The 234,127-nt window shown below is 41.8% G+C and overlaps 6 protein-coding genes and 1 long non-coding RNA gene across 11 annotated transcripts in view; 2 read left to right on the forward strand and 5 right to left on the reverse strand.

Moving 5' to 3' along the window:
- Positions 1-88,088, reverse strand: part of CAMK1 (calcium/calmodulin dependent protein kinase I) — a 114,367-nt gene extending 26,279 nt beyond the window's left edge. Inside the window, 3 exon segments of the mRNA XM_075184198.1 lie at positions 6,392-6,523; positions 47,869-48,003; positions 87,980-88,088. Coding sequence (XP_075040299.1) covers positions 6,392-6,523; positions 47,869-47,954 — 218 coding nt within the window. The 5' untranslated portion in view covers positions 47,955-48,003; positions 87,980-88,088.
- Positions 88,089-110,177: 22,089 nt separating this feature from the next.
- Positions 110,178-121,303, reverse strand: TADA3 (transcriptional adaptor 3). Of its 2 annotated transcripts, none has more exons than XM_075183507.1 (9): positions 120,990-121,303; positions 119,793-120,015; positions 118,500-118,747; positions 117,191-117,296; positions 115,762-115,906; positions 115,115-115,218; positions 114,830-114,939; positions 111,388-111,573; positions 110,178-110,636 (listed from the first exon to the last, which is right to left on the reverse strand). In XM_075183507.1, the coding sequence occupies exons 2-9, from the start codon at positions 119,997-119,999 to the stop codon at positions 110,444-110,446; spliced, it is 1,299 nt and encodes a 432-aa protein (XP_075039608.1). In that variant the 5' UTR covers positions 120,000-120,015; positions 120,990-121,303; the 3' UTR covers positions 110,178-110,443. The 2 variants fall into 2 exon arrangements, with proteins under 2 accessions (XP_075039608.1, XP_075039609.1); XM_075183508.1 differs by having other exon boundaries at positions 115,765-115,906; positions 120,990-121,302.
- A 518-nt stretch (positions 121,304-121,821) lies between these two features.
- On the forward strand, positions 121,822-157,790 carry LOC142100268 (tubulin tyrosine ligase 3-like). The gene is made up of 19 exons (XM_075184199.1): positions 121,822-121,923; positions 125,896-126,014; positions 129,666-129,777; positions 130,073-130,168; positions 130,696-130,866; positions 140,353-140,416; positions 141,786-141,893; positions 142,609-142,703; positions 143,236-143,413; positions 143,706-143,767; positions 144,841-144,969; positions 148,729-148,843; positions 149,367-149,498; positions 150,310-150,499; positions 150,818-150,966; positions 151,957-152,200; positions 153,945-154,380; positions 154,506-155,103; positions 157,149-157,790. Exons 1-19 carry the CDS (start codon positions 121,921-121,923, stop codon positions 157,376-157,378), a joined length of 3,231 nt encoding a protein of 1,076 aa, XP_075040300.1. The 5' UTR covers positions 121,822-121,920; the 3' UTR covers positions 157,379-157,790.
- Positions 157,791-161,217: 3,427 nt separating this feature from the next.
- Positions 161,218-168,818, reverse strand: RPUSD3 (RNA pseudouridine synthase D3). Its single transcript, XM_075183509.1, has 9 exons — positions 168,268-168,818; positions 167,408-167,580; positions 167,265-167,309; positions 166,937-167,033; positions 166,671-166,778; positions 165,407-165,491; positions 165,100-165,226; positions 162,631-162,770; positions 161,218-161,950 (listed from the first exon to the last, which is right to left on the reverse strand). Exons 1-9 carry the CDS (start codon positions 168,384-168,386, stop codon positions 161,756-161,758), a joined length of 1,089 nt encoding a protein of 362 aa, XP_075039610.1. The 5' UTR covers positions 168,387-168,818; the 3' UTR covers positions 161,218-161,755.
- A 3,590-nt stretch (positions 168,819-172,408) lies between these two features.
- Positions 172,409-194,758, reverse strand: CIDEC (cell death inducing DFFA like effector c). 3 transcript variants are annotated; one of them, XM_075183512.1, is made up of 6 exons: positions 194,691-194,758; positions 177,485-177,538; positions 175,398-175,539; positions 175,067-175,216; positions 174,315-174,502; positions 172,409-173,427 (listed from the first exon to the last, which is right to left on the reverse strand). In XM_075183512.1, the coding sequence occupies exons 2-6, from the start codon at positions 177,511-177,513 to the stop codon at positions 173,250-173,252; spliced, it is 687 nt and encodes a 228-aa protein (XP_075039613.1). In that variant the 5' UTR covers positions 177,514-177,538; positions 194,691-194,758; the 3' UTR covers positions 172,409-173,249. The 3 variants fall into 3 exon arrangements, with proteins under 3 accessions (XP_075039613.1, XP_075039612.1, XP_075039611.1); XM_075183511.1 differs by lacking the exon at positions 194,691-194,758 and adding an exon at positions 181,021-181,667; XM_075183510.1 differs by lacking the exon at positions 194,691-194,758 and adding an exon at positions 177,736-178,043.
- On the forward strand, positions 178,118-191,175 carry JAGN1 (jagunal vesicle mediated transporter 1). 2 transcript variants are annotated; one of them, XM_075183514.1, is made up of 3 exons: positions 178,118-178,167; positions 185,843-185,946; positions 190,385-191,175. In XM_075183514.1, the coding sequence occupies exons 2-3, from the start codon at positions 185,858-185,860 to the stop codon at positions 190,845-190,847; spliced, it is 552 nt and encodes a 183-aa protein (XP_075039615.1). In that variant the 5' UTR covers positions 178,118-178,167; positions 185,843-185,857; the 3' UTR covers positions 190,848-191,175. The 2 variants fall into 2 exon arrangements, with proteins under 2 accessions (XP_075039615.1, XP_075039614.1); XM_075183513.1 differs by lacking the exon at positions 178,118-178,167 and adding an exon at positions 181,606-181,772.
- A 33,521-nt stretch (positions 194,759-228,279) lies between the features above and the next one.
- LOC142100193 (uncharacterized) lies at positions 228,280-230,480 on the reverse strand. The gene is made up of 4 exons (XR_012678761.1): positions 230,242-230,480; positions 229,825-229,897; positions 228,848-228,959; positions 228,280-228,336 (listed from the first exon to the last, which is right to left on the reverse strand). It is a non-coding gene; the product is annotated as an uncharacterized LOC142100193 (long non-coding RNA).
- Positions 230,481-234,127: the final 3,647 nt, after the last annotated feature.

Raw genomic sequence — 234,127 nt, forward strand, 5'->3', positions numbered from 1 at the left:
CTTTACTTTTTAGCAAAGCTAAGGTAGAACGGGCAAATCTGGATGCACATGGATTGGGCCGGCCTCTCAGGCCCTAGTTTCTATAGACCAGATTAATTTCCTTAGACGTGGGTGGCCGAGTTGGAATAAATTCAGCCAATTGACGCACTAACCAGCAGCGGAGTCAGACTATATGTGGCCTGTTCATGCCCGATAATGATCCGTTGCTTTAGGGGCACAGACATGGCGATGTCATGCCAACTGCGTGAGCACATAAGGTATACTGTACAGTACTTAGTGTTTGCCAATTTCAGCCATACCCATCGCTAACAGGTGGATAAATTCAACCGTACAGCCCTGCAATCTCCATAGTCACATATTTTCAGTGGAACGGGTCGTACACTGAAAGCAGAGACTTTCAATGTGCCACCATCATAGGATGCCACCTTTTCAACAAGTCCGTCAAATTTCTGCCCTTGAAGAGCTTCTTCCAGTCAACTGTAAATGCCGTTATTGTGAAGTGGAAGCATCTAGGAGCTACAGCTATGCCGCAAAGCCACTGAGGTATGATGTATATTGTGATGTCACCGGTTTCTAGTGAATTGATAGGCTGAACATAGGCTCAAAATGGCTGCCGTCCTCTGGTGCAGCCAATGGGCTTAGCTTAAACATAGACCTAAGTTATACACACATGAACATATGTAAGTGTTACTTGATTCTGTCAGAGATCCTTTATCCTAGTAAAGTTCTGGCATGAAGACAGCCCGACTACGGACTACCTTCAAGGATGATTGTATAAGCAGAGGATTCTGGGAGATAAAGGATTACAACAGATAAACATTTGAACAATGGATGGTACGATCTTTGAATGCTGTAGAGCGCTCTAATGAAAGCCCCTGCACGTCTGAGTCATGTTGTTACATGTCATGTTTTGTCTTTTCTACACGCAGCCCACGTATGAGAAAGTGGGAAAACACATTTTCATATAAAAAGGTTTAAAGTGCAAAAAAAATAAAAAGATAAATATAGTTGTGGGAGAGATGCGAAGACCAAACACAAGAGTGACAATACCAGGCTTCTGCAGCTGTGGGGGCGGATGGCAGGGTTTCATGTGTGTGGAAACCTGTGATATTCTTTTGCATACACAAGGCATTGTTTGTTCCCTCCTAACAAGAAATCCGTTTTCTACACAGAATTCCAGAGAAAAAGCCGACTGATTGGATTGTAACAAAGGTGTGCCCTCGTAGTATTCACAAGGGGGCACTAAGGCTGGACCACGATTTGTATATACACAGTCACCTCGCCCTTCCTCCCACTGACAGGGGGCTGTCTCGTCTCTTGCAGCCAAAAAACAAGATCCTATCGCTTCCTTCAGACAAGAACCTCGATCCCTCCCCTCAGATTTGTTGCACAGAACCCACTGAAATAGATGGCGCAATTCACCAAATGTCACAACAGCGTCCAAAGCCAAAATTTGCATAAAAAGTATAAAATTTAGCAACAACTTAAATATACCAGACAGATTTCAGGAATTGTAGGTAGAGAGTTGCAAATATAGACTTATTTCTACTAAGGCTGGCCTTCGGAAAGCTTGAGGCTAGCAAAAGATTTTGATAGTGGCCAAAAGTAAGGGGTATAACTGCGGGTTTAAAAAAAGTGGAGATGTTGCCTATAGCAACCAATCAGATTCTAGTTATCATTTATTTAGCACATTTGCAAAATGACAGCTAGAATCTGATTGGTTGCTCCCGCAGTTTAGTAAATATACCTCCGAGTGGGCTGCTCTGTAAATTCTACCAGGTGGGGTACTGAAAATACAAATCATAGCAACAAACACTCTCGGTTTAAATAGGGAACAAAGAGGTCTTTTGTGATGTTTTGCTCAGAGATCCCCTTTAATACATTGATTGAGATACGTGGGCGAATGTGACTTTACATGGAATTGAAGAGTGGCTTAATTGACAAGTTTACAGAGAAAAAAAAAAACAAAACGTAAAAAAAACTCCCACACATCTAGGGGGAAGTAGTTTCTAAGAAAAATTAGTACAGGGAAAAGTTTAAAAACTATTTAAACAGAGTGTCTGTTGCTACGATTGCATTTTCAGTTCCCCACCTATGGTTGTTTCTAATATAAAAGTAGTAAATAGTGAAAAGGCGGAATATAATCAGGGTCACCAAAGGAGGAGAAAAAAAATGGGCCCATAAGTATCAATAAGGTTTATGTACAAACTGGAACAATGTGGGCTCACATCACAACAACTGTGATTTTGTGACGTAATGTCTCTGCATTTGTGTGAATGCATTTATAAATGGAAGCGACTGGATTAGCAAGATGGCGTTGACTGTTCGAGTAATAAAATTTAGCATCACCACATTGTCCTCATATTGCATCCATATGCAAAAACAAGGTTTAATGTTGCTGGAATATTTAAAATGGAATTCACAGAAAGGGAAGAGACGGAGGCCGCCCGCCAGCTAAGAGGGAGAGAGAAAGGACAATCCCTGCAAATCCCAGAAGACTGCAGGGATCAGTGCATTAGAGGGAATCATACACTCGTTTGTGCCATTACTGCTGCTTTGGCAAATGAGGGATTTCTTAATGATCCTCAGGTTTAGACAAGTGAAATGCAGAGAAATTGAGGAGCAGATAACAGGATGGAGGGAGCAGATTATAGCTGGACGTACGGGAAAGATGCTGCACAGATGTTGCTGCTAGTCTTAGCAGGAAGGATTTGACAATTCTGGGTTTTAGTGGGTGTTTTATCATCGACTCCAGATTACAGGGTGACTGCCGGGTGACCCGACAAATAATGTATACGTGTAACGTGAATGTCTACACACACACACACACACACACACACACACACTATAGTACAGTATATAGTATAGTACAGTATATAGTACAGTATATAGTATAGTACAGTATATAGTATAGTATATTATATAGTATAGTATATTATATAGTATAGTATATTATATAGTATAGTATAGTATAGTATATAGTATATTATATTGCAGTATATAGTATAGTACAGTATATAGTATAGTACAGTATATACTATAGTACAGTATATAGTAGAGTATATTATATAGTATAGTATATACTATAGTACAGTATATAGTATAGTATATACTATAGTACAGTATATAGTATAGTATATTATATAGTATATAGTATATACTATAGTACAGTATATAGTATAGTATATTATATAGTATAGTATAGTATAGTATAGTGCAGTATATAGTATAGTATAGTATATTATATAGTATAGTATAGTATAGTATAGTATATAGTATAGTACAGTATATAGTATAGTACAGTATATAGTATAGTACAGTATATAGTATAGTATATACTATAGTACAGTTTATAGTATAGTACAGTATATAGTATAGTATATAGTATAGTATAGTATAGTGCAGTATATAGTATAGTATATTATATAGTATAGTATATTCTATAGTTTATTATACAATATATTATATAGTTTATTATATAGTATAATATATAGCATAGTATAGCATATTGTATAGTATATTATATATTGTATAGTATATTATATAGTATAGTATAGTTATATATTATATTATAATATAAACACACACACACACACACACACACACAATTACATAACTATCATTTATTATATAATTAGCAACAGGGCTTTTTGACTATCAATTAATTAGGCCAAAATATTGGTTCATCCTACAACCCCCCCCCCCCCCCTCCCAATATCCATTTACCAAAATATGAAGCACCAGCAGATTTTAAACCACCCATATGAACCATCACGGAACACTGAGACGTTAGCTTGTAGTATAATAACATAACGACGTGTTCATTTACATGTCTCCATCACTGCAGGTTATAATCTCAGGTATTGTCGTATATCCTGCCAGATGCATGTAAATAATCCCCATATGCTTTATGCTAAAGCCTTGTGCTATGAAAATGTATTATAGCCAAGTCAACAACGCCAGCGTGTCACTTCTGTGTCACTTCTGTGTCACTTCTGTGTCACTTCTGTGTCACTTCTGTGTCACTTCTGTGTCACTTCAGTTCCTTGCTCAGCCAAAGGCCAACGATGCAGGGAGAAAGCCTGCAATACCCGAGGTGACCCGGTACAGCAAACAACGCAGAGCTCTCAGGGTTTACAGTGTCTCCATGGAAACCTGTGTAGGAGGATGTTTTACTTCAATATTTTATTCCTCTTTGTAGTTTTATGCAGAGTTAACCATTTTCCCTTACTTGAGATGGTGGTTAGTGTGTTTTCGCAGATCATGTGACATCAAGGACCAATAGGAGCGATGGTCACAGAAGTAGATATAAAATCGCACAACGGAACTCACTTGGAAATTTTAGAGATGTTAAGTCTAGGTCTGAGGGGTATATTTACTAAACTGCAGGTTTGGAAAAGTGGAGATGATGTCTACAGCAACCAATCAGATTCTAGTTATCATTTATTTAGTACATTCTACAAAATGACAGCTAGAATCTGATTGGTTGCTATAGGCAACAATTCCAATTTTTCAAACATGCAGTTTATTAACCAAAATCTTAGAACCAGTCAGTCCACTACTTACTGTAGAGATCACAGTCTATGCTGGGAATTCTCATAATTATATAATCAAGATTAATATGATAATAAAGCTTTATTTTGCAAAGCATTTCTGGACAAACTTGTATTATTAATATTGTTAATAATAATAATAATAATAATTAATAATAATATTATTTGAATGAAAGGCTGTTTTTTGTAACTTAAGATCTGAAGACTGAAGCATGAAAAATATGAGCACTTGCACTGAGCAAACATATCAAACCAGCTAGACTGCAAGCTCTTGGGAACAGTGTCCGCCCTCAGTAATATAAAATATGATGGTATTTTTTGAAATAATTAATAAGCCACCGAAGTATCATCGTTGCGCAGCATAAGAAGGTGCTGGCGGTTGTTATTAATATGTTTTTTATTAAATCTTAACGCCATAGCTATGGTTCATAAATGCTCTTTATAGGTTGTGACATCACATGCGTCAATCAAGTCTACAAAGGAAGCCCCCTTGGGATTTACTGTCACCTAAGCAGTGATGTCAGACGCTATAAACTGCGTATAAAATACATGCACACGTGTTACCATGCAACAGGGAGGGGAAAAATGGACATCATGAAGGGTTATTATGTAAAATGATGCAAAGAAAAAAAAATGGCGTTTTTTTTAAAACAACCAATCAGATGACAGCAGGTCCTGTATTGAAGTAACTTGTTTATTACATGATACATTTTGCAAAAAAAAAAATTGGTTTGCTCTGTGTCCCCGTTTGTCCAGGATAAAACACGTAACAGCATGCTTGTAAGGTGATCACACGAAGCTAGCCCGAGGGAGAACAACAAATGCACGCTCTGCTAACACTATATGCTCACTTCAGGAGCGAACCTGTCACAGGGGAACTCTGGGGGTATTTTTGTGTTGCTTTACATAATGCAAATAAAAAAGCAATTGTACACGATAGCAGGTTCTCCTTAATTTCCAAACCTGAACAAGAAAAATGACGTATTGATTGTACCAATTTTTAGGAATTATCCCTCTGTACAAAAGACACTGAATTAGGGGCTTTGCAAATAGAGGTCGCTATTCAACTGTAACCGTTGACATACTGAACCACAATTTGGTCCTCACCTCCCAACAGAACCGATTCTTGTCCTGTGAAAGGGGCTCATTCACCACCGATGCAGTAGGAGCGGTGCACCGGGGCCCATGAAGATAATGGGGCCCGTTGCATGGCATATGCAGAGGGTCGGGAGCCCAGGTTCCCTCCTCTCCTCCTCCCTGCACTGGGGCCTACAGCTTGCTGGGCTCATTATGTCGGTAAGTGTGTGCGCTTTTCCAGCAATCACAAGGAGATATGGTGAATAAGAACGGTGATTAGGGCAGATTAGAAGCGGTGCTTGTTATGCCCATTTTTATTTTTTAAATGCTGGGAGGAAAATCAGTCTCGAAAATTACAATGGACTTTGTTTAAATTTGTTAATTTCATGTGCTGGATACAAATATTGATTAAGCCAACACAAAATGGCTGCCTCCGCTGCGTACAGACAGGTATTCTTTAATGGGGAGAAAAAAAAAATTCTATACATGTCTGATCACGTTCTGAAGAGTGGAGAAAATCCATCTTCTCCATCTAACGGAGAGCACTGCAGGGTGAAGATTAAGAGATATCAGCAGCCCCGGAGGATCCTGCGAGTTATCTGTATGATTCAGACTAAGAATCTTGTCATGTTAGGATGCAACAGGCAACTCACCCATAATGACCTCTCCTCTGTTCTGACGGGAAGAGCTCCGTCTTACAGCGAGAACGACAAATAAAGTTCAAAAGACGCAGAGACACAAAGATAGGAGGCTAGACTTACTTCCTCAATACAGCAATCTCATTCTCGATGCTCGTCTCCTTCCCCTCCAGAGCTTTTTTGGGAATGCACTTTATGGCTACCAACTTCTGGGTCTTCTTCTCCTCGGCCAGGACCACCTCAGAAAAAGCCCCACTGTGGATAAGACAATGAGGGAGAACACAAATCAGTTACAATGCATTAACAATGTCATCTATATAGAATAATCAATCCAAAACAAATATTCTATCTCAAATAACCCAAATGCACTCAGATGTGGTCAGTTGTTTGTTTTTTTTTTACAGATGGAAGAAATCTGCTGTACATTTGTAGTATTTAGGCTCACAAAGGGCAACAAATTGTTTCCACTGTTGTATGTACATGGTTGTATTCTAAGGTGCAACAGGGATCGGAGATTGTAGACACATTCTGGGTCCAGCACCACGACGGAGGCCGTTAAAGCTATTAACATACAGGTACTAGGTGTGCCTGAATCTATCAGCCTAGGAAACAATGTGCAATGTGTTTTCTTTAGAGATGCTCAGGCTCGGTTCCTCGAGAACCGAACACACCCGAACTTAGGGGATCAGATTACCGAGCCGTACTTTCGTCCACCCTCGTAACTGAAAACGAGGCAAAAACGTCATTGTTACGTCGTTGGATCTCTGGAGTTTTGGATTCCTTTTTAAGATTCAACATAACGGTGGGTGGGAGGGAGGGCGGACCCCCATTTATCTTTTCTGCCCCTGCTGTGTGCCAATGTGTCCTAGATGTGCTAGGAACTGCTGTGTGTTTGTGTCATTGCTCCGTCGCTTACCATCCAGCCAGGTCGCTGCAGTATTTATCCGAAAGTGTATGAAAATAATTTCAAGTCATATACAGTCAATTTTGACCACCTCACAGATCACAATATTAGTGTTATTGAGGTTAATAATATTGTAGGAACAAAAAAAAAAAAAAAGAGCAAAATTATGTGATTTTAGCATATTTTAGGATTTTTTCTAAAAAATACAAGACAAAACACACACAAGGATGGTTTTGCCAAAACAAACACAAAGCTAATCCAGATCGAAAACCAAAACCAGTTCACGGGGCTCAGTGAGCATCTCTAGTTTTCTTACCCAAAAACGGAAAACATAATTGTAGAATTCCTAACACACAAGCACCGAATGGCTCCGTGAACGGTGCAGACAGCATAAGGCAGAGCTCCTTTAGCGAACGGACATACAATGCACCCGTGTGGGAAGAGCCTACCCACCAGTGTATGCATCTGCAAACAGCTGGGGGTGGGAAGCCCTCCAAACAATTAATATGGGGTTGAGCAGCCTCTAGTTATGCTCAGGGCCATCTTTTCCATTGGGCAGGTGCCCGGGGGCCCCACAGGCAAGGGGGCCCCATAGACAGGGCTCTTAAGTAAAATAAATAATCCTGCAAAAAAAAAAAAACTCTCTCTCTCCTAAATATAAAAATGCTAAAACAACACTAAACATAAACCACTGAGGGTACTAGAATAAAAGAAAATTATCTGCTGTTGTGCACATAATGAATTAATAAGACTTACAAATTCCATATCAGAGAACAGCAGTGACAGACATGGAGGGTAGAAGAGAATGCGGAGCTAGTCTACATCAATACGCTCCGTTACGCTGAACAGCGTAGCCTCACCGGATCATGAGTCTATACTCTGCAGGGTACGTGCTACCATAATTATACGCTATTTGAATCAATGATGAATTATGCCAGACACAGGCTAGAAGACAGTGACTTTAGGACAATCTTAGCATGATTGAATGAAAACCTTTCAAGCTAGACGGACTCTGTGACATATTGTAAAGTGGCTTAATGATCCGAGCAAGCCAGGAGGAGGGCGAGTCGGTCACGGATGCCTTTAAAGGACCCGTTCCTATGCGTTGTCACATAGGAAAAATACATGAAAAAAAGATTAAATTAAAACATTAAATACCGGGGGGTGGGGATCTAAAATTGTCTCATTTAAAAGAAACTCAAGTTTTTAAATCACGTTGAAATTGTGTTCATGCGAGACTTTAAACAGAATCTTAAATAGAAATTTTGCACAATAAATTGCAGAAAAAATAAAAATTATGAAATGTAAGCCCAAGATCGCGAAGCCATTTGAGTCCACAACAGAGGCACGGTGACTTAATGTGGCAATGTGTAACGTGCAACCACAGTGTCTATCACTTAGTAGATTTAAATAAAGAGTTAAAACGTCACAATGGGCTAGTAAAATGTTTTCAATACTTTAGATCCAACGAAAGATCTGTGGTTTAGCAAGCTGGCATATTCTTAGAAAACATTTCAAGAATGCAAGAAAGTGACTAACAATTATTTACAGCACTAATTAGTGTTGAAAAATTGTTGCCCAGAATATTTTGGCTCATTTTGCATTTGACCTTGAAAATTTAGAATGTTTCGTTTGTGGAATTTGGGAAGTATTTCCAATCCTGCCCTGACACCAGCGAAGGAATTGGTCATCGTCATCTAAGCTCTAATCATAGACTATAAATTCAGCTGAAGAGCGAAACAAGTTGGAACTTGCAGAACTTTGCACTTCTGTCATAGCCAATAAATGCAAGTTTATGAATATTATTACATATTCTAAATGGTATTTACCATGCATAAACACTGTGTGAAAATGGTATTTATGCTAACCAATAAAACTAACACCATATGGGCAGTGATATTACAATATCGGTCTCCTAAAACTCTCCAAATGGTATCAGCAGTTTCCTGGTCAAAACCATGTTACAATGCAAGGGGTGCAAATTAGTATTCTGTTTTGCACATAAGTTAAATACTGCCTATTTTCTCATGTAGCACACAAATATCAACTTTAAATTTCACTGTACAAATATGCTATCAAGTATTTGTGTGTTACATGAAAAAACAGTCAGTATTTAACTTATGTGCAAAACAGAATACTAATTTGCACCCCTTGCATTGTAACATGGTTTTGTCCAGGAGACTGAAATAAGAAGTTTCTCAAGTTAAGATCCTTAATGAATCAGGTCCTAGATATTTAAAATGATTGGTTTAGTGGCTTCACACAAAGTAATTTGGCTTTGTGACTTTGTATGGCCGCGTAACTTCTAGGCCATTTCCTATAATATGCAGTATTAACATCCTTCATTTCTATAGCACGCACTTAAATCATCATCAGCTATTTATATAGCGCCACTAATTCCGCAGCGCCGTACAGAGAACTCACTCACATCAGTCCCTGCCCCATTGGAGCTTACAGTCTAAATTCCCCAACATACACACAAAGACAGAGAGAGAATAAGGTCAATTTAATAGCAGCCAATTAACCTACTAGTATGTTTTTGGAGTGTGGGAGGAAACCGGAGCACCCGGAGGAAACCCACGCAAACACGGGGAGAACATATAAACTCCACACAGATAAGGCCATGGTTGGGAATCGAACTCATGACCCCAGTGCTGTGAGGCAGAAGTGCTAACCACTAAGTAACTGTGCTGTCCATCACTTTCTGCTCAATCCAAGCTCGTTAGCATTAAAACACCTTGAGGCTTGTGACAACAAAAATGCTTAAGAACAAAATTCTAAATTTATGGTTTCCTTGCCCAAGAGGGCCCCAAAGGAGGCATTTACCTGATAACTAGCCAGCAGGGGCACCATAGTCCTAATGCATATGTATTCGCTTCCCAGGTCTTCCCTTGATGTCTGCTCTCCAGCTCTCTCCTGGGTCTCCCGCCCCCAATCTCTCTGAATGAGCAGCAGACATCTCTATAACAGGAGCAGGCAGCTATGACTACTGATCCATATGGCCAGGACTTATCACGGAGAGATTTTATTTATAGCCGTCTGTTATATAAAACTCTGTGTTGCGTAATAACAAAAAAAAAAGAGGAATCACAGGTTGAGGATTGATTCTATTACGTTTAGTGCAAGAGAGGAGGTTAATAAGAAGTGTGTAATACATGGCTTATACGTCATTGGTATAAGCATTCACGGTCTCTCTCTTTGTACCATAAAATGATGCTGCTTTGGGGTTGAAAATCCCCGGTTAACTTACTGACAGTCAGTAAAAATGTTTTGGTTTTTTCTTATTTCAGCAAGAAAAATAACAGTATCAGGACAGGGGCAAACGCAGGATTTGTAGAGGGGGGGGGTTTCCACACCACCCCACCAGTGGGCGTGACCAGCATGCATGGGGGCATGGCTATAATTTAAGACAGTGCTTGGCTGCTCTCCAACTCTTCCTATCCCCATAATATACATGGGCAATGCTACGTGCACTACTGTTAGGTGCACACATTGAGGGTCCAGCCACCTCAATTATACAGTGCCCCAGGCTTGGAGAGGGGTTTCCAGGCACAAGTAACCCCCCCCCCCCTCCGTTTGCCTATGCAGGATAATGGAATTTTACGGACATCTACTAGACAACGAAGAGGCAAAACCCTTTGATGCAGCATAAAATTAGGAGAATGCGTGGACTGTCAGGGACTCTTGGGGGGGCAACAGAGAAGAGCAAGAATGCCTTTTATGGTTTTCCTTCATTTGGCAAGGGTACCAGGGCTTTCACGGGGTAACCAAACATCAGCTTCATGCTACTGGTTTTATAACGAAAGTCGTACAGACGCCCAAAGTCTGGTCACCAGACACCGGAACCTACAATGACAGAATACCTTGATGGAAAGAATAATGCATTATACGGTATATATGTCAACATAGCAAGAAAAAAAAAAAGAAGCCTCTGTTTTTTATAACCCTTCAGCATTAAGACCAGGTGATTTTTATCTCTCATGCATGGTAAATACCATTAGAATATGTAATCATTTTCACTACCACCAGCCATACCCGGCACCCACAAAAATAGCCCAATCCCAGGAGTCTGAGCTCAATATAAACCAAGTCACAGCAGATTAACTCATCACTATGGTGCAGCCGTCCCCCAGGAACAGGCTTGGATACAGTATTGGAAAACAACAATTATTCGCCACCTTTCTAAGAGTACTTATCAGACACAAGTACAATTTCCACATCACCAAGGCTGTGCTTACAGGCTTACACTTTCATATTCTGGATATCCTGGTTTCAAACCCCAAATTTCTTAAAATTCTACCACTTTAGTATCAACCCTTCCCGTCAAATAAACTTTTCTGGGGTTTTTCGCCCCCTAAATACCTGCTTAGTCTTAAAATTACTTATGAGCCCTGGGACATAGGAATTATTATTCTCCTTTATGACAAATAATCTTCATATAAAGTACAATAAATGTACAAGACTCTTCCCTGCCCTATATATGCCTTCTCCCCAACTCTTGGATGGCATTTAAAGATTCTCATCTTGCAAAACAAAATCTCATTTAGCCAACACTCAGCAAGTCATAGCCTTTATCCCACCTGCTCCTACCATCAGTTTTCTGTACAGGCGGGTACCATGCACTCAAAGAGGGCCCAATGCATTGGTTCCTGCCTTGCAGCACCTTGGATCTGAACAGGGGGCGTCGTCACAATATGACAGGGGCGTGGCCATGGTTCAGGGGAGGCGTGTCCACATCCCCAGGCCACGCATAGTTCTTTTAAAGCACAAGGCAGCCTATCAATTTACTAGGAACCAGAGACATAAGCTTTTTCGAAGCTTGATAAATGTAACCAGGCCGCAATCCCCATTGAGTATTATGGGGACTGCAGTATTAAGCAAAACATTGTCCAATACAGAGTTGTCGATAATATCTCCTGCGTTAGGCATTGGTTAACTTGCTGCTATACTTAAAAATGCTTAAACCAGTGTTGGCTTACCTGTGACACTCCAGGTGTTGTGAAACTACAAGTCCCAGCATACCCTTTCAGCAATAAGCTGCTATATATTGGCAAAGCACGCTGGGACTTGTAGTTTCACAACACCTGGAGTGTCACAGGTTAGCCAACACTGGGTCCTAGCCCCTGGGTTCACAAAACCTTCACCCAAGTGGAGTCTTACCTGGTACACAATGTACTAAATAAGTTCTGTTACAGCGATGGTTCAGTCTGACAGAAAAATCTAAATTAAAAGCTACCTTTTACAGACTAAATTGGCATTCAATAAACGTTGTCGTCATCTGCAACAATTACAAGGTCAATGGCATCAGCAGCCAAGGTGGAGACGGATCAGATTTTGGACTCCGAGGGGTTAAAATCTCCCCTCACTCCCTTTGACTTGTTGTAGGCTTCTTTAGCTGCTCTTTACTCCCTTACGCTCAGCCTCTCCCCTCTGAGTTTCTGCTGGATTGGAAGACTGACAAAGCCATCTGCCTCCATGGAAACAGAGAATAATTCTCATTTATTTTTAGGAAAGCATCAGAGTGATTCCATTGCATTTGAAGGCATCGCGTAGCAAAGATGCCCTGGAAGGTCCTTAGTTACACATGCGTCACACAATCTAACAGAGGCTGTGCTAATGAGCGGGCTTAACCGTGGCAATGCCAGAAGGGAGAGAGAGTCACATTCCACCAGAGATGCCAAAACAGTGCCAGGCGTGCGAAACCGGCAATGTACAAAGATAGCGGCAGCCCTGTGCGCCGTCTAAGCACGCTGAACAAAAACCCCAATACGGTGTCCAAATACAAACAACGTGTCACCAAGACGTATAACAATATTGTCAGACGCAAATAAGAGTCATGTACGAACTGGGAAATCTGTGCATCCAAAGAGCTTTATTTTGTGAGCAAATCATCATCATCTTTATTTATATAGCGCCACTGATTCTGCAGCGCTGTACAGAGAACTCACTCACATCAGTCCCTGCCCCATTGGAGCTCACAGTCTAAATTCCCTAACATACACACAGACAGACTAGGGTCAATTTGTTAGCAGCCAATTAACCTACCAGTATGTTTTAGGAGTTTGGGAGGAAACCGGAGCACCCGGAGGAAACTCACGCAAACACGGGGAGAACATACAAACTCCTCACAGATAAGGCCATGGTCAGAAATTGAACTCATAACCCCAGTGCTGTTAGGCAGAAGTGCTAAACACTTAGCCAAATGGGCTTCCTTGTCCGACAAGTGCATTTCAAAAGGGGCACATCCGCTCCCCGGCCTTTGATAACACCCCGGTTGGAAAAGGAGAAAGGTCATATCAATGTCCAACCTCCTGTCACTTTAGAACCAAGCCCATTATTCATTGGCAGTTTTAAGTTTTTCCTCCTAAAATATTGCTGGGTTTAGCAACTTTCATGGATTAAATTAATCATAGTCTATATAACACTGGGACGGTCTATATAACACGTGACACTTTAGCATGTTTGAAGGTTTTTATTGCATGGGTCGAAGCATGCCTAGAAAGGAACTTTCCCATAGACGTGCAAATGTAAAGTGCAAAGTGTGTTCCTTTATTAGTATAATAGAATAACCGATCACGGTCCTTGGAGGTGCCAGCAAAAATCGTTGCATTCTCAAGGAGGAAAAGCCTGTGAGCGCTCCTGCATAGCAAGGAATGTATCTGTACATTGGGCCTCTTTTCACCTCCATCGCATTTAAGCAATACAATCCAACAAAATTAAAGTTTCCATTTTGCACTACCCCTCGAAAGTCCGCACTTCACAAAGGAATGATCTCATTCCGTGCAAATCCTCCAGTGTATTAAAAAAGTGCTACGTGCATGAATATACGATGATCCATAACAAACCAGATGTTTTCTAGTTCATTTTAAAAAATGAAAGCAAAGGGACATCTAGACTCTATAGGATACAGACATGTGTGCTCTGACACTACTTTAATAAATAAGTCATTTGAAGTATATAAAAAAAAAAAAAAAAAAAAAAAAAAAGTGGAAATTTTACTATAGAACAACTTTTAAAGTTATATAGTGATACATTTATGCTGGCAAAAGAATATTAAAACCTAAATGTTAAAACTTACAGTACAGTTTTAGGTTCTGAAGTTGGACTGCCACCTAGGTAGAAGATTTCACTAACCCATAGTCTCAGCCCGGGGGTGCCACAGTTTTTTTTTAATTAATCTCCCTTAAATCTACACTGTACATTTTATTTATTATAGTAATTTTAGGTATGGCAAAATTACAAATTTTAAGTAAATTAAAAAGATAAAATAAAAGGTTCTGCACCCAAATAAATTAGGAAGATGAAAAGGGGCACTCCGAAAGGTTTACTGGTTTCTTTCCCAAGTTGAGGTATGCTGATACCTGTAGTTCCACGCGTTGCTTAAGTCTGGTTATACAGCATCACAGAGAACTATTGGTTAGAATACCAATAAAACTGCAAAAATATAATCAGTGAGCGAGCAGGGGGGATTCTTCTGTTCCCCTGACTGGCAGTGTGGCGCCAGGGCTGCGACCTCCCTGCCCAGCGCCAGGGCTGCGACCTCCCTGCCCAGCGCCAGGGCTGCGACCTCCCTGCCCAGTGCCCCATCACTGCCCGAAATGCGGCCTTCAGAAGCGTCGCAGGTAGAGCCACACTTTCTCCTCTTATACCACCGGTTTCCCACTAGACTGCAATCTCTCTCACAAGCAGCCCTCCCTACCCATTTTTTTGTTCTGCATTTATTTAGTTTAGTTTACCTTGTACATAACTGTTTATGTATCCTCTGTTTTCCTTACTCTCTGGTGTTGCGCAGCACTGCGGCGCCTTACAAACCAACAAGAGCAACGAGTGAAGAGTAATGAATAAAACAATTAAACCCAATTACAATGGGTATTTTGGGAACATTTGAAGACAAACGGATTACTTGGCAAACATTGATACACATCTGGGGGTGCTTTAAATAAATAAACATACACACTTGAGGAATTACTGGGGATAAACAGATACACAATGGGGGTACTTGGTCTCCATTCACCGTCATAAGCGGCATAGGCTATTAAAGGGTGGATAAAGCCTGAGCAAGAAGACAGACACTCGAACGTTTGCACGTTGCTATGCAATGAATGTTAGACCTCGGAAAGGGTTAAAAAAAAAAAAAAGGGGATAAACGAGGGGGCGTCACAAAGCAGAAAGAATCTAATTATTACACTGTGCACAGGAATTTTATTCCCGATACCTGCAATAAGCAGTATATAAAGGGTTGTTAGGCAACCGGAGTGTTGTGCCGACACAGAGCTCTCACTCAACGAGGGGTGACCTGCACAGGAGCTGGATCACTGGGTTGGGAACAACATTAATAGAAGAATTTAGAAATAAAAAAAAAAATAATCTGCTGCCTCTAAAGACTATGTTAGTACCTGGTGCGGCTGAATGAAACAGGAACAATTTGTACATGAACAAGATTGTAACCAAGAGCAAAGTACTAAATGTAACGTATACACTATTAGATGATTTTTTTATAATAATGATAGAAGACCATGAGTGGCCAATTGCCAATACCCAGCTCTGGAAGTCCTGTGTATACTCTACTCTGTACTGTTGGTGTTCCCAGTGGGTGCCGAACAGAATGATGAGGTTATAAAGTTGTTCTTCCCAGTCATGCTGAACACCAGAGTCCTCTGATTGGTCTATAAAAATAATGGTTACAAGTGGATGCTGAACACAGGAACCTGATGGAGTAAAAGAAGGTTCTATAAAGATACCGGATATTGAACACAAACCATAGGTTTGGGTTATAAAGTTGCTCTACCCAGTAGGGTATAGAGATCGGGGTATTGCATTTCTGTTCACAGTGGATGTTGAACACAAGTCCTATAATGGGCTTATAAAGTTTCTTCTCTCAGTGGATGTTGAGCCTATGGTGGATTGTTGGCTGGGGGGGTGGTCGAGGGGGTCTTCGGTGTATTACAATTCTCCGGAAACCCCGTGGACCTTCTATACTGGGCAGGATCCTGGCTCCCTCCCTTTCTCTCCTCTGACCCTCCCTCATCTTGGGGGACTTTAATATCCCTTTAGACACTCCTAAGACCCTGCTGCTTCCAGACTTTTCTCCCTCTCCTCCTCCCTTGGACCTCCTCTTCCTCCCACCACAGTGGCCACTCCCTTGATCTGGTCTTCCCACACCTCGGTACCGTCTCCAATCTCAACAATTCACCTTTTCCTCTCTCTGACCGCCATCTACTCTCCGTTAGCATCTCTCCCCCTGTTTCACCTTCCTCAGCACCCCTAAAGTTGCTCTAACCAGGCGTAACCTTGAAAATAGCCCTGGCTATCGCTGTCAAGCTTCATCGGTCCCCGCGTCGACTGTGGCACTCCAAACTTACCCGCTATCTTCCAAAATATTTCCGTAGTGCAGGACGGCTCTGGAGACAGTAGCATACTCATGCCGACTTCCTTCACTTCATGTTCATACTCACCTCTTACAGTTCTGTCATATCACTCTCTAAACAATCCTTCTACAAGGCTCTCATTTTCTCCCAATCCTCCAACCCAGTCACCTTTTTACCACCTTCAACTCCCTATCCCCTTATCCATCTCCGATATTGACTTTGCAACCCACTTCACCTCCAAAATACATCAGGACAACTCCTCCCATAAGTCCCATCTTACCCCTCCCTCCCCACTTTATCCCCCCCTCCTCTGTATACACTTTCCCCTCCTCCTCATTGTTACCCCCCACTTCCTAGCCCACCGTCCTTCTCTTGCTTCACTTCAGTATCTACAAATGAAGTCCGCACCCTTCTCTCCTCTTAAACCCCTCTCTCCACCTGCCTACACGATACCATGCCCTCCCACGTCTTCTCCAACTCTTAAGACCTGATCCCACCTGGCCCAACGCCTCAACCTATCCCTCTCCTCTGGAACCTTCCCCTCTTCCTTTAAACATACTCTCCTCTCCCTATACTCAAAAAACCATCCCTTGAACCTGTTTCTCTCTCTAATTAATCACCCTATCGCCCTCCTTCCTTTTGCCTCCAAACTTCTTGAACGGGTTGTCTCTTCTCACTCACTCATTGACCCACCCCAATCTGGTTTTTGCTCCCTCCACTCCACCGAAACTGCCGTCCCCAAGGTCCCTAATGGCTCTCTCTTCACCAAGTCTAAAGGACACTTCTTCCTTCTCGACCTCTCTGCTGCCTTCTGTACTCTTTACCACTCCCTTCTTTTGCAAATTGTGAAATGTGTACATGCTCTTTTCCCTCTACACCTCCTCCGTTTGGCCTCCAGTACCACCTCTATGCTGACGATACCAAAATCTATCTTTCATCCCCTGACCTCTCCCCTTCCCTAATGTCTTGTGTCTCCTGCTGTCTCACTGCCTTATCATCTTAGATGTCCCAGCACTTTCGTAAACTCAATATTTCAAAGACTGTTAAAAAAATAATAATTGAATATCTTCAGCTAAAGAAACTCTTATGAGAAAAAAAGTTTGAAAGGTTTATCATTAAAAAAAATGAAAAGCTTGCGCTGTGATAACGTTATCACTTAATTTCAGTCCTGAAATCTCAGGTCGTCCCACAGACCAGACATACTTTTAGTACCAACCAAAGTAGGCTGTACTACAATTTACAAAAGTCATATTACAATTGGTTGAGAAAGTATATAGGCGTATCCTATCCATATGGCTCTCCTGGATGCAATGGAGAAATTGAAGAAGTCTGTGCAAGTCTTTGTTCAAAAATCTCTTGATTGGAAACATCTGTTTTTGAATTAACTCCTTCATTCCTGTTCATATCCTTTTCATCAGCTCATACGCATGGATTAAATAATATAACATATGACATAATAAAACCACATCAAATATAAATGATATACTAAAATAAGATAAAACAATGTAAATATTTTCATGCTAAAATAAATTGTCTTTATCCCAAAAAAATATCTTTGACAAGACTAAATCAATTCTCTTCCACCACCCTCCATGTCCGATGCCTTGGGGTCATCCTCTACTCCAGCCTCTCCTTCAAACCTCTAATTCTTTCCCAGTCAAAATCCTGCTACTTCCAACTTCAGAATAAATCCAAGATACATTACTTTATCACCATGTAAGCCACAAAAACGCTTATTCACTCAGTTGTAATCTCTCTCCTTGATTACTGTAACCTCCTTCTCTCTGGTCTACTCTAACGGACTGAGTGGTAGGGTTCCTTGCGTTAACGTAGATTGACACTGGCCAACCAGGGATGCAGGGGCTAAAGTATTTCCCAGTATTCACCAAGAACCGCCACAAGCGGGATGAACTTAGCTGTCGAGAACCTGCAGGTCACGGTCCCCGAACCTGCCACTAGGTGTAACACATGATACTGGACACAGTAGGAGAGAGGCAACTGACAGCAATAAGACCGTGTCTGCCATGTGGTGTCCCTGGCATTTTATTAAGCTTGCCACACAAGAGACTGATCTTACTGCTCAGCCTACGGGCAGAGACTGGATCACAGTGTAACTTACATTTTGCTTCCCCGAGGACTGTAAATGCAGTCGGAAGATAACCGCACGGCACAGGCTGAAAGCAGACATCTACGGACTACACTTACCAGCATGCCCGATGATCTTCATTGGCACTGCAGTAGTTTTGGGGCCACACGCGTGGCAATATTGGTCCAACTGCCGCATACTGCAGTGTTTGTTTGAAAGTGTATGAAAACAATATTGTGGTGGTCTAAACTGACTGCACGTGACTTAAAATTAGTGTTATTGAGGTTAATAATAATGTAGGAACAAAAAAAAAACAAAAAAAAAACAAACAACAAAACACGAAGCTAATCCAGATCCAAAACCAATTCACGAGGGTCAGTGAGCATCTCTCCACAAAACACAACATGATTATGCTGTTGAAAATACGCCATAAAATTAAAAGGACCATTCCAGGCCTGCAATCTGGAGGCTGGCACTTGGCAGTAAGCTCTGGGTACAGAGTACTAGTAGGCGAATCTAGGGTCCCACGCTTGTTACAATAAGCCGCCCACCCTTCCGTATACGATTTTAATTAAATTGTCATGGCCAGTCTTCAGCCGCTACTTGTTGTACACTTGGAGTCCACTGATAAACACAATTGCCAGTAGCCCTCAGGGATTGTATTAGACAGAGCAAGATTTGTTTTCGTGGCCGACGTGGTTTGTAAAGCAGGTTGTTCAGGAGTCCCAGTCTGACCTTGGACCTTACGACGTTGATGTACCGAACACTGTCACCTTATATCTCCCCAAACTGATAAAATATTCTAGGAATTTCTCACGATGGCTAAATATAAAAGTCCGTCCCAAGATTTTGCCCTCTGCAGACCTTCTGTTCCACTACACCTTGGACGTGTCATGCGTGAGCTTGATAAGGAAGGAGTTGTGCGATAGTGTCTCCGGGCTCTAGTTGTGAAGCATACCAGACAACGACTGCCAGCTATTCCACTATACATCAGATCACACAGTCCCCCCACTGTCATCAAATACACTGAGCATTCCCCAGGGCTTCAATGTTCCATTCAGTGAGCTACAAATATCTCTCAAACTTTTATTACAAGTCTTAAAAGTTCCGTTTGACAGTTGTCACAGAAGTACTTAATTCCTGTTGATGCCTATAGCATAGATTAAGTAGTAACAAAAAGACATGAGTATGAGGGAAAAAAGCAAATCAAGGGAAGCATTATTAAAAAGCCCATTACCTGTGACAGAACATTGACTGAACAAAATTCATGACAATAAAGCCCATTTCACTAGAATTTAGTGATATCACTGATGCACAAACTGTGTCGCAGAGATGTCATTAGTTGCCAGCTTTCACATGACTGTCTAGAACACTAAGGGGTATATTTACTAAATTGCGTGTTTGAAAAGTGGAGATGTTGCCTATAGCAACCAATCAGATTCTAGCTGTTATTTTGTAGAATGTACTAAATAAATGAAAGTTAGAATCTGATTGGTTGCTATAGGCAACATCTCCACTTTTCAAACATGCAATTTAGTAAATATACCCCTAAGGGTCCAGAGTAGCGTTCAATAAACTTGTTCCCCGATGATACCCTTTCCTGACCATTTTTAATGGGAGATCCAGAGGGGTTGGGGGGGGAAGGGGTCACGTTGCCACACCATGTCCACACCTCCTGCCTATGAAATACAGTAGGATGGGGCTTGATGATGCAATTATGCCCTGCCCCCATCAAGGGAGGATGCCTACTCTTCCCGGAGGACTCACGGAATTCGGGAACCTCCTGGAAATTCCCAGAATATGCCATACACAGGAAAAGACACACAAAAAAAGAGACACACATACATACATACATACATATATATATATATATATATATATATATGTGCATATGTTCTGTCCGATACATCTCATATGTCCAGCTGTACATTATTAGCACACTGTGTATATTTACACCTGAGACATGCAGCCATACAGTGTTAGTAGAAAATGCGAATTTTGCATTATCCCATTTGTACACAATATAATAAAGTAATGAAGTGTCATATACCCAACAAAGAGTCATGTCTTGACAGTTTTATTAATTAATGCAAAATTCGAATTTACCATATAAAATGCGATTAAATACAAATTTAATTAAAAAACACAAACATCTGATGTTTTCCTATTTAAAAATGAAAAGGGAATCTTCTTTCCTGCCGCAGTCCAAATGGAAACATCAAATAGACAGTCCTGACTGCGCCTATATAGAACAGAAGCAGGTAGCTTGTATTGCGGATCATCATCTGCACCACATCAAGTTGCGCCAGCCTCACCGCACCCTCAAGAGATCCACTTCCTGACAGGTGAATATGGGTCCACGCCAACTTGGGTGGCGAATTACAGTGCTCGGCCCAATGCCTCCTTCGCCTCTATAGTCATAAGATGCGACAAATTCTGCACACGGACGTACGCGCAGTAAGAAATGCTTATTATACGCAAATAAATCAGACATACAACCAACTTTACATAAACCCCTAAATGGCTTCTTCCGTTTATCCTGTAACGCCCCTGGAGGTATACAGGTGTATGATATTTGGTGCAGGAGAGCTCATTATCGGAGAGAGTCAGAGGAGGAGTCTGGTTTGGCGAGTGGAAGAAGAGACATGTGCAGAGATCTGTTAGAGAACAGAGTCATGTGGCGAGATAAGCGTAGAGAAGGAGAGATAGGAACGAGAGAAGTTCCTGAGATTGAGATAGAGCCAGAGAAATAAACAAACAAAATATGAAGGCAGTGCCAACATATGTTAAGATACATATCATCATCATTTATTTATATAGCACCAACATATGCCGTAACGCTTAGATACACATGTGACCGAGGCAGAGACTGCGATCACCCGTTCGATAGTTACAGTTGAGCACAAGTCAAGAACGACTCGGAATCTGAGCGCACAGGAACTCTTTAAAGAGAGCGTTCCCAAAAGGGGACGAATGTAAGCTCTGGGGACAAGTAAACTTGTGTGTATGCAGCCACTAAGCCAGATCATGGGTGTGTTACTAAAGATGTGATTTGCACTAATAAGTCCAACTGTGACCGTGTTTTATGATGACATGTGATGAAAGATGTGAAGAGAAGAGATTTTTATATATTCAGAACCTGTAAATAAATAAATAAATTATATTATTTATCTATCCACCAAAGATTACCTGGGTAATACCAGATAGCAAACGGGGGTTACATGCAATAAATTAAATAATAAGCTTTGCAGAGTCTTGACGTTTATATGACTTTCACCCCAGCAGTAAACGGTCCCTGCTCTGTTTATCGATCATACAGACGAGATGTTAGACTTAAATTTAGCTTCAAGACTGCGGCTGTCTCATTCAGCTCTCTGTGCGCGTGGAGGAGAATGTGTGTTTGGGTGGGAGATCTTAAAGAGGCGTTAAGAGATCTATTTATTCATAGGTTGCACAGTGTGTTCATAAAACATTTTCTGGCAAGCCGATTCCTGGGCAATGTATAAATATTTTAAATCACTTCCCCAACGTATTCTAAAGGAATTTAAGTCGTCAGCAGCGAGAACAGGTGGCGCTACAAGCAAAATATGCCAGTGAACGATCACAAGAAGTTTGCCTGATATAACCTGTGTCCCAGAAGGACGTTCCCGCTTCTGCCAGGAATAGATTAATTTAGATTTTCTGTATAGCTGCCTATAGGTAAATTCTGGCAGGAAACTTTATTCCGCTCTGAGACTTGAGAGATGACAGCAGAGAAACGATTACCATCCTCTCCTGCCCCGAGGGTAGAAGAGCCAGGTCATGAATATACCGAGTGGGGGACATTCACAGCGAGGCGATCGTGGAGACAAGGTAAAGTCTGTAGCACCAAAATCAAGCTACAAAGACAAACAAAAGCATCTCACATCACTACTCTGCTGTTGGAAGATATGAGCCAGTGGCCCTTCACCACAGTGGCAGCAAAAGCCATCCAACCTTTAACATAAACCTTGTCCTTAGCGGTGTCACCCACAATGCCCGTTTCTTCCAGAATGGTTCGATTTCTGCCTTCACTATACGGTCTTCACCTTTCCATGGCTTGATCTGTACATCCACTTTAAGACTTTTCTGACACCCTTATCTCATTTGTCCCTCGTCTTCCCTTCTTGGCTCTTTTCTGCCCACCTTTTTTGTCCTCCTTGTCTCCTGCCTGTCCCTTCTCGGTTTTCCCTCTATATCTAGCCTCTCTCTTGCCTGTTCCTTCTAAAGGACAACAGGAGCCACCTCCTAAACCTAGCTCCAGTTCTGTCTGTTCAGCAAGTTTTGCAAACTTTGTGAATACTCATTGGACTACTAGGTGCCAACGTTCGATTCTTCATGGTCTTCTGGATGCATCCAAAAATGTATGGCAGTTTTTATCTGTATCCTGTGGCAATCCTCTCTCGTTAGCTTCCCCTGGCCATCCCTTTACAGTCCTTCGTCACTTATTTGTCATTTGGACGAAACGCGTAGGGTAAAATCTCCTTCACACATCTTCTACCTGCATGGAGCCCGACTGCCTACTCTCTGGACGACAAATCAAGGACTTTACAGGCAGCAGATAGACTCCTGTAGGATCTAGGATTTACAAGCAATTCATGATTTTATGTGTTCTATATATATTCATGATCTTAAAACATAAAAAACACCAATATCCATGATCAAGATCCCACCACATCAACGTAAAAACAGACCAGACTGGTTTATTATACCTCTGCTATGTGCATTCACTTATCTCAATTTAGCTACGTAATTACTGCCCTCCCCCCCCCCCCCCATTTTACTATTTCAGGCCATAGAACAGGGTTTCTCCAATCCAGATTCCAGGTCACACGTGAAATAATTAGTACCACCTGCAGATCTGTTACAATGTGTCAGTCAGTAATCAAGCTCCAGCAAAGCACACGGCTGTATGCGAAATTCTCCCAGTAGAGAGAAAGTAAAAGTTGAAGCCTTCAAAATAAATTTTGGACGGGGAGCGGTAGATTTACAAAGTGAACGGTGCTTAAATGGCATTAGGTATATATTTTGCTTTCCCCAAAAGAAAGTAAACGTGGACGTAGACTTTGAATAGTGGCCCATCGCCGATTAATACTGGTGCCAGCAAAAATCTCAGTGGAAATACACCCAAATATTTTCCCTTAAACCTCCATTAAACAGTATTAGAGGATACTGCATCAGTGATTCTCCTCCAGTGATCTGTTGTCAATAGCTGCTGGCAGCAAATTAGCCCCACGGATAAAACACTACTGGAAAATTCAGTTCTATTGAAATCAATGATATCTGACAACTATTTGGCAGGGAGACACAGGGTTTCATTATTCCGTTAAAAAAAAAGTGTTTTATAGCTGCATAGTTTCCTTGGACTGTCGAACAAAAAAAAACCCAAAACCTTCCAAATAGCTTTGAAAACACTAAGGGGGCGGGGGTATTCAATTAGTCATGGAGTGCCTCCAGAAAGGCTAATTGGATGCCCCCGGCACTCTGCTGCGATGTAACATTGTGGATTTCTCCTTGCACAGACAAATCTGTGATGTGGAGGTACTGTAGCATAGGCAAACCGAGTGGGGGGTTTCCTAGTGTCTGGAAACCCCCCTCCAAGCCTGGGGCACTGTATAATTAAGGTGGCTGGACCCTGCCCTCGCTCCACACGACTCTGCTTGAAAATGGAGAGCTGTGTGCACCTAACAGTAGTCCACGCAGCATTGCCCATGTATATTATGGGGATAGGAAGAGTTGGAGAGCAGCCAAGCACTATCTAAAATTATAGCCACGCCCCCATGCATGCTGGTCACGCCCACTGGTGGCGTGGTGTGGAAACCCCCCTCTACAAATCCTGCGTTTGCCCCTGCGTAGTATGTGAAAATGTGCGCAGCTGTGACGTTCGGCGGAACATTGTGGCTAATTGAATACCCCCCCCCAAATATTTGAAGAAGCAATTTTAAACTTTCATTAGAGGCAGCAGGAAAAAATGCTCTTTAAAAGGGGTTGTCCGCACTTTAAAAGTGGAGGTGTTGCCCACAGCATCCAATCGGATTCTAGCTAGCATTTATCTAGCACATTGTGGAAAAACTTATAACTCGAATCTGATTGGCTGCTATGGGCAACACCTCCACATTTATTTGCCAGAACAAAGGAATGCTTCTGTGGTTATAACAAATATACTTTATTTATATAGGAATAAGATATTATCATACCTCCCAATGGTCCCGATTTTGAAAGGACATCCTGATTAGCGGACCACAAAAAGGGGTGGGGTTTAATAGGAAGGGAGGAGTTTGACCTAAATTTGCCAATTTGTGGACAGAGTTTGGGTGGAATGGGGGTGGGGCCTATTTAGTTCCGTTTTCAGGATTCTAGATGTTGGGAGAGATGTATTATGCAGCCAAGTTAGTCAGAAGCCAGTTAACCTACCAATACGGTTTTGGATTGTGGGAGGAAATGGGAGCACCAGGAGGAAACCCACACAAACACAGGTATAACATACAAACTCCACATAGATGGTACCCTGGTCGGATACAAACCGTATTGACCACTGAGCCACCCAATTATTTGCATTCGGGTGGGTAAACCCTCGAATTTCCTAAAATACAGACTACGCATACAGGCAGATCATTCAGAGTGACCGGTTCGCAGAAATAGGGACTGTCCTGGGAAAACTGGGACACGTGGTGGGACCTCATAACTAGGACAGACAACTGGTTAAAACTAAAAACGTTTCTTAAAGAATAGCAAAACTAAAAGAAAAAAAAACAAAAAACAACGCAACAAATTGGAGGATAGAAAGATCCCCCCCCCCCCCCCAAAAAAAAACAAAAAAAGCAGACTTCCTCTGCGAGCTGTGAAAAGCAGAAGTACAGCTTGTAGCATCAACGGAGCTGATTTCACAGATATTACATATCTGCATTATCAACAGAACTTACCAGCTGATTAACTCTTCCCATCCCAATCAATTGTGAATAACAAAGATCTTCACCATCAGAGCATACTTCTACAGTACACCCTAACACTTGGCTTTCCCGTTGCAAAGGATGTTGACCAACGCAGCTTTGAAGCAATTAAATCCTCTATTATTTTACATTATGACCCATTCTTTAAAAAATAAGGCAGTGCTAAGGCATTTTTTGCAGGGACGGGGTGGGGGAGAATATTATCTTACCTAGGGCCCCCTATGCGGTCTTAAATCCGACTCTGCTGCCGAGGGGCAGTACATGAATGTTGTGACACTGAACACTACTGTGAATGCTCACCCAGGTGCAGACCGAAAACAAAACAAACAAAAACCACAGCATGAATTAACGGAAGTATTCATGTTACCCCAAACCATATCCCTTTAAAAAAACAGAGGGGCTGGGGGGGAGGTTTCTTAACCTGGGGTCCGCCGATAGATTTCGGGTGGTCCGTTGCTCCACCTTCAGAGGACTTCAACTTGCTAACACATGCCCTCCTCTGTCTTTACTAAATTAATTTCATCACACTATAAATACTTGGCTGAAAAACACAGAACGACAAAGCAGAGTTGTTTATTTTCCTTGCCCTTTGATGCGAAGTTGGCTCCTCATTGGTTATATAACAACCAAATTGAACCTTTTGTGTCGTATCTCGCAGAAGCAGAAATAGCTTCGCCTGATGAAACGAAGACATGACTGAAAACACACAGATGGATGATGCAATGCATTTAGTGAAAGGAACATAAACGGCAATAAAGTACAAAGGTTTACAAAAAACAATCGTGCATTTAAGACCTATATTTATCAAATAATGACTGCAGTATTTGACTTATCGTGAGGAGACAAATCATATTCCATATTCACAATCACAAGTCAACATTAATTTCTATTAGTCTCTTTATGCATAAGAGGTTAAAAAAAGGGCTTCAACTTGGGCTGTAATTGTATTTGCTTAGGTTATTTGCATTGCATTCATGTAAAAAAACAAAAAAACAAAAAAACAAAAAAAAAACATGTACCAGAAATAGCACAAATGTCAGACTTCTGAATAATGACCCAAACCATACGCACGGATTCAATGAAAACAAAAGATTTCCTCAGAACGCGTGACCTCCCAGAGTAATGACAGCCTTGTCTCCCAGAGGCCTCTGGCATTTTCAGCACACTGTAAATAAAGGAAGGTCCCGGCCTGTCATCCATCACTAAATTTCTGCAGAATACACCACGACGACGCCTATTTCTGGACCGTATTGTGGTTCACTGTGATCACAAACCAGCCTTCTTCTAGTGCTCACAAAACGGAAATACTCAAAATATCTGAAGGTGGACCCTGTCACTTACACAATGTAGTGTAACCTCATGGCTCAATGTTGTTACTAGTTATTGGTGAGTAGATATTGGTCCAGCACACAAAATGGCTGCCTGAAATTCACGCAGGTTAAGCACCCACTACAAAAAAACAACCACGTCTTTTGAGGAAGAAAGTAATCTTAAAAAGGGTTATCGGGAGCAAAATTGAGATATTACCTATGTTTGAGGGGAAAAAAAGTAAAATGTACAAAAACTACTACATCTGCTGAAACTGAATATCTTACATTTTTGTCATGACACATTTGCGGGATAGGATACCTAACCAGATGTGTCACAAAGTCATTATCAATGACTAAACTCTTAAAATCAAGCAAATTTGAATTGCACGTTAAATTAGCTGTAACCCATTGTTTTTCAAAACAAAAAATCTTAATTGTGGTGTACTTTATACAAAAAATAAAATAAAAAAAATTGTAGTAAACAATGGTGTGTCCCAAAATAAAATAAAAAAAACAAACAAACAAACCAGTATTACATACATAGTCGGGTGTTGACACAACACTAAAAATATGAGGAACTATTGGTCAAACCGATGTTGAGCAGCAAGTTCTCCATGGTCAAAAGAAAAAGTAGAAGTTGCCTTTGGGAGCCAACACACAAACACAAATATGTTCCCCACAACGATTTTACAAATATTGCACACTAAAGACCCTAATCAATGGCTCTTAATAAAAATAATAAATTATTGGTAAGAAATATGATCATACAATTTAATTGAATTGTTGTGTGCAGGGGCAAACGCAGGATTTGTATAGGGGGGGGGGGGGGTTCCACACCACGCCACCAGTGGGCGTGGCCAGCATGCATGGGGGCGTGGCTATAATATTAGACAGTGCTTGGCTGCTCTCCAACTCTTCCTATCCCCATAATATACATGGGCAATGCTGTGTGCACTACTGTTAGGTGCACACAGCTCTCCCTTTTCAAGCAGAGCTGGGTGAAGTGGGAGTAGGGTCCAGCCAGCTCAATTATACAGTGCCCCAGGCTTGGAGGGGGTTTCCAGGCACTAGGAAACCCCCCCCCCCCCCCTCGATTTGCCAATGATGTGTGGACAGTTGGACGATCAATCTCTTTACTATGGTTACTATACAAAGTCCTGCAAACATGTTCTTTCCGTGATAAAGTACAATTTCTTAAAATGAAGAGAAATTGTTGCATGTGTGGGTACATTAAGACAGTGCTACTGCCAGATATTGGAGTACCGCCAGTTTTTACTGTTTAGTCGCCACAGGAAGCTCGTTCAGAGTCTTACAGTGTAACACCCACCACCCTAAAAATAATAAACTGTACTCTCTTGCCTTTCAGCTGTTCAACTTTGGGTTATTGCAGGGTAAGCTTGTAAAAAGGAGGAGATCTTGTCATGTTTAATAGCAGAGCGGGAGGAAGTGAGGACTATTAACAAAGATGCACGTGCATTCCACACAGAAGCAGCTTGCCTGCACTACGCCATATAAAAACATAATTAGAGGATCCTGGCTTTGTAAACAGGAGGTGCGGAGACCAGCGCACATTCATTAAGGTCGACATGTTTGTAACGTCTGTGTATGATCTTATATCCTGGACATAAACAACTTCTATAGATCACGCCAACCAGTAAATACGTTACCAACTGGCCCATGACCTCGGCCCATCTTTTAGGTATTAAATTCTATGGTGGAAACAGAAAATACATTTGTTCTTATACATAGCGTTGTGTATTAAAAGTTACAAAATCAAAGGGTTAAGTCTACTGTATGTTCTTGCGTAACCGCCGAATCTTATCTTGTGATATATCCTGTTCCACTCACTAAATGAGTTTCTCAGACTTGTGTTATCAACAAATTCTATACTTGAAACTATTTCCAAATACTGGGCTGGAGCATCTCTGACAATGTCACACATGTTGTCTATTACATGATCGGATGTCACAACAGTGCCGTGTAAGTGTGTCACATGCGTCACCATTTAAATCCAGGGTTTTCTTTTCTCTAGAGAAAAAAAAACTGGATGTATGAACTTTGTTTTATATGGAGGAACATTTGACACCACAATCTCCCGTCACGAGTGCGACAGGAGACTAACATTACCACTCTGCGCTGTTAGAGGACCCTGCTCCTTCCACTATAATAAAGTAGAGCCACGGACTGATATGTGTAATTATATATATATATATATACACACACACACACACACACACACACACACACAGAAAAAAAGACCTAACTCTAGCAAAAATGGATAGACAATGGTCAGAGAGAAGGTTTCTCCCCATTTATTTTTTTTATTAGATTGATATATTTTTAATAAATAAACCCAACGATGACAAAGCCACTGTCATATGCTGCCCACTCCTTAGTAACAAAATCAAACAAGTGGGCAACAGGGCTGGTGCAAGCCCTGGGCTACCCTAGAAAGCACCACCCGCCCGTGCCTTTCACCCAAACATACATTGCTTATTACCTTGGCAAGCGGGAGGCGGGTGCGGCATCCTCAGAGGTTTGGCTGTAACATCATGGCCAAGCGCCACTTTCACATGCAAGAAGCTGCTGGCAGCTTCTCCTTCATGACAGCGGCAGGCGCTTGTAGGAGAATTAACAACAAAAAAAAATCACTGTATGAGTGACATTATGTCACTCAGTGTTTTAGGTGCCCCACAACCATTGGAGCCCTAGGCAATTGCCTGGTGGTAGCACCGGCTCTGTTGGACAGGTCACCAGCTCCCACAATATCAGGGATGTATAAAATACTATGTGCTGCTGTGAACTTTCTGATGATCCGATTGGCTACTGTTGACCTTTCCCTGCCCACTGCAAATAGGGGGACATCTAGAAGATAAAAGGTTGACTTGAGGGGATGGGGGGGGTCCAGACCCTACTCAAAACGCACCTTAAAAATGTTTTCAAATGGAAACAGAGAAGACAGCTGAACGGTTAGCAAACAGCTGGAATGTGTTCACAGACGTATTTCGGCTTGTGGCCAATAGGCAACTTTACTGAATCACTTTGTTTATTCTGCAATTATCAAAATAATAGTCAAGTAAGTATGACATAAAAGAAATAAAAAAAACATCTTTAGCGAATAATAAAACACCGTGAAGAGAGTCATAAAGCTGCTCGTTTCAGGAATGTATATTCTGTTCAGTTTTATGTTCTGTTTGTACAGAGATAGAACCTTAATGAGGGTAATATATTAGTCTGACTCAGTTTCCAGGTAAATACTGAAGTTCCTATTAACTCTCACAGAGTCTGAAGATTACTGAGCTTGTCAGAGCATGTAAGAGTCCAGCACAATCTTAAAATAAGATCTGTCACTATATCTTATTACATGCTCATATATATGTGGAATATCATTATCAAATGTGAGATAGATGTTTTCCACATAATTGAAGCTAAAAATACAAAAAAAAAGTAATGTTATACAGCTACCGATAGCCGTTAATACCAATCAGTAATATATAGACACATTGCAGTCACCCTGTTTACTCCTAATGTTATTAATATCATGATTTATTAATAATAATAATAATAATAATAATAATAATAATATTTATATGGCACCACAAGGTTTCCGCAGCGCCGTACAAATACAAAAAAACAGTACAGGGTAAGAGAGCAAAACAGTAGAACCAACATCATCATATATTTATATAGCGCCAACATATTCCGTAGTGCTTTACAATTGGGGACAAACACAGTAAATTAATAAACAAACTGGGTAAAACAGACAAAGAGGTGAGAAGGCCCTGCTAGCAAGCTTACAATCTATGGGACAATGGGAGTTTGACACGAGGTTAAATCTACATTTTGCATTTTGGTCCAGCCAGACTGCAAAGGTAAAAGTGACTCATAAGCTAAATGATCCCGTCACACAACAATATAGGTCAGGGGGTAGTTGTCTTGTGTGAAATTGTGTAATGGGTGGTAATAGGGTAATGTAGTGAGGTTAAGAGGGTGGTTGAGGAATATTATAAGCTTGTCTGAAGGTGGGTTCCAAAAGCTCCAAGCATAGCGAATACAGTGACATTGGAGGAGGAGAAATGGTAATGAGACAGAAGGGAAGAGGGCCCTGCACGTAGGAGCTTACATGCTAAAAGGGGAAACAGACAGCAGGCACGAGAGGAGTCAATTGAGGGGGATCAGGTGCAAGAGGAGCCAGGGAAGAGGGAGGTGAAGAGAACAAGTCTGGAGAAGGTTAGGTGGACGGCTGGTAGGCCTTGAGGAAGAGATGGGTTTTGAGAGCCAGGTTATAAGTGCTCAGATTAGGGAACAGACGGATAGAGCGAGGTTGTTCCAGTGGAGGGGGCAGCACGGGAGAAATATTGAATTCTGACGTGGGATGAGGTGATCAGTGCGGAGGAGAGAAGGTCATTGGCTGAGCGCAGGGAACGGGCGAGAGTGTGAATGGAGAGGAGGTTAGAGATATAAGGGGCCGTGGAATGGGAGAGGGCCTTGTAGGTGATGGAGAGGAGTTTAAAGAGGATAATGTAGGGGAAAGGGAGCCAGTGCAGGGCAAGGCAGAGAGGGGAGGCAGAGGAAGAGCGGCGTGAGAGAAAGAGGAGTCTCGCAGCCGCATTGATAATAGAGCGATTGGGGGCAAGATGGGAGTGATGGAGGCTGGTGAGGTGAAGGTTACAATAGTTGAGACGGGAAATTAAGAGAGCGCGGATGATGGTTTTGGCGGTGTTCTGAGAAAGGAAGGGCCGGATGCAGCCAGTATTCCGAAGTTGGAAACGACAGGATTGGCCAAGAGATTGAATGTGGGGGGCAAAAGAGGGAGGAGTCGAGGGTGACACCCAGGCAGCGGAGTTGGGGGACAGGTACTGTAATAACATATAGTAAATCAGTTATAAAATACAATGTGAAACACCTTCATTTCTGTCTGGTACTTATTTTACATATAGATTTATTACACTTATTAGTGGATCATTTATAGAAAAAGGAAAAACCTTAGTCTCCTGCTTTCTGCCATTAAATTGTCCTCTAAGTTGAGGATGAGAACCGTAAATTCTTGGGGGAAGAAGAATTATATTTGGGGAAGAGGGTAAGGATCCCTGGACAGGGGGATTTTTAGGTCATGGAACGGGATGTTTCCATCCGTATTAAGAAAGGTTTGACCGACTTGTCGGTACAGCATGTTGGCTGTGGAGATCATTCTGACCTTGTTGTTGGGCTGTGGGAGTTAAATTGAGGTATTTTGAATTTGAGGAATGAAGTTGGAGAGAAGTTACTGATGCACGGATATGAACTGATGGTAGGAGGACGGGTACTGACGCCTAGGTCACTGGTGAGATTAACGGTGCTGGTATGACTGGAACTGAAACTGAAGAAGTGGATGAAGCAGAACCAGAGAGCGATGCTGATTGAGATTAGAGCTTGGCAGGCAGTATTAGGGTTCATAAATTAGGAGTGTCCTATCCAGTCCTCACAGCGGGAGAGCAGGGAGGTAGAGAGGAAACTGGATTAGGAGGGAGTGGAGACCACACACCGGGGACAGCTTTCCCTATTCCTCACTGCTTTCCTGTGCGCGGTCTGGGGAAGATTGTGGTTGGTCCACATCATATTTAACTAGTTGCCCATTATTGCCAGTTATAGTGTGTCCTTATAGGCTGCACAGTGGGAGTTTAAATAAACCATCTTTTTTGTTGTAGAGGGGTAAAAATGATTATGAATTTTGTTACGGGGGGGGGGGAATTTATTTTAATAGTAAATTAGTGGCCCAAATGTAATTATAGAATAAATGTAAGTGTATCTTTATTTGAAAAGCTTTTCACTGACAAACCCACAATAGTAAGCTGGTTATAACATTTAGAAGGCAGTTTGCAAAAAAAAAAAAATAAAAAAAAAAAATGCTTAGCTGCTCCAACTTCTCGCATATTCATTTTTCATCCGGCAGAACTGGCAAGCGTTGGCAGCCAGAGGAAGCCTGGCAAGGGATCGGCATGCATGCCCTTTGACTGGGCTGTAAAGTCCTTGAACAGAGTTTAAACTTTGGCTTATGGGGGTTGAGTTAAAAAGAAAACTCTTTTGCGGTTGATGTGAAGCATCTGCTCCCATGGCAACGTTTGTTGACTGGTTCCGTATGCAGGGCTCTCTTGCTAGGGGAAACAAATCATTTTGTATATTTATCCATCTCCAGCAGCTGGTTGTAGGGTGTACACTGCACAGCTGCTGTTCCAGCTCTACTGCCCCTTTTAACACTTGCAGTGCCCGATCGTTTTTACCCTGACCCGGTGACGGGGCACGAACAAGGCAGACTAGTGCAAACGGTGGTTCTTTGGTAAGCTACGACTCCCAGAATGCTTTTCCAGCAGTGCCGTAGGGGGTTTAGTCCTGGGTTAGAGATCTTACGGTACTAACAATCCGGCTTGTGATGCAGTTAATACCGCGTAGAGTAGACCCCGGACAGCTTGTATTGATTGAACGACTTGTCCTCCAGCTGGTAGTGACCTGTTAATCGATGTGGAAATGTTCGTTGAAATGGGGCCACTGAATATGTGCAACAATCCCTTGGCTCCTGTTAAACTAAATCACTAATTATAGTTAGATTTAGTTTAACACTGGATGTGGTTAAAAGGATCCGGAGAATTCTAGTTCATAATCAGAGAACATATTTTAATAACACGTACGATTCTTTTTGTTTACTCTCCTGCTCACTGTGTCCTATAAACTGGTTGCCAAGGTATTTACTGTGCCTGCCGTATTCTTTCTGGTTTATATATATTTATTTTTTTCTAAAGTGCAAAAATTAAAATGCCAGTTCTTGTCCCTATTGGAGTGTGTTTTATAATAATGCATTTTGGCCAAAATCCTGGAACTCCACATGCCACATCCTAATTTTATTGTAGTCCTAAACTTATGTTGGTCCTGTCAGCCAGATGAGTAGCCGGTTTGGCGACGCATGGTGGCGGAATGGGAAGAGATTCGGGTGTTTGCCCGGATCACTTCTAGAGTTCACGTAGGTCTGTTGGTGCTGCCAGAAGGTGACCCCGAGAGGTGGTGCGGCCACAAGATATTGAAATGGTTGCCCTTTCTACTGCCCGACAGGGCAAACTATAAAAAGTGTGTCCATATAGGCTGCTTGGCCTTTTAGCCAAGATCAAGTGAGTACCTGTTGGAGTAAGGGGACTGGAGGTCCCCTGACAAGATATGGGAGAGCTTGGTCTGACACCAGGGGCCGGGTAAGTGACGTTGAAAGCCCGGGACTAATATGCTCCCGGAGTGGTGGACCCCGGGCTGCCATAAGTCACTGGTATTACACCTTAAACATGTGATTGTGTTGGCACTTGCTACATTATACCACTTTCATTTTGTGCACTCTCCTTCCTTTTTGCCCTGGCCTTATGGCTGGGCGGGGAAACGTTTATAGTAGACCAGTCATGCGGCTAGGGCCATAACCACTCGGCACCCAGTCTCGTGGCAAGTGGGGTCTAAAGACCCTTGCCCCCTAAGGGACCATTTGGTTGCGGGGGTCGGGGACTAGGACCCTTCCTCTTTAGAGGAGGTCCACGCTCCACACCCTTTGTGCACGTTTTTTGTTTTTCCACCGTTGTCTTGCACCTGGGGCACAAAAGCACTGTTCCCGGGCTTTCAATAAAAAATTTTAAATATATATATATATATATATATATATATATATATATATATATACATACATATACATATACATATATATATATATATATATATATATATATATATATATATATATATATATATTATATATATAGTCAGTATTTAACTTATGTGCAAACCAGAATACTAATTTGCACCCCTTGCATTGTAACATGGTTTTGTCCAGGAGACTGAAATAAGAAGATTCTCAAGTTAAGATCCTTAATGAATCAGGCCCTACATTCTTACTCTGCAAACTCGTGCGCATTGGCTTAAATCTAGATGTCCCTGCGCAAAAATCCAGGTTCACGGTGACACAAAATAAAGATTCTGCTCTTCGTATATGATCGACTAAGTAGCACAAGTGTATTTGTTCTCTGCAAAAACGTACACACAAAATAACTAACTACACACTTCTAGATGTTGTCTTGAACCATATATTAGTTTAATTACGAATTTATGTTTTTGCAGATAGTGTATTTAAAAAAAGTACACAGAGAATTAACCTCAATTTAGGAATAAAACAGACATTTGTTAGAACGGACCAATTCTCTTGACGGAAAACAGCAGCTTTAAAATTGCACGATTGGATGGAGAAGGAAGAGAGAGTTAAAGGGCTCACAGGAAGCGCATGTGGAGACATTTAATGCAAACAAAATGAGCGCTGAGTCCCTGAGCAGGATGACTGGAGATCTCCCCCCATCCCCCCAGGCTTTGACTACAATTATATCACTGCTGTGTCTCAGTGATCAGTCTGTCTCATCGTCATATTCCACGGCCAGGAAAACATAACTTGTGTGCAAAAAAAACCCCAGCAGATCCTCAGATCTGTGATGTCCAAACAGAGTTTGGCTGCAGATCAACAGCCACCTAAGAAACACAAACTTGGAATTTTCTCAACATCAACGCATGATAACATTCCTTGTCTGTTCCTGTTTGTCTGGTTTCCACAGGAACATAAGGATTGAGCGACACAGACCACTAGGCATATCGTGATGGCAGATCCCCCTTGGCTAGTGCAAGGAGGCAGCTTGGAACAGGTCAGAATTCTGCTCCAGTTCTTGGCTAAATCCACCAGTCTGATCCATGATCTTTAATTGACATAATAATCCAAAGTAAGAGCCTTAGATCATCTCTGGTGCAGGGCCTGTAAAGAAGGTAATAATTACTTTCTCTGTCAAAGCGATCCGGACGTTGAGGTGATGTGAACACTGATTATCCTAAAAACTGGCTCTGACTTTGTTAACATTAAACCTAGCAGCAAAATCATCATCATCACCATTTATATAGCGCCACTAATTCCGCAGCGCTGTACAGAGAACTCACTCACATCAGTCCCTGCCTCATTGGAGCTTACAATCTAAATGCCCTAACACACATAGACTAGAGTCAATTTGTTAGCAGCCAATTAATGTTTTTGGAGTGTGGGAGGAAACCGGAGCACCCGGAGGAAACCCACGCAAACACGGGGAGAACATACAAACTCTTCACAGATAAGGACATGGTCGGGAATTGAACTCATGACCCCAGTGCTGTGAGGCAGAAGTGCTAACCACGGAGCCACCGTGCACTCCTCCCACAAACTAAATTGTGTAGTCTTCTGCTCTCCTGCAAACTACGCCAACTTGCTCTGTGAGCCTATGCGCGCCTACACAAATCAATGCACACAGCACCAAAGGGGACTAGCGCTGAGCCTTGTTTGTGTCAATATTCGGAAAGAACGCCTATGGGATACAAAGTACAGGGGCAAATACTACATCCTTTCTCCAAGTACCAACCAAACACATCCAGAGTATTTCACAGATCATTTTAATTTTTTGCCAACCATTTGAAGGGACATTTACGAACAGCGCAAATGCAGAACGTGGTTTACACATAAATCACAAAATAACTGTTACTGTTCCCTGCACCTTTTATCCTTTGATAGATTTCCCGAGTGATTCCACTGTAGGAAAGTGGTAAAGAGAGGGAACAATAATTGTTAAAGTTTCCTAACACCTTATCTCCGTCTCAGCAGGTGGATTCCGCACCTGAAGGCGAGGTGTAGAGTGTCACACCAGCGCACACACGCTCAAAGTCATTTCATTCTGCCAAGTGCAAACGTAACAATTCTTTGGAAATACCCATAAAACCTGCCACATTTAGAAGCACGTCTTATTTTTTTGTGTAAATATTCAGTGAAACATCTGGAAAGCGTATTATTGGTTCAGCTTTTAATACATTGAAGTTTGAACTGTGCTATTATTTGCTCTACAGGAGGCTTAGAAAACTTGTGGCTTACCTGTAACTGCAGGCTGGGACTTGTAGTTCCACAACAGCCGATAAGCCACAAAATCCTTCCCTCTACTCCAGACAGTTTTGATGCACCAAGGACGTAACAAAAACAGTTCTCCTAGTGGCCATTTCATTTTCCACAATGTAAATTCTAACTTTAGCCATTGTGAAAATTTTACAGTAAAGAATAAAATGTATATTCTGTAGGAGGAAAAATAAACGTGATCTTTATGAAAACTGGTACACAGGAAAACTCAGAGCCTAATCAACAGCTACCAGAGGCTTTCTTGAATTCTTTAAAGCAGCAATCCCATTACATAAAAACGTTTTTTGTTTTGCTTTCTTTAATACATAAATCATTGTGTGGGCAGCATGGTGGCTCAGTGGTTAGCACTTCTGTCTCACAGCGCTGGGGTCATGAGTGCAATTCCCAACCATGGCCTTATCTGTGAGGAATTTGATATGTTCTCCCCGTGTTTGCGTGGGTTTCCTCCGGGTGCTCCGGTTTCCTCCCACACTCCAAAAATATACTGGTAGGTTAATTGGCTGCTATCAAAGTGTGTGTGTGTGTGTGTGTGTTAGGGAATTTAGACTGTAAGCTCCAATGGGGCAGGGACTGATGTGAGCGAGTTCTCTGTACAGCGCTGCGGAATCAGCAGCGCTATATAAAATGAATGATGATGGCAATAAAACAATTGCTGCTTTAAACCAAACTAGAAGAATAATAGAATCGGATTGCTTGTTAGGAGTTACATCACCTTTTCCTCTGCACCAGTTTTGATAAATAATTATCCAATGTGTGAAATTACTAATTATCTCATAAGTCGCTTGATGTGAACACTCGTATAATCTGTATGTAACTAACCATATAAGGTCAACTCAACCTATACATCTACAAGTTGCCTTTTCTAGAGGTGGCCGAGAGCACACTTCACATCCACCGTCACATGGCTGGTGATACAGGAGTTGAACTCGTGGATGGCGATTTCATTGGCTCAGAAATACAATATTGGAATATTCTGAGCGCAGTAAAAAAAATGCAACATTGATAACGCCCAATGTGATCGGGGTCTCTGGAGGCGACTAATCTCCATCAGCGAGGGCCTAAGTGAGGATCAGTCTCCATTAACGGCTGTTCACACATCCGTGAATACTTTGCTTTACATTTGCCGATACGGGAGTAAGAATGGAACGTTTTAAAAGCAGACCTGGCAACCTTTATACATTAAGAATGAACTTACTGATGTGACACACACCAGTAGGTGTTGAGTAATCTGATCCCATGAGGGCATACCATCTAAAGGCGGTGGGGGACAAAGAATGAGGCCGATGGTGAATTAACAGTTATGTTACAATGAAAATGGAATTTTGAGGAACCTTTGGAAAGTTCAGAGAGCAATATTTGAGGTAGAGTTATATAGAAGAGGTGCAACAATCATCATCAGTTATTTATATAGCGCCACTAATTCCGCAGCGCTGTACAGAGAACTCATTCACATCAGTCCCTGCCCCATTGGAGCTTACAGTCTAAATTCCTTAACACAGACACAGACTATGGTCAATTTTGATAGCAGCCAATTAACCTACCAGTATGTTTTGGAGTGTGGGAGGCAACCGGAGCACCCGGAGGAAACCCACGCAAACATGGGGAGAACATACAAACTCCACACAGATAAGGCCATGGTCGGGAATGGAACTCATGACCCCAGTGCTGTAAGGCAGAAGTGCTAACCACTGAGCAACTGCGCTACCCATAGCAATGAAAAAATAGTTTTAATACGGTCAGAAGAGATTAATAGAGGAAATGAGAGATAAAGCCTACTTGGAAAGAACAACCGTGATGCAGAGTTTAGAGTACAGTTGTATGGGGCAGGGCCGTAACTAGGGCTGTGCGATAGGGGCGACCGCCCAGGGCGCAACGATGAAGGGGGGCGCAATTTAGGAATATTTTAGGTTAATTTGGTTAAAATTGAGGGCTAGGGGGGCGGCATTTGTCTTTCTCGCCCAGGGCGCTAGAATTCTGAGTTACGGCTCTGGGGTGTAGATTCTGAAGGCACTGAAGAGCTAGTGTAGTGGGAAAAAGAGCAACGTGTGAGGATGGAAGTATAGCAACAGCATTTTGGGTGGATTAAGCTGGAGAGAAGCCGCAGAGAGGATCAGAGATGGAATCTTATGCTAGTTACATATGGGGCAGGGGATGGTCAACAAAGTCCCTCTATGGGTGAATCCAAGATCACAAAAGGAACAAATATAATATGTAGGCTGTACAGCACATATAGACCGACAGGATTATTGGTCCTGGTCAATCTCTTCATATTGTATTTTAGTAGATCGAAGACAATGGATTGGAGGCCACTCGCATGCCAAAAATAATTAATGGTCAATGTTTTTAGCAGCATCTTGGGGGAGAGATGGGCATAAATAGGACATTTATCCGTCGCCTACACACTGTCTACATCAGCAACAGAATGGCTGCTTCCACTAAGTCCATCATTTAGCTAGGAGCAAGTGACATCACTGAGGAATAAAGTCACAAGTCCCTAGTGAATTGGGAGTCTTCTTTTTATAGATATTGGTTCGGCACAAGATGGCCGTCCTCACGTTGTGTAGCAGATAAAGGGCACTTCTTTGTTGCACTTTGGATGAGAGAAACAATTTTAGGCGCGCTCAGTCATAAAACGCCTCACACGTATAAAACGGACACATGTTCTCCGAACGCTCATGATTAATATAAACCATCAATGAGGTAAAAACAGGCAGTGTTTTAGCAGGGAGGAAATAAAAGTAGTAAATTAAAATAAAATTAAAAAAACAAAAAAACAAAAACAAAGTACTATATTGCATAAATGAAGCTCAAAATGGTTTGTTTTTTTGGCAATCCAGGGGTTAATATCAGTCCATTATCCAATGTACTAATCTGGGGTGAGTCATGCTGGATTTGGGACCATTACTGCATTATTTCCAGTGCTTTTGCCGAGCGGTGGGATGCTCCTGGACGGAGAACAGTTTCCTTACGCAACAAAGCCAGTGCTATTTGTTTTATCCCACTAATGAGCTTTAACCTACTTTCCAAAAGTTCACAGCAATCTGCCCTCTGCACCAATAAACACTCTCCACAAAACCACTGCACTCTCCTTAAACCAGACCAGACCCCCTTATAAATAACAGGAGGGCACGGTGATTATATGCCACTACAATTAATTAATGGTTAAACTAATTTTATTATCCCAAAAAAATAACCTTCTCTACTTTAATCTGTTTTTAGTGCTGGGCTAAAAAAAAATATGTTGGACCTGTCTGCAGTATAAATAATGTTTTTTGGTATTTTTAGCTCCTAGAGCAGCAGGAAATATTGCATATTCAGATATTGGAGATGCGGTAATGCTAGATTTCATGTATAGGACAAGGAGCGGTATTGAACACAACTAGATGATGTTGCAGCTTTGGGGTTAAAGCACAGGAAGGAAGGAGGAGAATTCAGGAATAGAAGCAACAGGGACAGAGGGTCAAGATCTGTTGTCAGAGAAGGGAGATGCTCAGGGGGGGGATTTAAAGAAACATTTGGAGATAACAGCAGCCGATCTGTGAGGCTACTCTCCAGTGTCAGCGAACAGACCAGTACAATAAGTAGATTAAATAAAAGGTTTGGGATACACAAAGGGAGACTCTTACACGGCTGTAACTAGGACTGTCCAATAGGGGCGACCGCCCAGGGCGCAACGCTGAATGGGGGGCGCAGTTTACGAATAATTTAGGTTCATTTGATTAAAATTGAGGGCTAAGGGGGCGGAATTTTTCTTGCCACAAGCGCTAAAATTTTAAAATTGTTCTAACTGCGCCCTCCTACCATCATCATCAGTTATTTATATAGCGCCAATAATTCTGCAGCTCTGTACAGAGAACTCATTCACATCAGTCCCTGCCCCATTGGGGCTTACAGTCTAAATTCCCAAACACACAGACAAGGGTTCTTTTTCTCAGCAGTCAATTAACCTACCAGTATGTTTTGGAGTGTGGGAGGAAACCGGAGCACCCGGAGGAAACCCACGCAAACACGGGGAGAACATACAAACTCATTACAGATAAGGCCATGGTTGAGAATTGAACTCATGACCCCAGTGCTGTAAGGCAGAAGTGCTAACCACTACACCACCATGCTGCCCATAAGTTTTGCTAAATACATTGCTTGTTCTTTCAGCAACTGTGTTTTTCAGCCATACCTTTATATTATCAGACAACAATCATTTATCATCTTTGCCCGGAGATAGGACACAGCCCTGCACTGAAGTCCATTGTAGCTACGGATCAAAGTTTGTTTTTGTTGACAATGAATGATGCACAAAAGGGGTTAATAGCCAAAATCCTTTTTTTTTTTTTCCTCTTCGTTTAAGCCGTACAGTTAACCCAGGGAGAAACCAAGTAAAGGATGTTGGGGAATTACCACGTACTTATTTTCTGCAGCAGCTGGATAAACAAGATCTCGCTTATCTGGCTGTGAATAGGATTTGCATCCAAAAGCAGAACAGCGGGTATTGCATTTAATTTGTGTTGCGTTTTCCGCTGGTTAGGCCTTAGCGTCTTCAAGGTTTAAGCTGGGTACACACTACAGAAATGTCAACCAAGTTTTTATGCCGAGCAATTTTACATGCGATCGATGGTCCGATCGCTCGGTGCTTGGACTGCATACACACTAGCCTTGTTTAGGACAATAAAGGGAAGAGCGGACGTCCCTTTAGCGACTTTTTACAGCCATGTTGTCGTGAGCAATGACTGTAATTTCGTACTCACTGTTGTGGATTGGTCGGAAGTTTATACACACTACACAGCGGAAACGAGATTGGAACGAAAATATTAAACGGTACGACCAACCAAATGAGGCGACAATCGTCCATTTGGGCAGACTTTCCACCATCGTGTCACTGTACACACTGACCCGACTTTTGAACGAGCGGTCGTATGTCAACTGATTCAGACGATTATTGGATGAAAACCGTGTAGTGTGTACCCAGCTGTAGTTAGTAGGAAGTAAAGATCCTTCCTATCAAGATCAGCAAAGTTATCTGAAAGAGAGAGAGGTTTCATTCCAAAGTCTCCACATTCTATGAACAGCTGCAATCACAGCAAAGAGGAACTGAGAATCTCTGGGATTCTTCCTCTCAGCACAATTCTGGTACATGGTCTGTAATGCACGATATACACATATGAACAGTCTGCACACATAAAAAGAGAACTCAGCTGAAAACCGATATGTTCAAAATAATCCCCGTACTCTCATCTGACAGAACCTCTGATGTATCAGCGATTGATGATGACTGTGCTCATAGATAGATTCTCTGATCGCTCTTCAGATACGAACTGTACAAAAATTGTCATGTTCACAAACTTAGCAGCGTTACTAGGTGCGGTTGCCAAACATCATTTAAAAACAGTTTCCAGCTACACGGACATCTATGCAAATAGCATGAAAATAAAACCTAGGAGCACATAGATGTTCTGCAAGTCTTGGGATCAGCAAATATTGTGCTAGCGCCTAGGCTGGGTACACAACACAGGTTTGTCACCTGATTATCTGGCCAATCGCACGGTAAACGACAGTTGGGTCAGATATTGCATTAATGTGTATACTGCAACGATTATTTTGTATCGTTTGATTTGATTTTATAAATGGACTAAAAAAATCTCTATAAAACAATGTCGTTCCAATCCTGCAGTGTGTATGCACTCAGGACCGGCAGTGTCCATAGATCTCTATGGAGTGCGCAGTGTCAGGATCTTTTCAGCTGATGCTTATGACAGATGAAGAGCACAGATCTGACTGTAGATCTTGTAAAACATGTTTAGGGTGTACACATGAATTGGCAGGCTGATCGGGACTTTCAGTCATTGGGAAAACAGTTAACGATATCGCATTGGGAGAAGTTTTGTGCAGTGTGTACTCAGCTTAAGGGGCCTATTTATCAAAGCTTTCTTCCCCCGTTAAATCCCCGAAAACAGTTTTCGGGGATTAACCACTAAATTGCTATTTAGGATTGTAGCATCGCCGCAGATATCTGCTGCTTTGCATCTCTTATCATTTTTCTGAGCACTCCCCATAACAGTGTATGGGGAGTGCTCAGTAACGCTATTTAACAATGAACGAAATTATCTTTACAATCATTAACATAACATAATTGAAAAGTTTCACTGCTGGCAGCTCTGCTCTGAAGGACAGCGCATGTGTGGAGGGATCATGTGATCTCTCCCTGTCACATGACAACATCTTGCAGTCCACATCTATGTGCGCAGGCCCGAGCTTTTTCGGTCGGCGCATGTGCACAGGGATGCAAAGCAAGCTGGAAACCACATCACAGAGGATCGCAAGTGAAAAGCCCGTGAAAAGTAAGTGTAAGACTTCACAGGAACAGACGTTTTTCGGAACGGCTGTTCCCGTGTTGATTTTTTTAATAAATGAGAGCTTTCAATTTGGATCTGGATTAACTTTGCGTTTTGGCAAAACCGCCCTTGTGTGTTCTGGTTCCCAATTTTTTCTAAAATCCCAATTTTGTTTTGCTAAAATCACATATTTTTGCTTTTTTTACCGCCTTACATTGTTTTTAACCTCAATAACACTAGTTCCAAGTCATTTGCAGTCAATTTTGACCACCTCACAGGTCACAATATTATTTTCATACACTTTCAAACAAAGACTGCAGATCTAGAAGACCAAGCCTGCCAGACCTATTATTTATATTTCCACAATGACAATTAGCAATGGAGCAATGGAGCTCTCCTGAATGTTACTGGAGACTTTGAAGAACACTGCTACCCCTCCTCTTTCTAGTCTACCTATGACGCTGCCCAACTGCCCTAGAGACTGCCAAGAACTGTGCTACCCCTTCTGTGCCCCTCTGTGAAATGGCGCTGGATCGCCGTGGAGGGTGGTACTTATAAATCCAAAGCTCGAGAGATCCGAAATCCGATGATGTAACAATGACGTTTTACCTCGTTTTCAATTCAGAGGGCTCGTGAAAGTACCGAGTCGAGCCGGATCTGCTAAGTTCGGGTGTGTTCGGTTCTCGGGGAACCGAGCCTGAGCATCTCTATCAATAACGGGACAAAAAAATTTAAATACTCTGCATTGATTTTAGACTACAGAAAAAATGTGGCACTCTGCAGTTTTCCATATATTCAGAGTAAGAAGAGATCAAGCATGGTATGCAGTGTTCAGAAAATTAGGAGTGGTACCGAGCATTGAGCATTGTCCATTCTGGATAAGAAGGGATACAGTGTATAGCATGCACCATACAGGAAGAGGGTAGTGGTACTGGGCAGTTGTCTGTATGGAATCTGTTTATTGAGAAGAGATACAGTGTAAAACGTACTGAAAGTGATAAGTTGTACTGTGCATTTGTTACTAACACAGAAAAGTATGGGCCTATGACTCAGGGGCTGCTGGCAATGAATACGAGAGCTGTATAAATAGAAAAAGATAAAATAATTTTCCTACACGGCCGTACTCCGAGATCAAAGGTTTATGAACCCAAATTGGAAAGCTGTTCCCACCAGAGGGACTGATCCGACAGGAAGTGTGTAACCAAAGATTACCGTCCTTTATGTCAGAGATGAGGAGTTAACATCGGTATATCACATTAATAGCTACAAAAAGGGGCTTAACCTGAAATCACAGAACCTACAACGTGTACATTGATCTTTTCAGACACTGAATTTACAAAGAGGGACTAGGTATCTATAAAACCATGTACGGTAAATTGATGCAGTCTGTTGCAAAACCAGCTGAGTTTTGGATACAAATCGTCAGATGATGCTTTTATTTATAGCGTCAGCTTGTCCTGAAGAACGCATCCCAGAAAACGTATTCATACACATCAGTCGCTGACCCAATTGAGCTTACATTCTAAAGCCGGTTTAATCAGGTTCATTAGTATGTTTCTGGAGACATAGTGGTAAATCCATGTAAACACAGTGAGAACATACAATTTCCACTTATATTATATATCATACTTGCCAACTCTCCCTGAATGTCAGGGAGACTCTCTGAAATAGGGGTGATCTCCCTCACTCCCTGAAGAGTCTGGCATTCTCCCTGATGCTGAGCCAGTACAAGACGTGGTTGGCTTCGCCATCTGTGGCATGATAACACAGTTCAGAAATTGTGTCCTATGTCCATGTATTGATGCCTATGGAGGTGGCCATTTTCATGGAGACCAAGATTTAATCAAAGATCGACAGGTAAGACAACATGACTTCAGTAATGGAGACAGAAATGTAAAAGACACTTCAGTCTCTAGAGATTCATTAGCTGCTTTTCTTTAACGCATAGTTGCCTACTCTCCTGTAATGTCCAGGAGACTCCCAATATAGATAAGTGATGGGGGCGGGACTTAATGACAAATACCATGTCATCTTAGCCCCGTGTCCTGTTGTAATTGCCCAAAATTGTGACAATTGTTTACTAGGAAAGGGGTCGGGATGCGGGAAGGTGGCCTGCTCTCCGGCCGGGAGTCCCAGAGGATTCCCCAAAGTTCAGAAGTCTCGCAGACGTTCCAGTAGAATTGGCAGGTATATAAATATACTTGCCAACTTTTCCTCGTTGGTTTCAGGGAGATCCCGGGAGAGGTGGGTGTGCGGGGGGTGGGGCTTGACAAATCGCATCATTTTGGCCCCACCCCCGCACACCCACCTCCCCAGAGATCTCCTCGCCCAGGACCTCTGTCCTGCAAGGAAGAAATACTCAACACTTCATCACATGCAGCTACAGAAACCTCACAGCACTAAAATACATACTAATAAATATAACACACAACCACCTCTTGAGAAGGTGGGCTACAAGGAGGGACAGTTAGGAAACGGCAGAGAGGTTTGGGTTCATTAGGGTACAGCTAGCAATAACGTCTGCAAAGAAAACAATTATAAATAGCAAAGTCGGCTACATCCAGCGCCAATCCCACCACTCGGACCCAGCGCCAGCATCAGCATCCAATTTAGTCACACACGTAGGAGGCCGAATTGGACGAGGTCCGGCCATTATGCTCATCAGCGTCACTTGTCAGGGCGGTCGGAAGATGACACATCGGAGTATATAATCTGTGTACTACTGAGCTAAATAACCAGTATTACTGCTTCATTACAGCTATCCCACATATTCTGTTTTATGTATATGGTCACTCTGCAATATAGGTTCTTGTTTTGAACGTCCAGTAAAATACACAAGTACATTTTATTAGCCCTATGCATTGGCTGACAGCTGACATTATTTAATGCAGTTTTATTTCTCTATCTCGCATCTTTTTGGGGCAGCGCAAAAGCCCAAGTAAAATAGCGGCTCCGTACGCTTGACACCCCATCTTGCCTCCTGCGTCGGTTATATTCAGGATCCTAGTGAATAGGCAAATACTTATTCAGCCCATGAAATAGCTGCAGCCATTCTGTATAGGCAATAGGTGCACTCACTCATGGCTAAATGCACTTTTATACCCAGTTTATAGACTTCTCCACGATTGTAAGCACACACAGTCATTTCAACTTTCCTCAGTAAGGCAGGGAATGATACATTATATATCACACAACACCGGCCTGCACAACAAGCCACAGTGTACTAACACCCACACTAAAATACATACACAGGCCCGGATAAGGGATTTGTGGCAGCCCCAGGGCAAGAAACAGGTTGGGCGAACACAGCATGGCGTTCCAGCTTTGTCAGAGCACAGAGCAGCGGGCAGACACGGTTCCCTGTACGCAGCATTGCCATGCCATGAGGAGGGCTACCAGTACCAGAGGGCAAGGGGGAGGATTAGTTCGCAGGGGGCCCTGTAGTGATTGGGCCCCCCCGGTTGCTCCGCCTCTAATCCACCTGTGCATAAGTCAACATTGCAATGGCTTATGGGCTCAAATTTACATTCACATCAGCAGATTATACAAAAAAATAAAAATAAATAAAAATTTCTCTCATGTTTCCTCAAAAACTAATTAATTCTAAGCCACTTCGTTAATCATCTCAGCTGGCAGCTTTCTAGAGATTATGCAATGAACCACAGACATACCGGACATTTCTACGCAGATACCTTCATGTTACACTTTAAATGATGTATAAAGATGGTTTTCCCTCGCCCTCTTAAGTGCATTATATTATTCCACCCTTACAGACGGAGGACGCTTTATACCGCCTTCTGTGTAAACACAGGAGGGAGAGGCCGAGAGGATTTACCATATGGACTAATTGGTTATTGCAACTCGGTAAACAAGGACAAGTAGCAGTTTCCTTACAAGTCTACCCGTCCTTGAACCACAGTACCCGCAGCTAACGTTCATAAGATTGCAGATTAACCATTCATTATGAATTGCACATCACGGAGGAGCGAGGCACTGCGTACCTCAGCGAACTGACTGGAACAAACATTAGAAAGGAAATAATTACAGTTTAAAACAGCTTTGTTTTCTTATAGCACTGAGTGAAGTTTCAGTGTTTTCTTAAAACAAAAAATAAATATAGTAAATATTTTAGTTCGGTCATGATTAAACAAATAAGATTGAGAAATAGGTGAAGCAGGAACATAGGCTGATACAAGGACCAAGATTTCTGTTCGTACAAATGTCTCCGATACCCAAGGCTAACACGTGTCCCATTTTACTCAGAATGGTCACCTTTTCTTTCCCTACCCAAAATATTTAGCTCACTAATTCTTATTTTCCCCTTAGTCAGAATCCTGATCCACCTAAAAACATAAATAAAAATATTTACATTTTATCTGGGACCTAAAAGGAACTTACGTTATGCATTTTATGGATCATACAAATTTTAGGACACGTGTCCCAATTTTTGTTTAACAACTCTTGGTCCTTATATACACAGGATAATAGATAATTATCTCTGAAAGGGACAGAATTCAGATAGGACAGCGAGCCACGGTGTAAACCGCTAGATTGGGGGTAATTCAATAATTGCCATCTTAAAAAAGACCTGAAAATTATAACCAGGTCAAAAATGAATGTTTTGCCTTGCAATTAATTGGTAAAATATTCCTGATCGGAGGTACTCACGTTCCCAACACATCTCGAAATTCATAAGTATCTCTTATGTCATCCGCTCTCTTCTTCCAACTAGGCCCGTCGTCTCCCAGGGGCATCCTGAATGATCTTCTTTAGCCCCCTCAGTGACCGATGTGACCGTCAAGTCTAGAAATAAAACAGATTTCTGGTTATGGGTCTGTCAAAAAGTTCTCATATGCAAGGATTTCACATGCCAGCCTATTTATATAGCAGCCAACATCCCTGCCACTTCTCTGTTTTACAGTCTTGTTAAGTGGTTAGCACTTCTGCCTCACAGCGCTGGGGTCATGAGTTCAATTCCCGACATGGCCTTATCTGTGTGGAGTTTGTATGTTCTACCAGTGTTTGCGTGGGTTTCCTCCCATACTCCAGAAACATACTAGTAGCTTAATTGGTTTCTATCAAAATTGACCCTAGTCTCTCTGTCTGTCTGTGTGTATATTCTAGAGAATTTAGATTGTAAGCTCCAATGGGGCAGGGACTGATGTGAAGGAGTTCTCTGTAATGCGCTGCGGAATCAGTGGCGCTATATAAATAAATGATGATGAAGTGACGACTAGCTTGCCTAATGCCTTACTTGTTCACGACACCTTACACCCAATAGCCGAAGTTGGTAACCGGCAGCTGTAAAATTGCAGTGGAACTACAGGTCCCAGCATGGCCTTTTAGACAACTCTTATGCGCAATTCACTTTACGCACATCAGGGATGTGTGATTGACAATTAATGGTAGACCAGTCCCACAGGCTGTCCACACAGTGATTTTGTGTGGTAAAAATCAGCTATTTCTTTAAAAATCAACTTGTTTAGAAAGGACTATGTATGTGAGATCAAAGCAACCAATGATACAATGAAAATCTAGTGAGGACTGAATAGATTTTCTTTAATAATGCTGGAAAATTCAAATCAACAAACAAGAGCAATTGTTAAATTTGCAGATCGTTGTATGAGCACACTAATTAAGCCACCAAACTATAGGGTCCAACTAATTTGAACACTGATGTGCGAGTGGATAACTGGACAGTCCAGTAGAGCAATCAAGATGAATTACTGAATTTACCCAAGAATGGGCAATTTTAGTAAGATTATTCCTTGAATTCATGGTCGGAAGGAAGCTTTGTGCACAAAGTATCCTGGAGATTAGTGTCAGTTGCACAGAAATGGTAAAGCCAGGGATAATTATGTTTAAACTACTTAAGAAGACTTCGCTCTTAATAATTACAAAATTAGAGGTGAAACCAAAACACAGTTAGGCGTCTATAGATAATTCCCCCATCTAATAATAAAAAAAAAAAGTTATATTCTTAAGCAATACAGACAAATTGGAAGAAAATGTATTATAACAGAGCTTAACCTCATTCACAATGATTAATTACACGTACTCAACATCATACAACAGATGTCGCACCTTCTATAATTGAGCACAGCATTACTTCTCTTATACCTTTAACACCTCCACAGACACAGTTTATCTTTAGAATATTTGATGGCCTAAAATAGTCTTTGGTGTCCAATGGTTTTTCCGGAACAAAAATCACTGATGCCGCCATAACCAACAGTGTCCCCGCTGTCTACAGGAAAGGAAGCAGCCATTTTGTGTGTGCAGTTTTCATGAGGATGCAGCCTATCGTTGCAATAAGAAATAGAGACAAAAGTGACTCAATGAGGTCTGTGGTCCCAGATAGGCAACTACTCAGTCAACAAAATGGTTGCCTTAGTAACCCCACTTGATCCTAGCAAATTTCTTAAGTCCTTTAAGGTTTATAAAGTCCCCTTATAAAAAAAGGCTGCCAGCTTCTCAAGCCAGACTAAACAAGTATAAATATATATATATATATACACACACACACACACACACACATACACACACATATACATATACATACACACACACACACACACACACACATACATACATACACATACACACACAGGGTGATTCAAAAGTCACAGTACACCCTTTTATTTCAAAAACTCTACAGGAAATTGGGAAACCTGAATACTCCAGTAAGGTATGGGTGACGTGGTCCATCTTTTACGGTATGTACCAAACATGGGCGCTATCTTAAAATCGGCCCAATTCCTGTAGAGTTTTTGAAATAAAAGGGTGTACTGCGACCTTTGAATCACCCTGTATGTGTATAAATATATATATATATATATATATATATATATATATATATATATATATATATATATATAAATAATTTAATTTATATATATATTATTTTTTTTTAAGAATAATAAATAATAATTAAAAAAAATATATAAAAAAAAAAAAAAAGTTGTGGTTCAAAAAGACTGCAGTTCTCTAGAATATCTATTTTGCTTACAAAATAAGATAAGCAAGTATGTAAAAATCACTGTCACGCCTGCAGGAAACCTGAGCCGATAGCTGCTGGCGTTTACTGCAAGACAGGATATCGAGTGTTATCACCCAATATGTCTGGGAAAATCGGGTTCCTGGTAGGGAGAGGACTTTCTATACTGGTCAGGAGAATAGGATTTGCATATTCAGGTCTAATAAATATAAATTATATATATATATATATATATATATATATATATATATATATATATATATAATTATTTTTTTTTATTGCCATTTATAGGTACAATGTAGACTGTGTGTAGTTTGTGTTAATCAAATACACACACCAATATGGTCCTCTTGCACCAATTTACTTCATTTATTTCACACACGGTTGTCATCTATGGCAGTGTCATCCTCCTGCTTTGCTCCTTTGTCTGTTGGTACCTCATATCTTGCCCATAGAGATCTCTCCAGATAGCTCTCACCCCTTCACTTCTATTAAAAACATTTTAATTGAACGTTTCAGTCACGCTTCACAGATTGAATGTGCAATACTTTGCCTCATGAAAACCACATTGAAAGTAGAATTCAAATGATGGCTTCTCCGAGGAGACCTCTGAGCCAAGATATCAGGGAAGACTACACAGAGTCATATTGCAGAATGATGGTTGAATCTGCTAATTACCATGTCATTATAAACATCCTGACCAGTCGCTGACCCACCAGATATTTGCTGGAAAGACTGATTGTACATTTTTTTTGGTCTGGGAAGTTTTTTTTTTTCCTTTTTCTTTCTACATTATTTTATTTCTTATTTTTCTAATTGGACAATTTCCTTTTAAATTAACTGGACAATTGGCAAGATGGAAAATTTAAAGCTAGAAAGCTCTTCAATTGCCATGTTGGAAACTGCTGGATAGGAACGCAAAGACGTGGCTATATGGGATCATAAATAAGTATTGCACATATGTAGTGCTTATATAGTTGAAGTGTAACTCTTGACGTGCGGTTCATGTTTTCCGCGCAAGAGCATCGGGGAAAAAACAATGACATCCAGCAGTCATTTAACGCACTTATTTTGTTTGAGATTTTGGCGTTGATAAAAAAAAACAACAAAAAAAAAACTATAAAAATATTCTTGTTTTCAGACTTATTGAGCTCTCCAAGCGGACTTACTAGCATCAAACTATAAACCGTTCCATTGTTTGCTTTCTCTTCCCTAGAATCCCTTTAACTCCTCAAAGAACTCTCCTGTAACTCCTAATGATAATATTATCACAATTTCCATGGCTTGAGGGTGTGGCCTAATGACATGTGTATGACATCATAGGTGGGGGGCGTGTCAGCTCCCGAAAGGTTCGAGAATAGGTCAGAGAACAGATAGAGGTAGCAGACAAAACTCACTAAGTTTGCTCACAGCCTCCTAGTGAATGTCTAGCATATACAGTCGCCATTTTCATTTTGCGTCCCTGCCGAGTGCTTGTGAGTGGTTTTACCTAAAAACAATACTGCAGGTTCCTTTAAACAGGCACAAAAGCTTTATTTTACATATATGCAATATGGTACATTAAATGATATATTATATTTTTATTCAGTTTAATTCAGTTTACTTCCAATTTCCCTCCCCCATTTCATATATGCAGTATTTCCTGTAGATAGACATACAATGCCATCGCTGCTATATTACTATTATCCCTTAATATATATAGCGCCATTTGTATTACGCAGCGCTTTAGAGAGAGGATGTTCAATCATTCACATCAGTCGCCGCACCAACGGAGCTTACAGTCTAAATTCCCTACTACTAACACACACACACACACACACAAACCCATCAGAAACCAATTAACTGATAAGTTTGTTTTTGGACTGTGGGAAGATACGGAGGTAACCCACATGAAGAAACGAAGATAGCACGGGAGGGGGCTTTTAAAGATTGAGCAGATTTACGTAACAGGGGTGTCCCGATTTCCTAAGAAGAATTTGTCACCATTAATGTGTGCAGTAGCTGTGTGTCTCTGGCGTGGAAGGGACCTGGGTGTTGCCCGTTGTGAAGCCTAAAATCCTTGGAGCTGAAAGGATAGTGCTCTTCTGATCTTTTTGGCTGATCCCGTTTCCACCTGTGTTTTTTATCCACAGAAGCATCTCTATGAATGTATTGGTTATGCAAGTGACCTTACAGCTTGCATGCACCCAGCATGTGTCTAGTGGTCCCTATCATGTTGCTGTACACGGTCTATCGCCAGCCTTCCGATGAAAGAAAGTCTATAACTTTGCACTCTCCCCACCATATACACAGAACGGGCTGGTGACTTCACTTCCTTCCTTATCTGGCCACTGATGAGCAGACAACAGTCAACGCTGCCCCTCCTCAATGTGTAATTATGCTTATACAGGTTCTAGCAATAGGATGCGAGGACAGATGTCAATGACAGACAGCGTTTCTAAGTCAAAGGGGCTTATTTAACATTGTTCTCAACAGAGACACATGTCAGCTCCTCTCCACTGGGTCTGTTAGTTCAAATCACTGTTAACGTCATCATGAGATTAGCTTATTGGAGCTTCGTGAATAAGGCTCTTACACCAAGCCAACCTCCAATATCTGAGGCAATCCATGTTTGATAAATAGCACAGCCACCAACAATAGCTAGAATCCTATGGAAAAAAACACACACAGGATTTAAGGGATGGATAATAACTAGGTGCCCGATTCATTAACTTGAGAATCTTTTTATTTCAGTCTCCTGGACAAAACCATGTTACAATGCAAGGGGTGCAAATTAGTATTCTGTTTTGCACATAAGTTAAATACTGACTGTTTTTTTCATGTAGCACACAAATATCAACTTTAAATTTCACTGTACAAATAAGCTATCAAGTATGTGTGCTACATGAAAAAACAGTCAGTATTTAACTTATGTGCAAAACAGAATACTAATTTGCACCCCTTGCATTGTAACATGGTTTTGTCCAGGAGACTGAAATAAGAAGTTTCTCAAGTTAAGATCCTTAATGAATCAGGCCCTAGAGGCCTATGTCTGGAGGGCAAGTTAGGCCAAGTATAACAGCTCAGAATAAAAAAAAAAAATTCTAAAATGGACCTGCCGTCTACACACAACAGAGGCAGCCATTTTTTTTGTTGGCTCGAACCAATATTCATGAGAATAAATGCGATCAATGAGGCATGAGGTACTCTGTTGCCTCACTCCCGGCACAAAATTCCTAGTGAATTGATAAGCTGAACATTGGTTCACAAACAAAGTCGCCTCCACAAAATGTCAGACATCACTATGCGATATCAGAGCAAACTCCTGAATACGCCACAGATATGTAATACCCTCTGTGTTCGAAGCTTTGATCCCCCACAACGGGACTTACTAAATAAAACAAAATCTCACTAAAATGATATCTTTTAATTCTGTATCCAGTCGCCATTTATAACTATTCAAGGATTATGCATTTTTTTTTCTTTTCTTCGAATAGATTTAATCAACCTTCTTTTTTTTTTTTTTTTTTTTTATCTTCTTTTTCTTGTTTTAAATAACTACATCTCACGGGTTTCCATGACAACAGCAGCGGCTAATGCACGTCTATGTACAGACCCCCCCTCCCACCTCACAGAACACCTCAGACACTGGTAAGAAACCTCTGCAGTTACAGTATCGCACCCCTGCAGAAATAGTCGGTGGAATGGGGTCTCGGTGGTAATACAGTATTCCACTAAGACGTTATAGGAGGATGGTGTTTATAAAAACAGAAGTAGAGCTCCCATTTATTTTTAGACAAGAAAACTGGGACAGTCTCACTGATAACGCTCTCTGGCCCCATCCTTCTTTGAAGATGGCAGATCTGGTTTTTCAGTCGCTGATTTAATCCCCCAGCCCCAACAGCAGATTAATAAACAGAAAAGACTTAAAGAATACCATTTAAGATGGGACATGCAGTACCCCAAACTTGCCAACTCTCCAGGAATGTCCGGGAGACTCCCGGATTCCAGGTGGGTCTCCCGGACTCCCGGGAGTGTATGGCAATCTCCTGCATCTGCCAACTTCCTAGTGAAGTGGGTAGAATTAGGTCCAAAATCCCGCGACTCTCCGGGAATCATTGAGCCCCCCCCCCCCTCCGTAAAATGACGAGTTTGCATCATTACGTCACGGGGAGTGGGGCGGGCCCAAAATGACGCGATTTTTGGGTCCCTGCCCCCCGCAGGCCCACCTCCCCTCGGCAGCTCCTGGCCGCCAACTACAACAAATTGGAAAGTATGCAGTACCCCCAAATCACGTATTCACCCATACCTCCCAAATGTCCCAATTTCAGCAGGACAGTCCGCTTATTTGGGCTCTGTCTCGCCAGGGGACACGTTTGTCTCACCGGTGGTAATGCTGGGGTAAGAGAGGTATCTAATAGGCAGCCTTCTGGGGATGTGGCTACGCCCCCATCGCTGCATGCTCACACCCTATTGTGCAGCGGACACGCCCTTTGTCCCGCTGCAGGGAACAGACATGTTGAGAGGCATGTGCTAAAAATCGGGATATCCCGCCCAATTCGGGACAGTTTGGAGGTATGCCGCAGTATACCACAAAGTTTTATACAGATTGCACAGAGACACAGGCGAATATTTACGAACACTGCATTTAGGTGCAGAATTTGCCCTGAATCACAGTAACCAACCAACAATTCGTTTTTATCTGTGCGAATTAGAAAGCAGGCATCTGATTGGCTGCTTTGGTTTAGAGCAGAATTTGCACCTAATCCAATGTTATTAAATTAATCTTTACACTTCTCATCTGTTCCTTCTCCATATGAACCTGAATATTGAAGCTTGTATTTGCAAATTCAGAATTGCAGGAGTTTTACTTTGAAATGCAAACTATATTTATTGTACAGAAACAATCTTTAGTTCAGTGTTTGGGAAAGTATCAGTGGGTATGGGCATCACATTAAGTATATACAAGATTCATGAGCCTTACTTTAGCAGCCTTTTATGTATCGGTGGATAGTAGAACATAAATCAGGTACAGAGGAAGCAAATAGTCTGAAATCCATCTACTGAAAGACAACGATCCTCATAAGAGGAGAAGATAAAGCATTTCAAGTTAAAGTATTTCAATATCTACTCATTCTCTGCTCTTCACTAATTGCCACAGTATCCAGAGGAAGGAGCACAGCCTTTGATCCAGTTCATGAATATTCAATGTTTTAGACACTGCAGGCAGACGTCTACCTGAACTCAAGAGGGACATTCCTCTACACAGTCATATCTGAAAATAAATGCAATTAACTGAGGGGGAAATAACAAAAAGTCCAAAGCAAGATGGGGGGCTTGCAGCTGTATCTAGACTCCCACTGTAGACCATTTCTAGTGTTTTTTTCAGGGGTTAATTATCAATTGAAAAACGAGCAAGTCTTAAATGAACATGTTTGCCATGTGTTGTATATATGCATGTCCATAGCTCCCAACGTTTAAAAACCCGAAAGCGGGACAAAATAAGCTGCACCTCTGTCCTGGAAACCCCCCTACAAGCCTGGGGCACTGTATAATTGAGGTGGCTGGACCCTGCCCCCACTTCACACGGCTCTGCTGGAAAAGGGAGAGCTGCGTGCACCTAACAGTAGTGCATGTAGCATTGCCCATGTATATTATAGGGATAGGAAGAGTTGGAGAGCAGCCAAGCACTGTCCAAAATTATAGCCACGCCCCCATGCATGCTGGTCACGCCCACTGGTGGCTTGGTGTGGAAACCCCCCCTCTACAAATCCTGCGTTTGCCCCTGCCCTGGGGGGGAGGTCAAGAGTAGTTATGGTATAGGCTAAAGGACAGCCACTGGGAATTTCCATGGTATCCTGGTTGGCCAGATCCTACTCCGTCTAAATAAAGTTTGTATCTGCCATTTTCATACAAGTTACTTTAAATCAGAAGAATGAAATGGTTCATGTGTGTTCAGTTCACATAAAGGATGCTTTACAATAACAGCAATTCTGGTGTATGTTAAGATTACATGAAAACAAAAATGCCACAGTCTAAACCATTCCCACTGTCTGCAAAATGTTTATGTCAAACAGAAAGTGATAGCAAAAAAAAATAAAAAAATTATTTGCATTTCATACAGGTTGCGAAAAACCTCTTTACATAGTCACCAGTGGCAGTGTGATTACTAACAGGGGTACTCCTACTGGTGGGAGTTACAGCTGTAACTTAAGTTAGACACTACCAGCAGGGAGCCCTCTCTGCTGACCGAAACGAGAGTTTTCACTAGATCATTGTATCGCCCTGTACAATAAAAAGGGCTTAACACTGCCACTGGCAAGTTTCGTTGCCTTGGCATAGGAAAGTCTATTTAACAAGGATATACTCTGTTGATGCCATCTCAGGGTGGCATTAACAAAACAAACGCATTATACTGGCTGTGGGCCAGTATTGACAATGCAGCAGAGTGGCACTAAGCTGCCTCAGCGATTTTGATAAATGTCGACCATAAGTTATTTTTTTATTGCTATAATAAGCTGCGATATACAAAAATAGGCTCTAAAAATACCATACGCTGTAGAGAATTATAGTAAATGGGCCCCAGCATGTGTGAGGGGGGCCCTAGCAATACCCAACTACATGCCCTGGGTCTACGCTGCTCAAGTCCGGCTTCATGCAATATGTACATAACAATACATACTCCATTTCCAGACAGTTATTGCTCTTACATCATTCTGTCTTCCCTAATTGATAAGCTGCAGTCACCGTTCATCTCCATTAATGAAGAGTCTGTAAAGAGCAAATGCAGATCCAATAGTTTCATCAATACTCATGTTGGCACCGTGGTTGGCAACAGATGCCCCGTTCAACCCAACATTGTATAGAAATAGAGACAGGCTGAGCGAGCCGCTGAGGAGGGATGGTAACGTCACACAGGGTACAAGCCATATACCCCAGAGAAGTGCCAATGCGCCAATACCCCATTCCTAAAAACATAGAAAGTGGCACGTAGCAGTTGCACGCGGCACCCTCTATCCGAGGCGAGCGGAACACATCTTACAACGTTACCAGCTGCCAAGACAAACGTTCCAACTGTCGAGACAGCCTGGAATTGGAACGGTCCCTTGGCAAGATGGGGCAATTGGCTGGGGGGGTTATAATTGCCCCTCTAGAGGACTACAGCATAAGCAGTGTCTGTTTTAGTTACACATTCGGCCAGATGCACTTCCTTCCATTCGTGATGCCCTTCTGTGCTGATCAGCTATCTGGATAATGTCAGAACCCCCAGGCTATACTTTGGCCGTAACCCAAACAACATTGCCATGAGCAGTATTTAGATAAAAAAAAAAAAAAAAAGGACTAATTAACTTGCCATATAAGATGCTGGTTATACCAACTCGAGCCACGGTGGTTTAACTTTCCAGAATGGCCCAATACGAAGAGCCGCATGTAGTAATTCGACAAATATCAGAGCGTGACCAGAAACCCTCTGTGCTTGTAGCCTATCAAGCTGATAAGGTCTCCACACATTTACCAGACCTAGCTTTACCCGGCAATATTTTTTTTTTGTTAAACTGCTTTATTGCCTTGGAAAAAAAAATGATATAATAATTATCGCCATGTACAGGCCACTCATGGTAAATAGACCCACTAATTCTTCAAACAACGTTCCAAATTTCATTTGGACTAACTGAAAGGTACGATTGACGGAGGGAACTGTCAAGAGTTATCAAGCACATTATTAAGCTAACCCATACGGATAACGGGAGTAGATATTTTGGAAGTAACATGCTTTACGAAGGCTTGTAAACCTAAATGGGTCAAAATATAATTGCCAGTTATTATAGGAGATTACTACCAGTAGACATAAGCAAGACAATTAGGTTTCCCTTTCTGGCATTTTTTGGTCTATAAAGTTCTTTTCAAGGGATGTCTACATTTCTTTAGGCTAGACACTCTGAGAAGATAAACATATGCTATCAATCTCTCCCTACCTATGTTGAATATATTCAATACCCTTCCTATCAGGATAGGGTTTTTTTGCAAACATCGTCACCATTTATTTATATAGCGCCACTGATTCCGCAGCGCTGTACAGAGAACTCACTCACATCAGTCCCTGCCCTTACAGTCTAAATTCCCTAACACACACTCACACAGACTAGGGTCAATTTTGATAGCAGCCAATTAACAGACTAGTATGTTTTTGGAGTGTGGGAGGAAACCGGAGCACCCGGAGGAAACCCACGCAAACATGGGGAGAACATACAAACTCCTCACAGATAAGGCCATGGTCAGGAATTGAGCTCATGACCCTAGCGCTGTGAGGCAGAAGTGCTAACCACTAGGCCACCGTGCTGCCCTTACACATTTCTAACAAAACTAAACAGAAGATTATCCCCCAATTCTATACCATTCCAAGACAGGACATGTAAGTAACGCTTCAGTGCGGGTACACGTGACACAGACACATACTACTAAACATTACGACGGAATAACTTCCCCAAATTAACAACACCCACATCCTGGTCTAATGATAAGCACAAAGTCAATTATACAAGTCCCGTGGAGTCCATGAAAGGGTTATAAAGGCCTGAGCGCCATAAAAAGGACATTTCAAAAGAGTAAAGAAATATTACACAAGACATCGAACGCTCCGTCAGGATATCGCACCCTTTCTGGGTTTCGTTAATATATAGTTTACAAGACAGAAGAAGGAGATGTGAGGACGAGAAAATTATCATTGCAAAATTAATTTAAAATTTACTTCAGCTGTATTTGGTGAGAGGGGGCATTCCTTAACGATTCACCAATTAGAAGTCTGAAAAAAAAGTGTTGTGTACTGAGCAACTTTTCAACTTTATATTATATAAATCCTATATATCACGCACGTCATGTTATAGCTTGTGGCTGATTAACATGTATATATTACAGTCATTGTAGAAGGTATTACACCAGATATGAGAGAATGTATACGAGAAATCCTCACTCTGAACCTCCGTCTGCAAACGGTCTCAAGGGACGTTCACTGGCATCCGACCAATTGGAAGCCTTCTGCGATTTACCAAAAAATAAAAACACGTTCCATATTCTGTTCCGCTACTCTCAACTTTGTAGGACGCCCATGTGAGGAGTAGACCTGCTGTAGATCAGCATCTATGAATCTGGTTCTTCTCGTTTGTACATCCAGGGAACAATCAGAGTAAAATTACACCTCAACACCATGATAGATCTTTCTTCTCTTTTGATAATATCTCAATCACAATAATTAAGAATTCTCGCAAGGCAAGGTCTGTTCCATCCCCTTTGAGCATGGAGAAGATCTTAATAAAACAGTCATGACCAAGTAGTTCCTGCAACCAGGGTCCTATAAGACTGGAGGGTCAGACCCTTCAGTCCGCTTGGGGAACCAAACTATTCTGGCACTTTCTACGAAGTTGATTTTGGAAAACTTCTGCCTTCTTATTCTAACCTGTTGCAATAAGTTTAAAAAACAAAATCAACATTTAAGGAGATAGGTGAGCATTTACCTTCCAGTGCAGTTACCCTCACATTTGGTAAACAATCTCCGAAGAGGCTAATAAAAGAGGTAATATTTCCATACTTTGTCCCAATGTATGGAATTGTGGCATTGTTGTAATGCCTGAAGCACTATACCTAGTTTGGGAGGTGTTATAGTCAATGGCAGGGTTAGGTTAGGCACACACTGGAGCGTTTTCATCCAAATTTCGTGCCAATCAGCCAACATACGACCGTTCAGTCAGATGTCGTGTTAGTGTGTAGAATCACACGATGGTCGAAAGTTGTCCCAAAGTGCCAATTAGGTTAGTCACACCGTTTAATAATCTCCTTCCAAACACCTTCTGATCACGTAGGGTGTATGAATTCACGACCGATTCCATGACCAACTGTCGATAGTTCCTCAAACTGCGACTCCTTTTCGGGGGATGTATGTAAATCTCTGCTGTTTGCAGCAGTCCCACGTGGTGCGTTGTCCGCAAATTAGTCAATTGTCAATTAGGTGCTTGTAACGGAAAACCAATAGAAGCTGTCTATTGCGTGTATGTGTATAGCATACGTCTGCTTGCCTAATTATAAGCAAGTGGATGTGTTGCCCTTTATTTACATTTCTTGCCAATATCGCTGCAGGAACGTCACGTGTTGTTCCAGTGTGTACGAAATCAAAATCTTTTAACGCGACAACATGGCGGTGAAAAGTCGATGCCCCGGACTGTCAGACTTTCGTTAACCCTTTAAAACATGTCTAGTGTGTACGCATGAATCGCCCGAGCGATCGAGCCCTCAGTCTTAGGTACAATCGTTGGAGAGAACACGTTGGTTTGCAAATTTTTCAGTGTGTACAGAGCCTTAGTTGGTTCCATTCATGCTGGAGTGATGAAACAAGGAGGGGATTGTCACAGATTCGGAGGCAACAGTATTTCCTGGTGGTTGACCCAGAGACTTGAATCAGTTGTTGAGGTCTAAGCTGGGGATAAGCGGACAGTGGTTGGTTTACTTTGAGGGGTAAGTGCTCCAATTGGTTAACTACCTCCAAAGCCTTGGTTTCTTTCTGCAGATTGGCCATGACAGCAAAGAACCGATTACTTGTGGCAGTACTTTATAGGGTAAATTGGGGTGTCGGAGGAGGTCACGGGATTAAAAATACAAAAAACAGACAACTTAATCCTACATCATCGCCATTTATTTATATAGCGCCACTAATTCCGCAGCGCTGTACAGAGAACTCACTCACATCAGTCCCTGCCCCATTGGAGCTTACAGTCTAAATTCCCAACATACACACATACACACATACAGACCGAGAGAGACTAGGGTCAATTTTTTGATAGCAGCCAATTAACCTACCAGTATGTTTTTGGACTGTGGGAGGAAACCGGAGCACCTGGAGGAAACCCACACAAAGACGGGGAGAACATACAAACTCCACACAGATAAGGCCATGGTCGGGAATTGAACTCATGACCCCAGCGCTGTGAGGCAGAAGTGCTAACCACTGAGCCACCGTGCTGTCCACAATGTATCTATAGAACGGATCAGCTTGTAAATCTGTTTATCATGGGCTCTACTTATTAAAGGGCGAAAATTGTCGCTCTATCAAGTGGTCATCGATAAGTTTTACAATCTCTGTTTTGTCCTGAGATGGCGATAACTGAATAAAAAAGAAACCACGTTTTATTATTTCAATAAAGCCTTGTTTAGAAATCGGTTATAGCTTCAAAAACAAAATAAAACACAAAATAAAAAATAAATAATAATAATAATAATAATAATAATAATAATAATAATAGATAAAAACGAGAAAATATATTTCTAAGTTTAAATTAGTGGAACGGAGAACCCAAGTCTGGGCTATCAGTTCCACTGCGTGAACCAACTAGCCAGTTCCTGGGTAATATTTTATAGATAAATGGCGGCGATAGCAGAATTTTCTAACCGCGAATGAGTTTACGACTCACATGATACGAATCTATACCAGAGAGGCTGCTGGGATCGTTTTTGTGTATGCCAGAAAGAGTGCATATTTTAAACTAACTCTTATGTGTCCCACTTTATTAAGAGAGGTAGGCAGTATGATCATTAGTGCAAGTAATGGGGACTGTACATGCTGTAAGGTTCATTAAGAACTGAATACGTTCTAAATAAATCAAATTTCTGGTATTTCTGTCATGGAGTAACTGGAGTGAGATCTGTAAGCGAAGAAACTTCAAGTTATTAATGCAAGATGTAAGAGGGATACTATGCACAAGAGAACAGCTCTAAATGATGCAAACGTACAGGCCAATACGTGACTACTAGCACCTTTGAATATAATGAGTTGTAATTGGAAAAACTGACAGGATGTTCAGCTCATAAATTCCCCGTCAACTATACCAGTTGCTAAGCAACAGCACACGTAAGGTAAAGCAAATGAAAGCGTACTTGGTGTCCGCACACAGTGGAGGCAGCCATTTTGTGGCTTGACCAGAATTCTTTAAGTTGCAGCAAATTTATTTACCAGGATTTAGTAACATCACTGAGCCAACATGGCTGCCCCACGTAGGTGTCGCCTCGTTCTACGGTACAGAGAAAAGGTCACAGCAACCGACATAGGAAAGGTCAAGAAGCCGTCTGTAGGCATTTGGGCAAAGGTGCTTTTCTGCAAATCAAGTCTGCCTGACTGTCAGTCACTCTGTTCATGCTCTGTTAGAGAAGCACCACCCTACTAACACAACAGCAAGGTGGACTTTATTGAAGTAGAAATCCTCCCATTGTATTATTCAGCTCTGTAACAATTTGCATTCGATCTGAACCAATATAAAAACAAAAAAAAAAAAAACCAACCCCAAAACAAAATATTCCTTTACATGTTCTTTAAATCACTGTCTAAGGGCTAGATTTACTAAGCTGCGGGTTTGAAAAAGTGGGGATGTTGCCTATAGCAACCAGATTCTAGCTTTCATTTATTTAGTACCTTCTACAAAATGATCGCTAGAATCTGATTGGTTGCTATAGGCAACATCCCCACTTTTTCAAACCCGCAGTTTAGTAAATCTAGCCCTAAGTCTCCGGCAGTTGAGGTGCAGTAGGCAACAAATCGCTCATTCTCTTACAATGTGCTTCAGATCACTTCTGGACTTGGAAACGGTGATTGTATTTATCTGTACAGAACAGAGTGCTTGAGAAGTGAATTCACTATGACAGTAACTCCCTCTTATTGGATTTAGATCAAAAATAAGAGCGTCCGGGCACAAAACATAAAATATAATCCCTTCCACTCCGCCACCGCTGCAGGGTTATTCTGTGATGCGAGTGTCGTCTACCAGTCAAAGCCATTAATGTAAGTATATAATGTGAACAGTGGATCCAGATTTGTTTATACCAGCCATTAACAGAGTATAATTATATATATATTTTTTCCTTTTAGAAGTATACTGGCGGCTTACACCGTAGAGGCAGCCATTATGTGAACGGTATCAATATTATGCCTCAGTGATGTCACTAGGGCCTAGTGAAGGGATAGTTCGTGATTCTATATTGGTTTAGAACACAAAATGGCCGTTTCCATTGTGTGTAGGCAACAGCTTCACTTTAAAAACAATACTAACACCTAGCCTAGCAATAAGCATACTGGCCAACTCTCCTGGGATGTCCGGGAGACTCACAAGTTTATAGCAGGTTTCCCATGAGAGTAGGGCATCCACCCGCATCTGCCCACTTCCTGTTGAACTCGGCAGGATTAGAACCGCCATGGCGGGATTCTCAGGAAACCGCGTCACTTTGGCTCCGTCCCTCGCTGTAAAAAACTTACGCCTCGACCAAAAATGACTAGATTTGCAAAGCCCTGTCCCCTCCATCCATACCCTCCTGAAGGGGAACATCAAAAAGTCGGCAAGTGTGTAAGAAAAGCAGGTGGAAATAGGCCTTACAAATATATACGGCATACTTGCCAAATCTCCCTGAATGTCAGGGAGACTCCCTGAAATAGGGGTGATCTCCCTCACTCCCTGAAGAGTCTGGCATTCTCCCTGATGCTGAGCCAGTACAAGACGTGGTTGGCTTCGCCATCTGTGGCATGATGACACTGTTCAGAAATTGTGTCCTATGTCCATGTATTGATGCCTATGGAGGTGGCCATTTTCATGGAGACCAAGATTTAATCAAAGACTGACAGGTAAGACAACATGACTTCAGTAATGGAGACAGAAATGTAAAAGACACTTCAGTCTCTAGAGATTCATTAGCTGCTTTTCTTTAACGCATAGTTGCCTACTCTCCCGGAATGTCCAGGAGACTCCAGCATTTCTGGGAGACCTCCCGGGAGAGCAGGGCAACCTCACGGTTCTTGCCCGCAATAGATAAGTGGGGGAGGGGCTTAATGACACAAATATCGTGTCATCTTAGCCCCTGCTGTAATTGGCCAAAATTGTGACAATCGTTTAGCGGCGGGGTCAAAATGATGCAATCTGTCTGTCAAGCCCCACCCCCGCACTCCCACCTCCCCCGGGATCTCCCTGAAGCCAACGAGGAAAAGTTGGCAAGTATGAGTAAATTAGAATAAAAGAGCACTTTATCAAGCACCAGATCATCATATTATGCATATATAAGTTTTTCACTTTTATTTCTTATTCAGTGGAACACAGCAAACATTAGATGGTCACTGAGGAATATCACTGACTGTTATAGAGGGGTGGGGGGGGGGGGGGTGTATATTATCCTATAATCACCAGACACTCATTATGATGAATGAGTGGTCTATAATCACTGCTCTTTATCCAAACACTGGGCACACCCCAGAGAAAGAGAATTCTGAGAGTAGTTAAAAAAAATAAAAATCCTGTTGCTAATTCTAGTTCATGGAAGTGATAACCAGACTGCCAGCTACAATTACAGAGGAATGAGGATTATGTTACTGGCTGAACTTTGCAAAGATCCGTTAGGCCCCGCCCACTGGCCTTTATAACACAAGTTTTACTAGAATTTGTTTGACGCTAGTATCGTGCAAGTAAACAGGTCTGACACTAGATATCACTGCATCTGATCTTAACACACCCACCAGACAATTGCCTGAGGTCCCAATGGTGGAAACTCACCCCAAGCAGGCGCCGCCTGGACTACCTGCAATATTTTTAAATTTCCTTTAAAATGTTCTTAATAGCTGAGTCGCACCCCCTGGCTAAGATTTGCCAGCCAGCCCCTGACCCCAAGCAATGGGTTTAAAAGATTTTGATAGGATATTCACTAGTTAATATTCTGAAATAAGTGTGTTGAAATGGTGGAGAAAAATAGTTTGAAGGGAGGGGGGATGAAAGATCATTTTAGCCCATATTGTGATAAGTTACCAGAGAAGAATAATATTCTAATAGAGAGTAGGGATGTGCACCGGCGACTTTTGAGGTCTCGTGTTTTGTGTTTTGGATCCGGATTTTCGTTATTTTTGAGGTTCGGATTTGTCTCGCAAAACACTTGACGAAAGGTCTCGGTTCGGATTTAAGGTATTGGATTCGGATTTTTTTTGAAAAAAACATAAAAAGTTTAAAAATCAAGTTTTTGGGCTTATTTTCACTCCTAGGCTATTATTAACCTCAATAACAAGCATTTCCACTAATTTACAGTGTATTCTGAACACCTCACAATATAGTTATTAGTCCAAAACGTTGCAAAAAGGTATCTTTCTGGACTGCGTAGAGGAGTGGGTCACCACAATATATTAAAAACCCTGAACTTTTATGAATCGCACCAATAAATGTACCTGGACTGCGTAGAGGAGTGGGTCACCACAATATATATAATAAGAAAACCATCAACTTGTTTGATTCGCACCAATAAATGTACCTGGACTGCGTAGAGGAGTGGGTCACCACAATATCTTAAAAACCCTGAACTTTTATGAATCGCACCAATAATTGTACCTGGACTGCGTAGAGGAGTGGGTCACCACAATATATATAATAAGAAAACCATCAACTTGTTTGATTCGCACCAATAAATGTACCTGGACTGCGTAGAGGAGTGGGTCACCACAATATATTAAAAACCCTGAACTTTTATGAATCGCACCAATAAATGTACCTGGACTGCGTAGAGGAGTGGGTCACCACAATATATTAAAAACCCTGAACTTTTATGAATCGCACCAATAAATGTACCTGGACTGCGTAGAGGAGTGGGTCACCACAATATATTAAAAACCCTGAACTTTTATGAATCGCACCAATAAATGTACCTGGACTGCGTAGAGGAGTGGGTCACCACAATATCTTAAAAACCCTGAACTTTTATGAATCGCACCAATAAATGTACCTGGACTGCGTAGAGGAGTGGGCACTGGGCACCACAATAAAATATATAAAAAACCTTCAACAGGTCTGCATTACACTACACATACGGCTGCTCCTCCATCCTCTCCATCATATACATGTTGGAGTTTTAGCGTGTGACAACCTCTTGTTTTTGATAATGTCAGTGCATTTTGAATATTTTTCAATTTGCCCCACACCACTGAATGTACTTTATCTATGATACGCATCTATCTATCTTGACTGCGTAGTGTGGTGGCCCCGGTACACAATTTGGTACCGAGGCCACAATATAATTAAAAAACCCTCCACGTGTCAGAATTCCACCAAACAAGTATCTGGACTGCGTAGTGGGGTGGCCCCGGTACCCAACTTGATACCGGGGCCACAATAAAATAAATACACCCTCCACGTGTCAGAATTCCACCAAACAAGTATCTGGACTGCGTAGTGGGGTGGCCCCGGTACCCAATTTGATACCGGGGCCACAATAAAATAAATACACCCTCCACGTGTCAGAATTCCACCAAACAAGTATCTGGACTGCGTAGTGGGGTGGCCCCGGTACCCAACTTGATACCGGGGCCACAATACCTCCTCCAAACATGCTACAGACAATTCGTCATTGAGATCCCATCAAGTATGTTAAAGACAGACAGGGTCCAAGTGTTATTAGTTGACTTTGTAAAGAAAAAAACTGTCCCTGTTGCACATAGTCGTGCAATGAAGACTTACTTTTTCATTTAAAGGCACGATCTTTCAAGTGTAGTGTTTGTAAGTCTAAGTCATATTATACTTTTGGTAAAATTGGTTTTTTTTGTTCCTCTTTATGTTAATTAATTAGTAATAGAATTAAAGTAGGAAATAGAATTAAATAGAATTAAAGTAGGAAATAGAGTGGTATAGAGTTGTAGTGTGGTATAGATAGAGTGGTCCACACAATATAATAATAAAACCCTCAACTGGTCTGAATTCCACCAAACAAGTATCTGGACTGCATAGTGGGGTGGCCCCGGTACCCAATTTGATACCGGGGCCACAATACCTCCTCAAAACATGCTCCAGACAATTCGTCATTGACAGACCCCAGACAGACAGGGTCGTAGTGTTATTGTTTGACTTTGTAAACCCAAAAAAATGTCCCTGTTGCACTTGCACATAGTCGTGCAATGAAGACTGACTTTTTCATTTAAAGGCACGATCTTTCAAGTGTCAGAAAGAGAGAGAAGACACAGGAGAGGAGAGTTGTAGCTGGGGACCTGGGGTGGAAGCTCCCAGGCTCCCCCAGCATTGCCTGGAAGTCTGAGCGTGGTGACTGAGCCAGGGCAAGGAATGTGTGCACTGGATGAGGGGGAGAACTCCATGCTACTATAGAGAACCCAAGAGAGAGGGGGACACTGCACATGGAAGAGGCCCTGGAGTGAGGGCTGCTACAAGAGGCATGGTAGCTGTAGTGTCAGATCCTGAGGCTGAGAGTACACAGAGTGACGTGTCAGAGCACAGGAGACATTATCCCCGCAGAGGAGGGATGAGCTGCAGTTGAGAGGTCTGTTGTTGAAATAGGACATGCACACTTTAACAAACCAATCATTTCAGCGACAGGGCCTACCAAACAACTTTGACTGAAATGATTGGTTTGTTTGGGCCCCCACACCAAAAAAGCTATTCATCTCTCCCTGTACAGACTAAACAGGCTCTACTGAGGCAAGATGTCGTCCTCATCCTCAACCTCTGATTCCTCTCCCCCTACAGTGTGTACTTCCTCCTCATCACACATTATCAATTCGTCCCCGCTGGACTCCACAACCACAGGTCCCTCTGTAGTATCTGGAGGGCAGTGCTGTACTTCATTGAGGAATTGATTATTCATTTTTATAAACATCATTTTTTCAACGTTGTGAGGAAGCAACCTCCTTCGCCGCTCACTGACCAGGTTCCCCGCTGCACTAAAAACTCTTTCCGAGTACACACTGGAGGGGGGACAACTCAGGTAAAATAGAGCCAGTTTGTACAGGGGCTTCCAAACTGCCTTTTTTTCCTGCCAGTAACAATATTGACTGTCTGACATGTCTACTTGGATGGTGTCAGCAAAGTAATCATCCACAATTTTTTCTATTGTCACAGCATCCAATGCAGCGAAAGTAGACATGTCTGCAATGGTTGGCAGGTCCTTCAGTCCGGACCAGATGTTATCAGCATCCCCGCCAGTGCCTCTTTTGGGAAAACTGAGCTTTTTCCTCGCAGCCATAGATGTGGAAGAAAATGAGGGTGGAGCTGTTGGCATGTCACGGTCCTCTTCAGAGGACAATCTCCTGACCAGCAGGTCTTTGCACCGCTGTAGATTTGTGTCCGCCGGAAACAGAGACACAACATACGCTTTAAACCGAGGATCGAGCACGGTGGCCAGAATGTATTCCTCTGACTTTAAAAGAGTGACCACCCTCGGATCCTGGCAAAGCGTACGAAGGGCTACATCCACAAGAGCTACATGCTTGCTGTAATCGCAATGGCTTACCAGCTCCTCCCTCACTTTCTCCAGCTGCTTCTGCAACAGCCTGATCAGGGGAATGACCTGACTCAAGCTGGCAGTGTCGGAACTGACTTCTCGTGTGGCAAGTTCAAATGGCTGCAGAACCTTGCACAACACGGAAATCAGTCTCCACTGCGCTTGACTCAGGCGCATCCCCACTCCTTTGCCTATGTCGTAGGTGGCTGTGTAGGCCTGAATGTCCTTTTGCTGCTCCTCCATCCTCTGCAGCATATAGAGGGTGGAGTTCCAGCGCGTCACAACCTCTTGTTTGAGGTGATGGCAGGGCAGGTTCAAGCTTTTTTGATGTGCCTCTAGTCTGCGGTAGGCACTGGCTGAATGCCGAAAGTGTCCAGCAATTTTGCGGGCCACCGCAAGCATCTCCTGCACACCCCTGTCACTCTTGAGGTAATGCTGCACCACCAAATTAATGGTGTGGGCAAAACATGGGACGTGCTGGAAATTGCCCATATTTAATGCCCGCACAATGTTACTGGCATTGTCTGACACCACAAATCCCCATGAGAGTCTAAGTGGGGTAAGCCACTGGGAGATAATTTCCCTCATTTTCTCTAATATGTTGTCAGCGTTGTGCCTCTTATTAAAGCCTGTAATGCACAATGTTGCCTGCCTTTGCATGAGCAGCCATTTTGTAGATGCTGCTACTGATGCAGCTGTTGCTGTTGCTGCGGAAGGGGATGCATCTACCCAGTGGGCTGTCACAGTCATATAGTCCATTTGTTTGCCCAGAACCACTTGTCCACATGTCCGTGGTTAAGTGGACAGTGGGTACAACCGCATTTTTAAGAGCACTGAGGACACTTGATCGCACTTCTCTGTACATTTTTGGTATCGCCTGCCTAGTGAAGTGGAATCTCGAGGGGATTTGGTACCGGGGACACAATACCTCCATCAACCCTCTAAATCCCACTCCACTGATGGCGGACACCGGGCGCACGTCTAACACCAACATTGCAGTTACAGCCGCAGTTATACGCTTTGCAATAGGGTGACTACTATCGTATTTGGTGGTCATGGCAAACGACTGTTGGACGGTCAATTGTTTGGTGAAAGACTTAGCGGTCTTACGACTTCCCCTCTGGGAAGATGACCGACTAACAGCAGCAACAGCAGCAGTGGCAGTAGTAGGCGTACCGCTGCAGGATTCCTCGGATGAATCCCGTATTGAGGAGGACTCAGTCTGGCTGGTGACTTGGGCTGCAGGACTGAATCTGATGGAGATTGTGGAGGAAGTTGACGAGGAGGGTGTTGCTGGTGTGTATCCAACTGGACCACGGGATTTAGGTGTCCCTGTACCGATGAGGGTCCTAGCCCCAGTTCCTGAACTAACCACTGAACTATGAAGGTTATTCAGGTGACGTATAAGGGAGGATGTTCCTAGGTGGGCAAGATCCTTACCCCTGCTTATTTGAGCTTTACATAAGCTACATATTGCCATACATTGGTTGTCTGGATTTGGATAAAAATAACTCCAGACCGAAGAGGTGCATTTTTTGGTCTTCTGACCAGGCATGACGATGGGCTTTTTCATCCCATGGACATCAGCTGTTTCCCCCCCTGGTGCCTCATTTACAATAACCACATCACCATCCTCATCATCAAGTTCCTCCACAGCGCCAGCTACATCATCAATAGCCTCCTCCCGAGCCACCTCTTCCCGTACAGTGATGGGAAGGTCAGGCTTGACAACCACCAACACCCTTGGACTCGCCTTGGGGATTTGTGATAATTTCTCTTTAGAAGGCAGAGTTGTTTGCTGTTTTGTTGCTGACAGCATAACTCTCTTCAATTTTTTGTAGGGGGGGGGGAGGAGGAGGAGGGCTAAGATCCGTGGGTGAAGCTGAACCACTAGTCATGAACACGGGCCAGGGCCTAAGCCGTTCCTTGCCACTCCGTGTCGTAAATGGCATATTGGCAACTTTACGTTTCTCCTCAGATGATTTTAAGTTTCTCTTTTTGCTACTTTTTCTTAACTTGGGCTTTTTGGATTTTACATGCCCGGTACTACGAGATTGGGCATCGGGCTTGGAAGACGACGTTGATGGCATTTCATCGTCTATGTCATGACTAGTGGCAGCAGCTTCAGCATTAGGAGGAAGTGGGTCTTGATCTTTCTCTACTTTATCCTCCAAATTTTTGGTCTCCATTATATGTAGCACAAGATACTGCAGAATGTGTGAACTTGGTAATATTGCAGTACCAATGGACTTATAATGCTGGATTGGTTTTGCAAATTTGGTTATAATTATTATATATTTTTTTTTTTTTTTAATTTTTTATTTTTTTTCACTTTTTTTTTATTTTTTACAAACTTGGGAATAATGGGGAAATAACTATGCCCTTAGAAGCACAGAGCACAGGACACAGCACCACTGGACTGAACAGGACACGGCACAGGACCCAGCAGCACTACGGAACTCAGCAGGACAGAGCACAGGACACAGCACCACTGGACTGATACTGCAGAACACAGCACAGCACAGCACAGCACAGCACAGCACAGCACAGCACAGCACAGCACAGCACAGCACAGCACAGCACAGCACAGAACTAAACAGCACAGAACTAAACAGCACAGAACTAAACAGCACAGAACTAAACAGCACAGAGGACCACCTAACACACCCTCCCTCTACCCTGATCAATGCCCGAGTGAAGATGGCGGCGACTAGCGGGGAATTTATAGGATCCGAGTATCGCGAGATCCGACAACGGGATTATGAGTCAGAGCCTCAGTTTCACTTTTGAATTTGGCGCCAATACCCGGATCTGTCTCGGATCCGACTCGGATCCGCAACGTTCGGGTGGGCTCGGATTTCAGAAATCCGAGCGCGCTCATCCCTAATAGAGAGATATATATAATTATATATCCATCATACTTGCCTACTTTAAGGCAGTGCAGTCCAGGAGAGGGGTGTGACTAGAGGGCGGGGCACGGTTAATTGTGGCATTTTGGCCCCACCCCCTGCAACGAGGGGGCGGGGGAAAAATTACGCAATTCACAGCGAATCGCGTTATTTTGGCCAGGGAATTGCGGGATGCGGGAGACTTGCCTGCTCTCCCAGGAGTCCGGGAGACAGACCCAGATTTCGGGAGTGGGAGAGTTGGCAAGTATGATCTATCTATCTATCTATCTATGTCCCCAGCGGTTGTGGCAATCCTAGGATCTTTTTAGTGGAAAGAGGATGGTTGAGGGGCTAGGGGCAACCCCAGGGGAACTTAGCATGCCCCCTGTAGTATTGCAATGCCACAACGTGTGAGGTTGTGCCCCCTTTTACTGCATGTGACCCCTGGCAACCAATCAGCTTACAGCGGTCAGACCAGATAATTAGCTTTATTAGTATGACCACCCTAGACCGCTAAAAGCCAATATCTGATTGGCTGCTATCCGTTACAGCACCTGCGCTATTTTATTAAATTAACCCGACCATTGGTCTGATGGTCTTGGAAAGAGAAGACGTGTGCACATATCACACACATGGCGCACAGAGCACCTAGGATCTGGCTCACAGCAAGTGGTAAATTAAGGATTTCCAGGCTTCCCACTAAAGATCAACAGGAGCATCTTGGCAAACTCCTCACAATTTCTGACTACGTTACAAAACCCTGATTTACGGTCATTTTACATTTTTAAAAATCCTCAAACAAAACACGGCCTGACTGGAAGTTCCTAAAAACCCCAACACAGCAAAACAGTTCCAAAGAATTTACGGACCGACGAAAGGACCAATTATTGAAGAGGTTGCCATAACCTTTATGCCCTTTACAGAAGCTCAGCGGAAGGTTTTTTTCCTTGTCACATTTGGCAGGAAATGTTAAGGAGACACGATAATATCAACATTACTATAATCATTTGCATATACACAGAATGTCCTCCTCATTTACCGCCATGTTCCTTCAGGAAGAACAAATGAGTTTCCACGTTGCTAAAATAGAGATATATTTGACTATTTGATTCTACTGAATTTTGTTATTCCAAAGAGCTCATCTGGCCCCCTGTGCGTTTCTTCCGCTGTTCTGGAACTACAAGTCTCAGCATGTCTCGTCAGCTGGAAGCAAAACACAGACACATTATTTCCAATTGTCCACACTGTCTGGATAAAGCCACAGGAGTATGTCTGTATACAGTGTAATAGAATTGTATTATGATCATGTCCAGTGGTCAGGTCATGTTGGGGGTGTAGTGTCCTATGTCTGTATACAGTGTAATAGAATTGTATTATGATCATGTCCAGTGGTCAGGTCATGTTGGGGGTGTAGTGTCCTATGTCTGTATAGAGTGTAATAGAATTGTATTATGATCATGTCCAGTGGTCAGGTCATGTTGGAGGTGTAGTGTCCTATGTCTGTATAGAGTGTAATAGAATTGTATTATGATCATGTCCAGTGGTCAGGTCATGTTGGGGGTGTAGTGTCCTATGTCTGTATAGAGTGTAATAGAATTGTATTATGATCATGTCCAGTGGTCAGGTCATGTTGGGGGTGTAGTGTCCTATGTCTGTATACAGTGTAATTGAATTGTATTATGATCATGTCCAGTGGTCAGGTCATGTTGGAGGTGTAGTGTCCTATGTCTGTATACAGTGTAATTGAATTGTATTATGATCATGTCCAGTGGTCAGGTCATGTTGGGGGGGTAGTGTCCTATGTCTGTATAGAGTGTAATAGAATTGTATTATGATCACGTCTAGTGGTCAGGTCATGTTGGAGGTGTAGTGTCCTATGTCTGTATATAGTGTAATAGAATTGTATTATGATCACGTCCAGTGGTCAGGTCATGTTGGAGGTGTAGTGTCCTATGTCTGTATACAGCATAATAGAATTGTATTATGATCATGTCCAGGGGTCAGGTCATGTTGGGGGTGTAGTGTCCTATGTCTGTATACAGTGTAATAGAATTGTATTATGGTCATGTCCAGTGGTCAGGTCATGTTGGGGGTGTAGTGTCCTATGTCTGTATACAGTGTAATAGAATTGTATTATGATCATGTCCAGTGGTCAGGTCATGTTGGAGGTGTAGTGTCCAAGTCTGTATAGAGTGTAATAGAATTGTATTATGATCATGTCCAGTGGTCAGGTCATGTTGGGGGTGTAGTGTCCTATGTCTGTATAGAGTGTAATAGAATTGTATTATGGTCATGTCCAGTGGTTATGATCTACGGGGTGTATAGTGTCCTAGGACTTAACATCACTACATAATTCATCTACCCAGTAAAAATAAACAAAAAAAAAAAAAACGCACACAAATTACCATAGCTCCCAACATGGAGACATTGAGTCTGGACACAGTAAGCTCTGCACCCGATTTGCCCAAACCATGCCCATATTCCTCCTAAAACGCCCACTTTTAGGTGAAAGCCCGTTTCTTCAGAAGCCACATCCTGATGTCCGCAATTTGGGACATTTGAGAGGGCTGAACTACCAATCTGATCTCTGTTGCCTTGTCCTCACCATTTGGCCAATTCTAGATACACCAATACTATATTTACCTAGACTTCCAGGGAACTATCCTAAATGTTCTCGTAGTTTTCAATGGGTCCTTCTGTCCTCTTTCTTATGATGTACCCCCCTCCCCCCCATCTGTAGACTTAGTTCAGTATCTTCTATACTGACCACAAGATTACAGTATCACTTGTTAAAGAGAAATCAAACCACTAATGCAGTTTATGGTAAGTGCTTTTATACAGGGGAATTTAGGACATATATAAAAGCAAAGATCCCCCCTCCCCACATTTAAATTACTCGCTTAATAAATGTTCCGCTTCGGGCATGGATTGACTGTGTTTTATGTCAGTTACATAAAATGTACGTAGGTGTGCAGAAAAATACAATTACAGTAACTATCTCCGGCGATGACACATGCACACACACAAAAATAAATAATGTCTATATAATTTGTTATTCATTTTTCAGCAAACGGCACATCAGAAAGATGAAGTTTAAATACAGATAAAAGCCGATTAGCTAAGCGGAACTAACCAACAGCCCCCAATCTTGGTTTCCTTACAATTCCAGCGCACAGGATGGACAAATGGATGTTGCAGATACAATGTTGTAAAGACTACACCTCCTACCTATTTTGCATATGCAAATTAAGATTGAGATTACATTTGCCTTTTAGACCGAAAACCCCCTCCCTCCACTGGGGAAGCCTTTGAGCTCCCACTAAAGGTATACACCTGAATTTTTTTCCATAAATGCTATACTAAAACTAAATTTTAAGTTTTGGGTGGAAATCTTGAAATATTGCACAATGATCATTTTAGCAATCTGGAGACTTAAGGTACCAAGACACATTTTTTTTTTTTAGTTTTAAGTTAAACATCTTTTCAGAAACAGTCTGGTCACTGAACAATCTAAATCTGCTAAACTTGATATACTGAGGGTGCAGAAAATTTATTGCTTAATTATGGTCATTCAATCTGCACACAACATTGTTTTCAAGGACAGTGGGCAATTAAAACGTACTTCCCAACGATCTTTCCAAGTAAGATCTTCTGTGTGCCACACATGAAGCGACAAGTGTAGGATCTCATGGTGAAAAGAAAAAAGTAAAATTAAAATAACCACCCAAAACAAATACAAAGCGTAGAAGACTTATTGCTAATTTATTGATGTAGAAACTCAATGTCTGATCTTTGTAATGAGAATACGTTGGGGAGCCATTATCGCAGACAGCAGGTTTCTCGCACACTATTCTTATCATGAGTGGGACTCTCAGAATTCCATCGGTATCAGATTAAAGATTATTAACACTCATGAGTGCATTCAAAACACACAAAAAAAAAAAATCCTTCCTGGGCTACTGCAACCTCCTCCTATCCTGCATGCCCCTCACCCATCTATCCCGGCATCAACCCATCTTAAATGCAACGGGAAGACAGATCTTACTCTCTCGCCCCTCCACATGCCCCAAACCACTCTACAAATCCCTACACTGACTCCCCGTGTCCTCCAGAATCCAATTCCATGTACCCCTTCATACACCCCCAATCTCATTGCTAAATACTCTCCCTCTCACCCCCTTAGATTCGCCTCTGGTACCCACCTCTCACTCCCAACTACAAGACTGCTCCTGTGCCACCATCCACTTAAGGAAATCTACCATGTCCGATCAGACTCTCCCATAGCCTTCAAATTTTTAAACACTCTGGAAAACCCTTCTCTTTACTACAGTCTAGTCTACTCCCACTTCAACTATCCTTACTAATGCACCCATTACAACTGTCCCAATCGCCACTCTCAGCTGTGATCTTTTCCCGTTACTTTTTAAGCTCTTCCCAATGTTTCCACGTCTGCATTTATTTTGTCTACATTGTATGTCACCATTATATGTAGTTCTTGTTTTCTCCCCTGTCCGTTTCTGTTGCACTGCGACGTCTTACAAATCAATTAAATAAGAACACAAAATAATAAGTACTCCATGGACCACTTGGATTTGATTGGAGTGGAGCCTCCTACAGTAATTACCATGTACAAGGCCATTTAGTGGGTGTCAATCTACTCTACACCTGCAGTCACACCAAGATTTCCCCATAAAACAATCACGTAACACAATTGGCTGCCATCTATACATCAGCCATCAGTAAACTATTTTATTTGAAAGAGCTATGGAACTGGTGGCTACTTACTTGTGCAAGCTAAGCAGACAATACAGATGAGGTATAACTCTGACAATACAGGTAATTTTGCCGATTTGGTCGTTTCGAGTGTTTACGGCAAATCAGAAAATCATCATGTCTAACGGATCTGATCCAATGGGATTGTAATCAATAGCACAGGAAAGAAAAAATATTGTGAGCCGAATAAGAACGTTCCTTACGGACAAATCAGGTCAGTTGGTCAGATATCCAAATTGACCAGATACACGACAGCTTTGGCCGCATTGAATTTTCAAGTCTGCCATACATCTGGTGGGCCTGGCAATAACGCCAAATGATCAACAGTCATGGCCGTCTTTCAACAGTTAAGCAAAAGAAAGAAATGAGGAGATATAATTCATATATAACTTAAGGCCTCAAATAAATAACAAAACAGTTATGAAAACGCAGATGGAAGATGACTGCAATGGAGCCTAAAGCTATCTGAACCATTGTACCAAGGCGACCGAACAGCCAGATATCAAGTATCTTGGCCCGATTGTGGCCAGCCTTAACTACTGCGCAAAATGTTGTTGAGGGCAGCACGGTGGCCGAGTGGTTAGCACTTCTGCCTCACAGTGCTGGGGTCATGAGTTCAATTCCCGACCATGGCCTTATCTGTGTGGAGTTTGTATGTTCTTCCCTTGTTTGTGTGGGTTTCCTCCGGGTGCTCCGGTTTCCTCCCACACTCCAAAAACATACTGGTAGGTTAATTGGCTGCAATCAAAATTGACCATAGTCTGTGTGTGTGTGTGTTAGGGAATTTAGACTAAGCTCCAACGGGGCAGGGACTGATGTGAATGAGTTCTCTGTACAGCGCTGCGGAATCAGTGGCGCTATATAAATAAATGGCGATGATGATGAAAGTGTAACAACATTTCAAAGTAAAACAAACAGTTGTGGCTTCCTATGTGGAGATCACCAGCCATATTAATCAACAATAAATGTCTTATTAGGAACAGCTGGGTATTATAGAATATATTTATCACTATGCATAATTACATATAATGCCCCTATACTCCAACATGTTGTTCCTCGTTACCCTACCTATGTCCCTGGCAGCTGTAATATTACTTACACTAGACGACGGCACTTAACGCAGAGGCAGCTTAATCCAGACAGTCCCTCTACGGGACGTATCCCCCAATCTATATCCTCAGCAACTGTGAAGAACGTTTTCTATTTTTAGAGACAATGCAAAGTTTGTATGTTCAGCTTATTTCACCGGCTGCTGTAAAATAATATAACTTTGAAGCACCCATGAGATACGCAGCTAACATTTACATCATATAAGCCTAGGCACTATTTTCAGAATTTCAGTGCAGTTACATTGGATCTAAACATTCTGCATCAATTACAAGAGGAACAGATGACAGCGCTCAGTTTTCAGGATTTAGTAGAACTCGGATATTGTATAAGCCGCAGGAAAAGAGGAATCTCTTTGCAGTTATGCCATACCTCTCAACATTGTTAAAGAGTCCCAGTGAGGACAATGCACTACCAAAGGGGTCACGTGCCAGCCATGTCCCTTCACCTGTGAGCAGCACACTCCTTAGTCTCTCTTGCGAGACTCAAGTCCTGTACAGGGACAATCTGGCAGCCAACCAGAGTGAAGCTTATTCTTTCTGATTCACTGCCAGATTGACCCCACCGATGAATGCCGGGTCGCACACTGTAGCCGTAAGGGTCATTTGAAACAACCACAGTGGCAGTATATAATCCAGTGCAATCCGGGACAGGTACAGGTGGACCAGGATAGAAATACTGCAATAGTATTTCTGTCTAGGGTCATCATCAGCACCACCATTTATTTATATAGCGCCACTAATTCCGCAGCGCAGTACAGAGAACTCACTCACATCAGTCCCTGCCCCATTGGGGCTTACAGTCTGAATACCCTAACATACAGACACACAGACTAGGATCAATTTGATGGCAGCCAATTAACCTACCAGTATGTTTTTGGAGTGTGGGAGGAAACCGGAGCACCCGGAGGAAACCCATGCAAACACAGGGAGAACATACAAACTCCTCACAGATAAGGCCATGGTTGGGAATTGAACTCATGACCCCAGTGCTGTAAGGCAGAAGTGCTGGCGTCTCCCTCTATCTGTTCTCTGCAACCGTTAAGAGCAGCCTGTACCAACGGAGCTATAGAGTGAAACTTTTGGGAGTTTCGCCCAGCACAACTTAACCAGCCAGTTGCTAAAACATCAGATAAGTGCCACTTTATTTGCAAACCACAAAAAGATCAGAATTTGTTTCCAATGCTCGCCACATTTAATCCATTGCACTTAAATAGATTACACACATACTGCAAAATACAAAGAAGACATTATGGACCCCTGCGGTTGGAGGCTAAGCCATTTTGTCCTCAAAGGATCTTTTAAAGTGAGGTCACCAGGACGGTTGGTTGATGCCCAAGTGATCAGAGTCCAACAAGGGCTTAAACAGGGGCACAGACAGGAAAACTGATTAAGTCACAGGATGCATCAAACATTTCACTTTCTGTATTAGGGCCTGTTTCCACCAGCGTCTGTGCCGGCTGACCAGGCATTGTAGCGTGAAATCAACAATCCATATAGACACATAGCTCCGAATGGAACGCAGCAGGAGAAATGATTGAATCAGACAGGATACAACTCCCATGGGAAGGAGCTGAGCAGTCACAATGTGCAAATACTGATCAATGAAGGTGGTATCTGTAGGTTCAGTACATGGTAACGAACAGGGAGGTGGATCATTGCATAAAGACAGAAAGATGTTAACCAATGTTCTGGGATTTCTGGTAAAACTAGGCACCAGTTAGGCTTTCCCGATTTATGGATTGGTGCACTGTACCAGTGAACTTTATGGCATAATCCAGAGTTAAAAAATTAAATATACAACATTGTTTATGTACAGGGCAGCACGGTGGCTTAGTGGTTAGCACTTCTGCCTCACAGCGCTGGGGTCATGAGTTCAATTCCCGACCATGGCCTTATCTGTGTGGAGTTTGTATGTTCTCCCCGTGTTTGCGTGGGTTTCCTCCGGGTGCTCCGGTTTCCTCCCACACTCCAAAAACATACTAGTAGGTTAATTGGCTGCTATCAAAATTAACCCTAGTGTCTCTCTCTCTGTGTGTATATATGTATATTAGGGAATTTAGACTGTAAGCTCCAATGGGGCAGGGACTGACGTGAATGAGTTCTCTGTACAGTGCTGCGGAATCAGTGGCGCTATATAAATTAATGGTGATGATGATTTAATATTCCAATGAGAAGAATAACACTTATCTGCAAAACCAGCTACTGAAACGCAAGTCATTAGTTCAGCACAAAACGCGTTAGCCCGGTATGTGCGTCAGAAGAAAAATAAAAGTTCCTGTTTCTTTCCATCTAACAAAAGTGTGTATAGTAGTGGAGTGGGTGGATTACTTATCTATAACACATAAATGTACAAAAGATTAAAGCTGCCAAATAAAAAGTTTTACAACCAGCCACACACTGGGGAAATGCGTGCCAGAAAAAGTGTCTTTTGCAGCGTACAATTATCTAGCCAAGTACGTATAAACCTTTAAAGCCCCACACCGCAGACTAATTGGTTTTTTTTTTATTTTGGTTTGTTTTTTTGGGTTAGTACTTCTTGGGGACAAAATAATCTTACTCAATTTTTGTGTGTTATGGCATTAACATAATCTTTTCCCTCTGTGTTGTTTAAAATGACCATCCCAGAAAATAAATATTAAGTTAAACAAATTGGCAGATTGGTCTTTTCGTTTAAAAGAAGTAAACAGAAGCCTGCGTACTAGCTGCAGCTGTGTGCGAGATGTTTACTAGACACCTGTGTAGACCACGTCAGACCCTGCATGCGACTAACCCAGGTGATCAAATACAATGAACTAATATACCAGGAATGTTAAAATAAAATGTCAATGCACAATTACAGTAGCTTACACAACCTAACATTATAGAAAGGCAATATTCTGCGGTCCATCTTCAGACCAGGCTCTCCAGTAGTGGTGGAACTACAAGTCCCAAAGTGCCCTGCCATCTGTTTGCTTGCAGAGTATACTGGGACTTGTAGTTCAACCTCCGCTAGCAAACCACAGCATGCCTAAGCCTACTGTTAATGTAAAACAACTATCTGTGAGCAAACAGTTATCAGTTTAAAACCGCTTCTCAAACACTTGAAATCAGAACTTAAAATATGTATTGTTTATCAAATAGCTGTAGATGATCAGGAGAATGTTCTACAGTTAACACACAGTAAAGCAGCTTCCATTATATTGTACATATTAGTATATGGTTTTGAAAATACAATAACAAAAAAAAAGACCTCTGAAGGTTTTAAATGAGAACAGTCTCTGGAATTTATTGTTCAATAAAAAGAACTGGCATATTTTATAGTCAGTCAAATTATTTAATCACCTAACAAACATTCTGTAACTTAACACAGACAAAGGTCATTATTAGAGATGGTCACTGACCCCCGTGTTTTGGTTTTGGATTCGGTTTTGGATCTGGATTACCGTCGTGTTTTGGTTTTGGTTTTGGTTTTGCAAAACCTCCATTGCGTGTTTTGGTTTTGGTTTTGGTTTTGTTTGGTTTTGTTTTGCTATTTTTTGGGAAAATCCATGTTTTTGGGCCTAAATTAACCCAATTTAGTGCTCCAACTGTTTTAGAGACAAGTAATCTAATTGTTGAGGTAATAAATCATCCCAAAAAACAGTTTAATTCTTCGTTGGTAGGCCTATTCTACACACAAAACAGATTGTCTTCCTCTCCATCTATGCATATTGGCAATGCAGCCATCGTCTTTGAATGTATATTACACCCTACACTTATAGTTAAATATGTAAAGAAATGGAAAAAGCCAGTTTGGTTTCTGTCTCTCAAGGCCCCCCTCCACTTGTATAAAATACCAAAAAATTCAGCCATTATAGACTGTACAATATTAATTGACATGGAGAAAGCCAGTTTGGTTTCTGTCTCTCAAGGCCCCCCTCCACTTGTATAAAATACCCAAAAATTCAGCCATTATAGACTGTACAATATTAATTGACATGGAGAAAGCCAGTTTGGTTTCTGTCTCTCTAGGCCCCCCTCCACTTGTATAAAATACTAAAAAATTCAGCCATTATAGACTGTACAATATTAATTGACATGGAGAAAGCCAGTTTGGTTTCTGTCTCTCTAGGCCCCCCTCCACTTGTATAAAATACTAAAAAATTCAGCCATTATAGACTGTACAATATTAATTGACATGGAGAAAGCCAGTTTGGTTTCTGTCTCTCTAGGCCCCCCTCCACTTGTATAAAATACTAAAAAATTCAGCCATTATAGACTGTACAATATTATGAAAAATGGACAAAGCCAGTTTAGGGTCACTCTGTCTATGACACCCTACCCTTAAGGATAAATTGCCCTAACAGCAGCCTTTCAAGATGGTATGTGATATGGAAATGCCACAAGTCCCTTTCCTCTTTGGGGGTAGATTGCACCCTACACTTACATAGAAAGTTTTAAAAAGATGTTATCGGCATCATCTTCAGCTTCATCCTCACCCTCATCAGTGTTATCGTCATCATCACAGACTATCAATTCATCGCCGCTTGAATCCGCCATTAGAGAACAGTCAGTGCTTGCATGTCTTGGATGGTGAAGGCCTTCCTCGTGGAAGATGTAGTTCATTTTTATAAACATCATTTTCTCCACATTTTTGGGAAGTAACCTTCTACGGCGATCACTGACTAAGTTCCCTGCTGTGCTGAACACTCGTTCAGAGTACACACTGGAGGGTGGGCAGCTTAGGTATTGCAAAGCAAGTTTGTACATGGGTTTCCAAATAGCTTGCTTTTCTTCCCAGTAAGGAAAGGGACTGTCTGACATTTCCATATCAACTACCTCTTGAAAGTAATCCTCCACCATCCTTTGCATGTTTATACTCATATTGGATGGACTTATGGGCAAAGTGACACTTTTTTTTGAAAAATCCTTCAAACCAGCCCAGATGTTAAATTGTTCTCGTCTGCCCCCTGTGTCTTCCCTGCTTCTTTTTTGGAAATTTAATTTTTTACGAGCAACAGCTTGAGAAAGTGAAGGAGGACACGTCGTCAAGCCGAGGCCCAGTTCAGCGGCCAACTTGCTGAGCAATAGCTCCTTGCAAAAGTTCACATCTCGCTCATTTACAAGTAAAGACTCAATGTAGGTTTTAAACCTTGGATCAAGCACAGTGGCCAAAACGTACTGATCCGAGTTCAAGATCTTAATAACTCGAGGATCATTGTGAAGCGAATTAAGTACTTGATCGACAAGGCCAACATACTTTGCTGAATTGCTTGCTTTCAGCTCCTCCTTCATTTTCTCAAGCTGCTTTTCCAATAGTCTAATTAAAGGAATGACTTGGCTCAAACTAGCAGAGTCTGCACTGACCTCACATGTCACAACTTCAAATGGTTTCAGCACCTTGCACAGCACTGAAAGGATTCCCCACTGTGCAAGAGTGAAATACATCCCCCCTCCTTTCCCAATGTCATGACTTGTGCAATATGCTTGGATGGCTTTGCGCTGTTCCTCCATCCTCTGAAGCATGTACAGGGTGGAATTCCACCGAGTTACCACCTCTTGCTTAAGTTGGTGGCAGGGCAAGTTAAACTGCTCTTGGAGCTGCTGTAATCTCCTACATGCTGTGGCTGAATGCCTGAAATGGCCTGAAATTTTACGGGCCACCGAAAGCATCTCCTGCACCTCACGGTTGTTTCGTAGGAAGCTCTGCACCACCAAGTTGATGGTGTGAGCAAAACAGGGAATATGTTGGAAATCACCCAGCTGTAATGCTCGCACTATATTGTTGGCGTTATCTGAAATGACATACCCTGGGGAGAGTCCGAGTGGTATAAGCCATGCATCAATCACATCTCTCAGTTTGCGTAACAAATTGTCAGCCGTATGCCTGTTAGTGAAGCCGGTGATACAAAGAGTGGCCTGCCTGTGACAAATGTTACGTAGTGGTGTACATGCTGCTGCTGTTCCTGCTGGTGAAGGTGAATGACCAACCCAGTGGGCTGTCACAGTCATATAGTCTTTGGTTTGGCCACTTCCACTTGTCCACATATCTGTGGTTAAGTGAACAGTGGGCAGAATGGCATTTTTCAGCGCAATCTCTACATTTTTACACACTTTTTGGTATAGTTGTGGAATAGCTTTACGGGAGAAATGGTGTCGCGATGGAATTCTGTAACGCGGACACAAAACCTCAATTAACTGTGAAAAACCAGCTGCGTTTATGGTGGAGATTGGACGCAGATCTAACACTAACATTGCAGCCATGGCGTCTGTGATTCGCTTGGCGACTGGGTGACTGCTGTCATATTTGCTTCCCCTCGCAAAGGATTGTTTCACAGTTAATTGCTGAAATGTAGGACTGCTCATTTTATTCACCTGCCTCTGGGATGACGATTCACCCCCAGCAGCAGCAACAGCAGCAGCAGGACTAACGCTTTCTTCAGAGGAATCAATAATAGTGCCGGAGTCATCCAGCCTTAAGTGGGATGCCGGGCTAACTCCGAGCGCTACTGAGGATATTGATGAGGATGGTGTGGTGGGTGTATTTTGTGGCCGTCGGTATGTCGGTGAGCGGAGGGTCTTAGCTGATGAGGGAGTGCTTGTATTCTTTTGGGAAGAACTTTCAGCTTTTCCCAACACTTTGCCATGAACTCTCGTTAAATGGCGTAACATAGACGAGGTTCCAAGATGGTTAAGGTCCCTCCCTCGACTGACTGTGGCTTCACATACACTACAAATGGCTATACAATTGTTGTCTGGATTTGGGTAGAAATAATTCCACACATAAGAAGTGGATTTTTTTGTTTTATGCCCAGGCATGACAATGGCCTTTTTCTTGTCACGTGCCAGAACTGCTGCCACTGGTGCAGGACTTACACAAACAACCTCATCCTCATCAACATCCTCATTAGCGCCCTCGTCGCCTACACAAATCTCCCCCTCATCCTCTTCTAATTCCAAAGTGGCATCCTCAATTTGGGTATCACCGGCTACACTCGGGCTATTAAGGCACACATCAGCAGAATGCTCACGATTAGACATCCCACTGTTGGATGGACTCTCCACAGGGATTGTTGTCATTTGTGAATCAGAGCAAATATTCTCCTGTAATGCCTCACTGGTATCTTGCAGCTCAGCTTTGACGCGTAACAGTAGTTGTGCACCAATTGTAGGCTGGGTAACTTTTTGGGATCTGCCACTAATAGCCAAAGGTGAAGGCCTCATTCTCTCTTTGCCACTGCGTGTGTAGAATGGCATGCTTGCAATTTTTTTTTTATCGTCACTTAACTTTTGCTCAGTTACACTTCGTTTTCGCTTCAATACAGTAAATTTTTTTTTGGTTTTTGTTTTTTGCACTAATTTGAAAACACTCTGTTGTTTGACATCGCCTTGGCCAGATGACGTACTGGGAACACTAACATCAGGACTGGTGACAGAACCTGGTTGCTCATTTAGATCATATGTGGACTGCTTTGAATCCATTGCGTAGATACTGCTGACAGATATGACTTTTGACAGCCAGAAATATTAATGCACAATTAGGGAGGACACCCCAAAAACACTGAGGAGTGCTTAAAATTATTGAGTAGATACTGCTGACAGATATGACTTTTGACAGCCAGAAATATTAATGCACAATTAGAGAGGACACCCCAAAAACACTGAGGAGTGCTTAAAATTATTGAGTAGATACTGCTGACAGATATGACTTTTGACAGCCAGAAATATTAATGCACAATTAGAGAGGACACCCCAAAAACACTGAGGAGTGCTAACATTTATTGAGTAGATACTGCTGACAGATATGACTTTTGACAGCCAGAAATATTAATGCACAATTAGGGAGGACACCCCAAAAACACAGAGGAGTGCTAAAATTTATTGAGTAGATACTGCTGACAGATATGACTTTTGACAGCCAGAAATATTAATGCACAATTAGAGAGGACACCCCAAAAACACTGAGGAGTGCTTAAAATTATTGAGTAGATACTGCTGACAGATATGACTTTTGACAGCCAGAAATATTAATGCACAATTAGAGAGGACACCCCAAAAACACTGAGGAGTGCTAACATTTATTGAGTAGATACTGCTGACAGATATGACTTTTGACAGCCAGAAATATTAATGCACAATTAGGGAGGACACCCCAAAAACACTGAGGAGTGCTTAAAATTATTGAGTAGATACTGCTGACAGATATGACTTTTGACAGCCAGAAATATTAATGCACAATTAGAGAGGACACCCCAAAAACACTGAGGAGTGCTTAAAATTATTGAGTAGATACTGCTGACAGATATGACTTTTGACAGCCAGAAATATTAATGCACAATTAGAGAGGACACCCCAAAAACACTGAGGAGTGCTAACATTTATTGAGTAGATACTGCTGACAGATATGACTTTTGACAGCCAGAAATATTAATGCACAATTAGGGAGGACACCCCAAAAACACTGAGGAGTGCTTAAAATTATTGAGTAGATACTGCTGACAGATATGACTTTTGACAGCCAGAAATATTAATGCACAATTAGAGAGGACACCCCAAAAACACTGAGGAGTGCTTAAAATTATTGAGTAGATACTGCTGACAGATATGACTTTTGACAGCCAGAAATATTAATGCACAATTAGAGAGGACACCCCAAAAACACTGAGGAGTGCTTAAAATTATTGAGTAGATACTGCTGACAGATATGACTTTTGACAGCCAGAAATATTAATGCACAATTAGAGAGGACACCCCAAAAACACTGAGGAGTGCTTAAAATTATTGAGTAGATACTGCTGACAGATATGACTTTTGACAGCCAGAAATATTAATGCACAATTAGAGAGGACACCCCAAAAACACTGAGGAGTGCTAACATTTATTGAGTAGATACTGCTGACAGATATGACTTTTGACAGCCAGAAATATTAATGCACAATTAGGGAGGACACCCCAAAAACACTGAGGAGTGCTTAAAATTATTGAGTAGATACTGCTGACAGATATGACTTTTGACAGCCAGAAATATTAATGCACAATTAGAGAGGACACCCCAAAAACACTGAGGAGTGCTTAAAATTATTGAGTAGATACTGCTGACAGATATGACTTTTGACAGCCAGAAATATTAATGCACAATTAGAGAGGACACCCCAAAAACACTGAGGAGTGCTAACATTTATTGAGTAGATACTGCTGACAGATATGACTTTTGACAGCCAGAAATATTAATGCACAATTAGAGAGGACACCCCAAAAACACTGAGGAGTGCTTAAAATTATTGAGTAGATACTGCTGACAGATATGACTTTTGACAGCCAGAAATATTAATGCACAATTAGAGAGGACACCCCAAAAACACTGAGGAGTGCTAACATTTATTGAGTAGATACTGCTGACAGATATGACTTTTGACAGCCAGAAATATTAATGCACAATTAGGGAGGACACCCCAAAAACACAGAGGAGTGCTAAAATTTATTGAGTAGATACTGCTGACAGATATGACTTTTGACAGCCAGAAATATTAATGCACAATTAGAGAGGACACCCCAAAAACACTGAGGAGTGCTAACATTTATTGAGTAGATACTGCTGACAGATATGACTTTTGACAGCCAGAAATATTAATGCACAATTATGGGGGACAACCCAAAAGCGCTGGGGAGTGCCAAATATGAAGAAAAAATAATAAACCTCTATCCTCCTCTCTGCACTAGCGATTTTGGTTAGAGCAATTGCAAGAACAATATTGTATTCTTTCTCTGTCCCTGCTCTAATTAGCCTATGACTACACCCTGCTCTCTCCCTCTGTCAAATGGCGATGGATTGCTGTGGAGGCGTGTATTTATAAAGTTGAAGTATCGCGAGAACCGAGTCCCGAGATCCGACGACGTCACAATGACGTTCGGCCTCGATTTGGATTCGGAATTGGCGGGAGAGTACCGAGCTGCTCAGCTCGGTACTCGGATACCCAAAGTTCGGGTGGGTTCGGTTCTCGGAGAACCGGACCCGCCCATCTCTAGTCATTATAAATCATTGCAAGATTAGAACGATTACAGATACATTGACTGAGTTCTGGGGGGGGAGGTGATGGGTAAATAATTGGTTACATTTTATTCATTTCAATCAACACACAAGTTCAGCAAATACACACACACACACACACACACACACACAAAACAACTGTTTTGGAATTTGCAACAAATCAAAGCTGTCAATGAAGCTCCATAAGACACCCCAACCCTTGCAGAACTACAGCCAGCCCTTTGCTTTACCAAGAGGTTCTGCAGCAGCTGTGACTGATCTGAGCACAGTAGTAATGTCATATATATATATATGTATATAAGCCTAATATCTGGGGCACTGGGATTAATTTGCCCAGCAGGGAGAAATCTGCCAGCAGCCCCTGGGAGTGGGTCAGATAAATGCATGGTTCACTAAGCTGATGGCATTTGTGCCAGAGGGGGAGAGGGGCACCATGCAGGCTGCAATCATGGCAGGTGCAGCAGGTACAGCCTGTGCAATCCTGGATCATTGTGGAAGCCTACAGAGGAGATCCATGAGCTGTGCCCATGACACAGGGCACCTGATCTGTGCCAGTGTGGGAGAAGGGGAGAGTGGGCACCATGCAGGCTGCAATTATGGCAGGTGCAGCAGGTACAGCCTGTGCAATCCTGGATCATTGTGGAAGCCTAGAGAGGAGATCCATGAGCTGTGCCCATGACACAGGGCACCTGATCTGTGCCAGGCCATGCCCAGCAGCTGGCAGGGGGGATGCATGCCTTACCTGGGCAGGAGGCAGCAGTGACACGTCTGCACCGGCTGAGCCCTTGGTGTGCTCCCTGCTGCACGCCGTCTCCGTGTCTAAGTCTCCGGCAGATCCTTCCCTGCCCAGCCCTGATGTCAGCACAGCCTGGGAGGGGGGTGGCTGCCAGCTGCACACAGCCTATGGCAGCGCAGAAGGGCGGGTTTACAGCCTTGAGAGGGGCGGGGTTTGTGATCAGCTAATTGCAGTGCTGGGTGTTCATTCATAACCAGGGGACCTGGTGCCAGGTCACTGCCAGTCAGATGAGGGGCATTAAGGAGCCCAGAGATGCCCAGGAATCCTTATATAATTAATGTTGCTGCTGCTTTGATTTTTGAGCTCAGTCAGTAAATAAGACCAGTGTCCCTGTCCTACTTCATTAGTGCAGAATGACATAATACAGTGGTTCCCAAACTTTCTCAGTTCAAGGCACCCTTAGGGTCACCATAATTTTTCCAAGGCACCCCTAAGCCAAAATAATTACCGGGTAGTCCCGTTTTTTAAGTAGTTGGGTCAAAATGAGGTAAGATGTATTTAGACCCCTTCACCATCACATTGTGCCTCTTTATCACTGCACCCCTTCACCATATTACACCCTGTGTCCCCCCCTTCAGCGTCTCACTCTGTCCCCCTCCTTCAACATATCTCTCTCTCTGTCCCCCTCCTTCAGGGTCTCTCTCTCTCTCTCTCTCTCTCTCTCTCTGTCCCCCTCCTTCAACGTCTCTCACTCTCTCTGCCCCATCCTTCAGCGTCTCTCTCTCTCTCTCTCTGTCCCCCTCCTTCAGCGTCTCTCTCTCTCTCTCTCTCTGTCCCCCTCCTTCAGCATCTCTCTCTCTCTGTCCCCCTCCTTCAGCGTCTCTCTCTCTTTGTCCCCCTCCTTCAGCATGTCTCTTGCTCTCCACCTCCTTCAGCGTGTCTCTCTGTCCCCCCCCCTCCTTTAGCGTGTCTCTCTCTCTCTCTCTCTGTCCCTCTCCTTCAGCGTGTCTCTCTCTCTCTGTCCCCCTCCTTCAGCGTGTCTCTCTCTCTCTCTCTCTGTCCCCCTCCTTCAGCGTGTCTCTCTCTCTCTCTCTCTGTCCCCCTCCTTCAGTGTGTCTCTCTCTCTGTCCCCCTCCTTCAGCGTCTCTCTCTCTCTGTCCCCCCCTCCTTCAGCATCTCTCTCTCTCTGTCCCCCTCCTTCAGCGTCTATTTCTCTTTGTCCCCCTCCTTCAGCGTGTCTCTCTGTCCCCCCCCCCCTCCTTTAGCATCTCTCTCTCTCTCTCTGTCCCCCTCCTTCAGCGTGTCTCTCTCTCTCCCCCTCCTTCAGCGTGTCTCTCTGTCCCCCCCCCTCCTTTAGCGTGTCTCTCTCTCTCTCTCTGTCCCCCTCCTTCAGCGTCTCTCTCTCTCTCTCTCTCTCTGTCCCCCTCCTTCAGCGTGTCTCTCTCTCTCCCCCTCCTTCAGCGTGTCTCTCTGTCCCCCCCCCTCCTTTAGCGTGTCTCTCTCTCTCTCTCTCTGTCCCCCTCCTTCAGCGTCTCTCTCTCTCTCTCTCTCTCTCTCTGTCCCCCTCCTTCAGCGTGTCTCTCTCTCTCTCTGTCCCCCTCCTTCAGCGTGTCTCTCTCTCTCTCTCTGTCCCCCAATCCTTCAGCGTCTCTCTCTCTCTGTCCCCCTCCTTCAGTGTCTCTCTCTCTCTCTCTCTCTGTCCCCCTCCTTCAGCGTGTCTCTCTCTCTCTGTCCCCCTCCTTCACCGTGTCTCTCTCTCTCTCTGTCCCCCAATCCTTCAGCGTCTCTCTCTCTCTGTCCCCCTCCTTCAGTGTCTCTCTCTCTCTGTCCCCCTCCTTCAGCGTGTCTCTGTCCCCCTTCACTCAACTTCATTCTTCATGTTCCGATGTCTTCTGTCCTGTCTGGTGCCACTCCTCACTGACACTGTCGGACGTGATGACGTCACCACCGGCAAGGATCCGGCGCTGGATGGGTAAGTTTTTTGTTTGTTTGTTTTTTCCTTTTTTTTGGAGGGTGATTGCGGCACCCCTGTGACAGCTCCCTGGGGTGCCGCGGCGCACACTTTGGGAACCGCCGACATAATAGTTATTTATTAAGCCCTTTTCTCAAATGACTTTACATTTGTATTTATTTGGACTGAGTTGCTGTCCTATGTAATCATTAGCACCTGCCCCATGGGAGCTTACAGTCTAAATGAGCTACCACACACTACAGCTTCATTGTTGTCGGATGCCAATTAGCCTACTGGTATGTTTTTTGGACTGTGGGAGGAAAAGCTTGCAAAGACAGGGAGAAGGCTCAAATTCCACACAGATAGGGACCTGGTTGGAATCGAACCAGCCACCCAAGCACAATGAGCCAGCAATGCTAACTTCTGTGCCACATGTCCATGAATATGTGCCTGTGGCACCTACGCAACAGAGGGAATTTATGAAGTGCAAAAAGTCCAAGGTGCAGGGTAAAATCAGCTGTGGATCTGCCAGGCGCCTCAATTTGCGCGTGTGCCTAGACGGCGGCGTACGCGGAGGACCAGAACTTTGCACATGCCGCAATGTTTGGGCAATTCTTGCAAAGTATGGGGTGGGAAAGTAGCTTTGCGGAGCCGTGCAGACACCGGATTTTGTTTTGCAAAGTAAGATTGATGCTGCAAGATAGACAACAGTGTTTTTAGGAACTGTTTACAAGGGTGCACAGCTATTTCCACTCCGCAAAAAGACTTTTGCACCAGCTCAGGGCTTTCGGTTTTTGCGTCTCATCCTACACTTTTAATAGGACCCATTTTGCAGCTTCGTACTTCACTACGGCAGAGAAACAAACTTCTAGGTGCATTCCGCGTAATGTAATAACAAACCTTAGAAACCTACACATGCTTCTTGTCTGAAGAGATTAGGAGTGCACCTTGATGCGCCAGGCACAGGGGCAAACGCAGGATTTGTAGAGGGGGGTTTCCACACCACGCCGCCAGTGGGCATGACCAGCATGCATGGGGGCGTGGCTATAATTTTAGACAGTGCTTGGCTGCTCTCCAACTCTTCCTATCCCCATAATATACATGGGCAACGCTGTGTGCACTACTGTTAGGTGCACCCAGCTCTCCCTTTTCAAGCAGAGCTGTGTCAAGCAGAGGCAGGGTCCAGCCACCTCAATTATACAGTGCCCCAGACTTAGAGGGGGGTTTCCAGGCACTAGAACCCCCCCCCCCCCTCGGTTTGCCTATGGGGCAAACCATCCAACGGCACCACTATGAAACCAAGCTGTTTTATGTTGCACATCGATTTTGCTTATGGATGAGACACCTTACACTTCTCTTTTTATGTATGCTGAGTGCTGGGTATCACTATCTCTTCTCGTCATGTCCATTATGATATATCGACTACTTACCACATAGCAGTTGTATATTAATCACCTCCTGTAGCCGTTTGGTGTGGGGGATGTATTCCCTTGTATGTGCTTTTATCGATCAGCTCATTGATCAATATAATGTGCTTAGATGCACTTCTCCAGCTATAAAACAAAAGCAATCTGCGCTCAAATTCTATTGATTTCTATGATTAAATTCATAAAAAAAAATATACAATAAGTGTCCAGAATTTTCCAATTATGACGCCATAATTCACACGCTCCCCTATACCAGGGCGGCTGCTCATTTTCAATTTTTTTCCCGTTTGTTCACCCATGAAAATAATACGCAAGAAATCAGGAAAAAGGCGCCTCCTGATGTAATATTTACAATCTAATTTGTCTTCTTCAGTTCTATATGACCGCACTGCGTACCATATAAGATAATAAATGATGCTCATCTGTGGTTCATAGCTCTACTCCATAGATCCGACGACAATCATATAGGACCGATATAGAAAAGAAAAAAACAACAGTGTGATATACATTGCTCATATGTGTGTAAACCACACATATGAAAGGAACTAATTCCATCGATTCTTCTTTGATACCAAAAGTGATCTTTTGTAGAATTCTGAAGAACAGAGAAATCCTTCTCGGGACGAGATATTCACAGTAATTTATGAAAGTTGGTGCGTAGGTTTCCATTCATAAACGTGTGAATATTGGTGCTGTTCTTCACAAGTTCCTGGTGGTGTGAAAAATAATTCTACAAAAGATCACTTTGGAAACGTGGTATAAAGGAGAATTGATGGTATTAGATCACTCCTAAAAAAACGGTGTTTATTCCAATCACCTCCAACATTTCAGTTAAATTTCCATAACTTTCCTCAGGGATGTCACAAGTTGTTTGTTCAAATTACTCACTAGCCGCTGCGGAATTAGTGGCGCTATATAAATAAATGGTGATTATGATGATGAAGATGATAGCTTCTAACCTAAACGCCACAGAATGGTATATAAAAACCAGTATATTATCGGTATCTAAAGATAGACAATAATTACATAAAATGTAATTATAGCTGCAATGTTGGATATTGTTCAGGGCTGGTATGATATTAGAGGTATTGTTTGGGTACAAGCAGAAGTTCTTCAGAATTCACTATAGACCCAATAACATCTAAAAGACCTATAGGGTATGACTTGTGTTAAAGAAACACACAAGCCAATTACCCACAAGGTTGTAGCAAGTTGTAATAAATGAAATTGGTTTACTTCAAACTGTGATTATAATATATTTATATTGGGTATTAATGTGAGCAACACTTTACAGGATTACAACGTACAGACAAGGGGGGAACTGCAGGATATAATCCATAGAAAATAGGAAATTGCCCCCTCGGAGGTCACACAGAAAGCTGCTATAGCATCGTTAGCAACACATGAAAGTACCGGGACACTTTACCAGTAGAAAGTTGCATGTAACCGTGTTACGTACGGTGCAGTCAAAGTGCATCTTGGTGTTCAACAACCTCCATAATAATGTTTCTGAATTTCATTCTAATATACTGTCTTAAACACTAAGGGCTAGATTTACTAAGCTGCGGGTTTGAAAAAGTGGGGATGCTGCCTATAGCAACCAATCAGATTCTAGCTGTCATTTATTTAGTGCTTTCTACAAAATGACAGCTAGAATCTGATTGGTTGCTATAGGCAACGTCCCCACTTTTTCAAACCCGCAGCTTAGTAAATCTAGCCCTAAATCTTAGTAAATCTTAATTTATAATAATCGGAATAAGAATAGATTGTAAGAATTGCAATTAACATGATGAAAAACAGCTATTTTATTGGGTAGTTAGTCAAATATGGAAAAATAGGGATTTTTTTTCAAGGAAAACAGTTTAAAAGTGCAGATAGCACAGTGATAATAAGACATATTGTAAGGAAATTGGGTTCTAAAAAAATAGGGACAATTCCTGAGACAAACTTTGAAAACTGGGGACTGAGTTCACCTGAGAAAAAGTATGTAATTATTGTAATTTTCTTCATGCAAAAGACTCAATTAGAGATATTTAGGGCTTAATTTACTAAACTGCGGGTTTGAAAAAGTGGAGATGTTGCCTATAGCAACCAATCAGATTGTAGTTATTATTTATGTAGTACATTCTACAAAATGACAGCTAGAATCTGATTGGTTGCTATAGGCAACATCTCCACTTTTTCAAACCCGCAGTTTAGTAAATATACCCCCTAGAGGTTTTTTATTGGCAGAATTAACATTAATTAAAATGTGCAATATTTGTCTTAGGACGTGCTCACGTCTTATTTAATAAATGTTTATGGCAGGTTCTGTAAAGAATTAGACGGGACCCATTTGCTGCCACAAGCGTCTTAATGTCTAAGCGCAGCACCAAGGCCGTGTATAAATGATTTACTGGTGGAACACGAAGGAAAAGGCCGGTTCCTGACAATATTTCAAGATTGAGATGAAATTCTTGCTGTGCATCTCTATTACCAACGACGTGACCTTGTTCACTAAGGTCATATGCGTGGTCAGTGAACCGGCTTGTGGCCGCAACGATCCATATTGTTCAATAACATCATTCTCATCTTCTAACGCGGGTCATGTGATGGTGCTGCAGGATTATAACTCACATCCACAGTTTCCCACCGCCGCCGCTTCCTAATAATTGAGTTTTTGTGATGCGGCAGAGCATTAAACACGAGGAACCGGCTGTGTGCTACACACTTATAATTAGACTGTGGTGACGGCGGGCAGCTTGTCTCCATCCTGCCTGGCACAATATTACGGTGTCATGCCAGACAAGTGCAGGATGTAGCCCTGCCAGCTTGTGTGGCAAATTGTCTGATTACTGGAAGTCAAGGGAAGCATTTGAGCTTTGTAGTCAGCCCCCCCCCCCCCCTCCCTTCCACCTATTTCCAGGAAAGGCCCCCTCTCCTGACCCTTGGCTGGATGGTTTAATGCATTTATATATAAATCAGCCCAGAGCCGGCAGCAGAAGAATCACAATAAGACAACAGCAGGAGACTGTCCCTAGAACAGGAATTATTTATCATAGAGCAGGCGGCGGTGAGAGCTGTGTCGCTCATTACCCAGCGAACAATATGGTGATAAATGCACCCCAGAGATTCGGGAATGTTCTGTTGCGCTATCTTCCACATGTAGGATGGCTCTGAAAGACAGGCAGATGTGGAGGTGGGGCAGGAGGCAGGTGGGTAAGATGTATTGCCACCAATAAAAACATTCCCTGGAATTGTTACAATTTTTGCAGGGGAGTCACAATGTTCACAGCGAGGGTCAGGTCATTTTTTGGGTGGAGTTCTCTCTGTTTGGGGAGTTGTCTGGGCAGATTGGGTGTTGGAATGATTAAAGAAAATGACACTTGCAGTTATCAAGGATGGAAATACAGGTGGTGCAAGGGGGGTGTGACCGCTATGGGACTAAGAGGTGACCTGGTCACCCCCCCCCCCCCCCCTCCTCTGAGGCCCCCACTCCCATGAGCTCCATGCTCTGCTCTCAGATGAGTAGAGGACTCACTGCACCATATGCGGTGGAGCGCACCTGCTCAGAATAGGCCCCAGATTTGCTCTTTTGAGAGTCGGAGGCCCAGGTGGCTATAGCGGCATTGCTGTGTCCTTGCCCAAAATTTGCTACAGAACCCAGCACTGTTCCTTCCCTGACAGTCATCTGTGTCTTCTGTTAGCAAAGGATGAATCTTACAGGACATGCAAAATCAGGGACATGACTCCCCAAACCTCTTTGCACCCAATGTAGCTGGCTGCGAGGGTGATGTTCTACCTTCTGCTGGTGTAGAGTTCTACATTCTGCCGAGGTGGAGTACTACATTCTGCCGAGGTGGAGTACTACATTCTGTGGAGGTGGAGCTCTACATTCTGCGGGGATGGAGCTCTACATTCTGCGGGGATGGAGTTCTATATTCTGCAGAGGTGGAGTTCTACATTCTGCGGAGGTGGAGTTCTTCATTCTGCGGGGGTGGAGTTCTAAATTCTGTGGAGGTGGAGTTCTACATTCTCCAGGGATGGAGTTCTACATTTTCTGGGGGTGGAGTTCTACATTCTGTGGAGGTGGAGTTCTACATTATGTGGGGATGAAGTTCTATATTCTGTGGAGGTGGAGTTCTACATTCTGCAGAGGTGGAGTTCTACATTCTGCGGAGGTGGAGTTCTACATTCTATGGAGGTGGAGTTCTACATTCTGCGGAGGTGGAGTTCTACATTCTGCGGAGGTGGAGTTCTACATTATGCACGGGTTGAGTTCTACATTCTGTAGGGGTGGAGTTCTAAATTCTGTTGGGGTGGAGTTCTACATTCTGTGGGGGTGGAGTTTTACATTCTGCGGGGGTGGAGTTCTACCTCTTGTGGGGGCTGGAAAAGATGAACTGATGGGATTAGAAAAAAACTTCCAACATTCCAGTATATGATATCAATGGACAGATATGTTGCAGGGTAATTACATGCCTATGTTTAAATGCGCTACAGGCAACAACATGACGTGGTTAATGTACCTAAAAGTAACTCTGCATCCTTAAATATATCTTATACAGCACACAGAATAACAGACACTGTGTCCAACATACAAGAGTAAGAGAAAATATCCTGTACATCAAATACAACATAAATACAATATAAACTGGACATAATTGGCCACTGGAAATCCAGGATAGTTGGGAAATATAATTAGTATTTAGTTTTAGCTCCCAAATTCTCTTATTTCGTATCACTTCTTGAGACACATATTTTTCTCACTGCTTTGGGTTCTACCGTTAAAAACGTACCCTTAACAATTGTTATGACACCCTTACAAGTACAAACGACTTTTCACTTTAGCCCCAGGCCCTGTGAGGTGTGTGGATCCGGCCGTTTGCGTAATCCGCCATCAATGTTTGACAGCACGTCTCCAACTGCATTACTATTATAGTGACAGCGATCTGTGAATCTTCTCTATTTACTGGTCCTACTATAGATAATATAGGTTACATGACTATGGAGTTAGATATGTTTCTGGGGGTTGTTCAGTCAAACTATTTTTAACTAATGTAATGTTTGTGCCTAACAGATGTCCTCTATATAGACAATCTATGACTCCGTTATGACACAGTGCTGAGAACCAGGACAGTACCAGATTATATTGGTACATGATGGGAAACCACCATGTTGTATGCCCGATCATTAACCAAAACATTTATATTCCAGTGTTCCCTGAATAACCTCCCCGGGTCTTTTTTTCCCCCCTAAAAACAACTGTGACTATTTTTTACCAACAGCGATAATTTTTTTTTACTGACAAATATAATTTTACTGACATAAACCTCTGCCGCAACCTCACCTTTGCAGCAGAGTTTGGCTGGTATGATTGGTTAACCATAAACACCTAACTATAATCCTACAAAATCCCTGCCTTTGTGCAAGTGTACCTAGAACAATTGGGGGTATATTTGCTAAACTGCGGGTTTGAAAAAGTGGAGATGTTGCCTATAGCAACCAATCAGATTCTAGCTGTCATTTTGTAGAATGTACTAAATAAATGAAAGCTAGAATCTGATTGGTTGCTATAGGCAACATCTTTTATACCAAATTCATATTTTTGAGCTTAGCTGCTCTTACAACCTATCTACCAACTGGATGAATGATTAATAATCAGCTATTTTCCAGCCTGCCTGCCCGGAAGACCCTCACTCACACACAGCAGCCTAGAAAGCAGCGCTTTACCCATAATTAATACTTTTATTCATAGCGGCCTACTCTCCCGGAATGTCTGGGAGACTGATGAATTAAGGGGCGACATCCCGGGCGCCTGAGAGAACAGGTAGGACCACGATGGCGTTGTCGGTCCCCTGCCGCTGGGAGTCAGCTGAGGTGGGCGGAGCTTGATAACGCGATGGCCTCGCCCGCTTTGAGCAGCGAGCCGCGTCGTCGTGCCTCATCCACCATCTGGAAGCAAAGTAGGAATTTATTGAATAAAACCAGCGTACATCAGCCATCTGGTTTGAGACATCAGATTACTGGGGGATCGGCCACGACCTGACATTACGAACCAGATGGCTGATCCACACCCAGGATCTTCCCACAAAGTCTACAGCCTCTGTTATTATCCAGTGTTTTACCGATAAGAGACATTTCTCCCAAGCACATTTATTATTTCATGATATATGGACATTATCAAGCAATAAACGGTTATTGTGCATCCCATTGCTCATTCTTGCCATCATTAAACCTCATCTCCCTTCCAAACCCTTTTAATCTTTAGTTTATTTCATACTGATATCATTTTATTTTTTTATAAAGGTATATCTCTATTTTATTGTATCATTCATTTATATTTATTTTCATTTCCATTCATCCACCTGCCAATAATTCATCGTCACTTGCGTTTTATCACTGGGTAGAGTTACTAAACTTTCTCAAAAGGAAAAGTGGAGGTGTTGCCCATAGCAACCAATCAGATTCTAGCTCTCATTTCCTAGATTGTACTGGATAAATGAAAGGTAGAATCTGATTGGTTGCTACAGACAACGCCTCCCACTTTTCCTTTATAGAATGTTTAGTAAATCTATCCCCTAATTTTTATTGTATGTATCTAATGCCTCTGCCTCTCATTCGTTACTGTTATTAGAAAAGTGATGAGTACTAAATCTCAGTCAAGTCCTCAATCTAACAGGAGAGAGAGAGAAAATGTAACGTCACCCTAATAGGATTTAGACGCCCTAAATATGATCAACTATTTATAATTCCATTATAATTGCCATTCCCTCCGTCTTGCTCTCGACATACTAAAAGGCTATTTATGGACCGTCTTTATGTGAGATATGGGCACACTAAAAACTTAATGACTTGTTAATGTGTAAAGCAGGTCTGACACCATCTGTGTAACCGTTTCACAAAGTGACAATATAGCGTATATATTACATGAGTCTGGTTGCAACTATTATTACACATAGGGGTATATTTACTAAACTGGGGGTTTGAAAAAAGTGGAGACGTTGCCTATAGCAACCAATCAGATTCTAGTTATCATTTATATAGTGCATTTTACAAAATGACAGCTAAAATCTGATTGGTTGCTATAGGCAACGTCTCCACTTTTTCAAACCCGCACTTTAGTAAATATACCCCATAGTCTTCATTCATACCCCCAGTTGGAGGCGTTTCATTCACATTGGCCTGTGCTTGTTTTCCTAATTCACATCAACCTGGGACATTTTGTAAGATATTTACATGGGACAGGATAACAGTATTTGATGTGGCTGATTGGGTACTAGCATGTTATGTAGATCATGCTAAGCACGTTAGATCACGCATGCACATAACACCTACACAATGTGAGAATAATGCTTATATGTGTCATTCTCTTTTCTGCCTCAGATCAAACGATCTAGAACAGATGTAACTTATTTTCCAGCTATCCCGATTTGCAGACCCCCAGAAGGGTGGGCTTATAGGGAAGTGGGTGGGGTTTGGGTGGAATATGGGTGTGGTTTGTGTAAGATGGGGGCGTGTCTTGCACAGATCGGTGTCAGGGACCTATTTTGTTCCGCTTTTGTCTTGGCAAATGTTGGGAGGTGTTGATCGAGGTATCCAGCTGTTGTGGAAGTACAAGTCACAGTATGTCCTGCCAACCTTTGGCATGCTGGGACTTATAGTTCCACAAGAGCTAAAGAAATACAGGTTACCTGTGCCCGAACTATAACCTTGTTCTGGAAACCCTCTTGTTTGTTTATTTTTAAATATTGCCTTCCGGTAGAGATGCTCAATGGTCTCGATGAGCAAAGCAAAACTCTTCGACCATGTTCCAGCTTAATGGCTACATTCTATAATATTTTTAATGGTCTTCCATCTAATGCCAGTAATGTTCACTGTTCAGCTTGACAACCTGTTAAACGTACTATGACCTATAGCCACGTAAGCTCAAACAGGCAACATGTTATCGTATATTTTGACAACCGTACAGGCAACCTTAAGATTGGAGGGTTGAGGTTCTCTGTCCAAGGGCAGGGCAGCTAAGGGGTCAGACCAGACCGATCTGGACAATTGTACCAAGAACAAGTTTGAGACTCTGCAGGGCATATTCAATTGTTCCCATTTTCCGCAGCGGAAAAAGTATTACCGCTATTACGGTAATACTAAGCCGGATTTCAGCACGCAGCTCCCTGAGCCGTGACCTGAAATCCAGCGTGAAAAGTACCTTAATAAAGGTATTTACGCACACTATTACCGTAATGACGGTAATAGTGCATGCGCCACGTTACTTTAGGCAGTAACGCCAACAATTGAATAAGCCCCTACAACTGGCCAAACGCGATTCCTGAACTCTGTTAATACATTAGCGTTTCATCTTGTTGGTAGTACACGGCACGGTTGTGTACTGTATATCATTCCCCTATAGTGTAGGCGACCCCTTTAAATTTTCAACTATAAATACAGAGCATAAATAGATATTGAGGCAGTCTGTAATTTATTTGTCTCCTTCAATATATCCACCCCCCTCAGTGCTTTTCCTCCCTCTTCCTCCCTTTGTCTTATTCCTGTCATTACTGTATATAAAGAACATTTTGTCATCGTATTACAGACTGAAATATTGTCCTTCTATTTTTATTTTATTTTGTCTCTTTTAGACTCTCTTTATATGTTTATATATCCTCCGCTCGAGTCTGTCTATATACCGTGTATGCTGTCTTCTTATAAGAGCCGCCACTTCCTTGGTGAACCATATTGGTTTTCCCTTCCTGGTGTCTCAGACACAAAGCTCTTTGTTTTCATGTGATTATAGTCAGTCTTTCTAAGATCTAAAACCTTTGCTTAGGTGCAGTTCTGGTTTACTGTGTATTAAACCCCACTGACCGACGGTCACTGCACCCCAGTAGTCTCCTGCAGACACATTTCATACAATAATTCCTTTTCTGAGAACTAAATCTAATATTGTCTGCTCACGTGTTTGACCCTGAACTACGTGCTTGAGAGATGAACTTTCCTAGCAATCAGCAGATTGCAAATCAGGCATATGGAGATCTTCCATAATTACCACCTCACCTTTTCGTTGAGGTCTCAGTGATGTTTCCTCTTAATAATCTATCATATCTTCATCTTGTCCTGGTGGGTCTAGAAATTGTTTCTTTTGGAAAAACCTTTCACCAGTTTTTAGTTACCCAAATAATCTCAATCTTATCCTAGTACGTTGTCCCCATCGTGGCTATCGTCTGGGGTGTAACACGAAACCAGGACCCGTAGGAAAATGTTTCTGGGGGTCCAGCTATACACTTCTATCCACTCCATCGGAGTGAGTGGAATCTGTGTGGGCATCAATTTTTGGTAAAATTGGAAAGGCAGCAAACAAATTGCACAGGTCTCAATTCTGCCTTCTAAGAACTTCAATTATAGCCCCCATGTGAACATCTCTAAAGCATACTTGCCAACTCTCCCGGAATGTCCGGGAGACTCCCAAAATTCTGGTCGGTCTCACGGACTCCCGGGAGAGCAGGCAAGTCTCCCGCATCCTGCAACTGCCTTCCCGAAATTACGCGATTCACGGTGAATCACGTCATTTTAGCTCCGCGACAAAACGGCATTTTCATCGCGGGGGGCGGGACCAAAATTACGCTTTCGGCCACGCCCCTCTCCCGGACAGAACTTGCCGAAAGTAGGCAAGTATGCTCTAAAGAGATCATTGACCCTTATACCCAATTATGTTGATGCTGCATTACCCCTACAGCTGACCTCAGTGCAAGCTGGACAGACCATGTGATCATCACAAATGCAGTGCGTAAGTCGCCATTTATTTATTTTTCAAATCTATAGTAAATGACCCACAACAGACATGTAAAATTTGCACACAGACCGTTAATCATGTCCGACATCTGGGAGGCTGTCAGATTTTTACGACTGGTATTGATATTGAGTTTACAATTGTACTAAATCGGAAATAAATTTTCAGCCCAGTGGCTGCGAGACTAAAGAACTTAATATAAGGCTGGTCGGCCGCTGGCATTAGGAACAGACCAGTGTTAGCCTATCAGCTAAATAGAGCAAAAAAAATAGTTCTGCAAACGCAAGTGGGTACGGGATGATTGGAACCAATGGGTTCCATTCACATAGATGCTTAGATACCGTTACTAGTGCCCAAAGGGCTAATAAAATAATGATGTTTGACGCTAGTGGGTAATGGTCCAAAATCAGTATCTACAACTTCAAAAAAGAAGTTAGTAGCACCTGGAGACAATTAAAAGCATCCCTTTAATCCACATTCTTAGATCACACGTTTACTTATTGCTAATATTGTTGGCACTACATGATATCCGAGTCAGATCCTGGACCAGGTAGGAGGTCTTCATAAACCTCAACATCAAACTGTAACAGGCTTTCATGTCATAGAATTCCTCTACCCAGAGGGGATCCTAAAAATTCTAAAATGTTGCACTATTAATTCAAATTGAGTGAAAATTTTCAATACAGATGGTTGAGTCCCACTGATTATAGCAACGATTTACTAGAACCTACAGTCACACCTATGCTTTAAACGTCAGTAGAATGCAGGTACTTACACTGGCAGAGACAAGAATACTTGCACGTAAGATTAAAAAAGAACAATATGTCCACACCTGGCCTCACCTGCATTTTTTAGCTGCACGACAACCTAAATGCACATTATATGGCCCCCACCCACCTACACTCGATCTACCCGCTCTCTTCCAAATCTTGTTGGAGAAACTGTGGCCAAGATGGTTCTTTACATGATATTATCACCATTTATTTATATAGCGCCACTGATTCCGCAGCGCTGTACAGAGAACTCACCCACATCAGTCCCTGCCCCATTGGAGCTTACAGTCTAAATTATCTAACATACATAAACACACACACACAGACTAGGGTCAATTTGTTAGCAGGCAATTAACCTACCAGTATGTTTTTTTGGAGTGTGGGAGGAAACCAGAGCACCCGGAGGAAACCCACACAAACACAGGGAGAACATACAAACTCCACATAGATAAGGCCATGGTCGGGAATTGAACTCATGACCCCAGTGCTGTGAGGCAGAAGTGCTAACCACTGAGCCACCGTGTTGATATTTGGTGGACCTCTCCTAAGATTTTGGTGCTGTATCCAAGACCTAATCCGCAACCTGAGTTTCTACCTGTCCGTCTTACTGCCTCTTTCACCGTTCCATTCAGGACAGCGATAAGTATACATCGGCTCTGATTGGTCACATCCTTAATGCCGTCAAGTGCGCGATAACTGCTAGTTGGAAACAGCCGGACCTCTCCCCTCTCCCCGCAGTTAGTAATAGAATTTGGCAAACTTATCGGTGCCAGTTTATCACAAGCATAATCCACAACCGACCTGTTACATTCCAGGCTATCTGGCACCCCTGGCTATCTCATTACGAAGATAAAAAATTAAACTTCAATAAATTATATTAAAAAAAAAATGCACTCTATAAATACAAAAAGAATCCTGTTGTCAGCACTTATTCTTAACAGTACAAATCTGTATATAGCTAGTACAATACACATAAGAGTTATTGGTCCATAATACTGCTGCGTACCCCTTAGCAGAATCTAGTGACGGAAAATACAAGGTGCTCCGACACCCTGATAGAGACTCCTCCAAATTCATCGACTACCGCCCACAACAAAGCAGAATTTAAATATATTTGGTGTGATAATTCTTGGGGTTATCTAGTTGATTTGAGTAATGGATAGGAAATAATGAAAAAGTGTCAAGCTTAGCCTGCGAGAGACTATACCCTTATGACTGCGGTATAATGCAGAGCTCTGTTTATATGGAGACCACAGAGAAAATGCAGAGCCAGTATCTGAATTTCTACAGCACGATGCAGACCTCACATCCTGGTAACTACAGTACAATTCAGAGTCATAGTGACCACAGCTTGCAATTCAAAGCTCGCAGTGGTGGCTCCAATATTTGTGTTTGAAATATGAGGGAAAAACTACTTCACAGACAGGGTAGTGGATAAATGGAATAGCCTCCCATCAGAGGTGGTAGAGGCTAATACAGTAGAGCAATGTAAACATGCTTGGGATATAAATATGACGTAAGGATATCCTTACAAAGAACTAAGGATCAAATTAGGTTTGAGGTTACCATAGGGTAAAAAATGGGCAGACTAGATGGGCCAAGTGGTTCAAATACAGATTTGGAAATGTTCAGACATCTTTCCTCCTACACAAACAGGCGTCTTATGTTAAACAGTGAATCAGGCTCTAAAATTTTTCAAACGGAGACCTTGGACCATATTTAATTATTGCCAATACAAAGTGCGCCCTCTAGTGTCCATTTTAAGGATAACAGTATATATTCAATATCTTCTGACACTTTCTGTTTATGAAGTAGATCTCTGTCTTTAACTTTTTTTTTATCTACTGAAGATATTTTCAAATGATAAAATGTCAGCGAAACTGCCACGTGTCGCTGAGATCTGGCCGACCGGTCTGACAACTACAAAAGGAAATTCCTGTCACTAAAAATATTTTGTTTCAATGCAATGTACATTAAAGTTACGTGATAGTTTCCATGTCCAGAGGCATAGCTAGACCATACCACACCTACTCTGCAAACCTCTGCACGATATAGCCGATATTACTGAATATAGCAAGTATTTACTGGGCCCCCAGGATCTGATAATCCAATAGGCTGACTAGTCTGCAGCCTAGGGTGTGAGGCTTTATTTGGGGGTGCACAAAAACTTGGAGGGTGCAAAATTTTAAATATAAGAGAATGTGAGAAACTTGAAAGAAAAATGTAGTAAGATTTTAATCCTGACGTATTCCCCATACTTGCCTATTTTTGACTGGCTCCCTCTGGGAGATCACTGAAGAGGTGTGTAGGGGGAGGACTGAATGGGGCGGGGCTTTGTGAATCGCATCATTTTGGCCCCGCCCCCAGTGACGTAATGCCTGTTTTGGGTCTTTTTACACTGATAAAAAGACCCAAAACATGCATTACGTCACTGGGGGCGGGGCCAAAATGATGCATTTCACACAGCCCCGCCCCCTCTGCCTATACACAACCCCATGCCGGTTCTGATGCGGGAGAAATGTTAGCTCTCCCGGGATTCCAGGAAACCTACCCGGAATTCTGGAGTCCTCTGGACATTCCAGGAGAGTTGGCATGTATGGTATTCCCATGAAATAAAATGATGACTATGAGTCACACTTGTGCAGGCATTTGAGGATAAGCCGATTGGAGTGGAGTTTTGAAAATAAATAAGCATTATTTGGGAAGGGGATAAAGGAAGCCAGATTTTAAATTAAGAAGGCGTTCCTTTTTACATACAGCCTATTAGCCTGCGTGAAAGGCGAGGGGGGCGTTAAATGCATATTATCCTAGGACGGCCTGAACCCTTAATAAGGCCCGGTAAACGCCACTATAGCTCTGCTCCTTTAACCCTTTCCCTCCAAGACAGGTGCATCGTTGCTCCCTTAGCTAGGTCCACCCAACAAATTCAACCCACTAAATTTACCTTGAATTATATTCTGCCACTTCTAATATACATATAGAGGGAGGGCAAGAATGTGTACTTTATTAAAGATGTGGGCGCTATTTAGAGTGAGGAGTCGGGTACAGGGTAGAAGCAAATTGAAATCGCGGGGACGGATGTAGTGACGTGAGGAGCGTCCGTCAACTGTGGATCGCAGTGTGAAAAAAATATAATATAGCATTACCACCTCTTGTTTGGCATTTGATCCTAACTAAAGGCGGCCCCAAATCTTTATCACAAACTCTCATCCTCTAGGCTTTATAAGTTAACAGCTAATATATAAGTGTATTCTGGGACTTCTGGTTCTACAACAGCCGTAGGTTTCCTATTGATTTATTATTAGACTTTACTTATAAAGTTCCAGCATATTAAGTAGCACTGTACATAATGGCATCAATTACATACAATGACATAAAACAGGAGGTAGGGAGGGCACTGGCCTAAGAAGCTTACAATCTATTTTATCCACTTACTGTTGTGTGGTTATGTAACAGTATTTATCAACATTGCTCAGTATAATACTTACATTGATTAGAAAATATTGGGCACTGCCCTAACGACCGTCCAGACTTGCACTCAACACCATACCCCTTCCAAAAGTATATTATAAGAGCGCATACTCTGAATCTAAATAAACCCATATATAGCACTTTTACAGATGGTCGGCTGCAATCTCATACACAAAAACAACAGCAGACAAACAGCAGAAACCCGTATCCATTGCACAAACAAAATCTGCTCTATCAGGTCCTTCAACAGATCCTGGATATGAGATGTCAAGATACAAGCTGCTATATATACAAAAATATGAATATATATATATATTTATATACACAATCCTTAGTGCCATTATTGGAGTAAACATGAATATGTTGTTTGCTCTTTGTGAGATGAACCTTGTAGCTCAGCGCATTTCGCCTACATGGCTGCTACGTATTCTTTCACATGTAACATGGAAAAAATTCTGTGACACAAGGGGGCCAAGGCCTGCTCCCAGAGTATAAGACTTTCTTATACTTGCTTACTCTCCCGGAATTTTGGGGAGTTCTCCTGGATTCCCGAGATAGTAGGCCACGCTCCTAGATCCCGTCCGATCTTCTTTCCAAGTGCATTGTCACTTTTCCCCTGGCACTTGCCTATTGGATCTCCGGAGTATGCCCTTTTTCACCATTGATGCTTTTAAAACTCTCATCCACGCTCTCATTATCTCCTGCCTTGACTACTGTAACATCCCCCTATCAGGCCTTCCTTTCACCAATCTCCCCCCCCCCCCCCATCTCAATCCATCCTCAATGCTGCGACAAGCCAACGTCCTGCTCTGTCAACATGAACAATAGACAATACAACTCCTCACCCGCAGCTACAAAGCCTTCCGTCACTAATTCCCCCTACACCTCCAACCTCATTTCATTTCACATTCTCTCTCACCCAAAAAGTAGATCTTGCCCAAGCCCTGCTTTACATCATTTTTTTAACCCCCCCCACTGGGGCACTTTTTCAGTGGCGTCCCCGTTCCAACCACTACCGTAGCTCTATTGTTCCAAATACCACAATTCAATACTATTTATACAGAACGCTACCCACAAGGTATTTTAGACTGGTATCTAATTGGTCCTTCCACAAAATCTGGCCTGCTCTTGCCTCAAGCAAAGCAATAGACAATATTGCTGACACAGTTAGTAAGGTCACAGCCATCGACATGAGGGGTAAGATGTTGGGAGTGATAGTGGGATACATAAAGGTAGAAAGTTGATGATGACACAGATATAAGGGACTTAGACAGTAGATTTTGCTTTGACGAAATAAGACTCCACCTGTTATGGAAAATTCCCTGAAATAGATATATGGATCTTACAGATGGAGAAACAGCACTATATCACTTTAAGATCATTATACGTAGCACAAAAGAAAAAATAATAAAATGTATGAGCACCCTTATGATGGACAAGAGTCACACTAAACATCTGCAGAGATGTACTACTGAATGGAGATGTGCACTCAGTATGTGTTGCAGGTTGATTACCCCCAGTTATACCTGTATAATTAATGTATAATATACCTGTATTATTAAATGTAGACAATCTGTAAACTACCTGTAGTAGATAATATATGCAGACGACTGTCACATCCACCGCTGAACACAGAAATAAATAACCATCGCTAATTTGAAAGCTTTGGGTGAGAGCCAAAAGCTGGAAGGCTTAAAAATAGCCGCAGAATTGGCATAGATGAGATCTCTGCTGGATAAATAACACTCTTGTTTTTCTCCGTTTAACTTTTCCATTTGCCCACCATGATATATTTAATAAAGAACAAGCTATTTTGACACTACTGTACAGAAACATGGAAAATGTACCATGTGTAATCTGTATTACTATTTGTAAATTGTAACAATAGAGAAATGGAAATTTCTTGTTGAGTATAAGCAAAGGGAAGAAAGAGCCAGGAGACAGGCTGAGGCAGGGAGTGATACAGTGTATAACATGCATCACAGGCAGCCAATTAGAGAGAGGCGTGAAGCAAAAACCTCTTTCCTGTGGAGAAGGGTCTCTTTCTTAATTACATTCTGCACTCGTAGAACAACCAAAAACTTTCCCATGTGTCCTCCAGTTTCTTCATTCTTACTGCTCTTAAAACTCAATGGCCCATATTACCCGTTACCTTTGATTACCCCCCCTTCTTACAGCCACTTACTTCTAACAATACCCACTCTCTGATGCTCAACTGCTTCTACTTCAGCTACCTCACCTCCATCTTTACCCCCATCCAGCTGCCTGCCTTTCCTTGCCATCTCCTCGAGCCCGCTCAACCCCATCATTATCCCCTTCCATGCCATCTCCTCCGGACTGCTCACCTCCATCATTATCCTCTTCCATGCGATCTCTTCCAACCCGCTCACATCCATCATTATCCACTTCCATGCCATCTCCTCCGGACTGCTCACCTCCATCATTATTACCTTCAATGTTATCTCCTCCAGCTCGCTCACCTCCATCATTATCCCCTTCCATGTCATCTCCTCCGGCCCGCTCACCTCCATCATTATCCCCTTCCATGCCATCTCCTCCGGCCCGCTCACCTCCATCATTATTACCTTCAATGTTATCTCCTCCAGCTCGCCCACCTCCATCATTAGCCCGCTCACCTCCATCATTATCCCCTTCCATGCCATCTCCTCCGGCCCGCTCACCTCCATCATTATTACCTTCAATGTTATCTCCTCCAGCTCGCTCACCTCCATCATTATTCCCTTCCATGCCATCTCCTCCGTCCATTGACCTCCATCAGTATCTCTTTCCATGGCATCTGCTCCAGCCCACTCACCTCCAGCATTATCCCTTCCCATGCCATCTCCTCCGGACCGTTGACCTCCATCAGTATCTCTTTCCATGGCATCTCCTCCAGCCCGCTCACCTCCAGCATTATCCCTTCCCATGCCATCTCCTCCAGACCGTTGACCTCCATAATTATCCTCTCCTAGTCGCTTTGCACCTTTCTGTAGGCCGCTCAATTCCATCATCTCATCCCTACCTCTCCCCACCTTCTCCTTTAGATCGCTCACATACCATCAGTATCCCCTTCCTTCCTCTCCATGTCTTCTCCTCTAGGCCCACTCCCTCTAACCATAACCCTTCCCTGTCCCCTCCATTCCTTCTCCTAAAGCCTGCACAACTTCATCAATATCCCGTCTGCCTCCTCCTTAAATCATCTCACCATCTATGATGACCTCCTCGCTGCTCAACTTCTCCTTCAGAACGCTCAACGTCATTACTCCCTCTCTAAAATCCATATCATAACTATCGGGCCCTTGTGCCAGTGAGAAACCAGGCCCTGCTCTTCTTCTCTCTGCCTGCATCGGCAGAGCAGAAGAAGAGCAATTGTAAAACAGAGCAGGACAACCCAGTAAGGTGCCAATACACATGAACATTTACTACAGACCCCCAAATTTGAGCACAATTTCTGTTGATGCCAAGTGGGAGTCCAGCGATGACGACGGCACTGTATCATGGAGTGTTAGCTGGAACACCCTGGCGGAGGATGGTAGTTACTCTACCGTATCCACTCCTAGTAGCATGTACTTGTCCTCCTGCAACTCTCAACGGCTCGACCATCTGCATTACCCATCACACTCTATGGTAACGGGGATAAAGGGGAGGGGGGGGTAGCAAATGTACAAAAAGAACCCTGAGAACTGTCCTCTCAGCAGTTGTTGGTGCAATGAATCACATCGATTTTCAGAGCGAGAATGGGCTAAAACAGTGATGACTAACCTGTGACACTCCAGGTGTTGTGAAACTACAAGTCCCAGCATGCTCTGCCAGCTATCAGCTAGTTATCTACTGTCCAAGCATGCTGGGGCTTGTAGTTTCACAACACCTGGAGTGTCACAGGTTAGCCATCATTGGCCTAAAACAATCACCCCTGGATGCCATATTTAGTCCCAGGATCCATATTAGTTTTACTAGGAGTCAGTATCTCTGATACACACGATATTGTGTGTGGGAAGTGGACCGAGGAACCTTATGGCCATTAGACTAAAGGTCTATGAAACGACTTGTCCTGAGCCGAGAAACGCGTCGGGCTACTTTTGTGGTGTAAGGCGACCAACAAACCCTGGAGTTTTCTATTCAGTGCACAGTTCAAGGTGCTCCAAACTACACATTTTTGGACTCACCAACGGATTGTCATTCAATATAATGCACCTTGCAGGCTGGAGATACGGACAAGTACCATCTTTATTGTATGGAAATTATTTCTCATCTACACCCCGAGATTTAATGCACACATAGCTGTGCCATCTGGGTGTTAGAGCCTAGGTACATTTATTTGCTACTTGATCATCTACCACCTCACTTGCATTAACTTTGGATATTTTTCCTATGTGATTCTCAATCACCAATTAAGAGTGTCAGGAGTCAGACTAAGGGCTAAATTTACTAAGCTGCGGCTTTGAAAAAGTGGGGATGTTGCCTATAGCAACCAATCAGATTCTAGCTTTCATTTATTTAGTACCTTCTGCAAAATGAAAGCTAGAATCTGATTGGTTGCTATAGGCAACATCCCCACTTTTTCAAACCCGCAGCTTAGTAAATCTAGCTCTAAGTTTATATCTACATCATTATTTTTATGTTGCGCTAACTCACCCAAATATCATCTATTTTGTCTTATCTCATGAAGATTTTGAACTTTTACTTTAATAAAATAATATAGTATTAATGTTTGGTTTCAAGTTTTGAGCTCTCTTTTGCGTCTTCCATTTTGTCTATGATAAAATCCTAATTATACATGCAGATTATTATAATTGCATCTGAAAATGTAAAATTATACTTGTCCGCTGTAAGTCGTGTTTATTTTACCAATATCTCCTTGAAAATATTTTCACATACATTTCATTGTTTAAAAAACCCCAAAAACAAATAAAAAATAAAATATGGTCACAATGGGGAAAACAAAAATAACAAAAAATCCTCAAGACACTAACAAGTAACAACCAACGAATGTTCAATAAGAGCAACAAAGAATTAGAATCACACAACCGAACTGTGGTTGGTTCTTCAAGTACACTAACAAAGTCCTCTGTAGGGGGCGCTCTTTCACCCGTCCAACAGTTTTAAGATGCTTTCCCTCTCCTTCAGAGCTTTCCAGGCTTGATCCTTCTCCTTTTTAGTTGGAGTCCTTTTCTTCTGCCGAGCGGCCATTATTTTCCGAAAAGCGTCCATGACCTCGTTGTCGGCCATGCGCACCCTGTGCCTCAGCTCCTGTTTATTCATTTCTTCCTTCGCTAACCTGGAACAGAAACATAGGCTGGGGTAGGATTATAACAACTCGCCCGCTGCGTATGGTACACAGGGCCCCAAAGCCATCGACGATCTGTATAAATCAATTTATGGCCGAACTGCCGAAAAAATCTTAATAAAACCTGCTAAAGGCATGGAAACCATTTAAATTAATTATATATTGTTTTTTAAGACTATGAATGACTAAACCCAATATTTAATGTGCTGTTACCACAGCGGAAGCAGCCATTTTGTGAGCTGAACCAATTAATATTCATAAGAATGCATTTTCAATCATTCGCTAAAAACCACAATTTAATATCTATGAACCAATAACATTACTGAGGCATGGGAGAAGATTTCCTAAACCTTCTAAAAAATAAGATAAATTGTAGGTGTTGTCCATAGCAACCAATCAGATTCCATCTACCATACTCTAGAATGTACTAGATAAATGATAGCTAGAATCTGATTGGTTGCTATGGACAACACCTACAATTTATCTAGTACATTCTAGAACATGGTAGATGGAAACTGATTGGTTGCTATGGGCAACACCTCCACTTTTTCTTTTTAAAAGGTTTAGGAAACCGACCCACGGTGTTCCTATGAATCGTTAGACTGCATTCTCAAAATGGCCGCCTCCACGGTGTGCAAATGATTGGTGCACTTCAATGCTCTATAAACATAAAACTTTTTGTTCCAGCATTGTCAATATTTTCTTTTGTCTGTCAAGACACCCATCAGGACGGACTTATCACCTCAGCAGCTCCTGTTTCTTGGCTCGGTTGTGGGTGCTGAGAGCTTTGAGCTCGGCTTGTCTCTTGCGCAGTTCCGCCAATACCTCGTCTTCAGAATCCTCGGCTGGCCGATCCTCGGACTCCAGCAAACCCTGGGCTATTAACTCTTCCTTAATGCGGACCTCTAACGATTTCGTGTGTGGGGCGCTGAAAGAGAACATTGACCAATTACAAGGGTTATATAATGCAGCCACCACTATGGTTAAAAGGGAGGATGCCGGGGGCCAGAGAAGGACATTCAACAGGGTTCACTTCATGAGAAAAGATCAAAACTATTGTTAAGAAGGGTTTTGTGAGTTCTCTGTACGCGCTGCGGAATTAGTGGCGTTATATAAATAAATGGTAATAATAGTCATTGTTCTGTAAAACATATGGACCCGAGCCATTCTGTATAAAGAAATGTTATCTGGAAGGGTGAAAACAATGTAAAGTGCCTCCTAGTGGCCTACGTTACCACTACATATAGTAGAATACTTGCTGTACTTGCCTTATAAAATGAAATCACTTTTTGTACTTAGCATGGAATAGATACATAAAAATAATATTGGAAGAGACAGCACGGCATGGGGTTAGGGGTAGCAGAGAGGTCCATTTAGTTAACAATAGTTACGGAGTATATAACTCGTGATATACCCCCAAGTGTCTATATTTACTCTCAGCGGAGTCTCGTGATCGGTCTACCCAAGGAACGTCAGCTACGCGGCACAGTATCCCCATCCGCTGCTGTCCTACAGCTAGGGTCTTGGCATGTACAAAAGTCCAGGTCATCACATTCCAACTTTAATACTCCAACTAGACAAAGGTTTAGTTCCTCCAAATCGCCACTTCTTGTCTCTAGGAACGTTGAACTTCTCTTACTATGTTCAGGTAATACTAAACTAACCCTGGCCTCCACAAGCTCTTCCACTGTCCACTGTCACTAACTTTAAAAGGGAGTGTTGCAGCCATCTATGTGAAGGACAAGTTCACGTTCAGTGCTGTTGACACTTCGTCAACCACCAACGCCTTTAAATGCTTGTCCACGATGAATGAAATTGCTCCATCTATTGCCTTCTGCATCATTATAGATCCCTTTCGCAGGGTCACAGTTTGTCTCAACCTCCCATCTACTATACGTACCAACACAATGAAAACCAATATATTGTGGACCTTAAATACGATTGGTTCTCAAGTGCATCTTTTCCATTTAAATCCTGCGACTCTCATGGACTCCTCCTACTTGTATATGACCCTAATCGGATTAATACAAAACGTTCTACAAAAGGTGCAGTTAGATGCACTATTATTACCCAGACTTATCTGCCAATTTTGAGCGTATCGTACACAAAATCACTCTGCGCATACCCAGAACATGCTCCAGTAAACGCTGCCATGTCCGATTTATATACGTGCGCAAAAGGACGCCAAGATTCCTAGTGCAAGTCCTGATCAGTAGTGAGGACAGTCGCGTATTCATGCTATAACATGTGTTTGCAATCATAAGCAATTGTAAAAATGTATTTTATGTTCAGCAGACATTAAGATCATCCTAATAAATGTATTTCACGGGGGGAAATAAAAATAAACAAAAAACACTTATCACTAATGCCTATATTATTAACAGGTGACAAAACATTTTCTTTATGCGCTCTTTTGCGAATTTATAATCCACATAAATATTGTGTCTTAGAGCACAGCAGACCTACACCCGAATTCATCAGAGCACGTATCTTCAGATCCACTCCTTGGTGAATTCAGGAATATTTATTGAGAAGAAGAAAGAAAAAGTGTGTCCTAACAAAGAGGCACTCTAATGGTCAAAAAGTTAAAACTTACATTTTATTAGTTTATTTTAATAGAAATCCTCAATATCTTGAGTTCCATGAGGGCCCATAGCGAAATGTTTAAAATGTGAAAATTGGATGAGTGTCAAGAAAGTAATATTCTGTTAAGATAGGTAGTAACACGAGACTACCAAGCCGCCCCGCTGCTCAATTATTTCTATATGTTGGTTCAATCATATGATAATTAATATTGTTGTATATAAGTCTGACCATTCAAAATTCATATGGATCAGCAAAGAGGTCTCCCAATACACATAGTGAGAAGAGATCCTTTATAGGTATATAGATTTTATATTTCCTATATGAGTCCTTGTTTCCCACTGTATTAAAGTAATGTTTATCATCTATCAAGGGAAAGTAAGCTGGCTCATAATTCAGTTAGTAAAACACACAGGTAGCAAGATTGTCTTATCAGAGTCCCACTGATATTTATTATATAGCTCCTATTTCACACTATGATATTATCACAGTAGTCATATATTAAGGTGAAATATACTGGCTTATGGTTAGATCATTTATATATAAACTGAAAACACTTGCAACAAGATCATGTAGCCTGAACCATATAGATATCGTGGTGAGTGTGTGTGTAGTTAAATTAATTCATATTCTCTACCACTCATATTTATATAAAACTGGTTAAATATACCTAAAATCACAAGCAGTGGGCTCTGGAATTGGTATAACAACAAGAGATATGCTGTTTTTTAATCCAATCATTCACATTAGAATTAAAATGTCTACAGCAAGATCGTGTTGTCAGGGTCACGCTGATATCATCCTGAATATGAGTACGGTTTAATAAGCTAATAACCTCTTCCACTTGTGTATATATGAAACTGATGTAGTGTGGCTAGGGTTGTTTGCAGCGGACTCTGTGACTAATTGTTTTGCCCACAGGGAAAATATTTAATATAAGGATAGGGTATACATCCTAAATTCCCTGCTATACATGGTGTTTAATATTGATATGACAGGGTCTCGCTATGCTCTGAGTATGAGCTGCAGATAGTTTCTGATATTGGAGAGATTGCCAGATCCCGGCAGGTTTCAGTATAAACTGTCTGCCTAGGTTAGTAGTAATCTTAGTTAATCACTAGATATATTCTTATTTTTATATTTTCTACAGGTCAGAGAAGCAGCGAGTGCAGCGTCCGCCGACGCGCGTTTCGCTAGGAAGCTTTTTCCTTTTTTTACTTTACTATGAATTCAGGAATACACAGAGCCAATTTACTTGTGTTTTAAAACACACGCACGTTGCGCTCAGTACGCGCGACTTGCTGAATCAGAACCACCCTGTCTAGGAGATTATACTTGAAATACATAACAGAAGCCTGAAAAACGGCTTTCAATTTTACTGGCATATTTCACTTCCTTTCCAAAATCTCTCTATCTGTAATGGGTCGGGAATTTCAGGCTTGCCTGTTTAGGGAACGCTTGAAGGTTAATATTTATTGTATGGTGGAGAGAATTCCCCGGAATGGATGTAACCGGACTTTATACAGCTCTTACATTAAAAAAAAATAAAAATTAGATATTATGTTTAGTCATTTAAGCAAGTTTCACCATTTATTTAGTACCTGAAAGGTTTCATCTGACTTCGAGGAGAGGTACTTGCTCCGTCAGTTCCCGACTCCTTTCCGGATATCTCAGGAATTGGGGAATCTTCCATTGGGGAAATGATATTCTCCTAAAGACAAAGTAACAGCTGGATACTGAAGACCTAACCATGCTGCCCCCCCCCCCCCCCAATCATATAACAATGGCGGCTCCCGCAATAAATATTGCTTAGCAACATTGATGTGATCAACACGGAGGTGCCCCCAGGTATTGATTAGGTCATTTAAAGGACAAACGTTAATTACCTCAACGAGAGCCTGGAGCAGACGCTGAGTCAAGTGACCGAATGGACAGCCGTCCTCTGGCTGTTCGTGCTGAGATTCAGATTTCTTCAGCAAAGAGTCCACATCTAGAAGCAGCCAGGACATTGTGTCACACACTTTCCCTGAACGCTAGAGTGAGTGATTAGCAATGACCAGACTAGAGCGCACGTCACTGGCAGGCAGCCATTTTGTAGGTTACATTAAGATTCATGAGAAAGCACCCTATGAACGGATTAGGAAACGGTTACATCACTGAGGCACGAGGCACTATATGCCACAAACGTGGCTGCCTCCACTGTGTGCAATTGATGGGCAACAATCCAAAGGGGGTTAAACACAGTCATTATCTATTCATTCTCTTCTAGATTAGTAGGTTGGTCACAAGTTTGCTCTTCCCATGGATGTCAAAAACAATAAAACCAGTATGCACAAAGCCATAATACTAATGTATACATAAGAAAACCAGCCTGTCTTGCAGTTCATTTATTGATCCCAGTCTGTGACAGACTTTCTTACAAATATGGCACCATGCATAGAGCAGATGACATTCACAGCAAACGTAGTGTTCGTACTCTCCCACAACATAGAATGTATAGGACAGCGGATGGTGAAGGAGGTCAGGGGACTACTACCTTTGGAGTCCAGTTCAGTCAGTGGCCCTAGGGCCCCTTTCTTCTTGTCTCCTGCCATACAGGCTCTGGCGCCATCTTTCTGCTCCTCCTGCAGATCCTCCTGGGCCCAGCGCTGAGAATAGTGTTTTCCAAGTGGGGGAATCTGAAATAAAAAGTATTGTTGTACAATGACAGTTACCACAATGGAACAAATAAAATATATATTTGTAGGAGAATTCTTACAATGTGGCTTCTCCGGTTTCTATATGTAAATAAGGTAACTGAAGAACTATTGCTGCCCATAATTTAAGAAGTAAGAAGAAGGAGCTTCCGTATTAAGGACAGAGTAGGTGATTTGTGGAGCAGTGCAGAAAGGAGATTCCAATTTGTGGGGGGAGATTGTTCAAGGAGACGGTGGGTGCAATAGTAGCTGTGTTGCATGGCCATTGTCGCACCTGTATTTTGCACCGGCTGGTAGGGATCGGGTCTTATACAATAGATCGAACACAAAGAAATACGGACATCTTATTTAATGAGGGGTGCTGTGAATTTGGTAGAATGGACTTTAAAATAACATTTATACTTTTGCACACTGCACCTCTTGAGATTTTCCAGCATTCTTGCAAAACTACGCACGCTTATAAGTTGCGGAGACATCTCTGAGAACTGGAGGGCAGGCATTCATCGTGAAACGCGCTGGGTAGGATCTACACACATCAGGCAAAACCAAGCGGATTCATGGAGTGACTCCAGCAAATGAACTCCATGGTCTCCTTACATGCTAAATGTCTGTTCGCCTATTAAAATACTACATCTTACTTATTTAATACATTATGTGGCTCCGTTAAGAGTTGGAAGCTTTTGTGCTCCAAACGTCTGCAAATAAATATGCGGTTTGACAGTGTTCGTAGTAAATGCCAAGATCACATTACACTATTTGTACACAATATAATAACGTAATGAAGTGTAATATTCACAGGAGAGAATAGTGTCTGGACAATTATTAATAAAGGCGAAAGTCGCATTTTCCATATATAAAATGTAATTAAATAGAAACCCCTCCACATACACTGACAACACCTTTAAAAATCAAATGGGGATCTTCTTTTCTGCGGTAATCCAAATGGAAGATGCCAATTATGTAATACGAATAGCCGGCTGGACTCATTATAAAGCTGTAGTGCTAATGATATGTGCTGTCAAGCTTAAGAGGCCACCACGCAATCAGCCAATTAGAACCAGACAGTCATTGCGGCAACACTTCTTTGTATCGGCGTTGACAACGGGGAGCAATGGACATTTAAACAACACTGTGTTAGGTTCCAGCCCGGGAGCACATAAGACGGAAACGTGGCCCCTTCCCTTCTCCCTGTTGTCACCGCTGGGGCAATTAGTGTCAGAGGGGCGAGTTATTTATTTATTTATGGGAATAATTTTGTGATCATACTTTGTAGTAATCTGCCTCGTCCTCTGGCGTCTTCAGAAGATCCTCCAGCACCTTGATCTCATCTGCAGTGATGTCGGCACAGTACGGTTCAACAGAGGCCCAGAATCTGAAACACAAGGCAGCGGAAAGGTCTCTTATTTCGGGTGTGTTTGCTATGACCTGGCCCCAAACAGTAACAAGGTCGTTTTAAAAGGGCCCCTAAACCCACAATACAAGTTGGTCTAATACTGTAGGACAGCTTGAATCGTTCACTAGATACTTTAATATTCTATTTTTGGATAAAAACATTTCTGTACGAGACATTGAGTTTGTTTACAGCAGCGATGGAGCCACAGGCGGCCCTCCCAGCTGTCCCCTACGGTCCTCGGCTCCGTCCTGCTTTATTGTCAGATGTGCTTGGTATTGCTGTAACACTGTGTAAAATCCCTGCTATGTTATTACAGATTCAGTGTCTCTTTCTTTGAATAAATGGATTGTTTTATCTTATTACTGAGATTAAGGGTAATTTGCAGCCTTTTTGAAGGTTAGAGGGCCACACCACGAGGCTCTGGAAGTCTATCAGGTTTCCCATCACTGGTTTACACAAACCAGGCAAAATAGTAGAGTATATAAATCAAAACCCCTAATAAACTGTTATTAAAGGATTACTGGTGTAACACATACATCGCTAGTAACTGTGGTGTAGAACACGGTCAGTGACTCACAGGTTAATGGGTCAGTCTCCGGAAACTTTAGGAGCGCTGGGGTCATGAGTTCAATTCCCGACCATGGCCTTATCTGTGTGGAGTTTGTATGTTCTCCCTGTGTTTGCGTGGGTTTCCTCCGGGTGCTCCGGTTTCCTCCCACAATCCAAACACATACTAGTAGGTTAATTTGCTGCTATCAAAATTGACCCTCTCTCTCTCGGTCTGTGTGTGTTAGGGAATTTAGACTGTAAGCTCCAATGGTGCAGAGACTGATGCGAGTGAGTTCTCTGTACAGCGCTGCAGAATCAGTGGCGCTATATAAATAAATGGTGATGATGATGATGATGATGATTGTTGACTTCAGCGTGCCGAGTTACATTACAAAAGTGCATCCTTCTCAGTGTGTCACAGCATTGGAACATTTACATATATTTGGTAAGATACAAGATCATCATTTATTTATATAGCGCCAACATTTTCCGTACCTTTCAATACTTGCATTTTAGAATTAACTCTTCTTAATACCAAATAGTACATTTACAATTTTGCATTCAACAGATCTGTCAGGGTCGTAAAAAGGACCCATCAAATGACCAAACATCAAAGCTGAAAGGTCACAGTACCGGTTTGGAGCGTCATTTTTGGGGATTCTGGGCACATCCACGGGATCATCTGTGAATTCATAATCCTGGATCTTCGGCTGTACGTTTCTAGACTTGGGCCTTCCCGGGCCAGGGCCGGACGCGTGACTTCCTTTGCCTTCCAATTTTGGCTTCTTGGGTTTATGTTTTATAGGTGTACCCGGCTCGTGTTCCTTCCCCAGTTTCAGAAACCTCCTGTCCCCCTTCTTATCTTGCCAGTCTGTCAAGATCTACAGCAGAAGATTAAAGAATGAAGATTTCCACCGGTGCAATGGTTAGAAGTTATCTGTCATCTGAGGCAAGTTTACATCAACCTGTTGGGTCTTATTGTGATCATGCCGATCGTTCTGTATCTCAATAATGCATTGAAGAACTAAGCCAATCTTCTACAAAAATAGTTCTTCAATGCAGAACTACATTGCAGAACTAAAAAACAGGTCTACAAAAATGTAGACTTGTTTTTCAAGATAAGAAAAATGTTTTTGCTTTGTTTTTTTAAATTGCCCAACAAAATGAATATTTTATTTATGGTTTAATGTTATTAACGATTCCCAGGGAATATCTCTCATCCCTCCGTTAATCCTACTGTACAAAGAAGAAAGGTTTGAAGAGTCTTGCAACCTCCGTTGGGGCAGACACTAATGGACATTTGTTTTATGCCCACGGCCCTTCAGTCAACCAGCATTTACTGCAGCTGTGAAAATAGGGATCACTGATCTTTATAGCAAACTGTATGTTAGTACACACAGACATCCTCCTGATCCCTTGAAGGACCATGATGCCGGCTTGTTGCGTGTATAGTCCAGCAAAGATTCAGGGAAACAGATAGCGCTCATTGACATACCAGTCACGCGGCAGTGACCACTGTTAGAAGGGGGCGTACAATGAGCACAAAATGACCGCGAGTATGTACGAGTCCACCCAGCATGTTAAAATGCTGCAACGATCATGAACAAATTAACCAAGTTTAATGTCTAAAGCTTCATATCAATTCAGTTAACAATCTATGGGGCATGACACATGGTTAGTTAATTCAGGACGGGCAATGCAGGCGAATATTTGTATCCTTTTTAAAATACATATTTAATTGATATCACTATAATGTGCTCATTGTAATTAGCGGACAACATTGGTGAAAACTAAAACATTCCTAATTTACTAATAACAATTAATTAAAAAAAAAAAAAAAAAAACACATTCTGCCTGGTACCAGGAATAATTAAACAAAATAAAAATGTTTGCAATTTTTTTCTTCCAGCGTTATCATCACCTCACCTGCGTCTCTGCTTCCAGCACACGTAGTCGGCGACTAGCCGACGACAGTAGAGTTTCTAGTTCTAACTGGAGCGTGTCCAGCTCCTCGATGCCAATTCCATCGTCCTCCGAGCGGGAGAGGACTGCGGTGTACCTGGGGCACAGCTTTACGTGGTCCACCGACTTAAATTCATGGAACTGCAGGGGGCAGTCTTTTAACTCGCTCATTTTGGCAACCGACAAACTACAGGGGGTGGGGGAAAAGCAAAATATTGAAGTTCACAGATAACAAGCATCACTTACACGGAACTGTTTTATTAGCCCATATGGTTAGCCTGCATCAACACTTGCAATTAAACAAATATACCCCCTCAATACACTAGCATAGGATTCCTGCCATGCAGAAACCACATACCCATTTCTATGCCTGACCATCCCTACAAAACCCACAAAGGAGTAAACGTATCAAGCGGAGAGTTTCCCGGCGGGTTTGAAAAGTGGCGATGTTGCCTATAGCAACCAATCAGATTCTAGCTGTCATTTTGCACAATGTACTAAATAAATGATAGCTAGAATCGGATTGGTTTTTCAAACCCGCTGGAAAACTGCTGTGCCGGAAAACTCTCAGCTTGATACATTTACCCCATAGTCTCTTTGCACCATAGGGGCTCCGATTCCCTCCAATGACTTCATTCTCTACCACCAATCAAGTACCCTTCCAACCCAAGGAAGGATTGGTTTGGTCTGGAGGGGAGTGACAAGTTCTATGAATGAAATCTCTTTAGATGATGTATTTGAAGTTGATATTTGAGAGAGTCTTGTTAAATTGTCATTAAAATGCAAAAATGCAATGGGTGCAGTGTTCTTTAAAGGCATTATTGCAAATGCAATGGGTGCAGGGTTCTTTAAATGCATTATTGCAAATGCCACCGAATCTTATATTTGACAGGTCCTTTGCTCCCCTGTGCACAGACCTGGGTAACAATACAGATGAGCATCAGAGTCATGTCCCCTGCACAACCATTGCTGCTCATCATGACTGCATGCAGAGGGGGATAATGGAGTGCATGCATCTAGCATGGTCCAGGAATGAGCCCTGCACGGTACACGGCATCCTCCCCTTATCTGGGCACAATGTGCTGCACACACTGACAGTACAGGGCAGTGCACAGCTCCCCGCCGACCCCTGTGGCCCCTAGACCACAGCCCAGCACCTACATTCAGTATCTTGGCCCCGCAGCTCCTCCACACCGCACACACAGAACGTGACTCCCGGTTCCTCCGCCTTGGAGCGCCCGTGACCAGCAGGTGGCGTAACTGAGCTGCCCCGGGCCCGTGTGCCAGTCTATCAATGACCAGGGCCCTGGAAGATACCACTCACAGGAGACGTAGGGGGGGAGTGACCACTAGATAGTATAAATAGAGAACATAGGAGAGGTCTGAATGAACATAGACTATACCACGATTATATGTAAGTCGTGAGATATCGACACTGAGAGCTACCAACAGTCCCTGCTGAAAAAAACTCTTATTCCCCCCATGATGGGACGAGATGGTATATCCCTAACAACACCTCGGAGGGACTGGATCAGTGTGGAATAAACAATGTGAACTGACGGGGGTGGGCTCGCTTTATATCTCCATTGACAACACCGTATCCGACGGAACTTTGTGGGACATATGGCATAACATGTGTGTAATTAATATATATGAAATTATGCGTAGCGTCGACATTTAATAGAGATTACTAAAGGAAACCACAACGTATATTGGATATTGGGACACCCCTAATTTGCTAATTTGGTTTTGTCTTCTAGCATTCCACATGCCCTAATATGGTGAGAAGCTTATTGGACTGTTCCATTCCGTACAGAGAGGGAGGTCAAATTATAATAGGCACTTGTTAACGGCAAACTGTACAAATGAAAACATTTCTATAATGAATACCTGTCTTCTTCGCCGTGTTAAATATGAATAATCTCAGAGCCTAGCTCAGGGTTTCAAGCTGAGTGGGATTAACCGGGCGCCATCCACTTGTGAATGGTTTGGCCCGGCGGCCGACACACTCTCAGGTAGAGGGGTGGTGAAGCGGGGCTGCCGCCGCGCATGCGCAGAGCTGTCACTTCCGCTATCGGGAGATACCGGAGCGATGGTGAGTGACCGGGGAGGGATCCTCGGGGGGGAACCGGTGAGGGGGGCAGGGATGTCCCGTGGACGGCGGATACAGTTAGAGGGGGGTGTTCTGGGCAGAAGCTGCTACTCCTAGGCCCCCTGGGTGTGGGTGGGAGCGGCCGTGGGGTGGTGGAAGCAACCGGTGGAGGGCGGCGGCCGCCCAGGGAGTGTGTCCAGGAGAGATCCCGGGCTGAGGCCTGGTCAGGTGGTCTCTGTGTGCTTTATATGACAGTGTGCACTATATATATATATATATATATATATATATATATATATATATATATATATATATATATATGTGTCTTCCCATCAGAGCTGCCTGTGTCTTGCCCAGCATTGCACAACACCAGACAAGGTGCCTGCACAGAGTGTCAGCAGACAGACTGCTGAGTTATTGTTCTAATTATATAATCTGCACTGCATAATTAGCTCTTTTTGTTTGCACAAAACAAACCTGGAAGAACCCTTGAAGCCTTCACACTGTATCTGTATATTGGTTCTGTGTGAGCTGCAGAACTGAGCTTGGGTATCTATGTGTCACATTCTTGTTCTCTGGTGCATCTCACCAGCCTATTAGTGGTGCTAGTAAAGCTTTGTACACACTACAGGGTTTTCGTCCAATAATTGGCTCAATCAGCCGACATACGACCGCTCGTTCAAAAGTCGGGTCAGTGTGTGCAGTGACACGATGGTGGAAAGTCTGCCCAAAGGGATGATTGTCGCCTCATTTGGTTGGTCGTACCGTTAAATATTTTCGTTCCAATCTCGTTTCCGCTGTGTAGTGTGTATAGACTTCCAACCGATCCACAACAGTGAGTACGAAATTACAGTCATTGCTCCCGACAACATGACTGTAAAAAGTCGCTAAAGGGACGTCCGCGCTTCCCTTTATCGTCCTAAACAAGGCTAGTGTGTATGCAGTCCATGGACCGAGCGATCAGACCATCGGTCGCATGTAAAATCGCTCGGCATAAAAAGTTGGTGGAAAATTCTGTAGTGTGTACCCAGCTTAAGGTGGAGCTGGATGCTGATATTAACATCTGAATATGTGATGTCCTGATACATCTAGCAGTTGAAAGGTGGTTTGTGAGAACAGTGATTTACAGATACCTATAGTGAATTTAGACTGTAAGCTCCAATGGGGCAGGGACTGATGTGGGTGAGTTCTCTGTACAGCGCTGCAGAATTAGTGTCGCTGTATAAATAGCTGATGATGATATAGAGATTGGTGTATTAATAACCAGTTATCTGCATAAAACCATTAAAGGGAAGTCCTGTAAAGCAGGGAGTGGGGGCTTAAGATTTAGGTGATGTAGGGTTATAGATGTACAAAAACAATGACTGTAAGAAATACAAGTCGCTATCGTTATCCCTTTGTGTTCATACAGAATGTGAGTTGCAGGGATATTAATATGCTCCTGCTGTACTCTCCCAATATTAATTGTCAAGTTATTCCAGTATTCATCTTAATAATTAGATCTCTTTCTAATAAGGGGTTAGATGACTTGCATTACTCAAAGTATTTATTTTATCTGTAGTTCCCAGTCAGTTGTTGTCTTAAGATGCTGTCCTCTTCCTTCAGTTTTTCTAGTTTGACTTGCTTTACCTGCCTGAGTATTTTGATATTTATTCTTTGATTGTTGGACTTGTTAGCATTTATGAATCAAGTTGTGGAAATAAGGGGGCATAAATATATTTGGACTATTATTAGTGTGACAGTCTCTGCGCAGTGGTGGTTGTAGAGAGTAGTAAGTACTGGCTGACCCAACCACTTCCTCTTGCTAGTTAGCCAGTGTTTCGAAAACATTTCCCATTGATTTTACTGTTTGCTTTATCACTTGCATATAAAAGAATGCCTATTCCTTTTCTGTTCTCTGCATTATTGCCTACGTTTCACTCCAATGATGCACAGGGATATCTGTCCCATACTGCTTACTAGAAAGACCAGAGTGAATCACTGGGAGGTGTATTGCTTTGTATTATTTTGCGGATGGTATTCTAAATTCTGTCCAGGCTTGCTCAAATGCCTGGGAGCCAAAGCTGTGGAGTTTATCACAGGCAATTTATCTGGGTTAAGCAATGACTTCCGTAGGAGATGTGAATGTGACCCTCCACCTACCTACCTTATTCTGTAAATAAAGGAATAGTATCTGATAAACCTTAAAGCTCTAGAGCGTTTTTTTAAACTGTTTGTTTAACACATTCTTGTGCTTCCTGTTCCTGAATTGCAATTTTGGTTACAAGTCTAGAGCAGTTTAGTTTATTTACTGTTGCATCTAAATTGACCGTACACTTACTGTTGTTAACTGTTTGCCTCTGCAATACGTTAGCAGAATATTTTATTGGATAGTCCAGCTCAGTCTTTCCATAGGGTACACAGTGTTTAAAGAGCATTAGAACTTAACTGGCACGTGTCCGCACAGTCTAGGGAGTGGTGTAATAGAAAAAGCAACACTATGAAACGGTATAAAAGAAATGCCAATACATTTCGTAATGGGTAACTAGACCTCCTTTTGGCATCTCTTTCACATTAGGTAAAATGTGGGATTAAAATGAAAACCATCCCTGCTCGGAACAACATGCTCCAGAAATAGAATTGTGTGGTCACAGTATTGCTGAGTCTGTGCAGAATACGCTGTGCTTTTATCTTTGCTGGGAAGGTGCGATGTTTTGTTCAGCTGTAAAATAATTCTCAGACGTCCTAGGAGAAAAGAACATTTTTTTGGAATATCAAGTGTATTTTGTTTTGCACAATCAAAGGCTCCTTTTTGTGTTTCTTCTGTAATTTCTTTTATTCTGTCTTTTGTGCTGTTATTTGGCAACCTGTAATCTTTGCTACTCAAGGAAGCAGTAAGATTTTCTTATACTTCTCTCTAACCCATCCTCATTGAATCATGTTCCAGTGCTGTGGGAACATGTACAGTATAGAAACATTAGATTAGAGATTTCCAGCTTCCTTTGGTTACAGTAAATGAGACAAGTTCCTTATTATCACAAGCTAATTGCTTAGTTCTGCTTGTATTGTTAAGTAGGATGCCCAAGTGCACAGTCTCTGTTCTTTGAGGAAATGAAAATATTAAACTGTCTTTCCCCCTCAAATATCTTCATCGATATCCTAAGAAAGTACCCAACAATTATTACTGCCGATTGATTTCACGTAATTCCATCCAAAATGATGGTCCTTCCACTGAGCGTTTAATAGTGATGGTCTATATTACAATTAAGAAGTCTTCAAATGTTAATTATCTAGGGGTAATAAGGTATGATCACACTGATAGAACGTAAGTCATTTATTGACTTATTAGATTCAATAGAGACTGTGTACTAGTAAAGGCTATTATTCGGGTGTGACGGGAGTGTGTTGGGACCCCAAAATAATGGTTATATAATATTTTGTGCTCCCTGCATGCCGGAAAAACGCATCCAACAGTAGCCTAATTCTGATTGTACGTTTATTTAAATAGAAAAATGAAAACCATTATGAAAATACTAATTGGTTGTACATGGAAGAGAACTTGGTAACATTCTATATTTTCTTTATACCTTAACATCCGTTGCACAAGTTGTTTCCAGTATTACCAGGGAGACGACTTTATTCTGTACTCCTCTCTTCCTGAGCATTGTCTTCTGGCTTTTGTGTTCAACATTAAACTATTTCTTAATGTTACCAATTTCTCCTTTCTGTATTCTATTTAGATCATAAGTTCTAGTTCTTTAGTCCTTGTATGTAACGTGTAGACATGTGTTTCTCATGGTGTATACGTGCAATGGTATTCTGCGGCTCGTCCCAGTGTCTGCTGACCTCGCACACGTATCCTGGAGTAAAACAAGCACTTTTTTGCATTTTCTGTTGTGTATAGGAGCTGCGTGAGGGTTGTGTATGTTTTAGTTTTCAAATACATCCACTCTTTCTTTTTAATGGTTCATATTGCTGTTTGTTTTTCCCCTTCAGTCTGCCACACTTCGCCCGTACCTCAACACAGTCCGCGCCACCCTACAGGCGGCCATGTGTCTGGAGAACTTCTCCTCGCAGGTGGTGGAGCGACACAACAAGCCTGAAGTGGAAGTTAGGTGAGAATTGGGGACAAGTTGCTGGTGGCTTTTCACACACACGTTCGGTGCTCTCTCTGTTGCAGTTTTCATGTGCGGAAGTTGTTTAATAGAAAAAGTGAATACAATGGGTGATCGTATCTACACAGTGTCCAACCTTACGTCTGCAATGCACACTTGCTAGCTTAGGATCATGGTGTAACAGCTGGAGACTGGTCATGGCTGGTGCATAGTCTGTATCGCTGAAGCTGGACGTACACACAGGTCTGTACCGCCGCTCGGCCTGAACAATAGAATCGCTTTCCAAATTGGACTGAACCGCTGTTCAGTGATTGGGCCAAGCGGCTGGATCACAAGTTTTGTTAATGCAGCAGAAAGATGTCTCCATACAGACTGATAGTGATCATTGGGTGACTACAGTTACTGACATATCTAATAATGATCTGCCGGGTTTTGATTGGTTTGTACTTGGGTGATGCGCTTGTATTGTGAACATAGGACGGCAGTGTCACGCGGATGTGGCTTGAGATTAGGCAACGTGCCTTGGAAAGAAACTATTTCAATAGACTCTCTTACAAGCTGGTTTATCTCAGCTCCTGCGTGACGCCAACCTCTCCATCTGTCAGGTGACCTAAACCAGCTCACAAGAGCCTATTGAAATATTTTCCCTCTAAAATTAGTTTCCTAAACTGGCAATGGTCTAAGGATTGATCATTGGCACAGACTGGCGGTGCCCGAAACAGTTTGGAAACACTACCGTATCGAAACAGAGTAATTAGAGGACATAAACTCAATAGTCATAGTTGCTTTGTTGAGATATGGCTGCAGGGGCCAACCTCGTTGTATGTGATTAATACCAGATCTATACCAAATACAACCCCAAGAATATAATTCTGCTTTGAATAATTGTGTTTTACTGATAGTTATGCGCTGTTCTGAAACACAAGCGGTCTGTGCAATAAATATATATATATATATATATATATATATAATGTCCCCCAGGGTGTCTGAGGGATAGTTGTTTGGCTTTCCACACTTTACAGATAGGCATTGCATCCTGTATGTGGAATGTGTTGTAGTCTGCTATTACAATCAGTTTATTATAGAATTCAGTATAAGACATTTATAGGTAATGAATGCAGGGAAGTGCTTCTGGTTGCAGAAATAACACACAGTTCTGTAACACAGTTTTATATGAGTTCTGACAGCTGAGACAATAATAATGGATCCTGGCTTATGCAGGCGGTGACTATGGGACTGGTGTTTGCTTGTCTATGTTGTACAGGGACCCCCTGATTCTCAAACCTATAAAACCCTTTGCTGATAGCTGGTATCAAACAAATATATTTATTCTGATTAGAAATAAACATGCACTTTTTAGACCTGATGATTGGATCTACGTACCCTGCTATGTCAGGCTTAAATACACTCTAACCCAATATGTCTCCTTTTTATAGCTTTATCATGTAATTACTAAGTAAAGGAAGTGTAATGTTTTTGCTGCACTGCTTTACCTGGCATCTGTAGAAGTGTCACTAGAGACCAGCAGAGCAACATTGTTTTTGTCTGTCGAGCAGTCCTTTCTCTTTACTAGGCATCATTTTGCAAATAGATTTTTGGGGGGCGGTGGCTTTTAAAGTAGGGCGTGGTTTTCTCCAGCACACTGAAATACTGAAATTTGTACTAATGTGTCAGAAATGCCTTCTGTCAAAATAGCTGTCCATTAAAGTCACCAGTGGGGGACACATCTATGAAGACTTTAATGCAGGCCTGTCCAAACTGCGGCCCTCCAGGTGTTGTGAAACTACAAGTCCCAGCATACTTTGCCAGTAGACACCCAGTTGATAGCTGGAAGGGCATGCTGGGACTTGTAGTTTCACAACATCTGGAGGGCCGCAGGTTGGACAGCACTGCTTTAATGGATATGTATCACTAAGTAAAGGAATTGCTGTTCTGCGTTCTCCCCAGATTCCTGTCTCTATAAAGGAAGGAGACTGTGGGTGAATAGCTGACAGCTTGGTCGCCTTGGATACAGTGTGCACTAAATGACGTTCTTGGGGGGAACTCGCTGCTTCCTTTTTGGAATAAGGAACTAGATGGCATAAAATAGCACATTATCCCTTCTGAGATGAGGTTGCTGTATTAATGCTTCTTCCACTCTTCGGGCAGTGTGAGAGGCCGGGTACTTTGGTGGGGTCATTGGAAACGCTACATATAGCAGGGGGCTGCTGTCGGTGCATTCAGAAAACATTAAGGATCATTGTGGGTTTACACAAGGTGCTAAGCAGAACAGAGTTATTTATTATATATGTGAAGGTGACTGAATATTTTCACAGAGGGAATATAAAGGGTCGAAGCACCTTATGGGACATAACATTCATCTGGAATAGACTGTTATGTAGTGGGCAGTGATCATCGGAATGGTCACAGTGACCTGATCACTAGTATGATTGTTAGTGAATGGAGGGTTGTATGTGATGGGCAGTGTCACTATGGGGGGAACAGGGGTACCCCAACAGCACAGCGGAGTGATCAAACTAATGCAGGAAGATGATGGTGTCAGATGGACCTATATACTACCTGTCTGTACAATTACATTTATATACCATTGAGACACGTACATTGCAGTCTGCCCTGCTGGGCTCAGACAGGGTCAGCCGGTTTAAAATGATAAGATACCTGCAATGAAAGAGTTATATTTTATATTTCAATTTGTATAGTCTGTTCTCCGGTTGTCGGATAGAATTATTCTATAGACATGTTACCGTTCTATAGAAATGTAGTCACACTTCAAATTTAACATCTAAAGTGACAAGGAAGAGGTGGCTGTAACTTGTAGTCCTTATAATCTGGTGTTGGTGAGCGCAGCGCAGTCACACAGTCTATGTAGTAGGTTAGTGTGTGATTGGATGGTGATGTCACAGCGCAGTCACACAGTCTATGTAGCAGGTTAGTGTGTGATTGGATGGTGATGTCACACAGTGAGCGCAGTCACACAGTCTATGTAGCAGGTTAGTGTGTGATTGGATGATGTCACACAGTGAGCACAGTCACACAGTCTATGTAGCAGGTTAGTGTGTGATTGGATGGTGATGTCACAGCGCAGTCACACAGTCTATGTAGGAGGTTAGTGTGTGATTGGATGGTGATGTCACAGCGCAGTCACACAATCTATGTAGCAGGTTAGTGTGTGATTTTATGGTGATGTCACAGCGCAGTCACACAGTCTATGTAGCAGGTTAGTGTGTGATTGGATGGTGATGTCACAGCGCAGTCACACAGTCTATGTAGCAGGTTAGTGTGTGATTGGATGGTGATGTCACAGCGCAGTCACACAGTCTATGTAGCAGGTTAGTGTGTGATTGGATGGTGATGTCACACAGTGAGCACAGTCACAGTCTATGTAGCAGGTTAGTGTGTGATTGGATGATGATGTCACACAGTGAGCGCAGTCACACAGTCTATGTAGCAGGTTAGTGTGATTTTTCTTTTTGCCCAAACTTTTATTGTCCGTAAGTGAGACAGCTTCCCCTTCCTGTTGCTTCTGTGTTACACAAGAGAAGTATGACTGCAATTCACCACTGTTCATTCAATCCTTGCAATGTAAGATCAGACATAACACATCCAGTTAGTGTTGTGTTAGTTACAATCCATCTTCTTGCTGTGTTTCAGGAGTAGTAAAGAACTGCTCTTACAGCCGGTGGTCATCAGCAGGAATGAGAAGGAGAAAGTTCTGATTGAGGGATCCATAAACTCTGTACGTGTCAGCATTGCAGTGAAACAGGTGAGTAGCTGGAGCCTTACCCGGGACAGACGGTAACCTGGTTTATATCTGCAGCCCCTACAGCCGCCATCATAGTACATATAGAATTAGAATCATTAAAGTGATGCCCTCAAAAACCCAACCACGAAAATAAACTCTGTCCAGAAAAAACTACTATGTACAATTTACTTGGGTAGATAAAGGAATGATAATGAAAATGGGTCTGGAAGGTGGTAAATGTAAAACCGTAAATGTTATTTGTCTGCTTGAACCATATTGGACAGATTTACATATATCTTTATGTTCTGTTTTTTAGGCTGATGAAATTGAAAAGATTTTATGTCATAAATTCATGCACTTCATGATGATGAGAGCAGAGAATTTCTTTATCCTCCGCAGAAAGCCAGTAGAGGTAAGACCTGTCGCTGTGACCCTGTACACTGGATATATATGTTTATATACTGTTACAATTGTCAGATCAGGTTTGGAATATTGCAAGAGACGTTTCAGATCTGTATTGGTTACAGGATCAGAACACGGTTCATGCAAAACATCTAACACACACATAATACCTGGACTATTTTTTTTTCCCGCTGGGGTGGGTGGAATTTAGCATAGCCCTGCCCTTCGTTCATTCTGATTGGTCGGCCGCTCCGATTGTGTTTTAAAAATCAGAGCGGCCGCTCGGGATCCTCTGTCTGCCTCGCGGCTGTCAGTGGGAACGGGAGGAGGGACGGTGGTCATTGCCCAATCCTGGCCTAGATAGAGGATTATAGTGTGACAGTACCATAGGAAGTAGATCTCTCTATGACGGGATCCCTGGCCGGGTTGTGTGTTATCAGCCTGATGTGTGAGAGTCTTTAAACTTGAGCAGGAACATAGCTGCAGAGCAGACGGACGGCGTTCTGTTTTCACGGAGAACGTTTCTCTTGTTGCCAGGGATACGACATCAGCTTCCTGATCACCAACTTCCATACGGAGCAAATGTACAAACACAAGCTGGTCGACTTTGTGATCCATTTTATGGAGGAGATCGACAAGGAGATCAGCGAAATGAAGCTGTCTGTCAATGCTAGAGCTCGTATCGTAGCCGAGGAATTCCTAAAGAACGTAAGCACCTCTTACCCTTGTCCTTATTAGTGTGGAGTACCATCATTTTTGGTTCATATAATGCTGAGAAATGGCCTGCTCTTTGTGGTCGGGATGATGTATTAAATGTCATCAGAATTACTAACAAGCAGCACCCAAACAAATATATATATATATATATATATATATATATATTATATTTATTATATTTCTGTTATCATGCATCTCACCTAGGGTAAGTTATAGGTGTGTCAGCATCTGATTTGCAGCCACCATACTTGTTATTGGCAGCTGCGTCTCTTGAAGCCAGGGGAGTGGTTTAATTTCCCTCTTTCTTTCTTTCTTTTTTTTTTTTTTTTTTTTGTGCATATCATGGTTTAAAAATATGGTACTTGCTCTCGCTGTAAGGATACAGGCTAATTGCGTAATGCATGAATCATAACATTAGTAGGGTTAAATTTCAGAAAGTATTGCTCATATTATCTGACGTAGACTGATATTTATGGTTGAAAAGTTCCCTTTTTTCTTTTTTTAAACATCTCTCTCTTAGTCACTTAACCTCACTGCGATGTTTGTTTTTGGGTAGATCAACATAAAAACTTTTTTTTAAGAGCATGTGTATCCTATTTATACATATTGTCTTTGTGTTTTTTATTTTTTTTTCTAAATGTTCAGTGAATTGATCAGTTATTTTGCACATAAACATTTCTCTATAGTTACCTACAAAAATACAATAATGGTCATTTTTTTTTTTTATTTACAGTCACCCGCTGCTGATAGAACTGTGTATAGTGAGAACTATAAAACCTTATTAGATACTTTAGTACTAAATAAACTATTATGGCTCATACACAGGCGCTCTCCCAGCACCGATGGCCGGACATGGAGACAGCGTTACTAATGCGCTGCGTCCGTGTCCGTACAGCGTTCACCCTGAGCGTTCATATACTGTCTGTGCGTTCTGTATCTGCAGTGGCGGTTCATCTGCGTACACCAGCTCAGACCGAGCGGACCACGGAAGCGGGGAGAGTGTATATATGTTGCTTTTTCTATGATAAAAAATGTGTGTGTAGTTGGTGCAGTCAGTCTCCAGTCCAACACTAACCTATGCCCTCTTTAAAATCTCTTATTTTGCAGTTTTAAAGAACATGTATGGACGGCTGATGTGACTCCCTCATTTTGCTCCTGGCTCTCTGCATCGCTGCCAAAGGGGCCGGGGAATTAAAGGGCAGAGGGAGGGGGCTTGCATTTAGGTGCAGCGTGTAAGGAAACGGTGAATGTCTGTCAGGTAGACCTCAGGGGGAAACATACACGGCATTTACCTTCATTCCAAACCTCCCCCCACCGGATGGGACAGAATATTTTTATTGTTATTTTGAGAGAAAATTTATGTGCTTGTCTGATCCAGTAATCTCCCCCTTTTTTCTTTTTTTTTTTTTTTTTAATTTTTATTATTGTTTTATATTTTCTTTCCTTTCTGCAGTCTCTACAAACAAGGGCATAAGTGATTTTCAGTAAGTGGCCACGGCTGGAGCATTCGGTGGCACTGAAGGGGTTACTGAGTGCGTTATACACTCTTTCTCGATTTTCCCCCCCACCTAAATGATTTTGTTCTTGTAAAGCAAAGTCAGCCTAGAATTGAGTACACAGCCTGGCGCGTGTATTGTAAGCTACAGGTCATTTTTCCATTATGTTTGGCCTGTTAGCGTTATTAGGGAACACTTACATTGTACAAGACTGCCATCACATCCAGAGGTACTGTAATGAAGGTCTTTATTTCCAGAAGTGATCTACCGGTTGGCCTCGATCACAGCTGTTCAGAAGGGACATCTCCAGGCAGTGGCTCCGACTCACACACCGGGGAGCCAGGCCTACTGTTTGCACTCCGTACGGACTTTTGCCAAATCATTCAGTTTGACTCTGGAATTGTCATAATGACTTTTCAGAGCTCTTTTCCCCTCCCCCCCCCCCATCATGATGAGAATTGGGGATCTGTAAAATGGTTAATCTCCTGAATCTTCTGCTTTTTTCGCACTTAATGTAGATCTTTCTTATTCAAAAATAAAGCCTTTTTGTCCTGTCTCTGATGTTTGCTGACCCTCACTGAGAGTTACCTTTACCAGGGTTTCCAAAATCCAGTCCTCGGGGAGGGCTGACGGTGCAGGTTTTCCAGCTTCACCAGTGTAAGAATTACCACCACCTGTGGATCTGTTACAATGTGTCAGTAAGTAATTAATCCACCTGTGCTCCAACAAGGAGATATGGAAAACCTGCACTGCTCTGGATTTGGGGGACACGCTGGCTTGTACAGTGGTAATATATGTTTGTTATATATATATATATATATATATATATATATATATATATATATATATATATATATATGTGTGTGTTTGTGGTATTTATACGGTCAAAGGGGGAAGCATCATTGTATCCAATATTACCATTATTATCTTTTATTTATAAGATGCCACAAGGGTTCCCCAGCACCATACTGTTTGGGAATGCTACATATAAGGAATATGCAAAGTCTTTGACCACCATCAAAAGCCGATGATACAGTAAGAGATTTGGTGCTGACGTGTTGATGGGGCTCCACAATAGATGGTTCTAAATAGGATGAATTTCAATTTCAAGATCCAACATGTAGGTGTTTAGAGTGGAGCTGAAGATACAATGGGAATCTGCCTGATCTCTAGGAGTGAAACCATTGTAGTGCAATGGCTTTCTCTACCTGAGCTCTCAGCAGTACAGTCTGATCTACAGTATTAAATTAGGCACACTGTACCAGTCAACCGTCCATGCACCATACCACAATCCACTTCATTGCAGTATTGTGAGATAAGTCTGTAGTTAGAGATAGCACATCCCTCAATTTTCCATGCTTTGGGAACTTGATCACATGGCCTGTGTGGGTGGGAATGGTAGGTTTAGCACCAACAGGAGCAGCAAGGCTTAGAAACTTTGGTTGCAACAGATCTTGTACATAGTGGCTGTTTACTTTAAGTGCAATCTCTTAGCATACTGAACATAAATTCATAAGTATATTCAGGAGATGGAGTACGAGTGCACTCAATCAGTGCATTTGGATTAAGGTCACGCTCTTGCTTAGCCAGAGAAGAAGTAGCACATCCCACAAAGTATTCATACATTAAATGCACTAACAATAATCGTGTTTGATGACGTTGCATCTTTCTTTTAGATAATAGTAGACTGAAATAAAAACATAAAATGATGATGTGGTCAGACTAGTATTGGACTAGATCGTTATATTTCCCTAGTGTATGTATTCCACATTTTGACTGTAGTTAATAAGATTATAAATAGCTCTTCACCTCTCCCACAAGGCATCTCTGAGATCTGACGGCGAAGGTGAGATACACATGGATGGGAAAGAAGTAAATCTGGTCTGGATCACAAATTAAGGACGTTTCCCAGTGAATTAAAACCTGCAAGGATTCTTATCATATGTCATTCGCATCAGTCCCTGTCCCATTGGGGCTTACAGTCTAAACTCCCCAGTACACGCTAGTGTTAATTCTGTTAGCAGCCAGTTAACCTATCGGTGTGTTTTTGGAGTTTTGGAGGCAACCCACGCAAACATGGGGAGAACATACAAACTCCACACGGATGACTTAGTAGCCAGTTTAAGCATTTTCAGAATTCAGTAGAATTTGCAGATTCTGAAGCTGCCTAACCTTGGTGTCAGGTAGTTGGTTTAAATTCACCGGAAACCTGTGACACCACTGGCAATGAGACACGTTGTTGCTGGTGACCAGGGAATTAGTTGGCCACGCTTCATATAAATACCGCTCATTTTTCATTGTCTATTATCCTGGAATGCCGGGAGACTCCTGAATTAGACTGAGACCTCTTGGACTTCTGACAGGGTAGATAATTCTTTTGTGAGGGCGTTTGCCTGTCTGCACAGTAGGTAATGACACAAATTGCATCTTCAAAGTGCGCTTCCCAGTGAACACCAAGAGACAAATTGGCGCAATTCTACATATTCGTCCAGCCCAGTTGGCAATGCCCAACTCTACTTTTTATCCCTGCTCTTTGTATCTCCTTGTATGCACTAGTTAATATGTAACATCAATTGAAGGGGGTCGATTACAAATATAACTATTTATCCAATACCTGCCGGCTTTTCCTTGTTGGCTTCAGGGAGATCCCAGGGGAGGTGGGGGTGGGGCTTGACAAATTGCATCATTTTGGCCATGCCTCCTAAATGATTGTCACAATATTGGGCAATTACAGCAGGGGGTGAAGTTAAGATGACACAAAATTTGCATCATTAAGTCCCGCCCCTGCCACTTATCTATTGCGGGGGCGAGAGCCGGGAGGTTGCCCGGCTCTCGCGGGAGCTCTCCCAGAAATTCCAGGAGAGTAGGCAACTATGCGTTAAAGAAAAGCAGCTAATGAATCTCTAGAGGCTAAAGTGTCTTATTGTTAATGTTATGGCTGATCGATGTATATTCTTCTTGATCAGACGGTCAGTCAGACACTAGCTAAGTGCACAACCTGTAGTGTAACTGGTGTATGTATTATAATACCATGATCATTGCAATAAACGACAAATGACCATTCTAATCCTCTGCAAACACTGTGCCAGCGACATGCACGAGGTTATAATCAGTTTACAGGTTGTTATAAGCGGGGGTCAGATGGATTATAGGGCTGACTAGAGAGCCATCCTTCACAGCAGTAATATGATTGTGTTTCCTTGTTGCTGTGGAAACGGTCTCCCCGGTGACTACAAACAGAAGGAAAGTCTGTGTGTTATGGACATGGTGACAAGGAAGGGGGATCAGTCACCTGAATGTCACACAGTGGGGATCAGACACTGCAAACACAGGGACAGTCCTGTGACCAGAGACACTGCTCCATCTGACATGATCCTGTGCTGCTAACAATGCTGGTAAGATGTATTTACCCTTTATCACCCACAGCCCAAATGAGACTGTACTTCACTATAAAATTATTTAAACTATGCTATGGTTGAATAATTCTGCATATTTATAACAATAACGGTATATAAAGTGGATAGTGTCAACATTATCCAGACAGTTTCAGATTAGCATGGACTGTTTGAGGATGCAACATGCTGTGTCCTAGTTAGTGTTTAATGAGTAACTTTGCAGAATACAAATAACACAGCCCTGAAGATCTATGTCCAGGTATCTAAGTGTGGTGAATATTGCTGACATTGCATGTATCGCATTAAGAAGATACACACCTAGCCGGATTGGGACGTCTGCGTTGCTGCAGTGTTGCCGGACGCTTCTTGCTCCGTTAAACGCAAGTTTCATGTAACAACCACGTGTCAGACGTGAGTTTGACCTGTATTCACTAGCAATTTTGTTTAATACAAATCAAATGCCAGTATGGCGTTGTAGGGCATTATACAGCTGTATGAATAAACACACTATAGGGCTCCAAAAAAATGACTGTTGGTATTTATGTTGTTTTAAATGTGTGTATTTTTGTTTGGGGATAGTATTAACTGTGAATAGTAAACTGTGACTTCCATGAAGTATGTTCATTTGTGCATGAATACCTGAACGTGATTAAAAATGCAATAACATTAACTGCTCACACGCTGGGCCGCCAAGAGGAATTTTTAGGACCTGGTAAAGCAACTTATTAGGACCCCTGGAAGGGGGCATAGCCATAGCAGGTTGGTGGCACTAGCAGGCCAGGGCCCCCTGTACTTTGTACCTGCCTTCCCCTCGCCCCACAGCTCACACAAGAAACAATTTCATTAATTTTAGCCAAACGATTTCTATACACATGGAAAGATGTAAATATGAAATGTTTTTTTCAACTTTTATTGTCACAACTGCAAATGGATAGGACACAAACTAGTAACATATTTGATACTTTGAAGCCGGCCCTGCACGCTGCAATATTGTCCAGCCTGTGTGCGGCCATCTTTAATGTGGGCAGAACAAGAGGTGACGTAACACTAGTGACAGAGAGACGTGGGAACCTGGCCCGCAGCGTTTATACAATCTATCAGCACTCGTATTACAGGAACACACATACTAAGTGCAAGTTCTAGGTTCCATGCAACTGAAATATAATCGATTATATTATAAATAAATATAAAACCACCTAAAATAGAAATTGCATTTTGACGCTTATTGAAAGCTTCCGCAATACGTCTAACTGAGGTAAATATGAAGAGGGAAAAAAAAGAATTGTAAACAGAATGATACAGTGACACTAGTGAAACACATGTAATGATCACCAATAGGTGGATTGTCCCAATTTGACCATTGGAAATATCTGAAGGTATGTTAATTCTAACATAAATGACTGAAACCATAATAACTAGTAATAAAAAAAAGCACAATAATAATTCAAAATATTGTCATATATTTTAATACACTATTGTATATTAAAATATATGACCACAATATTTTGAATTGAATTGAAAATTTGGTTAGTGTTGTACTGTCATGCATCTAATGTAACAAAATGCAGTTCAGACATTGATGGTAGAAAATGTTACCATTACTAACATCATCATCAAGATAAATATTATATACTGTGTAACAAACTATAGATTAATTGTGCAGCTTGTACACATTTAAATCAGTATGTATTTATCTGCGGCCTGCAGAATACAGAATAACTAGATTTATAAGAGCCCCCTCTGTGTCCCTGCAGAGAAAATGAATGATAGATCTGTCACTTCGACTACAATAGCTGCCGTCGCCATGGTTACCCAGGTGAAGGTTCTGTTATGTTTGTATAGAACTGAGAACAATGAGCTGTGGGATGAGACGGTGATAGTTGAGCTTACAGTGTGCTTGTCGCCTACACGCACAGAATGGTGCCTTTCAGTTCTCTAGGAGCCGATGACACGATGGAGGTGCAAAATGGCTACTTATATTGTGTACAGGCTACAGATGTGTTGTCCTGTTGGACAGTTTAATTTATAAATTTTCATTTATAGATTTGCTATTGCAAAAACTGCTGGAAAAGTTGCCTGAAATACGGTTGCTGTTGTCATTTTGACTACACTGCTGAAAAGTGTATTAGTGCAGGATTCATTCCTTTGAAATGACAGAAATATATATGAAGACAATTGCTCGGCGTACAGTTATGAGCATTTTCAACTAAAAAGCCCAAATTTGCACCTGGACAAACTATGTTGCTATACAAGGGGTGCAAATGCAATCTATTTGTGCAAAGCGGATTGCATCAGCGTGTAGCACACAAATACCAGGCAGCTTTATTTTAATACTGCAAATTAGAGTTGATCCTCTCCAAGCTCTAAATCTGTCTGTGCAGTTTAAATTTGCCCCCCCCCCCCCTTCTCACCGCCAATTGCAGCATGCAAAGAGCTAAACACAGCTCAACACATCTGAAACAGCATACCATGTGGGCTGAGCAATGCTGTTTGTACACAACTTTAGTTGAGTAAATAATTCAAGAAAAATATACCATACTTGTCAACTCTCCCGGAATGTCCGGGAGACTCCTGCATTTCGGGTGAGTCTCACGGACTCCCGGGAGAGTATGGCAATCTCCCACTGTTTAGGAAGTGGGCAGCATTAGGGCCAAAATGCTGCGATTGTTCCGGAAATCGCAGCATTTGGGTCCAAAATGACGACATTTCAGAGCCCCACCCCAATGCACGTCCACCTCCCCCAGGGAGGCTCCCGAACGCCAACTCCAAAAAATTGGCAAGTATGAAATATACAGGAGATGTTGATGAATCAGCAACTTAGGCTGGGTACATACTGCAGGTTTTTTCAATGATCATGCCAATCACATGATAAAAGACCGTTGGGTCTGATATCGCATTAATGTGTACGTTCCAACAATCATATTTTATTGTAACAAAGCTCATCGTATTGTTGTTCTGATTTTATAAATGGACTAAAAATCTCTATAAACGATGGAACAATGTCAGGCAAATTCTGCAGTGTTTGCACTCACCACTAGCAGCGTAGGCAGATCTCTATGGAGTGTACAGAGTCACAAGCCGATGGTTATGACCGATGAAGAGCACAGATCTGAAGGTAAATCTTGTAAAACGTTTATAGTGTGTACATAGAAATCGGCTGCTGATCGGGACTTCAAGTCATTGGTAAAATCATTAATGATATGACATCGGGATAAATTTTCAGGGACATACAAGGTAGACAAAATAAGTGCGGACATGAAAACAAAGGGTATGGAGGACCCTACTCATTAGAGCTTACATTCTAAGGGGAAGAGGGCACAGCTGAAACAAGAGGAGTGAGTGTGGCTCAGAGCGTAGATTGGGACAGCTGTGAGGGAGTATTAGTGTGAATAGTATCATCAGGGATAGGGTAAGTGTTTATTCTTCAAAACATCTGTTGTTTTTATTGCATGGTAATTGGAGCATTGACATACAAGGCAGTAAGGATTACTGATCCATTTAAACAATGGACAATGTTCTCTCTGAGCATTAATGGAGAATGGATGACCAATCCTAAATGCAGCATATCTGCCAGCATTCTTCATAGGGATCAGTAATCCCTACTGCAGGATACTGTAGTGCTCTGTTTGCCATAAATCAAGTCTGTCAAGGAAATTGCCAAACTCCACGTGAACTATCACAGCTCCAAGATCTCTATAAGCGTCAGGGTGCTGGTTTATATATCTCTGTATAGTATTATGAGCATCTTCAATTATATATGGTGATCTTTGTACAATATAGCAATGCAGAGCTTGGATCACCCTGATGTTAAGTTCTACTATTATGCTGACTGTGGAATATTGTTTCCCATTACAAGGGTTAATGTGAATATGAAAATGGATCAACACTGTTATTAATGCTGCATTCAGCGGTGTTGGTGCTGCATGATCCGGTTTAGATTGACTGCTCATAGTCACATAGGAATCACCAGTCCTAATGTTATCTGCTCATAGTTCCATTCAATCACTGCGTATAATACAAGTTTATTTATTTACAACACTTAAGAATCATATCCTGTAAAATGCGGAGAAGCCATTAATGATCAGGTAGTATTTGTGCCAGGACTTTGTGGGAAAACAAATGACTTTACAATGACACATGTCAAGGGGTGGGATAAACTTTGACAAGAGCCAAGTTGTGAGGGCTAGATGACTGGGTCAGGGCATCTCCAAAACGACGGGTCTTGTGGGTTCTTACCGGTATTCGTGGTTAGTTTATGTCACATCCTGAACCTCCCATGAGCACACTCTAACACAGACTGAAGGGAGAAAGTTAACTCTTTAAACCTCTCACACACTTTTTTGGTATTTGACAAATTGAAAATCAGGAAAGTTGACGTGTCAAAAACACAAACTTAAAACATCCAACTTGTTCTGAAACTGACGCATTTCACCATTGTGACAGAGTCATGTGACCCACAGAGAGACGGATCAGGCACATTTAATAAAGGTTTCTTGCATTTCTAAAGTGTTTCATTGCAAAAGATGTGGATAGTAGAGACTGGTCTATATGATCGGAAGCTAATATACAGTTTATGTCATTAACAGCATGACTCGCAGTGCTCAGCTGAAACACAGGAGGAAGGAAATGATGAAAGTACAGAAGCATCAGGTATGTAAATTAATACCTCTGTGCTATGTCCTGGATACAGCAGACAAACTGGAGTTGGGAACATTCCCTATAGCTGGTAATATAACCTTTTGCTGCTAGGAGAAAAGTCTACTCCCTTATCCTATCCGAATGTTGGCGCGCTGTACACCAGGACTGGCCAACCTATGGCTCTAGGAACTGGCTGCCAAATCTTAGCCAAAAAATGTCTACTTTCACTGTGTATAGGTGACAGGTGCACCCGGACATGGCTCAGTGAGTAAATTTGTCTATGCATCAGGGCATGATCATCCAATTGGCTGACTATGCTGCAGCCTAGGGCGCTTTTCTTTTGGGGGGAGTGAAAAATTGTGACAGGGAGAGGTATAAACTGAAATAAACTTTAAAATATGAGAGAATAGTAAGTAGAAATAAAATATTCAAGAAAAATGTAGTAAGGTTTTAATCTTGATGTATTCCCAACTCCCTCCCCCTTGATATCTTCGCCCTCAGTAGCGCCTCCGTTCTGTTATGCAGTTCTGATTTTAATGAAAACGAAATGAGTTACAATTGATTGCCCTGACACTTTTAAAAAGCCAGGTAGAGTTGACTTTTGAAAACAAAGGAACATAAACATTGGGCGAGTGAAGAAAGACGGATTTTAAATTAAAGATGGGTTTGTTTCAACTACTGCGTGTTAGCCTAGTGTGGAATGCAGGAGGGAGCTACCAGTGTATTAAGCTGGGTACACACTACAGAATTTTCCACCAACTTTTTATGCCGAGCGATTTTACATGCGACCGATGGTCCGATCGCTCGGTCCATGGACTGCATACACACTAGCCTTGTTTAGGACGATAAAGGGAAGAGCGGACGTCCCTTTAGCGACTTTTTACAGCCATGTTGTCGTGAATAATGACTGTAATTTCGTACTCACTGTTGTGGATCGGTCGGAAGTTTATACACACTATACAATGGAAACGAGATTGGAACGAAAATATTAAACGGTACGACCAACCAAATGAGGCGATAATCGTCCATTTGGGCAGACTTTCGACCATCGTGTCACTGCACACACTGACTTTTGAACGAGCGGTCGTATGTCGGCTGTTTGAGCCGATTATTGGACGAAAACAGTGTAGTATGTACCCAGCTTTAGCCTAGGGCAGCCTGAAACCTTTCTGCAAATGCACTGTATCAATCTATGTGTTTTATGTACACGAGCCATCACTTACTAACCAATTCAGCTTGTGATGAATGTTATACAATGTTTCATTATCTGCCTCACCCTGTCTCCTGTTTTGCCCTCCCCTTTGTTTGCATCCAGTGAGATATTTATATATCTCACTTGTTACATTTTTTGCAAATAGTGATTCTAGATTGTACTGTACAGAAATCTCCGGTAATCCTCAGGGGGAATGTGACAGTCAGCAGGGAAAAACATCTAATGGGAACCACAAGAAGAAGCCTCAATCTGGTGTCGAGAAGCAGAAACACAATGGTAGGTAAATATAATAATATCCAACCTACGGTAAGTCTTGAATGCTATATAGACCCATCCAGCTAGTACAGGCCAAAGTGATACCCAAATCAGTTTACACAATTTCGTGTTTCACAGTCTTTTTGTGACTCCTCTTATTGTGTCTTCAACTGTGATCAGCAGTTTTAAATGTGCGTCTCAAACTGCTTTAATAGATTGTAAGCTCTTTAGGCCAGGGTCTTTTCCTATAGTAAATTTATGTCTGAAGTGTCACTGGTTCCTAGTGAATTGACAGGTTGCATCCCTCCATCTAAACCAAACATCATCCAGATATCTCCAAACAATCAGGATGGCAAAGTCCTGAAAATATTTCATACTGGCAGTTTTGTAATAACGTTCCGACTGGCCCCCTTTTCCTAAAACATTGTTATTATAAAATAAATGTATCAAAACCCTAAATTAGTATCTTGAGGATAAAGACAATGACATATTGGGAATAAGTGGTTAATAATCCTAGTAGAATATTATTTGAGGTGTCAGTAGTTGACGGTCAAATATTTGACTTTTTTTTTTTTTTTTTACTGGCTGTCAGTAAATTTAAGGTTGCTGCCAAATATGAATCAGGCCGTAAATGTCTAATTTTCTGCCTCGCCAGTGACCGGGTGGCTGTTACGTAATAACAAGCACAGGTGTGGCACTTATCAGTTATAATATAATCTATTCTGTGTGTATACAGCGTTGGCTGCTGAAGGGCGGGCGCGGAAGATAACGTCTATGATTAACCCAGATCGCCTGAAACTTGCCAAGTGCCTAGTGGAAAAAGCAGTTAAGGTCAGTAACGCTCAACACAAGTTCTGCTTCTGTTGTGCTTGGCACAACAAGAGCAGCATGGTGGCACAGTGGTTAGCATTGCTGCCTCACAGCGCCGGAGTCATGGGTTCGATTCCAACCAGAGCCCTATATGTGTGGGGTTTGTATGTTCTCCCTGTGTTTTGTGTGTGTTTCCTTCGGGTGCTCTCCCACATTCCAAAGACTTGCTGGTAGGATTAATTGCCTTCTGACATTATTAACCCTAGTGTGTCTGTGTTGGTAGGGAATATAGATTGTAAGCTCCACTGGGGCAAGGATTGATGTACATGATGTTTGAATGTCATGCACTGCTGTCTAACCACTTCCCTTATACTGTGCCTTGTGTTATGAAAAGCTATTAGGCAAATACCCATCTTCTCAATTTTGCATAATATGACTTCATCATCTGTATCGCGTATGAGAAAACCACTATATTATATAACATATAATTTCATAACATATTTTGACATCTTATGTAATGTTCTCTTCTTTTGTTATCTACAAAAAAAAAAAGCAAAAAAAAATATTCAGTATCCACGGCCCGTACCCTGTGATCCGCAGCTGCCTGCGCAGCCGGGGGTGGGTAGAAAAGAAGTTTCCCAAGGTGAGCAAAGCTGCCCGGAAAAAAGACAAGGCCGCAGATGAAGAAACAGAGGAGGATGATGGAGATGGAAGTGGCATTGACGATGATGGTAAATAGAATGGGACACTAGGGGGGAGTTATGACTGATTACAGGGAATGTGGGAGTCCTAAGTCTATTCGCTGGGTAGATGTATGCCAAAATGTGTGCGTCTCAGTATGTTTCTGCAAGTTAAACTCCACTTTCAGGAATTGTAGCTACACTGCAGCTCTGTTGTATTATCATATCTTTTAGCGAATTTGATTCTTTAAGTAAGTTAATAAAATATTTAGGTTTGTCATATTTAATGAATACTTGTAATTACACAAGACCCTTGTTGGGATGATCATTTATTTACTAACAGATGAAGATGGTGAGGATGAGGATGAGAGGGACGATGAACCAGATGGCACGAATAACCTTATGGTAAATGTCTTTCAATCAGTGGGTATCAACAACAGACAGTTTAATCCAGTTTTAATTGTATGTCTTCCTTGGGCCTGATGTCATAGTATGTGTCCCAAAATGATACCTAATAATAATCCAATCTGAATTGATCGGATAATTATTGAGTATGTAAATCTAGTTGGTTGATTGCTTTCGGGCTGTGAACATGAGTGTCGCGCTAAACTTGACATCCCTCCTGCCTCTCAGCGGGACAGGGGGCGTGGCCACTGCACAATAAGGTCTTGGCCACACCCCATTACATACCACCGTTCCCCCAACATTCCCACCCATGGGACAAACATGTCCCTGGGTGGGACAGTCCTAAAATCAGGACTGTCCCGCTGAAAACGGGACACTTGGGAGATATGCCCGGTGTCGCCTGTACCATAACCCCCAGCAGTTCCCTTTTTGTTTTTTGGGCAAATGGGAGTGGCCTGGGCACTTTGGGACAACTGGAGGTATAGCATGGAGGGGAGGAGCCTAATGTATACAAATTTGTATTCATAATTTTGTGAGCCATAGTTGAACATTCAGCGGCCTAATGATTTTTTTTCTAACGTAATCCAATGTTTACATTAAATGAGGCAAGTGGATGTAAATAATTAAATCATATAGTCTTAACTCCAGGAATCATTAACTCCCTTCCACACTAAAGTTGTATGTGCATCAAGGTCTGGACAAATTGGTTGAAAACCAAAACAAATCCTGGATTTGGTGCATTAGTGGCTGATTGGAGCTCATCAAACAGTCTTACCTGATACATTCCCTTAGTGAGAGGAAACATTGCATATATATATATATATATATATATATATATATATATATATATATATTTATATAAGGGAGGCAAGAAGGAGATTTCAGTATTGTAATACTGTACACGGCCCTTTGTCTTCATAGTTGCATTCAAATAAAAGAATGTTTGTTTTAAATGTCATTTCAAGCTATTTACATTTTCAATATTACAATGATGGTGTTTTCTTCTAGCTGTTATAATAACTATAAGTGTCCATTGTATATTTTACTTGTTTTATTTTATTTTACTTGTTTAGTCAAGACTGGTCCGCAATGAAATACCCTATTTTATCTGGACGACCAGGAGAGATCAAGTGGAGTGTAATTTGCTGAGAAAGGATCAAATGATGAATCATTATGCCAAAGCTGGGTCCTTCACCACCAAGGTGGGTCCTTCACCACCAAGGTGGGTCCTTCACCACCAAGGTGGGTCCTTCACCACAAGGGTGGGTCCTTCACCACCAAGGTGGGTCCTTCACCACAAGGGTGGGTCCTTCACCACCAAGGTGGGTCCTTCACCACAAGGGTGGGTCCTTCACCACAAGGGTGGGTCCTTTACCACAAAGCTGGGTCCTTCACAACCAAGGTGGGTCCTTCAACACAAGGGTGGGTCCTTCACCACAAAGCTGGGTCCTTCACCACAAAGCTGGGTCGTTCACAACCAAGGTGGGTCCTTCACCACCAAGGTGGGTCCTTCACCACAAGGGTGGGTCCTTCACCACCAAGGTGGGTCCTTCACCACAAGGGTGGGTCCTTCACCACAAGGTGGGTCCTTCAACACAAGGGTGGATCCTTCACAACCAAGGTGGGTCCTTCAACACAAGGGTGGGTCCTTCACCACAAAGCTGGGTCCTTCACCACAAAGCTGGGTCGTTCACAACCAAGGTGGGTCCTTCACCACCAAGGTGGGTCCTTCAATACAAAGTTGGATCCTGACTCCGGATTCCGGAGTCAGGACCTGACTCCGGATTAGTAGATGAGGCTGCTTCCTATAGTAGTTTTAAGGACCTTGCTGTATACTTAAAAAACAGTCAAGACTGTTTTAGCTACATCAGAACTTTTCCCATGTAATCAGCTTTGCAAATAAAACGGAATTTAGGGCTCTAACAGACATGCTCTAATTTTGGAGCAGAGCAGTGTCATGTATGATATTTAATTATTACATATAATTCTGCAGAAAAAAAAAGTGAGACTGTCCCTCTCTTTCTTCCATACGTGGCTTAGTACACAGACCTCACTGTTTCTATAACGAATAGTTTGTGGGAACGGAGTTGTGTCCATGTATACGTGGAACAGAGTCATGTTCTGGAAGTTTTTTGTGCAGTCAATAAACTAATTATCCTTAAAATATTAGTTATTTGTTTATAGATTGAGATGTTTAGGAAGAATATCTACTGTCAGCCCTGCTGGGAATGACAAGTAGTTGATGGTGCTGAGATATTAAACTGTATCAAGTAGGTTATTAGATTATATAGAATCTCTCTGCTGGAGATTAATATTTGTGTTTAGCTGAATTGTCTGGTATGACAGAGTGATATATAGCGGAAGGGCAGTGTATGGTATCACAGAGCAGTGTATGGTATCACAGAGCAGTGTATGGTATCACAGAGCAGTGTATGGTATCACAGGACAGTGTATGTTATCACAGGGCAGTGTATGGAATCACAGGGCAGTATACGGTATCACAGGACAGTGTATGGTATCACAGAGCAGTGTATGTTATCACAGGTCAGTGTATGGAATCACAGGGCAGTATACGGTATCACAGGGTAGTGTATAGTATCACAGAGCAGTGTATGGTATCACAGAGCAGTGTATGGTATCACAGGGCAGTGTATGGTATCACAGGGAAGTGTATGGTATCACAGGGCAGTATATGGTATCACAGGGCAGTATACGGTATCACAGGACAGTGTATGGTATCACAGAGCAGTGTATGGTATCACAGGGCAGTGTATGGTATCACAGGGCAGTATACGGTATCACAGGACAGTGTATGGTATGACAGGTCAGTGTATGGTATCACAGGGCAGTGTATGGTATCACAGAGCAGTGTATGGTATCACAGGGCAGTATACGGTAACACAGGGCAGTATACGGTATCACAGGACAGTGTATGGTATCACAGGGCAGTATACAGTATCACAGGGCAGTGTATGGTATCACAGGGCAGTGTATGGTATCACAGGGCAGTATACTGTATCACAGGGCAGTGTATGGTATCACAGGGAAGTGTATGGTATCACAGGGCAGTATATGGTATCACAGGGCAGTATACGGTATCACAGGGAAGTGTATGGTATCACAGGGCAGTATATGGTATCACAGGGCAGTATACGGTATCACAGGGCAGTGTATGGTATCACAAGGCAGTATACAGTTGCACAGAACATGAAACTACAGGACAGTATATGACGAAATACAGTATTTTACAGTGAGTTCAACACATTTGATTATTCATAGTTGCCAACTCGTAATTTTCAAAGACAGTTTTATCAATATTTATCCCTGGATATTTGTGTCCCTTGAATTATCCCTATTTTCTTAGTATTAACCAATTGCACAATATAATTCTTTCTATTTCTACAATTCCAACCATCAGTAGCAGAAAGACAGAAGTAATAATGTCACTGTATAGGTCATTGGTACGGCCTCATCTAGAATACTGTGTTCAGTTCTGGAGGCCGTATCTCCAGAAGGAGATAAATACATTAGAGACTGTACAAAGATGGACAACTAAAATGGTGCATGGGCTACAGCACAAAACTTACCCGGAAAGACTAAAAGATCTTAATATTTATAGCTTGGAGCAGAGAAGGGAAAGGGGGACATGATAGAAACTTTCATATATATCAGGGGTTATAACAAGGTGCAGGAGGGAAACATTAGTCAAAGGAAGAGAAGTATTAGAACACGAGGACATGTACTGACACTGGGGGGAGTAGGTTCAGAGGAAATGACTTAACAGAAAGGGTAGTGGATAAGTGGAATAGCCTCTCGTCAGAGGTGGTAGAGGATAATACAGTAGAGCAATTTAAACATGCTTGGCAAAGACATAAGGATATCCTTACAAAGAATAAGGGATCAAATAGGGTTTGAAGTTACAATAGGTTAAAAAATAAGCAGACTAGATGGGCCAAGAGGAAAAGGATCATTTAAAATGCAAAACGTCTGATGATCACATCCAGTAAAGATGAGATGATGGTGGTTGTAGTTCTCCTAGTTCCGCTGAGACAATATTGTGTATAACCTCCCTGGATGAACCAGCTCAGCAGCAAATGTTGGCAGCTACAGATCTTTATACAACAAGCGTCACATGTTCTGAACCTCATAAGACAAATTATCTGTTGCTGTTTAAATCTCTTTTATTTGTAACAGATTTTCATGGTATCCAAGACGCTTTTGCATTGCAGATAGGACAGTAAATGACAGATTAGTAGCAGATGGTCGATAGACCTTCTGTCACCATTATATTTATATTATGCAGTAGATGTACCAGTGTTACAGTACATAGTCCCAGGACACTTGCTTACATTATAGAGCAGGCCTGGCCGGTCTGTGGCTCTCCAGGTGTTGTGAAACTACAAGCCCCAGCATGCTCTACCAGTTAATAGCAGGCAGGGATGATGGGACTTGTAGTTTCACAATACCTGGAGAACCACACGTTGGTAAGGTCTGTTATAGAGCTTATGCTGATCTCCTGTGGTACATGGAGCAGCAGGGACTGGTTTCCATGGTAATTGCACTGATATGCTAATCTCCTGCATTACATGGAGCAGCAAGGACTGGTTTCCATGGTAATTGCACTGATATGCTAATCTCCTGTGGTACATGGAGCAGCAAGGACTGGTTTCCATGGTAACTGCACTGAACTGCTGATCTCCTGTGGTACATGGAGCAGCAGGGACTGGTTTCCATGGTAACTGCACTGAACTGCTGATCTCCTGTGGTACATGGAGCAGCAGGGACTGGTTTCCATGGTAACTGCACTGAACTGCTGATCTCCTGTGGTACATGGAGCAGCAGGGACTGGTTTCCATGGTAACTGCACTGATCATCTGATCTCCTGCAGTACATGGAGCAGCAGGGACTGGTGGGGCTTAATGCACTCTGCACATACAATAAATCTGGCACCTTTCTTGCAGGTAGGGCTCTGCACCAATTTAAGGAACCTGCACTGGTTTGATGATGCTGACCCCGACTCCTTTTTCCCTCGTTGTTACCGCCTGGGAGCCGAAGACGAGAAGAGGGCGTTCATTGGTATGGTTACCGAGAGCTTAATGATGGATGTTTTTATTTAATCCGTAATTACTATAATAAATCAGTTCACATGTCAGAGCCATATCTGACATATGTTAGTAAACTTACTGATGTTTGGGCCTGTAAATTAGGAAAAATATAGGTTAGCAAAGATATACCATAATGACACCTGAGTACACATATAGCAGGTTTGTGATCAGATTATGGTTAAATTAAACTCCATATTACCAAACCAGGGATTATTTGTCTTCCACATGCTATTGTGTTCACTTTGTTGATAGATGAAATGACATATTTTGCATAGTAAAACATTTCAATCATTACATGCAAGGAGCGGCAGACAGGTGGCGCTGTCTCTTCTTCCATATATATATATATATATATATATATATATATATATATATATATATATACACACACTTAAAAACCTATATCTCCTCACTGCAACATATTAATAGCCCATAATGATTAAACCTATTGATGAAGGAACACACTTTCTGAAGGAGTCATTGCGTTGATTTAGAGGATTTCTGGCTGACGGCTGCCCGGAGTATTCTCAAAAAAGTGTCAGGAGGCGACAGGAGCAGAACTTCAGATGAAGAGGTCAAATGTGAACTATCCCAGGAGAACACGGCTAATGTGAGCCGTGACCAGGGTAAGTACCGGGGACAGTTGTATACAAACATTTAGGCACCCCTGACCTTACTGCATGTTTCAATGAATCTCTAAGTGAAAATGAGCTAACACTATGGGGGGAATTCAATTGCCGGCGATATTGCGCATGGACGTGTCGCGCATATTGCCGGTAATTACGGTAGACAGTTCATAGAGGTGCAAGGAAAAATGAGCAGAGACTTCTGTCAAATCTCCACCGCAAAGTGTCTCACAGATGTTGCGGATACACTTCGCGGCCAATTGAATTCCCCCTTATGTTTGGATCATTGGGTTGGTGAAACTCTTTTTAGCATTACTATTTTTCTACCGACTTTGCACATTAACCTCTAGGACTTGTTAATAGTCAAATCGATTCTTCCTTCATCATCATCATCATCATCAGTTATTTATATAGCGCTACTAATTCCGCAGCGCTGTACAGAGAACTCATTCACATCAGTCCCTGCCCCATTGGAGCTTACAGACTAAATTCCCTAACATACATACACACACAGACAGACAGAGAGAGACTAAGGGTAATTTGATAGCAGCCAATTAACCTACCAGTATGTTTTTGGAGTGCGGGAGGAAACTGGAGCACCCGGAGGAAACCCACGCAGGCATGGGGAGAACATACAAACTCCTCACAGATAACTCATGACCCCAGCGCTGTGAGGCAGAAGTGCTAACCACTTAGCCATCGTGGTCCAATGCAGCCCCTGTAAGCTGATATGCTGTAGGGCCAGGGGGATCTTTATAATCTCCAGTCACTAAATATTGACCGATACCAAGGTTTTAATTTTTTTCTTTAGTTAGTAAAAAAGCAAGCAAAAAGCGCAGAGGCCGGGCGCCGTCTCGGGTCATCACAACAGCCATTCAGGCCTGCGAGTCCTACCTCAACAGCCTGGACCACAATGACATTGACATAGAAACAAGCTCTACCTCCATCATCACAGATGCATCATGGGAAGAATTCCTGCGCTGCTACTATCAAGTCATCCAGTAAGTGGGTAAAGAAGGAATCAAATCTTTTGTGAGTCAGAAATACGGAAATATATAGGATACAGAGCAGGTGTCACTTTTCTTTGAATCACGTTTGGATTGCAAGAAAAACTAGGATATAAAAATCAGTGCTGAAAATTCTATTATATATTTGTGTTACGAAGGTTCTGTTAATCCATTGCTCTGGGCTGAACCAGTATTCATATATTAGTATAAATAGTGTTTGTATAAACTATATACAGTATATGTGTGTGCCGGCCATTGTATAGGGGCCACTGGTATTCCCTTTAAAAGAACTCAGCTCTTGTTTACTTGCAGTGAAGGAGCGGTCATAGAACAGTCGTTCTCCTACCTGGATCAGTGCAGTAATTTACTGCAACGGCTAGGAACAGTACAGCCGCAGCTGGACATGGAAGGAGAGAGGAACATCTGGATCGTTAAACCGGGAGCTAAATCCCGTGGAAGAGGTGAGAGCAGACTCGACATATAACTACGTGAAACTACAAGTCCCAGCATACCCTTCCAGCAATAAGCTGCTATATATTGGCAAAGCATGCTGGGGCTTGTAGTTTCACAACACCTGGAGTGTCACAGGTTAGCCAACACTGGTATACAATCTGCCTTCAATCTGTTTAAGAATGACATACTCCATGATGCCAAGGTGGTGCCTGAGGATTGGCCACAGAGCGGTATTATAATACCACCAGGTCCCAGGGTTATGAGGGCAAAAAAAAACCAACTGCCCTGTTCATACCCATCCACAGTTATATATTGCAGTGAAGTTGAGGTGTAGAATTTTTTTAAATCCATATATCTGATTTAAAGGACTTTGGTGTCTGGGGCAGGTAAGTAGTGAGAATGTAAACCCAGAAGTGACCACAGGGACTTGGGATGAAGCAAATGTGGTAGATGATCCAGAAAAAGGTGCAGGATATGTGTGAATCTGACCCCTGGCTCTTTATTGGCCATTGTTTGTCCAGACCATGTGACAATATACATTGTGCTTGTACGTTCTAAAAAGAAAAAGTGGAGATGTTGCCCATAGCAACCAATCAAATTCTATATATAATTTATCTAAGACATTCTATTTTATTCTTAATGTTGATTTATTTTATTCCTTAAATTAACACAAACTCAAAGCAGGTCTAATATTTTATGTTAAATAAAACATGCTTACAGGACACCTTCACCTTTAGTAGAGTGGTCTCTTAGTGTGTCCCTCAGACACAGCAACTAAAAGTCAGAACTCAAGCATGGTTTTGAGTGTTTCAGCTTCAGGAAGAGGGGACTGCACAACCTTGTAAAAGGGTCTGTCCTACCTTCCATTATTGCGGTACATGGGGAAGGACAAATTTAATTAATGACAACTCCTCTAGAAGTCAATTTTCTGTATATGCAGCTTGCACCATGCAGGTTGTAGATAAATGCTCTTAGAGTCATCAATACTATTTCTACAGGTATAATCTGCATGGATCGTCTGACAGAAATTCTAAAGCTGGTGGACTGTGATCCGATGATCGTCAAGGATGGAAAATGGGTTGTACAGAAATACATAGAGAGGCCGCTACTTATCTTTGGCACCAAGTTCGACCTACGTCAGTGGTTCTTGGTGACAGACTGGAACCCACTGACCATCTGGTTCTATCGGGAGTGTTATATACGCTTTTCTACGCAGCCGTTCTGTCTGGAGAATCTAGACACGTAGGTTAGCTTGAAATAATAATCCCTATGCTAAATTACACATAAGATAGAATACAACTAGGAAAAATTGTAATGGAAAAGGAATATTAGGTCACAAAAAGCTGAATAGCAGCACAGTACCAGGCAGTGGCTGCAAAGCCAGATAAACATCCTGGGATACATAACAAAGGGGATAAATTGAGGTTACGCAGTTAAGTTCATTACCACGTAAGGTCACGTTAGCAGAATCTGTAGCAGAACTTGTGGTTGGATGCCTTTCTGATAATAAATGGTATCTTTAGCTAAAATTATAGAGGACATTACAGGGTGACCGACCCAGGGGATGCTTCTGATTGCCATTGGAGAAAGGAATTAATTCCCCCCCATGGAATTTAAATTGGCAAATGTCACACTAGGGGGGGCGGGGGGCGGGGCTTGTTTTACCTACTTCTGTGTCTTTTTTCAACCATATTATTATCATGCAACCATACTATCTGCAAGGTTGCGCTGAACAGCAGGTTCTCAGTGGAGCTCCCGAAGATAGATTATGCTTTCATCTCCTCAATTTCCAGATAGTCCAGTTTAGAGGGAACACTGAGCGCAAATTATAGCCAACATGAATACATTGGAAGAAGGCTGTATAAGTTAACACTTGGCTTACAAATAATTTGTGTGAGTTAATCTGGCCTCTCATAAAAACGAAACTGGGTAATGTTGAGCACAGGGAAATGGGTTATGTTACTGAGATTAATGTAAGATAAAGGTAAATGATCAGATAGGAGACGCCATGAACCAGCCATCGCCGAATGATCCATCAAGTCATTGTTTATATTGATCATCAATATCAGAAACTGGATCAGGGTCACAGAGATCGAGATAGTCGTACAGACACCGTCAAATCTGGGGGTAAATGTATCAAGGTGAGCGTTTTCATCATCATCATCATCATCATCATTCATTTATATAGCGCCACCAATTCCGCAGCGCTGTACAGAGAACTCATTCACATCAGTCCCTGCCCCATTGGAGCTTACAGTCTAAATTCCCTAACATACACACTCATACAGACAGACTAGGGTCAATTTTGTTAGCAGCCAATTAACCTACTAGTATGTTTTTGGAGTGTGGGAGGAAACCGGAGCACCCGGAGGAAACCCACGCAAACACAGGGAGAACATACAAACTCAACACAGATAAGGCCATGGTTGGGAATCAAACTCATGACTCCAGTGCTGTCAGGCAGAAGTGCTAACCACTAGGCCACTGTGCTGCCAGAGTTTTCCGGCGGTTTTGAAAAGTGGAGATGTTGCCTATAGCAACCAATCAGATTCTAGCTATTATTTTGTAGAATGTACTAAATAAATGATAGCTAGAATCTGATTGGTTTTTCAAACCCGCTTGAAACTCTCAGCTTGCTACATATACCCTCAGGAGACAAATTGTATGATGACTGGATGAGGAACAACTGCAAGAACACACACAAAAAATATTAAAATATGTTACACCTACCTTATAATAGTGCCCATCTGCAGATCTTCAAGTGTCCTCAAAATTAGTCATATATGACATTATTTTACTAATGCCTAGATGATTTAGAATTGTCAGACTAATTTGAGCATTAGCCTCAATTCTAACATGATACATAAGCTAAACAACACAGAGGCATTATCATCAGTCAGGAAGAAGTGGTGGATCATGTATATTGGAGGGCTTTTCTTCATGGTAAATTGTAAGTATGTAACATTGTCAAATATCACCCCTTCAGATCTATCCACTTATGCAACAACTCCATCCAAAAGAATTTTGATAACTCCCGGAATCGCCACCCTCAAGTGCCCGCTGACAACATGTGGTCCAGCGATCAATTCCAGGAGCATCTCCAGAGGTTGGGAGAGAGAAAAGCCTGGTCGGATATCATTGTGCCAGGGATGAAGGCCGCCATCATACACGCTATGCAAAGTACCCAGGATGTAGTAGAGTTCCGGAAAAACAGCTTTGAGTTGTACGGGGCCGATATCATGTTTGGGGAGAACTTCCACCCTTGGCTGATCGAGATCAATGCCAGTCCCACAATGGCACCGTCAACAGCAGTGACCGCCAGGCTGTGTGCTGGCGTCCAAGAGGACACCTTGCGCGTCGTTTTGGACCGGAAGCACGATCGCAATTGTGATGTCGGTGCCTTTGAACTTATCTACAAACAGGTACAGCCTTTCGAATAGTTGACAGTAACTGTTGGGAGTTGATGACCGCCTGACGTGAGGTTGTTTTTTGAATAATGATGATGGTATACTTTTATTACACACATCAACTAGTGTTTTTATTGTAGGCTGCGGTGGACATCCCTCAGTACGTGGGAATACATTTATTGGTGGAAGGATCCACAGTGAAAAAGCCACATATTCAACAAAGACAACCCAATGGTATTATCAATGTTGGAATCACTCAACTGGTCAACCAAAGATCACACTCCATGGTTCAGGCCAAGATGTCCATTGCAAAATCATTTGTGGGGAATCACGATTCGTCCAAACACCCAAGAACAATCCCATATTCGACAACCAAAACACCTGGGGCTGCAAGAAACCCACATGCTCTCAAAAGAGCAAAGACCACAGCACTCGGTAAGGAAAACAAAACAATAACAGAAGTAAAGTGTGGAGCTGAGAGGGTGAAGCTCGCCAGGCTTTCTGGAAAGTCGGGGTTCAAACACAAGTCTGCAAAGTCACCGGTACATGGAACAAATGTGTCAACAGCGGAAGTCATTCAACTTCATCCACGTTTTCTTGCTACTCCTAAATTGTGTCTCTCGGAGAAACCTCTTCTAGTAAAACACTCAAAGGGCCAAAGGGATGGTATTCGCCTAAATCTGAAGTTCACCAGCTTTGATTCTGGAGAAATGCAACTCTTTCAAAATGTGTCAGGAGGTAAGATCTGTGTGCATATGATCCACATTCTATACAACAGCCTCTGTCAGTGAAGAATCCAGATGTCAAAGTCTGTTCAAGGATTTCCCAAGGTGGTGGTGGTGGTGGTGATTGGGGGGGTTATTTACTAACGATGTGCCAAATTCACATCTGAAGTATCCCATAGCAACTGACCAACAATTAGTTTGGAATGAGTTGGTTCAAGCTAAGCTTAGCTTGGTTGAACCAGTGCTCAAGAGCGAGATTGATTGCTATGTCTGCATGGTAATTCTGGTGGCCTAAATACCTCCAGGAAGTAGTGAAGTGTGAATCAGCCGGGTGCAAGGAAGAACCTTGGTTGTTTGCCACGGTGCCTGAATAGTCATATATGTGCAATTTGTCTACTCAACACACTAATTAATGAACACGATAGCTTTTATTGTGTAGGTTTGGTTATAAAATCCTGTCTGTCACATCTAGCGCAGTGATTCTCAAACCACAAACCAAAATATGTTCTTAAGTATATTATATTGTGGAAAGACATTTGGCCTGCAATGCATTTATCTAGTAAGCTCCTTCCAGGACTATTATAATGCTTTCATACTGCCGCCCCGGCAATATCCCGGGTTTTTCAAGCCGGGATATTGCCGGGGCTCGGAGCGTCCCAGCTCAGAAACACCATTCATACTGCACCTCGGACCCGGGAATTTCCCGGGTTGACCCCATTCATACTGCACAAGTCTGTGCCCTGGCAATTTGTGGAAGTCATCACCAGAGCAGTTTTCATTGGCTGAAAAATGGTGATACACAATATAATAATACAATAATACAATATTGAATAAAGGATACCTCCAATTGGCTTACATATTTAGTCGTACTAGTCTAGGAGGGCTTTCTGAAAGGCATAAAGAGACTGGGGAACATATATTTAAGGGAAAGTTGTAGGAGCTTTTAAAGCTAGGCATTGCATATTTCAATGATTACCCCAAAAGACTAGACTTCTAGATGGAAAATTAATGGCCTCTTTTTGGCAAGCATAAAATGAATGAGAAATGCCTAATTCCAAATCCTCCAGAGACAGGCAGACAGCCAATCATCTGCACCATTCATAGTGCAGGCAACCCGGGTCCGACCCGGGAATTACCCCTCGATAAATCCCGGGTTGAAGACTCAGGTTTTTAGACCCGGGATTTTTCACTTGTACCATTCATACTGCACCAAGACCCGGGTCGTTTGAGCTCGCCCCGGCAAAAACCCGGGATTTTGGTGCAGTATGAATGGGGTATTACAAGACATTAGTGGCTGAGCACAAAGTTCAGATTAGTGGCACCAGACACCACTTGGCAAATTGTGGGTTGGATTAGAGCTTTGGGGTCATCAGTTTAGTGCTTGGAGTACATTTAGATTGAGGATTTATGATCACTTTAAAAACTAGAAACAGCGGAGACGCCTCAATTAGGAAACGACAAGGCCCATTGTGACAATGACGAGGGTACCGGTGTCACTTATATAGTACATACAATCACTTGATTTATGTTTTGCTAGGGATACATCACCCCCCAATATGGATGAGAATCCCATTAACTGACTCTGATGATGTTAAGTAGTTGTGCAAGCCATGGCCACGATCTGGATCATTATGTCACGGGAAAAAAAATAAACAATGTGAAAAATTGGAAAAAAAAAACCCCAAAAAAACAACCTGCAATTACAATGTTGCCAAAAGTATAAAAAAGTATAACAGCCAAACTAATTATATGAGAATCCAAAATGAAAACACCAACGCGTTTCGAAAAATGGTTCGTGGTTTCATCAGAGACAAGATCTTTCACAAAGAATATTTAAATTACATGTAAAGAAAATGGTTACATTGATTATTGGAGAATAGGATATACCATAAAATTGTTTTTCATACGATCAGCGAAATGCGTGCAAAATTATAAATACCTTGCTGTTGCAGGACAGTGACAAATAAAATCAGCTTTGGACATTCTGTGTTATGAATGTGCTCTTATTAAGTATGGACGGCATACACTGCTCCTAAACCGCTCTTATTTGCTCCCCAGGGCTTGACTCCCTCCGGATGCCCTGCTTGTTCTGCAAGGGGCCAACCTCTCTGATCAGCCAGCAAGCAACGTGCCACTGTCCCAAGGGTGGCAAACCTCCACCTAAACCTATCCGCTTCCAGTTATCCAAGGGAACCAACGCCGTCAGGTTCGATCACGGCTCAGAAGCCCTCTCTGCTCGGGGTACTGCCCTTCTCACCACTTCTGCCGTCATTTTTCCTATCACATAGCACCGTGACTGTATTCTTAAATCCGGGTATCATCTACTCTGCAGAACAAGTGACGGTGCTCACCATACAGCCACTTCTCAGATTGGGTCTCGTTAGTGATGGCGTATTAATGTCCTCAAATATTATTTTGTTTATGATATGGCAACTAGGTTACATCTCAGCTCTGTTGCTGCACAATACCTCAGGGTGATTCCTAGCAAGAGATAAAGAATAAATCTCATTCTGCCCAGCTTTGGTCTGTGGTCATATTTCATCAATAGATTAGATTGTACGTTCCTTTGAGCAGGGTCTTCTCTCCTCCTGTCTTCACCACTTTTAACTCTGCTCTCCAGCTACCTCGCCCTTTTCCTCGAGGACCCTCTTCCCCTTGTCCCCTCTCGCTCCCTCCTCCCCCCTCTGGGGGTCTCCCTGTCACACGTGCCCTCCCTCTTGGACTCTGTCTTAGGAGGACCTTCCCCTCTCCCCTCCCCCGCCCCCCTAGCTGTGCTTTGAGCTCACTGAGTTACTGTGCTTATTGTTTACTGTACTGTGCTGTCTCACCTCGTATTGTAATTTCGTTTGTCCCTGTACGGCGCTACGGACACCTAGTGGCGCCCTTTAAATAAATATTAATAATAATTAATAATAATCAATACATGTTGGTCGTTTTTAGCGTCATGGTGAAATAGCTGGACCAAAAAACTAAAATCAAATAACACACAACAGGGTAAAAAAAAAAGCTTCACAATTGATCAACAGACCTATTGCAACGTCCTGTTTATAATTTATATAGCGCCTACATAGTACAAAGTGCATTACAGATTATATTTATTCATTCACATCGGTCTCTGCCCCAGCGGAACTTACAGCCTATATCACATACACATTAGAGTTCATTTTGTCGTAAACCAATTAACCTATCAGTATGACTTTGGAATGCACAGCAAGAACATACAAACTCCACATGGACAGGACCCTGCTTAGAATTGAACCAATAACCCCAGTGCAGCTAACCACTGTGCTGCCCAAGTAGTGCTAGAAGCCTGGCCAACCTGCGTCTCGTCAGGTGTTGTGAAACTACAAGCCCCAGCATGCTTTGCCAGTAGATAGCCAGTAGACAGCTTACAGGGCATGTTGGGACTTGTAGTTTCACAACACTTGGAGAGGCACTGGTTGGCCAGGTCTGTCCTAGACCTTGTAGTCAAAATTTGTACTTAGTTACATACAACTGCTGTGATAGTTTGCTTTATAATGAGGTTAATATGACAAATAAATGTGTAACTAAGGAATACTAGCTGTATGTATCCATAATCACATGAACTATATAGTGTACGTTGCTGCTCGAAACATCATATTTCTGCAACAACTCCTAGCATCAGGGCAGGCATCAAAACAGAGCATGCTGGGAAAAGTCATGGTGCTAGTATCTCATCCAATGAAGAAGTCAGGAACCAGTTATTTCCTATGTCCACCCCCTGCCCTACTCTTAGCACATTGCTCCCTACTTAAACGTGCAGCTGATGCAGATGTGAAAATAGTTACAAAGAACAGTTTCTTGCACCACTTCATTCCTGTGGGATATGTGTTTTATTCCTAAACAATATCCCATCATCTGAGGATACAATAAAGCTGCACTAGCGGGTAAGAAGACAACAATTCACCCTTCCTGCAGCCATTTTTTCCCCAGGGTTCCGTAGTTTGTTTCTGGGTTTTGTATGAAGCTGGTGAGCGGTGTGTGGCCACGTGGACTAATAAGAGGCCACAATCACGGGGATAACTTCTTATTGGTCCTCCCACTCACACTTCTCTCCACAACCATGTTAAAGTAGAGAGTGTAAAATCTGTGGGGTCCAGGGGCAAACGCAGGGTTTGTAGAGGGGGGGTTTCCACACCACGCCGCCAGTGGGCGTGACCAGCGTGCATGGGGGTGTGGCTATAATATTAGACAGTGCTTGGCTGCTCTCCAACTCTTCCTATCCCCACAATATACATGGGCAATGCTGCATACACTACTGTTAGGTGCACGCAGCTCTCCCTTTTCAAACAGAGCCGTGTAAAGCGGGGGCAGGGTCCAGCCACCTCAATTATACAGTGCCCCAGGCTTGGAGGAGGGGTTTCCAGGCACTAGGAAACCCTCCTCGGTTTGCCTATGGGGTCCTACACTGCACGAGCGGAGCAGCCCCCGGAAACACTGTTTCAGCACAGAGTTCCGGCACCAATAACGATCAGCAGCTCTTTAACAACTGACCCTGTAGCCGAGAATACTGTTTTAAAATAAAATATAACGCAGCCTTTACACCGGATCACAACGCAGCCCAGGGATGATCCGGCTCCTGGTTTTTTTGGGAATAATTTCAGTACATGGTGAATATAGTAAAAGTGATGACCATACAATTGAATCCCTAAGTAGCCACAACTGAGGGTTATATTTAGAAAAGGGAGTGCAAGAATTTCCACCTACCCCGGCAAACGTGCCTTGGTGATGTTAGCGAGAGGTGAGAGTTTACAGTGTGAAAAAGTTATATGAGGGTAGAAGCAAATCCCCAAAAAACTTACAATTTCTGCACAACCTGTGAAACCTGAAGCAGAACAAGTGTAAGGTGCCCGTCAGGGTCATTTACTAGTTAGACTAGTGTCTAACCCTTTCTTAAACATATCTATTGAATCTGCCCTCACAACCTTCCCTGGCAGTGAATTCCATATCGTGACTGCCCTTACTGTAAAGAACCCCTTCCTTTGCTGGTTGTGAAATTTCCTCTCCTCTAACCTCAGGGGGTGATCGCGTGTCCTGTGTATAGTCCTTGGGGTAAAATGTTCCCATGAAAGTTCTCTGTATTGACCCTTAATGTATTTGTACATAGTAATCATAAATGCCACCTTCAGGCTGATGCCACAATGGCTCTGTCAGCGCCGGAGCCTGGCGATTACACAGATTACACACTATTACCCTAAACACAGCAGTGTAGACAGCGATGACCAACCTGAAACACTGCAGGGGCCGCAAGTGCCCTCCTCTAGCCGTCAAACCCCCCGCACATTACTCTTAGGGGTAAATGTATCAAAGTGCAATTTCGCCAAACTGATGATTTTCTGCAATATTGACGGGCAGATTTAAATTGGCAATTTAATAAAAGGCCTTTAATTATAGTGCCGTTTTAAATCTGGCCACCAGTATCGCTGAAAATCGCCAATTTTCCAGATGATACATTTACCGCTTAATCTCAGTAATAAGAAAAAACAATAAGTCGATGAAAGGAAGAGACATCTATCTGTAATGACGTATCAGCAGGTATTTTAAACAAGCGTTACACTATATATAACAAACAAATCCATCTATTGCCCATCACTGGTGTAAACGAGATGTGCCCTGCTGGGCAACATGGTGGCTCAGTGGTTAGCACTTCTGCCTCACAGCGCTGGGGTCATGAGTTCAATTCCCGACCATGGCCGTGTGGAGTTTGTATGTTCTCCCTGTGTTTGCGTGGGTTTCCTCCGGGTGCTCCAGTTTCCTCCCACACTCCACAAACATACTGGTAGGTTAATTGGCTGCTATCAAAATTGACCCTAGTCTCTCTGTCTGTGTGTGTGTGTGTGTGTATATTAGGGTATTTAGACTGTAAGCTCCAATGGGGCAGGGACTGATGTGAGTGAGTTCTCTGTACAGCGCTGCGGAATCAGTGGCGCTATATACATAAATGGTGATGGTGATGATGATGATGATGCTGTCACGTTCTCTCCTACCCATTTGGGCCCGTTTCAGGCTGAGCGGGTGTTGAAGCCGGATCTTTTCAACTTACACTTTGCATTAAGTTAACAGAACACCGACAGTACCAGACAGATGATAGCAGCACAGGACTCAGTTATACTCCTTAATAAATGTATATTTATTTATTTAATAATTCAGTGTCCTTAAAAAGGATCTTGTGTTTTGACCCACAAAAGGTAGACCCTGTTGGTTGAATACATATATGAGACAAGCGCAATAAGTTTGTCTATAAAAGATATACAACCTACATGTCACAATGGGAAAGTATTGCTCCAACAGAAAGCATAGAAATTAATAAGATACGCCAAGTTAATTTGCTGTATTTTACATTGTAATTAATATATACATGACTGAATAGACTTTTTACAAAAAAGCCAATACTGCATCATAGAAAACAATCAGTTATCTTCACCCCTAAAATGATTAAATTAATCCTAAAACCAGAACAATGGATGGAACCCCGTCATTGAATGGTTTGTGACAACTTATAACCAGCAGAGGGAGCTCCAGTGTAAGATTAGCTTCTGCCAGTTCACAGGACGCAATTGAATATTACTCTTTAATAAAATAAAATAATCTGCTGAGAAGTCACCATCATGTGATGCGGGAAACATGGTCGTAATAAGAACTTGCTACTGTTCCAGCTTTAGTCCCAAGAACTCCATCGTCCTCTGGAAGAAAGGAGGTAGTGGAGCGGTGAGATGCGTCGGGTACTGGCCTGGAGGGTGGTCCGGCATCAGGAGCTGGTGCAGATGGAGGTGAAGGGGCATGCGGTCGAGCTGCGTAAATGGGAAATGCATCCTGCGCAGAATACTGTCTTCTAGTAACTGGTGACAGCAAAGGACAAGAAGAGAACGAGAGATTATTAGAGCATCGTCTGTGGACAATGGAAGCAGCCAGGATGTAGATACCAACCAATATCTATCATTAATGCAGCCGATCAATTACTGGGAACCATTTGCTAGTGAACGGATAGGCTGTATTCTCTTAAATATATTTTTTCGGTACACAAAACAGCCTCCTAAGCAACATGAATACATACCCCTGTACTAGAACCATCAGTGCAAACATAAATAATCTTCATGCAAAGCAACAGCAGAACTGCCCCCAGCCTCTGTCCTCTCCTAGCTATTAATCACTGCTGAAGAGTCGTTAGTGAGGCATCAGAAAGACATTCATTAGCAATCAAGGCAAGATTTAGCAATCTTAACTCAAAATAGTCATTTTGTATTAGTCGCTCCTTACAAAAACAAAATAAATCGGTAATTTTATTGCACTCGTCTAGTCTGTCTGTCCGTCCATACGTACTCAAAGAAGCAGGCACACCACAGCGCTCATTCTTAGTGTTCCTCAGCGGAACACAGAATTATCTGTGAATACAAACCATTCTTATATACGAGGAGCCACTTGTCCTCTGTGTGTTTGTAGGCTGATAATTCTCTGGTCTGATTTGCTATTGGACAAAACACTCTTAAAATGGTAAAACATTTCAATGTCACCGTTTCACCTGTGTTTTGGGAAGAGCGTCGTCTACCGGGACGTAGATGTTCTCTCCTAAAACCTTCGCCACCCGTGAGCTGTAAGTGTGGTCGCCGAGCACTGGGCAAAACTTCAAGCTGCAGTGAACTAAAAGTTGATCTTGAAAGACTACAACAACATAGAAAACACAGCGATTATTCAGAACATGTGATGAAAACCTGAAGACAACTATAGCAAATAGATGTATAGTAAAATCCAAACTCGCACAGGACTGACAGAATAAAATTTAAAATGCACGGTGGCTCAGCGGTTAGCACTTCTGCCTCACAGCGCTGGGGTTATGAGTTCAATTCTCGACCATGGCCTTATCTGTGTGGAGTTTGTATGTTCTCCCCGTGTTTGCGTGGGTTTCCTCCGGGTGCTCTGGTTTCCTCCCACACTCCAAAAACATACTGGTAGGTTAATTGGCTGCTATCAAAGTGTGTGTGTGTGTTAGGGAATTTAGACTGTAAGCTCCAATGGGGCAGGGACTGATGTGAGTTCTCTGTACAGCGCTGAGGAATCAGTGGCGCTATATAAATAAATGGTGATGATGAAAGGAAATTATTTAAAAAAAAACAAAAAAAAAACATCAAATTGTTTTGATTGAACAAAGTTATAATATTTTTCATAGTGTCTCAGTACAAGCGCAATCATTACCCTTTATATGTTGCTTTTATGCAGTTATACAATGATGTGAACAGAACATTATTGTAGTGTTTAATACCAGTATATTAAGCAGACGAAACGCGTTGAGTTTACCGGAGGATATTGCATTACATGGACTATTGTAGAAATCTACGTTGCAGTGGTTACTCCTGAGTGGGAAAGAGATCTGTTGTGCTCTACCCGGGGGCTTAACAGGACCAGGATCTAACACACGGCGAACTGCAATACTACAGATAAGCTGTGTTTTTTATTTGAATTGTGAGCACATTAACTATACGTCAATGTGTGAATAAAAAAATTTATGTTTGAAAGAACGACACTATCTGGTCCCTACATGTTTTTCCCATCTGAGATACTTAGCAAAGGTACAGATACAAGGACCATTGGACCGTATACAGATAAGCGCTATGTTTTGTTTATTTGGTCCGCACATACACCTCTAGTGGGGAGTAGTGTACATATATAATTTTGATTCTCTAAAAAGGGTAACACACTATCTCTGGTTTCCATCTTTGGTTTTGATACAAGGTCTGAAGCTTCTGGAGTGATATAGTGACATGCATGAATAATTCCCATATCTGGTACACATACCTATATTATCTTTTTATTCTGGACTACATCCTAGAATACTACATTATTTGGGCGCCCTGTTCCCTTCTTTTCGTTTTCTAGGTTGTCTCCAGAGAAACCATCTGGTATATTGGGAGTTAGAAGCCACCAGTACATTAGGAAGTGTTAGAGGTGTATGGACTGTTCAAACTCATTGACATTCCCAAATACTTAGTTACCATATTGTATCACTCTATATGAATATACAGGTATATTAACATTTATGCACTGGAGAGATCTCATTTAAAAAATTCTTACAAGTTATTCAAACCTCAATATTTTTATTTTATCTCTGGTGTGTAACACGGGGTCTCTGATCCCCTCCTCCAGGATCTCTCCGGGGAACATTTTTAATTGAAAATGGAACCATAGTCCCCGTACAGATTCCTAGGAACAGATGTTATCGAACCTTCTAAAGAGGAAAAGTGGATTTGTTACCTACAGCAACCAATCAGATTCTAGCTGTCGTGTTCTAGAATGTACTATATAAATGATAACTAGAATCTGATTGGTTGCTATGGGCAACACCTCCACTTTTCCTTTTCAAAAGGTTTGATAAATCTACCCCAAGGAATCTGTTTTGGGACTAGGGTTCCATTTTCAATTAATAATGCATTTCCTTTTAAATTCGTTATTGGTTGATGTTAATTGTAGGAGCACCTGTGCTTTTTTTTTGTTCCATTAATAAGTACCCAATAATGTTGGAGGAACAATACAAATGGGCACCCATACAAAAAATCTTAAAATATAATGTGACAAACAGGCTTATTTTACCTGCAGACAGGGTTAAATTCCCTCTGAGTCTCTCTTGCAACACACAGACACGCAGGTGCACCACAGGGGTGTAATTGGTTTGTTGTTTTCTACGATAAGTTTGTAGCGCTTGGGTGGAGGATAAAACACTGTCTGTTCTTGTGGGTGGGGCGACCGATGCCAGTTAGCTGGCCGGTGACTAGGCAGGTGAACTGCGTCTAGCTACACCGATGCTCGCCTAGTGTCATCCTGAAAAAAATTCTGCTCTGTTGTTTTGTAATGCGAACAATAAATAAAGCACCGTTTTTCCAAGCATGAAGTTGTCTGTGTCTGTCATCTGCCGGGGGTCAGGATCACAATAATTAATAATAAATGTACCATTTGGTAACATACAACAATAATCTCACACGTCTGCTCAGACACATACCAGTCATGGGCTGCAGCTGGAGAAGGGAACATCCATGGCCGGAGTTTAGAACCTTGTATCGGGTTTCTGTTCTCTTCACCTCTCTCCTCTCCAGGCTTCCCTTGGACGTATTCATCACCGGGACAACCTGTTAACACAACATGAAATCCAGTGTAATATATCTGCGTGACGCACTATAATAACTCTTTGTAGTAGACGAGAACACTAACAAGCCTCCGAGCAGCCGGCTCACCGTAGACTCAGATCTGTGCTCAATTAATAATACAAATAAGACAGAAATACCTAATATCTACCCGTCTGTTCTTACCAGGTCTAGGCCTCCAATTTCATCCGCTTTCAGCACCACTTTAACTTCCCCTTCTTCTGGGCTGGGGACGCCCACAGTTACTGCGCTAAAAAAACGTAAGCATCTATAAATCATCATCATCATTTATTTATATAGCGCCACTGATTCCACAGCGCTGTACAGAGAACTCATTCACATCAGTCCCTGTCCCATTGGAGCTTACAGTCTAAATTCCCTAACATACACACACAGACAGACAGAAAGAGAGGGAGAGAGAGAGACTATGGTCAATTTTTGATAGCAGCCAATTAACCTACTGGTATGTTTTTTTGGAGTGTGGGAGGAAACCGGAGCACCCGGAGGAAACCCATGCAAACACAGGGAGAACATACAAACTCCACACAGATAAGGCCATGGTAGGGAAATGAACTCATGTCCCCAGCGCTGTGAGGCAGAAGTGCTAACCACTTAGCCACTGTGCTGCCCAAATGTCCATGTATCGTGTTAATTTAATAATATTAATGTTTTGTGGCTCATACAATGAACAAAACACAAGTAGATATCAGTAAGAATAAGCTGGCAACTACCTCCTACTATAGTGTCTCTACAGTCACCTTTAAACTAGTTTGAGCAAATAATTGAGTTTAATTAAAGCTCCGCTGTGACTAGATTCACTTAAACAGATTGACAATTTCAGTTTTCTTCCAGGTTGGCAATTTACTCATTTTCACTAAAGACTAAAATCTGAGACCAATCTGAGGGTGGCTGATGTGTTTATTAGCTACACAGTATCATTCGTAATCAATACTTCTACTGGGGACCTACCGAAACATGAAGTCAGCACATGGTGCTCTGAAACTGGAAAATGCGCGTTTCACACTATAAGGGTCATATTCAATTAGCTTTTTAATCCGTGATACCGCACGGCTGTATGAGTCCCGATACCGCAACATTGCGGATTTCCCATAGGGTTGCGAAGGGAAATCTGTGATGTTGCAGTAACGTATTGTCATCTTACACGCGCATATGCGCGTAATCGTGGACCAAAAAAGCCAATTGTATTATAAATAGAGTGCATATCAGCTTTTAATGTCACAAATGAAACTGCATCACAAACTATAAAAACAGCACATTTGAAAAAAGAAAAAAAAAATAAGAGTTGTTTTACGTTATTTTTGTTTAAATTTTAGTAGGTGCCTTTTATATGTGTGACCCATATATCTGGACTTTAAGTTGTCTTATTTATAGGTAAGCATGAAAAGATCTCGGAGAGCCTCATACTCACCAGAACGTTGTAAATGGGTTACCCGACTTCCGACACTGAACGTAGTAATCCTCAAATTTTTGAGTAGTCACATGGCAGGTGGAGAGCAGGACCAGTCCCGAGCTTTGCCTAGGGGCAAAACAAAATAACGATAGCTACAAGTAAACGTATCTTCAGGAGCACCTATCACAGGTTACAGAGAGGTTACACTATAAGACCCATCCAATCTGGACAGTATTATTGTACTACTGCAGAGACAAGAGCAATAGGAGATATAACAAACATACTTTGGTGCAGATTTCACCACCTGCAGTGCTGGTTTAATTTGCAATTTCTGCTGTAGCTCTGGGAGTATGGAGAGTAAAGTGACTTCTTCTGAAGTTCCTACAGACAAAGAGGACAACATTGGTACAAGGTGCAGCCTTGTCCGTAACAGAAGCATATGACTGGCATAGAGGCATACAGTTCAGTTCTGCTTAACGATATATACAGCACATTTAAGAACCCATGTGTTAGATGGGGACCAACTGATGTTTGGAACCTGAATCTAACAGTTGCTTGTATGGTAATTTCATTTAAAAAGCAATTTAGTGTAACATACAGATAGGTACATACCTGCAATTGACAATCCTTGCGGTTTGTTGATGGCCAAAAGTGGACCTAAGAACAGAAGAAAAATGTAGATTTTTTTAACACTTTTCTCCCAGAGCGTGTATCTTGTTTTACTTTTTAAGTATATTATGCTTTCTCCAGCGTACCTTCTCTGTAGACAACATTTTGCGCTAAATGTTCACAGAGCTTTTCCTTGGTCAGATCACGGACAGTGACGACGCCGGGAATCTTCAAGATACTTGACCTATGTTCTTGTCCTTTAACGCGAGACTTGCTTCCTTTATCTCTGTGATCCTGTTTTTCAAAACGCTCACGATACCTTCAACAAAAGAAACAATAGAGCTATAGTATATATTTACTATGCATATTAATGTACAATTCTGAAAAGTTCAACTAGTCAGTGACCAGCTGCAGCTTTCAGCATTCCAACCATCTTCCTAATCCACCAATTTCTCTCCCTCTATGAAAAGATTTTATTTTACTTTGCAATTAATAAGTGTATAAAAATCTAGCTGTGTAAAAAATAACCTCTAATAATATCTTGGGTTGCACATTATATATATATATATATATATATATATATATATATATATATATACACATATACACACACACAGTTACAATACAAACAATAAGAGGAACTAACACTTACAGAATGATGTTTCAAATAAAAGATAACAGTGTTTTAGGAGATAAAAATGTATTTCACTATACATGTTAATAATATCTGTTTAGTCAGCATTATATGAAGTTAGCAATATAGCACAGTTAACATGATATGTATTTCAGATAGAAATATTCTCCAGTTTTTCTGTAACATCATTTCTATTCTATACCATGTAGTTATAAGTAGCTTCCATAGGATATCATGGTAAATTTATTTTACATTTTATTCAAATATAGACAAGCACATGCATCATCTATGTCACCAATGTCCTTCCCTGTGACCTGTAGCCTAATGCACAATTACAAATAAACGACAGACTGCAGATATAATATAATTTACCAGGGCACTGAGTGATTAGACTTCATAGAATAGGCATTGAAGTAAAGACTGCGATTGCCTATCACAGGGAGAGCCAGCCAGCACCTTCTAAGCACAACATGCTTACACATCAGATCCATTCCTGCAGTCCCCTCTGTGACAATCTCACATCACCCTCTTGTATCCAAGAAACCTGGGCTTCATGCTGTCTTCCTGGGAGCTGACATTTTGTTTCCACAGCGCATGCGCCGAGGACACAAGCCAGAGGCTCCGGGAGACTGCATGCAAGAGCTCCCCCTGCTGGCGGTCAGGTGCAGGAATAAAGGACTTTAATAAGGAAAGATAAAATACATTTCATCATATATGGAAGGACTGTTCTCACTCCCCAGCTTCATGGTATTGGGCTAGGTCACTTGTCTGCCTGCATTTTTTTTCTTTTAAAATGTTCCTAATACCCCTTTATACTGCCTTAAAAACCTGGATTATTCATACTTGTCAACTCTCCCGGAATGTCCTGGAGACTCCCACATTTTGCGAGAGTCTCACGGACTCCCGGGAGAGTGTGGAAATCTCCCGAATCTGCCCACTTCACTAGGAAGTGCACCACTTCCAGTATTAGCTCCCAAACACCACGATTCCCGGTGAATTGCGGCGCTTGGCAAGCATTTTGGAGCCCCGCCCCCGTCATGCCAACCTCCCATGACAGGCTCCCGGAAACCAACTATTCAAAGTTGGTAAGTATGGGGTTATTGCTGGGCAAGCCTCGATGACCCTGGTCGAGGCTCAGTTTGAACGGGTCCAGGGCAGGGCCGTCTTTACCACTGATCACGATGGGCAAGTGCCCGGGGGCCCCACGGCCAAGGGACCCCATGGGCAGGGCTCTTTCTTGGTATTAAGGAGCGGTTTGCTCCGTCACCTATCGTGTTTCCATGGCAACCGCTAGTTTCCTGGTGGTCTAGGAGGAAACGGAAGTGGGGCAGGGCGCCAATGTCCAAATTGCGCTACTGCGCATGCCCAGACCCCTGACACCGGAAGTTCTGCTTTGCGCCATTACTTCCATCAAGACAGTAGGGGCTCCAGTGAACTGTTTTGCCCTGGTCCAGGGGCATGTACCCGGGTCAGATGACCCGGGAACTAGACCAGGAGGAAATAGAAAGTGGGGCAGGGCGCCAATGTCTGAATTGCGCTACTGCACATGCCCAGGCCCCTGACACCGGAAGTTCGGCTTTGCGCCATTACTTCCATCAAGACAGTAGGGGCTCCAGTGGACTGCTTTGCCCGGGGGCCCATAATGTTGGTAAGATGGCCCTGGTCCCTGGGCATGTACCTGGGTTGGATGACCCAGGAACTAGATACAGGTCTTTTGGAGGGTTACTCCCGGGTCCGACCCAGGTAGCTTCCAGTCTGAATAGTGAGACCTGGGTTTTTTTTATCCCGGGTTTCACCGAAAGCTATTATAAAGTTAAAAAACAAGAAAAATCCAACATCGCAAGAGGAGCCAATCAAAGCTCCTCTTGTGATGTTGCCAGGGAGACCCGAGCGGACCTGTGTTCAGTGGGAACACGCTCTACCCGGGAATGTGCAGGGGTGTCCTGCACCGTCACCCGGCAATACGCTGATGAGCCGAGTACCCCCCGTCCCCCCTCCAGGCTTAAAATTTGCCAGCCCACCCCTGGATGGGAGCAATCCTCTCTCCCATGATACAATGAGCAGACTAACCTCTATAAATTCATTCAACCCAGGTTATTGCAAGTGGATGGAAAATTATTACTTGTACCTCTGCACAGGGTATTTATTATTATTTGTCAAACACATTGTATTAGATATGCTGACATGTCATTTTAAAAGAATTAAGCTAGATACACACATTGACTCTTTCTCATACATTCTTAATAATGCCAGGCAAAATTTCCATTTATTATACAGGATTAGCCAATGTTACCCAACCTTTGTGTGTTATGAAACATCATTGTTGGAACTGAACATTGTAAAATATATTTTGCAATTAAATTGTAAAATATATTTTGCAATTAAAAAGTATGTAAGGGTAATACAGCGCACGTCATTATTACTTCTTTTGTAAAAGTTGAGCTTATTTTTATATGGTTGTATATGTTTTCACTGGGGAGAATATGGCTTAGCACTGCAAGAGGGTGACGAGAGGCTTGTGCCCCAAGACCAGACTACACAGAATTGTGGGTAATTATAGCAGCAAGCACCAATGAAACATGCACTGATCAACACAGATAGAAGAGAAACAGAGCAAAGGTTGGAGGTGTCGAAGTACATAGAAAGCTCTATTGAGCATGGTTCATAGTCCGTGGCGGGACTACTGCAGCGGGTGCAGCCACTACGGACCCAGGAGGGGAAGAGGGCACAGCAATCACCGCCCTAAAGACCCCACTCTGCTCTCTGAGAGGGAAACTGTGAGGATGTCACACTGCAGACAGATCTCAGAAGGATTTTGCAAAGCATCTCTGCTCACGACATCATGTGACTGTGGTTGCCATGGTAGTCCAGGATCATAAATCAATAAGTCTGTAGAATTGTTTTCTTTCATGCAATTACTGCTTTAAACATATGTAATAGACATAATTACTACTTACTCTGTAAACCACTGCAGAAGATGCTGACGCTTTATGAATCAACAATAATAATTATTAAGAGGAGAGATGCAGATAACGGGGCAGTCACCTCAAATCATTTACAGGTCTGTCCTCTGATTCCCTGCCCTGTGGTTATTCTAAGAAAGAAACAGGCAAGTGCTGAAACAGAATAACGCCCGTGGTATTAAATGACAAGACGTTGTCTCCAGTCCCTACCCGCCAGACCCCCTGCACGATCACATAAACTAGATTGTGAGGGTTATGAGACTAAAGTCAGACTTTCAAAATCCATAGATGATTTATCTTGGAGAAATGTTTTATTCAACAGCTAAGGCTTTATAACTTCAAACAAGAGTTCTGCCATTTTTAGGTGCATTACTCATGGTGCTGGTCTCTATTGTATTAGTACGTTCTGAGTGTGAATGTATCCACCTCTAAATGATCCCCTGATATGTTTTAGTCATACTTGCCAACTCTCCCTGAATGTCAGGGAGACTCCCTGAGATAAGCCCTGAAGAGTCTGGCATTCTCCCTGATGCTGAGCCAGTACAAGACGTGGTTGGCTTCGCCATCTGTGGCATGATGACACAGTTCAGAAATTGTGTCCTATGTCCATGTATTGAAGCCTATGGAGGTGGCCATTTTCATGGAGACCAAGATTTAATCAAAGACTGACAGGTAAGACATGACTTCAGTAATGGAGACGAAATGTAAAAGACACTTCAGTCTCTAGAGATTCATTAGCTGTTTTTATTTAACGCATAGTTGCCTACTCTCCCGGAATGTCCGGGAGACTCCCGCATTTCTGGGAGACCTCCCGGGAGAGCAGGGCAACCTCCCAATTCTCACACCCCCGCAATAGATAAGTGGCTGTTTTTGGCCAAAATTGTGTCAATCGTTTAGTGGGCGGGACCAAAATGACGCAATTCATCAAGCCCCCCCCACCTCTCCTGGGATCTCCCTGAAGCCAACGAGGAAAAGTTGGCAAGTATGGTTTTAGTACATACATCAAATAATATGAAATAAAAATAAACTGCATGATAATGACGAAATATGTATGGAGAACCTTTTCCATTGGCTCTCAGAAGTGAGAAAATAAGACCAGAATAACGGTCTCAATGGTTTAAACTAAAATATGGGACATATGACTGGGCAATTGTTTTCCCCAAAAACGTGCTTATTTGGCCTAAGGGGTAGATTTATTAAACCTTATAAAAAAGTAAAAGTGGATGTGTTGCAACCAATCAGATTCTAGCTATCATTTTCTAGAATGTATTAGAAAGATGATACGTAGAATCTGATTGGTTGCTATGGGCAACACCTCCACTTTTCCTTTTTAAATGTTTTAGTAAATCTACCGCCTTCAGATTACTTTTTACACCAGTTACGTTACACTGGTGTTTTTGGGGGCCACAAACAGCCCTGACATGGAAAACGTCACACAAGTCTGGTGTTCGGTAATCTGCAGCAGTGGTACCAGTAAATGGATCCGATGCACATTCTGACCCCACCAAATGCGTTACATACCGGTTACACACAACAGAAACACAAGGACACAGGTTTTTGTATTTTTAATGAATGTATTCAAAGAACCACAAATGTTTATAACCATAATAAATATAAATAAGCATTACAAAGTTTAAATATCAATACCATACAGCAACCCCAGAACTGGTAACAGTCAGTGTTACTAAGACGGATTATAAGTTTCAGGGGTATATTTACTAAACTGCAGGTTTGAAGAGATGTGTTCCCTTACCCCAAATCTATATAGAAAAGCAATCTTAAAAAAAAGTGATATGTGCTATTTAACTTATATAAAGTCCACTCTAGACCAATGTTATGCAACCTGTGGCATTCTGGGAATTGTAGTTCTATAACACCTTGAGCGTCATAGGTAATTCAGTAGTTGTGCGTAATGGTGGCCCCTCAGCCTTCTTGCGGCTCTTGGTCTGTTACATTTAAGTTTTGCCAATCCATTGGCTCATCCATATACTTTTATAAAGGTATCTCCTAAAAAGTTGGACACCCCTGACCTACAACATGCTGTATACAGGATATAAAATATACAATACCGCCTTTTACCAAAACACTGCATGGTGTCGGTTTTAAAAAGTCTATACACTTTTGTATTCTGTTCCCATAAAACCAACATGTTCTCGAAAGAAGTTAATAAACAAAGAAAAAAAAAAAGGTCGTACAAAATGTTCTCATCAGTTCCAGTCTGTAAGTGCCGCCATGTTTTGAAAGCCGCTTTGTACATGTAATAAAAGTCAGATCTGGAGTGAGCAGTTTCCAGTATTAAATCCACGTTTCTCGTATGTTTGACAGAGGGGGTCACGTCATTCAAAGCTTGGTCAATGTCCCGTGTGCCCGCTCTGGGTTGTAGTTGGGTTTTTATTGCAGAATCCTCCGCGGGTAGAATGGAATCAAGTCTCTGAGAGCGGAGGGCGGCTTCTCCTCCTCTGGTGCAAGCGTATTGTTGGACTCCAGAAGTTGCTGCATATAGCACGATGTACCCAGCAATACATGTCCAGCCGTCTGCATGGTGAACACAGACCAGCGCAGAGCCTCCCTGTGAGGAGAACAAGGAGTTATTTAGTGGAAAAAATCCAGTATATAAAAATTAAATATTAATATTAACCGTTGAAGAATAGTTTAATATAGATCAAATATGTAACGTCCAGAAATATAAATGTAACATCTCTGCAACTTGTTAGGAGGGAATATGTTTAAAATGTGCTATGAGGGGGAATAATATCACTGATGCACACAACACTTCCTGTCTGCAATTACTTGGATTATTTTAACTTTGTGGGAGTGGGTCTTCTACATACATATCTGTGACTAGATGTCTCTTCATATATATATATATATATATATATATATATATATATATATATATATATATATATATATATATATATCGCATTGCTTTTTGGGGGTTTGTGGCCCGTTAAAAGTTTACCTCAGCGAAGGCGGCCATTTTGTGAGCTTAGCCAATGTGATAATGAAACCTATCAATTCATTAGTAAGCAGTGGCCTGTGAATGTTAGTCAGGCCTCATGAATATTGCAGCTGAAGTGCCCCATTGTGTCACCAGTTCCTAGCGAACAGATACCATGCTTTTTCATGACATTGGTTCATGCAACAAAATGGCTGCCTTCACTGTATATAGATGATCACAACATGTATTATTCAAAAAAAATAAAAAAACAGAAGATATTATGGCCCTGCAGGAAATAAGCCATTTAAGCAAACAGTAAATTTGAAATAATAAACAATTTTGTCATACTTTCTTCTTAAATATGTTGCGTAACGTTAAAACCTGACTGAACATTGCAATCCACTGGGCTAGAAAATACACAGTTTAATTTCTAATGATTGATTTGCTATACTGCTTTTCCGCATTGTTATTTTTTCGACCACAACGCATTGTCGCCAATACTGATATATACTCACTTCACCATTTTCTTGGCGCCGTGGCACTGCAGGTCGTAGGACAAGCTGTACATCCCGTAAAACGTGGCCTTGACATACAGGCACCCAATGAAGTCCTTGGGGTTATTCTTGTACAAATCGAAACTAATGCGTGCCACGTCGATCTTCCGCGGCTGCTTTTTGGAGAGGGAAATGTGGTATCCGGAATTCTGTGGAGCAAGATAAAGGAGTATTGAAAATAAGCTTTGTTGGGATATAAAGAACAGGTCTAGTAGTAACCAACAAATAACTATGTAACAGTCAATGCAAACTAGTATTACAGCCAGAGAAAGGAGCAAGGCCCGATATAGAGGGTCCTAGATGGCGGCTGCCTGACTTCCGCCAAGAACTTCAACGCTTGTTTTTAATTATCTGTTGTCATCAGTTTCTCTACGTTAACCCAAAAAAGCAGAGAGGTGACAATAGTTGAGTGTAGTCAAGCTACCACCAGCATGGATTCTGTATAACAATCTAAGGGCTCGTTGGACTGGAGGCTGCCGCTGAGACAGGGCGGCCATCTTTGCCATTTAATATGGCTGCCAGTGGGGAATGGAGGAGAGCATTGGTGAAGGTGGGCCTTCCATATTATGGCTTGGGGCCAGCTAATCGCTAGTTATGCCCCTGGTATTAGTAAGTCATTTACAACAGTTATCGGAGGGTGGAGCGATATTGGATTTGTATCACAATGTCACCCTTGTTTTGCACTATGTAATGAAGTTACCCTGTGGACTCACATCAGAAGGTTTCCATGTCTGTCCTTTAGAAAGAGCCATAAACACAGCTCCACTTTCCAGAGACTGGAAAAATTCCTCGGTGTCCACGCCGGTTCCATCCTCATCCAGGACTAGAGTGATGGCTTCATTGACCAGCAGGGCATCCTGGGTCTAGGGACAAGTAGAACCATTAAGCAGGATGACCTATATCTTAGGATTTAAAATACTGTGTGGAGGCAAATTAAGTATTAAATGGTATCTCCAACGCTAACAAATATTTCCGATCATGAAGGTCAGTTACCGGAAGATGGAAGGGACATTACTACATGGATAATCGCCCAGGAAAACTCACCTTGTTGACCAGGTCTCCGAGGCCGTCAGCCACAATGCCCTTTCGGATGCTGCGGTCGCAGTTACAAACTTTGAAGGCTCGAGGTTTGGATGCCGGGCGAGAAAGTAATTGCTGCGTCATCGTAACACTGACGGAGACACACCTAAAAGTGAGACAGCAGTGTCATAACAAGGTGAATTACAGAACCATCCGATAATATCTTACATAAAACTGCACATTAATAAAGTTGATAAGAACCATGTCTGTCTTATAAATACCTGCCTATTACCTCTGCGGTTTATGTGTCTCATTGTGGATGGACTACATTCTTCCAAAAGTTTCAAAATGTATTTAATAGTCAATGGGAGAGGGAGCTACCTAGTTATAGGCAGGGAAGGCCCGGTTGTAGGCAGGGAAGCTCCGGTTACGGTTTACGGAAAACGTGTTTATTATATGGAATAATGAGTCCCATTAAGGCGAGAGAGATATATATATATATTTTATATATAAAAAGTAGGTTTGTGCCTTAATAGGGTCACAGAACTCTCCTTGGTGCCTTATAATATCCTTATGTTTTACACTAAGGAGTAATGTATCCTTTAAAATATATAACAAATGTATTATTTGATGGGGGACAACATAGTGGGTGAATCTGCAGGGGGTTCTAATTTCTGAATGGTATTATAAAAATAAGAGCTGGTTAATTCCATTCTAAGAATAATTTTATTGTCCTGTGACAATCTACATTGGCTGCCCATGGTGGAATATTTCATAACGGTCTCAGGCCTTTGTCCTCTCTGGACACTGATCCTGACTTTTGGACAGAACAATCCTTAGACACTGTTGGTCAGTTTCCAAATAACTGTCTGACTGGCACAGTAAGCTAAAGGTGACAGCAATTTTAACTATACAGCATGAAGACAATGATAGAAAACTATCCTCATTTCCTATTTACAGTGGGCACAGAAACCACAATTTACAGTGTCAATTATTATATTTTTATAAACAACTTTCACCCCCAAAAACTGACCCGCACACACGTGGAGAGGAAACTGCACAGATAATGCGATCCATTAATCAGGCCTAACATAGGCTTCACAAGGGGGCGTCTTTTTAGTAGTGTCCGATCAAAATCCAATTCTCCCCAACTGGATTTTGTTTGGGTTAAACAACTGTTTTTCGGACAATGTCAAAAACAATTAAATTGGCTAACCAGATCTGCCGCAGTGTGGCTGGCTTAAATCACGGTTTTGACTACGGTCTTTAATTTCATTGCACAAAAGATAGCTGTGAAGCTAGAACTTATATTTAGACATGCTGATTCACATGCTGTCAGTTGGATTGTAGACCCCTTTAAATGTGAAATTGCTGTTGTACCAGAAGAGCCTCAAGGGTTGGCAGAGGCACTTCTTGAGCTTCGATGCAATAATGAAGCACGTATTGCATTTGAAAACAAAGCAGATCCGTCATATTTTTGGATGTCGAAAGCTGCAAAGACATTCAAAATTGCACATGAGGAGGCAGTCAAAAAGTTGCTGCCTTTTGCAACAACCTACCTTTGCGAACAAGGATTTTCCACTCTAACGAACATAAAAACAAAGCAGAGAAATCGATTGGACGCTGAAGACTGTATCCGAACGGACATCAAAATGCCCCAATATTGATGCACTCGTATCAAAAATGAAGCAACATAATTTCTCCAAAACCTGAAGTTGAAGCTTTCAAATAAATTTTGAATTCCAATAATTAATAATATATGATTTCCTTCCTTTCAAATCAAGGGGGTAATGTTGGCGTATCTAAATATATTTGGGGTAAAAGGTAAAAAAGTTCCCTGACCCCTGAGATACACGGATTCCTCTCTAGAACACCAGCCTAACACACAGGTAATAGCAAGAGTGATGTTATAAAGAGAGTAATGTATCATGGAAATAATACAATTTATTACAAATAAATGCACTTCTGTGCTGAAGAAATATGTAGTGGCAAGCAAAGCTAGTGTAGATAGAGAGCCATATATTCATACTATATGTATACCCTCCAATGTTATTTGGGCTGTTTTATAAATATTGAAATACTATTAAAAATAAAATAAAATAATGTCTTACTTAGAAAGAGACCTCATTGCATATTCCATCTTTGGCAGAATGACTTCCTCTGACCTACAAAAAGAGAAATGTTTTCAGCTGAGATATAATATATATCATCACTCCGCACAGTAAAGAAATGACCTGTTCTATTCTGTCTTCAGATATCTGCAAAAGTTTAGATTTACAATAATCTATTTCCAAGATTTAAAAGCCAAGAGAAGAAAATACTCTATTTAAAACCTGTAGTTCTTCCATTGATATATACTCACTTAAAATCCATGGTATGGCAAAATCACAGTCCGTAGCGTTCAGAGAAAGGGTAAATATTGTTTAGCTGTAGGGATTCCAGATCTTATATACTCATTATTTTTTATGAGCCTTGTCGGGTCATCGGTGATGTCATCACCTGTACAAAGTCTCTGCCACCAGGTCTGTACCGCAACGCAACTTCCAACTCCGCCCAAGTGAATTATATACGTAATGTTTGCAGTGCTCGTTCAGGTGCAGTTCAGGTTGAAGTACGAAGTTCAACTTTATCACTGTTTATTGATCCCCATTGGAACTACAACCTTGTGACATATTTCAAACACTGCACATTGTATGGTAACGTGCACACAATGGAAGAGGCGGTTTTGTGAGATAAACAAATATCTATGAGAATGCAGCCTAATACTTCACTAGATACCAGTGATACTGCTGAGGTATGAGGCACTGTTTTTTTGTCACATTAAAACAATAGGAAAAGGAAGTGAGATTCGATTTAGAATAATATGCAGATAAACTGGTCCAAAAGGAAAATGGACTTCTGGATAAGGGGCATTAGCATCTACATGGAGAAGTGGAATAGAACAGACATAATGTAAGATGTGTCTGTCGCAATTAATGACTAATTATTTATTCGCCTTTTTGTTCGTCACCCGCACTTATTTCTTTGTTGTTTTTTTTAATGTATTGTAGGGGTAGCGGAAACCATTATGGGTCCCTCCCCACAATCTAGAATTGGCCCGGAGGTTCCCACCACTCTGAGGCTCCCCCCTTCTGGGGGGGGAAGGGCAGAAGACTCGGGGTCCTGGAGGTATCCTTGGCCTTTTGGCGAAGATCAGGTGTAGATGGCCATATGCGCAGTGGGGCTTAAATGCACCCACTGTAGGCGCTGGGCCATCACCTGGTCCTCTGGTCAAGAGGCCGTCTGACTGAGGCTTGAGGTGCTATGTGCCCACTGGTGATGGGTCCGTCAGGTGCACAGAATAAGACACTTTGCACCTCTCATTTTCAGCTAGCACCATTTTTTTCTGTGCCCTAGCTGTTAGGCCGTGATAATTTCCTATATGCCTGGTTGAGAGACTGGGGCCTTAATTGACAATATTTATTTATTGACACTAGCACTTAGCACTTTTTTTTCATGTTTTTCGAGGCGGTTTGTATATAACCCCTTATGGGCGACACTCTCCTCAAGTTTTTTGGAGGATCCTTCCTTATGGGGGGGCTGAAGTGTCAGTTCCCCTGGGGAAAGCTTCAGTCTATTTGGGGAAAAAGGGACCTTTCTGAGCCTTGCGGCGGAGATGGGCCTGCAGACTTTTGCCTTTAGGGGTGTCAAGGGGCCCTCCCTAGCCTTGGCAAAGGAGGGCCTGAAGACCCTTGTCCCTCTCTGGGGTCTCTCCTGAGAGATGGGGAGAAATGGGGCCCTTTCCCTTTAGAGAAGGTTCCAAAGTCCCAAGCCTCCAGCAAAGTCACTGCACTGGGCGATTGGAAGCAGCGCACCTTGGGCTTCGATTAAAATAAAATTTAAAAAAAGCCTTGGCAGACCCCAGGACAACAGGGACCCTCCTCCATTGCGGTGAAGGGGGGGGAGGGGGGGGTCTGAATAACTTTGCTCACAATGGAACGGTTTGGTCTCGTAGATAAAGGGTCCTCTCCTGTTTTGAGAATAGCCTAAAGTTCCACAGCTAAGCCACAAATTCTGGGCATTCAATAATAATAAAAAAATACTGGCACACCTCCCCATAGAGCGCAGTGAACTCTATGGAGATAACAGTTTCTCCTCTGTTCGAGCAGAGAATGAAGTATGTGACCTTTGCATATGAATTTTGTTCTGAGACATTATGGGGATCCTAGCAAGAACTGGCAGAGAATGATTCAACTAGCATCAGTCTGAGTCAGCGAGGGGGCCGACAGCTTGAAGTCTTCCATAGAAATATTAGTGGACTTGTCAATCAACAAAACAATTGACTGACAGTAACATGTTGGGGATAAGAGCTAGGGACAGCAGAGTACATGGGGCAAGACAAAAAACCAAAACATAAATTGGGGGTTGGCCTTGAATACTATAAAGGTGGTAGATAAGATTAGAACACTATAAAATTTTTTGCATTGCCAAACTCTATACAATTCAGTACATTTTTAAAAATAAGTTTGATGGTAGCTTTGCTTTAAATAGTATTACACGGGTAGTCTATCTCAGTGGCTCCCAAACTGTGTGCCGCGGGCAATCTCACGGGGTGCCGCGGCTAGGGACGGTGGTAAGCAAGGCAGGGGACTACTTGGTAACTATTTTGGCTTAGGGGTCCCTTGAAAAAATTATGGCGACCCTAAGGGTGTCTCAAACTGAAAAAGTTTGGGATCCACTGGTCTAGCTCAAATGATCAGATGAATACTGTCATAAATCCTATTGTACATTCGCTTTAACTGCTTCCTTACAAATACCAGTGATGTGTCTCTCATTGAAAGAGCATTCAGCACATCTGAGGGCTTATAAGACCCTTCAGGTATTTCACAAGTAAGCAACATACTAATATATCCAACTTGTCAAGCAATCCCTTAGCTGAACCCTTTCTCAGGATGACATACATGCGTGAAAGACAATGTTTAAATACCTTGTGCAGCCTTGAAATGATTCATCAGCACCTGTGTCAGTCTGCGGCATTAAAGCCTATTGCTAAGCAGTTCAACACCAAGCACACATGGATTACATATACATACTGCGTAATTTACATAAATATCCAACCTAAAGCAGAAAATGACAAACTTTGCATCATCTTATACCCCCTTACGTCTGTCATTGTTTAATGTAGATCTTGGAATTTTGCATACGAATAAAGATTGTACAACATAGCAGCATATTGTCAGTCTTTCAGTACATCAACAATCATGAACACCAAAATAGGCAGCAAAAACAAAATGCCTAAAGTTGATATGTCTGTGAATGTATACAAAGCAAATTATTTTGTTTGGTAAACAGCTCCTCATTTTTGTAGATAGTATATACTTTCTTTCTACAATAAGCTGTTATTTTGAATACATTTGAACACACAGTACTACCCACTATCTTTGTGAGGGATTCCTTGGAGTACACAGGTTGCAAAGCTAAAAATCTAATTTGACAAAGGTCTGTGGCTAATTAAATGAGTAATTACCTCTTACTACCTGGTATATTAATTACCCTTTCCATATTAAGCATACAGAGGATTTTATTCCATATGTTAAATAAAAGATTCTGCAATATAAAGTGGTTATATAATAAATAAGTAAATAAAATATAATATATAGGTACTCACTGAGAGTTGTAGTTATGTATTTTCCAGATGGGTATTTGCTCCACACTTTCACCTGGCTGTCATATACTAAGCTTCTTGGATAATGTTGTGTATCATGTCTGTCTCACTCTCCCTTTACACCACACCCTCAACTGTAATGAGTGACCTCAGAGCATAATTGCAAAATTCACACTCCCCCCTTCAAAAAAAATAAGTAAAAAAATATTGAAGCACAGGTCAATCTCCTTTTATTGCCAGTGGCCTGTCCTACTCTCCCACCCATACAATCCCTGCCCAGATGTATAAGTGTATGTCATTTATCCTTCCAGTCTCTCTGCTGCCATATTGATGTCGCAATGTAAATCATGACATCATATGTGTCTCCTTATCAGACTGATTGCTGTGGATTTGTAGGTGAAAGGTAACTAGTAATGTAATAATGACTCATGAATTATCCCAGTTAATCACATGAGCATGTGTAAAGCAAAAGTAAGCAGCCTGTAGCTCTACAGGTGCTGTGGAACTAGAAGTCCCAGCATGCCCTCCCATACACAGGCAAGGCACCATAACACTTGCAGTTCCACAGCAGCTGGAGAGAGAATAGTGACTTCCTATGTCAGTGACAGACACATGCCCAGTGTCTGCAGAATATCTCACTGATTCTCAGGTATGCTGACAGCGACTTCCGGGAGTACCAAGATGGCTGCGCCCCGAAACCGGAAGTGGTCATTTTCTAGTGCTGACTGAGCCATTGTATCTGGTGCAAGTGTGAGGTGAGTGTGTTTCCTTATAGTGAGACGTCATGTACTACATATTACAGTGATTTGATGGGCAGTGATGCTCAGGGAACAGGAGAAGGGTCATGTTAGCCCCTTAATAAGATGCCCACAGCTCTGCTGTACAACCAGGACTGCAGGACTGTATTGTATGTATGAGGCATGCTAGGACAGTTACTGGCTGCCCTGGTTATTTGCACAGTCTGTTCTGTAGCATTTGATGTAGGATGCGACTTTTTACACCTCAGTGGGGGCAGTATGTTATATATATATATATATATATATATATATATATATATTATATTATATATAATGACATGGAATTGACCTCAGTTGTTTTGTTGCAGTGCCTTTATGTTTTGGTTATAAGGTCAGTTTTGCAAATTAATGACACAAGTTTGCATTGCAGGTAATTCAGACACATGCCTGCAGCTGATGTCTTTCATCCATGTAGCTTTTATCTAACCTATTTATATGAGAGATTGTCTGTCTAATTACGCATCAGGAATGAATGACCTAATTGGTTGAAATGTTCAATGTTTAGGAATTAGCAATAAAATAAAGGTCTCAATGTGCTGTGATTTATTATTTATATTTATTTATATAGCGCCAGCATATTCCACAGCACTTTGCATTTGGAAACAAACATAATGATAAATAAAGTATTAACAGGCAAAGAAGCAGAGGGCTGTGCTCACGAGCTTACAATCTATAATAATAGAACAATATTTTAGAATCTGTAAAATTGAGAGTTCTGATTTTGTCCGTGAATATTAGAAGTCACTGTGATTTCTGTGGCCTTTATATGGTCACAGAACTCTTAGGTGAATTCGAATATATTTTCAGTAAGGGGGTTCATTATCCCATATATACAACTGGATGTGAAAGATATTATATATATATATATATATATATATATATATATACTCATTTAGTTTCAGAGGCTGTCTGTGTTATAATGTGTAACTGCTGTCTTAGTATTCATTTCAGTGTAAAGCGAGAAATAACTGTATTGGACAGTATCTATGTATCTTTTATTTAGGGAATATACAGTCAGTCACAAAGGACTTATTGGACAGGCTCTGTTTCCATTTGCTTTATTGCTACTTCACTAATGAAGGGAAAAAATGTCCAACTACTAGTCTCAGACGTTTGCAATTTGTTCATTACTATATAGTATTTAAAAAAAAAATCAAAAAAATTACATTTAGAGATTTGCAGTAAACATTTTAGATTTGGTAGCTGTTTTACATACAAGATATGTGACCTTTATTGGTTGCAGAAGTATAATAAATACCTGTGTGGTTTATTCCACTTAAAGTACCTTTATGATACTGTTAAGGTGAAGCTTTGATTGTTGTATGTGTCTGTTACTCTCCTTTTAACCTTCATTCTTCAACCTGAGGGATAGTTGCATATATCTACATACAATTAATAATTTGCCTGCTAATCATTGACTGTTATGTGAGGCATAAAAGTTTCACCTTGCCAGACGTTTGTGAGAATTTATTAAGGTTACACTTCAGTTATTTTATTATATTAAACGTTGCATGTATAAAATAATCTGTGGAGAATTTGACTGTATCAAAGTAGGTCGGAGATACTGTACTGTGAAGACTTTGGTGCAGAAATGTCATGTATTAGATGTGTATTGTGCTTCTGTTCCAGCTAAAGACTCTGGGAATTATAGTTCTGTAATATCAGAACTTTCTAAAGTCCTCTGGTATGATCTAAGGAATAATGTACCCCAATAGTGTAAAGTATACACCGATCAGCCATTCAAACTGCCTATCTAATATTGTGTAGGCCCCCCTTGGGCCGCCAAAACAGCTCTGACCCGTTGAGGCATGGACTCTACCAAACTTCTGAAGGTGTCCTGTGGTATCTGGCACCAAGACGTTAGCAGCAGATCCTTTAAGTCCTGTAAGTTGTGAGGTGGAGGCTTCCATGGCTCGGACCAGTTTTTCCAGCACATCTCACAGATGCTCCATCAGATTGAGATCTGGGGAATTTGGAGGCCAAGTCAACACCTTGAACTCTTTGTTATATTCCTCAAACCATTCCACAACGATTTTTGCAGTGTGGCAGGACGCATTATCCTGCTGAAAGAGGCCACTGCCATCAGGGAATACCGCTGCCATGAAGGGGTGCACTTGGTCTGCAACAATGTTTAGGTAGGTGGTACGTGTCAAAGTAACATCCACATGAATCCAGGACCCAAGGTTTCCTAGCAGAACATTGTCCAGAACATCACACTGCCTCCGCCGGCTGCCTTCTTCCTATAGTACATCCTGGTGCCATCTCTTCCCCAGGTAAACAACGCACACGCACCCGGCCATCCACATGATGTAAAAGAAAACGGGATTCATCAGACCAGGCCGCCTTCTTCCATTGCTCCATGGACCAGTTCTGGTGCTCAAGGGCCCATTGTAGGTGCTCTTAACGTGCATCAATGAGCCTTGTGTGCCCATGATCCTGTCGCCGGTTCACCGCTTATCCTTCCTTGGGCCACCACATATCGGGAACACCCCAAAACACCTGTCATTTTGGAGATGCACTGACCCATGCGTCCAGCCGTCACAATTTGGCCCTTGTCAAAGTCGCTCAGATCCTTACACTTGCCCTATTTTCCTGCTTCCAACACATCAACTTCAAGAACTCTGCTTTACCTCAAGTTCGGGACAATTTATCAAAAAGCGAAAAAAACTACTGTGGTGAAAGAGTCTTTTCTGGCTTTGCCCTATACAACAATGGGTTACTGCTTATGATAACAAATCAAAACTCACGGAAAGAGGGAATTAATAGGGCGCCGGCCAATTAATTGATATCTCAACCGGTGTAGTAATTAAAAAGCATAAAAATTGTTAACATACAAGTCTGTATTCAATAATGCAAATTGATTGCTGCTTCTTAAAAGGTTGTTGTGTAACAACCAAAAATACTCTAATAACAAAATACATAAAAAAATTATGCACTTCTTATTTTTTATGTAACTTATGATAACAATGCTACTACCGGGTAGTATGATTCTCTGGCTGTTGTTGCTGATGGCTTCCCCGGGGAAGCCTATTTATCAAGTATCGAGGTGATATCTTGGGATAGAGACAACAGATGAAAATATTTTTTAAAAAGAATGCTTTATTCTAGAGATACTCACTGACCCCCGTGAACTCGGTTTGGTTTTGGATCTGGATTGGCTTCGTGTTTTGGTTTTGGCAAAACCGCCCTCGTGTGTTTTGGTTATGGTTTAGGATTTTTTAGAAAAAATCCTAAAATATGCTTAAATCACAATTTATAAATAATACTAATTTCACATCATTTGCAGTCAATTTGACCACCTCACAGCTCACAATATTATTTTCATACACTTTCGCACAAATACTGCAGCGCCCTGGCTGGATGGTAAGCGACAGAGCAATGACACAAACACACAGCAGTTCCTAGTACATCTAGGACACATTGGCACACAGCAGTGGCAGAAAAGAAAAATGGTGCAAGATGGAATTGTCCTTGGGCCCACCCTCCCTCCCTCCCACCGTTATGTTAAATCTGAAAAAGGAATCCAAAACTCCCGAGATCCGACGACGTAACAATGACGTTTTGCCTCGTTTTCAAATCCGAAAAAGCGCGAAGGTACCGAGCCAGGTCGGCTCTGTACTCGGATCTGCTAAGTTCGGGTATATTCGGTTCTCGGGAAACCGATCCTGAGCATCTGTACTTTATTCATTGAATAAAACATTTGTTTTCATTTCTAAGATCTTTTATTTTTTTTTTTTTTAAAATGTAATCTATTTTTAATCTTTTTCTTTAACAAGTAGAACTGAAATCGAGTTTATGGACTTTCGATTACGCTACACGTGCATTAGCTTTCTCATGTATATTTCACATCCCATAGTCTGTAGAGATAATGTAATAAGTGGAATAGACTTGTTTCCTGTTATTATTGATTTATTCTGGCAGACATGAGATAGGGTAGAGGAACGTAAGTTCTTTTTAAAGGCACCGTACTATTTATAATGTATAATGAAACCAGCATCTACATTCGTGTTTTTCTTCTTTATCCCCAGGTGTCTATATTATAAATGGCCTCTCGCGCAGGACCCCGGGCAGCTGGCACGGATGGAAGTGATTTTCAACATCGAGAGAGAGTGGCCAATCATTACCAAATGAGGTACAGTCATTATTCCACAATGCAGACATGTAACAAAGATTATTCTGCTCATAGATGTCCCCTTAAAGTTACAACACTAATTATCTAGATTAACAAATCTCCACACGTCTTTCAAAGAAGAGCGACTCCACCCAAAACTTAAGTGAGTGGTGCTCACTATTTGAAAGTAAAATACTGAGTTTTAGTTACTTGGGGTTCACAAAATTCTCCTTGAACCAACAGGGTTCCCACAGCCTTTGACATTGCAGCGACAGTCGTCTGCATACTTCCTACACTGGGTTGATTCAAACACAACAGTAGTGTTGTCGATGCCCCTCCCCTTTGTACATTCTAATGGGAGTGGCATCGACAACACTGCAATGTGTTTGAATCAAGGCAGTGTATGAAGTTTACAGGAGACCAGCTCTGGTCCCTGGAAGATTTGGAGAACATCAGACTCCTGGTTAGTAAGTTAAGTATTTTATCTTGTGAACTCCACTGAATACTACATTTTAAATTGAGGATAGAGTTCTTCTGGACCTTTCTGTGAAGCCATGGGGGTAGATGTTGCTCATAGCAACCAATCAGAATCTAGATCTCATGTTCTAGAATGTACAGAGAATGATAGTTAGCACTTTATTCATGAATATTTATGAATTAATGGATTAGGTTTGTAGACTCACATTTCTGTGAGCACTTCTATTTGGCTTGATATTTTTGATTATTTCCTGGGAGATTTCCCTGCCCCCATAGATTAATTATCTTTTATATTGGTATTCATCATGAGCAGCCACTTAATAGTTTAGCATCAGCATTCATTATGGGTAACAAAACTATATCTCATTGCTATCTTTACCCCTCGGAACTACTATTTATTTTATTTATAGACATTTTTTTTTATGAATTAGAGATTTCTGTTGTATTTTATGCATTAGTATCAGCATTATCACCACAACTGATTTATACTGCATTCATTTTTTTTTTTATTTGTTATTATTTCTTTGTCTTTGTTGAGTGCTGTTTTGTTATCCCTTGTAGTCACGTTTTAGGCAGCATGTGTAAATATAATTCTGACCACTAGGATGCGCTGCAGCCATGTTAGTCTTTTGCAAGCACTTGTCTGTGTGTTCGTCATACCGAGCAGTTTCTTAGATGGACGTTTGACATAACGTATTGTGGTTTAAAAACTACCTCGGGTAACATAAAGCAGTTTTTTGTTTCAGTTAAACAAACCTTATCATAAGATCCTAAACCCATTAAGGATTTTTCCCCAATATGTCTATGTAGGGGTAGCCTCTCTAATGTAGGTTATTGTCACGTCGGCCCACTGATCTGCTGTGCTTGTATGGGGCACAATGTACCCCTGCCCGCTGGTATTCCAGATCTATCAAGTTTTTTAAAGAAGACGAAAACTCTGATTCCTGTTGGAGTTGCCATAATGCACCGAATACATATTTGGTGGGACTGTGCGGTACTTCGTTCATTTTGGACTCATGTAATAGAGTTATCTGCTGAAATATTAGTGGATGAAATTCCTGACAACCCAGGGTTTTGGCTCCTTAACAAGACCAATACCCCAATCTCTAATTTAAAAAAATCCATATTAAGATACCTCAATCCTACAAACAGCATTGTCTCCTCACATCATGTCACTGCCCCTGTCACATGCAGCCCTGTCCTCACTAACACATCACTCATCTCCTGATATACTCTGTGCTGCTGGGGACCCTGCTCCTTCCACTATATAACTCTCAGTCTGTGGCTTCCTGCTGCCTCCATTCCCCTCCTCACATCATGGCACTGCCCCTGTCACATGTAGCCCTGTCCTCACTAACACCTCACTCATCTCCTGATATACTCTGTGCTGCTGGGGACCCTGCTCCTTCCACTATATAACTCTCAGTCTGTGGCTTCCTGCTGCCTCCATTCCCCTCCTCACATCATGTCACTGCCCCTGTCACATGCAGCCCTGTCCTCACTGACACATCACTCATCTCCTGATATACTCTGTGCTGCTGGGGACCCTGCTCCTTCCACTATATAACTCTCAGTCTGTGGCTTCCTGCTGCCTCCATTCCTCTCCTTTCATCATGTCACTGCCCCTGTCACATGCAGCCCTGTCCTCACTGACACATCACTCATCTCCTGATATACTCTGTGCTGCTGGGGGACCCTGCTCCTTCCACTATATATATCTCTCAGTCTGTGGCTTCCTGCTGCCTCCATTCCCCTCCTCACATCATGTCACTGCCTCTATCACATGCAGCCCTGTCCTCACTAACACATCACTTATCTCCTGATATACTCTGTGCTGCTGGGGACCCTGCTCCTTCCACTATATAACTCTCAGTCTGTGGCTTCCTGCTGCCTCCATTCCCCTCCTCACATCATGTCACTGCCCCTGTCACATGCTGCCCTGTCCTCACTAACACATCACTCATCTCCTGATATACTCTGTGCTGCTGGGTGACCCTGCTCCTTCCACTATATAACTCTGTTTTATTTTTCAGAGTACTAATATAAATATTTGCCTGAAGGGTGCACACAATTACTTTGAATATATACACAAAGGAAAAAAATAAGTATATATTAGGGCATTCCCTGATATATACAATATTTATTCTAAACTGCTACAATAGTGGGAACTGTGAGAAACTTAAGTATAGATAGCGGATATAAGCAATTAAGTAAGACAACAGCCAAGACTATTATACAAAACAATCAGTTTATTAGGAATACTATTAACAGAGGGATGGTAAGATATACTCAGCAGATTTTAATCTCACTTTAATTCACAACATCACTTTGTTATTTCGCTGTTTTTAATTACCATTTTAAATATTGTTAATAACTACTCGTGCTCCATATTAAAGCCAATTTCTTTGTTCTAATTTCATATTCAGTTTAATTTAGTGGGTAGCACCTCAATCATTTAATAATTAAAGAATACACAGTGGTACTTACGAAGGCAATAAAAGGTGTTTATACAATACGATTTAAATATTGAGTAATAGTCTGACAAATAATAAACTAGTGTGACAACATTCTCGCTCAGTGGGTAGGTCACAACCTCCCATGGGATCAGCTCTGAGCCAAGTTAAGACTTTATGTAATGCAGCATCTAACTTATGTTTTTAATAAAATAAATTAATGTAGTGGAGACATCATTGTTATCATACTCCAGAGTCTTTTAAATCAATAAAATCTTATAAAATGTGAACGCTTCTAATTTAATTGCTAAAGCCTTCGAGTACATAACAGAAAACCCCAACATTTGACATCTATAATGCTGAATATCCCGCATTTATGTTGGGGTCAGACAGGAATACACTGTGTACAGAGCTGATCTCCCTCTCCGCCCAGACTGGTTTAATGGATAAAAGGAGAATCTTTAATACCTGTGAATGATTTAGGGATTAAATGATTTAACACTTTGGGTGTGTGACTGCAAGAGCTCAGCCTAGGCTTTAAAATAGATCTAATTTATCATTAACCTGGACAGAAGACAAAGAACTGGCTTTGTGTGTGTGCGAGCCACTAAATAGTTTGTTTATAGTGGTGTTGTCGCCGTAGGAATGGCGGCCATTTTATGGGCTGAACCAATCTTGCTGAGGAAGCTGCGACAAAATCTCTGACTGACTTCCCCAGTGATCTGATAATCCTGTGTTATAGTAGTTCAGCTGGTATATTGGCGGATTCCACTGAATTTAGGCAGATATTTTGCGTCTTATGGTCTTAGCCACTAGCTCCCAGTGAATTGATAGGATGCATAGCCCTGAACAGTGGTTCAGGCCACAAAATGGCTTCGCCTCCTCTTTTTAAGGTTAGTAAGCTTATCTAAAACACTTCCATATAGACTTAAATAGGATTTATAAGTTAAGCCCGCTGCATGCGTCTTTATTTTACAAAATGCTGCACCCCAGCATAAAATTGTTTGCATAATTTTTCACCCTCCTGGTTGTTGCAAAACTACGTTACACACTGGTAATGTATTATTTGCCAAATGCTTAATTCATCATCATCATCATTTATATAGCACCAGCGCTGTACAGAGAACTCACTCACATCAGTCCCTGCCACATTGGAGCTTACAGTCTAAATTCCCTAACACACAGACAGATAGACACACACACACACACACACACACACACACACACACACACACTAGGATCAATTAACCTACCAGTATGTTTTTGGAGTGTGGGAGGAAACCGGAGCACCCGGAGGAAACCCACGCAAACACGGGGAGAACATACAAACTCCACACAGATAAGGCCATGGTCGGGAATTGAACTCATGACCCCAGTGCTGTGAGGCAGAAGTGCTAACCACTATTGTGTTTAAAAGACCAAAAATAAGCCTCTGTAGACGAGTCCTACAGGTTTGTGTCTATGGCAAGCGGACATTGCCTCCAGTGGCGCTGTCTTTGTTCCTGACGTTGTCCATCTCTTTATTTCAGCGTGTCTCTGAAGAACGAAATCAAGAAACTGATCTACGCCCATTTGCTTATCTGGACGCTGCTGGCTGCTCAGATGTGCGTGGCCCACCTGAAATTGGTTCCTCACGATCTGGTGGCCATGCCGTACCAGTGGGAGTACCCGTACCTGCTGAGCATCATCCCGTCTCTCTTTGGATTGTTCTCCTTCCCTCGTAACAACATCAGCTACCTGGTGATCTCCATGATCAGCTCCGGGCTCTTCTCTATCGCCCCCCTGATCTACGGCAGCATGGAGATGTTCCCCATGGCGCAGCAGCTGTACCGCCACGGCAAGGCTTACCGGTTTATCTTTGGCTTCTCTGCCGTCTCCGTCATGTACTTGGTTATGGTTCTGGCCGTGCAGGTCCACGGGTGGCAGATCTATTATAGCAAGAAACTCCTTGACTCTTGGTTCACCAGCACTCAGGAGAAGAAGAAGAAATAAGCCAGAGGTGGAGACGTTAAGGGAATGGACGATAAGTGACGTAAATCTGCTGAGGTGCATGACGTAACTTCTACATGTAATAAGAAGAAAGGTTCAGACTACAGAAAATCTGTCCGAGTGAGGCGGGGGCAAAGCCGTGGTTGTCCAAGCTTGGCTTCGGTGTATTGAAAGGTGCATTCGCCAACGGACCAGGCTTGGCAGCTCATACTGCTATCAGTGAATACTTTATCTTTGCTTCTCCACTTGTCTGTGCTTTCATTTACATTTTATATGAATGTCTATGTGAAAACAGTTGAATGCCTTGTATGAAATAACGAAGTTTAAACTATCCCAGTGTGTTATATTTTATTTTTTTGCATTTGCAGTAGAGGATGTAGCACAGAGAATGTTCGGAATCTATTCGACTTCACCAGGCCTTTCAGGAGAACTACCAAAGGCCTAGATTTAGGTGAAAAGTTAAAGAACACAACTCAAAATTGAGTTTCCTCCATTAGGGAGCTGGTACCCCAGGGCTTAAAGTCCGATGGGGTCTTTCCCTGGACAGTGTCCTTCAAGAACTGCTATGCTCTGAGTCTGCAAGGGGTAGGGGCACTGGGGAGTTGACACTGAACGAGTCACTTGATTTTATTGCCGTGGGAGCCGACCAATCGCGTGTCTCTTTCAGTGCTCAATCCATTTTGATAACCGCTTGACTATATTCCAGAGCCTCCACTCCTTTAGCGCCTGAGACTCAAAACTGCTTCAATCTCCATCGTAAGATGAAAGATGATGTCCCTATTTGGGGGGGGTGGTAGTCTATTTTGAGTATATTTCTTAAAGTGTGCATATTGAAAAATTCCTGACACGTAGTGTTCACTTAAACTATACCCAGCCAAACAAACACCATGTAGGTTTCACGTCGAAGTCTGTATATTAAAGGCATACTAACCTTATTTTATTTTTCTCTGTTTAATATGTAAATATTACGAGACATATTTATAATCAGTCGTGGCTTACAGAGCTTACCATTCGGTAGAGTGCCATTGTCTGACTTATTCATGTGCGATGATCCTTCCACAATATAATGTCAGTGTGTGACCTTGTGAGATCAGGTGGTTTTGACAGCACTGGGCTGTGTAATATATGACAGGGAAAGGGAATACTGTTAGAGGCCAATACGTTTGTACTAGACACAAACAACCACTGTAAGATGAACCTCGCCTATCCTCTACAGCAAATCCAGTATGTGTGGTAGTGTTTAAATGAACTATTTGCAAACAAACTATTAACAGAACCTTTTGGTGTCTGTAAGGTGTCAACAGTGTTGGGTAGGGATGTTATTCCACACAGCGTTAAACTTAACCAAGTTGTTGGTTTATTTGAGAACAGGAGCAACAGCAGTTATGCAGGTACACACAGGGTTAATGGCTGCAGCAGCTGTAACAGTTATAGAATGCAGTTAGGATTATACAGCAGCAGGATGCCGATGTCATTAATCACCTCCCCCTGCACCAGTTGGCACTAGAGGACCAACAGACAATGTGAGAGAGGATACAGCATATGGAGGACACCTCTCTCCAACACAAACAGCCTGAGTAATATCACTACTTGAATTGATAGTTTGCAGTCACATGAATATTCAGCATAGGTGGCAAGGTGCGCTTTAAAGGTCCATTATATATTTGGAATGAGCCCCCTCTCTCCAACAATCAGAATCTCACTCCTGCAAGCACCTAGTTTCATGATGCATGATTTCATGATGAAAGTTCAGATCCTGGACTATATTATATATACACAAACACAGGCTCTGTGCTCCCAGGTCCTGCTATTTGGGGATGAGAAAGTAATTTTCAAAAATAAAACTTTCACATTCTATTTCTCCTCTTTAATGATGTGCCCATAGCGTGGCTTCTCTGTTCTGCATCACTCTGGAAGTGATAGGGAAAGATTGGGCAAGCAGAAAAGTCTGGAGCAGCATAGACATAAATTACTACCCTAATGTTTCTTAGATAATGGTCCATAGTACAGGCTGAATAGGGATGGGTGCGCGGTATCACAGCTACTGTAAAGACAAATAGTCGTTGTGTTGCGAAATTGTCTCCTAAAGTTTGAGTTTTTGGCCCATCTCAGATGAAGTTTAGATACAGGCTACAATCAAGATGAAAGTACTCATCACACTTTGCTGTTGACAACACTTCAGTAGAAAATCAGGATAAACAGGTTGGTGATATTCACCCTTCCGTTTGTCTGAGTTTAGCTGTCCTTTAAAGGCCTCTGGAAATTAAACCACCAAATTGCTTTACTTTAAACCTTAGTTGAGCCTTTTCCTTGCATCGATAAATGTGCTCATTTTTGGCCCTAGCTAATCATTTTCTGTCTATTTGCCAATCCTAAAAAATAAATATTTAAATCTGCTGCACTGAGGCTTTTTACTGAAACATATATTAGCTGACAGGGGGCCTGATTCATTAAGGATCTTAACTTGAGAAACTTCTTATTTCAGTGTCCTGGACAAAACCATGTTACAATGCAAGGGGTGCAAATTAGTATTCTGTTTTGCACACAAGTTAAATACTGACTGTTTTTTCATGTAGCACACAAATATCAACTTTAAATTTCAGTGTACAAATAAGCTATCAAGTATTTGTGTGCTACATGAAAAAACAGTCAGTGTTTAACTTATGTGCAAAACAGAATACTAATTTGCACCCTTTGCATTGTAACATGGTTTTGTCCAGGAGACTGAAATAAGAAGTTTCTCAAGTTAAGATCCTTAATGAATCGGACCCATGATCTTTATCTTTACCCTGAAGGGCCGACCTGACCTATCCTCATTGATGTCAAACATCCCTTGCCAATAGGCTATCCCCCATCACTGTTAAAGGATTGCTCTCAGAGACGATAAAAAGATTATGGGGAAGAGAAAGGAAACAATGGCAGCTCTACTGAATGCTGATTTCTGCAAACAGACTTATTAGCAACACGATAGAAACCTAATAACAAGAATATTTTTACAATTCATCTCTTAATCTTTATATTTGACAATTCCAAACAGAAAATGTAAAAACGAAACAAAAAAAAAAGGCTCTATGTCCCCTCCCCCCCTGTAAATCCTCAGCGAGGCCCCCACTAGACAGAGTGGGCTGTTTTCCGCTATAATGGAGACCACAAGTCTCTGTAATGTCCTGTAGCTGTAATGGAAAACGACCATAGGCTATTAGCTATGGGCCGCCACAAGTCTACCAGTCCTGCGCCCACTAATATTGAAGTGTCAGGACATCAGGACTATCTTAGTTAGATGTTTCACTATTGTGCATTTGAAAGATTTTTATTACATTGGTCATAATGTGCGTAAACGGGTCCATTACTCTATAAAGTGCGCCTGGTTCTATTAGTGACACACAATGGCTTACGATTTTCCAATACACTCAGGTATGTCAGTGTTCTAAACACATTTTAAGATCCTGGTGAGACGATCTAGTGGCCCTCACCAACTAAGTAAGTTGTCCTGTGATGTGTCAAATGCTTGTTGGAGATGCAACTCAGATGTGGGTGTTTCTATATTTGATTGGCATGCCCGGCTATCCCCAAATACGGGCAAGAAGTGATAAGTATTGCAGAGGTCATCAGAGGTGGAGAGGTTCCCAAGGAACCAGAGTTCTGGCTGCTCAACTTGACAAATATTACAGTCTCTAAATTCAAATAAATAAGTGAATTGAAAATGATAAATGGATTTATGTCAGATTCCATAAATCCAATGTACTTGTGGTCCTTGTATTGTTCAAAAAATCAAAACAGGAATAAGATTCATAGAGAAGTCAGTGATATAGTATAAATGTTACACACCTAAATGGTTCAACTCACCAAATATTGGTATTCAGAATGATGTTTCTCAGTATTGGAGCTTCAGACCTCCCTTGTTTCAAATAAAGGTTCTTATTTATTTCTGCAATAATTAAAGCATCATAGTGCAAGACCATCCGTTCAAATAATAATTAAAAAATAGATGCACTAATGTGGCAGATTTATAAAAGCATTATAATCAAAAGGGACTTTCCAAGAAAGCAAGAAAAATGTTGTGAAACGCGTAGAGAAGTGGTAGCTGAAAAGAAATTCTGTAGCTGGATCTACTCCTGATTCTAACTTTGAAGGGAAGAATTCTAGGGCGTCCCACCAAAGAATATTTACTTTTTGATCAGACCACATTTAAGTGAACTTCACACACAAATATCTTTTCCTGCTGATCACCAGCGTTTCTCAAATTGATGCAGGACGAAGCACACGGTGAATGACGTCATCATCATCATTTATATAGCACCACTAATTCTGCAGCGCTGTACAGAGAACGCACTCACATCAGTCCCTGCCCCAATAGAGCTTACAGTCTAATTTCCCTAACACACACACACACACACACACACAGATTAGGGTCAATTTGATAGCAGCTAATTAACCTACTAGTAAGTTTTTGGATTGTAGGAGGAAACCCACACAAACACGGGGAGAACATACAAACTCCACACAGATAAGGCCATGGTCGGGAATTGAACTCATGACCCTGGTGCTGTGAGGCAGAAGTGCTAACACTACGTCCATTCCTCTTAAGTCTATTAGCCGCTCGCTGGTGAGAAAGTGGCTCACACAGTATTCTGCTGAGGGTAAATTATACTGAAAAATGACAGAATATGTAAAAAGCAATGTATTATACCTTATATAGATATTCCCCCAATCTAACAGATAATACACTTTGTTTAAATAATTTTTGTTCTTCAGTTCTAGTCACAGTTTGGCCACTAGGGGTCACTGCTGCACAGACTGTTTCACCTTGACACAATGTGGCATCTACGTAGGCACATAAGTGGTTAATACTCTGAGTATGTGGTGTTTGGCTGTGACAGTGGTGTATGCTCCAATAAGGCGACAATCGAGGCGGATCAGGTAATGCAAGCAAGCAAAACAACCGTAAGAAAAATGGAGCGTGTGTTCTGCACTTTAACAAAGGTCAAGTAACTTGAAAAACATTCAGTGCTGCTTCTGTGGTTTCCAATGTCTTACAAACAATTTACAATTGCATCCACATGCCTTCTAAATCCCGCAAAGGCACACAAATAGCCTCATTTATTCACTTCTGGTGTGCACTAAACATATAATGGCATATTTACTATTCCTGGCAAGAACAGCTGTTGTTTTTAAAACATTATCTCTGTCTATTTATTATTTCAATTTTATTGTTTAAATTGAATAATTGCAACACTTGGCTTGCTCTGTACACTGGATTTAATTCTGTTTCTTGTAAATATTTACTACTGTACAGTAAAACGTCTATTCTTCTGTATTGTGAAAGTGACGAGCAGGATGTGTTCTTTCCCAGCATCTGATCTTCTTCTATATATAGGAAAAACAAACTGTACATAGCAATGATCTTATTCTCTACTTTTAAATAGGACATAATGCTTATACTCTGTATATAAGAAGGGTTTAATTTGACCTTCTTTCTCTATACGTCTTGAGTTAACATATGGATATTATTCACTCCACAAAGAACGTTCTTGTTAGCTGTGGAACCTCAACATTATGCCACATTAATATAAAGTCTGTGTATTATTGAGCAGAATAAGATATATGGAATAACTGGAGTTTTTATACATAAGTAAGTTGCACTTCTCTGTTGCTGGATTCTATGTTAGTCAGTTGGTGCTTCTCTAACACACCAGAGACATTGATCAAATGTATCAATGAGCAACATTGTATCGATGTAGGTCATAGTGGCGAGACATCATGTGGGGTCTAACCAATACAGAGCGACTTTCCCACTCTCTGACCAATCAGTATGAAGCAGTTCTGTATGTAATAGGAGCTTAGCTCGTCATTCAGTTTGCGACTCCGCACGGAGCAGTTCTTCATCATCCATTTGTGTCCCGTCCTCCCCCTTGCCCCAATGGATTTGAAAGCTGGAAGCAAGGAGAGGCTCTGCATGGATTCAGGCGAGCAATAAATGATAAAAGAGGCTATGTGCATAGGCAAACTGAGGGGCGGGGGGCGGGGGGGGGGGGGGGGGGGGGGGTTCCTAGTGGCTAGAAACCCCCCTCCAAGCCTGGGGCACTGTATAATTGAGGTGGCCGGACCCTGCTCCTGCTGCACACGGCTCTGCTTGAAAAGGGAGAGCTGCGTGCACCTAACAGTAGTGCACGCAGCATTGCCCATGTATATTATGGGGATAGGAAGAGTTGGAGAGCAGCCAAGCACTGTCTAAAATTATAGCTACGCCCCCATGCATGCTGGTCACGCCCACTGGTGGTGTGGTGTGGTGTGGAAACCCCCCCCCTCTACAAATCCTGTGTTTGCCCCTGTATGAAGCCATTGGCACTAATAGGTTTTGTGCGGTTTCCTGTTATTTCACTGTACATATAGGCTACGTAATGCTGGGTGATTCGTTGAAAATTATCCTTAGGAAATTAAAGCCAGAAGCGACAACATATTTCATGTTACACCTTCCTTAAAAAAAAAATAACTGTCCCTCTACTGTATGAAGGTATTCATGCTGCATGACGTGTGTTGTCTAAATGTCACAGGAAAAATGTGACTTTTCCGATCCCTCAATTTGAATAACATGAAAGATGAGATTAAATGATAATATTGCTTTTGTGTAACTGATATCATTACCTTCACTATGTAAGATAAACGAGTTACGTAGCTGATAATCTTGCTGTTTGACATTGATATGTGTCAAAACGTGTGTAACATTTACATAAGTATTATACCTGAAATAACAGCTGCCTATACATAACTAAAGCTGCTTAGACTACTATCTGCCGCAGCGACTAGTCATCTTGGCATATGGGTGGGGTGGTAATGTGAGCACTTCAAAGCATTTTAAAAAGTGGCTTCTATGCTACCTGCCCATGTATTTTCAGTAGGGTTGTCCTTTGTCTATTTCACATTACTTTGTGATAGATAGTGTGAGGAGACAGTGTCTCCAATCAGAAATAAAGTTTATGCGGCCTCCTAGGTATCAGAAATGCTCAGTACAAGTTGACGTATGACAGAACAGGGACCTTACTGGTGATGTCACAGAAGGTTTGGGTTTGAAGATGACTCACTGACATGCTCTGCCCTCCAATTTAATCTGTTTGACCTATATCATTGCAAATTTAGTTATTGTCTATGGCAGAGGTTTTTCATCTGAGGGACATAACAATTGGGGAGTTCTCTGATAGACTTCAAGGTGTCTATGAGCAATGTGCAACATAAAAAAAGTGAATTTTAATGTGTTCTTTCATTGTAATTTTTTGGGCTTTGTGAAGTTATTAAGCAAGTTATGTCTACTGCACATGGGTGTCAGGGCAAGCATGGGGTTTCTAGAAAGGAGGGTGGTTGCAAAAAGCTTGATTTCGGAACAAGGGGGTGGTACTGGGCGACGGGAAACCTCCCTGGGGGCACCTCTGATTTATAGTACATTGTCCACAAATGGTGTACAGCAGGAGAAATTTCGGCAAGTTGCACAATAAGCCGGAGAACTGTGACTGTCTGTGGAGCTGCACTGTCACCTCTGATAGGTTGATACAGAGATGATCCTAAGAAAATGTAAGTGGAAATGTGATCTAGGAGACTTATGGTTCTTTAGCTGAACCTTCCTACATGTGGCTAATGCTGTTCCTGGTTCAACTCTAGGTAACAATGAACCTCATACACAGCACACATAGTCCCCCACCATTTATAGGACTGGGCCACCTGTACCGGTGTTTCACCTGGTAGTGCCAGCCACGCCATGTGCTTGAGGAAAAGAAGACACTTATTTTGTTTGATGTCCATGTGGTTCCAGGTCTTGCCTTAGCTGAACCCCGGGTAGTAGTCGGGGGCAGCTGATGTCATCCTTCAGCACACGTGGAGACTGCACCTCAACCTACTCCTGCTAAATAAAATCTGTGTAAACTGTGACTTCCAACGTGGCTTGTAAGACAGTGAGCTTGGATGTCATTATTCAGTGTTCATTAATTAAATGACTATAATGCACTCCCTAGTGTAAATTTTTAGGGATGTTAGAAGTCACCTTTAATTTCTTGGCCTATTGCCCCCTGCTTTTATATGATCACTTTTGATTACTCCTCTCTGACTTTTAATAAACTTATAATTTACAGTAGACGGTGTATGTATATATATATATATATATATATATATATATATATATATATATATATTTTGCATATCTCCCAACCTTCATTTTTTTTATAACATCCCCACCTTAATTTCTCCTCTTTTGCAGGTTCATTCACTTGGGTCAGGGTACCATCTTCAAAACAGGGCACATGGGGGGGCTAGAGCAGACTGTTACTAATTAGTGCATCGTGTAAACAGCAGCACAGAGTATTTCACGGTATTCAACGCCTTTGTAGGCAAGTCTGCGTTCAGTCTGGGCATCTAAACGTTAACATCGGAACAGTAGTGACAGTATGAAAAGATTGTACTGACAAACACACCTCTATAGGGAACAAAGTTCTTATATACATCTTGTGAAGCTATTTTATAGAGTGCTATTTAAGGCCTGTCTGTCTCCTAATTACGACTTTTTATCATACGTATATTGTATATTACATCTTTTATATTTACTGCTTTGTGTTGTCTGTAACGGTTAGCATTGTTTTATGATATTGTGTGCCTGTAAGTCTGTTGTGGTCTGTGCACAAGTTCTTTGAACTGATGACATTTACACTTACATATCATACACTAAAGCAAGATGTTTGTGGCTCTTATATAGAGATAAGATAACTTTGTTGCCAACTACAAGTTTATCTGTCTATACTGTTTCCTAGACTCATATTCATGTAAAGGTTACAATTGGGTGACTAAATTCTATAGTGATGTCTTTCTTTGTTCCCTTTCTATAAACTGACTTAATTGTGTTGAAAGGTGTTTTACGGCACTAGAATATGGAATTTCCTTTCTTGTTGTACTTAGAGATTCATTGTTTAATTGAGAACAGTATTTAAACCATAAATCACTGCACTCTTAAGGATACATGCAACAGGGTAGACTTATAACTTAATTGGGGCTTATTTAGAAGTAAATACATTTGCGCTACTAACGAACAAATAAAAATCGGATATATGCGCTTATCGTATATACGTGTTGATTGGCAGAACCTTTTGGTGTCTGTAAGGTGTCAGCAGTGTAGGATAGGGATGTTAGTCCACACAGCGTTAAACTTAACCAAGTTGTTGGTTTATTTTAGAACAGGTACAACAGCAGATATGCAGGTACACACAGAGGTCATGGCTGCAGCAGCTTTAACAGTCAGTGTCGGACTGGGGCATGAAGGGCCCACCGGGGGACTGCAACGCTAGGGGCCCACCAGAGGGGGTGTGGCCAGCCATAATAGAGGTGGGACCAGACACTAGAGGGGGTGTGGTAAGCCTACGAAGGACAGCTAGCAACATAGTGTAGTATATAAAGAATGCAGTGTGTATATAAAGAGTACACAGTCTTGACCTGCCCCTTAGATTGGGCAGAACAGTCACCAAAAATCGGGATTGTCTCACTAGACCAGGCTTGGCTAAACTGTGGCACTCCAGGTGTTGTGAAACTACAAGCCCCAGGATGCTTTGCCAATATATAGCAGCTTATTGCTGGAAGGGTATGCTAGGACTTGTAGTTCACAACACCTGGAGTGCCACAGGTTAACCAAGTCTGCACTAGACTTAGAACATTTGACAGACTGTCCTACCTGTTCTTGTCACTTTTACCACCTGTGGCTGCTGGTTTCTTTAGTTGCAGCTTGTCTGGATCCTGGAATGTTGGGGGCCCTATTTGGAAAAAATAATGGGTACATTTAGAAAATTGCAACCAGCCCCGGCGTTAAACCAGTAGGACCCACAATTAATACTTAGGCCTTCCTCCAGTCTCAACATTAAAGTAATAGGTTTATTAAATGGGAATACTTTTTCCCTCCCTCCAGACAGCCCCTGCAATAAATTAATCGCATTTATGTATAATAAATATACCTATTTCCCGCAACCGTCACTGCCATTAAATAATTAATATTCACACTTAATAAATAGACCTCATTTATCCTTAAACTCAGCCCCACATTTAATTAATAGCCCCCAGACCACCCCATCTTAAATTAATAATCCCCGCTATAAAATTAAATTGCCCCACCTTCACTCCACAAACAAAAATTGCAAACATCTGTTGTTTTCCCCTTTTAAAAAATCAAGGAGAAACGTTCTTTTCTGCAGTTGTCCAAATGGAAATGCCAAATAAGTAATGTGAATAGATTACGGCCATTTGATTTAAAATACCTGCAACGCTAATGTTTTAAGTGCTGTCATCTGGAGGGGTCAAAATGCAATCAGCCAATCAGAAGCGGCTAGATAGTGCTGCTGAAAGTAATCATTGTTGCACCAGCAAGATATACGCCCCCAAAAAAGGCGGACCTGCCGATGCGTCCGCGTTTAATTGTGACGCAATTACGTGAACACGCTCTTCCAGTGTCCGCCCTCAACCCACCTCTCCAGTCGTATGGAGGCGTTAGCCACAATTGCGCCAAAAAATATATGGATGTACGCGTACTGTTTTTTGGCGCAGTATGGAAATAGAATTTATATATGTCCAACGCTAAATAACCCCTATTATCTATAGTGAATCACAAAGAAGAATCGGTGAGCACCTGAAATATCACAAATTACAGGCTAAATTGGAATAAAGCTTACACTGGGAATCAAACTCATAACCCAAGTGCTGTGAGGTAGAAGTGCTAACCACTAAGCCACTGTGTTACCAGAGCAACCAATCAGAGTCTAGCTATCACGTTCTAGTACATGATAGAAAATGATAGCTAGAATCTGATTGGTTGCTAAGGACAACACCTCCACTTTTCCTTTTTAGAATGTTTAATAAATCTACCACCTAGTCCCCTCTCATATATCACACTGAGAGAATCAATACACATCGGTATCAAGGTAACCCTCTACCTACCATAGATGTCATATAATATTACATTATTAGTGCTATAATCACTGTCACCATGTATTTTATGAGGTAGTATAAACCGAGAAGCCCCAATGATGTTTCCATTTGCAGTGTTTCCGCTCTCCACCCATCCTCCAATGTGATTTATAGTTATTTGTATAATGCAATAATATAGTACAAGGATCTTCCTTCTTCCTTGTAATTAAGAATAACAATAACTGGAACCACGGCTGCCAATAAGTGCATGACACATAGTGAAGTCTAATTTCTCTGGCAACGTGCCTGTAGGTTGTCGCATCAGCAATTAAGTAACAACACGGTGTACTGTGCACAAATCTGTAGCAACCAATCAGACCTTAGCTTTCATTTGTCTTCTGAAGTGTAGAGAGTAAAAGCAAACATCTGATTGGTTGCTATGGGTTACCACACACGTGTGCCCATAGCGCCATGTTATTAAAGTTATGTTATTAAAGTGCACCTGTTACACAGACACTGTTAGGGAAGCCATTGTGTGGGCTGAAACTACAATTGTGAGAATGCATCATAAGGTCTATCCTACGTTGTGCGATACACTCCACAAGGTAGATAAGCGGGATCTGGGAGGACTCCTTAAAAATTCGGGATTCTCCTGGACGTTCTACGACATTAGACAGGTAAAGTTTACAGTGAACTAATAATAGACAAAAATTAGATCAGTTCACAAAATGGCTGCCTCCATTGACCACTTTAAATAGGCCCCAACTGTGTCCACTTTGCAATAGATCATCAGCAGTTTCCACCGAAACCTCTGTCTGCTAAACTATTGCTTCCTGTGTGTGTAAGGTTACGCCCAGGAAGAATTAGGCAGCCATCGGTAGTGGGATGCAGTCGGATTGTCAACAATGAACATGTCGATATTCAGAATGTCGACACCACAAGGTCAACAGTCAGAATGTCGACACAGTTGAAGGTCAACATTCTGAACATCAACATGTTCATTAGTGTTAAAATAGCATATACTGTACTGCAGGGATGCTTGAGAACACTATTATAATAATCTGTCGAATGCGAGGACAAGTAAAAGGTTTTCAGGTTTTTTTTGTAAATCAGATAATGTAGTTCTTCTTTCAAAATACATATTCTATAGTAACATAATTTTTGCTATTCTAAAGTAGGGCAGGGTACGTGAGGTCCAATTTTGAGGAATTACTTTTTAAGCTATGGTGAAAATTACTGTTAATATTGGGATGACGTCCCCCCCCCCCCTACCATGCAAGTCCATGTTTCAACTATCAAAGTTAGAGCATAACATGGGAATAGGATTCTTTCCCATGCATACCTCCTGACATTTGGGTAATCGAGCACGGATAAGGGGGCGGAGCTACTGCATGATGGGGGTGGTCATGCCACAATGGAGGTGTGACCACATCCAGAGGGGGTGTCTATTGCTTTTAAATCGCTGGCCTCCCCGTTCTCTCCTCCCCTCCAAAACCTTCGTTGCTGTGTGCACCAGTACCAAAGGTGATTTTTTTTCTCCACAATCCCATATACAATGGAAGAAAGTGGCATTTGAGCTTCTACATTCCACACATCGGCCAGATTCACCCTAAACCATTCGCTGTTACTGGCACTGCGATATATAATATAATCTTCAAGTGCACTTCCCTGTAATGCTGCAGGTTTTACCTTGTCAATAAAAATGTTTTTGAGCAGCCAAACCCCAAGTCATGATACACAACCTCGTGTTGTACTTTAGACATCTATAAATGGCCACAGTCCTGTACTGTGTTTCACAGTTTTCATGAACTTTGTTGAATGCAAGAAAACCTGTGTAAAAAATGTTTTGCTTTGTTTTTTTACTATTTTCCTTGTGTTAACTACAGGTAAGTACGAAAAGCAAAACCATTTGTACATGAAGGAATAATGATGCATGGTTTTTTAAGATACCTGACAATTAAAGAGGTTATGGTTAATTACATTTTCCACCATCCTCTTTTCACTCCTCTGCAGCAGGAGACAATGTTAGAAGAGAGGGGCTTCTCCAACTAAAGAGGCAGACAATGACTGACAACCTTGCAGTCTTGCTTCGCAGAAATGTATTGAGTGAACTTGTGGATTCATACACAAGGGCAGTAAAGTTAGGTTAAAGCTGGACAATTTATACAATAAGTGGTACGTGTGGTCTCGTCAAAGCATGCATCCACCAGTATTGGACGACACAATTAAGCAAGTAATGTATATGACATTAACTTGCCTTTAACATTCCCAGTACTACCTCTGCAACAGGGCCGCAAAAATGTTATTGGGGCCATTCTGTAAGCGAGGCGATAACTTTATTGTCATTATACTGCAGGAAGTAGAAGAAATACATTTATTTAAAGCAAAGTAGGCCATTGTGAGATTGAATTCACTCTTTATTTTGAGCTGACCCAGTTTAGTAGCATTTTGTTACAATACCAATATTCCATGTTGTCTCTTCACCCACGAATAATAATTTATATCTCCCTACGCAGGTTTCCGTTTCTCCGAGTACATCTTGTGAGCGTTTATGTCACTACGTGGGCAGCATGAGATACTTGCCGATATAAAAGCTTGTTTAATAACACATGTAAGAGAACGTTCACAGAGATGAGAGGTTTTATTTGCATATTAAGGGTCAGATTTACTAAAGCTTCAAAAAAGGAAGAGTGGAGGTATTGCCCACAGCAACCAATCAGATTCTAGCTATCATTTATCTAGTACATTCTAGAATATGGTAGCTAGAATCTGATTGGTTGCTATGTGCAACACCTACACTTTTTTTAGAGTTTTATTTACCAGTTTTTGAAGAGCGAGAAAACCTACAGAAGAGAAAAATAAGGGGAACACAGTCAAAATATTGACATGGCTCAAACTTTGAATTGTTTTTTTTAACCTTGGCACACTATGCTTTCTGAATAGGTGCTAATGTTGCTGTAATTGTCTCTGAATCATGGATTATCCTCTATCTATCTTAATATAACTGATTCCCTACAATTAATAAATACATCCTTTAAGTCCTGTGTAAACAAACACACACACTAACCTCAATAAAGATATTCGCTGCTAGCATCATAAATACTATATCATACTTGCCTTCTTTCAGACAGTGAGGTCCGGGAGATCCTGGGCAGGGGGCGTGAATAGAGGGCGGAAGGGGGTGAAGCTCGCTCAAACGTGTCATTTTGCCTTGGTGTTTCGCTGCGGGAGGCGGGGTCAAAATGAGACGATACACTACGAATCGCGTTATTTTGGCCAGGGAATTGAGGGATGCGGGAGACTTGCCTGCTCTCCCGGGAGTCCGGAAGACCGACCCGGATTTCGGGAGTCTCCCGGACATTCCGGGAGAGTTGGCAAGTATGTACTATATGTGCAATTCATATTGTATCCATTTGAATTGCACATATGTTATGATACTAACTACATACACACATATACCGTATTTCCCCATGTATAAGACGCACCTTTTTCCCCAAAATTTTGGGTCTAAAAACTGGGTGCGTCTTATGCAGGGGTAGTAGCACTTACCCTGTCAGATGATTCCTCTGTCCTGTAAAGTCTTCTTTCTTCTGTCCGTCTGATCCTGGTGCTGGAAAGCCGCCTAAGGTCCTCTTCGCGATGACCGGATGTCCTTTCAGGACCCGGATGTCCTTTCAGGACCTTGGTCCAGGATCAGACGGACAGAAGAAAGAACACTTTACCGGACAGAGGAATCATCTGACAGGGTAAGGCAGAACTGATTATAGCGTTGTCTCTCCTCTGTATATGCTGCACAATTACTCTGTGAAAAAATTGAGGATAATGTTTCTCCTCAATTTTTTCACATGATTTATATAGGTGCGTCATATACATGGGGAAATACGGTATATATATATATATATTATAGTGTTTGACACATGCTTACCAACTTTTCACTCTTTGCCCCCGATAGGTGAAGTGTGAGGACGGAAGGGAGCAGGGTTTGATGAATTTTTCTACGCGGGAGGGGGCAAAATAAAGTGGTTCAACGCGACTCACCTCATGGAGGCTCCCATGCTAGAGAATGGACTGCTGTCCCGGAATTCGGGAGTATCTCGGTAGAGTGTGCAAGTATAGCTTGACAATGAAATTCATTTATATCTATTTTGAGACCAAGGGCTAGATTTACTAAGCTGCGGGTTTGAAAAAGTGGGGATGTTGCCTATAGCAACCAATCAGATTCTAGCTGTCATTTATTTAGTACCTTCTACAAAATGACAGCTAGAATCTGATTGGTTGCTATAGGCAACATCCCCACTTTTTCAATCCCGCAGCTTAGTAAATCTATCCCCAAATCTTTTTACAGGTGTCAGAAAGACGCAGAGAGCTGCTCGGCTTAGTACTGTTAATAGAGAAGTTGATTATGTATGGCTGGGTACACACTATACAATATCCTTAACGATTTTACCAGTGGTTTAAAAAAAAAAGTCCCGATCAGCAGCCGTTCCGTGTGTACACACTATACACGTTTTACACGATTTACCGTCAGATCTGTGCTCTTCATCTGTTATAACCATCAGTTGAAAAGACCATGACTCTGCACACTCCATAGAGATCTATGGACACTGCCGGTGCTGAGTACTTACGCACTGCAGAATCAGCGCAACATCGTTCCATCGTTGAACAAGATTTTAAGTCCAGTTTAAAAATCAAATGAAACGGTGCGATGAGCTTTGGAACAATAATAATCGCTCATCGTGGGAGGGTATACGTTACTGCGATATCAGACCGAATGGTCAATTATTGTGTGATTGGCCCGATAAACTACTGAAAACCCGGTAGTGTGTATATAATATATCTAATGTACAATTAAAGGGACTTTTAGGGAATAGTGACCACAATATGGTAACATTAGATTCTAGTTTTAATGAAATGTTTGCTAAGGGAGCTGCAGGAAGGGTGAATTTAAGAAGGTCAAAGTTTCAACAGCTCAAGGAAGCATTGAGAAAATTGTAAGCTGGGAAAATGAACTAAATGAAAACACAGAGATAAAATCATACTTGACAACTTTTCCTCGTTGGCTTCAGGGAGATCCCGGGGGAGGTGCGGGGGCGGGGCTTGTCAAATCGCATCATTTTGGCCCGCCCCTAAATGATTGTCACAATTTTGGCCAATTACAGGAGTGGACGGGGCTTAGAGGACTCGATATTTGCGTCATTAAGCCCCCCCCTCCGTCACTTATCTATTGTGGGGGCGAGAACCGGGAGGTTGTCCTGCTCTCCCGGGAGCCCGGGAGGTCTCCCAGAAATGCGGGAGTCATCTGGACATTTCAGGAGAGTAGGCAACTATGTGTTAAAGAAAAGCCACTAATGAATCTCTAGAGACTGACGTGTCTTTTACATTTCTGTCTCCATTACTGAAGTCATGTTGTCTTATCTGTCAGTCTTTGATTAAATCTTGGTCTCCTTGAAAATGGCCACCTCCATAGGCATCAATACATGGACATAGGACACAATTTCTGAACTGTGTCATCATGCCACAGTTGGCGAAGCCAACCACGTCTTGTACTGGCTCAGCATCAGGGAGAATGCCAGACTCTTCAGGGCGTGAGGGAGATCACCCCTAGTTCAGGGAGTCTGCCTGACATTTAGGGAGAGTTGACAAGTATGGATAAAATGTTGAACAATGTTTTCAATAAATACCGTGGACAAGTACATGCAGCTAGCAAACAACATTTTTAGAAAATAAAGGTATCTAATGTGGTTAAATAATAAGGTTTGGGGGCTAATAAGATAATAAAAAATAGAGCTTTAAAATGGTTAAAACTAAAAGGACTGAAAATTCATTATAGGAATAAATGTAGCAATATATGTAAAAAGGACAACGGAAGCTGGAACATGGATTGTTAAAGACAGCAATTCTAATACTAAAACGTTTTTCAATGATATAAACAGCAAGTAAAACATATCTGACAGCATTGGGCCACTATAATGTAAAATGTGAAAATTAGTGTAGAAAAAAAAGAGAAAGCTTAATAAGTTTTTGCTTCTCTCTCTTTTCACAAAGGAGGGAAAATGTCAAAGAAATAAGTAGGGTAGAAATAGGTTATGTAAACCATAAAATGTCACTCGTCCAACGAAGGAGGGGGCGAGGTAACTTGTACACAAGATTAAGTCAGATAACGCACGGCTGAGACGGTATCCACCCATGTGTGGATCTGTGTAATGGTTAGACCACTGCTTTTCAGATGTGGCACCAGAATCGTAACCAGGAAATTATAAACCTGACTTCTCTTGTGTTTTTTTTAAAGTTGATTTTGAGGGATATTATCTGAAGATGATTGTAAAAAAATAGTTTGATAAGATTTCTGCTTGGTTTCATTGAAAGCCAGTCATGTCTAACGAATACGATTCGGTGTTATCTGGAGGAAATTTCCAATTAGATCTTGGTAGTTACATTGGATTTTGCTAAAGTGTTCGATACAGTTACACTGTTCCAATTTTAAATCTTATTTGTTTGGTAACTTTTTTTTTTTTTTTTTTAATTAACGTTTAAACAATAAATCAACATTTGGGGCCTTATTCAATTAGCCGCTGAGTGCCTCCGGGATGGTGGTAAAGGTACACCGCGGCAGATTAAGGTACCATAGTACCTGAAAAAGTACGCAGCCGCGATGTTCGGAGGAACCCCTATATGTTTCATTGGAATCAGCTTGCTTTTATGCGTGTACGGTGAGTGCATTTTGAATAGCACTTAACTACAGAGGGCCTGATTCATTAAGGAAAATACTCATTTTTTTACTTAAGTTTTCTCCTGGACAAAGCCATGTTACAATGCAAGGAGTGCATATTAGTTTATCATTTTGCACATAAGGATAATACTGGCTTTTTTTCCTAGATCAACTTGAAATTTCAGTGTACAAATAAGCTATCAAGTATTTGTGTGCTATATGAAAAAACAGCCAGTATTTTCCTTATGTGCAAAATAATACATTTGCCCCCCCTTGCATTGTAACATGGTTTTGTTCAGAAAACTTACAACATTTTTTGCTTAACTTTCCTCAATGGATCAGGTCCAGAATCCCTATGGGGGGAATTGAATTCCCTGCGCTGTTCTAAAGAGCAACCTGGGCCGTGCACAATTAGCGTTACTATGGTAACTGCTGTGCATTATTACCATTACTACGGTAATGTCAACGCTGATTTCTGCTCGCAGCTCCCTGAGCCGCGAGCAGAAATCTGCGTTGAAATTATCGTAGTAACAACGCAGGGAATTGAATTCTCCCCTATGTCCTATGGTTACAGAGAACCTACAGTGAACAGTGAACCTATGTCCAGTTTAATTGGAACTAATCCTGTTTATAGCTAGGATAGAATGGTCTTTTATACTTTAGGTATATTTATGTATTTTTCGTATGTGCTTCTAATGGCTATTATTACTGACGTTGCTATGTACTTAGTATATGCTTTTAAGCTCCTGGTTTATATACAGGAAACCAGTAGCTCGGTGCCCTCATTATACACTCAGCGTGCGATGCTGTTCTGCTGATGGAACAGATATATATGGTGAAAGATTAACTCTTCAATTGCCGCAGAAACTTCTGATTCAAATAACCAGAGATCTGGATCTTAAAAATGAGAGCGGATTGTCTGTAGTTTGAAAAATCAGTAAACACTTCTACATGCATCTGCTTTGTAAGCGTTCATAAATCTCACATCTCACCCGTATTTATATCTGTGTTACCAACACATAAGGGTAGATTTATAGAACCATTATAAAAGGAAAAAGTGGAGGTGTTGCCCATAGCAACCAATCAGAATCTAGCTATCATGTTCTAGAATGTACAAGAGAAATGATTAGTTGCTATGGGCAACACCTCTCTCTTATCTCTTCTGTACCTCTAGACCTACATGTCCCCCCATCTTACCCCTCCTCTCCTTTATCCTCCCAACTTCTTTGCTTTTTACTCATGTTTCCCCCTTCCATGTAATCCTAAAAATATTTTTTTGAAGCGTCACTAGCAATCGCTCCTAATAAACTGTCACAAAAATATTTCGGAAATTGTAAATTTAATTTTTCTTCTGTTTGTTCCATAGTAACATGCCTTGCTAAATAAAACTATAAAGAAACAACAGACTATGATGATATAAGCTTAGAATAATATATATTTTTTCCCATTAATAAATACATTAAATAAAATAAAAATTAAGCAAACTGAATAAATCACAAACATGACATTGGCTTTATATAAAAGTATAGAGCTCAATATAATGTGCTATATATGATACATTGAGCTAGACGTGTAGGCATTCATCGTAAAGTACAGTACTACCACAATATGTCTCAACTCTCTCTTCCATATAGATTGTCAGCTGGCGATCTTGCTTAACGCTTTGTCTGTTAATTAATACCCAGTTTTGTTTATTACTATACGTGTCTCATATTGTAAGGTGTATGCTGGTGCTATATAAATAAATGTTTTATAAAATAAATAATTATAATACATTATATAGCATTATTTTATCTGGGACAGAGAGTAGTGTCTTGATCTGTTATATCGAGGACTCCTGCTCTCTTCACTTTTAGCCATCATCACTAAGTATCTGGAACAAGTTATTGCCTTATTATTATTACCATTTATTTATATAGCGCCACTAATTCCGCAGCGCTGTACAGAGAACTCACTCACATCAGTCCCTGCCCCATTGGAGCTTACAGTCTAAATTCCCTAACATACACACACACAGACAGAGAGAGAGAGAGAGAGACAGACACAGACTTAAGGGTCTATTACACACAGCGGCCAGATTGTTTGAGCTAAGCCAATATTCCTAAGAAATGGAACCAATGAGGAATGAGGCACCGTATGCCTCACGTACCAGCGTTGTGGTAGTTTCTAGTGAGTTTATAGGCTCCATACTTTAGAACACTTGCTCAGCTCACAAAAAAATCACTACCACCAAGTCTAAATTTACCTTATAAGTCTACACCGTGGTTTCACCGGATCAAACACTCTTCTGTAGGTATATATCTGTGTGTGGTTTGGGGTGTGCTGTGACAGTGACGATTGTTATGATGTTTGGGGGAAATTTCTGAAAAGCACTCGTTCTTTTCTGATTGCGAGTGGGTGAGAAAGTGGCTGAGGTGGGTCTCTTTGATGTGAATTTGCCATCTACACTTAAATCTAAATGTTTGTCTTTACAACGTCAAAGAAGTACCTGACTCTAGATGACGGTGTGAAAAGCGTTAACAATTGTTAATGTGATAATAAAAAAAGGACAATTTATCTAAGGGTAAAAAGCCTGATTGCTGGCGACGAGGTCTATTCATGGCGTTACCTCTGTCGATGGCCCAACTATCATCGGAGACAATCACTCCCCATCCCGCTGTTAAGTATCACCAGCTCTGGCTGGTGAAGGTTGCCCCATGCAATACTGGTTCTGTTACCAACACCTTAGGATGGCATTAACAGAAGTGCTGGAGTGAAAAAAGATTAATATAATAAAATTTTTCTTTCTGCCTGGATTTTCTTTTTTTTTAATTGATTAGGTCTATCGCCCCACCCAGAAAATAATATTTATTTTCTTAGAAATAAATATATCTAAAGTATATGTTTAAATATAAAAGCTGCTTTTTATTTTTGAATTATTTTTGGTTCCTTACAGTGGAACTGGAAGCTCAAACCGATAGCCGGATTGGTCCATCTGCAATCAGCCAATCAGACGAGGCTGGCTAGCGCTAATAATGGTCATCATGGCGTCTCATTGAACCAGGGTGCATAAGACTTTCTTTGCGTATCAGAATAAATATCTTATGTCACAGTCATTGTATAGGAAGTGGTGAAGTAACATCTGAACAACATATGCTTTGCCATAGATTTTTCGTTTTGTTGGTTTTTTTATTTTGTAAAACGTTTCAACAATTTTTATTTTTTAATTACTTTAAAAATCATTTTTATTTTTGGGGGAGGCCCAATAGTAAGGGAAGACTCTTGTGGGCGCGCATTCCGAGCGCAACGTGTGTTTGTTTAAAAAAACGTACGTAAATCGGCTCTGAGTACTCCGGAATTCAAGGAGCAGATCCGAAGATACTTGCGCTGCAGGATACGTCCAATACCTATGGGGATTATAAATGTATTGAATTAATGGCACCTGTTAATAATATAGGCATTAATGATAGAAAAGGTAAAACATTTTTTTTAAAAAAGTGTTTGTTTTTAATTAATTTTATTCCCATGAAATACATTTATTAGGATGTTCTTAATGTCCATTGAACATAAAATACATTTTAACACTTGCTCTTGATTGCAAACACATGTTATAGCATCTATATGAGACTGTCATTACTACTGATCAGGACTTGGACTAGCCCTGTAGCTGGGGCAAGAGATAGGGCAGAAAAACAAGTAACTTTGAGACGGCCAGAGCTGGATTCGTAAATGGCTGCGTGTGCTCGAGTTTGGCTCGCCCTTACTGTACATTGACCACGTCAAAATGCCCCGAATCATAGGCTGTAGTAAGTGTCCTTTGCGTACGAAGACGGAACAGACAGGACCCATGTTTTGGGCAGGGGCAGAGTGATTTTCGTACGATACGCTAAAAATCAACTTGACTATTAGATCTAATATCCTGTGGGTCTAATAGCAGCTTATATGTAGGCTGCTATTATATCCAGGTAAAATTGGATATAACAATTTTAGTTGCAGAAGGGACCCGATCTGGACCACTGGTATTGGGGCACCTACAACAGAGGGAACTCCTGGTTTAGGATGTAAGCTTTCAGGATCAGGGCCCTCTTTCCTTGTGTGCTCCTTCTACTATTCCATCACCCTCTGTACCTGTTGGCCTGCTTCCCTAGCCCTGTTTTAAGCTGCGGCCTACTTCTCACTGATTTCTACCATCACTTTCACTCATTGTCCCAGAAATAATGTGATTTACATTACCATGTTACCTGTGTGTGTATATATTTATATATTTTTGTTCTTCATATTTTGTTCTTTATGTATCATGTTGTGTCACTGGTCACTGTTTTCTGTATATATCATGTATGGCGCTGCAGACCCTTTGTGGCGCCTTATAAATTAAAGATAATAATAATAAATATCATAACATCACCAATTTCCCCAGCATATTATGGTGTGTTGGTGGCGAAAACTACAGTGATGCCATTATAATGGTCCTAATGAATTAAACAGAATCATTATCAGTCATGGTGGAAAATGTGGTCAGAAGACAGTCTGTGTTCTGTCATGGGCAGCACAGTGGCCTACTGGTTAGCACTTCTGCCTCACAGCACTGGGGTCATGAGTTTGATTCCCGACCATGGCCTTATCTGTGAGGAGTTTGTATGTTCTCCCTGTATTTGCGTGGGTTTCCTCCGGGTGCTCCGGTTTCCTCCCACACTCGCAAAAAAACATACTTTAGGTTAATTGGATGCTATCAAAATTGACCCTAGTCTCTCTCTCTGTGTGAGTGTGTGTATGGTAGGGAATTTTGACTGTAAGCTCCAATGGGGCAGGGACTGATGTGAGTTTTCTGTACAGCGCTGCGGAATTAGTGGCGCTATATAAATAAATGATGATCTTTTAACCTAGCAGCAGTGGAGCTGTGGATGACCCAGACTCTCGTACCAAGGGGCCAAATGGGCGAATCTCAGCCAATTTGTGTGCGGTCAAATCGAACAATTATTCAGGTGATCAATTCTTGGATCGAGCAGCAGAATCGTCTTGTATGCGGTCAGGTTCAACCCTCGATTAGACTCTAAATTTAAATTTTGACATTCCTGTAGATCTTTAAAAGTAGAAACAATGCTGATGTATTATAAACTAGATTTGTGTCATTTATGGTATGAGCTGAAATTAAGCTTAAGGCTCCTGTCATAGCTAGTACTGATAATGTCAACCACCTTCAGCCTTCAAGATCTGTTGAAAGGCTAAATTGTTGACATTTCTGTCTTTTTAAATAACAACCCATCCCTCGCCCCTCAAGGAAAGAACAAGATGTGACATTATCTGAAAATCTGGCATATTAGAGAGCACAGATATGAACCTGATAACATTTAATCAAATGACATTTCACAGTAAAGGATGAAACCAATGCTCTATCAGAGCTTCACAGGTACGGTCACACCTATGGAACAGAAATATCCTACAATGCGGAACATTTATGGGAACTGCTGTTAAGATAACTGTGTATAGAATGTGCCGTTACCCATAGCAACCACTCAGACAAACTGTTTTCTAAACTGTACTAGAAAAATGACAGCATCTAATTGGCTGCTATGGGCATCGCCATTGTATCTACACAGTTACCTGTACGACAAATGTAATAAATGTTCCTGGATTGAATTTACTGCCTTGCTTATACTGCCTCTGAATCTTCACAATGAGGATTTGGAATTATCAGTCTCCCCTCTCAAGAGGCGGTAGTATTAATGGACTTAGATAACCGTGTTGTCTGTGATATGTCCATTCTTATTGGAAAAGAAAGAACACGTGCATAGGTTAAAGAGCAGCAGTGCATAAAACATTTAAATATATTAAATTTGTTTATTAAGATCCTTCTTGATTGCCGTTATGATATAATGATACCTTCATGTATTAATTACAGTTTGTGCAATCCCATTATTGCTTCGCTGCAATATTTTCTTACGTTGACAGATAACATTAGAAGATCTGGTACATGCAAATAGCTTAGGCTCTATTTATTTATGTATTCTATTATAGGGCGTAAAACATTATTGCCGGCAAAATTGTGAGTTTACTTTGGCGATTGGGTTTTTTTTTTTTGCTTCGCTCTATACACGTAAGGGCTTACCGTTGGCGACAGCAATGACATCGCTGACAGAGCTCAGTATATTGTACGAGGAAGCCTATTTATCTCAGGTTGGCGTTAACAGACAGGGAAACAGAAAAAAAAAGTATTGCTGAAAAAAAAATTATTTAAGGATTAATTTTCTGGTGGGAGGGATATAAAACTGAGCTCAAACCAAGATTCTAGTACCAGGGAATTCATTGTTGTCATTCATTGTGGCTCGGATGCCATAGTGATAGCATAATGGTTAATCGAAGCGATAAGTAATTTTGTTTTTTGCGATAACAGGGAGTATTTTCAAATAGATATATGTAGTATTCTATTTGTTGCTTCCGTTCCTACCATGTATAGTCTTTTAAATCATTGCAGCGTTACATTGCTGCGGTTGATCTCCCAACCCTAGTTTGGCGTTTTATACGGCTGTGACTATAGACGCCTGTACCGCATGCGTGGTTGCACCAGAAATGATGACAATTAAATCATGTTTAGGACAGAAGTACCAAAGGTCTTGCTTTTCACCTTGTGTAAAATTAGAAAGTGATGTGTGGGGGGTTTATAGACCGTGAGCTTTCAAAACTTTCATTCTCCACATTTCTCATAAGTTGAGAGAATTTCCTGTCATGATAGACACAGCCAGGCCCTGTCCTCCATCTTGTTTATGACTAAAAATTGAAGTCAAGACTTGGGTGGTTGAAAAAAAAAAGAATTCTTGTTGATATTTCAAGTTTTTATCTATTTGTTCACACTTTACAAAGTTCATCTAGGGTGTGGTGAAGAAACATATTTCATTGCGGGTCATAAAATCTGCAGCGTCAAAGGCCAAGATTGCTGGGTGAGTGTCTTACATTCTAGTTGTGAAAGTATGATGTAAACACATTGGGAGTGTACAGATAACACATTGCTTGAGGTCATCCTGATCCTTCTCGTTATAAGTTTGCTGCGCTCACTATTTCATCATAGGACGCTTTCAAAATTAGTCAAGTGAATTTGATTTTAGCCCAAAATTATAAGTTTAATTGGAAAACCAGGAAAAGTAAATATTTGGGTATGTGTATAATGGTTAACTATGGCCTACAATATAAAGAGAACTCCTCTATTCAGCCAAATGATCAGTCATAATCATTTGGGGCCTGATTCATTAAGGATCTTAACTTGAGAAACTTCTTATTTCAGTCTCCTGGACAAAACCATGTTACAATGCAAGGGGTGCAAATTAGTATTCTGTTTTGCACATAAGTTAAATACTGACTGTTTTTTCATGTAGCACACAAATACTTGATAGCTTATTTGTACACTGAAATTTAAAGTTGATATTTGTGTGCTACGTGAAAAAACAGTCAGTATTTAACTTATGTGCAAAACAGAATACTAATTTGCACCCCTTGCATTGTAACATGGTTTTGTCCAGGAGACTGAAATAAGAAGTTTCTCAAGTTAAGATCCTTAATGAACCAGGCCCCTGGACTGTGGTAAAATCATCATCGTCAGCTATTTCTTTAGCGCTACTAGTTCCGCTGCGTTATATTTGATCACAAGGGGATATATATAATGGTTAAATAAATTTGTGTTTAGTGTAAACTGTTTTATATGTTTAGATGTTGCTACCTTGTACTTTGGAATTAGCAGTTTGATTGTGCATATAACAGAGCTTGTGTTTGATATGGAGGTTATTGTGAAATAATGTGTCTGGATTATGTTGAATAAATAGGAATTAGAGGGCATGTAGTCTTGCAGAATGGAGTCAAATGTCAGAGTTAAATGCGGTGCTTGTAAGTCTGTTATAGATGTTTTGTAGAGATGAAAAATATATGGTTTATTGGGGTTTTAGTAAATCTGTATTGTTGACGTTTCATAAGAACTGGGCTCGTTGCTATAGTTACAGGGCAGCACTGTATGTTAAAGATGGCTGCCACCGCGCTGTGCTCGTTACATGTAGAGCCGTAGCTTAAAACTTAGCGCCTGGGGCGAGAAGGCAATCTGGCCTCCCCCTTGCCCTCAGTTTTAACCAAATGAAATAAGATATTCATAGACTGTGCCCCCGTAAGTTTTGCGCCCACTCGTACAGCCCTAGTTACATGGCTGTGTATAAAGGGTTAATGTTATACTGTACTTGTTTTGTAGATTATTACTGAATGTGTACTATGATTATAATACTGTGTAGTGAATCCTAATATCCTCAGTGGTCTGATAGGAATCGTATTGAGATAGCACAGACAATTAGGACTGAACGGTATAAATACTGTGCTAAATATTGCATAACCTGTGAGTTTGTTTTGAAAACAAGTCTGTTTGCAGACAATAGACAAGATGGCCGCCGTTGGGCCATGTGCTCTGTTAAACCCTGCAAGGCTGTATAAATGTGGGACTGTGTATGTGATGTATGGGAATATGGATGATAAATATACGTGAACTAGTGAATTTACACTGGGAAGTTTTACTGAGCAGTGAGGTTGCATTGGCAAGTGATCTGTATTGTATTTGTGATGCTGGGATATTGCTGCCATCATATTTAGAGATTCTGAAATAATCTAGATCACACAGGAATTGTAAGTGATACACACACACAATGAAATCTTCGATATACACATTCATGCACACATAGTGAAGGCACATGAATTGTATTTGATGTAATATATATTATGCTTTCTACACTATGGGCCTGATTCATTAAGGTACTTAAATTAAGAAGTTTCTTATTTAAGTCTCCGGGACAAAACCATGTTACAATGCAAGGGGTTAAAAATAGTATTCTGTTTTGCACATAAGTTAAATACTGACTGTTTTTTCATGTAGCACACAAATATCAACTTTAAATGTCAGTGTACAAATAAGCTATCAAGTGTATTTGTGTGCTACATGAAAAAACAGTCAGTATTTAGCTTATGTGCAAAACAGAATACTAATTTGCACCCCTTGCATTGTAACATGGTTTTGTCCAGGAGACTTAAATAAGAAACTTCTTAATTTAAGTACCTTAATGAATCAGGCCCCATGTTATTAAATGTGTAAAGACCGTTATTGAAAGTACCTGTTGTTAATAAGAATACATATAAATGGGTCTTTGCGGAAAATCTTTCTTGATATCATTATTATTGTTCCTTGTATTATACTATATCATAATAATTTCACCAGAAATTGAAATAGTGCTGGGTTTTAACTTGGAAACTACCTTTTAATGAGATTAGTTATTAAATATTAATTAGCATATTTAGGTCACCGTTGGACCTCAGTGCTAACAGTGAGCAATAAAGGACTCCAGAATTAGCACCCTTTAACAACTAGAAAGTGATGTGTGGGCAATTTATAGACCGTGAGAGAAATGGGCTTTCAAAGCTTTAATTCTCCATGTTTCTCGTAAGTTGAGTGAATTTCCTGTCATGACAAACTCAGCCCTGTCCTCCATTTTGTTTATGACTGAAAACTAAAGTCATCTCTTAAGTGGTTGAAAAGGGAAATTTTTGTTAATGTTTTCAATCAAAATGAAGTTTTTATTATTTGATTACTTTATAGAGTTCAGTTAGGATGTGGTTACAGAAAATATATTTATAGAGGATGATATATTCTGCAGCGTCAAATCCAAATATAGCTGGGAACATGTCTTACATTACAGTGGTAAATAGCATATTGTAAACACACTGGGAGTTCACAAATGACAACACATTGCTTGAGGTCATCCTTATTTTTAGGTTTGTACTGCCATCACTTTTGGTCATGTATTTTATGAGTGTCAAAGCACCTTTTTACTATTAACCTTTATTTCCTGCTTAGCCCCACTTTTGGAGTGGGTGGAGATAGAACAACTCTGTAGCCAATCAGATCGCCAGAATGTTCACAGCAACACAGATTATTTAAGGAAGTGATTGTGCTGTTTTTGTAGGAGACTTGGACCTGCTCCCTAGTGTGAATATGTGAGTGAGGACAAGGGCTTTATGTGACGGGTTTTGATGTCCGGAAGAGAATTTAGGCCAGCACGTAGTCACAGACTGAGAATTAGAGATTGGAAGTAGCAGAGAACCAAAGTTTATGAATTCAGCTTGTTTGTAAGACTCGGTGGTTCCCAAACTTTTTCAGTTTGCGGCACCCTTAGAGTCTCCATTGTTTATCCAAGGCACCCCTCCAAAATAATTACAGAGCAGTCCTGTTTTATAAGTAGTTGGGTCAAAATAACATAATAAGTATTTAGGTCAGGACAGAAATACTTAGTAAGTTGTTTGCAAAAATAATACACATAAATCCAAGTGAAAAGAATATTTTTATATATTTTTTTCAATTATATTTCTGGTAAAGAATAATTTACAGCTAATATTAAGAGGAATAAGATCAAACAAAATAAAACAACAACATATACAAAAATCATCACTCTGTGACCCTTCATCTTCACACTCTGTGCCCCTTCATCCTCACACTCTGTGCCCCCTTCATCCACACACCGTGTGCCCCCTTCATCCACACACTGTGTGCCCTCCTTCATCCACACACTGTGTGCCCTCCTTCATCCACACACCGTGTGCCCTCCTTCATCCTCACACTCTGTGCCCCCTTCATCCACACACCGTGTGCCCCCTTTATCCTCACACACTGTGCCCCCTTCATCCACACACCGTGTGCCCCCTTCATCCTCACACTCTGTGCCCTCCTTCATCCTCACACTCTGTGCCCTCCTTCATCCACACACTCTGTGCCCCCCTCATCCACACACTCTGTGCCCCCTTCATCCACACACTCTATGACCTCCTTCATCCACACACTCTGTACCCTCCTTCATCCACACAATCTGTGGCCTCCTTCATCCTCACATTCTGTGCCTTCCTTCATCCACACACACTGTGCCCCCCTTCATCCACACAATCTGTGCCCTCCTTCATCCTCACACTCTGTGCCCTCCTTCATCCACACACTCTATGCCTTCCTTCATCCACACACTCTGTGCCCTCCTTCATCCACACACTCTGTGCCCTCCTTCATCCACACACTCTGTGCCCCCCTCATCCACACACTCTGTGCCCTCCTTCATCCACACACTCTGTGCCCTCCTTCATCCACACACTCTGTGCCCTCCTTCATCCACACACTCTGTGCCCTCCTTCATCCACACACTCTGTGCCCCCCTCATCCACACACTCTGTGCCCTCCTTCATCCACACACTCTGTGCCCTCCTTCATCCACACACTCTGTGCCCCCTTCATCCACACACTCTGTGCCCTCCTTCATCCACACACTCTGTGCCCCCTTCATCCTCACACTCTGTGCCCCCTTCATCCACACACCGTGTGCCCCCTTCATCCTCACACTCTGTGCCCCCTTCATCCTCACACTCTGTGCCCCCTTCATCCTCACACCGTGTGCCCCCTTCATCCTCACACTCTGTGCCCCTTCATCCTCACACTGTGTGCCCCCTTCATCCACACACTCTGTGCCCTCCTTCATCCACACACTCTGTGCCCCCTTCATCCACACACTCTGTGCCCCCTTCATCCTCACACTCTGTGCCCCCTTCATCCACACACCGTGTGCCCCCTTCATCCACACAATCTGTGCCCTCCTTCATCCTCACACTCTGTGCCCTCCTTCATCCACACACTCTGTGCCCCCTTCATCCACACACTCTGTGCCCTCCTTCATCCACACACTCTGTGCCCTCCTTCATCCTCACATTCTGTGCCCTCCTTCATCCACACACTCTGTGCCCTCCTTCATCCACACACTCTGTGCCCCCTTTATCCACACACTCTGTGCCCCCTTCATCCACACACTCTGTGCCCCCTTCATCCTCACACTGTGTGCCCCCTTCATCCACACACTCTGTGCCCCTTCATCCTCACACTGTGTGCCCCCTTCATCCACACACTCTGTGCCCTCCTTCATCCACACACTCTGTGCCCCCTTCATCCACACACTCTGTGCCCCCTTCATCCTCACACTCTGTGCCCCCTTCATCCACACACCGTGTGCCCCCTTCATCCACACAATCTGTGCCCTCCTTCATCCTCACACTCTGTGCCCTCCTTCATCCACACACTCTGTGCCCCCTTCATCCACACACTCTGTGCCCTCCTTCATCCACACACTCTGTGCCCTCCTTCATCCTCACATTCTGTGCCCTCCTTCATCCACACACTCTGTGCCCTCCTTCATCCTCACATTCTGTGCCTTCCTTCATCCACACACTCTGTGCCCCCCTCATCCACACACTCTGTGCCCTCCTTCATCCACACACTCTGTGCCCCCTTCATCCACACACTCTGTGCCCTCCTTCATCCACACACTCTGTGCCCCCTTCATCCTCACACTCTGTGCCCCCTTCATCCACACACCGTGTGCCCCCTTCATCCTCACACTCTGTGCCCCCTTCATCCTCACACTCTGTGCCCCCTTCATCCTCACACCGTGTGCCCCCTTCATCCTCACACTCTGTGCCCCTTCATCCTCACACTGTGTGCCCCCTTCATCCACACACTCTGTGCCCTCCTTCATCCACACACTCTGTGCCCCCTTCATCCACACACTCTGTGCCCCCTTCATCCACACACTCTGTGCCCTCCTTCATCCACACACCGTGTGCCCCCTTCATCCTCACACTCTGTGCCTCCTTCATCCTCACACTCTGTGCCCCCTTCATCCACACACTCTGTGCCCCCTTCATCCTCACACTCTGTGCCCTCCTTCATCCACACACCGTGTGCCCCCTTCATCCTCACACTCTGTGCCCCCTTCATCCTCACACTCTGTGCCCCCTTTATCCTCACACTCTGTGCCCCCTTCATCCACACACCGTGTGCCCCCTTCATCCTCACACTCTGTGCCCCTTCATCCTCACACTGTGTGCCCCCTTCATCCTCACACTCTGTGCCCCCTTCATCCACACACTCTGTGCCCTCCTTCATCCTCACATTCTGTGCCCTCCTTCATCCACACACTCTGTGCCCCTTCATCCACACACTCTGTGCCCTTCTTCATCCACACACTCTGTGCCCTCCTTCATCCACACACTCTGTGCCCTCCTTCATCCACACACTCTATGCCCTCCTTCATCCACACACTCTGTGCCCTCCTTCATCCACACACTCTGTGCCCCCTTCATCCACACACTCTGTGCCCCCTTCATCCACACACTCTGTGCGCTCCTTCATCCACACACTCTGTGCCCTCCTTCATCCTCACACTGTGTGCCCTCCTTCATCCACACACCGAGTGCCCCCTTCATCCACACATTCTGTGCCCCCTTCATCCACACACCGAGTGCCCCCTTCATCCTCACACTCTGTGCGCTCCTTCATCCACACACTCTGTGCCCTCCTTCATCCACACATTCTGTGCCCCCCTCATCCACACACCGAGTGCCCCCTTCATCCACACACTGTGTGCGCTCCTTCATCCACACACTCTGTGCCCTTTTCATCCACACACACTGTGCCCTCCTTCATCCACACACTCTGTGCCCCTTCATCCACACACTCTGTGCCCCCTTCATCCACACACCGAGTGCCCCCTTCATCCACACACTGTGTGCGCTCCTTCATCCACACACTCTGTGCCCTTTTCATCCACACACACTGTGCCCTCCTTCATCCACACACTCTGTGCCCCTTCATCCACACACTCTGTGCCCTCCTTCATCCACACACTCTGTGCCCCTTCATCCACACACTCTGTGCCCCCTTCATCCACACACTCTGTGCCCCCTTCATCCACACACTCTGTGGCCTCCTTCATCCTCACACTCTGTGCCCTACTTCATCCACACACTGTGTGCCCTCCTTCATCCACACACTGTGTGCCCTCCTTCATCCACACACTGTGTGCCCTCCTTCATCCACACACTCTGTGCCCTCCTTCATCCACACACTGTGTGCGCTCCTTCATCCACACACTGTGTGCCCTCCTTCATCCACACACTGTGTGCCCTCCTTCATCCACACACTGTGTGCCCCCTTCATCCTCACACACTGTGCCCCTTCATCCTCACACTCTGTACCCTCCTTCATCCTCACTCTGTGCCCTCCTTCATCCACACACTGTGCCCCTTCATCCTCACACACTGTGCCCCTTCATCCTCACACTCTGTACCCTCCTTCATCCTCACTCTGTCCCCTACTTCATTCTTTTGCCCCTCCATAGCTGTTTCCTATCATCATTCCCCTCCGTTTCTTTACTTACCATACTTGGCCTTCTTTTATTTATTCTGTTTTTTCTTCTGTCTTCTTACCAATCCGGCGGCGCCCAGGAACCAGCATCCTCCTCTCTCCTGCCACTTTTCCTGAATATGTCGGACGTGATGACGTCACGCCCTACATTCAGTGAGAAGCGAGGAGGGAGGAGGATGCTGGGTCCCGGGCGCCGCCGGATTGGTAAGTTGTTTGTTTTTTTTCCCCTGGCCACAGCACCCCAGTGACAGTGCCGCTGCACCTCTGGGAGTCGCTGCACCCCTGGGAACCGCTGTTGTAAGTATCAACAGACCGGCTCTTAGGCGAACATAGAAGACGCTGCTTGCCACTGTCCACCCAGAACACTTGAATGCAGTCTCCATTTTCCCTGCTGGGAAGATGAACTTAAGAGCAGACATTGGTATAATAGAAACTCCAATTTGTCATGACGTTATAATTTTATGATACAATAGATACTAGCTGATACAATGCAGAAGATAAGAATTGATGTGCGTTAGCCGGAGATCACCTCACATGCAAAACCCAGATTTCATGCTGAGGGACGAGATATTTAAATGAGCTTCAAGGAGCCCAATTTTTTTTATTTAAAAGATGAAACAAAATTTTTTTTTGCATTTTTTAGCTACTTAGGGGCTGACAGTACTATGCCTGTTTACATAGCGAATCTTGTGTCAAACTACTCTGTGCATTCCCAGAGAATGAGCGCATGCATATACCATATCGCCCCTTCCCCCAACATTTCTCATGCTGCCTCTTTAACGGGGTGGCACTCCCTGGCATCATTGCAATATTGATCACCATTGGCCAGGGGCTCAGCACAGTGTGGTATACGTTGCCCAAAGAGGACACCCCAAGACTGGATATGAGCATCACATGACAGTACCATTGGACGCCCTCTTCAACCAGGAACGCAGCGCTGCTGTCGAGTCCCCCGGCCAATCAAAATAAATATTTCAATGTACCCAGGAGTTACCATTCCATTTAAGTTGTACTTGTAGATAATTGTTCTCAGAGATTAAACAGTACACAAGATTTGTACGGTGAAATTCAAGCTGAAACCTGACTCCTGTTTAAATTGAGTTCATGCAGCAGGATCAAAAGTACAGTTACATTTATGACTAATGCTTCATAAACCATTATAGCAGCAATGAACAGACACTTACATGCCAATACCACACCATAGGGGTTTTGCAGTATATCACTTCTTCCTCTTACTCAAGTGACACTTATAGGTCTGTATATTTTTTCAAATTGTGCTCGTTTTGATTCAGATGAAAGTAAATTAGTGTCTAAGAAACTTGTTTTCAGACCTCATGCTGACCTCATACATCTAATGTTAAAGGTGTGAAATGTTTGCGTACATGTGTGTGACAATTGATCCACTACGGTCAAATGTATATGGCGTAACTAGCTATAGTTACCCACCTTTAAAACACTGTGTTTACCCAGGTGTGAATGCAGCATTGACTCAGCACTGTATAGCATGCCCATACAGAACTGACTGGTCAATGTATATGTTCTTAAAACACATCTGCATTAACCGGTAGTTACTGCACCAAACTTCTCATAGGGATGAATGTTGCATTTAAAAGACAGGTAAATAGTTCTCGTGTGCCTGGGGCTATCATCATACAATTATCCTGCACATGCAGCTGTCAGATGAAATATTTATGTACTGATTATACGGTATTTTAAACAATTTACTACAAATATGATAGTAATGTGCGTGACTCAAAACACATACGTAACGATGGAACCGAGCAAAAAGGTAATTGTTTGTTTATAGTGTGTGGCACGACCAGTGTCGGACTGGGGCATGAAGGGCCCACCAGGGGAATGCAGTGATAGGGGCCCACTACGTTGGGGTGTGGCCAACTGTAAGAGTGGGTGTGGCCAGTCAAGGGGGTGTGGTCAGCCCAAGGAGGACAACTTATAGCACTATAGTGTGGACCTTAAAGAACAAAGTGGACACTGCAAATTAGACGAGTTTCACATATATCATGTACACAAAACTATCGACAAATTATGTATCAATCAATAAATAACCTTTATTTATAGTAATAAACACATGTATAAATACAAAAATATAAATTAGAACTAGAAAATTAAAACAAACAACTATTTAGTGTAACACTGAGAACATCTGACACAACAATGCAAAAAAATATAAATAACATTCCTTAATATTCCAACACCACACAGTAGTGATTTTCAAATCACTTAACGTAAACATGTTTATAATCTGTTTATCACAGACAATGCAATATACCCGCATATATAACCTCCTTCATTTTTTGGAGTGGTATTGTTAAAGGTTAAGACTTAAAATGTTAACATAACAACTATTTAGTGTAACACTGAGAACATCTGACACAACAATGCAAAAAAATATAAATAACATTCCTTAATATTCCAACACCACACAGTAGTGATTTTCAAATCACTTAACGTAAACATGTTTATAATCTGTTTATCACAGACAGTGCAATATACCCGCATATATAACCTCCTTCATTTTTTGGAGTGGTATTGTTAAAGGTTAAGACTTAAAATGTTAACATAACAACTATTTAGTGTAACACTGAGAACATCTGACACAACAATGCAAAAAAATATAAATAACATTCCTTAATATTCCAACACCACACAGTAGTGATTTTCAAATCACTTAACGTAAACATGTTTATAATCTGTTTATCACAGACAATGCAATATACCCGCATATATAACCTCCTTCATTTTTTGGATTGGTATTGAAGAAGCATTATTGTTAACAGCAATTAAGCTGTTACAGAAGCAATCTTTGTAGAAGAGAAGATGAATGTGCAAATGTATCAATTATATCATCAAATATGAAATTTCCAACAATATCCCTTTCTATATTAAGAAGCAGAAAGGATTCTAACAATTCTTGGCCAATCATTGATCTCAATCTATTTTTTACAATTTTAAGCTTTGAAAAAACTCTTTCGCAAGATACCTGAGTACAAGCTAATGTAAGAAGAGTTTTGTACACAGCAAATAGATTGGTATATGCAGCAGAGTGTAAATTGTGATCATATAGGAGCCGGTAACAACAGGTCAGGCAGTTTTCACAGGCTTTCATTTTTATATGACTGGACATTGTTTCTTCAACGTTTGTTTCTTCTACACTAACACTTGTGCTGGGAAGAGAATATGGCTTTTTAAGCACAGAATAATTCTGCACAAAATTTAGAAGCTCTGCTTTAAGCTTGACAATGTCTACCTCAGCCAAATCTGCAACAGTTCTCAGAGCCTCTGTTGGTATCTCACACTGATCATTCATCATTCGGTTAAACATCCTTGGGTCAAAGTAGGTTAAATTCTGAATGAGGCTTTCATTTTTTGAAAACCTTCTATCAATACTCTCTACTGCTTGATCGAGTACAACATAGTATGTCTGTACTTTGAAAGCTTCTAGAGAGTCTTCAATTGGCTCATCCTGAGCTAACTCACCAGGCATCTTTTTTTTCCTTGCTGTCCTTTTTTCTGGTAGACTTTTTTGTACTTCAGCAGTTACAGAATGCTCTTCAAGCGAACTCTCAACTTTGTCAATAAATGAATTCACTAATTCAATTACTTTCGAAAATGAAGGTCTAAGCTTCTGAAGCAGACCCTTGGCAATATCAACCATTCGCCATGCCTGTAATATGTCCAAGCCAGCAGTCTGCAGATAATCAGAAACTGGAGTTGCAATTTCAAAGATCTGCATGAACATAAATGATACAAGTAGTGTTTCGTATCTTGTCCAGGCATGGAGTAAGTACTTTGCCTCACTAAAAATTTTACTGTCAAACTGTGGTGACACTGAAATATACTCCAGGCAATAAAGCAAGGTGCTGTACAATTCATTGGATTGTTCAGAAACTGATCCAAAAATTGTACTTAATGCCCTTGTTTTGCTCCACCAGCGCGTATCACTAATTTTCTTTAGTCGTGACAGTTTTTCCTGCCCTTGAAGCTGGTTGGAGACATGTTCTGCCCACACAGATGATCTCTTGTAAGACTCTGAAAAAAAACATGCTGTTTTCTCTAAAAGCCCAAATAATGACTTTACTGGAGTAACACACTGTGTGATATCTACAATGACCAAATTAAGAATATGAGCATAACACCAAGTGTACACTGAATTACAGGACTCTTTTCTTATGTAGGCCTGTACTCCACTGTAGTGCCCACTCATGTTTGCAGCACCATCAAAAGAGCAACCAATAATGTTACTTATGCTCAGAGAGAACATTTCCAGTCGCTCCTTCAGAACGGAAAACAGAGCTTCCCCAGTAGTGCTTCTGACATCAACAAGACTGAAGAGTCTTTCAAAAACCATGCTGTCTTTGGTATACCTTAAAATGATGCTACATTGTTCCACAACAGCAATATCCTGTGTACTGTCCATTTCTACACTAAATTTCACAGCATCTTTCACCTCCTGGCTTATTTTCTGTTTTACCATATTTCCCATTATTATTATCAGCTTGTTAACAGTTGTTTTGCTTAAAAATGTCACCATTCCACCCCTTCCTTTACTCTTCTGATGGCGTCTTTTCCTGGCCTCACTTTTTTCTACAGCTTGCTCTATGTGTTTTTGCAGTACACCATCAAATTTACTCAGAAGCAGAACTAACCCCAGAAAGTTACCGTGGTTGAGGTCACTATTGAGTAAAGTATGAGCAGCCTCATCCTGCCCTCTGTAAGCAAGCGCTTGCTTTGCAATGTAGAGTATAATAGCAATAAGGCGACTAATTACCATGCGATTGTGCTGCACTTCTTCTCTATGTTTGTTTACTAAATTTACATTGATTAAAGTTTCTATATCACTTTTCCTTTCTGCCTGCAAATATGCACTGACAGCTACTTGATGTTGGCTAGATTCTTCATGTTCCCTTACTCTGTCATACACATGTTTAGTAACTTGCCATCCAAAAATAAAATTACTTTTACGATTGCTGCAAAATGCCATACAAGTTGAACAAAATATTTTTTGACTTTCAACACAGTACGAAAGCCATTTCCTCTGAATGGCACTTCCACCGGGTACCGGTCGAAAGTATACTTTATGAGCTTGAAAAGGCAAAGCATGAGTAGCATCTGAAGGTGGCTGCACAGGGTGAGCTTTCATAAAATGTAATTTTGCTGAAATACTGCATAATGCTTCTGGTGCAATAAAAACATTACATTTTTCCGATACAGATGGAATAGGTGAAAACAAGATCTCACTTTCTGCAGAACTGTCCGTATCTTGACCACGGGTCTCGGTGATGCCGATTCCACAAATGTTTTCTCCTGAGCCTTCCGGTTCACTTAATACAACGGACGGACCTTCGTCTGCACTAGACACGGATGCTGCAGCATCCTTCTCTACTGTGCTTTCAGAAACATGTTGAAGGCTTAAGTCCTTTGGTTCTACAGTAACATCCTTAGACTTCCATAGCTTTTGTTGGCCTGGTGCATTTCCTGCGTCTCTCAGGTTCTTTTGTGACGCCTGCAATATCTTTACTGATCCACTACTATATTTCTTCTTTTTAGGCACTTCCGCTTGCCTTTTGTCTTCTGAAACTGAACTTCTTTTGGAAGACATTTTGTAGTGCCTAGCAATAACACAAACAATATTTTTGACATCAGTGATGCCCACTGAAGATTGCTTGATGCCCTGACTGCAGATAGTACCAACTCTGTTTCCCTCAATCATGCATAAAAATTTCTTGGATCTCATCATTTATCATGCTGTCCTACAATCTCTTCATTATAAACAACCTCATATATAATGATGCCAACATGGTAACATAGCACAATTACCAAGATCTCAATATAATCATGCCATCCTACTTAATTATAATCATGCAAGCCTACATCAAATATACATGCCATCCTACTTCGTTATAATCATGCCATGCCCTCTAACATGCCATTCCCTCAAAATATACTAATTATATGCAATCATCACATAATTAGGAACATTATATAATCTGATAATCATGATATTCCATAAACAAAGCCGTTTTCATCATGTCATGCAAACGTAGTATACATTTTCACAGTGGCTGGCTAAAATCAAATATTTAGAAACATTCAAAAGATCATAGAAAAATGTTTTCCTACCTGTCTTTAGTTTCTATTGATCCTAGATTCTCAATCTGGGTGCAGCTCAATTCAAGGTTGTTCAGGTTTTTCTGATTATCTTCCAGTTTTCAAATGGGGCCCAGTGTGTTTTCTGTATTGTAATATACAAGATCATTTTATCACAAATGCTTTTGCCTCAGGGCTCTCCCCATTTCCCACTTTCATCCCTCAGGGCTCTCACTATTTCCTCTTTTCATCATATATATATATATATATATATATATATATATATATATATATAGTACAGCACTAAAACAAACTCATGCAGTGTATGGGGGGGTGACCAATAGAAAGCCACCAGCGGAGAACTTGCAGCTTCCTATGGTCTAATTAGTCACACCAAACCTCCATCGGACAGATCTATTCAGATGAGTTAACATTTTGCTAAGGGGAACAGTAAACTTTACCATTTAACTTCAAGTGCTCCTTTACATTAAAGGGATGGGTGACTATACTGCATTATAATCTCGCTTTGTCTCTGCAACAAACTTTATAACCCTTAAGGGTCATATAACACATCACAAATTGTATATCACCGAACTAAAAGTAATAATAATGTCCCAGTGTTTTCATATTATAAACTGAATAATGCAGAAATTTACAAATCTTATCCACTTCGGGTCGTCACTCAGTACATGTCATTTGGACAGGTAAGCCTTAAAATATATATGTAAGTGGTGAGCCAGAATACAACAAATTCAACAATCTGTAACATACACAAAAGGAATGCAGAGCTAATAACCTAACTATCACACATCTATAGTAAATGAAAATTAATCCGGGTCACGAATCATCAGATGTACAAATTTATTTCAATACAATATAACCATATAAAACAACTTTGCCTAAATGTGGAGTACTCCTCATAAAAATAAATCACTGTGCACTGTGATATAGTATATATATATATATATATATATATATATATATATATATATATATATATATATAAGTACCGTTGCTCATGAGATGCTTGATCCAAACAGCTTACTACTGAATAAATGCGACAGCTGTCCCTTGTAGCCAATGCTGTATTAAAAAATCAAAAAATCAATCAAGAGCTTATAGAGTATTTACAAACAAATGTTATTGTTGATAATAGCCACCACTGTCTATAGATAATAGTAATCAATCACATCTACATGATGTTGTCTTCGTAACTGTATAAAACACCAAATGAGTTCTGTCCAAACACAGGTGATATGGAGCCGTTGCTCAAATTGCTCAATTAGCTTGAATGTAGGAGATGTTACTACGGTATTTCCATCTATACCCCGTATTATATATAAAACAATTGTGAATAAGCAATCACGTATAAGCTCACTGTCTCTGGCCGTGCAAGATAATATAGTGTCTCAAAACACTCCACATACCGCCATCAGATGAGGCTCCGATGGAAGATCTTACGCTGACTGTCCCGTGTAGATAATATATCCTTTTGATCACAGGCGTACCCCACTTGTGGGTGGTATCTGTAGTGCTTCGGGCTTGACGATATGCGAGCACACCGTAGCGAGCAGTGAACTGAATGAATGGAGCCCACGTGTCCGCAATACACAGCTGTGTGTGGAGTAGATATTATATACCTAATCAGTACCCAACATACATAGAATGTAATATAACATAATATATCTTCAAATAATATATATCTTTTATTATTATTATTTCCCTTCAGTATAGGAGGTAATAAATGAAATGTTTTATATAGAATGCCATTAGAACAAAATTTATTCTTTGATGTAATATATTTTTAGTATGTTTCCCTCCTATTAGCACAACATAAATAATGAATGTATGGATAACAAAAACATATAAAATAAAATAAAGTAAAAAAAAAATTAAAAATCAGCAATCTGTGGTGCAATAAATTATTCAATACATATTACTCCAGTCCAGTTAGACATCAATAAAAGTTTACATAATGTAATTATAGACAGTGTGCAGGGCACATATTTTTTTCAACACAAATCATAATGCCCAGTTGAAAAAGAATATATCCAATTAGTACTAATTAGTACTGTTTGCGTGGGTTTCCTCTGGGTGCTCAGGTTTCCTCTCACACTCCAAAAACATAATAGTAGGTTTATTGGCTGCTATAAAAAAAAAATTGAACCTAGTCTCTCTCTCTCTCTCTGTGTGTATGTATGTTAGGGAATTTAGACTGTAGGGACTGATGTGAGTGAGTTCTCTGTACAGCGCTGCGGAATCAGTGGCGCTATATAAATAAATGGTGATGATGATGATGTTAGATCATACACTGCTGGTGGCCGTTTTATACACCAAATGGGGTTGTACACTTCTCCCATCCTCATGGAGCACAGTTTAGCCTCTGTTTTCTATCTCCTATAACTAGTCAGGATTCCTTGTATGCGCTTTGCTGCTGGCTGGTTATGTTTCAACCAGTATGAACAGGAAATTAGAGGCCACATAAAGGAGTTAACTCAATTAATTGATATAATTCAAAGATACAATAGTTGTTGCGTTGATAATTCGTACGCTGTTTTGTACTAGTGTACACAAGTATATGATTTTCCTGTATGGTATAAACTAAACATGTGTGTGAATCCATTTTTAAAATACAAGCAAAGGTAGGGAATGTGGGGATTTCTTAGCCACAAATTCACTAGAAAGGAGAAGAAAAAATATTACATTATTGCTGCTGCTCTGTGACTTTCTGGACAACCAATCAAATTCTGCATACTAATAGCAGGAATATATGTTTTATATACGAGTCCTTTTTAATTAAAATTCACAAAAGTTTTATTTGTGGGTGATTTACCTCTTCCCAGCGCCATTTCTGTTTTAGACATATTTTTTGGGTGAATATAAACAGATATATCTACACTCATGGGGATATAACATTTCAAACCCCATATGACGACAAGTTCTCATAAAAACCTCCCATATTAAACATAACATGTCCAGCCTATATATCCAGAAAGCTTTTCTTATGAGTGAAATTGTCTTTAAATTCTCATGGGCTGGCAACATAAAACTTACATAATGGCGATGCTCCTCTGTGCGGCCGCGGGTACTGACAGCTCCTCCTCCCCTGCTGAAGTTCACAACACACTACCGCGCAGGCGCAGAGAGCCGTGTCTGGGCAGAGATCCCAGACACGGCTCTCTGCGCCTGCGCGGTAGTGTGTTTCTTACACTGCCGCCGCAGACGACCGTCTACGAGGTGCTCCCTGCAAGCTCCGCCCAAATGTCGGAGGGGGCGGGGCTTAATCGCGCCTGGGCCTACCGGTCTATAGCCCGGCTGGCCGGCAGGCCAGTCCGAGGCTGGGCACGACCAAAACTATAGTAATAGTAACTCTCATTAATGCTCACTGACTTCAGTATCACAGAAAGCTGAATAGGCAAAAGCAAAAAGAATCAGAAGAGGGATAGATTGACCAAAACCTTCTAAAAAAGGAAAAGTGGAGGTGTTGCCCATAGCAACCAATCAGATTCTAGCTATCATTTATCTAGTGCATTCTAGAACATGATAGCTAGCATCTGATTGGTTGCTATGGGCAACACCTACACTGTTCCTTTTTAGAAGGATTGACAAATCTACCCTTAAAATCTGAATTTTGTACTTGAGAAACAAGGTGATGAATTGAAGTGACTTGTCCGAGTTCACAGTTCCAGTATTTAAAACTTGGATTCCAACCGGTAGCTCCAGCAATGTGTCTGAGTCATTGGTATTCAGTACCTTGTTTTGTAGACCTTTAATAAAGAAAATGCCAAGCTGTACCTTTTGGGGCTAATATACGTCAAACATGACAGTGTTAGCCCTACGGTTAGTGTTGTACGGTCAACACAGACATTTTTCTGAAGGATCTTTCAAGGCGTGTTATAATATTTAATATATTTGCTTTAAGGTATATCTGTTCCCCATGCTGAATCTCGTTGTGGTGATTTTTATACAGATGCCGTTCACTGAAGCGATATGCAATCCATTCTGTGAGGCTATCCTTAGTAGTGATACCTTAATTATTATTATTAGCCATTGTTTAAAAGCGGCAATTTATTTTGCAGCATTTTTCCAGAGACTATTTAAAGTTTCACATCAGTCCCTGTCTCAATTCTCTACCATGCAAGACAAAAACACTAGGGGTCCTAATCCTTAACCTACCAGCATGTTTTTGTACTATGGAAGGAAATTGGAGCTCACGGTGGAAACCTTTAACATTCCAACTCCACACAGATAGTGCCCTGGTGGGAACTGACCCCATGGTCCAAGTTATGTGAAATAGCAATGCTGATCACTGTGCTACCGTGTTGGATTTGTCATACAGTCAAGTGCAGATCTATATTAAATTTACAGTATTCGCCTGCTTATTTTGATTATCTCTAGAATGTATTGCTCATTTACGAAGGAAAACACAGTTCTTGTAAACACAGTGTATTGTACGTTATCAAAATCACTGTTAAATCAAAGTTTTACAAACTAGCTAAAATATATCATTCCAAGAGCCGCGAGCTGAAATCCAGCGAGAAAACTACCGTAATAAAGTTTTTTCCGCGCATTATTACCTTAATAATGGTATATAAGTCTTAAAATCATGACGGTGAGGCTGTCATGGGCAGGGCTGCCAAGAGGAATTCAAGGCCCCGGTACAGCAACTTAATGGGACCCCCCTTATAGTGGAGCATGGCCAAAATTTTTACTACGGTGCAAAAGTGGGAGTGGTCATACAATTGGGGGCGTGACTGTCCATCATAGGAGCATGTCTAGCAGGTGAAAAGCGCTAGGCCACACTCCTACAGAAAAAACCCTGCATTGCTGTGTTCACCATTGGCAGAAGTGTGCAGTGGTCGCTCGCCGGAGCGTGACATATGTCCTAGCAGTCCTGACTTTCAGGACAGCTGGACAGTGACCTTATAGTAGAGGTCCCGGTTCATATAATGCCACAATAATGCCCCCAATTCATTTTATGCCACTCATAAGTGCCCCAATTCATATTATACCACACATAGGTGCCCCAATTAACATTCACAGGGGGGAATACAATGGAAGAGGCCCACCAGAGGGGGTGTGGCCAGCCACTAGAGAGGCGTAACCAAACCACCAGAGGGGGTGTGGTAAGCCCACGAAGGACATCTAGCACCATAGTGTAGTATATAAAGAATGCACTGTGTACATAAAGAGTTCAGACTTGGCCTGCCACTTAGATTGGACACTCTCCAATAATTGGCATTGTCCGACTAGAATCAGAACATTTCACAGACTGTCCTGCTCTCTCCTACCTGTTCTTGTTACTTTCACCAC

The sequence above is a fragment of the Mixophyes fleayi genome, chromosome 8 (genome assembly GCF_038048845.1).
Source record: "Mixophyes fleayi isolate aMixFle1 chromosome 8, aMixFle1.hap1, whole genome shotgun sequence".
NCBI classification, from domain to species: domain Eukaryota; kingdom Metazoa; phylum Chordata; class Amphibia; order Anura; family Limnodynastidae; genus Mixophyes; species Mixophyes fleayi.

Excerpts from the sequence above, each read along its gene's own strand:
- TADA3 (XM_075183507.1), bottom strand. The coding sequence starts at position 119,999 with ATGAGCGAGTTAAAAGACTGCCCCCTGCAGTTCCATGAATTTAAGTCG. Across the intron at positions 115,907-117,190 it reads ACGAGGCAGATTACTACAAA|ATTCCCCCACTTGGAAAACA; the intron begins GTATGATCACAA and ends TTTTTATTTCAG. Across the intron at positions 115,219-115,761 it reads TGAACTGGACTCCAAAGGTA|ATGTGGACTCTTTGCTGAAG; the intron begins GTAGTCCCCTGA and ends GGCTGCTTCTAG.
- RPUSD3 (XM_075183509.1), bottom strand. The coding sequence starts at position 168,386 with ATGGATCTGATGTGTAAGCATGTTGTGCTTAGAAGGTGCTGGCTGGCT. Across the intron at positions 165,492-166,670 it reads AACCCATTTACAACGTTCTG|CGCAGTAACTGTGGGCGTCC; the intron begins GTGAGTATGAGG and ends ACGTTTTTTTAG. Across the intron at positions 162,771-165,099 it reads CCAGCTGCAGCCCATGACTG|TCTTTCAAGATCAACTTTTA; the intron begins GTATGTGTCTGA and ends ATGTTGTTGTAG.
- JAGN1 (XM_075183514.1), top strand. The coding sequence starts at position 185,858 with ATGGCCTCTCGCGCAGGACCCCGGGCAGCTGGCACGGATGGAAGTGAT. Across the intron at positions 185,947-190,384 it reads GCCAATCATTACCAAATGAG|CGTGTCTCTGAAGAACGAAA; the intron begins GTACAGTCATTA and ends TCTTTATTTCAG.
- CIDEC (XM_075183510.1), bottom strand. Across the intron at positions 175,540-177,484 it reads GCAATGAGGTCTCTTTCTAA|GTGTGTCTCCGTCAGTGTTA; the intron begins GTAAGACATTAT and ends TCTCACTTTTAG. Across the intron at positions 174,503-175,066 it reads AGACATGGAAACCTTCTGAT|AATTCCGGATACCACATTTC; the intron begins GTGAGTCCACAG and ends CTTGCTCCACAG.
- LOC142100268 (XM_075184199.1), top strand. Across the intron at positions 130,169-130,695 it reads TCCGCAGAAAGCCAGTAGAG|GGATACGACATCAGCTTCCT; the intron begins GTAAGACCTGTC and ends TCTTGTTGCCAG. Across the intron at positions 142,704-143,235 it reads TAGTGGAAAAAGCAGTTAAG|CAAAAAAAAATATTCAGTAT; the intron begins GTCAGTAACGCT and ends AAAAAAAAAAAG.